The 288,358-nt window shown below is 35.2% G+C and overlaps 2 protein-coding genes and 1 pseudogene across 6 annotated transcripts; all 3 read left to right on the forward strand.

Moving 5' to 3' along the window:
- Nucleotides 1-96,045: 96,045 nt before the first annotated feature.
- On the forward strand, nt 96,046-127,473 carry UFL1 (UFM1 specific ligase 1). Its single transcript, XM_081295382.1, has 19 exons — nt 96,046-96,297; nt 97,495-97,640; nt 98,709-98,737; nt 99,586-99,683; nt 100,378-100,492; nt 103,260-103,390; nt 109,476-109,534; nt 112,314-112,460; nt 113,563-113,738; nt 114,932-115,111; nt 116,899-117,019; nt 119,356-119,478; nt 121,271-121,388; nt 122,537-122,700; nt 122,781-122,911; nt 124,470-124,550; nt 124,865-124,950; nt 125,483-125,663; nt 126,484-127,473. Exons 1-19 carry the CDS (start codon nt 96,221-96,223, stop codon nt 126,697-126,699), a joined length of 2,379 nt encoding a protein of 792 aa, XP_081151508.1. The 5' UTR covers nt 96,046-96,220; the 3' UTR covers nt 126,700-127,473.
- A 6,476-nt stretch (nt 127,474-133,949) lies between these two features.
- FHL5 (four and a half LIM domains 5) lies at nt 133,950-179,879 on the forward strand. 4 transcript variants are annotated; one of them, XM_081295252.1, is made up of 7 exons: nt 133,950-134,275; nt 139,357-139,421; nt 162,982-163,152; nt 164,070-164,244; nt 165,509-165,678; nt 169,294-169,480; nt 173,513-179,879. In XM_081295252.1, exons 3-7 carry the CDS (start codon nt 162,994-162,996, stop codon nt 173,674-173,676), a joined length of 855 nt encoding a protein of 284 aa, XP_081151378.1. In that variant the 5' UTR covers nt 133,950-134,275; nt 139,357-139,421; nt 162,982-162,993; the 3' UTR covers nt 173,677-179,879. The 4 variants fall into 4 exon arrangements, with proteins under 4 accessions (XP_081151378.1, XP_081151377.1, XP_081151375.1 ...); XM_081295251.1 differs by having other exon boundaries at nt 133,950-134,151; nt 139,355-139,421; XM_081295249.1 differs by lacking the exon at nt 139,357-139,421.
- A 9,126-nt stretch (nt 179,880-189,005) lies between these two features.
- LOC308650411 (glutathione S-transferase A4-like) lies at nt 189,006-216,288 on the forward strand (annotated as a pseudogene). Its single transcript has 2 exons — nt 189,006-189,084; nt 215,713-216,288. The product of its transcript is annotated as a glutathione S-transferase A4-like (transcript).
- Nucleotides 216,289-288,358: the final 72,070 nt, after the last annotated feature.

Raw genomic sequence — 288,358 nt, forward strand, 5'->3', positions numbered from 1 at the left:
AGTCTAGCTGCATTATTTATCAATTGCCGTGTTAAAAAAAAAAAAGTATTCCAAACTTGGTGGCTTAAGAGGACAACAGTAAGTATCTCACAGTTTCTGTGGGTCAAGAGCCTAGACATAGCTTAGGTCCCAGGCTCAACTGAGAAAGATGCTTTTCAATGCTCATAAATATGATTATTGGTAAGATGTATTTCTTTATAACTTCTGTATGGAGGCCTCAGTTCCAGAGACCTCCCTTGGTTCTTACTATGTGAATGTCTCCAAAGAGTATCATGTAGTATGTGGATGTCTCCACAGAGTATCATGTACAACCCCACATGGCCCCTTGCTTCATGAGAGTGAGTAAACTATAAAGCAAAGAAACATGCCAGCAAGTGAGAGTGTGCTGGCAGGAAGAAGTCACTGTCTTTTGTAATCAAATGACAGAAGTTATTTTCATTTAATTTGGTATATTCTATTAATCCAGCAAAAAGTCACTAGATTCACAAGTGTATGAATACCAAGAATGGAATCATTTGGAGCCATTTCAGAAAGACTGCCTATCAAGCATACTTAGACTGAGGGGGAAGGCGGTGTTTGTAGAGGTCGGAAGAGAACAGAAGGGTAGAGCCATGTCAGAAGCTCCCCATTGCCCTGCATCAACAATTTGTCCACTCCAGATGTACATCTGTCCTTTTCTGTCTCCTTTGATCCAACATTTTGCACTTTATTTTCTGCCACAAAGTTCTATACTCACTCCTTAGCTTAAACTAAGTTAAACATTTGCCTAATTTTCTGCCCTTCCCAATAACAAGATATTTACATATTGGTACATGTGCAGAGTTTCTCATAAGGAACTGAGTTTCAAAAAGGGGTATTACGAAAAGAAAAGAAAACAGTGATTAGTACATTAGAAGCATCCAAATATTATAAGTCTATAGCAAGGAGTATTTGAAAGCATTCAGTAGCCCACTATTAAAAGCCTTGTGTTTTTCACTTAAAATCAGACTCACTAAAACAACCACTGTAGAACTATGGTATTATTTGTAAACTAGAGCATTTTATCACGTAGTTTTTAAGTAAATTTTATAAATTCAAGGTAGTTGATGCTTGATTAATAAACAGAGAGTGGTGAGAATTACAAATTTTAAATAGAGAAATATCACATTTCTTTTGAATATAACCATAGAAACTGAGTTAATGGCAGTCCTCTTTGCTTATTAAGGTCAGGTTCTAACAGTGGTTGCCATGGCTGTGTTTGATGGCTTTCATTGACTGCATAGCAATTAGAAACACTTTCCTGAAAACTGATTTTTCTGGCAGCCAGGGACTGGCATGAATTCAGGTCCAGCCATCCTCTGTGCTTTGATCTGGCATTCCTTCCATGGGCACCATCATAGCAACCTACAAAATCAATCAGGAGAAAATGCTTATTTATGTCAAATATGGATTTTCCAACAAATAGCTTATGAAAACACCTTTCATGTGGGTAATGAGTAGAGGTAAAAAGTGGACTGTCTGATTCCAGTAATTACAGCCTGCTGTTGCTTTAATCACTAGCAGTCTATCAGTAAGAAACTGAACATGCTCAAAGCAGGTCAGGATACAAATTGTGTCTCGAATGGGGAGAAAAAAGAAGAAATAGTTCTTCATTCTGCCTATGCCCTTCCCCCACCTCTACACCACACAGTATGCATTTGGGTGTGTTTTCATTTAGATAAAGATATATAAGTGACAGCTGATGAACAGTTAGTTTGTATTCCCCTGGTTCTCTCCCATAGATTTGGATTACATACAGATGAAAAATAGCCCATATGGCTTTTGAACAAAATGAATGGCTGCAAGCTCTGAAAAATTCTAGTAGAAAGGTTGGCATACTAAAAGGTTAATTAAAATTTGACTCTTCAAGATGGATACTTTTATTTATAGAACCTTCGGCTGATTTTCAGCAGTCATGTTTTCCTCTAATTAAAATAATATGAACAGCTAATAGCAATCAGCTTAAAGAACTGAATATTTTAGAGAAAGGAATGATTCATAGCCCTTTTAATAATCATTCTGCAGTAGGTATCTCCACCAAAGTGCACATAAAACATTTGTATTCAGCCATTGTCTGGTTCAAATGTCAAGAAATATTAAGTTGGAAAAAAATGAGGAACAAATTATTTAAAGCTGTCTAAAATAAGTCGTTGATATTATCATGTAAATTTGATATTTCCCTAAAGGTTCTAGAATCATTCTCTGACATGGCACAACTCATAGATTCTGAGAAAGTGGATCATTAGAAACATCATCTTTAAAAATGGGAATTTCCTTATGCATTCACAAGCATGATATACAAGGGCCAATAATTACATGTAAAAGAAACAATAGTTTGCACATTAAAACATTGTGTACACATGTAGACAGAGAGAGAATAGATGAGAATCATTTCTGCATTATAACTCCTGTGGGATTAGCATCCTTTTTCCACCCAAATCTTTGAGAATGACTAAATAAGGAGACTAAAATCAGCAATGGAAAGATGTAAAGCAAGGAAAAAATACCTATCTTTGGGGGGGGGGGGAGGCTATCTAGAATAAGGAAAAGAAAGAGGAAGACAAGAAAACGGGAACATCCCAGAAATACACTTCCTAGGTAAGTATGTGTTCCACAACTAATCTATCTTCCTCCTCACTCCCCAATATCTTCTGTCATCTTATTCTTTAATAATAAGACATCTCAAAATCAACACTATCCTCCCCCACCTTCTCTGAAGCTAAAAGTGAAAATAGTTTGATTCTGCCAGTGGGGTGGAAATGGAGGTGGTGAATTCACCTCTTGTGAGGTGCCTATCCTCTCCCCCTTCTTTTTGGATGACTGGGGTGTGGATATCTGTGCAGAGCAGACTTCTGTGATAATAAGTGAACATGAGAATGCAGTGCTTGCAAGATTGAGCAATAAAATGAAAAAAGCCACGGTCTTAACATGTTGAAGGATCAAACCAATCCTATATTCTTTACCTAGATTTTGACCTTCGGAGAAAAATCAATTTTCTACCCTTTAAACATCTTTTGTTTTGGTGTCATTTTCAGCTGAAGAAAATCCTAATTTATACGTGTTTTTATGATGATTAGTTTATTCAAGAGAAACAAACAGGCAACACATTCATACTTCAATATGTTAAAACCGAAACATAAAGTCTCTGTGTATAGGCATAGATGCATGAGATCAATTGTTTTCAAACTTTCACCTTTGTTAAAATCTCCTGCAGAGCTTGGTAAAACACAGATTGCCAGATATCACCTGCAAAAATCTGATTCAGTAGGTCATGTTGGGGCTGAGAATTTGCATTTCTAATGTCTTTCCAAGTAATGCTGATACTGGCTGACTACACAATACACACTATCTCCTGCCTCACAATACATCACAAACTTCCACTTCTAATATAAAAGCATGACTGCAAAATACAAATGCTGTAGGATACAATCAGGACATTCTCATTTCTTAACATCATGCAAGATTGCTCTTAACATCTTGGAATAATAACCTCAACACCCTCATTATTTTAAATTGATTATAGCTTTAAAATAGTGAAAGGAATATACTATAATAATATTCATTTTTTCATTATTTTCTGTAACAGATTCATCTTAATTTCCACTACAATTATTGGGTAAACCTCAAATAATTAAATTTAGGAAAAATATAGTTTTTGTTGGGGACAAAATGCTTGGGATCTGATCTTTTTTTCAGGATTTCCTAGAGCACTTATTAAAAATGAAAGTTCTGAGCTTTATCCTGAACTTACTGAATCATAGTGCCTGAAGGTAGGACCTAAGAATCTTTTATTTAACCAAGGTCTCAAAAGATCCTTTAAAACCCACATATTTGCTAATCATTGAACTAATTGATGTGTCATCAGAGACTCTAGCTCAGACTGAAGGAGATATTTTTCAGCCTGAAAAACCTGCATAATACTACAGGCAAAAAGCTTAAGACACACTTGAAGTAACCACAGGTACAATTGATGATGTGGGATAATAAGCAGTTACAAAAAGAACCATCTTGATGGCAGAATCCTTATATTGAACAATGTTTGAGAAATATTTTTTCCACCAAACCAATGTAAATATATGAAATCCACCCACATAGTCACAAATGTCATTATTTTATAGGAGACCTTTTGCAGAAGGCATTGAAGAGCTATAATAAAGAGAAAGCCATGTCCTATTATTTCAGCATTGCAGAGATGGAAGCAGGAACAAATAGACAAGAAACAATGAAAAGGACAGTCAAATGCTGCTTCTACCTTCTAAATCTCCCTCTGATCCCTCTGCTTATACTGAGTTCCACTCCCCAGTTTAGGTCACTGTCTAGTCTCTCCTAGACTACTGCAATTACCTCTGAACCAGCTTTCCCTTTGTAGTCTTATCCAATTTCAATAAACCCTTTAGAGTGCCAACAGAATGACTCTCTATACTTAAGTGTAATCATGACATTCTACCATTTAAAATCTTTTGAACTTTCCATGGTCATGAGAATGACATTCCAGTTCCCTAGGACAGCACAAGAGGCCCTTCATAATCTCATTTCTTCCCTCTCCAACTTCATCTTTCACCACTATCCTCCTCTCCATCTCTACTCTACAGAAGTGCTTGTAGTTCTCTGAAATGTGCCCCACTCTCTTGTCTCCAGGCTTTACATTCTTCCTGGAAACTTCTCTCCACAATTCTCTACTCACTAATTCTCTACTCACTTGCACCTTTTCTCCTTGGATAAGAAGAGTTCAGGGCTCAGTTCAATGTCATCTGTTTTTAGAATTCTTATCTGACAACTCCACCTGGCTTAGATTTCCATCATTATTATCTGAAGAATCATTGCACTCAATCTCTCTCCTCACCCACCCCTCTCTCTAGTCATTAAAAACATTAGACATTGCTACAGTGTCAGACACATTCCAGATATTTTAAAATGTTTGTTGATTGAATTCATAAATGAGTACATCTATCAGTGAATTTCAGTTGATAAAGTCAAAGCAGAAAGACTTGGCAGTTTCAAAACTAAACTTTGAGCAATTTCAGACAGCTAAAAGCTAAAGGCAATTGTTAATAACCTCAACTAATACATCTGACATGTTTATAAATGCCAGGTACTGTTCTAAGTTCCTTCTGCATGCACAGCCTCTATGGTTAAATATTTCTATTGCCCTTGTTTTATATACAAGGGAACAGAAGTACAGAACATTTTCATAACTTGCCTAAAATTAGTAGCTGGCAGAGCTAAGGTTCTAGTCCAGCTCCAGGGTTCATACTTGCCCACTACACATGATGCACATTGAAGGATGAGTTATGATGCTGGAAAGCTACCAGACCTGCATGGCCATGGATACCATGATGGAAAATGGAAGCTGTTAAGGTGCATCAAAAGGAAATGCATAGCCCACAGGTTAGAGGTATATTTTCAAAGACATAGTCAAACAGCAGTGCTGTTTTTCAGATTGCTTTCATTCTTGCCTACTAATTTCCCTATTTCTTTTCTCTTGCTCTCAATATTCACACTAATAAATAAAAATTATATCTCCTAACCCCAGATTCTGAGCTGTAAATCCAAGCAGTAGGAACAATTTCTAGACCAGTATTCAACCATGTTATACACTTTTTACATTCTATCATGTGATTTCATGGTCTATTGAATAGTGGTATCCTGAGAAGCTAAGTTCCAGGGAGTTTTTTCCTTGGTTCTCATTCTTTCCTTCTCTCAGAACCTGCCAGTGTGCTGTTGTTCCCAATAGACACTTACAACACTACCCCATCTTCTGTTTCTTTACTGTTGGGCACCACTTAGCTTCCACTCCCTTTAAAACATAAATAATACAGGTAATCTCAAATGCCTGCTTAAAAAAATGTATCAGAATCATAGAATTTTCAGGGAAATGGATGGCACTAGAGCAGATTATGCTTAGTGAAGCTAGCCAATCCCTAAAAAACAAATACCAAATGTCTTATTTGATATAATGAGAGCAACTATGAACAGAGCAGGGAGGAAGAGTAGGAAGAAAAGAGTAACATTAAACAGAGACATGAGATGGGAGGGAAAGGGAGAGAAAAGGGAAATTGCATGGAAATGAAGGGAGACCCTCATTGCTATACAAAATTACATATAAGAGGTTGTGAGGGGAATGGGAAAATAAACAAGGAGAGAAATGAATTACAGTAGATGGGGTAGAGAGAGAAGATGGGAGGGGAGGGGAGGGGGGATAGTAGGGGATAGGAAAGGTAGCAGAATACAACAACTACTAATAGGGCATTATGTAAAATTGTGGATGTGTAACCAAAGTGATTCTGCAATCTGCATTTGGGGTAAAATTGGGGGTTCATAACCCACTTCAATCTAATGTATGAAATATGATATGTCAAGAGCTTTGTAATGTTGTGAACAACCAATTAAAAAAAAGAAAAAAAATATATATCAGTTGATTGTACACCAGGAAGCAACCAAATGAGTATGGCATTTGGACTTAGAAATAGAGGCACTAGCAGAAAACATGGTAGATCAGAAGATAAATGCAGGAAGAATTACCTCAGAAGCACTACTGGACTCAACCCCTTTATGGGCTCAGCACTAATTTATTATTCATGCACCTGTCAATACTTTTCCATGCCATATAACCAGCCAGCCTATTAAAAAAATCCCCAGGCCAGAAAAAGATGTTGTCTGCCTAATTAGGTGGTCCAGTGTCTCTACCTGCTACCATCTCACCTACCTTCCAGGTTTCTGTTTTGTCAAAAACTTAAGCACTGCTCTCGCTCAGCTTTCAGCTGAGCATGGCAATCCTGCCATTCAGTACTGACTCCTTTCCGCACACATAGGCTTGTCTCAAAACTGTATCCAGTTTGTTACCTGGTTTCCCTATCTCTCTATTTCTATGATTTCAGACTTTTTTTTTTTCCTCAGCTAGGATGTGTGTATCCGCAGAGAAGCATTTTCCAACTAAGATTTATCCACACGTGATTTAATTTAAGATTCATTTAATGTGTTGTGAACTCTACGTAATTTGTGCCATTTTGTAGACTCGGTGTCTCTCTAAAAGTTTCAAACCGAAAGGAAACTCTACAAGTATTCTCAAGTAGAGACACTGGATCTGACTAGAAAAGACCATCAGATTGAACAACCCCCCAGGGATATGTTTCCTATAGGAAAGCCACTGTCTCCTACTTCATGGATCTTCATTTGTTACCTGTCCTACCAGGGCTTCTTAAGAAAATAAAGCCACATGAGTGATTAGGGTTTTTTTTTCTCAAATTATTCATATGACAATATTGATGTTACTCATAGTTTTAAATCACTTTAAATGTTTGATCAATATTGAGATTCAGTTACTTTTTAATATAAATATTAATCTTGGACTATAAAGTTTAATTTGGCATGTATTACTGAGAATTACTACACTGAACTTTGTGCAGAAGGAGTATATTTTTTTCCTAGTCCCACAGAATATAATATAAACCTACATGATGAATGGAAATATGTCTCATCATACTGGTCACCCTCTTAGAAACTATCATCTCTTTAAAGTCTATACTTTGAGAAATCTCTTTGTTTTACAGTTCAAAGAGAATTCATCAAAGAGGATGAGAGCTGGGAGCAGAGGGCAATAAATGCCTCTTTATCCATAGACGAGAAAGATATTAATTATAAGAGAAGGGTACAAACCTCCCTGTCCTGCTTTAGAAACATCTCTCATTCCTTTTCCACTAGGATACACTCTAATGTTCTGCATTTATATTTTGGCCACTATTGTGGAAGAGAACATGATAATAGCCAGCTAAAGCTATCAAAAATTTATTCTAGCAGCAGAAATGTAATAGATTTAACCAGAAACTCACCCACCTGTCCCTGTCTCTCTCTGTCTCTCTCTCTTTCTCTTTCTCTCTTTTGCTTTCTCTCTCTCAGACACACACACACACACAATGTATTTTCATCTGACAGAATACTAAAATATATATTAATCAATTTATTCTCAAGTATAAAATCAAAGACTTGAATGTCAATGAAACTATATTTTCTTCTGAGATAAAAGAAGTCTAAATATCCTGGTGACATTCTTCTTTTTCTATTTCATTTTTGATAGTCATAATTTCAACATTAGAGGAATAAAGTAAAGTTGCCATTTTTCTATTTCTTGATATTTCAGAAAATGGTTTTAAAATGCCAGTTGTCATAGCGCCAGGGCAGTATACCGAGGATGTCTGTCAGATCAGTTCGCGAAAAAGCTGTCCTAACTTGTTTTAGTCCCTATTGCAGTTGCAATTATAGTGAACATCTTATTATTGATTGATAAATTAAATGTTTTGGGTTATGTTTTCATTAGTAAAAAATGCAAATTTATGCTAGGTTGTAAAATCAAAACATGAAAATGATAATTTTGCTTAATTCTTTTTTTATCCATATGATTAGAACTACCACCACTTATTTTCCTTTATTTCATAAATGCTTCCTATTGTTTATTTTTATGCACACTTTATAACACCTATACAAGCTATCTATCTATATATTTATTTATTTGGTGCTGAGAACCAAATTCAGTGATTTGTATCTATTAGGCAAGCACTCTGCCACTGAGCTACATTCCTGGCCCTATTTCCATGCTTCAAAACAAATATATGCCTATGAATTCTGTGATAATTAAAAAAAAATGTTTTCCATAATACATCCTGGAAACTAAATGCCTGTTTTCACATTGCAATAAGAAATCTCAAATGACTTAGGATCTACAGAAAAGAAATACAACCATATAAGACTCTGTTCTTTGTATATGGTCATGTGAAAATTGATACAGATTAATAACTGAATCCATGATAAATTGAGTGGAGAGGGTATTAGGAATTTAACCCAGGCTGCTCAGCCACTGAGCTATATCTCCCTCCCTTTTTATTGTGATTTTGACACAGGATCTCTCTAATTTTCTCAGGCTAGCTTCAAAATTGTAATTTTCCTACCTCAGACCTCACGCTGCTGGGATTACAGGCATATGCTACAATGCCCAGCTGAATCAATGACAAATTTTTAAGCAAGGATTATGGGTTGAATTTACATTAATGTTTTAAAAAATCTTTTTTGTGATTATATACTATTGGGAGAAAAATATGGGCTTATCATTTTCTCTCCCTCACACCTTTTTGTTGTAAAATTGACCTTTTAAATTGCATAAATTTAGGGGTACAGAGTGATGTTGTGATTTATGAATACCATATGAAGTTAATCAATTCATACTTTCTTATTTCCACGATTGGTAGGTAAATGAGCTTACCATTCTTTGTGGGAACACTACATGCATCTACTCCTATGTCGCTAAACCTGAAATCTTTAGCAAAATGATTACACTCAAAGAGCACTGTCATGATCAATAAATAGACACAACAAAATTAGTCAGCCAGACTCTTCATGGCAGCTAATTTCACCTGAGTTATTTGAACAAATCAGCCATTTACTTATCAAATATTTATGAAAGGACTACTTTGTGTCAAGCTACAAAAGCTGATAAGTTAAGTTTCCTGCACTGCATGAGTTTTCCTTATACTGGGAAACACAAATAAATTAATTGCCTGACAGCAATGGTTACTTTTTTTTTTTTTTAAAGAGAGAGTGAGAGAGAGGGGGACAGAGAGAGAAAGAATTTTTAATATTTATTTATTTTTTCTTAGTTCTCGGCGGACACAACATCTTTGTTTGTATGTGGTGCTGAGGATCGAACCCGGGCCGCACGCACGCCAGGCGAGCGCGCTACCGCTTGAGCCACATCCCCAGCCCCAATGGTTACTTTTTTAATCTCTATTGAGTGGTGGGAAGAGCAATACCTCTGAAATCAGATTGAATTACATTCAAATCTTCCCTCTACCACTTGCTGGCTATGTTATCTTTAGAAAGTTGCTCAATCATGTTCTTTTAACATTTGCTGCAATAAGTTGCTGTATGTACTTTGAAAAAAGAGGTCTTTTACAGTTTTGTGTCCCTGATATATATAGTATATAGGAGTTTGGGAAACCAAGGGACAGAAATAAAAGTGGCTCCTCCAAATGTCACTCCCAGTAATCCACTTAACATATTTATGCTTCCTTTTCCACAGTTGGGATTTTCTGGTGCAGTTTCTGTTTCCTGGGGGTAGATGCATAGATACTTCTATTAGGAAACATATTAAGAATTCTACTAATTCTATTTTTTTCTTTATTTGTTTGTACAAGGGATTGAACCCAGAGACATTTGTTTAACCACTGAGCTACATCCTCAGCCCTTTTTATTTTTTATTTTGAGACAGGGTCTCACTACATTGTTTAATGCTTAAATTGCTAAAGTTGGCTTTAAATTTACAATCCTGAGCCTCTGAAATTACAGGTGTATGCCACTGCACCTGGCCTAATTTTTTTTCTTATAGCTGACAAAAAGAGAGGTCCTGTGTTGTACTGGCCTTATTATCTTGAGAAGATACAATTGCTGCTACATAATGGGCAAAATGTCTAGTTCTTGGTAGACTACACTGGCTTACCTCTGGGCACTTCCATGTGCTGATAACTTTAAGTGGTCAATTGTGCAAGTCATTGTCTAACAAGGGTAGAATAACAAGGGTCTCACAGGCCTCAGGGGTAAAAATCTGTACTACTCCCACTACAAGCAACCTGGGTTCAGTGTTTGCTGATGGTATGGATTATACAGAATGGGCCATAAGTTTAATAATTATGAATATGAATTTCAGCCTCAGCATCAGTGCTATGAATTAAAATATTTGTGTTGCCCTAAAATTCATATATTGAAGCTTTAATGCCCAGTGTGACTATATTTGGAGGTGGGGCTTTGTGAAGTAATTGAAACATGAAAGTTGAACCCATGTGATAGAATTAGTATCCTTACAAGAAGAGACACCAGCAAAAATGTCTCTGTTCACAAACCTAGAAGAGGATCCTCACCTAATCTGTTGGCACCTTGATTTAGCTCTTCTCAGACTCTGAAACTATGAAAAGTAAATGTTTGTTGTTTAAATGCCCAGTCTATGGTATTTTGTTATAGCAGCCTTAACTAAGATAAACAGAATATAGCTTGTACCAAATTCTTTTTTTAATAGATTATTTTTGATAGAAATTTTGAGGATTCAACACCTGGAAGAAGCAACAGCAGAACAAAATAAAATGAATAGCATGAACAAATCTAAATTTTCAGCCATTATCTCTTCCAAGAATGCTTCTGCCTCCTAATCTCCATGCACTCCTCCAAGGACTCCAATTGCCCATGTTTTAATTGCATATTCTGTGTGCTGTGTGCTCCTTCCAGTCCTTTTGTCTCTCTTCTCTTCAGTTTGGATATTTCTTCTGACCTATCTTCTTGCTCACAAATTTTCTTTTTCCTGTATCCAATCTCCTTTAAAGTCATATATTTAGCACACACTTGAATTTATATTAGATTTTAGTTTTAAATTTTCATTGGGTTCTCCCTATAAGTTTTAGTGTGCTCTGGTTAAATATATCTACTTGAAATTGAATTTCTTAAATATATTATCATGGTATTGTAAAAATTTTGTTTGTTATCTTTAGTAGCTTCTTAGGATATGTCTAGGTTTTTTCCTTGATTATATTTTTTAGTGCTTGATAGAGCCCAGAGCTTTATGCATGCTAAGTAAGTACTGTATTTTGAACTATCCCCCTAGTTTTTTTAAAAAAAACTTTTGATCTTAATTATTTATTTTATCTTAATTTGAAATTTCTTATTATATTATAACTGTATGAAAAATATCTAGAGATCATTTGAAGACATAATAACTTTTTCCTTTATCTAAAATTCTGTCTTTGACAGAAATAAGTCTAGAGGTATATCCCTTAATCTAATCACAGAGTTTGATGATTTAAAACAGAAATCAGGCCTTTAGATGTCTAGCCTATGTTATGTTTACCCTTATTGCTAATGTGTGGCTCTTTAGGATTTCTACTGAAAATCTGATGTATTTACTGGTATCCTTCCTTCCTGCAGTAGTCCCAGTGTTTGTTCTGCTAATATCATGAGATGGCTAGAAGTTCTGCATGGCTTTTGAGCCTCTCACTCACTGCTTTCATATTTCCAGGTGCACTGAGAGAAAATAATAGGATGCAACATCTGACATATACCTGTGTGGTCTTCCCCATCTCGCTACATTGCAGCCTCACAGGGCCTCGAAGGTAGTTTTACAGCACCTCCAACCAGATGTTTGTTCATACTTTTACAACTCTTAGTTGTTTTACAACCCTGTTTAGTTGTTCTTCAGTTCTTCAAATAAGCTAACTCACCACTTATGGAAGTAGAACTCTTTTAAACAGAATAATGTTAAATCATAGTAAAGAAGAGTAGTAGAAAGTATTATCTAAGAACTAAATAGGTTAAGTAAGAGACCAAGTTAGGATAATTGACATTAAAAGGAGAAGATAATGCAAACACATATGTAAAAAGACAAATATAAGCCATCCAGGCACGGTGGCACACACTTGTAATCCCAGCAACTGGGGAGGTTGAGATAGGAGGATCATAAGCTCAAGGCCAGTCTCAGCAACTCATTGAGATCCTGTCTCAAAATAAAAAATTGAAAGGACTGGAGATGTAGCTTAATAATAAAGAGTCCCTGGATTTAATTCCCAGTACTGGAAAAAAAACACAAATATGAAATACTGTATTTCATATTTGAAATATATATGTATATATTAAAGATAGCTTTCCTTCACTAAAGGAAAACCTGAGTCTGCAATTCAAAAGATTAAAAAGCTCAGAGTTCCAGGAATAATTAAGGAAAAATATATCTAGATGTATTCTAATGAAATGTCTGAACTTGGAGATTAGAAAAAAAGAAAAACTTCATGCGTGCAAAGAAAGTGAGTGAGGTTATCTAGATGTACTCTGATGAAATGTTTGAACTGGAAATTGGAAAAAGAAAAAACAGAAACATTTTCATGTGCAAAGTAAGTGAACGCAGACTTTATAAATGGCATGGAAATAATGACTACTTCATGAAGTTACTGCTCATTGTTTTCTTACATAAAAGATACCAAAATTTGCATCTTTACAATAATAAAAGCCTATACTTTTAAATTGGCATCTAAGTACACCCAAAACTTCTTTAGATTGATAACTGTAGGTTGATATCAATTTAATGGCTATGGTTGGACGAGCTATCATCATCTTTGTTGTGAGTTTATTGTGGGAGACTGCGGGATAATGCCTTCATCTACCATAATCTAGGATGATTTCATATTGTTCTGCATTTCCTTGTCATGCTTTGTATTTTAATCTCTTCATGATTGTGCTTCATATAGCCAGGTTCCCAAGATATACAATTTAAAAATTCTTTTTGAAAGATATGTAAATAAGGTAAAGGAGGATAAATGTTGTGGTTAAGGTATGAGGTATCCTCTGAAACACTCATGTGTTAGAAAATGCAGGAATGTTCAAAGGAGAAATGATCAGATCATGAAAACTAATCTAATCAGTGAATGAAACCATTTGATTGGTTAATAATTTGAATAGATTACTGGGTGGTAACTGTAAGAAGGTGGGTAGGATATGAATGGAGGAAGTAGGTCACTGGAGTATGTCCTTGGAGATTAGAACTTGTCCCTGGCTTCTCTCTCTCTCTCTCTCTCTCTCTCTCTCTCTCTCTCTCTCTCTCTCTCTTTCCATCTTTCTCCCCTTCCCTCCCACCCCCCCCTTTCTTCCTCCCTCCCTCTCCCCTGGCTGCCTTGATCTGAGAAGCTGCTCTCCTCTACCATAACCTTACAACATGATGTTCTCCCTCACCTCAAGTCCAGAGCAATTCTATGGATCATGAACTGAGACCACTGAAACTGTGAGCCCAAATAATTTTTCCACCTCTAAGTTGTTCTTGTTAGGTATTTTGGTCACAGCCATAGAAAGCTAACTGACACAACAAGTAAAATGATAAAAAAAAAACCCTAAGAATATTTTTCTGAAAAGGGTACTGATAAGAGAAAAATTTCAAGATGTTCTAAACTTAATTCCGAATGCTAGAGGATGGAGGTGGGAAGAGATAAGGAGAATTAATCAGTTAATAGCCATGGACCCAACCAAGGAGAGACTGTTCCACCAGATACCACCATATCCTACTTACAAATATTAACCGAAACAAATCTGGAAGCAATAAGTACTTCTCCTTATGGACTGTCCACCCACCTCAACACTTCCCCTGTTTTACATCATCCTACCCCTCTTACGTCAACGTAGGTTCAATGTAAATAATTTATGATTTTATTTGCTAAATTTTTATTATTAAAATGTTCTTGACTCTTAGTCTAGCAGACATATTTCCATCTGCTAACAAGTCTTGTTGCTGTACTTGATGAACTTGTCCCAGGACCTGGTCCTTTCCTGGCTAGCATCCGTCATGGCTCAAGAAACCCATTATTTTGAAAACTCTCTGTGTCAAGAGTTCTGGCTTAATGCTTAATTTGGTTGAAAATGAAAGGAAGAAATGTTATGGGTTTTATAAATAAACATTTAATAAAGCAAAATTGCAGCAAACATTTGAATTGATTCAACTGATGGAGTTAAATTTTTGTTAGTTGGTAGTTAATTAGATAAAAGAAGCAATGTTTTACAATGTGATAAATTTTATTTTTACAGAAACAGCCATATGGACGATCACAGACTTAGTACACTATCATACAGCCCTACTCTTTTGTCTGATAGATTTGCAAAAGCCATGGGGGTGGATGACATGAGTGTATATTTTTAACAAGCCTACCCAACCTTGTTTCTCCTACCATACTAAACTAGCACCAGCTGTTTCCTGGTGGGAAAAAACATACCAAATTTTCCGTATACTTTTTGTATATTTTCTTCTTCTTAAAAATATCTCCCCTATACACACATACCCAGTGGACATAGATACATATAGACAGACACATAAAACTAGATGAACTGAATAGACAGAATTCTGTTCACATGTGCTAGGAGCCACAAGCAAAATATAAATGGCACCTTTGGTTGTAAAGTGACCCAGCTAGCCACTGAGGTATTATTATGCTAAGATTTACATTCATATGCAAATTGGGCTCCTGCTGTTCACCTTGGCCTGCTACAGGACTCAAGTTACCGGACTGCTGGAGAGTTCCCATTGGTTGGGGAAAGATAGTAGGAGAAAATTCCGGGGGAGGTCCGGGCCCCCCTGGTTCCAGGAGGCGCGGTTCCGGTGGACGCCCGCGTGGGAGGACCGGGTTTGGCTTGCCGGCGGCGGCGGTTTTTTCGAAATAAAGTTTTGTTCCTGCTTGAGTGGCTCGTGATTCTGTGCCCAGCCAAGACTGCGGCATTTGGTGGCCCGTACGGGGAACGCCTGGAACTTAGAGGTGAGTAAAATTGCTCGCCCCTGAGGGAAGGCGACAGGATGGGTGACTATCTCAAAAAACAATGTGTTCTTGTTTTGATTTATTTTGTTTTTATTTCAAGCTCCCTAGCCCTAGAATTTTCTCAGGCGAACTGGGAAAAATGGTTGGCTCAAGGTTTGAAGTTATTCGGCCCTGAGAAAGAGAAAATTGATACAACCATTGTCTGTTCCGTTTTTGTTTCATTCTGTTTTGGCTTTGTTTTATCCTATCTTATTGGGTTACGTTACCTTTATAGTAGATTAGAATCCAGTAAAAAACAAACCGAAAAACCGCTAAGTAAATTGTTAGAGGTCCAAACTATGGTAGAAAAAACGCTAGGTCAAGCAAAAGAGAAGGTCTCTCAAGCTAGTCAGACAGAAGAAAATTTAAAAAAAGCAAGCTTAGAGGAAAAGCAACCATCAGGTGGAGAATTACAACAGGAGGTTGCTACAAACTCCGTTCTATCACCAGAGGGCATAACTCAACCAACAGCTCCATCTACCGCTGAGCGGCCCTCAACTCCCGTAGTTGATGGACGGAATTCTGAGGCAGGACCCCAAAGATTAGCATGCCCTGTACTTGAGCAGGCAGGAAGGCAACGAATTCACCGTGCTTTAGATTTCAAAACAATAAAGCAATTAAAGGAGGCTGTAACGACCTATGGGCCACAAGCTCCTTTCACAATAAGCATGGTCGAATCTGTTACCAACTTGGACATGACACCAGCAGATTGGGCTAACATGTGTCGATCTGTGCTAAACGGAGGACAATATTTATTATGGAAGGTTGCCAATGAGGAATTTTGCATGGAGACAGCTAGGCGAAATGCAGAAGCTGGTTATCCTCAAAGAAATATAGAGATGCTTTTGGGAAAGGAACCTTATGAGGGTCAAAGACAACAAATTGAATATGACCCTGGCGTATACGCACAGATTGCTGTAGATGCAGTTAGGGCATGGAAAACTTTACAGGGGCATAGAGACTTACAAGGTCAATTATCTAAGGTAATACAAGGAACTAATGAACCTTACGCTGAATTTGTAGATAGACTTATTCAGTCAGCCTCTAGGATATTTGGTAATACAGAACAGGTAATGCCATTTATAAAACAACTGGCTCATGACCAAGCAAATCGTTGCTACAGAGAGGTCATTAGACCATGGAGACATGAAGATTTAAACACATATATTAAATTATGTAGAGACATTAATGAACAAAGGCAAGTCTTAGCAGCAGTACAACAGGCTTTAGATGCCAGGCCAAAAACATGCTATAATTGTAATCAAACAGGACATTTTAAAAGGAGTTGCCCCATAAGAGGAGGGTTTAACAAAGCTGGGTATCAAAGGAATAGAATACCGGGTATTTGCCCATGATGCCATAGAGGGAAACATTGGGCTAATGAATGCCGTTCTCAAACCACCATAGAGGGTATTCCGTTATCAAAAAACGGACAAGGACCAAGTGTTTACCCACGATATCGTGGAAAAAGGTATCAGGCTCCGTTGCCAAAAAACGGACTAGAGGGCCCAATGCCCCGGGGCCCAAAACCACAAATATATGGGGCAATGGAGGAACCCAACAGCACCATCAAGGTAGTGCCCAGGACGCATTATCCATTAAATCCCTCATCAGACAAACTAGAGGGAACGCAGGGCTGGACATCTGCTCCTCTGCCAGAGCAGTACTAACTCCAGAGATGGAAATTCAAATCATTCCCACAGGAGTAAAAGGACCTCTTCTCCAGGGAACAGTAGGCTTATTATTGGGATGCAGTTCTTCTACACTAAAAGGACTTACGATAAGTCCTAGGGTAATTGATCCCGATTATGAGGGTGAAATAAATATTATAGCTAGTTCTCCAAGAGGTATATCAGTAATTTCACCAGGAGATAGAATAGCACAGTTATTAATAATACCCAGCCTGCATGATAAATTTTCCAGTCGTAATATAGAAAGAGGTTCAAAGGGATTAGGCTCCACAGGTGTAGATTGGGCTATGCTGTCTTTGAATTTAGATTCTCGCCCAATGCTAGAATTAAATATTCAAGGACATGACTTTAATGGACTGCTAGACACAGGAGCTGACCTTAGTGTCATCTCTCGTCAAGAATGGCCAAAACATTGGCCATTACAACAAGCCACTCAAACGCTTCGAGGCCTAGGAGTGGCAACTAATCCCCATAGAAGTGCTATGGTATTAGATTGGAGGGATCCTGAAGGATGTGAAGGAACTATACAGCCCTATGTATTGGATCATCTTCCCGTAAATTTATGGGGACGAGATATCCTAGATCAATTAGGATTGACATTAACAAATAACATCAATCCTAATGCGCCCACTACTAGGGCTAAACAAGGCTTTAGGAAAGAAAAAAGATTAAGAGAACAAGAACAAGGTATAACAGCACCTATTCAAATAGATCAAGAAATAAATAGACATGAATTGGGTTTTCAGAAAGGGCCACTGAGACAATCAAAATTACTTGGAAATCAGAAAGACCAGTGTGGGTTCCTCAGTGGCCCCTGACTAAAGAAAAGATACAAGTAGCCCATGACTTGGTCAGACAACAATTAGCGGAAGGACATATACAACCTTCCGTATCTCCCCATAATACTCCCATTTTTGTCATTAAAAAGAAATCTGGTAAATGGAGATTATTACAAGATTTAAGAGCCATTAATAATGAGATGGTTATTATGGGACCTGCTCAATCAGGGATTCCTCAATTGTCTGCTTTACCAAAAACCTGGCATGTTTTAGCTATAGATATTAAAGATTGTTTCTTTTCAATTCCAATTCATCCCGAGGATAGTCCACATTTTGCATTTACTATCCCTGCACTGAATCATGAAGGTCCTGATCAGAGATATGAATGGAAAGTACTCCCTCAAGGGATGGCTAACAGCCCAACTATGTGTCAAATTTATGTTAATAAAGCAATCCAGCCACTTAGAAACCAAAATCCTGAACTACAAATATTTCACTATATGGATGATGTGTTATTGGCACATAAAGATAAAAACACATTACTAGAATGTTATGCCACACTTACAAACTTATTGAAAAATTATAATCTAGAGATAGCAATAGATAAAGTACAATTAAATCTTCCAATTAATTATTTAGGAGTTCTATTATCCTCAACCATGGTCCACCCACCAAAAATTCAAATACGAGTAGATCAACTCAAATCACTTAATGACTTTCAAAAGTTATTGGGAGACATAAATTGGATAAGGCCTTATCTAGGCATACCAACAGGAGAGTTAGGACCTTTATTTGATATTCTAAAAGGTCCATCAGATCCAAATTCACCCCGCATGTTAACGCCTGAAGCAAGAAAAACATTAAAAATCATTAAAACGTATATGGAAAATATGCATTTGGATAGAATTGATATAAGTTTGCCTTTATTATTTATTGTACTACCAACAAAAAATATTCCTACAGGAGTATTTTGGCAGGAAGGTCCATTATTGTGGATACATTTATCTTATTCTCCTAACACTATTCTTACTAGATATCCTGAGGCTGTAGGACAATTAATACTCAAAGGAATAAAAGCAGCTAAGGGAGTATTTGGGATTTCTCCCAATAAAATTATCACTCCATATACTATGGATCAAATTGATGAGTTAGCTAATGAGTTAAATACTTGGGCAATAATCATGTGTAAAACTAGTGTTTCATTTGATAATCACTTACCATCTAATCCTTTGTTGTCTTTTTGGTCTAAGCATCCTATAGTTTTTCCAAAAATGACAAGAAAAACCCCTATCATAAATGCTCCAAATATATTCACTGATGGGTCAAACAATGGTACAGCAGCAATAGTTACTCCTGATCAAACTTTTACATTTTTAGTTCCCAAACAATCAGCTCAAAAGGTAGAGCTTAATGCAGTATTACAAGCTTTTATGATGTTTAAAGATTCTGTATTTAATTTATTTTCTGATAGTCAGTATGTAGTTAATGCTATAATATCCCTTGAAGATGCTGGTAGGATTTCACCTTCTTCTACTGTTTTTTCTTTGTTTTCTGCTATACAAAGTCTAATCTGGGACCGAAAAGATCCATTCTTTATAGGTCATATCAGGGCACATACAGGATTGCCTGGAGCCCTTAGTATGGGCAATGAACTAGCAGATAAATCTACACATGACATACATATTTTCTCCACAATAGAAGAAGCTATAAATTTTCATAAAAGGTTCCATGTCAATGCTAATACTTTAAAAAAACGTTTTAAAATAACTAAAGAACAAGCCAAACATATAATAAAACAATGTCAAAATTGTGTGACATTTTTACCACAAGTTAATCTTGGAGTCAATCCTAGAGGACTGATACCTAACCATATTTGGCAGATGGACGTCACACACTTGCCAGAATTTGGAAAATTAAAATATTTACATGTTACAGTTGATACCTCTTCCGGATTTTTGATGGGCTCCCTTCATGCCGGAGAAAAAACTAAAGATGTTATAGCTCATTGCTTACAAAATTTTGCCACTGTGGGTGTTCCAAAACAGTTAAAAACAGACAACGGTCCTGGTTATACTTCCACCTCTTTTAAACAATTTTGCTCATCATTTGGTATTACTCACATAACAGGAATTCCATACAATCCACAAGGACAAGGCATAGTTGAAAGAGCTCATCAAACTATTAAAATGTACTTATTTAAACAAAAGGAGGGAATTGGAAAGGGGTATATATCCCCCAAAGATAAACTTAAAATAACCCTTTTTACTCTAAACTTTTTAAATTTAGATTCATCGGGACTTAGTGCTGCGGAAAGACACTTGTACCCCAAAAATGTACATAAGCCTAAGGTACTTTGGAAAGATATTCTAACAGGACAATGGAAAGGCCCCGATCCAGTGATAGTCTGGAATCGGGGTGCTGTCTGTGTTTTCCCACAGGATGAACAGCAACCGATTTGGATTCCAGAGAGATTAACTAAAACAATTTCTACAGAAAAAGAAGATGATTTGACTCAAATCCATAACAGCTGACATCCAGAGCTCCAGCTTGGCTATTCTTACATCTGCGACAGTGATTAACCAAGGTGTTTTTTTTTTTCAATATATATTTTATTATTACATTTTTCCCACATCATAAAGTTCTATTTTATTTATTTATTTATTTATTTTTTGAGCTCATACAAACCTAGGTTAATGTTTTTCTGATCAGTTTTATTTTTTGACTGTGTTTTATTTTTTGACTGTGGAGTTTTTAAACATTACAATGGAGATTTCACCTAGGTATAGTTACAAGGCCTTTATTTACTATTGTCTTATGTGTTGTATGTTGTGTGCACACTTCTGTTTTGTGTTGTATGTCTGTATGTGTGTATGTCCATATTTCTTATATGAGGAGCGCTCATAAAAAAATGGATCCGAATTTTTTCTTTATTCACGTGATTTATATGGTTTAATTTAAATTAGGTAAACAGCTGTTAATGATTGTTTTTAAAAATGGTTAACAGATCTGTTTGTTTGCTAATTTAAATTTGGTAAACAGCTGTTGAAGATTGTTTTTAAAGGAGTTTAACAGATCTGTTTGTTTACTTTCACCTTTCCTTTTTATTATATTTAATAATTCTGTTCAGGATAATGTCTCTTTAGCATCATTGCCAAAATTTCCATCTCCATCCCAATTCCGGTGAAGACTGAGATAAAACCAAACTACAGCTTCTATGATAGCAATCACAGTAAACTGTATAAACTGATGCATCAATGAATATAACTCAACAAGTAATGCTATCAAGGACTTAATTTACTTTGGGAGGAAATGGACATATTGATAGACTCCTCCAATTTGAACTGCTTACAGAACTTGCCTGGACTATATATTAGTTGCATACATTGTAAAATATCATCTGGTGCACCGAATTGTGGTACTGCTGACATATCTTTGCTGATGGTGTCACCAGTGATGCAATTTCCTTGCCAGCTCACCCCATGTTTATTGTGGTAATACTGGCATATCTTTGCTGATGGTGTCACCAGTGATGCAATTTTTCCAAGGAGCCATCAATTGGCTTAATGTCGTGGCATTTCTGTATCCTCCTCCCTTCTACTAGTGATGGTCTAAAATTTGGGGGCCAACAGAGGTGAGGCAAAGAACCTCACCCCCCCACTGGCACCAAGGCAAAATTTGGGGGCCAACAAAGGTGAGGCAAGAACCTCACCCCCCCACTGGTGCATAGGCCTATCCACAAGCATGGCTGAATGCTGGACCAGTAGTCAGTGACGGGTTGATCTGATTACAATGGATTCAACCTAAGACAGGAAGCTGACGCCTAAAGGTCAGTTCTCCCATGACGGGTAAGAACCATATGTTAAATTGGACAACCTACCAGGCACGGTCCATAGCCACATTGCTTGTTGCTTAATTAAACAGAAGGGGGCAAATGCTAGGAGCCACAAACAAAATATAAATGGCACCTTTGGTTGTAAAGTGACCCAGCTAGCCACTGAGGTATTATTATGCTAAGATTTACATTCATATGCAAATTGGGCTCCTGCTGTTCACCTTGGCCTGCTACAGGACTCAAGTTACCGGACTGCTGGAGAGTTCCCATTGGTTGGGGAAAGATAGTAGGAGAAAATTCCGGGGGAGGTCCGGGCCCCCCTGGTTCCAGGAGGCGAGGTTCCGGTGGACGCCCGCGTGGGAGGACCGGGTTTGGCTTGCCGGCGGCGGCGGTTTTTTCGAAATAAAGTTTTGTTCCTGCTTGAGTGGCTCGTGATTCTGTGCCCAGCCAAGACTGCGGCACACATGCACACATGTGTACACACCCACACGTGCACGCACACATGTATTCATTAATACTTTCCCAAGTCTTCAAGTAAAGATCAGCCAGTAAAAGAAATTGCCTTTTTTCTGTCTAAAATAAACTTAGGCAAGTTATGCCCCAAAAGTATATAACCCTAGTTCAAGAAATCTTGCTCTGTATAATCTTTTTTTTTAAAGACTCAAAAGTAATGCTAAAACTAAAGACTAAATGAGAAGATGTTTAGAATAACTATGTGCAGTTAGTACTTTAATTATTAAGATATACAATGCAGGGGCTGGGGTTGGGCTCAGTGATACAGTGCTTGCCTAATATGTGTGAGGTACTGTGTTCGATTCTCAGCACTACATAAAAAGAAATTAATTAAATAAAGGTCTATCAACAACTAAAAAATTTTTTTAAAGATATATGATGCTAGAATGAAATTGCTTAGATTTGAATTTTAGCTCTGCTCTAAATATGATTTCATATTTGACATTGATCAATAGAAAGGAAGGGCTTTAAATGTGGAATATGAATCAAAAATTCATATCTTAAAAATAGAATATAGACTTCTCATTTCACTGAGGAGAAAAGCAAGCCAACACATACAGTCTAAATATAACAGAGCAAAGAAACAAGAGGAATAGGCAAATCTGAAGAAAAAAAGAAGGAAAGAAAGAATGCAACAAAAAGGCAGAGCAAAGTCTTTTCCTCTTTCTCACCCCGTTATCTCCACCCTCCATATTTGATATCTAGGAAATTACAAACTCATCCCTGGTTCCTTTTACATATCTAAGCACGGATAGGAAAAGTAGGTGTTTGTAATTGCAACCAAATCTAGAGAAGCAAACATGCTCTTAGTGCAGTATTTTGCAAGACCTGTTTGATTCTGTGTAACATATCTAACTGCTTTACAGCTTTACTTTCCACAAAATCCAAAATGCAATGCCCTCACACAACTCCAATCCTATCTCTTTTTTATTTATATATGACAGTGGAATGCATTACAATTCTTATTACACATATAGAGCACAGTAGTAGTAGCCAGTAGAAGCCGGAAGATGTAAAAGAGAAAGCAGAAAGGTCAACACAAGTAAGAGCTTTGAACTCCGTAGTGACTATATGAAGGGGAAAGCTTTGTAAGGTAGCTCTGGGAGCTGGGCTTGAGCAGCTGGAGGCATGAGATTAATAAGGTAGAGAAGCCATACCTAAATACACAGTCCCACTTGATTCTGTGGGTATTGCAATGGCAGACTCAAGGTGGAAGCCCTACTTTCTGCACCCTTCTGAATCTTGTCTTTGATTGCCAAAGTGCAAGGTATTCAGTATTGAAAATTTCCACCCCTCCTCCCTACTAGTAAGAACACAAGTTTCAAAATTACACTAGGTAATATTTTATGATTGAAAATAGGCTACATCATTGTTAATCTACCTCTTGGCCTGTAGAGAGAGTTTATCTCCTTGGTACCTATACACTTGAGCATTATGACAACATATCCCTGACCACTTATTGAAATGGTCATTCAGTTACACTGAGTAGGAGTCTTCCAGCAGCCAAGGAAGCCCTTTAGAACACATAGCTCTGTGGGATGTTAAATTGTTGTCTTTCCATCTTAAGACACTATTTTGGGTCAGCTTGATCTGTCCTGAGTTCTGATACTTCTTTGTGTGTTAATGACAAATCTTTACTCCTCAGAAGGAGGAGTTTTGATGTCTTAGCTTTTCTTCCACTTTCAATGCACTCTACAGTGTCAATTCAACCAATAGAAAATGCTTAAGTGTGATGCTATTTAGAGCCCTAATAGTTTGTCTTTTCACAGAAAGAAACAGCAAGTCTTCAAACTCTTTTATCATAGACCCTGTTGTGGTTTGTTTTAGAATTTGAAAATCAAATGTATTTAAACCTATGTGACTTCATTTTTCAAATCTCTTTATCATGATCAAATACAATCTGGACTGTGAATTGGATCTTAAAACAAAAAAGAAAATACATTAGTTTAAAAAATTGTGATCTCTGAATGAAGGTTAGAATTCTGTTAAAGTGAAGCATACTTAGTTTATAAAATGTCATCTTTAAGGGAAACAGGATGAGGAGTATTCAAGAAGTCCCTGTACCATCTTTGCATTTTATTTTTCTTAATTTAAAATTATTCAAAATTAAATTGCATCTCTTACCAAGTCCAAGAAAAAGACAAATGGAGCATTTAAATCAATTGAAAAAAGTAGTTAAAATAAGTCATTGCCTTGTACAAACCAAAAGTCTTTGGAGAGAAAACAGCAGCCCACAACTTTTCATGTAGGCTCTTCAAAGGAAGATTAAGATTGAACCTCTGATGTAGACATTACTGTATTCTGTTTTATTAGATAAAGCAACTTCATTTGACTAGTGGAGACTGATAATTTTTTAATGTTCAAACATTACTAAGAACAAATCAATACAATACTCTAGAAGGTCATCAGATGGTATTCATGAATGAAATATCCTGATCTCTCCCACTCACTAGACTCATAAACACAGCTAATATAATACAAAGATTAAATGCATTCATTATTAAATAATTGTAAATGAACTAATTTTTTTATTAAATCACACAGATTATTGAATCCAAACACAATAACCACCAAAATACATTTCACAAGAAAAAGATACTAAAATTTTGAATGAAAATGGAATCATGGGTTCATATTTTTAAAACTAACTTTGTTCCTGAGATATACAAGTAACAGAAAGGTACAAATATACCTTACTGTCAATAGAGAATTGTTTCTGGGATCCTCCATGGATACCATATGCTTATGTTCCTTATATAACATGGTGTGGTATTTATTTGCATATCATATTGTGTATAACATCTTCCCTACACTTTAATTCTACTCTAACTTATTTGTAATATCTAAGTATTATGAATGCTATGTCAATAGTTTTTATAGTTTATTGTTTATAGAAAGACAACAACAAAAAGGTGTCACAAAGTTCATTACAAACACAGGGGTTTTCCCAATATTTTCATTCTGAGGTTGGTTGAATCTGCCAAAGCAGACTCCAGAGATATTGAGGATCAATTTTAATGCAAAAAGAAAATCAAACAATTTAATGGTTAAACATCATGGTGGACTAGAGATGGAAGGAAAATCAAAATGATCACTAGGACTGAATCCACAGAATGGCTGGGCTCTGGAAGAGAAGTTGACAATGGAAATCAAGAAAACTAAAAATAAATTCACATAAAGCTAATGATGGGTTCACGTTTGTTGAATTGAAAGTCTGAATTTGTTTACACCAAATGTTGAAAGGAGGATTACAAATGAATAGTCATAATAACAAAATTAATCAAAAGTTCTTATAGAGGGCTATCTGGGATTATAGTTCTACTTTGGGAAGTGAAAGATTTAGAACAGTATTTGATCAGGACCAAGGGTCAACAACCTTCCTATCCTACACCAAGATCCCAAACATCAAAATGAAAAATTAGCATCAAAACATTATAAAACTCATTTCTAGAATAGAGAACAAGGGGCTAAATGGTGTAACAAGATTATTCCTCAAAAATGGATGAAGAAAACAAGAGATAAACATTCCATAGAAAATGGATATTACTCTCTCCCTAAAATTAATTCACAATACATTTGTGATAGGTAGAATTCTTAAGATGACCTTCAAGATTTTTACCCTCTTTGTAATTTTCTCTCCTTGAGTATAGACAGGTCTGTGAGCATGATAAAGGGTACCCTAGAGATTATTACATTATATGGCAAAGGAGATGGGATACAACTAAGATCCTTAATCAATTGGCCTTAAGATTACCCTTGATGATCCTGACCTAATCAAGTGATCCCTTTAAAAGAAATCAGAGATGATTTCTCCTTGTGCTATGAAGAAGAAAACCATCATTAGTTCTTCAGCTTCAAGGAAACAACTTTTACCCAAAACCACTGGAGCTTGAAAGAGAATTTCGGACTTCAGATGAAGCCTTGGCATTGGGTGATACCTTAAATTCAGCCTGTTAAACCCTGATCTAAGATGTTCCTAGACTTCTAAAACATTTAAAAGGACCAATAAGAAGAAAAGAATGGGGAGTGGCAAATAGAAACAAAATAAGACACGCAAAATATATCATTAAGATATTGGGCCCACGACACCAGACCTCTGACCCCCAGCTGGCTGTGCCAGATCTCCCTCACCCTTGCAGACCTCCTGCGCCAGTCCTGTGCCCAGCTCCCCATCTATCAACTTGGGGTTTCACTGTCACCTCCATCTGGGATGCTGCAGCAATCACAATAGCCCCCTCTACATGGTAGCCTCCCCTTGGGGACATTAGACAGGGCCTGGAGGCAGTCACTCACAGCAGCACTGCCCACCACAGTGCTGTACCTCTGAACAGGCTGCCCAATGTCACTGCACAGCCCACCCTTGCTGCCACATCTCTGAAAGTGGTTGCCTCCATCTTGGGATACCTCTGTGCCATATTGGGTTACCTCCACTACCGACATTGCCTTCTTTATTTGGGGCAGCTTCCATCTAAGGACAACACCAAGACCTAGAAGCCCAACATCAAGGTACCGACAGTCTCTCAACCCCCTCCAGTCACCAATCTGACCCAATACTTGCAGTTATGTGGCTAGCCCACAGTTTCTAATGCCTGGTCCTGATCTGTCCAATACAGAACAGCTCTCTAAGACAGGTGCACAGGTCCCGGCACTCAGCCCTCAGGACCTCCAGAGAGAGGGGGTCCTGATTGGGAAGTAGAAAAGGAGGGGTGAGAGATATACAGTTTAGAGACTAAATTAGAGACCAGGAATTGTGGAGTCCACAAGTGATGCAAGGGGCTAAGACCAGGCTCCCACATCACACGAGTGGACCCCAAATGAAATTCATGGGGTACAGTCTTACAATGGGGACCAGCAATTGTTATACCCTGCCTCCAGTATATCCACCTCCAACACTAACCCTCCTACCTTAGTAACCTTTACCATCCTGAGGGAGAATATACCAGCTCCAGACAAACTCACCTACTGGATGGGAAGGAAAGCAGGGAAGATATTGAACTCCAACAGAAATGATCATTCAATTTTCCTTAGAGATTTATTTTTTCTTTCTTTTCCTGCCCTCACAGTCTCAACATTTGTGAAACCAAATATTTTTCATGCATTGGGCTATTGAGGATTGGGATATCTTGATATAATATTACAGTTTTACTGTATACTTGTTTATTTTAGATTTTTTCTTTTTCTTTTATTTAGTTTCTCTCTCTCTCTCTCTCTCTCTCTCTCTCTCTCTCTCTCTCTCTCTCTCTCTCTCTCTCTCTCTCCTTTCCTCCAACTTATCTGTCTCCCTGGAGTCTCTTTCTCTCTTTTCTCCTGCTAAGAGCCAACTTCTTTTAATTCTTCTTTCATGCTTCCTATAATCTAATATCTCTCTATTCTCAACTCCTACCTCATTAACATCTCCTCCTACACCTCTCCTCTCCCAGCTTTCTCGTTGTCCATCATTAGAAACTGTAGATCCATTCACAAACCTACAATTTATATTGTAGATAATAATCAAATACATGTTTTCTATTTATTGTGAAAAAACTGTAAACATCTTAATAGAAGCTATTTGCTTTAAGGCTGCATATGGTTTTTATTGGATACTGTTAATATTTATCTCCCCTTAAAGGTGAGGTATTGAAAACCTACAGTGACACTATAAGTCTAGAGGGCAAGACACAAAAACAATAGAAAAAAAAAAAAAAACAAGGGAAGAAAGCACCCCAATCAAACCAAGATACTACAATAATAGAATCCATTGACAGTACAGAAGAATGTCAGAGAAGGAGTTCAGAATGTACATAATTAAAATGATCTGCAAAGTAAAGGATAATATGAGAGAGCAAACACAGGCAGCAAAGGATCACATCAATAAAGAGATAAGAGAGCAAATGCAAGAAGCAAAGCATTACTTCAATAAAGAGAGATTCTGGGGGAAAAATTAAGTCCTTGAAATGAAGGAAAATAAGTCAAATTAAAAATTTAATAGAAAGCATCACCAACAGACTGGCTTACGTGGAAGACAGAAATTCGGACAAGGAAAATGAAATACATAATCTTAAAAATTATTGAATAGAACTTCCAATAATTATGAGATAACATGAAAAGAGCAAATTTAAAAATTATAGGGATAGAGAAAGGCACAGAAATATAAACCAAAGGGATGAACAATATATTCAATGAAATAATATCAGAAAATTTCCCAAGACTGAAATGAAAAATCAAATACAAGAGGCTTAAGGACACAAAATGTACGAAATTACAACAGATTCACACAAAGTCATGTTATAATGAAAATGCCTTGCAAACAAAATGAGGATAGAATCTTGAAGGCTGCAGGAGAAAAGTATCAAATTACATATAGGGGGCAATCAATTCGAATCTCAGCGGATTTCTCAACCCAGACCCTCAAAGCTAGGAGTTCCTGGAAAACACATACTAAGCTCTGAAAGAAAATGGATGCCAACCAAGAATCTAATATCCAGCAAAATTAAGTTTCAAATTTGATGATGAAATAAAAACCTTCACTATAAACAAAAGTTAAAAGAATTTACAACTAGAAAGCCTGCACTGCAGAGCATCCTCAGCAAAATATTCCATGAGGAGGAAATTAAAAACAATAACAATCAGCAAAGGGAGAAACTACACTAAATAAAAAGCAAATAAAAAGAGAAACCAAGGGCTGGAGATGTGGCTCAAGCGGTAGCGCGCTCGCCTGGCATGCGTGCGGCCCGGGTTCGATCCCCAGCACCACATACCAACAAAGATGTTGTGTCCACCGAGAACTAAAAAATAAATATTAAAAATTCTCTCTCTCTCTCTCTCTCTCTCTCTCTCTCTCTCTCTCTCTCTTTAAAAAAAAAAAAGAGAAACCAAGTCAATTTAAAAACCAAAAATAAACAAAAATGACCAGGAATACAAATCATTTCTCAACAATAACCCTGAATGTTAATGGCCTAAAGTAATCAATCAAAAGACACAAAGTGGCAGATTTAATTTTTTAAAAAAAGACTCAACAATATGCTGCCTTTAAGATACTTACCTTCTAGGAAAAAATATCCCCAAACTGAAAGTGAAAGGTTGGGGAAAAACATATCACTTACATGGACAGCATAAACAAGTATGTGTTTCCATTCTCATATCAGATAAAATGAACTTCAATCCAAAGTTAGTCAGAAGAGATAAAAAAGGACATTCCTTACTGTTTAAAGTAATCATACATCAACAAGTTGTAACAATCTTAATATATATGCCCCAAACAATAGAGTACCTATGTACATCAAACAATCCCTTCTAGATTTCAAGAATCAAATAGACCACAACACAATAATACTAGGTGACTTTAAGACACAACTGTCACCACTGGATAGATGCTCCAACAAAAACTAAATATGGAAACTATAAAATTCAATAATACAATCAATAATTTATACTTAACAGACATATGTAGAATATTTCATAGATCAATGAGTAAATACACTTTCTTCTTGGTAGCACATGGGTCCTTCTCTACAATAGACCATATGTTATGACATAAAGCAACTCCTAGCAAATACAAAAAAATAGAGAAAATACCCTGCATTCTACGAGATCATAATGGAATGAAATTAGAAATCAATGATAAAATTTTAAAAAACAGAAGATACTCTAACACCTGAAGACTAACTATTTTTATATTGAATGAACAATGGATAGCAGAGGACACCAGGGAGGAGACAGAAAGAATCTTAGAGGTAAATGAGAACACCAATGTAACATATCAAAATCTCTGGGACACTATGAAGGCAGCGCTAAGAGAAATGTTCATTACATTGAGCTCATTCATTAAAGAATAAAAACTCAACAAATAAGTGACCTGACATTATATCTCAAAGCCCTAGAAAAAGAAAACAAATCAACACCAAAAACAGTAGAAGACATAAAATAATTATAATCAGAGTTGAAATCAATGAAATTGAAACAAAAGAAACCATTGAATAAATTGACAAAATGAAAAGTTGGTTCTTTGAAAAAATAAATAAAATTGATAAACCAGTAGCCATGCTAATGAAGAGAAGGAGAGAGAAAACTCAAATTACTAAAATTTTTGATGAAAAAGGAAATATCATAGGGACAGTATTCAAATACAGAAGATAATTAGAAATTCTTTTGAAAATTTATACTCCAATAAAATAGAAAATCTTGAAGACATCGACAAATTTCTAGTCATATGACCTACCCAAATCAAAGTAGGAGAACGTGCACAATTTAAGCAGATAAATTTCAAGCAATGAAATAGAAGACACCATCAAAAGCCTACCAACCAAGAAAAGCCCAGGACCAGATGGGTTCTCAGCCAACTTCTATAAGACCTTCAAAGAAGAATTAATAACAATACTCCTCAAATTGAAACAGAAAATGAGGGAACTCATTCAATGAATGTAGTATCATCCTGACTCCAAAAACAGACAAAGATACATCAGGGGGAAAAAAAACTCCAGACCAATATTCCTGATGAACATAGACACAAAAATTCTCAGTAAAATTCTGGCAAATTTCATACCAAAACATATTAAAAAGATAGTGTGCCATGATCAAGTGGAGTTCATCCCAGGGATGCAAGTTTGTTTCAATATACATAAATCAATAAATGTAATTCATCATACTAGCAGACTTAAAGACAAGAATCATATGATCATCTCAATAGATGCAGAAAAATCATTTGACAAAATGCAGCACCCTTTCATGTTCAAACCACTAGAAAAACTAGGGATAGTAGGAACATACCTCAATGTTGTAAAAAGCTGTCTTTGCTAACCCAAGGCCAACATCATTCTAAATGGGGAAAAATTTAAAGCATTCCCTCTAAAAACTGGAACAAGATAGGGATCCCTTCTTTCACCACTCCTAGTCAACATAGTCCTTGAATCCCTAGCAAGAGCAATCAGATGAAAGAAATTAAAAGAATACAAATAGGAAAAGGAGAATTCAAGCTATCAATTTTCAGACAACATGATACTAAGAGGATCCAAAAAACTCCACCAGAAAACTTCTAGAACTAATAAATAAATTCAGTAAAATACAAAGATATAAAATCAACACCCATAAATCAAATGTATTTCTGTACATCAGTGACAAATTCTCTAAAATAGAAATTAGGAAAACTACCCCATTCACAATAGCTTCAAAACAAATAATAAAATACTTGGGAATCAATCTAACAAGAGAGGTGAAAGAACTCAACGATGAAAACTACAGAACACTAAAGAAAGAAATTGAAGAAGACCTTAGAAGATGGAAAGGTCTCCCTTGTTCTTAGATAGTCAGAATTAATATTGTCAAAATGGACTTAGTATCAAAAGTGTTATACAGATTTAGTGCAATTCCAATTAAAATCCCATTGACATTCTCATGGAACTTGAAAAAGAAATATGAAATTCATATGGGAAAATAAAAAACCCAGAATATCCAAAGCAATACTTAGCAAAAAAAAAAAAAAAAAAAAAAAAAAAAAAAAAAAAAAAAAAAACCTGAATCAGGTAGCATCACAACACTAGACCTTAAACTATACTACAGAGCTATAATAACAAAAACAACATGGTATTGGCACCAAAATAGACCTGTAAACCAATGATACAGAATAGAGAACACAGTGACAAACCCACAAATATGCAGTTATCTCATTCTAGAAAAAGGCACCAAAAACACACATTGGAGAAGATAGCCTATTCAACAAATGGTGCTAGCAAAACTGGAAATCCATATGTAGCAAAATTAAACATCTATCTATCACCCTGTTCAAAAATCAACTGAAAGTGAATCAGAGACTCAGCCACTAGAACAGAGACCCTATGCCTAATAGAAGAAAAAGTAGGCCCAAATCTTCATCATGTCAGATTAGACCCCGACTTCCTTAAGAAGACTCCTAAAGCACAAGAATGAAATCAAGAATCACTAAATGGGATGGATTCAGACTAAAACACTTCTTCTCAGCAAAGAAAACAATCAATAACATGATGAGAAAGCCTATATAATGGTAGAAAATCTTTACCACACACACATCAGATTGAGGATTAATCTCTAGGTTATAAAAAGAACTCAAAACAAAACAACAAAACAAAACAAAAAACAACTAACCCCATCAATAAATGGGCTAAGGAACTGAGCAGACACTTCACAAAAGAATGTATACAATCTATCAACAAATATATGAAAAAATGTTCAATATCTCTAAGCAATTAGAGAAATGCAAGTCAAAACTACTCTAAGATTTCATCTCACTCCAGTAAGAATGGCAATTATCAAGAATATAAACAACAATAAATGTTGGCAGGATATGGAAAAAAAGCTACACTCATACATTACTGGTGGGACTGCAAATTGGTGCAAACACTTTGGAAAACAGTATGGAGATTCCTTTGAAAACTGGGGATGGAATTCCCATTTGACCCAGATATCCCACTTCTAGGTCTATATCCAAAGGACTTAAAATCATCATACTACAGTGACACATCCAGATCAATTTTATAGCAGCTCAATTCACAATAACTAAACTGTGGAACCTACCTAGATACCTTTCAATAGATGAATTAATTTAAAAAAACTGTGGTATATATACACAATGGAATATTACTCAACCCTAAAGGAAAATGAAATTATGGCATTCACAGGTAAATGAATGGAGCTGAAGAATATCATGCTAAGAGAAGTAAGCTAATCCCCCCCCACAAAAAAAAACAAGTTCAAATGTTTTCTCTGATAAGTGGATGATGATCCATAATAGGGGGGTGGGTAAGGGAAGAACGGAGGAACTTTGGATTGAGCAGAGGGGAGTGAGGGGAGGGGAGGTGGTAATGGGGTGGTAAAATGAAATGAGACTGATGTTATTACCCCATGTATGCATATGATTGCATGAATGATGTGACTCTACACTGTGTACAATCAGAAAATGAAAAGTTGTGCTCCATTTGTGTACAATGAGTTGAAATGCATTCTGCTGTGATATATTACTAATTAGAACAATTTTTTAAAAAGCTATTGAAAGCATGAAATTGTAGTAAAAATGTAATATGAGGGATTACACTGAGTACTACAGTGTACTCAGTCAAAAGAATAAGTAGGTTGACAGAATTGAGAAACTCACTAGAATGCACAGCACAATCACAAGTTTTATAGCTGATTATGATGATACAACTATAATCCAGGATCCTCAGGAGCCTGACACAGGAAGATCACAAGTTTAAAACAAGCATGATAATTTAGTAAGATCATGTATCAAAATAAAAACTTAATGGTCTAGAAATATATCTCTGTGGCACAGCATCTCTGGATTCAATCCTCAGTATCAAAACAACTTTTTTAAAAACATGAAAGAAATTAAGAGAAAATATGTGAGTTGATAACAGGAGGTTACAGAATCTTTAAACAATATTCCTAATGTGGTAAGGAATATTTAACAAATAATTAAAGCATAACAAAGTCCTATTGTAATCAGGAGGAATAAAATTAATGGTCTATAGATCACATCCAAAACAATGTAAACATTAATCTTAAACCATAAGAATAGTATATTTATTGTAATATGGCAGATTATACAAACAGAAAAATTTCCAAATACAAAACAGCTATAAGGGCTGAGGTTGTGGCTCATCGGTAGAGCGCTTGCCTAGCACGTGCGAATCCCTGGGTTCCATCCTCAGCACCACATAAAAATAAATAAATAAATTTAAAAATAAATAAATAAATAAATAAATAAATCCAATTACAACTTAAAAAAATAAATATATACATAAAAAATTATTCTTCTAAAAAATAGCTGTAAATGCTGGATTTCATGTATTGGCCCTTAGTGGCCTACAGGCATGAGGATACCAGTTCCTGGCCTACTAAAGAAGGACTATTAGGCAGAAAATGCTAGAATTATACAACCATATGTATTCTGCTTAGCTACCTCTAGTCATTCCTCTTGATAACCATGAGAACCTCTCTTTCACCAAAGTATTAGGAAATGAACTAGTGTGGTTGCTGTTCTCTATAGGGTAGAGATGATGGTCATAGCAGATGCCATCATAAAACTGGGCTCCCTGGCTGTATTTACAAATGGATAGAGACCAGGTGGCAGTGTTAATCATCAGAGGCAAGCTGTGTGCAATCAACATAATAAGACAATGGGGTAGAGCTATAAACAAAGTATTTTAACCTAAAGGGATCTCTGGTGGTGGGTAATTGAGTATGAAAATACCTAGGAATAAAATAAATGGCCCACTATTAAACACTGCTTGATGTGTGTAAGTGAAAATATTCTAGTTCTAGCAGAAAAATCTTGATGTAAGTCACTGTCATAGGAATATAAGATCATTATCCAGCTCCAAAATTTAAGCTAGTTTTTAGACCCAAAGTTCTCTGATTGGAGATCTTGAGGAATGTTCTGAACAAAGCCACAAATGGTTACTAAAACTCTTCTGCCAAGCCTTCCCCATAGGAACAGATAGCCATGTCCCAGGGTCACTGTGCATTGAGCAAAGAGAAAAGCTCAGGCATCCAAAAGTTAAAAGATACTACTCTAAATTGATGCTTAACCCCCAGAGACCTGAAATTCCACCCTGATTGAGCAATCAGAGAGAGGCTTATGGAGAACAAGTGGTAAGTTTTGGCTGTAGTCCATTTGATAGTGGATCCACTGAAACTGTAGAACTATTCTGTGGTTAGTTCCCTCTGTGGTTATTTCCCTCAGAAACTGGGTGAATATGCACCAGTTCTGTAGCTCATGGTGTAAGGACTCAGGATAAGAAACTGCATTTGCTCACTTCTCCCATGGAAAGCAACACTGCATCCCTGGGTATTACAGAGATTTGTGACACCATCAACAATGTGAAAGATGCAGAGTCTATGACTTCTGCCATATCCTCATCTGACTCCACTATTCAGCTGGTACAAAAGCTATATGTATGTTCAGGGATACTTATGCATTATCATAAACCTAATCAGGTTGTAACACCAATTGCTGCTGCTAGTCCTTATGTGGTATCATCACTGAAGCAAATCATTCCATCCCTTGGCACCTTTTATGCAGTCATTGACCCAGCAAACATTGTCTTTTCTATCTGGGATAATCAAGAAAGCCTTCACTCTTAACTCAGAGCTATGTCAGCTCTCCAGCTCTCAGTCTTAATATATCCTGGAGGAATCTTGTTTATCTTTATATTCCACAGGGCATCATGCTGGTTCATTATACTGATAGCAATATGCTAATTAAACCTGGTGATTAGGAAGTAGCAAAAGTAGATGTTTTCGAAAAGTATATACATGCCAGAGGGAGGTGAGATAAATCCCATAAAAATCCAGAGAACTGCCACATAGATGAAGGCTCTGGATGAGTGGTGGTCTGCACCAGATCAGGATAGTCCCTCTAAAATGAGAGGAAATTTGGCTGTACTTGATGCTTCTACCATAAGAAAAAGGGGGCATAGTGCTTGCTAGAACTTTTTAGATTTTAGAGAGAACATATACCATATTGGAGTATATATAACCATTTTATCCATCTAAAGTTAATATGTAAAGTGGGTCCCAGAGTAAGAAAATATCCAATACTGTTGCAAGCTGTGCTGAGAGTGTCTTTTCCATCTAGGCTAGATTAGATGATACTTGAAGTCATTCGATATACATGAGGCTTTAAAGAAAAAGAATCGCAACACAGACTTCTAGAATTTGAGGGTAGCATGGAATCTTCTTTCAAAAACTATCCTTAAGTTGAAATAGAGATTTAAGTTTGGAAGTTGGTCTGGCAGAACAGGGCGATTTACTGTGAATTAAGCCTTATGTGATTTGTCCAATTATTAAGTTCAACATGCGCATTCCATTTAAGTCATTCTACATTTTGGTTGAAATAGTATAATAAAGGGCAAGCTCAAGATGATCTGACAGAATAACTAAATCACCTAAGCCAGTGAATCAGACCCATGGGCTCTATCCTTATGCCTTAACATCACATCCTCACCTACACCTATGTAGTCATAATCAGTTATTTGAATGAGGTTAATAGGAAGAAAAGGAAGATACCCTTCTTTAGGGGTAAGTCTACCCCTAAAAAAAATGTATTCTGTCACCAGCCAAGGAGATAACAATATGATTTAACAAGTAATATAGTCCTTCTAAGGGATGTCACTAAAAAATTCCCATGAAGGGAAATCTTACTGAGGTGAACTACAGGGGATAGTTTATACTCCATTATCTCTAAAAGGAGAGAGAGGTTCAACCTAAAGTTATTATCTGTTAGTGGCTAAGAGTTGACTGGTGGGTCAAGGACTATTAGAAATATGAAGATTAGTGGCAACAAGAAAAGGGATGTGGTGGGTATGAAACAGTTTGGCTTGTCTCCCCTTCTGTGAGAAGCATAAATGACTGAAGTTTCAAGCTATTGTTTTTCTGGATTCACCTCCACATCCAGCCAAGGCCACACTTTTCATGGGCTCATCTGAATCAATGACTTAACACAGCAGCTTCTGCATACCCATTCCTGCAGACACAAGGTTTATTAACAGAGCACAGAGTGGCTGGAAGAAGTAGGTCACTGAGGGTATTTTGGGGGGTTTATATTTTGCCCCCAGTGAGCAGAGGTCTCCCTCTGCTTCCTGGCTGTCATGAACTGACAGCTTTCCTCTGTCATACCCTTTAGTCATGAACCAAAATAATCTTCCCCCTCTTTAAGTTGTTCTTCTCAAGGTTTTTGGTCACAGCAATGAACTAAATGACTAAAAATGAACTAAATGACTAAAACAAGATTATCTTGAATTAGCTGACTGGGTCTTAAGTAATACCAAAAGTGCCCTTATAAAAAAGAGAGTCAAAAGGAGATATCACATAAATATGGACAGGAGAAAGGATATGTGAAGACTAACAGAGAGAGGAGAGAGAGAGAGAGAGAGAGAGAGAGAGAGAGAGAGAGAGAGAGATTTGAAAATGTTACTGATGTCAAGCAAAATAAGTAGCCACTGGAAGCTAAAAGAGGTAGGAACAGATTCTCCCATAGGACATTCAAAGAGAATTCTGCTCTTCTAACACCTTTATTTTGTCCAGTGAAATTGATGTCAGAACTTCTTCTGGCCTCCTAAACTGTAAGAAAATAAATGTGTGTTGTTTGAAACTACTAAATTTGTGAAAATATGTTAGAACAGTCATAGAAAACTAATATCTATGTCTAATTATGTCTTAGTGCCTGCTTCTTGAGAATCTAAACTAACATAAATGGTATCACAATGGTCCAAGAAAAGAAGCAACAAGATGAGGTCTGGGGCATTGTTTAGCTACGAGGAATCTGAGTGGTATATGGGGTTCACAGAGTCCCTGGCATAAGGAAACCTAGTTGCTAAAGGTGGTGACTTGGGAAGGAATTTGGAAGACAGGAAACAATGCTACCAAGGACAGCGGAGTCAGCACGTCGTTGCTAAGTTGTACTGGTAACTACTAAGAAGTAAGAAGAAAATGAGGGTGGTTAAGAGTAATGGCTATGTGAGAGATAGCAGACTGTTTAGTCACAAAATGAGAGAAGACATTAGTGAATAGTAGAATGAAGGCCTGAAAGTTAAAAGTCACAGAACTCCACTAATGATTAAACCGTCAAGGAAGGTCTGTTGCTCTAAGGTCAAGGCCCTGCATGAAAAACTGAAACATGAGTCCTTTTGTTAGAGATGCTGCAGAGGCTTCTCCATGCAGAGCAATAGGTAGCCCTCTTGAGAGCTGTCCACAACTTTCTCTTCTGGCCGGCAGCCTGATAACTAGGACTAAATCCCAGCATAACTTGTATGGGACATGTTGAGCCAGATAGTGGAGGAAATACTCCATATACAAAAGGACCACAACATTTCCTGTCGTATATCAGTGGGAGCCAGTAGAGTACCTCTGTATTAGATTCAAAGAGGCTTGATCAAGAGGACTGGAATTTAAGACTGAATAAACAAGGACTTACTCACTCTTATTCACTTGGGACACTTCCTCAAGGCATGGGCTCTAACAACTTTGTAGGAAACACAGAGAGTGCATATATGTTCTCATGTGAATGTAGGGTGTCCCCCAAATGCTCATGTGTGAGACAATACAAGAAGGTTTAGAGAAAAAATTATTGGGTTATAAAGGTCTTAACCCAATGGGATTAACTGTGTGGTAGATGGATAGGGGGTGGCTAGAGAAGCTGCATCATTGGGGGCGTGACTTTGAGGTATATATTTTGTATCTGGTGAGTGGAGCCATTTGCTCTGCTTTCTGATCATCATTTGAGCTGCTTCCCTCCATTATTTCCTTCCACATGATGTCCTGCCTCACCTTGAGCCCCAAATAATGGAGCCTGCTGTCTAAGAATTGAGACCTCTGAAATAAAATTTTCCTCCTCTACAGCTGTTCTGATTGGATCCTTCTGTCACAGCAGATAAAAAGCTGACTAAAACAGTATACTTGTCACCTCAGTGGCTTCTTGAAGTCTGAGGAAAGTGGTTGGCTCATTCTGAGCAAGGTAGAAATGTTTGAGTTGCCTAACAGGTGGTAAAGGAAAAAATAGAGACTGAGAGAAATAGGCATGCTGGAGTAGGTATAATACTTACATACCATCAGAATACCAACCAAGGATTATGTTTCTCTGAAAGAATCAGACACAGAGTAACATATCATTCAGCAAGTTCATCAAGACTGCTCTGGGGTGAGAGGCACCAGCACCATTAAGAAATTCTATGATGCCCTTTGGAGGCTAAGGCTTCCCACGGGAAAGGTGGCCATAGAGCTGGGTTCATTAATATTTATAGAGATGAAAGAAAATAAGAGATGAAAGTTCAGGTGGAAGTGCTTAGCTACCAGAAGCCAGAAGGCCACATTATCCTAATAATTGCCAAGAAAGGTGACCCAGAGGCTTTCATGGCCAAGGAATGGTTAATAGACTTTGCCATCTCTACAGAGAAAACAGACATGCAACCAACAATGGCACTGCCTAAGATACAGCCAGACAAAAAGGTAGCAGGAAACTAAGGGAGTCACCTTGAGAGAAAGTCACAAATCCACTCAATCCTCCAATTTGATCCAGTTTTCAGATCCAGAACACATAAACTCAAGAGATGGATTAGATTAGTCAGTTTGACACTAGAGACTCTGAGATACAGACAAGATACACATCTTGCCAAGATTACAAGGAACAAATTACATGCTTTTAAAATTTATAACAGAATGTAATATGTGAAGAGACTCAATATGAAGAAATTAGTAAACTAGGTAAATACAAAAATGTGCAAAATACAAGTGATTAATAAGTACATGAAAAACTATTAAATAAATGTCCATTAGCTCTATCATACTAAATTGATTAATAGGTATTTAAAACAAATATATACTAAATAGAAAATTCAGGGGTATATAAACTGGTACAATATTCTGGAGGTTATTTTCACTATATTTGTAAAACACCTAAAATTGAGGGTTTCCTGAACCTATAAATTACACACTTGGGAATCTATTATTCATAAATCCTCAGACATGTGTATAAGGGTTTATTTATGTTAATGTTTTTAAAAAGGATTGGTAAAAAACATGATATTATTAGAAAATAATAAAAAGTAATTTAAATCATATTAAATTAATGACATGAAAATTTTCACAAAACATTATTAGGTATGAAATGGTGGATTAAAAATAATTTTTTATATTGGTGTGCTAAAGTTTTATTCCAAAAATAAGTAAAAAATTAATAGGATTTATAAAATTGTAGGGGTGGGGAAGAAAGGGTACTAGATGTGCAAGATAAATTATAGCAGTACTCTTGATTTCCAATGAATATACTGAAACCCAAGAAAGATATGTCAAAGTAGAATTAAAATAGACTGTAGAGAGTAATCTTGCATGGGAAAACGTGTGTGTGTGTGTGTGTGTGTGTGTGTGTGCGCACGCGTGCATGCATGTGTGTTAAAGAATCATAAAGTCTACACCAACATGTTACTGGTACTTATATTTGCTTAGTGTGATTATGCACAAATAATTATTTCATCTACAATGATACCATGGTTTATTTGCTTCACTTTATTACACATTGTAGGCATTGTATGTTTTCAAATTGAAGGCTTGTGGCAGCCCTGCTTCAAGACAATCTATCAGTGCCAGTTCTCCATCAGCATGTGCTCACTTTCTGTCTCCTGTGTTATATTTAAGTGATTCTTGCAGCATTTAAAAGCTTTTTCATTATGAATATATCTCTTGTAGTGATCTGTGATCAGTGATCTTCAATGTTACAATTATCATTTTTTTTTGATGCCACAAACCACACCCTAATAGGATGGCTCAGGACATCAATAAATGTATGTATTCTGTGCTCACTCCATTCACTGGCCATGCCCCTGGCTCTCTTTCTCCCTATTTCCTGAGACACAACAATATTGAAATAAGGCCAATTGATAACCCTAAAACAGCCTCTAAGTGTTCAAGTGAAATAAAAAGTAGCATATATCTTACTTTAAATCAAAAGCTAGAAATGATCAAGCTTAGTGAAGAAGCATATAGAAAGCAGAAACAGGCAGACAGCTAAGTCCCTTGCACTAAACAGTCAAGTTGTGAATGCAGAGGAAAAGTTTTTGAAGGAAATTAAAAATGTTTCTCCAGTGAACACTCAAAAGATAAGAAAATAAAGCACGCTTATTGCTGATGTGGAGAAAGTTTTAGTGAGTTCCTGGACAGAAGATTAAACCATTCACAATATTCCTTTAAGCTAAAATCTAATCCAGAGCAAGGTTCTAACTCACTTCAATTCTATGAAGGCTGATAGAGGTGGAATCTACAGGAGAAGAGACTGAAGCTAGTGGGGTTGGTTCATGAGGTTTAAAGAAAGAAGCAATTTTCTTTCTTTGAAAGTGCATTAAAGGCCAAGGTGAAGCAGCAAGTGCTATGTAGAAGCTATAGCAGGTTATCCAGAAAATCTAACTAAAATGATTGATGAAGTGGCCACACTAAATAGCAGATGTTCAATGTAGGTGAAACACCTTCTTCCTTATACTGTGCAAAGAGGACATCCAGGACTTTCATGACTAGAAAGGAAAAGTCAATGCCTGACTTCAGAGCTTCAAAGGACAGTATGACTCTCTCATCAAGGATTAATGTAGCTGGTGACTTGAAGCCAATGCTTATGTACCATTCCAAACATCCTAAGATCTTTAAGAATTATACTAAATCTATTCTGCTTGTGCTCTCTGAGACAAAAAAAGATTGCATGATAGCACATCTGTTTCCAACATGGTTTATTGGATATTTTAAACCCACTATTAAAAACTACTGGTCAAACAAAAAAGATTCCTTTCAAAATATTACTGCTCAGTGACATTGTGCCTGAGCTCTGATGAAGATGTAAAATGAGAGAAATATTTTTATGCCTATTAACACAATTCTGAAGTCCATAGATCAAGAAGCAAATAAGGGCTGGGGATATAACTCATTTGGTAGCGTGCTTGCCATGAACAAGGCCCTGGGTTCAATGCCCAGTATCACCAAAAAATAAAAATAAAAAAGAAGAAGCAAATCAACTTTCAAGTTTTATTATTTAAAAAATACATTTCATAAGGCTATAGTTGCCATCCACTGTGATTACTCTGTTGGATCAGGGAAAAGTAAATCAAAACCCTCTGAAAAAAGGACTCACGATTCAAAAAGTCATTAACAACATTTGTAATTCATGGGAGGAGGTCAAAATATCAACATCAACAGGAGTTTGGAAGAAGTTATTTGAACCATGATGGATGATTTTGAGGAGTTTCAAATTTCAATGGAGGAAGTTATTTCAGCTGTAGTGGAAATAGCAAGAGAACTACAGTTAGAAGTAGAGCCTGAAAATGTGACTGAATTTCTGGCATCTTATGATAATTTTTTAATGGATGAAGAACTACTTCTTACAGAAGAGCAAAGAGAGTAGTTTCTTGAGATGGAATCTACTCCTGGTGAAAATGCTATGAACATTGCTGAAATGACACAAAGAATTTAGAATAATACCTTAAATCAATTTATAAATCAGTGGTATGGTTTGAGAGATTGCTCCAAATGTGAAAGAACATCCATTGTCTGCAAAGTGCTGTCAAACAGCATGGCATGCTACAAAGAAGTCTTTTCTGTAAAGAAGAGTAAATCAATATGGCAAACTTGATTGTTGTTTAATTTTAAGAAACTGCTAGAGATACCTCATACTTCAGCAACTGCCATACTGATCAGTCAGCAGCCATCAACATTAAAAGCAAGATCTTCACCAGCAGAAAGATTAAGGCTCAATGAAGGCTCAGATGATTCTTAGTGTTTGGGGGCAATAAAGTATTTTTAAATTAAGGAATGTCGGTATTTACATTATTTTTTAGACATAATGCTGTTTCACACTTATTAGACTACAGTATAGTGTAAACATAACTTTTATATACCCTGGGGAAATAAAAAAAAAAAACTTGTGACTCACTTTATTATGATATTCACGCTACTGCAGTGGTTTAGAACAAACCCATAAAATCTCCAAGATGTGTTTATTCTAAAATTTTCTCTATTTTCACTGTGTTTACAATAAACTTGTGTAAACAACAACAAAAATAATTCTTCCTGTTCTAAAATCTCAAGATCTGCCTGCATGTACCTGATGGTTTCCAGGCAGGCATTAATTAGCATTTACACAAATTCCTTAAGCTCAAAATTAACTTGGTCATGATGCAACTCAGTTTTTTTAAGATCTCAAACAATAATCCCATTGCATACGTGTGGTACTAGCAAGTAAGGTACTGAAGCCACATGAGAAAAACTGATTATTGTAATCAATGAAACAGAATTCTTGTCACATATTTAGCCACAGGCATAACTGTTATTTTGCTGTTCGATAAATAAATCTATGTTTATATTGGGTCACAGAGGTACTATAATTGGCATTTTCTTTAGGCCCAAACTAAACTTTGAACTTTCTGTCCTCATGTTATATCTGTTGATAGCATGGATTTTGTGTTTTCCTAATGGCACTTACTATTTACTTCTTTTCACCATCATCATTAGTATAACCACACTCACACTGATGCTAATACATAGGAAAACCAGAGTCTGGAGTTTCTGTACCACTGATTCCTGCCCCATGCCCTGAGATGATATGATTTATGTTCATTTCTTATCAATGCAGGCCCATCACCACAATCTGATAGGTCTTTGAGCACTTTGCTGATACCTGTGCCACACCTATTGCCCTGGGAGCACAAGGCCACAGAGGACTTTAAGGCCTTAGGAACTTTGGAGAATGAGGTCATAGCTTACCTGCTGCAAGATCTCAGTCTAGTTAAGTACAGGCAGGTGGAGGGTGGAAAGAAATAGAATGGGGAATGGTTCTGCCTCTCTGGCACTTGAGAATCCAAGAACTGAGAGATCAGAAAAGAAAGACTTTCATTAAGGAACATGAAAGACAGAGGCTAGCCCAGGGACCTTACTTCTAATTCAGACTCTTTAGCATTCTAATAGACTATTGCTGTTTTATCCCTAGGGTCAGTCTTAAACCAAATTTAATTCAGGAATGAAGTGGACACTTGCCAAAAAATATTTCTAACCATTCATGCCTAAAATTATTTTAGCATACACAAAAAAGCCTTGATTCCCCAGTGAAAGAAACACAATAAAAATACTAAAACCAATGAGAATTAACCCAAAGAATAAGTGGAAATTGTATACAGATTAATAGAATTCTAGGTCTGGACCTTAGAGATCAATTATGGCAAGACCTTCATTTTCTGATGAGACCATTGAAACCCAGAGAAGCTGTATTATAGAGGGTATAAGTATATTGCATAATAATTTACTGGATCCCAAAACACTGAAACCAGAAGTGAGTTTAAAATTTTAAAGTGAATGTCTAAAGACAAAGATAATGAATGCAAAAATTGTGTATTAGTATAACTGAACATGTAACCCTGCAAATGACCTAGAAAAATAAAGTTTTAGACAAACAAAATGATAATTGTCAAGTAGATTGTTGGGGAAGTTTGGTGCTATTTGTGATGTATATATGACATAGTCAACAGACCTCTGGACAAGGGTTAAAAGATATAGGTTCTTTTCCTGTGTAACCAACCTTCTGTATATCCCAGGAAAGATATTAGACCTCAGGGGGTCCTCCAATTCCTGGGGCATAGAGAACTGGAAACATTGTATCTAGTTCCCAAAATTCCACACAACAGTGGAAATCACAGTTTGTGCAAATCTCTGGAAGGTTCTGTCTACAAATATTAGCTTGTCTATGCATTTGGTCTTAGCCACCTAAGCCTCTTTTATGATTCACACCTAAACAAAAGAATCTTAGATCATTTTAAACATTATTACTTTTACCAAAATTGCCTTGTAGTTAATATAGCAGATCCTAAAATGTGGCCTATTGTTAAGTCTTTGATACCAACTTAATATATGCAATGGAGTGATAAAATTATAATGAAAATTATCTCATAACACTGAGACAACAATAAAAATACAATAACTACTTATCCCTATGAACAGTGACCTTATAAATTACAGAACTGATATAGTAAATTTTATGAAATTTTTCATAACCAAAGATTAAAAACGGAGATTAAAAAATTCCTTCTCCAATTACAACTAATAATAATGGTTTCTTATCAACTCAGACTTCAAACAAGATTCTCTTTACTGGTTCTTCAAGTACTTAATAAATTTAAGTGTTACTTTTAAAATAAATCACAACTTCTTCCTCAGCCACTGTGTCAGATAAGGACATGCAATAAAGTTTTGAATTACTTAAAAGTGGATTTCAGAGAGTTGACCTTGCCTGATGTCCCACCCTCACTTCTTCTCTGGCTTTGGACTCACAATAGTGGCTATTACAGGGCATGTTCAATCACTACCTTCTGTTCCAGAAGCAGGAGTGCTCAGAATCTGCCCTCTGGCCCACAGGTTTAGTTTAGGCCTGAAAGAAAAGATTTTTTTCTACGATTATTAGCGGGGGAAACGTCTAATTTTATACCATTTTTTATACCATTTCTTCAAAGACTGAGTATTATTCATTAAAAAACTCAACCATCTGGAAAAAATAATAATTGAAGAAGTGCTGAAAGGATTTTTTAAAAAATCAAATCATTCCAAGTTTAAAGAAAGGAAGTAAATGGGATTCTCTCTTTCTTGTTAATTTATCCAGCAACATTAGTATCTCAAGAACATTCTTTTCCATCAAGCATCTGACCTCCCCAAAGGCTGCTTGCATTCCCAGACATTTATCAAGAAATAGCTCCAATCTTTCAGCTTCCTTCACTTACAGTTTCAGGGCAAGATCCTGCCATCAATTTTCACGTATCATTCTGATTGACTCTACTGGGAGTTTTGCACACAACTCAATAGTTCAGAATGATCCCCAGCCTCCCAGTCTGCATGCACCCTTGCCATAGAGGTATTTTATAGCTTTAAATTCCCAACTATTTTATCTCCTAAATCATCTACTCAGATCATCAGAGATTTCTCCCTAGCTCCTCTGACATCGGAAAACAAAAATTTCAAACTCAGGTAAGACATTTTTAGTTATAATCATAATTAATTGGTTGATTGATGAATTGATTTTTCAATGCTGACGATCAAATTTAGGGCCTCATGCATGCTTGGCAAGTGCTCTACCACTGACCTATATCCCCAGCCTGGCTCTGTTTTTTTTGTCTTTTGCTTTTTGTTTTTAAAACAGCAACTCTCAAAGTTGCTCAGGCTGGCTTTGAACTTGCAATTCTCCTGCCAAGTAGTTAAGATTTCAGGCATGTGCCACCACACCTGGCTTAATTTGATATTTCTTTAACACACAGCCATTATGGCCTCAGTTGGCTATATAGTTAAAAAAATATATACAGTCACTAGCATTGACTTTCCAAAAGACAGATTATCGTAAACTTAGAAATAGCTCATAGTTCATAGCAAGACCACATCAGAGATGTCATAATGACTTTGGAATACTTCAAGTACACCTAATTATATTCAATTTGAGTAGATATTTAATCATATACCCACTCACATAAATGCTAACAGAACATTCTTTGAACAGTACTCACACTTTTATTTTCCTACATACTCTTCACTTTTCATATTACTTGATAAGAAAATCCAGAACCTTGGCTTCTAGTGGAGGTAGGAATGGAAGCAAAGAGTGAAAGGGACAAAGACAGGCTGGATGTAGGATACCAAACAATTAAGAGAATGTGCTATTCCCAAAAATGAACCCAGAAATCCAATCAGAGCAGCAGTTCCAATGTGGAACAGGTATTCAAGACAAGAGAGTACCCAAGAGTCAGAAGCCAAGACATGACCATGAATTAAAGCAAGCATCCAGGTATAAGAGAAAATATATAATTTCTGTATAAGACAAGACAAATAGTTAAGAGTCAGCATTCACAAATTAATGATAAAAAAAATTTAAAAACAAGCCATAGAAAATCTGCAGATGAGTCAACAGCAAGTTCCAATAAGAAAGAAAATAACTGCATGTGCGCCAGCTTATCAAATTACATGAATAAAATCATACCTGGCACAGATAGGAACTCAAGTAGCAGTGTCACAAAAACAGTCTGATAAATTGAAATATAATAGTATATTATAATGAAATCACCACACAAATGAACACCCTTATTTCCAATGAACACAATGAAAATTTCCAGTTAAATAATACTGGGCATATCATATTGGATTTCCACTCCTAGCTATCTACACCAAGGAAATCTTAAAATGTATATCCATTGAAAGATTTATACATGACTTTTCATAGCAACGTTATTCATAATAGCTAAAAACTGGAAATAATGTCCTGATGGTAAATGGATGAACCAAATGTGACAAATCAATACAATGAAATACTATTCAGCAACAAAATGCAACAAACCATGGAGAAAATTAAAAACAGAGATGCATCTCAGAAACATTATGTTAAGTTAAAGAAGCTATATATGAAGGCCTCATATTGTATGGTTCCATGTACAGGAAATTTCAGAAAAGGCAACACCTACAGAACTCATCAGTGGTGACCTGAGGCTGGACAAAGGAGCAGAGATTGACAATAAATGAGTGTCACAGGGCTTTCGGATTGTGGTGAGAGTTGTACAACTGTATTCATTAACTAGTAAGTATTGAACTGTATATTATGTTTATAATGAGTGAATTTTCTATATAAACTATAGCTCAATAAAACCATCACCATCATCTCTCTTATAAAAATGTAATGTAGCTTCCACATTGTTGATCTCTCACTCTCTCTTTCCTGGGTATGTGCCTTTGGATCCAAATATCATGTTGTGAAAAAGCCCAGAACTAATGATGAGATTGCACATAGATGTTCCAACCAAAGCACCTGCTATATACTCAGCTGACAGCCAGCATCAACTGCCTGACACTTGAATGAGCAGGCTCCTGATGATTCCAACCCCAGCTGAGGATTCAAGTATCATGGAGAAGAAACAAGAAATCCCTGCTGTGCTCTGTCCAAATTTCTGACCCACAGAAACCACGAGAGAGAATATGTGATTACTGTTGATTTAAGCTACAAAGATTGAAGTAATTTGTATCACCGTAACTAACACTGACACTAATGAAATCACCACACAAATGAACATAAGGTGAACGACTCTGACAATTTATGATGAAAAGGTACCTGGAGCAGTGAGAGTATATACAATTGGGAAATAAATTTATTTCTCACAATAACTTCTCAAAAATTTGGGGAGTCAGGAAAGGCTTACAGCTATCATATGCTGAATGAGCAGGCACTAAATATAGTCAGTGAGTAAATGTAAAAGACTTTGTCAGAGAGTATGGGATGGTAAGCATGAGAAACGTCTTATTATACAAACCCCTCAGGTGCATAGCCCTACTCTGTCAAAAAAAGCTCTGTGACTTTGGAGAGGTAACCTCTCTAAACTGTTTCCTTGTATGTAAAATGGATGTTTGGGAGGATTAAATGAAATAGCACATGTTAAACACTTAGCATAGGGCCTGCTTCAATTAATATTGGCTACCATTTTTATTACCATAAAATGCTTTGATCTCACCAATATTATGATCCCAAATATTCTCTATTAATAAGATTGCAAGTTGAGTATAGGTTTTAGAGACCTAGAGATTGAAATATAATAGTCTTTGAAGTCCATCTTGTGCACAAAGTATTTGAGAAGTTTAAGCATCTTTTCTTGCATTTTCTAATTTCTGGGTTCCCTAAATAATTACTGCAAGTCATCTGTAGAAAATAATCAGAATCAAGAGTCATAGTCCCTAAACAGTTAAATCATGAGGTTTCTGTTTATTTATTAAATGTAATTCATGAAATTTGATGGTGTTATTTCAGGTGACTCCTTCATTCCTAGGGAGGTGATTTTGCCATGTAATTTTTGTATGACTATTTATAAGATGATAGCTCTTTCTACATGATATTTGCAATTTTAGAAAGCAAGTCAGGAGGTGAAAGGAATCTAAATTGCAGGGAAAGAAGAGGAAGGTTTTTCCATTAAAGTTATTGCATGTCTGTGGTCCAAGAAGCTGATCAGCAAGCCTGTAGAGTAATAAGCAGCTGCAAGTAACCAGAGCCTGCTGCTGATAGCCAGAAAGGACACAATGAATCAGATTCATCTGATACTGTCATCCTCTGTTGTACTTCACTAAATGACTTGAGACTTGAACAAAAAAGAAGGTTGACCCCCAGTAAAGAACAAGCATACATTTGGAGCTTTACATTTTCACTGCTACTTCAAGGACATTGGCAAAGAATTGCCATCTGAGGACATATATCTAAAAAGAACATCTTTTTAAGATATAATGTGGAGGCTTATCTGTGTCGAGCCTGTCTTTCTGTCTCTAGTGCCTTGCTTGATTCCTGGATCATAAGAGGCATTTGATTAATGTGTACTAAACTGAATTTAAGTTCCAGGTCAGAAAGTAGATTGAAAACTCTCTAAAGAATGGTCTGTAGAGATTTGAGCACAAGGAAGTTTCTCCTCTAACCCCCCAAAAGCCACACTTTACTTACTATTCTGATTTTCTCATTCTAATCGGGCCTTTTCCCTGGTTAGTATTATACAGTATAGCATAATCTAAAAAGCAAAATCTCTAGAGTAAGATTGGCTAAGATCAGATCCCAGTTCTGCCACTTGCTAACTGTGTTGCCTTGGGCAAAGTCCCTGTGTCTCTGTACTTCATCTGCAAAATGGAGAACAGTGGTGCCTACCTATTAGGGTTATTGGGAGAAATAAATCCTTAACTTAATGTAAATTAAGAAGACTGAAGCTGGAATATAATACAAAGTCAGTTGTAATCGTAGATATGGTCCCAGGCATGCAAACTAGGGTCATGTTCCTTTGCTAGACTGTTAGGGAGCCACACAGACCACTGCAGCAGAGAATCTTTTCTGTACCCACACATTCTGAGAAGAACAACTGGAGAGTGTGTTCCTTCCTTCACAACTTAGAGAGTGGTATATGGAGAATCACACTCATGGTCCTTGGTAAATCCTGTTGTGTACAAAAACAGTCCTATTTTGTGGGCATACAGTTATTTTCCTACCAATTTAATTTCTAGTAATAACAAATATGTCCTGAAAATTCAACGAATCTTTGATTTTCCTCAGCAAATTAGGAAAACTTCCCTCAAATTCCCACTGGTCATACTCAACCACACTCAGGAACACCTCATTTTATATATTTTAAAACAGGTGTTCTAAAGGCTTGAAATGCTGCCATCTAGAGACTATTATTTCATAAAGATAACCACGACAGTGATCCTGAAAGTCTGCTAAAACAGGACTTGGATATGCATTCTAAATATCACTTTAAAATTCTGTCATATAAATGATTTACCTTTTGTTTAAAACAAATTCAATCAAGGGAAAAGTGAAAGTGATTCAGAGTAGAAATAAATAGTATCCCTCATAATTAATATTTCTAAATGTGCTACTTTTGTTTTTCATGTGGAATAACCTCTCACTCAGAACAGAATGGGAATTTAGGGAGTTAAGAATTTCTTGCCTTCTGGCCCACCACCCAGGTCCTGGGTGGTTAGGTCCCACCTGCTCAGCCCTGGTAAACATATACTTCTTCAGAAGAACAGAGGCCAGATGGTGTGTGTACAGGATATTTTCTGGAGCCTAATCTACATATTCTGTATCTGCACCTGAGTTTCTTCCCATGCACACACCTTTGAGAAAACCACTTTTCATGTTCAGGGAGTAAAATAACATGGTGAAGCCTGGGGAACAATAAATAGCTAGTTAAGTTCTTTGGCCACAATTTGAAATTTCATGTGAATTTGAAGAAAATTGTTATTTCCATCACATTAGAATGTTTTGTTAACACTACCCATTAGGCAAAATGAAGAAAAATTCAACCATAAAAAATTCCACATTTTTTATTACTATGTGACCAATGCATCCTTTCCAGAATTCAAGTCTTTCTTACTGATATGAGGCTTTCAAAAATTATTACTAATTTTATTTTTGCTTAGCAATCTTCGTTTTTTAATGCTTTTGCCCTATAGCCCCTCCTTTTACTCTATTCCAATTTCTATTCCTCTATTGATTCCAGGTGAAAAAACATTTCACAACCACCTACATTTCTCCAGTCTTCAGTGAGAATGGAATAAAATACTCTGGCCATTTACAAGATATTTTAGGTCATTTTTTAGAAAATACCACATTCAGGAAAACATTAAAATGATTCTACTCCCAAACAATGTTCTAACTACAGTCCAACAAGCACTTGGAAGCCTACAAGGATATGAGGAATAAAAATCAGCATGCATTTCATTACATACTGAGCCAAATGGCAGCCTAATTTCCGAATTATCCTCAAGAAGTAACATGAACTCTATAACCCACCTATTTAGTGGCTGGACTCTCATATAGTACATAATGCATTTTGAGATGAGATTATAAACTTGGATCTCAATGTTCATAACAAGATAAGATTTAACTAAATGTTTCTAAATGCATCCATAATACAATTATAGATTTGAGTTAAGAACAGGCATTACAATAATGTAATATCATAGCAAATTTATTCTGGCAGGTTAGATAAAGGGTAAGAAAGATGTCAGTTATGAAGTGATGTCCTCTTTTTTTTTCTCCTTAGAATATCACAGTTTTTCTCTGCTATAGCCAAACTTGAAACTATTCCATTCTTATAAAGAGAATACAAATCAAGTTCTAGTTTCTCACAAACTCTATACTGAGTCAAATATTTGAAGCTGTTTTTTAATATCTATTGTGAGTAAATGCTTTTGAATGCCTTTTGTTAATCTCCATTCAAACAGGTAAACAAAACATGAGACTAAAGAATTCAGAAGCTTTATAAGATTGCAGAAGGGCAAGGGGCAGTGAGGAGCAGCACAGCAAACCATCTCTCTCTCTCTCTCTCTCTCTCTCTCTCTCTCTCTCTCTCTCACACACACACACACACACACACACACACAATGTAAGTAAAAAAAAAATAATGAAAAACATAGAGTCATGCGAAAGTCAGATATCTCTAAACATTCAAAGATCCAGACAAACATCAACATGTGACAGGCTGGAGTTGTACCTCAGTGGTAAAGCGCTTGCCTCACCTGCATGAGACCCTGAGTTCAATCCTCAGCACCACATAAAAATAAATAAACAAAAAGATATTGTGTCCATCTACAACTAAAAAAATAGTTTTTTTAAAGTGCCAATATGTGAATAATTGCATATATAACTCATACTTTCCATATATATATATATATATATATATATATATATATATATATATATATATGAAATTTTCATTTCATGGAAGTTAAAAATTGATTTATATAAAATTTCAGAAAAATAGAGGGTAGAGGATAAAATAGAACCTACTCCATCTCTGAAGGGCAACCTACTCTGCACTCCTTAAAGATGAGTTCAGAATAGTTATCCCAAAATTTGTTCATGGTGGAAATGGCCTGGCCAAGGATTTGTCCAGATTCTAAAATGTGATGTATTTTTTGCAAGGTGACTTTCTCTTGTTGCTTTTAGTGGTTTTTTCAGTGCTAGGTCCTATGGTCACATGGGTGATTCAAACCAGTTCATAAATGCCTGAAGTCAAAGAAATAAAAATTTAATGAATTATTAACATTCTTATTCATAATAGTACAAGATACCATATCTAGCCTAAATGTTACCAAACTTTCCCCTGAAATGATAAAAAATGTAGTATCATCAGATTGAAAAATCCTATTTTATACTGCTCCCAGGACCTCCTTTGATAAATACAACTTCTTTAAGCCACCAGGGTGCCATAGCAAGGCAGAACAGAATTCACAACAAATATCATTGTGATGCCCACCTGCATCTTGGGAGTAGATTACATAATAAAGAAAAACGGAAAAAGGGGCGGGGCACTTGCTATTTCCTTTTAAGAGTTCCATTTGATACATTTATCTTATGGTGTATCATATTGTTGGTTAGCACTATAAAGTTCCAGATTCCTGCAGGTGTTCTAGATATTTTGGTGTCTTGACTTACATAAATATTTCATAGCAAATAAGTAAAGATATCCCTCCACTTTATCACAATGAACATTGAAATAAACTCAAAGTCAAAATAAAATATAAAATGGAACCTTCTATGGAGGCATTATTAATTATTTTTATTAATAAAGAAATTAGGCTTCTGTAGAAAGCCTCTAATTCCCATGAACAAAGAGCTAATAAAGTCAAATCAGTAACAGGCTTTTAATTTCTGTGTGCCTTTTCCTAGGGACCCTGTGCAATTCATCTAAATTGAGTATTTGACTATTAGAAGACATAACTATATAACTATTAATAGATCATAACTTAGGTCACATAAATTTTTTTAAATATTTGATAACCTAATTCCTTCTTTGAAAGAGATCCATAATTAATAATATTAGCATTAACTTATCTGCTTTATAAAAGTAGACTATAGTAAATGTACTTATTTTTTACTCAAATATAATTCTGTTTTATTCAAATCCCTCTCTGACTATACAAAGACAAATAAAAATAACCTTATTTCCTCTAAACCAGACAATATTTCACAACCAGATTAAATTTCATTAATACTTTCACCATGTTGCTTTTCTCATCAGCCGTATCCAGTGAATTCTTGGTTATTATCATAACCAGCTAGCCTACATCTATTGCTCCCCATAAGCTTTTTCCCTCCTATCTTTACTATCTTAGACCCTACCAGCCCACACAAATCCTCTGCTCTGGCTGGGCTTGTGTGCTTAGTTTTTAGGCACAAAATGTAGGTTTACTAGCAGAGTGTTGATCCCAATGTTTCTTCATTTGGAAAGTACTCTCATCCTTTTCTTCATAAGTCCAAACCCTACCCTTAATTCCAGGTTCAAACAAAGTCATATTCTCTCTAAAGTTTTCAATAATCAACCCATCTCAGAATTGTCTGTATTTCCCAGAGCCTCATATTGTATTTATTGTCTTTGCTAATCAATTAATATTTATCATATTCGTTGCATTTTCAATTAACTACTGGAATGTTTATACATCTTCCTCCATACATATTTAAATTTAATAAGCATAGAGACATGTTTTTTTAATTGTTTTTCCTTTAATGGCTCTCCCCCAGTCAACTGCACATAGCAGGTGTTCAACAAATTCTGAATTTACTCACATAAACTCAAAGAGCAACACAAGGGATTCATGTTCTATATAAAACATTCCTTTCCAGAGAAACCTGCTAAGCATTGCTTTAAGTTGCCAAGAGGAATGTTATCCCATGGGTGTCATTAAAAATAGATAAACACTATTTTGTGCTGCATGGTATAAAAGAAAGTAATAACACAGGAAAGAAGTAGCCATGGGTATACTGGCCCCAGTTCTCCTGTTTCATTATTCTTTAGATATTTTTGTGCCTTCCAGACTGTAAACATCCAAAAGAAAGAAGTAACTTAGTACCTGGATAGATAGATGCTTTAGTCTCCTGTGAAAAAAGAAAATGAAGTAAACAATTAACAATACTGAGTTCTATTTGTGGTTCCAAATTAGGCCAGATGTATCTGTGAAAGTTCTAACCTATACAATATACTAATACCAAATTGTATCAGACAGTTTTCATAATATATATAGTCTACTAAACAACATTAACTACATTTTGCCACCAGCATGTCTCTCTGCTTTATCTTTTTAATCCCATTTGTATTGTCATCAGCTCTACCTATTGACCATGTAAATTTAATGCAATTATTGAAATCGTTGATTTAAGTATACTAGTATGCTACTTGGTTTTTATTTGTCTTTTATGATTTTTATTTCTCTATTACTCTTTTCCTGTCTTTGTTGTCTGGGGGAAAGTTACTCAAATAATTGTTTGTTTGTTTTCTGTCTGAAACAAGTTTATTAAGAAATATCTCAGAAGAATGGGAGAAAAGACAGAGGAACAGGGCAGGGGAAGTGTCCCAGGGAGAACAGTCTCTGATGTCTTCTGCAGGTGGGGGCAGAGGAGACTCCTGATGTCCAGGTGGATGCAGAAGTGCTCATGGCTAAAACCCAGGCAGAGGAACCTGAGGTAGTTGACATGTGTTTCTCCTGCAGCTATTCAAAGTCCACATGACCCTTGCCCACATAAGGTGTCAGTATGCACAGAGCACAGGTGCTCTGGCTGTGCTCTGGTTTGGTCTGGTCACCTCTCCCTTTCATTGGAGCCGAACTCTATGAATCTGTCAGGTTTCTTCCCTCTTACATTGGAGCCATCTTACTGCTGACACATGGCATGCAACAGCACAGTTGTCAGACATAGGTAGCAATCCTCCCAGTCACTTTCTTCCAGAACTTCCCATTGGCGTGGGGTTGACCAGAGTCAGTCTGGAAGGCTAAATCATACAGTGGTCCTTGCAGGCAAGTAGCAAAAATGGATGGCAGGCTGGCTGGCCCTTCTGAGATATTTCTGCCCTGACTGTTGAGCCTCCATAGGCAGTGGAGGCTCACAGGGTAAGGGGAAGTGGTGAAGAACAGGCTCACTGGAACACCTCTCTGGGAGGACAAGAGAATTGGAAAGATCCAAGGGGCATGGGTGAGGTTTAACTCTCCAAAGCATAGACTTCCCCTGGAACATGCATCCTGTTCCCAGGCTTTTCTAGTGCTCCAGTATAAGGTAGGTAGCCATGATCACATTGAACCTTCTTTTGGTCAGAGACACCCAGGTCTTGTAGATAGTAATCCATTGTCAATATTTCAGGGCCTGGGTGTTTGGGAAGGGCCTCACCATAATCATGGGGTAAATACTGTTCACCCTGCATCAGCCATGGGTGCTGAAGGATCTGCTTGGCTTTGGGCTGCTTCCTGGGGTCCAGGGTCAGTATTTGGCGGGTGAGTATTTGTACTGCTACAGAAACATGGGAGGGATGCAGTAGATTTCAAGCATGATCTGTATCAGCATCTCCTTAGTGGTGGGTCGCATAAATGGGCACTCCCCTGTCAGCATAAAATACAGAATGACACCCAAGCTCCAGATGTCCACGGAGGTTCCTCATCTGATAACCTCAGGATAATTTCAGGGGCAAAGTGTGAGAATGCCCCAGAACCCATGCAGTTTCTGCCCTGGCATGATCATGGTGCTGAAGCCAAAGTCTATAAACTTGACATGGCCTCTGGCATCCAGCATGATGTTCTCTGGCTTCAGCTCTTGTGCACAATGCCCTTGTCATGGCAGTAGCCCACAGAACACATTATCTTCAGGAAAAGCCTGTGGGCCTCTTTCTCCTGCATGTCACCCTGCTGAAAGTGGCAATAGCTGTCTTCCACCTATGTGCTCCATCACCATGTAGATATTTCTGTGGGTCTCAACAACCTGAAATAACTGAATCACATTGGGATGTTCAAGGCTTCTCATCATATCTGGTTCAGAGAGGAGCAGGAGGTTCTGCACTGTCTTTGACAGGACTTTCATTGCCACCTCTGCCCCTGTGGGCCAATGGCAGGCTAGTTTTAACCCGCCATGCCCAGTGTCCCTCAGGACCTCCTACAGGTTCCTCAAGACTGCCTTCTTGCAGAAGCTGGGCCCCTGAAACACTAGACTAGTCACACTACACTGGCTATACATTCTAAGGAACACATCTAAGGAACACATCTAAAGACCAAGACAACAAATTCAAATCAAAAACACAAACAAGACAAAACAGTAAACCCAAACCAAAAAACCAATATCCAAAGACCACCACAACCAACTGTCAACCACCAAAGGCACTAACTCTCTGGTAGTCTGACTCAACACCACCAAAAGCTTCCTATACTGATGGACAAAAACTCAGCCACAGCCACTCTCTTATATACCTGCACTTTGAAACTCACTCATCACGGCTCCTTGTGACATCATAGCAAGTCATCACCCAGTCATGCCTGGCCATAACTCCCAGTGGTCATATCCCTTTTGGGCCTCTAGAACTGCTTCCATTTGCAGAATAGGAATAAGGAAGGATTCTAGACATTTTTTGCTTTAATGGGTTATGGAGACTGATATTTACATGTTTAGGAATTAACATTTGTACGGAACTTAAATGTACTTTTCATTTGTAGCCTCAAAATATGTAATGATGTTTTGCTTTGAAAGGCCACAACATTATCTATTCTCAAAGTAGTGGATTCCTTTATCTTCTAACTTGGAACAACTGGTGTCAAAAGGATGGTAGCACCTCACTCACATGGTTACTGCAACAAATGCTCTGTTCCCTAAGACACCTTAAAGCACAGTGTTAACACCTGTGGGGATGAGAAGGAGGCTTAAATGTTCATCATAATTCTTCCATGGAGTCCTGTTCATGATGCATACACATTACATTGTGACACCAGTAACTGAGTGGGACAGGTAGAAATATACAAGAACTGCATATCCTGCTACTGAAGGTATGCTGGTATAGATTCACACCAGAGATTTTTCTCTGGCTCATGTTAAAGGGAATGCCCAGGGGAACTGCACAGAAATACCTATAAAGCATACGTAAAATAAAAGGGATGGAAACTCAAATATTTTATGTGAAAAATCAATTAGATAGAAGAGAAGATAATCATTAATGGATACAAGACACAATGAATCAGCAGCTGGCCCTGCTCCCTTATAGATCACAAGGCCCACCAACTGAACAGCCCAGCTTGTTCTCATAAGTCATAAGCCCCACTGAGACAACAGTGACTTGTCCTACTCCCTTATAACTTAGGTAGTTATACTACAATAGTGCCAGTTCTGGAAGAAAAAAAAAGGCCTTATTCCAAGGTGTGGGATTAGAACCCACACAAATGCTCTACAAGCTATAATTTAACCCATAACATGCTCTATGCCCATTTTTATTTTTTGGATTTGTTATAATATATTCATATGTGTACAAAATAAAATGGTATAATTTGATCAATTTCATTCCCCAGTATCTTTCCCACCCTCCCTCCCTCTGGTCCCTTTTTTTTATATATTCTACTGGCCTCCCTTCTATTTTTTTTAAATTGGTTCCAGTTAGTTATAGATGACAGTAGAATGCATTTAGAAACATTATACACAACTTCTCATTCCTTTGGCTGCACTTGTTGCAGAGTAACACCAATAGTGTAATCTTTTATATGGTAATAATGTCTCATTCCACAGTCCTTCCCATCCCCACAGCTCCAGCCCTCCCCTCATTTCTCTCTACACACTCCAAAGTTCCTTCATTCTTCCCTACCCCCTCCCACTATGGATCAGCATCCACTTACCAAAGAAAACATTTGGACTTTGGTTTTGGGAGATTGGTTTATATCACTTAGCGTAATGCTCTCTAGTTCTATCCATTTACCTGTAAATACCAAAATTTCATTTTTCTTTAAGGCTTAGAATATTTCATTGTGTATATGTACCACATTTTCTTTATTCATTCATCTGTTGAAGGGCATCTACATTGGTTCCATAGTTTAGCTCTTGTGAATTGAGCTTCTATAAACATTGATGTAACTGCATCACTGTAGTGTGCTTAATTTGATTCCTTTGGGTATAAACTGAGGAGTGAGATACCTGGGTCAAATGATGGTTCCATTCCAAGTTTTCTGAGGAATCTCCATACTGTCATCCAAAGGGGTTGCACCAATTTGTAGTCCCACCAGCAAAGTATGAGTGTACTTTTTTCTCCACATTCTGCCAACATTTATTATTGCTTGCATTCTTGATAATTGCCATTCTGACTGGAATGAAATGAAATCTTAAGAGGAGTTTTGATTAGCATTTCTCTAATTGCTAGAGATGATGATCATTTTTCCACATACTTGTTGATCAATTATATTTCTTCTTCTATGAAGTCTCTGTTCAGTTCCTTAGTCCATTTATTGATTAGGTTATTTTTTGTCTTGTTTTGTTTTGTTTTGTTGTTTTTTTGGTATTAAGTTTTTTGAGTTCTTTATATATCCTGGAGATTAGTGTTCTATCTGAGGTGCATGTGGTAAACATTTTTTTCCCATTTTTGATTGTTTGCTGAGAAGATTTTTAGTTTGAATCCATCCCATTTATTGATTCTTAATTTTACTTCTTGTGCTTTAGAAGTCTTGTTAAGGTAGTCAGGTCTTAATCTGACATGATAAAGATTTGGGCCTACTTTTTCTTCTATTAGGCATAGGGTCTCTGTTCTAGTGCTTAAGTCTATGATTCACTTTGAGTTGATTTTTGTGAAGGGTGAGAGATAGACATTTAATTTCATTTTGCTACATATGAATTTCCAGTTTTCCTAGCACCATTTGTTGAATAGGCTATCTTTTCTCCAATGTGTGTTCTTGGCACCTTTGTCTAGTATGAGATAACAGTATTTATATGGGTTTGTCTCTGTGTCTTCTATTTTGTTCCTTTTGTTCCATTGGTCTATATGTCTATTTTGCTGTCAATACCATGCTATTTTTGTTGTTGTTGTTTGTTTGTGTTTTATTTTGTTTTGTTTGTTTACTCTTTCTCAGTAGTATATTTTAAGGTCTGACATTGTGATGCCTCATGCTTCACTTTTCTTGCTTAGAATTGCTTTGATACTTGCATTAAATCTGTATAACAGTTTTCCTAGTATGGCCATTTTGACAATATTAATTCTGCCTATCCAAGATAGTATGGGAAATCTTTTCATCTTCTAAGGTCTTCTTCAATTTCTTTATTTAGTGTTCTGTAATTTTCATCATAGAAGTCTTTCACCTCTTTAGTTAGTTTTTTTGTTTTGGGGGGTTTTTTGAGGCTATTGTGAATAAGGTAGTTTTCCTAATTTCTCTTGCAGTAGATTTATCACTTATGTATAGAAATGCATTTCATTTATGGGTATTGATTTTATACCCTGCTATTTTGCTGAATTCATTTATTAGTTCTAGAAGTTTTCTGGTGGACTTTTTTGGATCCTCTAAATCCTCTAGAATCATTTCATCAGCAAATAGTGATAGTTTGAGTTCTTCTTTTCCAGTTTGAATTCCTTTAATTTCTTTTTTTTTCTGTCTGATTACTCTGGCTAGAGCTTCAAGGACTATGTTGACTGGAAGTATTGAAAGAGGGCATCCCTGTCTTGTTCCAAGTTTTGGAGGGAATGCTTTCAATTTTTCTCCATTTATTATGATGTTGGCCTGAGACTTAGCATAGATAGCTTTTACAATATTGTGGTATGTTCCTGCTATCCCCAGTTTTCCTAGTGTTTTGAACATGAAAGGTTGCTTTATTTTGTTGAATGCTTTTTCTGCATCTATCAAAATAATCATGAGATTCTTGTCTTTAAGTCTGTTGATATGATGTATTATATATGTATCAATATTCATATGTTGAACCAAACTTGCATTCCTGGGATGAACCCCACTTGATTGTGGTACACTATCTTTTAAAATGTTTTTGTGTGTGATTTTCCAGTATTTGATTGAGAATTTTTGCCCCCATGTTCATCAGGGATATTGGTCTGAAGTTTGCTGTCCTTAATGTTCCTTTGTCTGGTTTTGGAATCAGGGTGATACTAGCCCCATAGAATTAGTTTGGAAGGTTTCCCTTCTCTTCTATTTCATGAAATAATTTTAGAAGTATTGATGCTAATTCTTCTTTGGAGGTCTTGTGGAACTCAACTGAGAATCCATCTGGTCCTGGGCTTTTGTTGGTTGGTACGCTTTTGATGGTGTCTTCTATTTCATTGCTTGAAATTTATCTGCTTAAATTGTGTATGCCCTGATTTAGTTTGGGTATGCCATATGTCTCTAGAAATTTGTTGATGTGTTAGTGATTTTCTATTTTTTGGAGTATAAATTTTCAAAAGAATTTCTAAATATCTTCTGTGTATCAGTAGGGTTCATTTGTCATATTTTCTTTTTCATCATGAATTTTAGTAATTTGAGTTTCTCTCTTCTTCCCTTTTTAGTGTGGCTAAGGTTTTCTCAATTTTATTTATTTAAAGAACCAACTTTTACGTTTTGCCAATTTTTTCAATGGTTTCTTTTGTTTCAATTTCATTGATTTCAGCTCTGATTTTAATTATTTCCTGTCTTCTACTACTTTTGTTGATTTGATCATTTTCTAGGTCTTTGAGATGTAATGTTAGGTTATTTATTTGTTGACCTTATTCTTTTAATGAATGAGCTCCTCTTAGCACTGCCTTCATAGTGCCCCAGAGATTTTGATATATTATATCAGTGTGCTCATTTACTTCTAAGAATTTTGTTTTTATTTCTTCGCTGATGTCTTCTGCTATCCATTGTTCGTTCAATAGCATATTTTTTAGTCTCCAGGTGTTGGAGTATCTCCTACTTTTTAGTTTATCATTGATTTCTAATTTCATTCCATTATGATCTGATAGAATGCAAGGTAGTACCTGTATTTTTTTGTATTTGCTGAGAATTGCTTTTTGGCATAACATATGGTCTATTATAGAGAAGGATCCATATGCTGCTGAGAAGAAGATGTATTCATTCAACGATAGATGAAATACTCTATATATGTTCATCTAGTCTAAATCATTGGTTATATTATTTAATTCTATAGATTCTTTGTGTGGTTTTTGTTCAGAATACCTATCCAGTCGCAAGAGAGGTGTGTTAAAGTCAGTGAATATTATTGTGTTGTAGTTTAATTTGATTCTTGAAATTGAGATGGGTTTGTTTGATGTACATAGATGCTCCAAAATTGGGGGCTATATATTTACAATTGTTATGTCTTGTTGATGTATGATTCTCTTAAGTAGTATAAAATGTCCTTCTTTATCTTTTCTGAGTAACTTTGGTGTGAAATCCACTTTATCTGATATGAGGATGGAAACCTCTTCTTGTTTACGCATTCCATGTTAGTGATATGCCTTTTCCCAACCTTTCACCTTCAATCTGTGGATGTCATTTACTAAGAGGTGAGTCTCTTAGAGACAGTATATTGTAGGGTCTTGTTTTTAAATCCAATCTTCCAGTCTATATCTTTTGATTGCTGAATTTAGGCCATTAACATTCAAGGCTATTATTGAGATATGATTTGTATTCCTGGTCGCTTTTGTTTATTTTCAGTTTTTAACTTGACTTAGTTTCTCCTTTTATTAACCTTTCATTTAGTGTATCTCCTCCCTTTGCTTGTTTTCATTTTTATTCCCATTCCATTCTCATGGAATATTTTGCTGAGAATGTTCTATTGTGCAGGCTTTCTAGTTGTAAATTCTTTTAACTATTGTTTATCATGGAAGATTTTTATTTCATCTTCAAATCTGAAGCTTAATTTTGCTGCATATAAGATTTTTGGTTGGCATCTATTTTATTTTAGAGGCAGATATATATTATTCTAGGACCTCCTGACATTGAGGGACTAGGTTGAGAAATCAATTGAAATCTAAATTGGTTTTCCCCTACAGGTAATTTGATTTTTTTTTCTCTCACAGGCTTTAAAATTCTATTTTTATTCTGAATGTTAGCCAGTCTCATTATAATGTGACTTGGTGTGCGTCTGCTGTAATTTTGTACATTTGGGGTTCTGTAAGCCTATTTGATTTTCCATTATATCCTTTAAATTTGGGAAATTTTCTGATATTATGTCTTTGAAAATATTGTGCATTCCTTTGATTTATATCTCCATGCCTTGTCTATTCTGATAAACTTTAAATTTGGACTTTTCATATTTTCCCATATTTCTTGGAGTTCTCTTCATGGTTTAATACCATCTTCTCTGTTCAGTTGATTTTATTTTCAATAGTATATATTTTTTTCTTCATTTCCTGAGTTTTATCTTCTAAGTGGTCATCTACTGGTAATACTTTCCATTGAAATTTTAATTTGGTTTATTGTTTTCTTCATTTCCAGGATTTCTGCTTGATTCCTTTTTATAATCTCTGCCTCTTTATTGAAGTGATCTTTCACTTCCTGTATTTTCTCTCCAATAACATCCTTTATTTCAAAGATCAACCTAACTATGTATCTTCTGAGTTCCTTTTCTGACATTTCATCTACTGTCTTGTCTGTGGATTCTATTGTTGAGACATCTTGGTTTGTTTGAGGTGCTTTATTCCCATGTTTTTTCATGTTGTGTTTGTGTCTTCCCATCTAGAACTATGGATCTGAGGTAGTACAGTTTCTACCCTGCAATCTTATAGTATCCCCGAAGTCTTCCATTCCTTCAACTGCAGATTCTGTGACAATTGACTTCCAGGCAGCAGTGGGTGTTCTATAGGCTAACAGCAGGCAATCCATGGGTGGGCGTCAGGTGAACAGGTAAAAAGGTGGGCAATATGCTGGTAGATGGCAGGTGATGGTGGCAGAAAAATGGTGGGTAAATAGCAGAGGATCAGTGGGCAGCAATGGCTGCCTTACAGAGAAGCAGTATTTCCTTTGTTGGAATCTTGAGTTACAGAGCGATAAGGAATGCAGCCTTCCTCTGGATAGCCATCTTGGATACTCTCACTACTCAAATAATTTTTAACATATCATTTTAATCTGCATATTTTCTTTTAGCTATACCTATTTGTATTATTTTGGGGTGGTCCTAGTTATAAACTTATCACAGTTTATTTAGTCTTAATAGTGAAATAATTCATGTAAAGCCAAGAATCTTGCAAAAGTAAAATTCTATTCACCTACCCTCATCCCTTGTGCAATTGCTTACAAATTTTTACCTGTGTTCTGAACATTTAATTAACCTCAAAAAGTCAATTATCTTCTAAGGAAAGCAAAAGGAATATATACCTTTCATATTTACCTACATAGTTATCATTTCTTGTGCTCTTCTTTTCAGTATATCTAGTTTTAATAAGATGTTATTTCTCTATGGCCTGAAAAATATTCTTTAGTGTTTCATAAAAATGCATGCCTAATGATAACTAGTTATCTACCATTTTGTTTATCTGAAAATGTCTTCCTTTCATTCTCATTTTTTAAAGAATATTTTTACTAGAAATAAAATTCTTCATTGATAGTTGTTTTTTGTTCTTTCATTACTTAGAATATCTAATTCTAATTTTTTCAGTTCTCTAATACTTCTGAGAAATCTGTAATTCATACCAGTCTTGCTACATATGTAAATTTTTTACATGACCACTGTCAAAATTTTAGGTTAATCTTTTTTTTCCCCGATATTTTGAATAAGATGTGCCTGCAGTGTGGTTCTTTTTGTGTTTATTCTGTCTAGAGTACACTGAGCTCCCCTAGATCTGTATATTGATGTTTTCCACTTAATTTGAGACACCATTTCTTCAAACATTTTTCTTTTTCATTCTTTGTTCTCTCTTTCATTAATTCAAATTAGACATATGTTAGGTCAGTTGCTATTATCTCATAAGCTACTGAAGGCATGTCAATTTTCCCCAATCTTACTCCTCTCTCTCCTTCAGATGGGGTAATTTTATTGACCTTCTAGTTTACTGGCATGCTTTTGCTTCAGCCAATGTGCTATGAAGCCGTTCAGTGAATTTTTCATTTTATAAATTGCATTTTTCAATTCTAAAATTTCTTTAGTTTTTAATAAATTTCTATAGTGAGATTTCCCATCTCTAACTTTTTATAACTATTGTTTTCCTGAGGTTTTCAACGTATTTATAAAAGCAAGTTTAAAGTCTTCATATGGGGAGGGAGGATAGTAGAGGATAGGAAAAGCAGCAGAATACAACAGACACTAGTATGGCAATATGTAAATCAGTGGATGTGTAACCGATGTGATTCTGCAATCTGTATACGGGGTAAAAATGGGAGTTCATAACCCACTTGAATCAAGGTGTGAAATATGATATGTCAAGAACTATGTAATGTTTTGAACAACCAACAATAAAAATTTAAAAAATAAAATAAAATAAAATAAAGTCTTCATATGCTGGTTTTCCCAAATGATTCATCTACTTTCTTTCTTGATTATGGGTCACATTTATCTGAAACATTATTTTCATCATTAAAATGTTGGAATATAACTTATCCTTTATAAACATGTGAGTTTTGTTCTGTCAGGGAGTTAGATTTCTGACTGATCACCTAGAACTGGCAGCAGTTTGGTCTTATGCTTTGCTAGGGTGGATGGGTAACAGCCCATTGGGGTTTAATTTGAAAGGATTCAAAATTCTGTCTGCTTTACCTTGATAAGAATTTAAAATCACTCTTCTCTAACCTTAGCTGTTACTTTCTAGTAGATTTCTCTATGTCTCTCCCATGCATGCATAACTTAGAGGTCAGTTGAGATTTTGAGGAGACTTCATTCTCATATTTTGAGACTTTTCCTTTGGATTCATACTTTACAGATGTCCTTAATTTTCAGTCACTTTGCCATCCTTGAATTTCATCTTCTAATTCCTTGAGCCATTAAGATATTGGCTTTCAGAGTAAGTCCAGATGATCCTATGTCATACAGATGACAAAATGACTTGAAAATCATATGTATGTGATTCTCACCTAGTAACTATGGGTCTCTTCTTTCAGTGGTTAAATCCCCTCTGGGTTCTGTTTGCTTCTGGTCACTCTCTAACGTGCCTTTAAAACACACACATGCTAACACATAAACACACACATCTATGTATATTTTATAACTGTTATCTCTGAAAAGGTCAGTCCTATTCTCTGCAATTGCTTGGATTAGAATACCATTTTCAGCATTTACTTTCAAACCACAATTCTGAGCTAGAGAAAGCATTTGACTAGTTTCTAAGATACCTTAACTCGTCTTTGACACATAATTTTCTGTTTTCAAATGTATTTTCCTGACAAAATCCAGTTATTTTACTAAAACCACAATTTTGATCAAGATACTCACTTTAAAATCTTTGCCTAGCTTCCCATTACTCTTAGAGTCACATTCAGAATTCTTTTTTGTGATTTTTATTTGTTCTTTTTAGATATACATAACAGTAGAGTGTATTTTGACATATCATACATACATGGAGTATAACTTATTCTAATTAGGATCACATTGTGGTAGTATATGAACATCTAAAATTTTTAATATGGCCTTTCACAACTTGCAAACCTGCCCCCTTTCTATCTCTTCCACTTTATCTTGTCTACTTTATTTGCCCCATAGTCTGAAATCACACCACAAATCCTTGAATTTAACAAGCTACATACCTATTCAGGGTCTTCACACCTATTTCTTCTACTGGATCACTGTTCCTCCTACTTCTTATATGCATCAACACACTTAACTTTCAGGCTTTAACCTAAATGTTATTTTTAGATCTGATTCCATAGATTCTATCAGTCATGTACTATATTGATTATATCAATCAAGCACAATCCATATGTATATGGATTCATTCCAAGAGAAAACCATATTTACAATATGCTTTTATTGATTTTATTTTTTTAAATACATGATAGTGGAATGCATTACAATTCTTATTACACATATAGAGCACACTTTTTCATATCTTTGTATATAAAGTATGTTCATGCCAATTCATGTCTTTATACATGTACTTTGGGAGTTTTTTGCATTATAATTCTTATTGCACATTATATCACAATTTTTCATATCTCTGTTTGTATATAAAGTAGGTTGACACCCAATTCGTGTCTTCATACATGTACTTTGGATAATGTTGTCCATCACATTCCACCATCTTCGCTAATCCCCTGCCTCCTCCCTTTTCCTCCCTCCCCTCTTCCCTATCTAGAATTCATCTATTCCTCCCATGTTCCCCCTCCCTACCCTACTATGGTTCAACCTTCTTATATCAGAGAAAACATTTTTTGGGGATTGGCTAGCTTCATTTAGCATTATCTTCTCCAACGCCATCCATTTACCTGCAAATGCCATGATTTTATTCTCATTGCTGTGTAAAATTCCACTGTGTATATATACCACATTTTTTAATCCATTCATCCACTGAAAGGCATATAGGTTGGCTCCTACAGGGACACAGCCATATCAATGTTTATAGCAGCACAATTCACAATATTTACAATATGTTAAGGGCAAAGCACTTCTGTGTTCTTATACAGATATGTTAGCTAAAATCCCACTAAAGTAATAATTGGAAATGCATTTCATAAATTCACAAAAGAAATAAAAGGAGAAAAAAGATGACAAGTAAAAATGTAGAAAACAAAAGGCTTATGGATGAGTAGTAAATAATTTGGGAAACATGAAAAAATGGGAAAACAGAACCTTTATTTGCCAACCAAAGTTGATAGGCTTATAGAAAAACTTACAGAATATACATAGAAAAACTTAGAAAATGGAGGGTCAATTATCTCTGTTAGTGGAGATATAAAGTTGCAGAAAGACTGAATGAAAGTCTATGTGAAATAGATTGTTCCCTTCTCCATTTATCCTCCACATTCAGTGCCACTGAACACTGGTAGAAGACAGGTAGAACCAGGAATCTTAGCTAGAGAGGCTTGAGATTTGGTGATAACCTCATAACTGAGGGCAGGGATAAAGTGTGGTACCTGAACTAAGAAAAGCAACTGAATTCTACATTATGACTGGAGATGCCTTAGTTATGAGAAAACTAACCCAGATGCTATTTACCACCTTCACACTTCAAAAGCAGGAGATTGGAAAATCCCCTTTACAAAGGAAAGGAAAAGCTTAACTAATCCCCTTTCACTAATGTTCCCAAATGGAAACTGCACAGTTTAGTCACCCTTACTGTTTTACAGTCCAACCTACACTTGAAGACAGAGCTTCCAGTCAGCTCTTCTTGCCTCACTCTGAAAAGTGAGCACACAATCCAAAACCAACAGATTGCTGAGGAAAGGACACAGCAGGAAGGAAAAAATGAAGAGAACAACACACACTGCAAAAAGAAACTTGCAGGAAACAGAAATTCTAGATAGAAATGTTCTTAAAAATCAATCATTACCTTCATAGACCTAAGAGATTGTAATTGATAATAGGAAGTAATAGAAAATTTTATCTGAGACACCAAGATATGTTGAATATTAGCTATCAACGCTAGTTAAGTAGAAATTGAATGTTTTCAAAGTAATGCAGTGGAAAACTAGTTGGACAACTCTAAAAACCACACAAAGACTATTAATGGTTTGTCAGGGAATTTGGATAAAGAATTTTGAAGGAGAATTTCTTTAAAATGAGTTGCCAGGATGCTGTGAGAAAAGGAGGAGAGAGGCTCTTCACAGAAGCACTAGAGCGCTTGTTGTGCACTATTGAGTTGGGAGGACCCAGCACAGTGGTGTCTGCCTCCCAGGAACTTTTTTTTTTTTAATTGATTATTTAAAGCATTACATAGCTCATGATATATCATCTTTCATACATTTGACTCAAATTGTGTTTTGAACTCCCATTTTCACCCCAAATACAGATTGCAGAATCACATCTGTTACATATTCACATTTTTACATAATGCCATATTAGTGACTGTTGTATTCTGCTACCTTTCCTATCCCCTACTATCCCCCCTCCCCTCCCCTCCCCTCCCATCTTCCCTCTCTACCTCCCCTGCTGTTGTTCAATTCTCTCCCTTTTTTCCCTCCCCCTTGCCCCTCATAACCTCTTATAATTTTATGTATCATTGAAGGTCTCCTACCATTTCCGTATGCTTTCCCTTCTCTCTCCGTTTCTCTCCCCGCATTCGTCTTTGTTTACTGGCAGGCTGCTTTGGTGGAGGGAAGAATGAGAGCTCCAGTTGCATACTGGAACCTGAAGAGAGTGTGACTGATCTAACAGAGTACATTAGTGTAAGCCATGAGAGCCATACCACAGGTTTGGCCTCTAAAGAATCCACTAAACTGCTCATAAGTGAAGAAAATCAATATTAAAGCCCTTCCAAAGTAAAGTCATCTTGGGACAGAACCAGTAATAAAACAATTGCCCAATTACACAGAGAATACAGGCAAGGTGTTTGTGGAATAAATGTTGACATAATTGCATGCTGTTCTTCCTTTCCATATAACTATCTGAAGGATGATTAAAGTTTGTGGAACTTCATGAGAAATGATGAGAAAACCAAATTCTTACCTAGTGTTTTTACATTGTGCGTGCTTTCTATGAATTGCATATTAACCCATTTAATCTTTACAACCCTATGTAATAGATAATATTATTACCTCCATTTTACAGAGAAGGAATATTAGTCCCAGAAAGATTAAGCATCACCAGATCACACTACTGAAGTGTGACATGGCCAGATTTAAATACCTTACTTTGGCTTCAGAGACCGTGCTTATAACCAATGTATTTTATGGTTAGCTCTCTCATCCTACCTGAATAAATTATTCCATGGCATTTCCTTGATTAGAACGCACATTACTGATGATATTTCAATGTGTTTTCAACCTCATTTTAAATTGTGTTTTAAGGAAGTAAATCCCTACTGTATTTGGTTGCTTTATATTCATTATCATTCTTCAGAATCAGAAGCAAAAAGAATCTAACTCAAGAATTATCATGATCATTGAATTAGCCTCTAAGGTACAGAAACACCAGCTTCCTTATATTAAATTAAGTCAATAAGTAGATTTTTACTTTAATCAAAAAGTTCTTTTTAAGACAACAATTAGGTCAGGGGCATCATATTTTAGAGTTGTTTGATGAGGGCTAAGTTTTAAATATATTGAGTACTCTAAATCTGGATTAAGAAGTACATAGAAGGATATCAATCTTCTAATTAAGATCACTATTTTGAATATGTTTGATTTTTTTTGTTTTTGTTTGTTTGTTTAGGTGATGTTGGGGATAGAACTCAGGACCTTGAGTATGTTAAGCAAGAGCTCTATCACTGAGCTACACCCCAGCCTTGAGTTTAGTTTTGATTCAAGTAATTGCCAATAGTCCCAGTATATATACATATAAAAATCACAGCTTAGGTTATTCAAGTCAGAACTGCACACCTTAGAAAAAATAAAATATTTTTCACTCCAATTATCTCTATATATTTGTTTTGTTTTGTTTTGCAGTATAGTAGAGATTGAACCCAGGGGCTTATGAACTCCAATTATCTCTATAAGGCAATATTGTTAGCATCACAACTGAGACTTTTTTCAGGTTTCAGAGGATATATCACAAGTTTTGTTCATATACTACACCAACATTTACTGGTCATTGCCAATTAATTTTCACCATTTATTAATTTGTTCAACAAATATAGCTTCTACTGCTACTGTTTCATAGGCATGTATGAGCTGGCCCTGGAAATCCAAATTTGAATCAGATACATCTGTTCTCCACCCTCAATGGAGCTTATAGTCTAATGGATTTCTCAGAACTATCTAAAAAACAGCTTTTTCCTATATCATCTATAAGCAGGAAAAGTAGGTAATCAGGCATGTAGGAATGTTACATAAAATATAGTAAGAAATATCTGCATGTGAACCTGAGGGGCTTTCCTATAAAGCATAGGATTGTGTGCACAGGTTTACATAAGCCTACATTTATCATGCAAAGTTTAAGCTCTGAGATGTTCATTTCTCTTTGTCCTCAGAGTCTGTATTTTAATTTATACTCCCACCATTTTGTAAAAAAACAGTAACCTTTGTCACATTCATAAGTTTAAAATACTTACATCCCATAATCATATTTTTAGTAAGATGTTTATATCCATTTTCAGTTATCCTCTATCAGGTACTTCCTTCCCCTAAGGCAGAAAATGAAGCAAAAGATAGACAACACAGAAGCAGCATGCTCTCAAAGCATCACAATCTAGAAAGTGCCTGGCTGGGAAACAGTCACTTCCTTCAGTTTCCTGGCACTGAGTTAAGCTACAGTCTGAGAGATTTCTGGTATGAAAAAAAAAAAAAAAAAATCTCACCAAATTCCTTGGTCCTGATAACATATTAGTCGGGCCTAAAATATGTCTTTGGAATTCTTTCAAAAACAAATACCATAATGATAAAATAACAAAAAGAAAATAAATAACTGGAATTCTTGCATCAAGAACAAAATGAATTTCTGTTTAAGAAAATAAAATTGCACTTGTTCTTTGCCTGTCAAGGTCTCGACAACATATCAAATCATAAAACTAAATGCAGCAACTAAGTTAAATAAGACTCTGTATTTTACCCCTGAGGGGTACTAAGCAGTTAGCAGCCTCCAGAGGAGCCTGGCTTGCCAAAGAGCTAGACAAGATGCCAAGAGCACTGGAATTATATCAACTCTGCTTTCTGGACTCTGGGCACTTCCCAAATCCAAGTCCCTCACCAAACATTTTGTGGAGATCTTCCTTCTTACAGTCCCTGAGTTTTACAATTTAAGGCTTTTTTTCTGATTTCATTTGCTATTTTTCCACTCATTTTACCTTTTATTGTTTCAGATCCCCTTCATTTCTTTTTATTTTCTCTCTTGTTTCAGGATCTCCTGAACCAAAGTGTTTTTCTCCATGTGGAACCTGCTGGGAGTGAAATCAACAAAGATCGTTCATCCATACTTAATTTTCTTCACAGCAGGTGCTGTGATGCAGCGGTGATTCTGGACAGAAACATGATAGGGCTCTTGTTGCAGCTGCCATGCAACTTACTAGAAGATCAATAAATGATTAGAACACCTAACACAGTGAATGAATCCAGTGGCACTGAAACCATGATATAGGAAACACTTAAAAATTCATACACGCACTTGTTCTTTGCCTGTCAAGATCTCAAATTTAACACATGCAGTTCCTAACTAGTTTCAGAATATTTTGAGTTTTACAGTTGATTTTTTTGTTCCTTATTTTATTACATACATTTTAAAAGACATTAAAATTTTTTGGCACTCAGCTTAATCGGCTAAAAAGTAAAGAAATTCAGTAAGAGTTGATTTGCTCAGTGTTTATCTATACAGTTTTCTGGATCATTAATATTTACCTTTTTTGTCATGAAAACCTTAAAATATTTAATCATTTCAACCTCAACAAGAGCTTTCAAAATTCTTATGTGCAATTTCATTTTCTTAAACTCTGAATTTTAAGCAGAAATTCATTTTATTCTTGATGCAAGAATTCCAGTTATTTATTTGTTTTTGCTCTAAATCTGTCTTCCGTGGAACTGTGAATTTTATGCTTTTCCATCATTCCATGGCTGACAGAAAATCCCACAACTTCACAGAATGAATGTTGTTCAAATTCACATGGCCATTCTTGGGCTCTCAACAGCCATCAGCCAACCTTCTACTTTTTCCTATTCATTTCCTTAAATACTCCATAAAAAATCTAAACTTTTAACCATGCCCACACATCTCCATTCTTGCCTCCTTCTCATTTCCTATTATATGGAGAAAACTGAATCACAAATCTTTCATGTTCTTGTCTATTCCTAACTTAACATTTCAATATCAGCTACCCTTCCACAAGAAATAAATGAGCTTTCTCCCTTCAATCTCTGCTTCTTTTCTTCTTCCAGTACCTCAGGATTCCCATCAACCCTTCCCCTGGCTTTTGCTTCTTAAATTTGTGGGTTGTGTTTGCTTGTTTGTTTTTGTGTTTTCTTAGCCTACAACATATCTAAGTCTACTTCATCTTGAAAACAAACCAAAACTGCCACTGATGCTGTAAAGCATTTCTAATTCTATTGCTTGTTGTTCATGTCAATTCTTACTAATGAGGCTTATTTTATGAATATTTTATAATTTTGAATTTTGACCTCAATTCATCTAAAACTGTGGAAATAATGAGAAGGTCAGAGATAAATATGGATGTTACTAGATAAAACCTTTATTGGTTACACCAGATACCCTGGCTACACTAATTTTTTTTTTGAGAGAGAGAGACCTTTTAATATTTATTTTTTTAGTTTTCAACGGACACAACATCTTTGTTTGTATGTGGTGCTGAGGATCGAACCCGGGCCGCACACATGCCAGGTAAGAGTGCTACCGCTTGAGCCACATCCCCAACCCAACTACAGTAATTTTTAAGTTTGAATTATATAAAGCTCAATACCAGTTCCACATAAAGTTAGAGTTACATTTAGAATTTTTTATATCTTTATTTTTTTATGTGGTGTTGAGGATCGAACCCACTGGCTCACACGTGCAAGGCAGGTGCTCTACCACTGAGCCACAGCCCCAGCCCTAGAATTTTTTAAGAAATCCATTATTTTTGTCCATCCTAAAATCTAACCAAGAACAAAGAAGTGACCTTGTCATGTATCTTTGCAAGTGGGAAGACTTTTTGTTCTTTTTTTTTTTTTTTTGTCTTTTCACTGAGAAAACACCACTTTGAAGGAACTAATTGTATAAACACAGGCATCAGATATTATTGTGCCATGGAAACACAAGTCTACTAGTATCAGAAAACACCTTCAAGCACCCATCAATGTGGTATTGGCTGAGCCAGATTTTTAATTATTCTTTATGTCCAGATGATGGAGATGCCCTAGTGGAATTTAAAAGGTTATTGTATTACATACAGCACATTTTGAAATGAGTGATACAATCCTCCACATTGTTGAAAGCTGAAATCCCCAAGTTTCTCTATCAGTAAAGATTGAAATCCTGTTTGTCAAGGTAATGTCGGAAATAATCACTGTGATTAGAGTGTTCCAAAATACCAAGTTCTATATACCCACAGAACAAGAGGTTTATATTTTGACTTATTTTTCTGGCAGACAGACAAAAATCCACTTTTCTTCACCATTTATATTTTAAATAATATGATTTTTAAAACTATGTTACACAGTTAACTATGAAAATGATATTTAGCACAATTTTCATTTCAAAAAAAGTTGAAAAAATTAAACCTTAAAATGTAACCAAATTGCCTAAGGTCACAGAATAATTAAGGGCTAAATCTACTATGGGGATCTCTGAATGCAGCTGCCTCCAGCTGCTACCATACTGCCTTCCACTGCTGCCCTTCCATATGACCCATCTCCAAAAGCCACTGCTTCAATCCTCAGAAACCACCACCACTGCCATTGCCATCTTGAGATGCAGAAGACTACATCTTAGAACACCAGCCAGGGCCTAGAAGTCCAATATCAAGGCGCCTACATATTTGGTGACATCTGAGGTCTTCCTGCTACGTGTGCTAATAGCCACTATCTTGCTGCAGAGGTGGGAGAGAGCCAGGCTTTCCCCAGCTCTGTGGGTCCTGAAGTGCATGGGGATATAGGGGGCAGGGTACAGCAGTCTGGAAGGTTGGAAAGTTATATAACAATGTAACCTCTTGGTTCACCCAGAAAGCTTGTCCAGGACCCACTGGGTTCTAGGGGCACACTCAGACTGGCACTCATTGGGCCCTGGCACCAGCCCAGTCTATGGTACCAGTCTGGTCCCTGACTCCCTCCCCAGTCCAGCTACACTGATTTCCTGGTCCCACTAAGTCCCACCAGCTCTGACATCACTCCATCACCCAATAGGACCCTCTGGCTTCCCAATCCCCAGTCTCCCAAACCCTCCCTAGCCACCAACCCAGTCCAGTGCTCACAGCTATGTGGACAACATGCAGATCTCAGCACCTGGTCCTGATCTACCCAATATAGAACATCTCTCTATGACTCTTGCACAGGTCCTGGCATTCAGCCTCAGGACCACCAAGGAGTGAAGTGCCTGATAGCTTAATAGGAGCTATATGGTTTGAGGCTGTATATTGTTTGCATTGGGTACTGTTCCCCTTAGAGGTAAGGTACTGGAAACCTTCAGGTATAGTATAAGTCTACAGGATAGAAACTGTACTGCCTCAGATTCACACTGCTCAATGGTAAGACACACAAACAACATGAAAAAACAAGGGAAGAAAGCACCAAAACAAACCAAGATTCTCCAATAATAGAATCCATTGACTACACAGTAGAAGAAATGTCAGAAGTTCAGAATGTACAGAGTTAAACTCATTCATGACATAAAGAATGGTGAAAGGAGTGAAATTGGAGATAAATTTCAAGAGATAAAAGATCACTTCAATAAAGAGATAGAGATTATGAAAAGATATCAAGCAGAACTCCTCAAAATGAAGGAATCAAAAAACCAAATTAAAAATTCAATGGAAAGTATCACCAACAGACTAGACCACTTAAAAGATAGACCCTCAGGCAATGAAGACAAAATATATAATCTTGAAAATTAGTTGACCACAGAGAGAAGATATTAAGAAATCATGAACAGAATTATGGGATAAAATGAAAAGACCAAGACCAAATTTAAGATTTATTGGGAGAGATGAAGGCACAAACCAAAGGATGCACACTCTTTTCAATGAAATAATATCAGAAAATTTCCCAAATCTGAAGAATGAAATGGAAAATTAAATACAAGAGACTTACAGGAAACAAAATGTTCAAAATTAGACAGATCCACACCAAATTACATTATAATGAAAATGCCTAGCAAACAGAATAAGGACAGAATTTTAAAGGATGCAAGAGGAAAATATCAGATTACAAATAGGGAGAAACCAATTCAAATATCAGCTGATTTCTCAATCCAGACCCTCAAAACTTGGAGGTCCTGTAGAAAACATACACCAAGTTTTGAAAGAAAATGGATGCCAACCAATAATTTTATAAACAGAAAAACTGAGCTTTAGACTTGAAAGTGAAATAAAAACCTTCCATGATAAACAAAAGTTGAAAGAATTCACAACTAGAAAGTCTGCACAACAGAATATTCTCAGCAAAATATTCCATGAGAAGGAAATGAAAAACAACAATAAAAAAACAGCAAAAGAAGAAACTAAACAAGGGAAAAGTCAATCAAAGGAGAAACTAACTCAATTTTAAAACCAGAAATAAACCAAAATGAGCAGGAATACAAATCATGTCTCAATAATAATCCTAAATGTTAATGACCTAAATTCATCAATCAAAAGATATAGACTGGCAGATTGGATTTAAAACAAGAACCAACAATATGCTGTCTCAAGAGACTCACCTCCTGGGAAAAGATATCTACAAACTGAAGATGAAAGGTTGGGGAAAAGAAAAAAAAAAACATACCACTCACATGGACCATGTAAGCAAGCAGGGGTTTCCATCCCCATATCAGATAAAGTGAACTTCAAACCAAAGTTAGTCAGAAGGGACAAAGAAGGACATTTCATACTGCTTAAGGGAATTATACATCAACAAGTATAACAAGCATAAATATTTATGCCCCAAACAACAGAGCATCTATATACATCAAACAAACCTACCTCAATATCAAGAATCAAATAGACCACAACATAATAATAGTAGGTGGCTTTAACACACTTCTCTCACTAGTGGATAGATCTTCCAACCAAAGAAACTATAGAACTAAATAATAAAATTAACAATTTGTACTTACAGGACATATATAAAATATTTTATCCATCAATGAGCAAATACACTTTCTCCTCAGCAGGACATAGATCCTCATTAGAATAGACCGTATGTTATACCATAAAGAAATTCTTAGCAAATACTAAAAAAAATAGAGATAATACCCTGCATCATATCAGGACATTATGGAATGAAATTAGAAATCAATGATAAAATTAAAAAAAATAGAAGCTAATTCCAACACCTGTAGACTAAATAATACAGTATTGAATGATGAATAGATAGCAGAAAAAATCAGGGAGGAAATTAAAAAATACTTAGAGGTAAATGAGAACACCAATAAAACATATCAAAACCTCTGGGAAACTATTCATTACAAGAGTAGACAGTCAATAAATAAATGACCCAACATCTAAAAGCCCTAGAAAAAGAAGAACAAATCAACAACAAATGCAGTAAAAGACAGGAAATAATTAAAATCATATCCAAAATCAATAAAATTGAAACAAAAAAATCAAAAAATTGACAAAACAAAAGGTTAGTACTTTGAAAAAATAAATAAAATTGATAAGCCCTTAAGCCATGCAATGAAGATAAAGAGAAAATTCAGATCACTAAACTTCACAATGAAAAACAAAATATCACAAATGGATCCTACTGAAATACAGCAAGAAACTTTATGAAAATTTATACTCCAACAAAATAGAAAATCACTAAGACATCAACAAATTTCTAGAGACATATGACATACCCAACCTAAATCAGAACATATACAATTTAAACTGATAAATCTCAAGCAATGAATTAGAAGACTCCATCAAAAGCCTATCAACCAAGAAAAGCCCAGGAACAGAGGGATTCTCAGCCGAGTTCTACAAGACCTTCAAAAAAGAACTAACAACAATACTCCCCAAATCACTGCATGAAATAGAAAAGGAAGGAACCCTTATAAACTCTTTCTATGAGGCTAATATTACTCCTATTCCAAAACCAGACAAAGACACATCAAGGAAAGTGAACTTCAGACCAATATTCCTGATAAATATAGATGCAAAAATTCCCAGTAAAATTCTGGCAAATCTCATACAAAAACATATTAAAAGATAGTGCACAGCAATCAAGTGGGGTTCATCCCAGGGATGCAAGTTTGTTTCAACATATGGAAATCAATAAATGTAATTCATCACACTAAAAGACTAAAGACAAGAACCATATGATCATTTCAATAAATGCAGAAAAAGCAATTGACAAAATACAGCACTCCTTTATGTTCAAAATACTAGAAAAAGTAGGGATAGTAGGAACATACCTTAACATTGTAAAAGCTATCTTTGCTAAACCCAAGGCCAACACCATTCTGAATGGAGAAAAACTGAAAACATTCCCTCTAAAAACTGGAACAAGACAGAAATATCCTATTTAACCACTCTAGTCAGCATAGCCCTTGAAACTCTTACCACACCAATTAGATAGACTAAAGAAATTAAATGAATACAGATAGAAAAAGAAGAACTCAAACTATTGTTATTTGCCGATGACATGATTCTATGTTTAGAATATTCAAAAAATTCCACCAGAAAACTTCTAGAACTAAAAAATGAATTCACCAAAATAGCAGGATATAAAATCAATACCCAAAAATCAAACATGTTCCTATACATAAGTGATAAATCCATTGCAAAAGAAAAAAGGAAAACTACCCCATTCACAATAGCCTCAAAAAATAAATAAATAAATAAAATACTTGTGAATCAAGCTAACAAAAGAGGTAAAAGACCTCTACAATGAAAACTACTAAAGATAATTTGAAAAAAACTTTAGAAAATGGAAAGATGTTTCATCCTCTTGGATAAGCAGAATTAATATTGTCAAAATAGCCATACTTCCAAAAGCTTTATACAGATTTAATATGATTCCAACTAAAATCCCATGACATTCTTCATAGAAATAGAAAAAAGAATCATGAAATTTATTCAGAAAAATATGAAACCCATAATAGCCAAAGCAATACTTAGCAAGAAGAGCAGGAGGCATACAATACCAGAACTTAAAATACACTACAGAGCTAGAGTAACACAAACGGCATGGTATTGGCACCAAAACACACACAAACTGATGGTACAGAATAGAAGACACAGAGACAAACCCACATAAATCCAATTATCTCATACTAGGCAAAGGTGCTGAAAACATTCACTGGAGAAAACATAGCATCTTTCAACAAATAGGGCTAGGAAAACTGGAAGTCCACATGTGACAAAATGAAATTAAACCCTTATCTCTCACCCTGCTCAAAACTCAACTAAAAATGGATAAAAGACTTAGGCACTAGAACAGAGACCCTGCACCTAATGCAAGAAAAAGTGGGCCCCAATCTTCACCATGTTGTCTTAGGAGCTGACTTCCTTAACAAGACTCCCAAAGAACAAGAAGTAAAATAACAGATTTATAAATTGGAATAGACACTTCACGGAAGAAGAAAAATAATCAATCAACAAATATATGAAAAAAGATGTCCAACATCTCTAGCAATTAGAGAAATGCAAATCAAAACTACTCTTAAGTCTGCCACGTGACCAGCGCGAGCTTCATAAAAGAAGGTTCGATGCATTAAAAAATTGCTATTGAGTTTTAAAATTAAAGAGACAGACTCTCATTTACCTTTATTTCCCAGCTCCGAGATGGCTTCTCCTAGCTCCCGCCTCCAGCCACCTAATGGGGTGGCGAGGTTTACAAAAGAGGCTAGGGGGAGAGAGAGAGAGAGAGAGAGAGAGAGAGAGAGAGAACACGCCAGGGAGTGAGCTTTTATTGGGGAACAAAAAATTCAAGGGAAAATCCCATCCAATGAAGGTTAAGAGGGGCAGCATCCCAAGGTCAGGGCCAGTGATTGGGTCTTCAGGTCAGTGGCCAGGCACGCCTCTGCACAGACAAGCCCTGGGACAAGAACCTGGGACAGGGTGGGGAAGGCTCTGACACCAATGTGTCTAAACACCTCTCACCCAGCCAGGGAGGTAACTCAAATCACATGCGAGGATGGCCTCCCACACTTTAAGATTTCATCTCCAGTTCGAATGGCAATTATCAAGAATATAAGCAACAATAAATGTTGTTGAGGATGTGGGGAAAAAAGTATACTAATACATTGTTGGTGGGACTACAAATTGGTGTAACCAATCTGGAAAGCAGTATGGAGATTCCTCATAAAATTTGGAATGAAACCACCGTTTGACCCAGCTATCCCACTCCTCAGTTTATACCCAAAGGACTTAAAATAAGCATGTGACATTGATGCAGCCACCTCAATGTTTATTGCAGCTCAATTCACAATAGCCAAACAATGAAACCAACTTAGATGCCCTTCAACAGATGAATGGATAAATAAAATGTGGTATATATTTACACAATGGAATATTCCTCAGCTTTAAAGAAGAATGAAATTATGGCATTTTATAGTAAGTGAATGGAGCTGGACAATATTATGCTAAGCAAAATAAGCCTAACCCAAAAAAACAAAGCCCAAAACTTTTCTCTGATATACAGGTGTTTATTCACAATAAGTGGGGAGAGCTAGGGAAAAATAGAGGTACTTTGGATCAGGCATAGGGGAGTGAAGTGAGGGGTTGGAGGGTGGGTGTAGGACAGGTAGTAGAATGAATCCTTATGTACACATGACCTGTGTGATTCTACATCATGTACAACCAGAAGGATAAGAATTTATACTCCATATATGTATGATATATGATATCATGTATAACTAATTATAAAAATTAAAAAATTAGAAGTAGTATATAAACCTAGCACCCACTTTTATTTTTTTTAAAGAGAGAGTGAGAGAGGGGGGAGAGAGAGAGAGAGAGAGAAAGAGAGAGAGAGAGAGAGAGAGAATTTTTAATATTTATTTTTAGTTCTCGGCGGACACATCTTTGTTGGTATGTGGTGCTGAGGATCGAACCCGGGCCGCACGCATGCCAGGCAAGCGCGCTACCGCTTGAGCCACATCCCCAGCCCCTAGCACCCACTTTAAAAAAAAAAATCTCATAATAAGCCACAGGACTGTATCTACTGAGAACTTCTAATGATGTAATTATTGTGTAGACAGTATAAAGAAGCTTTATATCTTTAGAATAAAAATAGATGACATATGAAAAGAATCCAAGTCATATAATCAAAGAAAATGACTTTATAGGAAGGACAAGCAATTTAAAAAAAATAAAATAAAATAAAATAGAACTTATAGCAACAAAATGCATCTCTCCTGATTTCCATTTCTATAATTACCAACAAAAATCAGATCAATCTCACACCAAGAACAACTATTTAAACTGGAAAAATACATACTTTAACCTTCTTGGTATTATTTGAAGATGAAAGAGAGATAAATGAATTTGGAAAAGAATATCTGTTGGGGCGGGGATTAAAAGGACAGAAGAGCTCTACATTTGGAACCACTTTTCCTTGATGCACAGTGTTCATGCCACATGAGGCTGCTGAGAGAATTAGGAACTTAGAATTTTAAACAGATTCATGGGATCAAGGAAACAAACAGTGGAGTTAAATGGTATTTACTACATGCCCAGGATATGGTTCACAGTAAACATCCTGGACTTTTGTTTGGAACCACAAGAATACCCACTAGGAAAGAATTATATGAAAAAATGAACTTTTAGAAGAATTAAAGTCAAGACTTGATTGAGTTAAGGTAGTCTGTAATTTCTAGCTACCTACCAAAAGAAAATATGAATCTTCTCTAGTGGAAGATAATATTATCATACCTAACTATCTCCACTACTATGTATGAAACATGCAGTCTATATTTAAAAAGTAAAGAAGATAACAAGGAGACAACACAGCATATGCACAGCCAAAAAAAAAAAAGATAATAGAAACAGGCAACAGGAGATAAATAAGAGTTATAATAAACAACTTTTAATATCTTTTTTATGGTATTGAGAATTGGTCCCAGGGGGCTCTACCACTAAGCCAAATCCCCAGTCCTTTGTTGTTGTTGTTGTTGTTTTAGTTTATTTTTGGAGGATTTTTGTTTGTTTATTTGTTTTTAAGTTTGAGGCTGGGTCTTGCTAAGTTTCTGAGGCTCGCCTTGAACTTGTGATCCTGATGCCTCAGCTTCCAGAGTTACTGGGATTACAGGTGTGCACCACCACCCCCATCAAATCTTAATATGGATAGATTAAAAGAAAATAACAAAAATGAAGTTTAGAGAATAAAAGGAAGAAACAATAAAAAAAATTACATAGGAAAGACATAGTGCATACAGAGAATAGTTCTAACAAATACATAATTGGAGTCCTGGAAGAAGAGGAAACGAAAATGGGGTAGAAAAATAGTTGAAGAGAGTATAACTATGGAGTTTCCAAAACCAGCAGAAGAAATTAAGCCACAGATTCAGATAGCATTAGGAATCCCAGAAAAGATAAATAAAAAGAAAAATATGCATTCTCACATAAATTTGAAATGAATAAAGAACAAAGATAATTTAAATATAAAATCATCTACAAGGAAGGAAAAAGGACGACTTTGATAGGGAACACAGTAAAGATCACCAGTGACTTTTCCATTAGAACAATGAAGCTGAAAGACACTGAAATGCATCTTCAAGGATCTTCTGTTAGAGACCCATTGACATTGTTGGTAGATTCCACTAAGAAATATCAAAGTAATAATGGTCACCTATAGGTAAGAAGAAAGTCACAGTGATTGGGAAAAGGGATGAAAGGGCTTCTGGAGGCTTAAAAAAATAAACAAACTCTGTTTATTGTCCTAGGTGATGTTCCTTTGTAATAATTCATGAAGATTTACCCCTGTGGTTTGTTCATTTTGTGTGGATGAGTTAAACACAAAATTAATGAACTGCATTATGAATATGGCATAATGAATCCCACTATTATGTATAATTACAATGCACCAATGGGGAAAAAAAATTAATGAACTGGATACACATATGAACAACCTACCCAGAAAGTAGCGGAGAAAATAAAGAGACAGACACAATGGCAGAAAGGTTCAGATACACAGAGAACAGAAAGTCAAACAGCAACTACAAACAGAGAGAATTGAGAGGATAAAGAAGACACAGTGTTCAAAGAGGGAATGGCTGAGAAAAGATTGATGAGAAACCAGAAACCTCTCTCAAATGCTGGAAGAAAATAACTGTCAACCCAGAATTCTATGCCATGCCAATTTACCCTTCAAAGTAAGAATGAAATAAAGACATTTGCATTCATTCATTCATACATTTCATTGTTGCTGCTATTCAACATTGGCTACTGAGCACTTACACTGTCTAGACATAGGGAATAGTATTCTTGAAAGCAAATAAAATCTCCACTCACACAGTTCCAGAGGTCAGAGTCTGAAATGAAGCTCATAGGCCTAAAATAAGAGTGTTGGCAGGGCTGGCTTCATCTCGAGTCTCCAGAGGGAATCTGTTCTTGACCCCTCCAGCTTTTAGAGGTGATTGGCATTCATTGCCTATGGCTACATCACTCCACTCCATTTGCTTCAGTCAACACATTGCTTTCTCTCTGACTCCTTCTGCATCTTTTTTATAAGGACGCTTATGGCTTCATTGACACTCAGATAATCAAGAATAACCTCCCTATTGTGGATAATCTTAACATAATCATATCTGCAAAATCACATTTGTCATAGTTGGAAACACATGCTCTAAGTAGTAGGATATGAATTGTGTTTGGAGGTGTTAGAGTCTGTAAACAAGTCAGGATGGTGCCTGGCATTTTGCCAGGGGGAGTGGTTTGTGAGGTGGCGCCAGTGAGCCATTAAGTGTGGAGATTTCTTATTGGTTGACTGCTGTATCTATTTTATGTTAATTAAGATAAGCTGTGTGGAATGTATATATACCACTCCTGTCCTACAATAAACGGCTCCCACTCCTGCTGTATCAATCTACACAAGTTGTTCCTCACCCCCCCAGTTATTTTGCCCAGCCAGCCGGGCTTGGCAGGAGGGCCATTAGTTAGCCTACCTCTATATGTATGCCTTTATGTTGCATTTGAGGGTGAAATTATTAGATTATAAGATATTCATTATGTTTGGCATTAGTTGATAATGTCAAACTGTGTTTCTAAATTGTACATACTTATGCTTCTACAGACAGTGTTAAGATACTCATCAACACTTGGAGCTGTCAGTCTTAGTTTTAGCTATTCTGGTGGATTTGACTGCTAAAAAGACTGCAATCATTATATTACCAATAGCCCTTTGCATAAAGGACTACAAATAAATCTATTTTGTAATGAAGAAAATATAACCAGGAAAGGAAATGTAAATAAAAATGAAATTCAGAGGAAAAAAAACGTCAAAGCCTTGCTAAGTTTGTGACCAATCTGGGAAGTAAATATAGTAAAATGAATTTTAGAAATCAAGTAAGTGGGAAATTTACGAAGATTCTTACATTGTTTAAGCAGAGAGTTGAAAAAAGCTTTAAGAGAAAAGAACAGGGAGAAACTTACTTTGCCAGGGGTAAAGAAGAGGGAAAGGATATTTTAGAAAGGTATACCATCCAGTGCAAATAGGCAGAGCCCCTAAGGAATCTGGCACGTTTCGAGAAGGAAAACAGTGTGCATGCTGCTGAATTTCAGCCTTCATGAAGGGTGCTGAGGAAGATTAGGCCGCAGCTGGAGCAGTAATTTGGGGGAAATATTGTAAATGACCATTTCAGAAAATTTTTAGGAGTCTGAAATTCATTTTATTTTTTACCAATGAATATCCATTAACATATTAAAACACAGAAAGCATTTTAAATGTTTTTAAAAGCAGAACTGTTAAGACTTGAATTATGTTTTAATACAATTATGTTTCTTAATATAAATATCTTATACAAATGAATCAGCAAAACAGGTAACCACTGTAATATGTACATGTGTCAGTACCAAAACTAATGATGTTGTGCCTAAGCCCAGGTAACTTACAAAGCAGTTTGTGGGTGGTTGTTGAGAGAAAGGAAAGGATATCAGATATTATAGGCAAAGAATCTTTGGGAATCAGGTAGTGCTGGTGATTGATTCCTCCTATACTACCAATCCCTTTCCCAAAACACACACAAACTGTTCCTTTTGCTTGTGCATTGTTGAACAAATATCATCAGGGGAAATTAAAACATTTTGGCTTTAGAAAATGATTTCATGTTTACTGTTAAGAGCATTTCTTGTTTATTTAAGATGTCAACTTATCAAATTTCTGAAACCAATCCCATAAGTAGTTAGCAATACTTTAAGGACTTCTAAACATGTGCTTTCATTTTGTATTGTTTTTTCTACCAAATTATCCACAAGAAAGCAATTAAAGATAAAAGTAAAATGTGTCAGGTCTCTGTATGGTTTTTATGGCTTTTCGTGGTATAGTTATAGACTTGGATCTCAATATTGCCTCTAATTTTAGAATCACAGACTCAAGAACCTCTGAATCTTTTTTTTTCTTCCATGTCCCTATCTGTTCTAGACTGTATCATTTGCTAGAAAGAGCAGTGTCTTATTTTGCTAGGAACACAGATGTGCCTCTCTCTGTCTGTCATCTACAAAGTTAAAAAAAAAAAAAAAAAAACTCCAGTAAGCAATTATTTTGTGAATGGATTTTATAGAATGCCAACTCATGCTGTAAAACAAAGCCATCCTTCTGTTATCAACAAACATCACCCCAAATGCCTCCTCACCTGCCAGAATAAATATGCTAACAAAAATAAGATTTTGGGAAAAACAATGTATTTAACCCAGTTCTGAAATTGTGTTCAATTATAGAAAAATTACAGATTGTTATAAGGAAAATCAATTAGATTTTAATATATTGTTTTATATAACAATCTAGAACATCATACTGTTATAGTATTTCAAAAAAGCACTCTTGTTATGAAAGTTTTTTTCTATCTCAGGAAAAGCAATTGGAATTTTCTACCAACTTATGAAAACTTACGCATACCTTGATTAGTTAAGTATGTCATTACTGACCTATTTGCTGTCTGATTCATTATTTATAAAAGAATACTTAAAGATGGAAAATAAGCTTTCTTGCTTATTGAAGTAAATTGCCAAGTTAAAAAAATAATCTATTATCTGTGAGATCTAGTCTAAACTCTAAATTATCTACCAATCAGAAAGATCAAATGTTCTCAAAGCATTATTACTTATTAAATGAACAGTCTCTATTCAACTATTCCATCACCACCACCTCCAAGAAAATCAACACAAATGTCCTTCCTTCCTTGTACACAGCATATCTGGAAGAAATTTCCCTTCTGATAGTCAAGTTTAGTCTATCTGAACTTGTTCTCTGACTGATGGGGAAAAAAAAAATTACCAAAATCTTGGTGGCTTAAAACAACAGATATTTATTCTCTCCTTGTCTCTTCCAGCTTCAGGTGGCTCCAGGTCTTCCTTGACTTGAGGCCACATCACATCACCTTCTCATCTTCTGTGTGTCTCAGCTATGTGTGTCTATCTCAAAACTATCTCTGCCTCCCTAAAGGTACTCTGTTTAGGGCCCACCCAGATAATCCAGGATAAACTTTTTTTTTTCCAAAGAGTCTAAAATTTACCACATTTGTAATCACAACAGGAAATATTCACAGGTTCCAGGATTTTGACATGGATATCTTTGAGGAGGTACTTTTCAGCCTACCAAACCATCTGTCTGTGTTTTGTCCCATATCTTTCTGCCACACCTGAAATTTTCTCCTTCTCATTCTCTCCCCTCTTCCTGACTCCTTCTCCCTTTCCCTTGAATCTTTAATTATTCTTCCTTCAATGGTTTTGTCCCTTCATCATTAAATCATATGGTTTTAGTTTTCAAGGGATGCCCTAGTAAAGTACCATAGACCAGGTACTTAACAGCATAAATTTATTTTCTTATGATGTTAGCAGCTAGAGTTCAAGACTGGGGCATTTGGTTGACTGGGTGTTCTCTGAGGCCTCTCTCCTTGGCTTCTAGATGACCAGCTTCTCCCTGTATCTTCACGTGGTTTTCCCTCTGTAGGTGACAGTGTTGTAATCTCTCTCTCTCTCTGAGAGAGAGAGAGAATTTTTAATATTTATTTTGTAGTTATCGGCAGGCACAACATCTTTGTTTGTATGTGGTGCTGAGGATCGAACCCGGGCCGCACGCATGCCAGGTGGGCGCGCTACCGCTTGAGCCACATCCCCAGCCCAATCTCTTCTTTTTAAAAGGATGCCAGGCATATTGGTTTAGGGCCCACTCTAGTAACCTCATTTTACCTTGATTACCTTTGTAAAGACCCTATTTTCAAATACACTCACATTCTGAAGTACTGTGGATTAGCTCAATACACAAATTCAAAGGATAGCATTTGGCCCATAATTCTTCATACCATTATTTCCCATTCTAAAAAGAAAAGAAAAAACTTCCATCCATCTTCAACTATCAGCCATAAAAAAACTTCCATCCATCTTCAACTATCATCCATATCACACATTTACTTCTCATCAACTATCCTACACTCCTTCACATTTCTCAGCTCCCTTGCTATAGGGTGGAGTCTTGGAACTAATTTTTTGGGGAATTATACTGTATTTCTAAAGCATGAATGGGGGCTTATATTATGAAGATTTGAATACAGGAAAAGAACATAATTTTGTTTTAAAATCATAGTCTCATACTACTGGAAACAAATGGATCATGCTCTTCAGACACACAAAAAACAGCTTATATGATATTTTCAGTGGTATTTTATTCTCATGGCCTCAACTTACATCAATGGAGACGATAAGAAAGAGCTTTACATGTCAATTATTAAATTTACTATAGGAAAATTATTTAGTACACCTCCCAAAATCTTTGCTTCCCCTGAGGACTTCTTTTAATCTTTTGGTGAATGATAATCTGTTACTCAATATATTTAGATGGTTGGTTTTTGCTTTTATTTATTTGCTCTATCTATAGCTATATTTGCTATGCAAGTTTTACAACTATAATATAACCCAATGAAGACAACAACTGCGGCTTAGTTATTTATACAAGTCTTATGCCTAGCACAGGTGCTCAATAAGCATTTAGTAAATAAATTCATGAGCCAACTTTGTAGTCCAAATATTTTCATTGCTATTTTTTCTCAAATTTTAATTTCCTTTTTAAATATTTCTCTGCACCTGCTTATTTTCTATTTGTGCTTCAAAGAGTAATTAGCTCTTTATCAATGATTTTTTGATGCATTTTCTCTAAATTATAAATACACACACCAAAAATATTTCCAATAAACATCTAGTTGAATGAATAACTTCAGTTGATGTATAAAGTTCTGAAACTTCTTGAATGATGTAACACCAGGCACAGCCCTAGCAAGAGACCTTCTGCCTTTATCTTAAAACAAATCATCAGTCATTACAGAATAAGTTCAAGCCATAGTTTTCCAACTATTAAAAAAAACCTCTGGTGTCTTCAAATTCTTTTAGTAGGTATTTTAGTCAGCCAGAATACCCAAGAAGAGCAACATAGGTGAGGAAACCTCTATTTGGGGCTCACAGCTTCAGAGGTTTCAGTTGATAGATAGCCAACTCCTTTGCTCTAGGTCCAAGGAGAGGCAGAACACCATGGCGGAAGCACCCAGCTGAGGAAAGCTGCTCACCTCATGACAGTAAGGAAATGGTGTGGGTAACAGGAAGAACAACACTTTCAGACAATGCCTCAGTGACCTACCTTCTCCAGCCTCATCCCATCTGCCCTCACTTACCACCCAATCAATTCATTCAAAGTAGCTCCAACTTTGAAAGGACTGATTAGGTTATAGCTTTCACAATTCAATTATTTCATTTCAAATATTTTTTGCATTAACAGGAGCTTTGAGGGATTGGGGTTGTTGCTCAGTGGCTTACCTAGCATGTGTGAGGCACTAGGTTCTATCCTCAGCACCACATAAAAATCAATAAACAAGGGCTGGGATTGTAGCTCAGTGGTAGAGCACTTGCCTAGCACATGTGAGGCACTGAATTCACCACATTAAAAAATAAACAAACAAAATAAATGTATTGTGTCCATTTACAACTAAAAAAATTTTTCTAAATTATAACAAAAGAGGTGCTTTGGGGGGCATCTCACTTCTAAACCATAATAAAAGATCTATGAGGTCAAAACTATTTTCAAAATCATGCTAGGACATTCTTTGGCTTTTGCTCTCTAAGTTTCTCACAAGTATAAAGTTTTCCAGAGGTTACATGATATATGATGATATATGATATCATAAGTTAAATGAAGCAACTTCCAGTCTTTTTATAAACCAACAATTAAAAATATTTGCAAAAATATAAAACAATACCACTTTTCTTATTTAAATTTTTTATTCTGGAATAAACTTTTATTCTAATTTTTCAAAAAAGTCATGTCAGTAAACATTTACCATTATCAATTTCAACAACTATTTAAGCTTTTTCAGTCTTAATTTTAACATGATAAATATAACTCATGCAAATAAAAGCTTTTTGTGAGGTCCTCACAATGTTTATGATTGCAAGTTTCCTGAGACCAAAAAATGAGAGCCACAGGGTTAAAAGAAGGGACTTCTTCCTCTACGTTATACAAAAACAAAAACTAACACTTCCCTTTTCAATGCTCCACTGGGTCACTAGTGTCATTGTTATCACCTTGAAACACACACACACACACACACACACACACACACACGCAAAAAAAAAAAAAAAAAAAAAAACAAAAAAAAAAAACCTCAATAGAATGAGAATCTGAGTGATGACTGCCCAGATACACAATCTGTGGATTTATGGACATAGTCCTAAGTTATGTTTTCTTTTTCTTTTTTCTTCTTCTTCTTTTTTTCTTCTTTTATGTTTGAGATATGAGGGTTCCCTAATAAGCATCTGTGACAGTATATTCAAAAATGAAATGATTAGATTATAAGAGCTGTGACTGATAATAACAATTAGTGGATTGATTCATATGGTGGATTAATAATTTGAATGGGTTACTGGGTGGTAACAGTAGGCAGGTAGGTCATGGCTGGTAGAAGTAGGTCACTGAGGTCATGCTCTGGTGATTATAGCTTGTCTGCCTGCCATGTTCCTTCTGTCTCTCTCTCTCTCTCTCTCCCTTCCTATCTCTTTTTCTGCTTTGCTTCCTGGCTATGAACTGAAAAGTTGTTTTCTACTACTCATGTCACCATGATGTTCTGTCTCACCTCAGTTCCAGAGCAATGGAGTTGGCTGATCATGAACTAAATCTCTGAAACCATGACTCCAAAATACACTTTTCCTCCTCTAAGTTGTTCTTGTCAGGCACTATGGTCATAGCAATGAAAATTTGACTAGCCCAATGTTCATCCTACTTCTATCTCAAATCCAAACCAGAGTTTGGATTCCTAGCTTTTGAGAAAAGAGGATCTCTCCATCTGACATTCCTGGAATTGTTGCCCATCCAAAGAGATTCCTAACATACTTCATCAATGACCCCTGCATTTCTGATGCCAATGCCAGAGATCTCTCAACATGAAGCCATTTCTCAGAGGCACAACATTATTCTGAAATAGCAAATATATCTCATAACAAATGCCAACTCTGATGCATTGTTAGTGGCTGGCTAGAACATTGTTTGAGAAGGATTCTGAAGCTGTTTCCTGGTTTAGCAAGACAAATGCCATAATTGATGTGGTACTACCAAAAAGAGTGTTAACTTTCATGTTGTGTATTTGCTGACCCTGTGAAACCAATTGGAACTGCTATGGTCAAAAAGATGCAGAGTAAGTCAATAAATGTCTAGTCCATATACAAATTACATAGAAATACAACTACCATGTGTATAAGAACAGGTATCAGCAGTAGTATCTCTCTCATAAACATATTTGAGCTGCCTAAAATACAAGCATACATTTTATAATTCTAAGAAACAAATACATAAGAATGTAAGAATTGCTTTGAAAGTTTGCAGTAGCAAACCCTATGCATCTATATTTCAATAGACACTGTTACCTTTCATATGAACTAGTATAAAGGCCAACTACCCCTAATGTTTTCACTTTTAGGAACCTGACCAGATCTTTCTTTCAGAAACAATCTTCTTAGAATGAAATATAGGTAGGTGAATTTCAGAAATGCCAACTATGGCTTTTGATAACTTCCAGAAGTTGTCACTGCTGCTGCTATAGTACAACATCTGCTTCAAGTTCTCAATTTCTTTACAAACATTATCTTGTCATTGTAATTAATAACTAATGCATAGAAGGAAAGAAGAGAGAAGAGAGAAGGTGGAGAGGAGGGAATACAGAAAGAGGAGCAAGAGATAAAAATGGAGGACACATTTTTTCCTAGAGACTTGTGGAGTCTCCATTTTTCTTTGCTTGGTAGGAAGCATAGATACTATCTACTTTTAGAATGTGTTCCTATGATTGTTAACTCTACAATGACACATACTGCAACAGAAGCGATACAAGATAGCAATATATTCCTTTAGATCACATTTTGTTGATAAATTAGAAGAGAAAGGGACCCAAACATTGACAAGAACACTAACTTGTTCCTTTTTGAATTTTCCTTTTTGTCATTTTGCCTGAGAGTTATACCATGGAGAGTTACATAAGAAAGCAAGTGATGCCTGGAGCTAATAAATCTGGCTCTAAATACAACATTGTGAAGGATTTTTTTTAAGAAATAACTAATATAGAATTTGTTCCCTTGGAAACAAACGAATACTTAGTGCAGGGGATAGGGGGAAGAATATTTTTGTAGCACAAATTTCACAAAGATGTAGCTCTAAAATGAAATTTTGACAATCACAAATAGCTTTAGTCAGAAATAAGTAAAGGCAGAAATATAATGAAACAATTTTGTAGTTTAAAAAGTATTTACATGCATTTTACTCTGTAAGTCAGACTATAAAGATTATATACAGAAGTATAAAATGATACAAACCTAAGGGATGCTGTTGTTGTTTTACTAATGAAGGCTGAACATCATAGTGAGCAGAACCCTGCTCCTCACCCCACAGTGAAACCTAAAAATATCAAAGTGACTTTTAACCCTGGTTTTAAAGTAAAACAAGAAAAATGGATGAAAGCAACAAATGTTCTAAAACAAATTATTAAAAGGATGGCTCTGTAAGGTTTGGATTTAAAAAAAAATGGTGCTTATTAGTAACAAGCATAAAAACTTACATCTTACATGATTGAAAATTTGAATTCTTTAAACAAGATGGCATTGTCATTTTTCCCTTGAAATAAAAGTTTGATATTTAATATAATCATACTCAAAGGTGTATATTTTCTCTCTTCTGCATTACCTCTAAATTAGACTACTAGATGTCCTGTACCTCTAATTATTTTAAAATCTAGGATTCTAATGAATCAAGGTCACTGGCTCATCACAGAAATATGTCCTTGATTTTATCTTAATAAATCTTATTAGTCAGTTGAATAAAAACATAATCACATTTATCAAATTTGTAGTGATCAGTGATGGCAGAAATAACTATGTGGAATGTCACATTTAATTTTTGAAATAATCTCAACTGGTTAGAACTACTTGTTCTCCATGGTATCCCCAGGGCATAGCACAGAGAGCCACACAGTAAATCTCAAAAATTATTTATTAAAAGAATAAATGAGTGAATGGAAATTAACAAGGTGAAATTTTATCAAATAAAACTAATTTGTTCAGGCATTGAATAGACTAAACCTGGTTTGATATCAATTTAGATAAATACCAGCCAAATACAGTTCATTACCAGCTCAATTTAAGCCAAAAGTTCAATTAACAGAGGTAAAATATCTATCAAAATTAATCTCTGTCATTTGCTGTAGTCAGACTACATGCAAAATACTCAGTTCCATTTGTACATCACTTTTTGAAACTAACCCTGGCAAACAAACTTTCAACTGCTCTCTCCCAGTTGAGTACTCAGGAATTAAGAGCTCTAGAGATCTTCTTAGGAGAAGTATCTGAGATTTGAAGTATCCAAGATTTTAACTTGGAAAAAGAAAACAGGAGAGACATGCTTCAAATATCTGAAGAGCTTTCATAGGAAAGTTAAATCATAGTCATTTCTGTATCACCCCCAAGGAAAGCATTCAGAAGAGAGGGAAGCAGATCTTGCTTTAGTATAAAGAAGAGTTTTTAAGTTAGATCTGTCCAAAAATGAATTAGGCCACCTCTTAAAGCAAGGAACAATTTCATCACTTTAAGGGTCTAAGCAAAAGCTAATCTGCCAGCAGCTTTGCAGAGCAATTATTCCCATGTCATTTTAGGCCATTAATATGTATGATTTAAAGAGCCTTTACTGGCCTGATATTCTAATTCTATGACTCCTGAGGGTCTTGCTCACTCCCTCTTCAACATTATCATAATCTCTCTTTTAGTGCAGGGGGTAAGGGGAGCATATTTTTGCAGCACAAATTTCACAAAGATGTAGCTCTAAAATGAAAGTTTGACAATTTAATCACACATAACTTTAGTTTTTGTCTTCCACACACTTAATGCCTGATCATTGTTCTTGTTCCAGTTATTTCTATTTGTTCATGAGGTACTCTTTCTGTGATGGTTAATTTTAGTTTGGGCTAAGAGACATGCAGATATCTGGCAAAACTTTATGTCCAGGTATGTTAGTAAGAATATTACCAGAAGGGATTAACATTTGGGTAAGTAACTGTGCAGGTGGGCATCATCCAGTCCCTTGAGGGTCTGAATGGAACAAAAATATGGAGGAAGAATAAATCTGGGATATCCAGCTTCTCCTACCCTCAGCCATAGGCACACCTGGTTCTCAAGCTCCGGACTTGGACTGAACTAACACCACTGGCTCCATGGTTCTCTAACTTATATATCATGTAACTTATCAACCTCCATAGTTGCTCAAGCCAAGCGTCATATCCTTCCCCTCACTCTTTCTCCCTTTCTTCCTTTCTCTCTTTCTTCCTCCATCTGTTTCTCTGGAGAACCCAAACTAACTAGCATACCTTCTTTGGACTCATATAATCTCATTTCTATCGCAACTATGCCAGGGGTAAAAAAATTCCTCTTAAAAGTCACAACATCTTTGCTATAATAGTCAATGGTCATGAATTGATTTTTATTCACCTTGCTCTGTAGGGTTATTGTTAACTATTCCTTCCTTTTCACCTGTTTCTCCAACTACTTTCATCTTTTTCAATGACCCTTTTTCTCTCTTTCCACTTATGAGTCATAGTGATTTCCTAAGAGATTGATGCTTTATATGTATAATTTTTAATGCAATTTTTATGATAGTATTAATTTTAAAATTCTTAAGCACAATAGAATAATGCCAGCAATGCAATTAATGCTGTCTTTATCTTTGCAATTTCTCTATATAACAAATAGTAAATACTGATTTGTTTGACAATACCTATTTGCAGTTTTGTTTTCCTAGTTGAGTTGGGGAAAGTACTTCAAATTTTAATGTTTTGCTCTCCTAGTAGACAAGGATTTCAAATTATATTTTTTAAAAGTTTGAATTGGAGGAATTCTATAAACTCACATTTGCTATTATATCAGTAAAATCATCAATCTACTTAAAGATGTTAGAAATTTTTATTATTCTTCACATTTAAAAATGTGTCTGACATCTGCACTCCCATGTTGACTGCATCACAATTCATGCATGCCAAGATAAAAAAAACAACCTAAGTGTGTGTCAACTTTGAAATGGATAAATAAAATGGGACCTCTTTCTTTTTTATTCAGTCACAAAAAAAGAATAAAATATTGTCATTCTTGACAGTGTGAATGGAACTGTAAGTCATTATGTTAAATAAAATAAACCATATACTAAAAGACAAGTACTACATGATCTCACTCATTGGTAGAATCTAAAATGTTTATTTCATACATGAGTAGAATGGTGGTTACCAAAGACTGGGTTTAGGAGGTGGGGGACAGGAATGAATACAGGTTAATCAATGGGTACTAAGTAATAGGAGAAAGAAGCTCTGGTATTATGTTGCACAATAGGGTTCCTATGGATAACAACTGTGTTCTTTATACCTCAAAAGACTAGAATAAAGGATATTAAATGTTTTCACCATGAAGAGATAATAAATGAGAAGATACATATGTTTAACATGATTTAATATTACATAATTGAAACATTACATGGTACACCATTATTATGTACAATTTTTATGTTTGTATGTATCAATAAAATATTGAATTGAGGCTGAGAATGTCACAAATCATATATTCTGGGTAGCTGAAGACATCATCAGTTCATTGCACCTTATGTCAAAATTCAAGCTAGGTTTGTAGATAGCTGTTAGAAAATTTAGAAGGGAATAGAAGCTCTGCTCCCCAAATGGACACAAAGCTCATTCTTCCAAGGAATCTCCAATCTCATATTTAATAACCACTTGGAATTTTAATCATTATTCTAATCACATACTAGATTTCTTACTTTACTATATAATATGGTTATGATCCATATATTACAATTGAGCACTTGAAATGTAGCTAGTAAAACTGAAGTTCTAATTAATCAAAGTATTTAATTAACTTAAGTTTTAAAGTCTCACATGACTTTTTTTTTCCACATGACTTTTGACTACCACATTGGTCAAAACAACTCCCCAGAAAATATAACCACAAATTACCCCTGTGGTCTTCATTTCTTAAGGAATAAATGTAAATATTAATAATATTAACATAACCATAGGACCATAGATAACGCTACACTCAAACTGACATCCCTATAACAAAGATTTATAGGATATAGCAGGTTCTATGTACCAGTTGTCATAAGGAGCTCAGAGACTATTGAAAGATGTAAAAAATAAGTAAATAAATTATGATACAATTTCATTGTAAGTAGAGCATCTTAATAAAAATTTGGGGGACATAGCATATGAATAACTGTCCATGAGAATTAATAGTTTTCATTAACGAATTTTTTAAAATCTGGAACATCATAGAATATACTATAAAATAATATGAGAGGAATGGGAGGTGAGGAAGTATACAGGCATTCCAGAAACAACACTGAATCCTGAGAAGGCTTGGTGTGTCTTGGACCCACATCTTCCATATATGGTGTGTAGCAGTATCAGCAGAAGATGCTACTGGAAAGTTGACTCCGGGCTGCTTGTGACAGTCTCATGTGGTAAGCAAGAAGTTTGGATACCTAGTGATCCCATAGTACACTGTACTCTCAATATTGTTAGAAAATTTGCTTTATTGTTAATTACTTATGTTTTAAAATTCTCCTCGTTTGATTTATGATTTGTTGTGGAGAGACTGTCTTATTTACCAGTATATTCCATGACATCCAACATAGACTAAGTATTTGTTTTCTTTTGTTTTTCTGTTTTGTCCCAGGAATTGTCCCAGGGGTGCTTAACCACTGAGCAATATCCCCATTCTTTTTTTTTTTTATGTTTTATTTTAACACAGGGTCTCTCTAAATTGCTTAGAGTCTAATTTGCTGTGGCTGGCTTTGAACTTGCAATCTTCTGCCTCAGTCTCCTGAGCTGCTGGGATTACAGGTGTGTGCCCCTGCGCCTGGCTCAGTATCTGTTTTATGAATATTATTTATGTTTGTTCTGAAGCTTCATGCCCTTGGAACCGCATTGCTATCTTCCAAGTTACCCCTTTGACTTGTGGTGTTTGACCTTTTGATCCACCATCAGGTTGCCAGACAGTGTCATTGTTTAGTACTTAACAACAGATTTTATGACTTGTTCTCCACATTTTAAATGAAGCCAGTAATTTGATAGACAAATGTATTTGTGGCATTAGATGTGAGTTACCCAGCATAATATACTTGGAAGGAAAGCAACTGAAAAAAACTTTACTAACTGTATCAATAGGGTTTCAAATTAAAAAAGGATATTGTATTTTTTTTTAATGAAGTATAAAAGCAGAATGGCAATGGAAAAATACTCCAGAGTAAATATCTACTCTTTACTGATCTTAAAGTAGATCTTCAGGGGTTGTCATAGCCATGTACTCTTATTATCTCATGTTTACATTTCTTCATTATTTCATGGAGTTAATCTTCCCCTCAAGAGAAATAAGAAAGTCTCTAGAATACATGAAAGCAATCTGACATAACTTATGATAGCAAAACAGTCATTTTGTGCGATGCTCTATACAAAGTGGACTACTCAAGAGTTAATAGAGAAAGAGGGTTATGCTGACTGTAGGCACAAACACATTTCCCCTGCCCGCTTCCAAAACACACACACACACACACACACACACACACACACACACACAGACGGAAGAAAGACGAAACACGTGGTTTATTTATCACTAGGCAGAAATATTAGTAATAATGCAAAGATCTCAAGTAACGCTTTACTAATTCGTTCTTCCTCTCACACATCCATAGCACCTCGGGCTCCTGGCAAGCCAAGCGCCGCCCAGCGGGTGGGCGGGGCTGCAGTTCTTTTGGGTGTTCCCAGCTCGCGCGAGCGCGCGTTTGGTATCTGTGTCGAGGGAGGAGTTTCTTGTCCCTTCGCGCGGCCCGTTCCGTCTCGCCGCCTCGCCTCCGGTAGTGTTTGGGCTGACGTGTCTGCAGTTACTCCGAGTCTCCCCGACTCAGGCCGTGATGGCGGACGCCTGGGAAGAGATCAGGCGGTTGGCGGCTGACTTCCAGCGGGCGCAGTTCGCCGAGGCCACGCAGAGGTGCCACACTGTCCCTCTTCGTTGTGGAGTCCAATTTAGGCCCTGGGTGGACACGCGCGGAATTAGAGCTTAGATCCCAGTTCCTGGACCCCGGGCCTTCCAGCTCTCGTCAACGTTCTCGCTTCTTCCCTTCTTCGCCCCAGCCTGGATCGTAGTTCTGAGTCCAGGAGTCATTTGGAAAGCCCGCCTGCTACCATGCCCTGAACCCCCATCCCCTCCCGCCCCACTCCCATTCCTGGCTCCAGCCAGGTGGTGGCGCGCCCCTTCTCTGCGATGGCCTAAGCTCATGATTTAGGGGTGTGTTTAGAGTCTCCCTCTAATCCTCCTCGCCCACCCCTTACCAAGTCACTTCTGCATCGTCCCGGTTACACACTTCCTGACCTACAAAGAGCGTGAAAAGCGAGACTAACCCCAAATACAGTACTCTGCAAATGTGATCCTTTATTATCTACCATAACAGATGTAGAACAGACCCATGAAGTCATCTGTCATTTTTAGGGACTTCAGGCCACTGACATTGTCTACAAACCCATGAACCTTTGGGGGATGTGTCAGGAACACCTTAACTCTACTTTTCAATATTATAGAACATACTTATAATGCTAATAGAATCCTTTTTCTATGGAGTATTTCTTACTGTGGATGTTTTATTCCTTCTAGTCCTGAAGGCAGTAGACCTTTTATGCTATATTTTGTATTTTATAGCACTAAGAGATGCAAAAACAAAATCTAGAGCACAGTGTGTGGGTACCTAACAGTAGGTGTTATGGTTTTGCTAGGCCAGATTCTATCTGCACACCAAGTACATCAGTGAGGCCACTATGCACTTAATTTAAAAAGAAGATTTGGGTTAAACAAAAAATTGAAGTAAAGTAGGGCAGTTGTTTTTCCTATCTAAATTACATGTCAAAATTTTCTATTTAGATTTGATGATTAAAAGAAGGCCTAAAAGAGAGCAAATTTGAAATTGAGTAAAATTATATATATTAAGTAAATGATATAAGTATATGAAAATTTGCTTACATTCAATAGTTTTTTTTAACTTTTAAACTGGTATTGTTATATTAATGAAAGACAAATATTTTGTGATAATAGAAGTTAATGACTACACAAACACGTTTTAGAAACCTGTTTTCATACATTGTGTTAATTTTATGGAACACCAGTATGTTACTCTTAAATTTGTTTTTCCTTCAGATTGTCAGAACGGAACTGCATCGAGATTGTGAATAAACTGATTGCTCAGAAACAACTAGAAGTAGTTCACACACTTGATGGAAAGGAATATATTACTCCAGCCCAAATTAGTAAAGAAATGAGAGATGAGCTACATGTGCGAGGCGGTAAGTAATTTTGTAGTGTTTTATTTTGTCTCCTGGACCTTTGGAAGAAAAAAAAAATCTTTAAATCGTAAGTGCTAAATTATATGGAGCTTATAGGACATCCTTCTTAATTGTTAACTTAGTAGTCAAGCTTAATGTTTTTTCTGGGTTCACATAAACATGATCATATAATCTAAATGAACTCAGGTAATATCACTTTCCAAAATACTATTCTTATTATTATATGTGAATTTGTTGGCTATTTATTTTTGTAATTTATTAATTTATTATGTGAACTAAAGTAGGGTACTTACCTGCCAGTTATCAGTATTATTTTGAAACAGGATTTTAAAAAGATCAGAGATTCCTAAACAAGGCTATATTACCATATTTTTTAAATTATTTATTTTGTAAGTAATACAAACTAGGTAACTCAATATTATATAGTGTTTCACCCATCACATTATATGAAATGCTATTATTGTGGTTAGCATAAAACACTCACACACAGTTTTTCTTTGTCTTTTATTTGGAAAAATTACTGAGCAAATTGGACACAATTTGATTAAAATACAAGCAACTATGAAAGCAGCTCTTCATTGGATATTTACAAAATATAACCTTGGTGTTAGTTTAGTTTTTTATCTCCCTACATAGTGCTAATGAAATATTACCTATAACTGGGGGTATTTAGTAAATTTTCTTTTGCTGGTAAATAGAAACCTACCTTTCAGGTTCAAACAATTGAGAAAAATATTATTAAAAATAATTAATTTAGTTGTCAATATCTTTTTGGTCAGGGTAGATAAATTCCGAGTTCTTAATGGAGTTCAGTACCCTCTGTAAGTCTAGTTAACTTGTGTATCAGTGGATGCTTATATGTAGCTTCATGTAATAAAAATTCAAATTATTGCCTTTGATTTCAGCCATGAACACTTAGCAAATGGTTTACATTTAAAGATGTTAATTGTGATTCTGTGTCCTTTAGGAAAAAACTTTGTTCAAAACTTAAATCTATGAGAATGTACACTTTTTAGCTGATTTGTACTTAGACATAATTTAAAATAAGTGAATGTCTTTTCTTTCAAGGTCGAGTAAACATTGTTGATCTGCAACAGGTAAATTTTAAATTTATAAAATTTTTGCCTTGATTTCTTAATTTTTAATCCTGTGAATTTGTTCAGTGTCTTTAAAAGCATTGACTGATACTGGTATCGCACTTTATATAATGTTTGTGAAAAAATAGTTACATAGCCCTCACTGATACATTAAATCAAATAAATTATGATATATTCAATTGATTTAATAGGTTCTTCCTTGGTCAACTTGCTTGTTCTTTACCTAATAAACTCAGTAGCTGACATTTTATATAATTTAAAGTTCATGTCATTTCAGGAGAAAAATCACGAGTTTTGTATTTATTGTCTTCATTATGTGGAAGTAATGGAGAAATAGTAAGAATATATTTTCAAAATATAAATACACATGTGGTTGACGAGGTACATTATATATAAGAAGCTAGGCAATCTTGTGTGAAGTGGTGTCTGTTGTATGAAAATTGTTGTTTATTATATTAATTTTATATTAAATTTTTTAGCAAGTAAAAATAGAATTCTTTAGAACTGAACATAAGTAAGCAAAAAGTCATTTTTTATTTGAAGCCTTTAACAATATTTTAAATAAATTCAAAATTGTTAAAGTAATTTTTAAAAAAGAATATCTAAATATATAATTTCGAAGCTGACAAATAGCCAGGCATGGTGGCACCATACTGTAATCCCAGCAAGGTAGGAGGATCACAAATGTGAGGCCAGCCTCAGCAACTTAGTAAGACCTTGTCTCAAAAAAGGACTGGGAATGTAGCTAAGTAATAGAGTACCCCTATTCAATCCCCAGTACTGCCAAAACAAACTAAGTTAAGAAACAGTACATACTTATACTAGTAGAATTTCTATTTATTTTCCAGGTAATTAATGTGGACCTGATTCATATTGAGAATAGAATTGGTGACATTATTAAATCAGAAAAGCATGTCCAGCTAGTATTGGGACAATTGATAGATGAGTAAGTACTTTATCTAGGAGCATTTATTTTCTTTCTTTTTAAAATATTGTTAAAATTTAGACCAATTATAGCCAGTTAGGCATTTTGTTTACAGCTCTTATAGTGCTGATTTTTGTTATAAATATCATTGCATTTAAAATGTAAATGCTTAATTATTTGGAATACGTTGTTGCAAATACTATAAACTGTGTCTTTTTGTTTTGTTTTATTTTGTTACTATTGAAGCAGTGCAAAGCTTCTGGAGATCAAGCAAATTCTCCCTTGAATGTATATTCTTTGTTGTACCCTCATAGTTTCTCACTCTTGGGATAGCCCACATTCTCCCTTGAATGTGCTTCTGCTTTTCTATAAACCTCTGTCTTTGAAAATAAAAAGCAATACAAAATGTAACTTTTATAATTTTTGCTATATGATATTAATTCTGAAAGCACATTCATTCCAAAAATATTAATGAAGAATAACAAACTTTACAATATAAGAAAAAAATCCCAAAATTTATCATTTGATTAACCTTGTGTTCATTTAGTTACATTGATGAGAAAAAACATTTTAGAATATGAATAATGAATATTTACCAATACATTATTCATTACTTTTGGTACATTTATTCCCACAGAAAATAAGCCTAAAAGATTCAGAAAATAAAGAAAAACATTATTTCTAATTGGTTTTCATTTTGTTTTTTCAATATTAGCAACTATTTGGATCGGTTAGCAGAAGAAGTAAATGATAAATTGCAAGAAAGTGGTCAGGTAACCATATCAGAACTGTGTAAAACCTATGACCTTCCTGGAAACTTTCTGACACAGGTATTTTTTTCTTAATGGTGTAATGTATCTTTTTAACAAAGAATTTTAAACAAAGAAGTATACATAGTACATGAATTTATTTAATGCTTCTCTTATCAGCTGTATAGAAATTTTAACCAGGATATCTACAGTTCCATGTCCCAGTTACATTTTAGAAAAACCATCAAACATTTTAAGTTAGAAGGGGTACTGCTGGCATCTGTGGGTAAAGGCAAGGAAGGGATGCTGCTAAATAAATTACATTACACAAGACAGCCTCTTCAGCAAAGTATTTTCTTGTCATAAGTGTCAGAAGTGCCACTGTCTTTTGATATCATCTTTTTTTTAAATGGATCACTGATTCTTTACTAAGCAGTGGAGGAGCACATTTTAAAGGGGGAAAATGGTGATGGGCTACGGCAGGGTCTGAGTTTTATAGGGTTTAGCAGGGCATGGGGGGAGTTGGTTAGTTACTTTTGCTGGGCTTATTTTGGTGGGCAGGGGGATTTGGGCAGATAAGGGTGATTAGGAGAGACCAGATTCCTAAGCTCCCCTTTTTCCCTGAGTAAGTCTCCATTTCCTTCATTCTAGACTCTAAAAAAGATATAGTGAGTTGGGATGATGTCATCATATCTGGCTACTTTCTGCTCAGCAGGGGCATCACTAAGATATCTTCCAGAGGCTCTAGCCCTGGAGATCAGAGACATGTTCTTTTAGAAACCTCCCATCCAGGGGAAAAGGAGATGTTTGCTAAGTTAGCGGCTTATTTCTTTAGCTTTCTTATCCCTTACTATTCCTGACTTAACTAACATAGAAGCAACATTTTTCCCCAAGAAAGAGGTTGAGGCTACCTTGTCCTGCAGTAAGAAGATCTAGGTGCTGATGATTTTTCAAACCTACAGAATACAGGGAATCCAATTGATTTTGTAAAGTCCATACCAAATCAGCATGGATATCCTCAATAACCTGTGTGGACCATTTTTTATAGTAGTGAAGAGAAGTTCCTAATCCTGCTACTTCTATGCCAATCCTGGCAAGTCCTTTCTAGCCCTATAAGTAAAGGAATAAACTGAAGAGCTCTCTTATATTTGGTGTGCAACATTATCAGGATAGGCAAATTTTGATTATTAGGTGAAACAATGTTATCTATATTATTCCTCTTTAAACTGTCAGTATGATGGGAAGAAAAACAAAGAAATCTCACGTGTTATCTTATTTTCAGGTACTTGTGTTAATACTCAAATATCTTGATTTATAGTATAGTAACACTGCTACCTGGAAACAGATGCTATTTCCTTTTTTTTTTTTTTTTAAGTAGTTTGACATTTTAGAATTGTGGAAATCCATTTGATAGAGTAAAAAATACATGTTTTGGAGTTAAACAGCTTGATTTGAAACCTTTTAGTGTCACTTTTTATTTATTTTACATTAGAAAAACTAATCTCTTTTGTGCTTCAAGTTACTTATGTATAAAATGGGAATATATCTTTTTCATAATCTTCAATGAGATGTACCTATAAAGTGCAATGTCTGTTACAACAGAGGCACTCAATAAATGATAGTTTTGTATACTGAAACACGGAAAAAGCCAAATCTCATTTTAGGTATACATCACTTTAATAAGAAACTTCAACTTACAAAATGTACCAAACATTTTCTGGGGCCCAGCACTGCATGTATTGGACAGAGGTGGGCTCTGCCCTCCTGATGCTCAAGCTGAAGTAGTGCTAAAGACCTGTCAGTGAGAAGGTGTAAAAGGCCCTATGATGAGATTAATTTGGAGTACAAACAGGATTGTTCTCCACATTTAAGAGAATCAACTTCCCAAATTACATTTAAAATAAATAGAGTATAACTTCTATATAGCATTTCAGGATCCTGAGTTCTGTTTTACATGAGTAAATACATGTTAATCATAGAAAAACATTATATTTTTTTAAAATTGTACTTTTTTAAAATTTATGTATTCTAATTTTAAAACACTTTTTAAAATATCAGGCCAGATCCAAATTCTTACCAAACTGTGCACCTAAATACCTCTTAGAAATATGCAGTTTCTTAATATTTTTTAGTTCTAATTATTCTGAATACCACAGACAGCATTCTAAAAGTTCATTAAGTTGTTTGAAAATATTTTTTGTATCATAAAAGTATCAGCCAAGCTGACTTACAGATTTAATTTATTTTGAGATGTGAACTATATCCAAGCTTATTTCACACTTATCTGATCCCAAGTATATGATAGCTGTGGGAAAATAGTCTCTCTGTTAGAAAACATATTACCAAGAAACCAGATCATCTGCAGGTTTAAATCTTTTGTTAATATTTGTACCAGAAAAAAAAATCATTTTTTTCAGGTCTTAGGTTCTCCTAAATTGCAGAATCTTGGCATAACACTTATTTTTCTCAGTGTTTGAAGCTCCAGATAGGGTCTTCTCTGATATCAATGCATATGTGTTGTGTTTATGTTGGAAACTGCCTATATATAGAAAATGAGTTAATCAATCACTGTATTTCATATTAGAAATACACTTTATAAACAAGGGCTAATACAATAGCCAAGCCTTTTATTATAAAAGTAATTTGACTTATTTCTTGGCTCTGCTATGTGGTAATGTAGTTTTCTAGATCCTGAAACTTCATTTTAGTTTATATACCTTGTAATTTATGCTTGTTAAAATTTCTTAATCATCATTCATACATCAGTATGCTTGAGCAAGCATGAGTATACAAAATGTATATGTGTGATTTTATTCAAATTAATAAAAATTTAAATCTTTACCCCCAGGCATTAACTCACAGACTAGGTAGAATTATCAATGGACATATTGATCTTGATAACAGAGGAGTAATTTTCACAGAAGCTTTTATTGCTCGACATAAAGCACGCATCCGTGGATTATTCAGTGCTATTACCCGGTGAGCATGTTTTAAAATATGCAGATTTATACATTTTTTTTGATATGGTTTACATTTCTTTTCCTAGCAACTGAATGTTTGGTTGGTTTTTGTTTTGTTTTGTTTTAAGCAAAATTTCATTGAGGGTCATCGATAGAAGGGGAACTTCTGTCAAATGGGGTTGGGATACCAAAGTCCAGAATGCAGCCTAATTCTCTCCAACCAACATCCCCTTCTTTTTCCTGTTTGCTCCATCATAGCCCCAGATGCACATCTGTAGAATGTGGTTTAAAAAGTGCTATGCAGAACTGTATATTAAGGTCGTCCTGGAATCATGGAAACACCATGCAATTAACAAAGGTAGAAGAATTGGGGCTTATAGCTGTATCAAATAATAACCATGTGACTTTAAGCATAAATGTCATTCTTCTGACTTGGGCTTTAGATGGGGTAGATAATTTTAGGACTCTTTTTACCAAGTTAACTTGTTAATGGCTGGGATGTAGCTCAATGGTAGAATGCTTGCCTCGCATGTGTGAAGCTCCGAGTTCAATTCCCAGGACCAGAAAAAAAAAAAATAATTAACATTCTACTATTCTACTATACTAATGAATAACAATGTTAGTTTCAAAATGACTAACCTTGCTAAAATAAGAATTTATGATATTTTGGATCTATGTGACAAACTATAGATTTTATAAAACATGTTCTCACTTATCTCCTCTCTCCTGTGACATCAGCTTCATTTCAGTGGCTTTGTGTCCCTTTAAAATGTCCAAATTTCTCCCATTTTAAAACAGACTCTGAACCCCATAGTTCACTCCGTCCTGTTTATTAAGTTTCCTTAAAGTGAAACTTCTTGAAATTGATGTCTGCATTTTTTCACAGCTTTCTTACCTTCTTTTTCTTCTCAACTGACCTCCTTGGCTTCTACAACTTACATAGCAGTGATGTCAATATAATTAAATCTAAGCTACCCACGGTGGTGCATGCCTGTAATCCCAGCTATAGAAGACTAACACAGGAGGATCTCAACTTTGAGGCCAGCCTGGGCAATTTAGCCAGACCTTTTTTCAAAATTAAAAAATAGATAAATAAGGATATGGATGTAGCTCAGTGATACAGCAACACTGGATTGAATCCCCAGTACTGCAAAATAAATCAATGATTACATCTGACTTTGTAGTAATATTTAACTCCAGACATTTTTTAAGTGATAGCTGTTGTGGTTTTTTTGGTTTTATGTTTTTGAGTTTTTGTTTGTTTGGTCATTTAACAAATCAATAAGTACCGAGCACATAATTGCACAGAGATACAAAATACTAGAAGGTTAGGGAGAGTTTGTAATCTAATGGAATAATTTTATTCTCTCTTTTTTTTATATTAAATAACCTGAAACTTATAAGAGGTTTTTGTGTGTGTGTGAAGAAATTGCTGAAATGACATTCTGTTACCACAAATGCAATAGTATGTTTTTCCTACAAAATGAACATTATCCTATGTAACTATAATATAATCGTCCAAATCATAAAATTAACATTAATGGGCTGGGGCTGTAGTTCAGTGGCAGAGCGTCTGTGTAGCATGTGTGAGGCACTGGGTTTAATCTTCGGCACCACCTAAAAATAAACAAATAATTCTGTCTATCTATAACTACCAAAAAAATCTTTTTATTTTTTTAAATTAACATTGACACATACTAACATCTAGTCTTCAGATCCCATTCATGTTTTTTTTTTTTTGTTTTTTTTTTTATTTTGCAATTGTTTTTTTTTTTTTTAATTGGATGTTCACAACTTTACAAAGCTCATGACAAATCATATTTCATAAATTAGAATCAGTTGGGTTATGAACTCCCATTTTTTCCCAAATACAGATTGCAGAATCACATCGGTTACACATCACATTTTTACATACTGCCATAATAGTGACTGTTGTATTCTGCTACTTTTCCTATCCTCTACTATCCCCCCTCCCCTCCCCTCCCATCTTCTCTCTCTACCCCATCTACTGTAATTCATTTTCCTCCATGTTTGTTATCCCATTCCCCTCGTAAACTCTTAAATGTAATTTTGTATAACAATGAGGGTCTCCCTCCATTTCCATGTGATTTCCCTTTTTTTTCTCCCTTTCCCTCCCGCCTCATGTCTCTGTTTAATGCTAATCTTTTCTTCCTGCTCATCCTCCCTGTTCTGTTCTTAGTTGCTCTCATTATATCAAGGAAGACATTTGGTATTTGTTTTTTAGGGATTGGCTAGCTTCACTAAGCATAATCTGCTCTAGTGCCATCCATTTCCCTGCAAATTCCGTGATTTTGTCATTTTTTAGTGCTGCGTAATACTCCATGGTGTATAAATGCCACATTTTTTTTATCCATTCATCTATTGAAGGGCATCTGGGTTGATTCCACAGTCTAGCAATTGTGTATTGTGCTGCTATGAACATCGATGTGGCAGTATCCCTGTAGCGTGCTCTTTTAAGGTCTTCAGGAAATAGTCCGAGTAGGGCAATAGCTGGGTCAAATGGTGGTTCCATTCCCAGCTTTCCCAGGAATCTCCAGAAATATTTTTTATAGAAAAAGAATCACAAATTGCATTTAATTATTTTATTCCCTCAGTTACCTTCAATCTGCAACACTTACTTGGTTTTTCCTTGATTTTCATGACGTTTGAAAATATCTTACTTGATACACAGGCCAATTATTTTGTAGGACTTTCAATTTTTCTTGTCTGCTGTTCAGTTTATGTGTGTGGATATTCAAGTTACCCATGTTTGGCAGGAATATCACAGAAATGACACTGTGTTCTTTTAATAGAATTCTGTCAGGTGGCATGCAATTTAGAGTTTTCCAATTACTAATAAATATATTGTAATCATTTTATAGATATATATCTGTTAGGATTCTTCAAAGCTACTGGTTTTTCTTTGTAACTAATAAGTATTTGTGGGAAGGGCCGTTTAGAATCATGCAGTTTATCCCATTTATCATCAAACTATTTATTACAATTACTATGAACTCAGGGTTTAATTTATTCATTAAAGTTTAATCTATTATCATTTACATTTTCAAATTGGCCCTGATTTAACTTATGGTAGGCTCCTTGTGCTACTTTTGTGTCATTTTGGCATGTCCCCATCATTCCTGGGTAGGGTATTTCTATAATTTGGGGAACAAGATGCTTCAGGTTCACAGGGATTTTTAAATTTTAGTTCATTTTCAGACATAATTTTTCTGTCCCTAGCCTGGAATCAGCCATTTCTCCAAGCAGCCCTGGTGCCTTCTAATAGAATATAATATTTAGCAACCAAGGATCTGGACACTTAATTGCTTATTACTTATTTACTCAACATTGCTTTCAGGCCATCTCAGTAGACAAGCTAGGGGATATACTTACACATGGGTATTTACCCCTCTATGTACTTATATTTTAGTATTTTTAAACATGTATATCAAAAAAAAATGAATTCATACTAATTCTTTCAATTCTAGTCCAACTCTATAAGCTTCATTCTAGTTTTCTCCTTTCCCATATTTGTAATACCCTCATTCAACCATGAGAAACCTAACATCTGTTATCTTTAATATGTTTACTAATTTAATTTCCCTTATGTGACTGATTTCCCATTACTACTGCAGCTTCCTCCTATGTATGGATATATTCTTTATCCTCTGTGGCTCTAACAGCCCATGCATGGATCCCTACTAACATAAGAAGCTGCCAGTTGTTCCTGGAGAAAGGAACTGGGTAACTGATTGATAAGAATGGAGAATTCAGTTTTGTTGTACCCTATGTGTTTATTATATAATTATGAAACAAAAACTAAAAACATATTTTTCCTATTAAAAAGTACATTGATTTTTTTCCTTTACTAAAAATACTATAGTTATTTAATTTTTATCAAGATAACCTTTTATTTTTTTCAGAGTACCCCTGAGTTTCTCTGTATGTACAGATACATGTTCTCTGTATGTGTAGATACAAGAAAACGTTCTGATCCTGAAAAGATGTTGTTAGATGATTTTCCTGACAATTTCACATATGCACCATATCTTCATAATGACCTCTTAAAATTAAGAACATACCTAATTTTTTCTGGCCTAACTTCAAAGAAAATATTTATATGGGCTTATAATTATTAAAGGTATCCAGAAAAAAAAAATTAAGCAATTAGTGATGAGAATGAGATACATAGATATGCTGAACTACATTCTACTCCAAATTGAAATAAAAACTCACAGTTTCATCAAACAAATTAAAACTGGGAATTTTCTATAACTCCATTCAACATTTACTAAACACCTATAGTATGTTATGCACTCAGAAATTTAAAAATAAAGTCTTTTCTGGAATCCTCAACTTCTTGTAGGGATGTGTTTAAGTAGAAACAACAGAAAACACACACAAATAAAACATTAGAAGGTTATATTGATTATTGTAAAATAAATAGAGGAGAACAAAATTCATAGGGCATCTGGACCTAGTTAGCTTTTGGTTTCTAGACAATTTGGCTGAAAATTTGGTATAAAACAAGTTTGTGCACTTAAGAATTTGGTAAAATTATAATTTAGTAAAAGTCACCAAACAGATTTTTAAACAGGTAATTATTTCTGCTTTCCTCAGTTTGTAGCATAAAAAAATTTACAACATCCTAAGTAATCAACATTAAGGGATTAAAATGTTGGAGTTACTTAAAAATCTTTCACTTATATTCATAAAAATGAAAACAGACTAACCTTAACAGAAGAATAGACATACTGGTTGAAAATAAATAGGAAAAAAAATTGTAGTTGAATAAAAAGTCTAGATCCTTTTGTTCAGTTTCCTTCACTTAAAAAAAATGTGTGTGTGGTTCATAGAAGCATTATTCATAATAGCCCCAAACTGGAAACAGTTTAGATGTCTATCAACTGACAATATATGCAAAATGTGTTCTATCTATATAGCTATTATTCACCAATAAAAGGGAATGACTTCTGTTGGCATGCTTCATTATAGTTGAACCTTAACAACATTCTTAGTAAAAGAAGATACAAATTCTATCCATATTAAATGTCTAGAAAGGCAAATTTCAGAAGCAGAAAAAGTTTATCTAGATCTAGAGGTAGCAGCAGGAATTAACTACAAACAGCTATCAGAGAACTTTTTAGATGATGGAGATGTTCTAAAACTAGATAGTTGTGGTTGCACAATTCCATGAATTAAAGCCATATATTACATGCTAAAAGTTGAGTGGATTGTATGATGTGTTCATTATAACCCATTAAAACAGCTTAAAAAAAATGCATAGTTATTATAGAAAGTACTGATAAGTGTTTTGTTGTAGTTTTTGTTTTCTTAAGAAAAGCTTTTTAAATGAATTCCATTTGTTCACTAGGAGTTATCATTCTAATACATATCTGTACAATATGATCTCATTTTTCTCCAAAAATGGAGTCATATAACATTCACTTCAGTATTCCCAAATGAGGAAAATCCTCCTGGACAGCACAGAATTGAGTAAAACAAATATAGTCAGCTCCTCCCATCTATGGGTTCTATATCTGTGGACTCAACTAATCACAGATTGAAAATATTCAAGGAAAAAAGTATATCTGTACTAAGCCTATACAGATTTTTTTCTCCCTCATCATCACTACATAAACAGTACAATAGAACAACTATTTTCACCACCTTTACTTTCTGTTATGTATGATAAATAATCTAAACATGATTTAAAATATGCAAAAGTATATACATAGGCTATAGGGAAATACCACACCATTTTATATGAAACTTGAACATCTGTGGATTTTAGATAGATAGGAGACAGTCCTAGAACCAATTCCCCATGGGTACTGAGAGATGAGTATATATAGTAAAGGAACATACTTCATGTTCCCATTTTGTGGGATGGGAACATAAATCAATCTTGGATTACAAAAGTGAATTGATTTCTCTGGTATTTCAGTTGCATAATTCTGATTAAGAATTTCAAAAGTGATATAAGTTTTGCCTTTTTAAATTTAAATTAATTGGTGTTTTTCATAAACACCAATTCTCCTAGTTATTTTTTAATTCTTAAGTAACTCTATAATTAATATTTTCTTATTTTTATTTCTTTACAGGCCTACAGCAGTGAATTCTTTGATTTCAAAATATGGATTTCAGGAGCAGCTTCTGTACTGTGAGTTTTGTTTAAATTATAAGTTAGTTGGTGGTAGTAGTCAGCTTTCCATCAATATAACAAAATACCTGAAATAATTAACTTATAAAGAGAAGAGCTTTACTTTGGCTCATAGTTTTGGATATTCCAGTTCAATATCAGGTAGATTTATTGCTTTGAGCTTCTGATGACATGTCAGATGACAACTGCAGGGAGCCTGTGGCATAGCAAAACTTTTTACATCAGGAGCCAAGGAACCAAAAAAGAGGAAGAAGCAGGATCCCACAGTCACTTCAAGGTCCATCCCAGTGGCCTAACCACCTCCCACTAGGCCTCACTTCCTAAAGGCTTCACCATCTCCCAATTGCTCCACAGATGTACCTTTGGTAGACATTCAGCATCCACACCATAGCTTCTGAATATACTGTTAATATAAAACTTAATAATATTGATTTTTTTAATCTTAAAGCAATATTACTAAAATATTTCATGGTTTGAAAAGGTTTCTATATAACGGTTTCCATATATGTGTTGATCTTTATATCTACCAGACATTTAGTATTGGATAATACTAGAGGATTGGAATGAAAATTTATACATGAATGAAAATATACATGTATATAGACTACTGTATATAGAGATTTAAAATTGTAGGATTGAGAACAATTTTTGTTTCCTATGGTTTTTCATATTTTTAAATATAAAAGTAAATAGGGTTTCTCTAACAAAATTTTTGCAGAGTTTATAGCAATAAAAATATGGCTAAATTTTTAGCATTCAAACAACAGTATCTCCCAATTAATCTTGATCTGTTGTCTGTTTTGTTTGTGTATGTGTGACACTCTTATGCATTTTTGAGGTCTTTTTATGATTGGCTAGAATACTTTTTAAAAGCAGTGACTTAATCTTTCAATTCAGATGATATCTGTGCAAATATGAAAATCTAAAATGAATGGAAAAGATATTCAAGTATTGAATTAAAAATTTTCACTGTATTTTTCAGAATATGAATTTTAAATTTAAATTTTTTGTTTAAGACATTTTAAATTAAACTAATTGGAAGCTATGTAATAGAAGCTTGACATAATTTCACTATAATGTTAAGTTTTTTGAGTACTAATTGATAACTTGAGAACTTTGGTCAGAATTTCGAATAGATTTTTATATAGTCACACTAAATTGAAAATCATGTTTTGTGGTCTCCTGAGAACTCTGGACTTTTTTGATATCATTGAAATTCTGAAATTCCTATGTAAATTTTTTTATTAGTTACACATGACAGTATAATGATCTTGACAATTCATACATTTGAATCTCATTTTTCTGAGTGTACAGGTTGCAGAATCACATTGGTCATACAGTCACCCCTGTATACATACAGCAATAATAATGTCTATTATATTCTGCTGCCCTTCCTATCCCCCTTTCCTCTCCCCTCCCCTCCCATCACTTCTCTCTACCCAATCTAATGTGACACACTTCTTTTTTTTTTTTTCCTCCTCACAACATCATACTGTTGTATTCTGTATAACGATGAGGGTCTCCTTCCATCTTCCAGTGCAATTCCCCTTTACCCTCCTTTTCCTTCCCACCTCTCTTCCCTGTTTAGTGGTAATCTTCTTCTCATGCTCTTCCTTCCTATCCCATTTGAGTCACTCCCCTTATATCAGAGAAGACATTCGGCATTTGTTTTTTAGAGACTGGCCAACTTCACTTAGCATAATCTGCTCTAATGCCATTCATTTCCCTGCAAATGCCATGATCTTGTTATTTTTTAGTGCTGAGTAGTATTCCATTGTGTATAAATGCCACATTTTTTTTATTCATTCATCTATTGAAGGGAATCTAGGTTGGTAATTTTTTATATTAAAGGCAATAATTTTTTATAAGCCTTTGTGCCAGACATCTTTTAATTAGCTGGCTAATTCATTTATAAATGGCTCCTTTCTGCCTTCTTTTATCTTTTTTAGAGGATTTTAATGGTTAAAATAACAAAACATTTAGTTAAATTTTCTTGTTTAAATAAAAAGCATAAGTTTGTATTAATTGCAGCACTATGCATTTTTTCAAACTGCTCTCAGTCTTATGATGGCAGTAGTGGTAGTAAAGATACTTAGTTAATATATATTGACTGCTTACTATAGACCAGCTACTGTTTCAAGCAGAATACTACAGCCCTATGAGACAGATATTGTTATTGTTCCATTTCACAGAGAAGAAAATTAAGTTATAAGCTAGTAGGTGTCAGAGTTGAAGTTTAGCCTTTGGAAGTCTGACTCCAAGATCCATCCTGTTACGCATGCTTACTTCTCTTTTATGTATAGTTGAAATGTTTTTCTGTTTAAACAGTGTAAATGTAATAACTAATTTAAAATTTTTATAACTTTATTTCATACTGCTGATCTAATATGTTCCAATTATCTTGATTTTTCTAAATATCAGGAAATTAAACTAGCTAACTTAGGGATTGAATATTATCTATTTTCAAAGTGATCATTCACTTTAAAACAAATCATGAAATAAATAATGGCATGTTAGTTTTTTCTTTAAATAAATAAAAAAACGTTCAATATGTTAATATTAGTTACCAAAAATTCCCTATATTTACAACCTGAGTATTACTGTAAGTGGCAGGAAAGTTTTATTTATTTAAAGTATAATATATCGTTATTTACCTTTTAAATTGGTTTTTAAAAGGGTAAAAATAGTTTAACTGTGAAATGATAAAGTGTTTTTTTTTTACTATTTTTAAGATTTTACCTGTTCTGATTTATTTGTATTTGTATGTGTTTGTTTTAAGCTGTGCTCGAGGAACTTGTTAATAATGGACGGTTACGAGGCACTGTAATTGGTGGGAGACAGGACAAAGCTGTGTTTGTCCCTGACATCTACTCCAGGACACAGAGTACTTGGGTGGATTCTTTTTTCAGGCAGAATGGTTATCTAGGTAACTTTTTAAATTTTCTTTAAACCTAAAATTTTTTTCTAACGCTAAAACATTTCTGGAGGGTATTTATACTAACTCTGGAGTTAATATGTACTTTGCTATTGTTGACTGTTATTGAGCTTCTAGGTATATTGATGACATAAAACTTCAAATATTTCAAATTCATAAAAGTAATTACACTATATCTTACGTTCTCTGAAGCTGTCCAGTTTTTTAGTTACAACATCTTAGAAATATTTATTGACTGTCCACTTTACAGTGTTCATTTGTATCAGTTATATAGTACTTCAGAAACATCAAAGTTACTCTAAGTTTTGTTTCTCAGGTTCTGCTATCATATCATTAAAAAAACAGCTTTATAACCCAAATCAAACCACATAACAGATTATTTCTCAATAATAAACCTATAATGAACAGTTTAAATATATCCTAGGATAATGGACTTCATTTATGCTTACTCGACTTCCTGTGACAAACTTTTTAGCTTCTTCAACCACAGAACTGAATTAGAACTTCGTTATATCTAGTTTTCCTAAGTGTGATTATCTGGAGTAGGGATTGTGTGGTGAGGAAGGTAGATAATCTTCAATAACTAGAATGTCTGTATATTTAAGTATATTTTTATGTTAAATCTTTTTCTAACTTAAATTAGACTGAAGAACTACTTTGTCCAATGTTGTCTGGTGATACATTTTGAAAAATAGATTCCATTCCTTAAATATATTAAGCAAAATTAATTCCAGTTTTTGTTTCATCATTTAAATCATACCTTCTCCTTTGCTCCCATTTTTGATCACATTGCTGTGAAGTCCTCATGTCTTCTTTTGGTCCTTCAATTGGAGAGGGGTTGACATAGCTGATATTCAGGAAGATACTCAAACCACTTTCTGTACACATATCTTTAGTTTTAAAATTTTCATAAGGCAAGAAAACCAGGTGCAATTCTTTTCTGCTTTATTCCTAAAAAATAGTAGAATGCAGTACCTTTGTGATTTAAGAATAGATATTGGTGGAACATTTTGTAAGATTTCTAAAAGGTGTAAATGATTTCCAACTTTGTTATATATTTCCAGTTCTTTCCAATTTTGTTATATATTTCTAGAATTTGATGCCTTGTCCAGACTTGGAATCCCAGATGCTGTAAGCTACATAAAGAAAAGATATAAGACTACACAACTCTTGTTTTTGAAAGCAGCTTGTGTTGGTCAAGGACTTGTGGATCAGGTGGAAGCATCAGTAGAGGAAGCCATCAGCTCTGGAACATGGGTTGATATTTCAGTATGTTTTATCTTTTTATTTTTCCTTACCCAAGGACACATGTTTCACTAGTAGATAGCCATTTTAAAAATTAGGATACATAAAGGTAGTCTTGGCTTTAAAGGTCAATTTTATTAGTCATTATTACAACAAAAATAATTTTAATTATTTTAAGCTTTAAGTATTTCTAACCATTAAAATAAAGAATATCCTTTTACATGTCCATAATCAATATTCAGAGTTCTATGAATCTCAAAACAAACAAGTAAATAATATAACACTCATATCAATTCTGATACAGAAATCAAAGAGATTTTTCACATCTTATTCATGCACTTAAACAACCACTGTCATCAGGCACTATGTAGCATTTATTTATTTATCTGTTAATCTCTGCTAATATGTTAACATAAGCTGCCTCTGGCATTGATAGTGTTTTACTTCAGTGTTCAATGTTGACCTGCCCTTCATTATGCTAAAAGGATACATAAAGGTAAAGATAAATAAGAGGCCAATTCTTTATTTTCAAGTTAGGAGTCAGAACCTCTTTATAAAGCAGAATTCCATTTGGAATATGAAAGTTCCCAAGATTTTCCATTCATGCAACAAAATTTATGAAATACTTTCTGTATGCGAGGCATCATTCTACTTGTTGAGTGTATGGCAGCCAAACAACTTTTCTGCTGTCAGGAGGGACACTTTTATTGGTGAAAGTTTAATCAAAATGACAATTTCAGATAGTAGAAAAAGCTAAGAGGACATGTATTTTGTGGATTTTTAAGAGAGGGAAGATGAGTGTGACTTGTAAGTTTTGGTGTTTTGAACCATTATTGAAATGCCTATTAGGCATACAAGTGAGGAAATGATGTAGGAAGTAAGATATATAATTCCAGAGCTCCAAGTGGTAATGAAACCAGAAATATAATTTTGGGAAGTTATCAGTATAAATATTGTTCCTAAAGTCACTGGACTTTATGAAACCACCTAGAAAGAGTGTGTATATATTATGTGTCTATACATAATATATGGGTATATATTATAATAATATATATATATAATAAATTAAAATTATATGTATGATATATACAGATAAAACATATACATACTGTAATGTGTATATAATATATATTTACATATACATAATATATGGAACAAATGGTTTATATGTATTATATTGCATTTTCATTCCGTATTTATTTTGTTTGTAATTCCAGCCTCTGCTTCCCAGTTCTTTATCAGTTGAAGATTCTGCCATATTGCTTCAGCAGGTGATGAGAGCATTCAGTAAACAGGCTTCAGCTATAATCTTTAGTGACACTGTTGTGGTCAGTGAAAAATTTATAAATGACTGTACAGAGTTATTCAGTGAATTGATGCACCAGAAAGCTGAAAAGGTATACCATGTTTCCTTTCATTGGTCTCTCTAAACGGTATTTTCACATTAGAATCATCTGTCATGTCTTTTGAAAAATCAGATAAACAGTCTACCCAAAAATGAACACTTTGAATTATACATCATTTTCCCTTAATAGATCATTCGTTTTTATTTCCTCTCACAGATTAATATTTCTTTTTCTTTAGTTTCATCAGAATATATATTAGAACTTGGAAAAATAATTTTACAAATTGAAATCACATAAATTATACATATCTGTGGATATGTAAAAGTATAGTGTATTTGTACTGTACACACAAAAAATATATATGGTGTTTTTTGGGGGGTGGGGGTGGTACCAGCAGTTGAACTCAGGGCCACTCAACCACTGAGCCACATGCCCAGCCCCTTTTTTTTTTTTTTTGGTACTCCGGATTGAACTCAGGGATACTCAACCACTGAATCACATCCCCAGCCCTATTTTGTATTTTATTTAGAAACGGTTTCACTGAGCCTGCTTTTGCTGAGGCTGGCTTTGAACTCAATGAGCCTCCTGTCTCAGCCTTCTGAGCCATGGGGATTACAGGCATGCACCACCATGCAGGGCAATAAATGTATTTTTTAAATCTATCAGATCCTTGTTAATTTTACGTAGCCAGAGTATATAAACAGGTAACTAGCTGAGAATAGAAATTTTCTGTCAAAATTGATTAGTCTTTCAGAGCAACTGCTATCAAAGTATTTTGAAGAAGAGGCAATTTTAGGTCTGTCTTAATGACTATTGAATTCATATTTCTAATTAACAACACCATCTCTTTATAAAGTTTGCTTGAGTAGATAAAACAAGTCCTGTATTTTAAACTGCTAATAAATTCACATAGGCTTAATAAATATGTAATCTGTATTTTTCTATACTCCTTTTAAGCTCTTTAATATTAGGAAACCTAAGTTTAAAAATGTTTTTTCTATATATTACTTTGGACAAGTAGACCTCCAATTTCCTTATCTTCAAAGAAAAGATGATGATGCCTACTATATTAAGGATAAATATAAATAAAGGGATACATATAAATGTCTGTTGTAGTTTATTAAATTATTATTTTTATCTATGATTATTAACTAAAATTAAAACATTATTATCACTTTTTTAGTATTCTGTCTAACCACAAAAAAATGGTTCAGAGAAAGGCATTTGTATTACGTGAACTGTAAACATTGTAAGCATTTTTCTTTAGAAAACCAAAGAGGAAATTATAGCATTTTTACCATGAAAATGTACTTTTGACACTAGAGATTATAGAACCCTTTCCCACAAGAAAGAACAAATCTCTATACATGGAAATAAATAGTTCCGTGTTGTAAACATCAACTTTTAAAAAGCAGAGATAATCAAGAATGAATCCAGAGGAAAAAAATAGATTTATGTGAATTAGTGTGGTTATATAGGTAGGGAATGTCATTTTCATTATCTTTCTCATAATCTCAAGTAACCAGGTGGTACTGGACTTGAGAGTATCAATAAACAGTGGTAAGATTAGCCAATAACAGCTGAGGAGAGTTGCTCACTGACCAACCATAAGTTCGTCAATAACATAGGCGTTCTCATTATTTTGTCTAGTAATGCATACAAAAAGCCAAGAACAACAGAAGAGACTGATTTTTAGCAAGGAGAAATTGCTTCAGAATGGCAGTTGTGAAATAAAGCTTGATAGTTCTTTATAATTTATACAGTATATAAACAACTTTTACTTAATGCTTTTCAAAATGCTATATATATTTGACCATTAAAAATTTGTTTAATTTCAGGAAATGAAAAATAATCCTGTGCATTTAATCACTGAAGAAGATCTTAAACAAGTTTCCATTCCAGAAAGTGTTAATACAAATAAAAAGGATAAAAAAGATGAGCGCAGGAGGAGAGCAACAGGTAATAAATTATTATCAATAAAGAAGATTGAAAGATGAGTTTTTATTTGTTGCAGTGAACTTTGCATTTATTAGGCCTTTTGAAATACCTTTTACTTGATTGATTCACTTTTAACTGCTCATATCAACCAAATCTTTTACTAATGTATTAAATTTATTTAAGCTAGTGGATTATTGGTGATTGCATATTCTGTTTTCTCTTGTAAAAAAAAAAAAACTGACTAAATTTTATGATTGTGCCCAACTCCTGTTTTCCCACTCACTCTATATTCCAGCCCAGGGTTTTTTGTTTGTTTTGTTTTCTTTTTGTTTTTGATTCTCAAAATTCCCAGTTCAAGGCCTTTACACTAGCTGCTTTCTACCTGTAATGCCCTGTCCCAAACTTCAAGTAACTGGTTCCTTCTTTTCATTTAGAGCTCAACTTTAAATGTCTTCCTCAGAGGCTTCTACAACCCCTAAAAAATAGTAGCCATAGTCACTGTTTATCTTGCCAGTTTCTTTCCTTATTTTATTACTGTGTTATGTTTTATTGTTTGGGAACATTGTCTATCTCTATTAGTGGTTGTATTTCTAGTACCTAGAGCACCAGTTGGCGTATTTTAAGTGATCTCTAAATATTTATTCAATGAGTGAATTTCCCAATGAGTCATTGTCTTTTTAATTTCCTTTTTAAAAGTTTATAGTTACTGAAAATTATTCTAGGTAGCACTAATATACTAGTAACTTGCATTTGAAAAGTGATATATATTTTCCATTCTTTTTTTCCCTAGGAAAAAGTTATTAATGCCATGCCAAGACTAAAAAAAAGATATTCAGTGTTTTTCATTAATTAATATGTAGCTACATTAAAAATACTTTATAAAAACTAAATTTTTGCTATGTGGATTCACTTTTACTTTGTTGAGGTAGTTTCTTCTTCTAAAGCATTTTCATCAGAATCTTGCAGTGGTCTTTTGAAATTTCTCTATTCTTTCAGGAGAACTAGAGAACTATAGTAAATTACTTCAATATATCATAGTAATATTCATAGCCATACATGTTTTATTTTGCTTAAATATATAATTTTAAATGCATCTTAATTAACTGGTGAATTATGTCAGGATAACTAGTTTGTTTTTTCTTTATGAATATAAGGTCATATGGATTTTTATCTCACTGATAGTGTTATTATATTACAGTAGTTTAATTATAGTGCATGAAATCATGTCTCAAATACAAGTGCCCTTCCATAAGAAACTTATTGTCAAATATGAAAGAGCACCTTCACTTTAGATGTGTGCTTATGAAAACAGTATGTTTCCATCATAAAAGCAAGGGAAAGGTAAATTAATAGAAGTCTTAGTTCTAGGATATGATGAAATCTAAGGGAATTCTATTTAGAATTTAGAAATATATCATTAGTTTATAGAAATCCCAATAGTTTATTGAAAAAAAGATTTTATGAAGAAATATAATTATAATATTTTATAACCCATTATTGGTATTCTGTTTTGTAGAATAGATATTTGAATGTAAATATGTATTTTTTTACTTTTTTGAAAGTGTTTCAGTTTGCTTCATAATTTTTATTTTTTTGGTCTTTAAACTGTGATCAGTAATGATTTTTTTTTTTTACATAACTATCATGGTAAACATTTATTGAGCACCTGGAATATTTCAAACATTTCTGTATCCCAAAAAGTACAAACATTGAGATGTGCTCCTTGCTATTAAAAAATTTGTGATTGAGTTGAGTGGTCAGTGAGTCAGGATGTCTCCTAAAGATGAGTAATACTCTTTCAAGCAAGAAAACAAAACCAAATATAGCTATATTTGTGAAGTTTCATAATAGGGGGTTTTAATGATACTGTGACAACAGAGATGAGCAAATCAAAACACTTTGATGGCGGGGAGGCGGGTACTAGGGATTGAACTCTCAACCGAGCCACATCCCCAGCCCTATTTTGTATTTTATTTAGAGACCGGGTCTCTGAGTTCCTTAGCACCTCACTGTTGCTGAGGCTGGTTTGAACTTCTGATCCTCCTGCCTCAGCCTCCCACGCTGCTGAGATTACACATGTGCAGCACCATTCCCAGCAGCGATGTGAAGGAATGGGTTTAGCTAAGAACAAACATAGATACAGAAGTAACATAAGAGGAAGAAACTGTTTTAGAATAGGCAAGAGAAGGTTGCCTAAATTCAAGATGATTCATATTTTATTATTTTTTTATTGATCAAATGTAGTTTAATTATCTTTCTGCTCTGAAGTTAAGTACAACAATACATGTCATCATTTTTCTAATACTAACTCATGTCATTTTCATTATATAATACTAACTAGTTTCATTTTCCACCAGAGGGCAGTGGAAGTGTGAGAGGAGGAGGAGGGGGCAACGCCAGAGAATACAAAATTAAAAAAACCAAGAAGAAAGGAAGAAAAGATGATGACAGTGATGATGAGTCTCAGTCATCTCACACTGGTATCTATTTTTATCCTTTCTTTGTGTATGTACGATTTTTTTAACAAATTTTCTTGATATTCATATCATTCATAAATATGATGCTTATATAGGAAGTACTTGCTTTGCATAGTTTCACTGGGTACAAATTTCAGGAATCACAATTTAGTTAAATAATCATCCCACCAATAATACAGCCCAACTTTCAGTTACCACGTTACCCTGATATATTAACTGCTAGTAGTTGAATAAAGTACAAACTTCACTGCTAGGTCTTCAGGACATGAATCATTATATAAATAATAGATGTGCTGGGCACAATGGCACATACCTGTAATTCCAGTGGCTCAGGAGCCTGAGGCAGGAGAATCGAAAGCTCAAAGCCAGCCTCAGCAAAAGTGGGGAACTAAGCAACTCAGTGAGATCCTGTCTCTAAATAAAATACAAAACGGGGCTAGGGATGTGGCTTAGTGGTCAAGCGCCCCTGAGCTTAATCCTCAGTACCAAAAAAAATTTTTTTTAATTAAAAAAATAATAGATAACATCATGATCACTTGTTTTTAAGGTTTGTCAGTAGTTGATTACTGTACATGCATTATTTTTTATGCACAAACAACAAAGCATATAGTTGTTTTGCCTTTGTCTCCCAGTGATAAACCCATGTGACATTTTTTAAAAAATGGATAATAAATATGAAAGTGCAGAAATGAAAAGTAATGACACTGGAAATAAAATTGAAACCAAGTATAATGGAATAATAGAAGGAATGGCAGATTGTGGGAATACTGACAGTGCCATTATTCAGGAGACTCTAACTACACACAGAAGAGGAACAGTAAAGTCGAACTTATTGATGTAAACAGAGAAAATGGTTATGACAAAAAGGAGATAAATTTCTTAGCGAACATAAAATTGGCAAAAGAAATCACATTAAAAGAACTCTTGGAAATGCTTCAAGATATTGAAAGGCAAAAGATAAAGTGTTGAAAGCTGATCCAGACATTTTATGCATATTTAATTCTTATAATTTTTGTAATAATACCTAACTGCTTATGTCTAAAGGGGAGAATTAATTAAGTGTATCTTTCTTTTCCTTGAGTTATTAGTGTTTGGAAATATTAAGTCTGCAAGAGACATTGTATTTTGTTTTTCTAAATAAAATTATGCATAATTTTTTTATTTTTTTTTCTGTTAAAGAAACCATGATACTACTCTCCTCCTCATCCCCAGCAAAAAGAAAATTGAAAACAAACCTCAAATGATAATTTGAGATTTTTTTTTCTTTTTCACAGAGTTTATTGCCTATGAACTATAGCTGAGAAATGCAAATTGCAAAGGATATGGCTGTAGCTATTAATATGCTTCTATTTTTAATAGCTTAAGATTTGTCTTTAAAATATTCTAAGAAGGTTGAAGTAGCTACTGTTCTTGACATGCATAAAACAATGTTAATTAAGAAAAATATCTTTGTAGAAACCACTTCTGCTACCTATCCTTATTTTGAATAATATTAAGACTCTCTTATGTGTGTTTTAATTTCTCACTGATAAATAAATTTCCCTATTGCCTAGATGTGCTAGGAATGAAGGTAAAGAGATATTTAAAAAATACTTCTCTGATTCTGTAATTATAAATAGATGAAGCATGTGATATTCTTTTTTTGTGTGTAGATTATTGGGAGGTGCTATTAAAGTAGTAAAATCATTCTACCTAAAACAAATGTAATTTCAGAGCTTTTGAAAAATATTGTGTTGTAATCTCTGAAATGGACAGTAAAATTTGGTTTTTCCCCCATTGCTCCTGTCTGTTGTAGCAAAGAAGAAGCCAGAGATCACTTTTATGTTCCAGGATGATATTGAAGATTTTTTAAGAAAACACATTCAAGATGCCCCTGAAGAGTTCATTTCTGAACTTGCTGAATATTTAGTAAAGCAAGTATAAAACATTCTTCAGTTTCTGTTTTGTGATAGCAATTCGATGAGTTGTTAAGTAAAATTTTCATGAAGATCAGAAAGCAAATATTTTAGGTATTTTCAAAGATTAGCATTTAATCCAGCCAACAAACTCTGTATTTTATTTGTCTTGGGAAGCTGTTAGTACCACAGACCTTTGGTTAGTTCTTTGGGCAAGGCAGTATGGGAAATAAAGCCGAGAACCTTTGAAGAAGTGCCCTCATTCACCAATCTTGCAGTCTTAAATCGTAGTCAGGGAGAAAAACACCAGTATTCTATTTTGATTTGACAGAAAATTTTTAAACTGTTTATTTGAAGGAGAAAATAAGTAATAAATTGTCTCAAAAAGAATAATTTAGATACTATTGCCTTTTTTAAAAAATATTTTTTTAGTTGTCAATGGATCTTTATTTTATTTATTTATATGTGGTGCTAAGAATCAAAGCAAGCACTCTACCACTGAGCTACTGCTATTGCCTTTTGAATGAGCCAGACTTACTTTTTTTTACATGCAAGAGTAAAGGAAATTATATATAACCATCATTAACCAAACCTGGTCATCCCTGAAGTTAGTCTCAATATATAAGTTGCCATAAATACAGTCCAGGAGTCTGATGCATTAACTTTTTATATGTATAATTGTAGCTTTTGCAGTGAGAATTTTTTTAAATTTAAGTAACTAGTTTTACATTTAAATATACTACAGAATTGTGTTTTTCACATATTTTTAAAAAAGTGAAATAGTTAAGTTATAATTCCTAAGAATGGGAACAGACTTATAGTATACTCTTCTCCAAATTAATATTAAAAAACTATTTTGATTTGTGTACTGTTCCTGTCATCTTTATTTTCCCCATATTTTAATTGGCGCATTATAATTATATATTATTCTTGTAATCTTTAGAGCAATAACTTTTACAACTTTAAAATTTAAGTGTAATAGTTTATCTAAGTTACAATTCCTGGAGCTGGGAGACAAATTTTTAATGAACTCTTCTCCAAATTAATTTTATGAGTTTGGAAAAATAGATTTTTTAAAGCCTTATTTGAGTAGATATAACATTTCTTATTTACATCAATTAAATTCAGTACATTTTTATAATTAACTGTATTTGTCTTGTGCACAGACCTCTTAATAAAACCTATCTTGAGGTGGTACGTTCAGTATTCATGTCTTCAACTTCTGCTTCTGGAACTGGCAGAAAACGCACAATCAAGGATTTACAAGAAGAGGTTTCAAATCTATATAATAATATTAGGTTATTTGAAAAAGGGATGAAGTTTTTTGCAGGTATACTTAATACTGTTTTTTCATTGATTCTCATAATTCTGGGAGGAAGTTAGTTTTAATAAAGTGCCTTTCTTTTCCAGATGATACACTGGCTGCTCTTACTAAGCACTTACTGAAGACAGTGTGTACTGACATCACCAACCTCATTTTCAACTTCTTAGCTTCAGATTTAATGATGGCAGTAGATGATCCTGCAACCATTACAAGTGAAGTATGTTAGTGATCTTCTTCACATTCCTGATGTGTTGATTCTGAGCAGTTTACTTTTTCTCATTTAAAATAATTTAAAAGAAAAATAAAATGCAGGAAGGAATTTTTTCTAAAACATCTAAAAGACTTTTAGTTCAAGTATAGTAATGTTGTATAGATAGTTGCTAGCAAGATTGGTAATGTAACCAGTGTACTAAAAGTTAATAATAATTACTTTGGAATAAACAAGCCTTTTACTTTCCTAATCATTATGTCACATTTCCAATTTTCATGTTGGCTTGTAAGTCACGTAATATTCTGATTAATTTCTATAACTTTATAGTAATTTTCATTTAATGACACCATCTCATTTCAATATTTAAACTAACTCCAGATCTCTTTTAACACTAATCTCGAACTAAATTTAAAAACATGTGACTTCCTTTATTGTAATAAATTGTAGAGTTCCGTCTGCTATTTGCTTAGAGGAAGAAAAATGTCCTGAAGATGACAATGACAGCTGCTCCTTCTCTTCTTTTTCCTCTCTTCTTCCTCATCCTTCTTGGTTCACTAAAGCTTGGAGATTTAAGGAAAATGAGTGAGGTGGATGTATATTCATGTAATTGACTGCATATAACTGACTTTGAACTAGATCAAACCAAATCATTCTAATTCTTATGGCTTCTGGTAATGTGGTTGTTGCCGCATAGGTGACATGAGTTGTTCTTAGAATGACATTTAGTTTAACATTACTCCCCCTCATAGGAAGGACCATTTCCCAAACAAATGTATATTTTTTTCTCCCTCCAGCCCCTAGCCCCCTTCCCTTCTTCAACTTGAGTAACAAATCGCCAGCTGTTTGGACAGTCCCATGTCTATTGCTTCTGTACCAACTTCTGTTGTAGGAAATAAAGGAGATCTTGTTCCATGCCCTTAAAGAACCATAGAAGGCTTAGTATAAGGTGGGACAAGGAGGCACTAAGTTGCCCCTGACTTCCTATACATACTGTACCCTTTAGGGCCTACTGTCAAGCCATTTCAGTAGGCCTCTTCCAGAAATTTTGTACTAGAAGGAGCTATCTGACTTTGGCCAAGACTGCCACCAAACTTCAGCAAATATGAATATGTGTGGATAAAAGTATTGAAAGATTCCTTATTTCATACAGCATAAAAAAAATCTAGCCATGGAACAAGATCTCAGTCCCCATCCTATAGGTAGCTCTGTTCCTTGTGAGTGAGGCTCTTCTCAGCTGGCACCAGGGAAGGAGGAGCCTCTTAACCCAACTAACTACTCTACTTCCCACAATAACATTGACTTTCTTTCCAGCCTTCTTATATTACAGGAGCAGGTAGGAGGAGTAGGACTATATCTACCTTTTTGTTGACTATTGGTTAGCTCTCTGATTTTACAATATTTTAAATCATTTTTATTCCCAGTTTCAGATGTAAAATTCAAGAACAAAATAAATTCCACTCAGCATTCTGTTATAGTAATAAATATACTTTATTCCTTTGTTTTTGTTGATCTTATATTCACTACATGTTGAAACACAATACTGAAAGAAATTTTCCCCTTATAGGTAAGAAAAAAAATTTTAAGTAAATTGTCAGAAGAAACCAAAGTAGCTCTAACAAAACTGCATAACTCTCTGAATGAAAAAGTAAGTAAAGTTTGATTCGAGTTAGTTACTGCAGCTAAACTCTTATGTTATAAAAATCTTTAGGTAGAATTTTATAAAAACTGTAAACTATAAAAGCTAGAATTGTATACTCAGATACATCTTTAGGAGGGGAAGGAGACAAAACTGAGAACATTTTACCATTTTTAGTTCTAAATCAAAATTTCTAATTTAATGCCAAAGTGACCTTTTAAAAATTGTATTTAGGGTGTAAAATTAGAAAACAGTATTAAATGGCTATATTTCTTCAGACACTTATATATAAAAGCAAATTATGCTATTAACTATCTTTTTAGAGCATAGAAGACTTTCTTTCTTCTCTGGATTCTGCTGCAGAAACTTGTGATATTATGGTGAAAAAGGGAGACAAAAAAAGGGAAAGGTAACATTGAATTAATTTGTGTTACTCTTAAATTGAGCTGTTTCATATTTGAAAGTTGAATTATTACTATCTGAACCTTGGTTAGAGAACTATATCTAAATGACTATATATCTTCAAGCATGCCAAGGTTTTGATATAGGTAGGTATTCCTATCTGACCTTCTTAATAATGTAACAGAGCTCATAATCCCAGAGTTGATTAAGCCTGGGACTTTTTGTGAGCTTTGGGACCTTCCTTATAGGAAATCTTATTTAAATCAGTGCAGTTCTGTTTGATCACCAACAGCTTAAAACAGAAAGTGTATTTCAAACATCTCTGCTCTAGAGTTTTTTCTGTAACTTTCTGGTATGCTAGTCTGTCCATGTTTGTTAGGGTGCTGGTTGTGTATATACTCCATATTTGAAGGGTTTCTTAAAATATTATGGAACTAGATCATTAAACTCCAAAGTGATAAAGTGAATGCAGAGGGAAAAAATTGAGATTGGTGAGAAAGTATTAAATTATGTATTTTTATGATTTGATTCTTGTTTAGACAGATACTATTCCAGCATCGACAAGCACTAGCTGAACAGCTGAAAGTCACAGAAGACCCTGCTCTTATTCTGCACCTCACATCAATCCTGTTGTTTCAGTTCTCAACCCACAGCATGCTCCATGCACCTGGAAGATGTGTCCCACAGATCATTGCTTTTCTTAATAATAAAATTCCAGAGGTATTAACATTTTCAATACTTTTGAAATTTTCAAGCTTTTAAACTCTTAATATTTTGAGTGAATAAACACAAATCATTGTCAACTCTCAGGCACAACATATTGATATCATCTGCTTGCTTCCAAGAATGTAAACAGTGAATTAGAGGATTGTTTGTTTTTTTTGTTTTTAATTTAACATAGCTCAAGAACTTTTCAGGGCTGGAGCTGTGGCTCATTGGTAGAGCACTTGCCTCACACAGGTGAGGCACTTGATTCGATCCTCAGCACCACATAAAAATAAAGAAAGAAAGAACTTTCAGAATCCTTTAAGATCCATGTAAAGAATGTTCAGAATTTGAAAATTAAGCTTTCAGGAAAAATACAGAATGTCACATCTCCTATTTTAGTTTCTCCTTCCTTCTCCTTTCTCATCATAGGATCAGCATACTCTTTTAATATAAAAGTATCAAGGTTTGGTTGTAAAGCAATTAACTTACCTTCAAGGTCTAGTTTGAAAGTCTTGTCCTATACAAATTCTTTTGAGAAACCCCACCCCTCAGCTAAAAGTCATTTGGCTTCTTTAAACCTCCTTATCACTTTGTACTTTGGTGTTAGAAACTAGCTAAGTCAACTTTTACTAAATTGATCTATGTTCATGGTTTATTTCCCCTAAGCTGTAAACTCCTTGAAAGCAGGGACCTTGCTAGATTCAGCTTTCTACTTACATGACCAGGGCTTCATAAAGATGAGGACCTTCAATGCATATTGTCAAACAAATCCTACTTCTTCAGTTCCACATAAAATTGAATTGTGTTTGTAACTTTTACTTCTTCTTCACAGGATCAGCATACTCTTTTGGTAAAGTATCAAGGTTTGGTTGTAAAACAGTTAGTTAGTCAAAAGAAGACTGGACAAGGAGATGATCCCATGAGTGATGAACTAGACAAAGAACAACAGGATGTCACCAACGCTACTCGAAAAGAGCTTCAAGAGCTTTCTTCATCCATAAAGGACCTTGTTCTCAAATGCAGGAAATCATCAGTGACAGAAGAATAATGATCTTAATTTGCTTTTGTTATATAGTGAGCATTTTCCCCCAAACTTAAACTTAAAGGTGAGTAGTCACAAAAAACAGTCAGTGGCAACTCCTTATTCCCCATTGACGTCTCCCTCGCTCTTGCACAATTCAATTAAAATAGTAGTGTTATATTAAATGTAAATCTTGTAAAACCTGAATTTTTGTAAAACTGAGTTCTCGAAAGTTTTTCTTTTCACATAAATTCTATGTGCAACTTTTTAGATAAAAATTATTTTCACATAATTCTAAAAAACTATACATTTTAGTTTATTCCAGATGGTAAATGAAGAATGAATTTTTTCTGGAAAAGTACTTATTCATTTGCTATTTGATTTTTAAGTGATATCTATATTATGTTCATTTAAGTAGAAACTTAAAATGTAGTCACTTTAAAAAAGAAGAAAAGGGAAATAAAGCCTTCAGTGTGTCAAAAATAAATCCATTTTATTTTGAGTTAATAGAGTTGCTTCAAAAATAAAATACAGGAATTTTCAGAATATATATATTTTTATTACTAAGTCCTTGCTCTAATTTGGGCCTAGTAAGGGCCTTCCACATAAAAGTTTGCAGGGGCTTCTGGGATGCCTTTATAGGTGGGAACACCAGAGAAGCCTATACATTGCTATGCTCTGTTACCAAACAAGCTGCTGAGAAGAGTGAGAGAAAATATGAAATTGTCTGCTTATAGATATGTCACATTTTATATTGGAATGACTAAAAATTTAATACAAAAATTTTTGTTTAATTAATCCAGTTTATACAACAATTACTAATAGGGCATTATGTAAAATTGTGGATGTGTAACCGACGTGATTCTGCAATCTGCATTTGGGGTAAAATTGGGGGTTCATAACCCACTTCAATCTAATGTATGAAATATGATATGTCAAGAGCTTTGTAATGTTGTGAACAACCAATAAAAAAAAAAAAAGCTTAAAAAAAACTACTAAAGTTTGCTTTTTATTTCAGTAGATGCTTTAACATCTAATTCTTTGGACGTATTTATGTGACAAATTGTTAAGCTGCTTTTTTTAGCAGTGAGAGGATCTATAAATGCATTTAAATCATTGGAACCTTTTTTTTTCCAATAATAGAAAACTTACAAAAATTAAATATTTTTGTTTTGTAACGATTGTGATTTAAAAGTAATTAACATTATTCCTTGGAGTAATCATTTCAACCAAACAAATTTTAAGCAACAATTTAGTATTTATCAAAAAACAATTTAGTAATTTTGAATATAATAGAAAATTAAATCCCAAATATGAAAAAATGCTATTTTATATAATTCCATTTATGGCATTTGAAACTTTATATTTTAAATTGTTTAAATGCAAAATTCAGACTACCTCCACTTTGTTTTAGAAAAAGTGTTAATCCTGAGTGAAATTAATGTAATTTCTAAGCATTACTATTAAAGTTGATAGGACTGTAACACTAAATTTAAAAATGTGTTCCCGTGGGTAATGTTCTAATATATGTTTTCATAAGAGCAAAGAAGAAAAATGACAAATCTCTGTGACTACAGAGTCTTAATTTATTTTTGTTTATGCAGCTTCCAAAATATTGAACACTCAGCTTGTTTAACTCCGTATTTAAGGACCTTACCATTTATGTTTCAGCAGATACCAAAGTAATTCTTGTTTATGTTAAACTAGATCATAGAAAATAAATAGAAGAGACCATGAATCAAATAAAATCATTCTGACTTAATCTGTGAAAATAAAGTAGAAGAGACAATGAAGCAAATAAACATGCATTCTGTATTAACTTGTTTGCATTAAATTTTTTTCATTTGTCAAAACAGTTGTTTTTTCATAGAAAATGAATATTTTTATTGTTTTGTAAATAAAATTATATAAGTGGTTTTGTATGTAAAGATCTAATTTCAATAAAGTTAAAAATGTTAAATGGCTATCCACTATGATCTTAATGGGCAGTGTTAAGAATATTTAAAGTTGCCTATTGTTCTATTAGATTTTATGGTATTATATATCTTCCTTTATTTAAATTAATACTAAAATTAGTTGATAGATGCATTCTGTATGATGTGTTTATATTTTGAATTCTCATTCTGATTATTATTAGCGGATTTGATTTTAATTTTCTGACATAGAAAAATTTTCCATAGTTCTCAGTGTCTTTTAGTAATTGAAAGTTCATCATTCATGAACCATTTTGTCTTAGTAAATCACTTCTCAGCCAGATTTCATTAAATGTGTAGTTATATTCTTATATGCCAAACCCTATCATTGCAGTTACAATAGAGATATTGGAAACATGCCCCAGATATTTGTATTCTAGTGTGTTCCATCTACAGACCCATGAGTTTTTGAAGAGTCAAAGGAAAACCACTTTGGCCATCTAAAAGATCCAGAGAACAGTAACACATGTTAGCAAAATCACAGTGTATTTTGAGAAAAGACCTTAACACTATATATTAAAACAATACAAATAATAATTAACCTAAATATAAAGCCATCTTGAATGTTTTAGAGAAATACTTTAATCAGAATGAAAATTACCAAGAATGAAGTCAAAGGACATCAGTGATCTGGAGGGTAGTGCAGCCTATATGTTATTCTCATTTACCTCTATTTTTTTTTTAATTTTGTCCCTGATCTCCTATGCATTAATCATTGGATCATGAATTATTTACTCTCAAAAAAAAAACAGAAGAAAAAAATAATGTATTGCTTTTTCAAAAATGTCACTCAAGCCAGACCCAAATGGGATATTTTTTTCTATAAAAAGCTAACTTAAAGAGTTGGGTAAAGGTAGGAGGATGGAAATTTGCTTTCTTTCATTAAAATCAGTAATATTTCTCCAGTGTAGATGGGATGTGAAATAAAAACATATATAAAATTTCTATCAGATATATATTTTCTTAAAAATCTGGGAACACTATAGTGTGGCTATTAATATGGCCTATAATAACACAAGTTGCTCTGCCTTGAGGACTATACTAAGCAATGAAAGAATAAATAGAAGCTAAAAAAAGAAACCCTGACTTGAGGCTTTCAGGAAAAAAAGAAAATTATTTCACTTACACCATAAAAAGGAATACTTTCAATATGTATTAAATTTCTGTACATTTCTAGTTTTTGTTTTGCCACGCTTGCCTCTAATTGCATCTCTGTTCCTTTTCAATGTAATAAGCACTTGATGTTTGTTTTGATGAGCAGGAACAACAGGGTTATATTGATGTGGGATGGAAGAGGACTTGGTAAATTTAAAATCTTGGCTCAGTAATTTCCTGGATCTGTGTGATAGCTTAATAATAGAAATACCAATGTAAACTTTAAAAATATAACTTACTTTCCATCGATGGCAAGAATCAACTGTTGCAGCGTTTGAACAGAAGTGAAAAGACAATGCAATGTAAAAGAAATGAAATTCAAATTTTTTCAAAGAAAAGATGTGACACCATCCCCAGAACTGAGTCCTAATAGAAAAAGTAGGATTAGCCTCAAACAAATGGAAGGTAGGGAAGGAAGGTACTTCTGGGCAAAAGAGGTACAGAAGTAATATTATATAAATTGACATGACTAATGAGACATTGGGGAGCCCTAAAGATGAAGAAATATGAAAAGTAATCTGGGAAAGTATAGTGTAAGATGAAGAAGAAAGACCAGAGGGGAATCCTGAAATGCCTTATGTACTAAGCTAAAATGTTTAAGCATTATCCTGAACATATAGATAGAAGTGATCTTCCATTTTGGAAGACAATTTGATAAATTAACAAAACCTTTTAAAATGTATACATTATTTGTAAAATCAATGTTTTCTGAGAAAATGTGAACTAAATAAGCACAAGCCTTTTTCTCATTCTCCCTTAAAAGAGGAATACATACAATGTCTCCCATCAAAAGGAAACAGTCTTCTTGACTGAAATATTTTTGTTTATTCAGATGCTAACAATCAAAGGAAAATCTTTTTTCCAACTAGTCAGGCTGAAACAAAAGTCCCAAAGTTTGTCTTTTTATGTTTTTTGTTATTCTATATAAAGAAGTAAAACACTTTGTCAAACTGTTTTTTCTACTATCTGTAGCCCTTGACCTAACTCTATTATATAAATAATGTTGGATAAGTGCTTAAAGCCATGGCATAAGGTTAGTGTAGAAAATAACAGTTGCTTAGTAATACCTGATAAATGTAAATGAACTTAAAGTGAATATGCTAGATTTTTATTCCTAACTAAATCTGCCCTTATTTTATAAATGCTCAATATAAATTTTAGTACTAAAGAAAACAACTAAAAGGGGAGACAATGAGCACTATTTCATTATATTGCAGCTGTTCATCATATCACTTCAAAATTTATAACATTTTATTGATTTGGAAAATCATAGTAAGTGAAAAATGATAGGATTTCCTACCCCAAAATATGGCCTCTGGAGGTTCTCTCACCTTCTCCCATCCTTCTCTTCTAAAGTAGGTCATAAGACTTTCATTCAAGAGATACCCTCTCTGTATCTTGAGAAAAAGTATATCCTTATCTCTAAAGAGGAACATTAAGAAGAATCTGGACAAACAGGCCTTAATTACTAAGTTTTCCCTAGTTTATTACCATTAGCTCATACTCCCCTTTTGTCCAATTATACTTCACAACTACTCACTCTTCATTAGACCTAAAATACAAAAATGTTTTGAGTCTTCATTACTGAAGACTACTGTGTCATGTAAAATGTAAGTAAATTTTTATGCTTTTTACTTATTAATCTATCTTTTGTTATAGGGTCTCAGCCATGAACCTAGAAAGGGGAAAGGTTCCTCATCCCCCATAATTACACACAATATGGTGATTTTTAACTGAATATTTCATAATTGTATAAAACTATATATATATATATATATATATATATATATATATACATATATGTAAACCTTTACTTAAACACACAAACACTTCTTTGTATAGTTAACATAAATACGCATACATAAAATTCTTCAGATATGCAAATATTTTGGCTATGTTTTTCTGACATTTTAAACTTTCTTTACATATTTTTTTCAGTTCTTGTTAATGTTCTGCAAGAAACATTTTTATAATTCAATAAACAAATATTTTAAAATAAATATGGCTCTACATCATTAGATGTAGAGAAAAAATAGACTGAGGCAGATACAAATTGTTTTGTGATTAATGTAACAAGCTATGTAAAAAATGTGTAGGGGCTGGGGATGTGGCTCAAGCAGTAGCGCGCTTGCCTGGCATGCGTGCGGCCCGGGTTCGACCCTCAGCACCACATACCAACAAAGATGTTGTGTCCGCTGATAACTAAAAAATAAATATTAAAAACATAAATAAATAAATAAATAAATATTTTAAAAAAAGAAATGTGTAGACAGTAAAAATGACAAATTTGAGAGATGCCATTTAACAAAGTAGAACCAACAGAGGGGATATGGAGAATGTGAGAATGCAGTTTTGCAGGTTTAATATGGAACACCATAGAGAGTGCAGAGATGAGCACACTGAACAGAAGATGAAGATCTAGAAAGTGAGGGGAAGAAAGAGAGAGAAGTCTTAGGGTAGTAAGACCCTAGAGGAAACTAGAAACATATAATTTAGTGAAACTTAGGGAAGAGAATTTCAAGAAGAAATAGACATAGGCAGAGATGAGAAATATCTTATATGGTTAAAGACAGTACTGGTTATTAAGATTGTCTATGATCTTAATGAAGATGTTTGGTGGAGTGGTTCAAGTGAAAGGTAAATTTCAGTAAGTCCAGACGAACACAGGAGGTTCGAAAGTTGAATCAGTGAATGTAGATTTCCCTTTGAGAAATCATATGTATAAACCAGGACAGTGACTCCATAACTACTGGGCACATAGGAACTTTTACATCTCTGACTCTGCTTCCTTGCCTACAAAAGGAGAAAAATAAAGCCTATTTAGCAGTGACATCATTGGATGATGATAAGTTACTAATGAAATCAGAATTTATTGGTAATCATGTTTTCATTTTCATAATGTCTTTGTCATCAAAGTCAGGTAGATAACAAAACATAGTGCTAATTGGCCCTGCATTTCCCTAACTTAAATTCTTTAGTGTAGGTAGCTGAGTTTGACCTCAGGGAATATTCACATGTGCTTTAGCACTTAGAACATAGTTTTCATCTGGAAATAAATGGAATTAAGGTGGAGTATTTTCTTGGTCATCCCAACTTCTTCCTGATGTGAGGTAGTTTACTTTTCAAATCTTTCTTCAGATTCAGCTCTTGACATCTTCAACTGCTTTTCATGTTTTGAATTTAGGATTTCAAAAGACCAGATGAGTCTGTCTTTAAATGAAGTCATATAGCCATGGATATGACATAACAGTAGTTGCCAACTCACAAGTAAATAGGCATAAGTCCACACTGGAGGTACAGAAATCAGGCAACTACCTCACATTCAAATCAAAACCAAGGTTCGAAGTTCCCAAATTTCCCAAGAAAGAAGTGATAGAGGCCACAATCCAGGACATCTCTTTCAAGCTACCAATTCCACAGGTGAGAACAAAGACATGTCTTCCAGATAGTTCAAAAGAAAAGATTCAGCCATTTCTAAACTAAAAGGAAAGTTCTAACAGCCACCAGAAAACAAAACTCAAACCAGATTATTTTAGTCAGCTTTTTTATTGATGTGACCAAAAAAACCTGGCAAGAACAATTAAAGATGCAAAAGTTTATTTAGGAGCTCATGGTTTCAGGGATCTCAATCCATAAATGGCCAACTCCATTCCCTGGGGCCTGAGATGAGGTATAATATCATGGTGGAAGGGTACTTAACAAAAACAAAATATAAACCCCAAAGGCACATCCCAAGACACTCCATTAATCCCTTCCCCTTTCAGGGGATTAAAGCACTAATAAGGTTAAATCTCTTATAACCAAATCATTTCATCTCTAAACTTTCCTACATTATTTCACACATGAGCTTTTGGGGAACACCTAATTTTGAAACCATAACACAGATTCATCAAGGAACAGAAAATGCGTCATCTTTTCAGAGGATTTTTATAGGTCCTCAATTTAGCCTAGTCCTTGGAAATTTCTCAAGTATATAAGTGTTCAAATGAATGTCATATATTTTAAACTTTTTGGAGCCCATTCAAGCATTTCAAATACTAATCCTGGCAGAATTTCCCTTTAAGGATATCCTGCAGAGAATTGGTTACTTGTAATTTTAAGTACAAATTGACAAGGAGTGATTTTTCAGTCCAGTAGGAGTCAGCTTTGTGCATCTCATAAGGCCTGGAGGAAATACAGGGATCCTATTTTTTTCCCACAAACTTAAAAGCAGCAGTTGGGAGGCATCCTCAGCGCTGGTGTTCTCTCTGTTCCTTTTGGAGTTGATTATGCATTTGAGGGGAAACGAAATCATCATATATTCTCATTTAATGCTCTTTTAAGTCACAGGAAGAAGCTACTTTAAGAAAAAGTGAGTTTTCAACCCCTATTTTCTTTGTGTTTGATTTACTTTGTGTTTTGACGTCTTGAATTTTTGTAAGGATGAGAGATTTTTTATAAACTTTCCAGTGACTTCAGAGAAAAACTTTTCTTTAGTAAGTACATACCTTATAGTTTCTTAACCATTTGAACTAACAGTTATTGAATTGTGTATCTTGAGATGTGCAGACTTCTCATTTTGATGGTGTGAGTATGAGGCAGCAGAGGGGCGAATAACTCTGGAGTTGTCTCCTGAGTTTCTGTAATATCTTCATAAATGGGCATTGTGGTTAAAAAAAAATTAAAAAGGTGGAGGGGAGGAAATTCTGGGTTTTATTTGGCTTAATTTATTTGAATGAATAACATTATCACTGAGGATATTTTATTACTGAATTTATATTTCTTGAGTACATTTTAAAGTCACAGATTTTAAGCAAAAGGAGTTAATGAGATTCTTATTTTCAAGAAAAATCTGCCTACTTTCCAGAAACAGGCATATAACAATTCAGGCATATAACAGGCATATAACAATTCCTAAAATTTAATTAAAATATTTGTGTCCCACTGATGCAGATATATAATGCATCAGTATAAAGGGCTTCTATTTGAAACTGAGGTAGCGTTATTTAAGTAGAACGCATACATCCCATTTGTGCTTATGCTTTCTCTCTCGCTATTTTAGGGATGCTTTCTTTGGTGTCTGTCATCCATTTGAAAACCAAATGCAGCTTCGCAGCTGTCAGTTTGGATTTCAGAACTGTGAAAACTAAAAGAAATCATTAATAAAATGTGTAATCCTTATACATAAAATGTAAAGAATCCTCACATCCTGTTAGCCATTGTTTCACATCTGCAATATTGTCATGTGTAAATTAGGTACTTTTAGGTACTTTTACTAGCAAAGTATATAGATAAAAATGTAACACAGATATTGCAAGCAAGCATCATAGAAGATATTTCTTAGCATATGTGTTATGATATATGCCTGAAGCCATGATCCAAAATTGCTTGAAGGGGAAGGAAAACTTTGATGCCTGATCTCTGCATGTGTTCTGCATTATGCCAATTCTGGGACTGTTCTACCTAAACAAGAGTAACAGATTTGTGTTTTTAATGTAACACCACCTCACTGACAAGCTTACCTCTTGTGTTCATTATACTTGCCAATAACATTTTGAGTAAAGCTGGATTAATTTGGGCTTCTTAGGCAAGCATAGAATTTTTTTTAAATAATTGTCTATATATAACATTTTAGAGAAGCTTTAGGTTTTTTTGTTTGTTTGTTTTCAGTCTAGGAAATGTGATCCCTTTTGAAATGAAAACCAAATGCTAGGGCTCACAGGGAAGTTCTCAATCAGATGTCAGTTAAATATGTTTGCATTTCCCTGTTCTTATAATTACTTTTCCTTCCTGGTTGTCATAATTTTTCTTGTTACCATTTAGTACTGTATATGAGACTTTGAAGAGAAGGAGAAGGGAGGAAAGGGAAAGGACTTCTTCCCATCAAAACACCTCCAATCTTTTCCAAATGACCAGCTTGAGCATTTACCTATCTACATCAGCCCAAATTGGTCTCACAGTTCCCCTTAAGAATCTGATAGGATCAGTAGTGGGAAGGAGCATTAATGGCAAGCCAGTAAAAAAAAAAAAAAAAAAAGAAAAAGAAAGAAAGAAAAAAAAAATCAAGCGTAGGTTTTGCCCTGAATGCTTTACAAAATGCCCACATAATTTATATGATTTCTTTCCATTGTCCCTTTGGCTCTGGCTAAACAGCTCTACTTGGGTGTCTCACAATATTCTCAATATTCATCAATCACCGTAATCTAAAGGTAAACTAATCATTTCCTTCTCTTCCTCTCTCTACTCCCCTCAGATGTACCCTCATATAATAAATGATGCATCATCCAACCAGTCACTCAAGCCAGAAATTGGGGATAAACTAACTTCTTCTCTCCTTAATTCATGTACCAAATATACATCCAACTTGTGCCATTGTGACCTCATAAATTCACCTACTTCCTTCCTTTGTCACTACCGCCACCTATTTCACCCAGCCATCTTCTTTCACTTGGTTAACAGAAGTCCTTTAACTGGTCTTCCTGCCTTTAAAATCACTCTCTTCCTCTGTACACTCTATACTAAATTTATATAGTACCCACATTCCTTCTCAGGGAACTCATTCTTAGAGAAGCAATACAGTGGATTGTCCCGAATCCCATCAAAATTTAGGGTGCTCAGAACCACTTCCCAGTTTTTGTTAAAATGCAGATTCTAGTTTTGTCAATGTGGGTGTGTGTTGGAGCTCTTGAGTTCCTAACAAGAAAGATCCCAGGTGATGTTGAAACTATTATTTCATGGACAACATTGAGAAGCAAGGATCTAGGATATGCTATTTTGTGCCAGACTGGCTCAAGTTCAAATCACAGTTATGCCATCTATAACTTCAGAGAACTTAGAGAAGTCACTTAGCCTCTGTGTGTCTGGTTTTCTTTGTCTATAAAATGGAGATAATAATGGTGTACCTCTTCCTTAAGTTCAATGTAGCAAATAAATATACTGATTTTAAAATTATTTATAATAATGCCTGGCACCTCACTCTGCATACAACCTAACTCATCTCAACTATTTTCACCTTTCGGCTCTCATCTTAGGTGCTGAAGTCCCTTATAATACTGAACAACCAACTCCCATCGAGTTATATATTTGGCTCCACTCTCATAATACCAATGTGCCCCTATTGGACACATTGTAATCTAATTCCTTTGTGTATCTGATAAGAGCACGAGACTGTGACAATTACCACTCAATTTCCACCATCCTACATACTCCTTTGCAAGTCATGGATGATCAATAAACAACGAATGCACTTTAAACACACATTTTCAAAGACCTATAAAATGAAAAATAGAGACAAGAATAAAAATCTTTAAGATCTGGGTCTTTTTTTTAAAGGAAATAAGGTTTAGAATAGGTCGACTTTCTTTCCAAATGCTGCCTCTGTGTTAGTCTGTGACTCCATAGGAAAAAAAATAGATACATAACCATATATTTATAATATACATTCAAGTTGGATATATTATTTACTTTATATTAGGGTAACAGTGTGTGTATACACACACACACACATACATATAAATGAAATATTATCATTTATTCAGCTATTATTAAAGGATACTGAAAGAGACTGAAAACAATATGCATGACACCAAAATGACTTTTCTCTGAGAAAAATTTGGGTTTCTTGTTTTATCAGGGTAATTAGTTTGTGTGAAAATTTAGATATATGGTGATGAGAAGGTGAATTCAAACCTAGAAGAATTTTTAGTTCACATAAGATGCAGGGGCATGTCAACAACAAGTCCTAAATTCATTAAAGGAACAGGCCTGAGTCATAATGTGAGAGCAGCAGTATGGCTTCTAGAAGAGTCAAGGTTTTGAAATCTGGTCTGTTCTGAGTTCTCTGTGCACTTGGGCAAGTTACTTCTTTCCAGACCTTTAAGATTAAATAAAACATCAGGTAGCACTTTATATTAGGGTAACAAAAAACTGTTTATTTTTCTTCCTTCTCAAATTCTTCTGTTATAATTTTGTCTCTACTAGAATATCTAACTTAATATTTAACAAAGATTTGAGGTTTTATTTATTTATTTATTTATTGGTTATTAATTTTGCCAGAACAGAACTCAGCAAATCCTTAGTTATATTTTTCATTGTTATTTTGAAATTTCTCCCCTCACATTATTTAAGAATATACTTTTTAATATTATTTCTAATTTCATTGCAATTACAACACTAAAGAAGTGGAGTGGAGAAATGGGCTTCTGGGGTTCTTGTTTTCCAGTCTGATTTTTGTTTCCTTACTAATCTCTTAAAATTCTTCATAAAATAATTTAAGTAACATGACAGTCACATGACTCCTAATACTTTTTAAAGTACTAATAGTCATACTAGCCAAGATATCAAACTATTCACCATGTTTTACACAGCCAAAAAATCACACATATTTTTTCATTTCTATATTAATTCACTTATTCACCAATTAGATCAAATTAATAGATCTATAGAAAAATCAGTTAAGGTGTTCAGGTTTCTCATATCATGAAACTACATTGTGCTAATTATCATCCAAGAGGTTCCTATAGACAGGAGTTGCCCATTACAAATGTTAACTAAATGTGTCTCAGTATAAAATAAGAATCTCTCAAATTTTGTCTAAGAATTTTTCTTTACATAAAGATCAACACTTCTTCAGCAGATTTATGGGTATAATTTGCATTTGGAAAAATGAAATCATCTTACACCAAACTGTTGTGGTGTCTAAATTAAGATTTCATTTTTAAAAATAATTCCTTGTCTTATAATACAGTAAGCCTAATTATCTCTTCCCCTTGAACATTTTTATAATTATACAATCTCTGAAGACTCTAACCTTTGACCAATAATTTTTAAATTGAACAATTGTCCTTTAATTTTGTTGATATCTTCATTATTGTCAAAGTGATATATTAGAATGTATCATTTAGAAAGAATTGAAAATTAAAACTCAAAAAAACTCAATAACCTCAATCAAGAGGCTTAATATTTGAGCATATTTTCTTCTAAACCTGTTTTTTACTTTAAAAAACACGTAATTGAGATCACACTGATTATTCTATTTCATACTTTTTTAACTTAAAGCAATATTTTAAGTATTTCACCATTCCATTAAATACTATTCCAAACTCCATTGTTAATGACTTCTAGTATTTTAAATGTCATTTAGTAAATTCTAATTAAAGCTTACTACATACTTCAGCAAACACCAGCAAAATATAAGTAAAAGCACAATATATATTTTGAAACTAACTATAGATTACAGGTCAGCAAATATTTTCAGTAAAGACACATATTAAACATTTTAGGCTTCAGAACTATGCATGTCTACTGCTATAGCTGTTAAGTAGTCAAAGACTGTCTCTGATGAATGAGTCTGACTATAGAACTCTAATAGAGTTCCAATAGAACTCTATTTATGGACATCAAAATATGAAATTTATGTAATTGCCTGTGTTAAAAAATATATTATTCATTTGATATTACTTTCTATTGTTTAAAAATGTAAAAGCTATGTTTAGGTCCCTGGCCTTTCAAAAACAGGGAGGCAATGGCTACATTTGGCCCTACATTTGGCTACAGTGACCTCACCTCTCTCCTAGAGCCTGCTTTCAAGAACCCTACCTTCCAAGGTTGAACATGTGCATATTCATGTATTTTTGACAGTAGGTAAGTAGCTTTCAACAGATGATAAAAAAAAATATTAAATATAAGTTATTAAGATACTCTTATGTAGAAAAAACACAGAAAAGCACTTTATAAACCATAAATCCCTATTAAAATGAATATTAGTACTTTAGTTTTGTTTGTGTTTTTAGAGAGAGAGAGAAGAGAGAGAATTTTTTTATTTATTTTATTTATTTTTCAGTTTTCAGCGGACACAACATCTTTATTTTATTTTTATGTGGTTCTGAGGATCGAACCCAGCGCCCCACGATTGCCAGGCGAGCACGTTACCGCTTGAGCCACATCCCCAGCCCCAAGTACTTTAGTTTTTTGTTGCTTGGTTGGTTGTTTTGGGGTACCAGGGATTGAACTCAGGGGCACTCAACCACTGAGCCACATCCCAAGCCCAATTTTGTATTTTATTTAGAGACAGGGTCTCAATTACTTAGCACCTTGCTTTTTTGCTGAGGCTGGCTTTTGAATTTAAGATCCTTCTGCCTCAGCCTCCTGAACCCCTGGATTACAGGCAAGCACCACTGCACCTGACTCATATTAGTACTTTAATTATGATAATATTTACTTAGACACCGAAGGATCTGAGAAAAATTAATGGAAATAAATGTCTGCCATTAACAGAATTCTACCTGGGAAACTGATACTTGAAATCTAAAAATGTAATAAACTGTAATCTCAAAAAAAATTGGTAACCAGTTAAATTTACAGAAAAAAATATGAATTAATTATTATTCCAGTTGAGATAATTGGAATTTTTATTGTTTTGTTTGGGATTTTTTTGTTTTGTTTTTTGAAAAATTCAAGAATTTACAAATAATGTTATTCAATCATTCAGCTTGGTTTTGTTAATTACTCTTTAAACTACAATAACTAGCATAATCAGAAAAAGGTAATGCTTCTTAATTTAATATTTAATATTCTGGTTAATAAACGTTTATATATCCATTTTTATATATTTTTGTATATATATATATATATATTTGTATATACATATATATCCTTTATTGTTATATATGAGTACAGTTTTAAGTTCCACTTAATCATGTACATCTCCTTTCAGAATTCTCAATTGAGAAATACACACAGGGTACTATATATGGATCATTTTATTATCAGTTTCATTATTGTTAAAACTGAACAGGGAAACAAAAATTGCATAGTTGAGCCTCTTCCTAGTGGGAGTGAGGAAGTGGGCACCTCAGTCTCTTCTCCAGGTGGGGCAGTTGCAGGGGACTCCCTCCAGGGAAGCAAAATGTGAGGTATGTGCATTGACATTTCCAACAGAGTGAGGGAAAGAACATGGGCTCCACTTGAGAGTGCCCCTTTGCTCAGTTATCAGTAAAAGTGACTATTCTGGTGGAGAAGAATGAGTGAGCCTAGGGAAAGGGAGGTATTTTACCTTGAATACTTTCAAAGAGAGAAATTTCTAAAAAGGGGAAACCGAAGGAGTGAGAGTTTCTCTCATATGATTTTTAATTCAAGAAAACATTCTTGGCCTATTTTAAATGTAAGTCATCCATGAAAATTGTTGAAATACCAGGTCAGAGAAATTTTTAGTTCATAGAATACATCTGAGCTTTGTCTTTGCAGTGTTATCTTCAGTTGGTTAAGAAGAAAAAAAATAATAAGCTAAATATATTTGTAGCTTTTAAAGTTCTCACATGTAAAAATAGCTTAAATGGGACCCTTCTGTTTTCCAAGCATGGACTGATGCTGCCTTCCAGGTGTGATCCCTGTAGTAATTCTAGTGAAAGTCATTTGCCGGTGTCCATGCCCCTTGTCACTAATCCACTGCCTCCCACAACCGGGAAATACCCTCTGCTTAGGAACCCTCCCAGCACACACTTTTTCTTAGATACTATTCTTTGTTGGTGGTGGGGAGTGCCAGGGATTGAACTCAGGGGAGCTCAACCACTGAAACACATCCCCAACCCCATTTTGTATTTTATTTAGAAACAGGGTCTCACTGAGTTGCTTAGCACCTAAGTTGCTGGCTTTGAAGTCGCCATCCTCTTGCCTCAGCCTGCCCAGCCACTGGGATTATAGCAAATGCCACCATGCCCAGCTGAGAGTCTATTCTTTATTGAACCTTCAAGGCAGAAGTTTTGCCTAGTGTTTGAAAAGAGGTAAATGGCTTCTTCTCAAAACTAGAAGAAGCTTTACCTAGAGTTTTCTAGAAGTTTCCTGAAATTATCAGAGCACCCTGTGCATCCCTCCAACATTTCCACAAGACCTCTTTCCTTTATTCTCTCACTCCCTTTCATTCACAGATATTTACTGAGGGCTCATCATATGCTGGCAATATAACAGACAGCACGAGTCTAATGTGAACATAGTATTTCCCCTGCATTTTTTATTGAACAGGAAAGAGGTGAGAATGTAGATAGAGCCCAAGGTCTGTTCTAAAGAAAGAATGATGGAGTAAAGAAATAGGGTGTGTGTGTGTGTGTGTGTGTGTGAGAGAGAGAGAGAGAGAGAGAGAGAGAGAGAGAGATCAGCATGTGAGCTTTTTGACCCGGTCTTATCTTCATTGCCAAATACTATTGGGAGCCAAAGTTAACACTTAAGAGATTTAACAGAATCTACACAATGAAAATACATGTGCTTAGAGGGCTGCTTGTTACTGTTGTTTTAAAATATGAGATAGACAGACTGCATACAATGCCCAAGTGCAAAAGGTCTTCAATGCTATGCTAAAGAGATTGAATTAATGAAGGTCACCAAAAGCACAATGATTTAAAATCAAATAAATTAAAGTCTCCAGATTGGCTTCTTTTGTAATAAAAGAGGAGTGGAGTGGCTATTTAGTTGTAAAGCTGTTCTATAGCTGAAACACTCTTGACTTCTTTATTCTATATTAATTCAACATATGTTTGCACTAGGCTTTGTTTCAGGCACCAGGGACACAACCCTGAACAAAACAGAAAGGTCCCTGCTATGTTTGTGTGACCCTTAGGAATGGCCTTAAGAATTCACATGTTAAGGAATGTTTAGAATGGAATCTAAAATTATACTAAACCGAAACTAATATTTATCAACTAATACTCTGAACATTTGGCTTCCATGGGAATGGTAACAGATCATCCCCTTTTTTATATACAGAATTATCAAAAAAAAAAAAAAAAAACAAATCATCATCAACATGTTCTGTTTCCAAAGCACTAAACATAAAACTGCTGAATGAGGGCTGCAAGTACTTTCACTACAATCATTTTTGACACATGCTAAGAAGCAACTTTTCCTAAATCTTTGAGACTGAGAACAGATAAAACTTAAAGCTGGTGTTAAATATTGAATAATCCTCCCCACCATCACTATGACCAACAAATTTTAAACTATTCAAAGAATAGGTTGTAATTATTGGTTCATATTATCACCAAAGTACAGGACACATCTCTGCCTTAGTAGGAGGTAGATTATTTTGTTTCAGGTATAAATACTGAAAAAAATTAGATATCAGTCTCCACCTTCCAACTCCAATCCATCCACACACATCCAACATCCCTCCATACACACCACACATACATCTCATATGCACACATCACTACCTCACTTTCTTAAGTGAGGATCCAACTTTTGTTTTAGATTTTTCATTCCAACCTCCATAGTAATTTAATAATAACTATAATAAACAAAAACAAGTAAAAATTGAGCTTTCTTCAACGCTGGAGGGAATTTGTACTTCCTTTGAAGATAATTGTTTCATTTCATTCAGCCACAGGCAGCTTGGCTTCTGGCAAGAATGAACCTCTCTGATTATGCATATGAAGCTGTTACCTGCACAGTAATTAAAACATGGAGTGACAGACGCAAATAAGAGGGATTTTATCATCTCTCTTCTTGTTTATTTAAAAAAAAAAAAAAACATGGCAATAAGCAAAGCTGTCTTTTCAAACAAGCTTTTTGCCCATTTCCATATGGAAAAACCAAACCAAACAAAAAATGGCTTCTTATAGATGCTGAGAAACATGAATTCTTGCTGGAGCATACTTACTAGTTGGCCAGTTTAAAAAAAAAAAATCAATATGCCCCTCCAAACTCAGTTTTTCTTGTTTGTTTGATGGAAAGAACAAGCTAAAGAGCAAACTAGGGATTTCAAAAACCCCTCCCAGCTCCTGGATTTACTGGTTCTGTGAAGATGAGTTTGGATCAGAGGTGTGTTTTTTTAAAGGAAAGAAAAAATAACAAAATGACTGAGCACTAAGAGGCTTTATTGCTAAATACCTTTATCTGCACTGGGAATTCCTTTCCCTGCATTTCCCTACAATTCTCCCTCAGCTCTTCCTTTTCCTCCCCTCCTCCCTCTTCCTTGTACTTCTCCTTCTCTTTCTCTTTTCTCCAATATTTGGAATTTAATTTTTAGTAAACTATAATGGAAAATGCTAGTTAGTTGTACAACTATTCATTGCAGAGCAGAATTCTTTTCTTTTATTTGAAAAAAAAAAAAACAAGTTCATAAAGAGCAAAGCTTAGAAAAAGTTGAGCACAATGACCAAAATAATGACAAATTTAAGATTGTCATTAAGTGGGTCACTAAACTGGCATCTAATTTTGGCTGATATTAAAAGAAAATCTGTTATTTTTATTTAACAACCTGATCCTAAATAAATCACTCATTGCAAACATAATAAAAATAGAAGCTTGTTATATATAATTCATTTGGATTATAATGTGGGGATTTTTAAATTAAATATTTAGAAAACTTTATTTGGATGATGAGCTCCTAACAGGAGAGAAAGACTAGTTGTACCAATATCTTCTTGGAACTTAGTTTCTATCCCTGTAAAATGAGGTCTTGAAACTGATTTCTCTCTGGTTCTTACATTCTCAGGAGATTCTCTGTATACAGATGTTTATTAAGATTTGATTTAATTTTTTTAAAATAGTGATTTCCTACATTTGCTACATTTCAAAAGTACAAAGTGTGCTACACAGTAAAATATAAATCCTGCTGCCTTCCCTGTCTCTTCATCACTATCTTTTTGTGTCCTCAATAGTACCTCTAGGTATTTTTAAATTAAATGAAGTTGATGGGGAAGTCAACTTGGGTTTTGATCAATACTAAACATTATATAACTATTAGAATAACAAATTAAATATAGTCTTAATTTTTTGGCATTTTCCATCTAACATCATTTTCTACACACTTTCTTCCTCAGTTATGTTCATATTTTTATAATTCCTAATAATTTTAAGATAGTTTGATATGTATTATCTCATTTGCTCTAAAGCATTATCTACAAATATCATTTACAAAAGTTTACCTTGTAAGGCTGATTATGTCATGTTTTTGCGATACGTGTACTTATTTTTTATTCAAAAGATGCCTAGTTATAATTTTATAAGGGCTGGGGTTGTGTCTCAGTGGTAGAGCTCTAGCCTTGTACGTGTGAGGTCCTGGGCTCGATCCTCAGCACCACATAAAAATAAAATAAAATAAAAGTAATGAGTCCAACTACAACTACAAAATAAGTATTAAAACAACAAATAAATTGATAAATAATAATTGTCTATCAAATACAAAGTGATGGCATGATTTATGGATATAATGTGGAATCATTAAATCAAGCTAATTAAAAATCATACATTTGGATTTTGCCAAGATATGTATTGTCAAAATGCCTAGTGGGATCTCATAATGGGGTGGTTTTATAAAGCATTACTATGATCCAGTCCCCCTAAATCATGAGAATTATTTACTGAGAGTTAAGAATTTGAAGGAAGATATGAAACTTCAACAATATAAGAAGTGGTGTCTTAAGACAGATCTTTGGAGATAGGCTGCTAGATCTCAGAAAAGTGCCAAGTTGGGGCCTTCATAGGTCTGCAAAGGGTCAAAGAGAGCACTCCAGTTATCAAAATGTCCCACTGCACTCTCAGCCCTCTGCAGACTTAATGAGAGTCTAAAGGCTACAATGACCACTGTTTTATTTTTTTATTTGTTCTTTTTAGATATACATGACAATAGAATGTATTTTGACATATTATACATACATGGAATATAACTTTCCATATTACCACTGTTTTTGGAAACAGATTTTTAAAAGATGTAAAGAGATAGTGAAACTATATTCCATACCTAGACCCATCAGCAAAACTGTTGGTAGACTTGCAAAGATATAAGACACTGGTGTCCCTTGATGAGGCCTACCAAATCTAGAGGAAAAGAAACAATGTGTCCCAGAGACTTGTTGGGAGAAAAGAAACAATGTATCTGGAGACTTAGAAATCAAGGGAAGACTGCTCACTATGCTCTTATGTGGAGCACCTTTTAGACAAAAGAAACCAGGACATTGCCCCCAATGGAACATTCCAAGACAGGAGATGGCTTTGAACTTGAGTCATAGTCACTTTCAATAAAGTAGGGATCCTTTACAAGTTACTATCAGTTTTACTTGAGACATTTTCAGAGATTATTCAATAAGAGTTGGGTACTGGTGGCTCCAATTAGAGTACAGAAAAGAGGAAGACATAATTGTTGATCTGAGTGAGTATGCATTTTGGTGGTAAGGGATATACCAAGCTCCAAAAGATTTATAATATGAGGTAAAATTCAAAACATATTTAAGAGAAACATGAAAGGTTCTCATTAAGCATGTTACAAATAATACAGTTTCTGAATATGCCCTCATACATCTTAGAATTAAAAGGCTAGCATCTTAATAGGCTCTTCTTACTTCAGAAGGCCCAGAAATGAGCTCTTCTCTCATCCTTAAGTTTTATGAATTTTAAGAAGATCATAAACCAACAGAATCTAATACACACTAGTGCCAGGATACATGAAAGTCAATATATTATATAGTTAGTCTTGTATAAGCTCAGGAAAGAATTATGTGATCATGAAATCTTATTTATTGCTTTTAGTTGAATGGCTGAAAGTTCTTCCTGATTTTTTTAACTGAAGTTGTCATTTATGTAAATCATGGATTTTATAAACCTGTTTTATAGCTCTATTAGATAAAGAATATTTAATCTGATCTATCATTATAAATTGGTATAAATTAAGTACACTCTTCATTTTATTGGGCAGTTTCCAATGATATCCTTACATTAGCAGAGTAGAAACTGTTCGTTATATTTGAAAAGATATTTGTTTAAAGAAAATCATAGAAAATATTTTTGTTAATTCTCCTACATTATGAATAGCATATGCTTTTATTTTTTGAAGATTATACAGTGTAAAGATAATCAAATAGAGTGTGGTGTTTAGATAGCTCTGCAAAGTTCCTCTAAGTTCCTGGAAGAAGGATTATTAACCAAAACTGCTCTCAAGCAACTGTTTAAACTGAATATATCTATTATCCATTGAAGGTGATTCAATTCCATAAGGACTGATTTTTTTTCCCATCACTGGCTATTAAAGAAAATTTCATGCAAGAAAATAATAACCATCTTGGTCTTATACTGATAAATTCATAATCTCTCTACAGTTCAGGAAATTAAATTCAAGAGTGGAAAAAAGTTATACAAAGACATTATCTTTCTTTCTGATAATGAGCATTTCACCAGACCATGGCAAATCTTTTATGTGATGTTAACCATGAAATAGTAAGCTCTGAAATTTTTCAGCTAATTAATGTGTGTTACAGATGTGGCCTGGGTTAAAGGTTTGAATCTTCCTCAGTAATCTTAGTTTCCACAATGGACAGATCACACTCTGCTAGATCACCTTGCATGTGTCAATATATATGCATTGGGAAGGAGGTAAAATCAACGCTAATTAGCCAGATGAATGAAGCCCCCTCTGCACTGCTGAGAACAAACAGCTCCTAGTGTCCAGGCTCTGGCAGTAGTTGAATATGATGAAGAAATCTCTAAACAGAACGGAAAACCAAAAACAAAACTCCTGTCATGATCAATAACTTCAAGTAACTATTTAGAGTACTTGTTGAATATTCCAAGGGACATAGAGAGGAGAATACTTGCTCATTTGTATTAGATCTGTAGTGTCCTCAAGGTCCATCTCTAGGAAACAGAGCTGATTTGGAGATTCATATGCTATCTCTACCAGGTGCTGAGCCTGTGTGAAATACTATTAGATAAATTATCTCTTTGAGTTCAATTCTTGTCTATACCAAACCCATGCACCAAATCAAATCCTCAAACAAGTCTTGTGAAAAATCCCAAGAAAACATAAGGACTGAATTTGCCCTTCCAAAACACCTTTCACAAGAATGACAGAACAAGACTTCAGGGAGTGGAAGGGCAGACTCAATATCTTTGAAGTGACTTAGTTCCTTTGGGATCAAAATAGAGGCAAGCATAAGGATGGGTTTAACAGCAGGAAGTTAGATCTGGATAGGCAAAGATCTAGATAAGCCAGTTCATCCTTAAAGAATCATACTTTTTTTTTTTAAGAACAAAGTTTTGATAAAATATTTCTACATTTATGCCTTATTAGGAATTATATTTACCTCTATTTTCAGTAATAGCTACCATAATTGCATGATTCTGAAAGTATTATCTCCAAAAAAAAATCATGTGAAGTGCTGTGTTTTTTTTCCTTTGTTGGTATCCACAAAACAAATTAACCAGATGGAAAGCTCTAGTCAGCTGTTTTATTTCATGGGAGAGTAGTTCATCAGCTCTCAGGAGAATTTGTGTTCGACCTCTCCACACAAGGCATTGAGCTTCCAACAAACTGGGCTTGCAAGTATATCCCCAGAGACTAATATCAAACATTCCACCACAATTCTATGATGCTTGTTTTAGATTATTTTTGATCGATGGCCTGAAGTTATGGCTTTAGTTATTTTTAAGATTATTTGTTGAGTTTTTTAAAAAGTAGCATTTGAAGTGGGAAGAAAATAGCCTCATTCTTCAAAATGTGAACAACAGTTACAATTGCTCGATTTGCATTAAGCCCAGTGTTCCTATAGCCAATTCACTATGGCTTTTCCATTCTTACATCCCACTTGATCCTGGAGTAGGCCCACAAGCAGCTAATATTGTTCTCATTTTATACTTAAAAAAAAAATAAGGGCCAGAAAAGTTAATTGGCTTCTAAAACAGAGCAAATTATATGCAAGTGCTGAAGCATCCAGGGCAAGAATCTGCAGCTTCTGATTTCTAGCTCAGTACTTTTCTCAGTCTCTAGTTATCAGCAAAAAAAATAAATAAATAAGGAGGTACACACAGCTCCACTCCACCTCACCCTCAGAAACAGAATAAAAGAAGAAAGGGAAACCTAAAAGTAGATCCTATTTACTAGTTATTATAACACCTCCACAGATTTGAAGTATGTGAATTTTTTTTTCTTCCTCAAAACCTACTTATTCCCTCTGGCTTGTCATATGCAGACTAGTAATAAATGTGGAGGATTTATTTCCCTCATGTATTTCATTTAACTCCCCAAAATATTATCAAATTTGGCCACTCATTACATCAAAAACTCTGGAGCTACCACCATGAACCACAGAGGACACTGTCCTTGTCATCCAGTAAAGACACAGTAGTTCCAAAGCCACGTGCACAGACCTGGGAAGGCCAATACCACTTTCAACAGAGAATTGAAGTGTCTCATCAAGCACTTCAAAAACTTAATCAAAGCTCTTTGGTGCCCCACGTTGAGAGAAAACCCTATTAATAGTACTAAACAATCAGCAGCCTACGTCTGCAGGCTTTTTAAGTTATCTTCTTCAGCTGGTATTCAAAGGGCACTTGAGCTGCCTTCTTCAGCCACTCTCCAGGAATGGTAAAGAAACTCTTTGCACCTTGGCAGACCCCGAGACTCTACCTGCTGTCCTCTAACCTTTATTTTCAATCCTTTGACATATCTGCCACATGTATAGTATATGTGAATTAATTCAATATTCCAGTGAACACACTGCATGCAAATTCTTAATTCTTTTCTATTCAAGCCTTTATCTTTTACTCTGTTGATAAAATCCCCTTTGTATATATGCTTTCATTAGTACTGGTCTTAGACTTCAAGTTTTCCGTGCATTCATTTATTCAGCTGCAAAACTGATACTGAGATTCTGCTATAACTCCTGAGATACACAGACAAAGTAGGTGATTAGGTGATGTCTCCACCCTTGAGAGCTAACAATCCAGTGAAAGAGACACACTGTAGAACTAAACAACTGTAACAAAACACAGAGGAAAAAAAAAAAAAAAAAGATCAACTTAACCCTGAGCAATTACTGTATCCTGAGAAATATGAAACTGCTACAAAGAAAAGGATTTGTTTGATGAGGAGAAACATCGGTCAAGGTAGATGGGCAACAAGGAGAAACCAATTACAGACCGAAGGAAAGTCATGGATGATGGTGGAAAGGCATAAAGGGACATAGAGTGTTTGAAGAAGAGGAAGTCACTGAAAGTTGCTAAAGCACAGGTGTTGAACAGTGCAGGGCTAGAAAGGTAGAATATAGGAAAAGAGTAGAGAATATAGTAAAGGTACTCTGTGCTACATAATTGGGTTTAGATTTTGTTTTAAAGTCAAAGAAAAGCTGTTAAGAATTTTTTTCACAAGGGAAAGAAGATGATGAGTCTGGGAAAGATTTGGGGGGTGGCGGGATACTTGGGAATTAAACCCAGGGCTTCATACTTGATAGGCAAGTGCACAAACACTAAGCTACATACTAGTCCTTTTTTAATTTTTATTTTGGGTCTCACTAAATTGCCTAGGCTGGGCCTGAAACTTTCAATCCTCCGCCTTGGCCTTTCTGGTAGCCAAGACTACAGATGTGCATCACCAGCTCATCTGAGATTTTTTTTTTAAGCATTGAACAAGATGTTCTAGGACTCCTAGGGGAAATTGAGTTTATCACCAGAAAATAAAGACATGTAATAGTCATTTGCTTATTTCTCCTCAATACAGTAAGACGTTTAATAAAATCTTTAGTTCAGTGTAAGTCTTTAGGTCCATCAGAGACATGAAGAGGGACTAAACTAAGATTTATGAGATGCTTCTGAGGTGAATGGAATGGAGTACCCAAAGAACATGTGCAGGGGTGCAAGTAGAGAGGAGAAAGAACAGCTGCCACCTTATAGAGCAACCTTGGTCAATGAGACTTCAATAATGCCTTTGACATCAGCCACCACCCTGCTTTTCCAGCAACAATATTCACTAAAATCAAGGTCCAGTTACAAATCCTTTTCTTTGTAGCAGTTTCATATTTCCCAAGACACAGTAACTACTCAGGGTTAAGTTGATCTTTTTTTTTTCTCTGTGTTTTGTTACAGAAAACAACCCAGGTAAATCCAGTTAAGTATGTTCAAACTAAGATTCTTTTTTTAGTTAATTTTTTATTTATATATGACAGTAGAAAGCATTACAATTCTTATTACACATTAGAGCACAATTTTTCATATTTCTTGTTGTATACAAAGTATATTTTCACCAATTTGTGTCTTTATACTTGTACCATCATTTCTAACCTCCTCCCTTCCCCTCCCCAACCCTCTATGAATCAGCCTCCTTATATCAAGAAAACATTAGAAAAAAAGCATTTGACAAAATACAGCACCCCTTCATGTTCAAAACACTAGAAAAATTACAGGTAACAGGAACATATCTCAATATCATAAAGGTTATCTATGCTAAGCTCCAGTCCAATATCATTCAAAATGGAGAAAAATTGAAGGCATTTCCTCTAAAAACTTCTTTCACCACTTCTATTTAACATAGTTCTTGAAACACTGGCCAGAGCAATTAGACAAACTAAATAAATTAAAGGGATACACATAGGAAAAGAAAAACTCAAATTAGCACTATTTGCTGATGATATGATGCTATACTAAGAAGATCCAAAAACTTCTAGAAATTTGTAAATGAATTCAGCAATGTAGCAGGATATAAAATCAACACCCATAAATCAAATGCATTTCTGTATACCAGTGACAAATCCTCAAAAGGGAAACAAGGAAAACTACCTCATTTACAATAGCCTCAAAAAAAAAAAAAAACTTGGAAATAAACTTAATGAAAGAGGTGAAAGACCTCTACAACAAAAACTAGAGAACACTAAATAAAGAAATTAAAGAAGACCTTAGAAGATGGAAAGATCTCCCTTGTTCTTGGATAGGCAGAATTAATATTGTCAAAATGACCATACTACAAAAAGCACTATGCAGATTTAATGCAAATCCAATCAAAATTGCAATGACATTCCTCATAGAAATAGAAAAATTAAATTCATCTGGAAAAATAAAAGACCCAGAATAGCTAAAGATTTTTCATCTAGTCTCCATCTCCAAAGTTTTGTAAATCAGATAAATTTCAGATTTCAAAATATTGCACTAACATTTTCCAGCAGCATTTTTAATATTCCTTACAACATTTATATTTAAATCCTTTCAAGCTCATCCCTAAAGGAAAGCAGAAATAAATCAGCAGAATCAATGAAAGACCAGAATGGGCAATTGGAAAAGCCATGCAGCACTTCCAGATGAATACAGCATATTTTTACAAGTGAAGCTACTTTGAAACAGCAGATGAAAATTAAGCCACAAAAGCCCACAAGACTTTAAATTGAACAATGGTGCACTTTTCCATATGTGCAAAAGTAATAGTTAAGGCATTATTTGCATCTATTAATAAAACTTACAGATCATGTTTTAGAGATAAAAGTAATCTTAAATAGCATTTGCTCTACCATTTCCTCTATTGTAAGACACATGATCAATGTGATTATTTTATATAGTATATTACCTCCACTGGAAACAAATAAACGGTAATCAAATCAATATAGTAACTTATAATTGGCATTCAGAATAAAGAATATATGATAATTGAACTCCCTAAAGTTATGACACAAAGAAATAAAATTCCTTAAAAGCATATCAACAAAGAGCCATTATTAGAAATTTATAGACCAGTACATTTCAACTACAAGACAATAGAAGCGCTCTTATTTTATAAACTTGTGTTTATGATCTGAAAGTAATTAAGACACATACAGGTAGTCCTTTATTTGCTTGATACCACATTTACTAAAATTTTTCATATTGGAACTATGTCTTTGCTTTGCACTGTTGTATGTTAACTGAGTATTGAAAGAGAAAAGAGAAAGAGAAGATAGGGGAAAGGGAGAAGAGGAAGAGGAGACAAAGGAAAGGGGAGACAGGAGAGAGGAGAAAGAACGTCATTGTCTCCCTTTCCCCTTCCTTGCATCTGCAATCTCCCTCAGCAGTCGATTCTTCTATGCAGTTAACAAACATCTCTACATCTTCCCTACTAGAAACTTCCATGACCAGTATCACCCTTTCCCAGGCATGCTATGTGTTCATTGGATTATTATCTGATAACAAAACAAAATGACAGGGTGGTTTAATACATACAACTTCTCCTGATTTGGCATCTGTTACTTTTTAAAAGCTTTTTTAAAAATTGCATACATAGAAAAGAATATATATGTACAATATAGGAAATAACAATCTAGTTTAAGGAACCAAGCATTCCTGATATCTTCAAAATCCTCTGTCCAACATCCCTATGCTTTTTTTTTTTTAAAGAGAGAGTGAGAGAGGGGAGAGAGAGAGAGAGAGATAATTTTTTAATATTTATTTTTTAGTTCTCGGCGGACACAACATCTTTGTTGGTATGTGGTGCTGAGGATCGAACCGGGCCGCACGCATGCCAGGCGAGCGCGCTACCGCTTGAGCCACATCCCCAGCCCTTCCCTATGCTTTTTTGACTTAAGAAGTTAGATCTTTTTAAATTGCATCCTAAGTATTCTGTTTACATCAACACACTTTTTAAAAAAAACATCTTCACAGTATTTATAATCACTAATAATCAATTTTGGCTGCTTTGGAACTTTATATAAATGACATTCATATGTACGTACTCTGTTGCAGCCAAATTTTCCCACTCAATATTGTGAAGTTCTTTTGTAGTGAGGAGGGTATCCATAGGTCATCTGCTTTCATTGCCATATGGCAATATGTTGTATGACCCTCCTTCCATTTACTTATCTATTTTTTCTTTAATGGGTATTCAGACCATTTCTTGCTATGGCTCGTGCATTATTCCTAATGTGGTCTCTAGGAATTGCATTCATATTTGTATATTCACTTTGTGTAGAGGAGCTTGTTAATTATCTTGCAATGATTATTAATGGAAAACATGTCCATATTTTAGCCATTTAGTTATCCTTTTATGAATCTCTTCAGGTCTTTTGCATATTTATTCAGTTGTCCATTTCTTCCTTATTGCTTTGTTGTTGTTTTTTTATTATTGGTTGTTCAAAACATTACAAAGCTCTTGACATATCATATTTTATACATTTGATTCAAGTAGGTTATGAACTCCCATTTTTACCCCATATACAGATTGCAGAATCACATCGGTTACACATCCATGTTTTTACATATTGCCATAATAGTGACTGTTGTATTCTGCTACCTTTCCCATCCTCTACTATCCCCCCTCCCCTCCCCTGGATATGAGCTCTTTGTTGATTAATGACTTGCAATAGCCTCTATGAATCTGTAGCTCATTTTCACTCTTAACTTTATGTTTTGAAAAACACAGGTTCTTTAATTTTGTCTAATCTACTAAATAGTCCCAATATGGCAAGTCCTTTTTCTGTCTGTTTGACAAATATTTTATACTACAAATTTGTGAAAACAGTCTATATTCTCAAAGTTCTCTTAACCTTGAGATCTATAACCTAGTGTAAATGATTTTCATATATGATGTGAAGTACTAACCTAGTATCATTCTTTTTCCTCTGGAAATATGGTTAACCTAACACCATTTACTGGAGAAACCATTCCTATCTCTCATCACCCATCACTGTGTCCCCTAGATGGATAGATTGTGGATTTGTTGCTGAGCTCTCCACTTTGTTGCAGTAATGTGTCAAACCCTGTATTCAAACCATACTGTGCATTGATGGCTGATTCTGAAAGTATTCTCATCTTGTTTTTTGTTGACCTGGAATTTCTTGGACTTCTGCATTTCTGTATAAGTTATAAAGGCAGCTTGTAAAATCTCTCTCTCTCTCTCTCTCTCTCTCTCTCTCTCTCTCTCTCTCTCTCTCTCTCTCACACACACACACACACACACACACAAATACACCAATACACCACACCACACATGCTGGTAGTATTTTGTTGTTGTTGTTGGGGATGAGGTGCTGTTTTGCTTTGCCTACCAGACATTGGAGATGCATGTACAATTTTTGTCTGACTTTTCCCCATAGGGTGCAATCCTTATTTATCACATCCTAAGGAGATAATCTTTTGGTGTTTGCACTGAGTTCACTGTAATATCAAATTAAGTTGACCTCTGATTTCACACAGTACTCAGTTAATACTATTTACCTTTCTGCCCAAACCTTAGCTAAAGCTGATTAGAATTTCCTAGGATCTTAACTAAGATTGGTTGCAAGATTATTTACCTTAGGATTATCATTGGAATATCTTTGTCTTCTATGAGAAGAGTTTCCTCACTGACATTTTTTTATTTAGATTTAAAATGTATCTTCTTATTTTGTGATATCCCAGTGTTAGATTTTTATTTTCCCTAACTTTTTAATGAAATGTTGATTTTGTTTCACTTATTTCCATTTCCATTTTTAGAGCTAACTATAGAAAACATAATGTGCCTAACACATAAAAATTTTCATTGAACAACTAAAAGCAATGAAAATAAACAGTAAAATATACCAAAATAAATACACCAAAATACACCAAAGAAAATAAATAAATAAAGCACCAGAAGCAAAGTGATTCTGTATGAGAAATGAAAAAAAATTTAACAAGAAAAATGACTAATATCACTCATTTTATTTTCTTACCAAATAATATAAAAACAATCAACTCTTTCCTCACTACATGCTATTTTGCCAAGTAAAATATTGTGTCCTTTAAACTCTAAAGATATTGTTGTTTTATACTGCCAGTATTTTTATATGCAACTCCATGTTAACCATTTTTTTTTCTTCCTTATTTTCTCTATTGCAATCATGTTCTTCGACCTTCCTTTGGAGAGTTTCCTTTTTAATTTTTTTTAAGAACAACGTTTAGAATTGCCTTTACTGAGCATATTTTGCTGATAAACAGTTTTTGCCAACCTAAATATGTTTGTGTTTCATCATATTCTTTAAGTCAGCTCCACAGAGTGTGCAGGTCTAGAACTTACCTATTTTTCTTAGCATTATTCCTGGCTTTCATTATTGCTGTTAAGTTATCTTAAAATATGATTATTTGAACATAGTATGTTTTCTCCCTTTGGATGTTTTAAGATCCTCTGTCTCTGTAGTGTAGCAGCTTTATTCGAATGTTTCTTTTCATGATATCAGCTAGTTGTTTCTTTCTGAATCTAGGCATTTTGTCATTCATTAAGTTTCTGTAGTTCAATTCTATTTCCAACATTTAATAGTCTTTATTTTCTCTATTGTCTTATGAAAGGACTTCAAATCCCTTTACTTTGTCTTTCAGATCCTTTAGCATTTCTTTTATATTTTTTCTTTTTCCCTCTGTGCTATATTTTGTAGCATTTCTTTAATTTTATCCTTAAGTTTATTAAGTTTTCCTTTAACTGATTTTAATCTGCATTTGAATGTTTAAATTTTATTTTAATGATTTTTCAATATTTTCTACTTTTATTGGTTCTTTGGAAAATCTGCCTACTCATTTTTATTCTGAAATTTTCTATGTATAATACCCACTCATGTCTTTGAACATGTTAAATATAATTATTTTACATTTTTGTCTCTTATTTCTTATGCAGAATCACTTTTTCTCTGGTGCTTTATTTATTTATTTTCTTATATGGATTTACTCATTCTACCTCTTTTCATTGCTTTTAGTTATTGTGAGCTCATGTTCAATGAAAATTTATGTGTGTGAACTGGACGCAGGGTGGCTAGACTGGGGCATTCTTTCACAGAGGAATTTCTTCTGCTTCTGCCAGATACCATCACACTGCCAACCCAGTTTCATTTTAGACTAAGTCTTTAAACTGAAACCTAAGGGTTTTCAACTTCTATTGGTAGAATTTCTTAAATGTGAATACCAAGATCATCATGGCTCAGAATTCAACTGAAGGAGATAGAGATTGTTAACCTTTCTAGCTTCCTACTTTCCTTTTATTTTTAGCCTCTGAGAATTTTGTTAACTCTTCAGCCAGTTCAGCAGTGCATTTTATTTTGTTTTTCATTCTTAGGAGTACTGTTCTGTAAACAGTTTTCTGAATTGTCAGAAATGTGGCCTCCTTATGTACTTTATACCTGTGAAATCTGACATCAGCTGATGTTTATTGGGCTGCTGTTTTAAAGACACTATTTACCTCCTGGTGACACTTAATTGGCATTAATATCCATTCTCAAAGTTCTTATTTCCTTCATCTTTCACAATATCATGTGTCTCTTTACTTCATCTGCTTTATCTCTTGTCTATAATATAACATGCATTTTTTTTATGAGTCCATCTTTTGCCTTTTTCTATGCTATAGCTTTCTTTGATGGTTTCCTTCAATGTCATACCATTGCATCTCATCAACTGTTATGGAGTTTAACTAAGAAAAACAGCTAAATTTCTTATTCTAATATGAGACTCCAGCCTAATTTTTCGGACATACAGCTCAATACCCCTCTAGTTCAGTTCCCCAATTTTAAAGTACCTAAATCTAAATTAATCTTGCCTCCCAACTTATTTCCTTTCCATGTTCCCAACTCCTATTAGCGGCACACTGATCCTATGAGAAACCTATGTAAAATCCCAGGATGACTCTTTCTGCTAAATTTTCATAACTTCAGCTCAAAGCAAGCCATGTACCTATTTTAAATCATCAATGATTATATTTTGTCCTCAGACAAAATTTAACTGTAGATTGAAACTTAAGCTATAGATGCCCTTGCCTGCTACCTTTCCAAACGTGTCCTCCAACGCTTACCTTCTCATGCTCTGTGAACCACTTAGAATAAATTATTATTGTTCATGTGTGTCTCACATTTACAAATATAAGTGTCCTTCCTAATTCTGTTACTCCATCTCAAATACCCTTCCCAACATCTCCAAGAAGAGAAAGGTTTACACTGGCTAATCATGAGCCCGCAGCTGTAATTCCAACTATTCTAGAGGCAAGAGAATAACAAGTTCAAGGCCAGCGTCATGCAACTTAGTGAGACCCTGTCCAAAATAGAAAATAGAAATAAAAAGGGCTGCGGATGTAGCTCAGTGGTAGGACACTTCTGGTTTCAATCCCCAGTACTGCAGGGAAAAAAAAAAGAAGAAAAAATCCTGGGCCTCAGTTTTAACAGGTGTAGTTTTTAAATATTAGAATTCTGTGTTTTCAACAGTCAAATAATCTTGACCTAAGTGTGGATTCTCATCTGTAAAATTAGAATAATAGTAAAATATTTCAGGGATGAGTGTAAAGATTAATATAAGATTATACACATATGGTAGTTAATACTGTACCCAACTTTCAGGAAACAAGAGTGTTAAATAGCATTTCAGTGTTTCCAATATCTATCCAAGTGTAGTAGAGACTATACTTTCCCACTTCAATATCTGTTTCTTGTGATTCAGATGTCGGGAATCTGAATGTTGATATTGCTGCTTCCAACACCATACCACAGCTGTCTCTCACGGCCAAATACAAGTCATGGAACCCTGTAAAACTGACTCCAGGTATAGTGAATGGGTAGAAACCACTCACATTACATAACCTAGTTTACAAGCACAAGCAACAGCAAGAACACACCTTTGATTTCTCATCTACCTTCCAGTGTTCACGTGTGTTTCTAATTAACAGAGTCAAATTTGCCTCCCAAACACTCACTCACTCTGAGAATCCAGGAAAAGATTTTAGCTCTATGATCTCTAACAACCAGAGTTAGAGCCAAGGTCAGGAAAGCCAATCATAATATCCACCTCACAATGTATTCAAATGCCATTTCTCCAGGTTGTTCCTGAATTTTTGCTAGCTAAAAATAAGTGTTCTTCCCCTCCTCTGTACCGGTAGTTTTCAACCCTCACTGAACAGTAAAACCACTTAAAAACTGAAAGATTCTTAGTTTTCATCTCTGCCTCCAAAAATTGATTTATTGGTTTGGGATACGGGTGATGCACCTTAGAAATTTTAGAAATTCTTCTAATGGGTAGAAACACAGCTCAAAATGTTTATAACTTTTCATTTCTCCTTATCACTTTTTAACTTTAGTGATATATTAAAATGTTCTACTCTTCCTACTAGATTATAAACTCTCTAGAGATGGGATGTGAGTCTAATGCATTTTTACATCCTTCACAGCTTCCAGCAGATTACTTTGCAAATAACATATACTTTACATGTTCATCAAATACTTGAATAAATGAATAGTGTGTGCCTTGCAAGAATATTAAAGATAAAAGCCCAGCATCTAGTCCTTGTCTCTCTCCTCCTTGACATGCCCTTGAGTTATGAAATCTATTCTGCTAAGCATAGTAAAAATGCAAGTGGATAGACCGATCATGCATTAGCCTTCTTAGCATTAACCCACTATAAAATATAACAACACAAATTTATGTTTTGTTTAAAAAAATAACTCCTAAGCAACATTCTTGGATATGGAAACTATTGCCAATGAACTCGCATTCTTTTAGGTAGAAATCTAAAAATACAAAGGAAGGACCTGGAAAAACAAAGCCAAGTCTATTTTTGCTGATTTCTGAACTGTTCTTTCCTCACATGTTCTTTTGATATATTAGTGCATCTCTAAATCAATCTTCTAAAACCACCATATGAACCATATGATAAAAATTCTGATCTTCACAAATTAACATTTAGATCCCTGAGACAAAAACTACATAGTCCTCCTCCTCTTTCCTATAGCTTCACCTGTTAGGTAATGATCAAAAACAGGTCTTGACCTGCCTTCTAGATACTGTTATTCCCTGAGTACTTAAAAATGTTTACATTAGGGATAAAGAAGAAAAGAGAATGCAAAATGATAATTAGAAAAGAATTGGGTTTTAAAAATGACTTAGGGGGCTGGGGATGTGGCTCAAGCGGTAGCGCGCTCGCCTGGCATGCGTGCGGCCCGGGTTCGATCCTCAGCACCACATACCAACAAAGATGTTGTGTCTGCCAAAAACTGAAAAATAAATATTAAAAATTCTCTCTCTCTCTCTCTCTCTCTCTCTCTCTCTCTCTCTCTCTCTCTCTCTCCTCTCTCTCTCTCTCTCCTCTCTCACTCTCTCTTTAGAAAAAAAATAAAAATGACTTAGGGGCTGTAGCTCAATGGTAGAGTGCTTGCCTCATACATATGAGGCACTGGGTTCAATCCTCAGTACCACATAAAAATAAATAAGGATATTGTGTCCATCTACAACTAAAAATATTTTTTTAAAGTGACTTGGTTGGAAAAAAAAAATCATACTCTTGTGTTTTGGATATGAGATTCCCCCAAAAGCTCATCTGTGAGATGATGCAAGAACATTCAGAAGTGAAATGATTAGATTATGAGAGTTGTAACCTAACCAATTGGGTGGTAATTGTAGGCAGGTAGGGAATGGTTGGAGGAGATAGGTCACTGGAAATACGCCTTTGGGGTTTATATGTTGTCCCTGGTGAGCGGAGCCCACTTTCTCTGCTTCCTGATTTCCATGTCCTGAGTTGCTTTCCTCTTCTACACCATTCCACCATGGTATTCTGCTCAGGCCAAGAGCAACAGAGTCAGTCATCTACGGACTGAGACCTCTGAAAATAGCAAGCACCAAATAAACTTCCTCCTCTAACACTGTTCTTTTCAGGTCTTTTGGTCACAGCAGCAATAAGCTGATTAAAACATTTTATCTCTCTTCCCCATTTAAAGGTCCAAAGAGCTTTAAAAGGCTTTGAAGTTTCAAGGTCTTCCTTTATCCTTAAAATACCCAGGTGAGAATCTGACCTCAAGACTACCATTATCCAGCTTCAGATGAGATTCTATGTCATTCTCCCACTATCTTTCTTCTTCCTTGATACAATGAGAGTGATTTCTTCCTTCCTTCCCTCCTCCCTTCCTTCCTTCCCTGCCTCATCCTTTCTACCCTTTCCTCCTTCCTTCCTTCCCATCAGATTTCCAATAGTTTAATTTCCTTAAAGTCTTCCTAGGGAAGTCTCTCCATACTTTCTTTTAGTTCCCTATGAATTCTACATGATTCTAATAGAATTTGTTCAACTACAGTTATAATGTTTATATAGTTACGACACCTGTAATTTTAAGAAACTCTATTTGAAAGTATAACTCTATAGTTAAATGACATGAAAAATGAGGACCGATTTTCTTAGTGCATTTTTTTTCCACCAAGAAGAGAGTAAACATTCAGTGTGTTCTCTTCCTCAATTCCATCCACTATCATTAAGGTAAGTAATACGGAAGCTAAGGGAACAGAGACTTCTTGAAGGCAGAGAGTTCAATACCACTGAGCAAACAAACATTCAATAACTTTTGACATGAACCAATGCCTGCTGTCACTGTACAGTCCCATAAATGCAAATTTACAAGGTTTTGAGTAGTGGACCTGATTCTGCTTTCACCCTTCCCAACTCCCTGATGTTGCAGTAACAAAACAGAATGGAATAAGAAGAGATCTTTACCTTTTAAAAAATGAAGACATGTGTTCCATTTTGTTAAGAGCAAAGCATATTAGGATGGAGATAAAGGAAGGACCAAATGGCCTTATATTTAGTATCTTACCTAATCACTAAATGAGATCAGGCATTATGACATTGTAGTGCTTAAAGTGTTGTTTGAAATAAACCATTGAAATACTACCACTTCTGGGTTCTTTTGTTTGTTTTATCATGTAATACACAAAATGTCTCACAAAATGGAAGGGGTCTGGTAGTTCCCAACCCCTGAGAAGCCATTCTCATGGTGCTATTTTATACATTTAAAACTAAATATTAATAATAAAAATGACATGTTCCATATTAAGTAATGAAAGTCAAAGCTACCTACCTTATCTCACTATTGGAATAAACATTGATCACTGTGAATATGAATAAAAGTTTTATTTTAAGAATTTCCCAGAGAATCTATTTTCCTTCTGTTTCCAAGCCCTTGTAGCCCTCTGAGTGTGTCTGTATTCACTAGGAAGGGACATTTCTGTGGAATTAATCAAATAGGGAATTCAATGTTCCTTGCAGATAATTTTGGCCATGTCCCATTGGGGACTTTCTAGTCTGCATTCTCATCTTTCCTGGGAAAAGACTCACATGTTCCTAATCCTCATTTTTTTCTCCACTTATAGTGAAGGACAATGTAGTAAAACTGCCATTCAAAGAACTAATAACAATGTGCATTCAGCAAGACACTCTGGGGGGGAACTTCGTCACTAAAATGAGGCAAAAATTATGAGAATAAGATATAAAATGTGCTAACTACAAATGAGCACCAAAAATACTTTTAGAAAGCATCACTATAATTAACCTATCTTCTAGTTTTGCTAAAATTTTAAGAAGTTTCTAGATTGGATAATTAGAAAACATTCACAAATCCTAATACATCCCAGCAAATCCAGAAATTATAAATCCCATCTTCAAAAGGAAAATTAGTGCTACTGCTTTTGGTAATAATGAAATTTTCATGTTAAATGCCTAGTTTAAAACTTTTGAAATCTACATATTCTGTTTCTTAATGGTTTTTTTTTTATTTATAAAATAATTAGGATTCATACCCTAGCCCCGGCTTTGTGTTCCATGAGCTTTTATTGTGGAAGATGCTGCTGCTGCTTTTATTCATACCATAATATGAGTTAATTTAACTCTATGTCTTGAAGAAGCCTATGGCTGTTCTCTACCATTAAAAGCTTTACCTGCAATTCTACATCTGTGCATTTGCCAGAACCTAGTCCAAGACCTAGGGCTGGGACTAAATGGTACCTACTGAGAAGGTTTTTTGTCAGCTTGGTGTGGGACATTTGCATGGTGAAGTCAAGGAGATTAAGTTAGCAGAAACCAGTTTGGGGAGTCGTGGGCATATTTAAGGTGGTTGAAGCCACAGGTAAGTAAGGATGTCCTAACAGAGGATTATGGTATAGGAAGACCTGAGGATTAATGTGCAGAGCCCTTCCTAGATACCCAATAAGGAGTAAATAAATGAACTAGATAATGGAAATGGACTAGAAAATGGCAAAGCACTTTTATTAATTTCTCTTTAAGTCTAAGTCAAAAAGACTGTTGTCATCTACATCAAACTTCACCTCCACACCTCCAGAACTCTCCCAGACAACAAGTGATGACAGTTTGTAAAAACCCTATCAACAGGTCATGTGTATTATGCTTGAGGTAAAGCCATCCTATGTAAACACACATCACATTCTTATTGATGTACATATTAGCTCATGATTACTACAGTATGTTTTTTTTTTTTTTTTTTTACAATCTGCCTGTTGGCTTGATGTTTTTATTTTTTTCTTAGAAAACACACAAGAACTGCCAAGATGAAAGAGTAGCCATTCCTAAATCACTCCAAATGTCACCATGACTACAAGCATAATTTTCCTAAATCAGTAGATTTGTGCTGAAGAAATAGAAATTCATTCAAGTGTTGGATTCACACTGTATTGTCATTTATAAAAAGAATTTTACTTTTGTGTGTAAGAATCATTTTCTTATTCACAGGATCAAACCAAAATGACGACTGCTCAATTTGATTGTCAATACTGCACAGCCTCACTTCTTGGGAAGAAGTATGTACTAAAGGATGATAATCCATACTGTGTTTCATGTTATGATCGTATCTTTTCTAACTATTGTGAGGAATGCAAAGAACCAATTGAATCCGATTCCAAGGTAAGTCTCACCTCAATTCACATAAAAACTGATTATAAGCAGCAAATGTTTCGAAATGCCTCAATTCTATTAGTGCTGATTTTTAGCTCTATTTTCCTAATACTTTATGTAAGGATTTTTATATTTCCTTATACTTACATAAGGATTAATTAGTTGTCACTAATGAAGTTCCAGTCACAACACTTAGCACTGTGAAATATAGCATGTGCTTCAATCTTTACATGGTCTTATGAGGTTGTGTTTTAGGATGATAAACATTAAAAAAGTTAAGCTATATCCCCCAAAGTCCCACAGCTAAAATATTGAGTTATTTCTGAAATAACAAGTGTATAAATAAATATATAAATAATTGAGGTGTAAAGATGGAAAATTAATACTTTCCAACTTAAAAATCAACTTCAGCTCCACTAAACCCCGTAAGATTTGGAAACCTCCCTTTATACCACCCATTCTTCCTGCAATGCTCATTGATCACCATTATCTTCTTCCTTCCTTCCTTCTTTCTCTTTCTCTTCTTTTCATCATCTTCTTAACTTTGCTTTTATTAGGTGGTATTATTTGTATGCTTATTTAGTTAGTTAAATTTCAACGTGTAATGGGATATTACAATCTAAAAATTAAATCAATTCCTGAAAAATCTCTTCCACTATGCAAAACGAAACTGGGGAAAATAGGAAAAAGTAGCAGAAAGTCAGTATATTTTCCAGCTCCTTTAGTGACCAACCAAGAAACACCCAGACTGTAGCTCATAATTACTCCACAGTCTCTTCACTATAGATAACAGTATCAATATCAACTTTCCCTCAAGCTAGTAGAACAACCTACTGGCACTAGAGTCCCATGAGTGTTCAGTTTTGTCTTATAAAATGGCCTTTATTGCAAACACATTTAATTAACTTTTATTTACTGTCTCAAAGGATCTTTGTTACAAACAAAGGCACTGGCATGAAGGATGCTTCAAGTGCACCAAATGCAAACACTCTCTGGTGGAAAAGCCTTTTGCTGCCAAGGATGAGCGCCTGCTGTGCACAGAGTGCTATTCTAATGAGTGCTCCTCTAAGTGCTTCAAATGCAAAAGGACCATCATGCCTGGTAAGATGTCCTGGGAGTGCTGGTGTCTAACCAAAGCTGCAGTGTTTTTCATTAAGGGCCACAATGTGCCCTATTACAGCAGTTCACAAAGCCTCGGGTTTGAGAAAGACAATTTTCTTCCTCACTTGATCTCACTTCATGTACTTTACAAAATAAAAAGGTTGTTCATTTATTATCCTTGAACAGGTAAATTAGTGTTCTGATTATTTTAATAAAAACTGATTCATAGGGGGCTGGGGATGTGGCTCAAGCGGTAACGCGCTCGCCTGGTATGCGTGCGGCCCGGGTTCGATCCTCAGCACCACATACCAACAAAGATGTTGTGTCCGCCGAGAACTAAAAAATAAATATTAAAAATTCTCTCTCTCTCTCTCTCTCTCTCCTCTCTCACTCTCTCTTTAAAAAAAAAACTGATTCATAGATAACATTTTCAAGCAGAACCTGAATAAATAGTGCGTTTTGTTGTTGTTGTTTGTTTGTTTGTTTGTTTGTTTTTTAATAACACTACTTAAACACATTGCCCTGGACATAACAAATGTTCTAAGGAAAAAAAAAAATCTGACAGAGGAGATTGGGGCCAACTATCATGTTGTAACTCTACACAAGCTGGTTCAGGGATCAGTTTTCATTGTTTCTTTTAGGGAAGACAAGTCTCTATGTAAATCATTCCACTTTTGACAAGCATGAATTCATTATATTTTGGTCCTTTACTCTCTCTCTATGGATAGCAGCGTAAGACCTGAAATTCTTTCTCTCTCTCTCCTCCTTCCTTCCCTTCTTTCCTCCCCCATTCTCTCTTTTACACACACACACACACACACACACACACACACACATTTTCTTATTATGGATTCAAATAATTTTAGGGGCCTTAACTATACAACATAAATCTCGGGGGTTGTACCCTGGGCATTTCTAATATTCTTGTAATTATTATTATGACCCAATTTATCTAAACCATGTGCAGCCATTCCTGTTCTCCATTTAAAATACTTTAACATCTCTAAATTGTGCCTTATGCAGTCCTTGGAGGAGTTTTCAGTGAAAGAATAATTCATTGTCATCAAGGCTGAACTGTATTATCTTTTCTTTTCCCAGATGGATGTTTCGGAAACTGACAGAATGTAATTTTTATAAAAGGACAATTCATTTTTCAAATTGGTGTTTAAAATATGTATTTTAAGTAATTTGATCTACACTTACCTAAAGAAAATAAAACCATGCCTGACTAGTACTAACAGGTTCTTACTTTTGGATTTCATAGGTTCTCGCAAAATGGAGTTTAAGGGAAACTACTGGCATGAAACCTGTTTTGTGTGTGAGCTTTGCCTACAGCCAATAGGCACAAAGCCCTTGATCTCCAAAGAGAATGGAAATTATTGCCTGCCATGTTTTGAGAAGAAGTTTGCTCATTACTGCAACTTTTGCAATAAGGTAATTATCTAAAGAGGATGAAACTTGTAGAAGCTTCTGTATCATTGCTTTTTTTTCCTACATGATATATTTGGAATGAACTGATACAGTCATATCTGTCTAATACATTCATATTACCTTTGAATTCCAACATGCACAAAACCACTCTCTGTCAGCGAGGATGACCACCTATATTTTATCAGCTATAAAATTTCATCCAGAACATGAATTTAATTTTCTAGTGGTTCAAGTGATTTGACATTCCAGTTCCATTCACTGCTTCTATAAACGAGTTCATGCATTCTGAGAGACAGTACATTTCTCTTTGAATACAAAATTCTTAGGAAATAATTTTTGATCCTTTCAGTGTTAACTGTTTCAGAGAGGAATATGGACTTGCATCACAGAGTGACTGAAGAACCAAATTAGATAAGATCTTAACTCCTCACATTGTGCAATGCAAATGTCTTCTTGGTTTGAAGCTTTGGCATTTTCAAAGAGTAGGTTTGTGGAGATCTTAAGGGGAATTCGATAAAGATGAAAACACCAACAAAACTAAGAGCTTCAAGTTCTTTTACTTCCAGTTTCAGTGTTGCATGCAGGGAGTTGGTTTCCCATGCAAAGTATATTTTCCAAGAGGGAAAACAAGTCATTTTTCAGAGGTAAACTTTGTCCAACTCTTCTTTATCCTCTATATTTTTATGTGGAAAGTGGCTCACATCTCTAATCTTGATGAAACCTGTCCATACTTCATAACATATATTAATATTCTCAAAGTAAGTCTTGACCTGTGAGACATTACAAGTTTAAAATGACACTATAAATTACAATGAGAATGTTGATTCATGAAAACACTTCGGATTGGTATACTGGTTCCTAAATATTTTTGATCCATAGGCAATGTTGGCAGTTCTCTTAAGACCATTTGTATATTTGCATCTGGATATCTGGGTCTCATTACCACCTACAGGTGCATATACACACACATGTGAACACACATACAGTAATTTTCTACATATATTAACAATACCAATACTACATTTTTATTTAAATAAATATACTCTCCTAAGTTGTAATTATTGAATTATATTATAATGATGATTGAAAATTACAATGGATAGTAATATTACATGAAATCATCTAGTACTCAAAGAAACACTGACAGGAAATGTTTCAAGCAGTGGTCAGATCCTATGACTCCATTGAATTACCAGAGTCAATGACATAAATTTAAAAATAGATGCTAGAAATAAAATGAGTAGGTTTAACTGTTTTGAAAGACAACTAAGTAGCCAATTTAGGTTTCCTTTCTTAAAGACTTAAACTAAAATATTAATGGAATTTGTGAGAATTATCTTAAAATTTGTTGGGCAATATCAACGTTCTTTCAATACTGCTGTAAAGATTCAAGATAGGAATTTCTGTCATGATTCAGGGCTGAATACGGTTTGGGATGAAGCATTGGTGCTTCCCAGGTATAGGCAGCTGTGACTATATTTAGAATGTGATTCAAAGTCATCAAAAATTTATGAAATGTTTATGTTGGATAATAGATAGGTCATGGCATGCCAGATTATTTTCTGTTTAATTTTTAAAACTACAAGTTCCATAAGGAAAGCTGGATGTAAATGTTTTTGATCAAAGCTAAAGAAAAGCAATTTTTTTTCAACCCAAACCAAAGACCACATGGTTTTTAGAAAGAAGAAACTACTTGACTTTAAACTTTTTCAACAGATTTTATTTTGTCACACTAAATTTATTTTCCTCTAGGGAGCAGCTGACCTCAAACCACAAGTGCTTTGAATTCAAATTTCTCAGAGTTCAAATAGAGTTAAATATGTTCAACTCTTACTTTGGTATCTATGGCATGAAAAATCATCATTGCCTCCACTTCTCCAGAGACGAAACTTATTATAAATCATGGAATCAGTCAGTGGCCAAAACCAAGCTTAAATATTAGACTTCATCTTAGTTCACCTTCCTCTTCAAAAGAAATGTAATCACAAGGAAAAGATTTTGAATGTTCCAGAGTTTCTTCTCCCTAATTAAATAGACCTTGGTGTATATATCAAGTTTTATTTTGCTGTGAATACATTTTCCAAGTTTTAAATCTTTTAAGCATTGCCTGCTAATCATTTGACCAAACAAATCAAAGGCATCATGTGCCTGCGGTAAGGCATTTGAAGTCAGTAGGGGGTATTTTAAATTGCTTTACTTCACACACACCATTATACTTTCATTTACTTATTCAGAATAGTAAACTTTTTTCCTTTAGGAAAAACAACTTTTATGTCAAGTATCTTTAATTTCTAAGATATTTATTATAAGTTAAAAAATATCTTTAGAATATTTTTTCAAAAGCCTTACATGATAGACAAACAACACTTGAGTTTGTCAACAATAAAATGACTTAAACGATCTTCAATATGAGTTAATTCTAATACAAAGACTGTAGGCCATCTCTGATATCATATTGTTTCATTCTTTATAAAACGTGTACAGGAACATATTCCAATTTCCTCAGCAATTCTAGGAGTTCAATGACCACAAATTTGAAAGATGATGACTTCAAAGTAACTACATAAGAAAAGTTGCCTAATATTTACCCATCTGATTCTGATAAATATATTTAAAGTTTTTAAGAAGTTGAATCCTTGGATTAAATTGACTAGAAAAACTATATTATCTTATGAAGAACTAATAAGCATCTTTGGCTAAACCCTATCATACCCTAAGGCTCAATATATAGTGAGTGCCATTATTTGAATCCTGAAGCTAAAAACACATACCCTACAACATCTTGTGCTAGATACAATATTAGAATTGCTTTCCGAAAGTTTTATTGTTGTTGTTATTGTTTTTAAGTATTCATTCCACAAGATCTTATCAACTGCTTACCCATGCAAAATAACCTCAACTCCAAATGGTGTTAATGCTTATGTACACAGATTGTGGGGTCAGACTGTGCAGGTTTGAATGCTGTCTCCAGGAAATGTAATTTAGCGACTTTAACTCTTGGTTCTTGCTCATCTGTAAAACGGGTAAAGATATGATAGTCTCCACCAAGCAGAGATGTTGAGAATATACAAAGAAGCCACCTCTTAGAACAGTACTGAGGACCTCAAAACAATTAAGAAATGTAAGTCATTAATAGCAAATGACGATATTTACCAATTCCATCCAGGATTTCTACTGTCAGATATTCTTGACCCTAGTACAAAGCTTTCAGGAAAAAGTAGATGTTTTTCCTCAGATCCTTACAAATTAGATATTGATGTAAGAACATAGTATAGAACTATCTTAACTCTGATGGCAAAGCTAAGAAAACTCACAGGAAGATGAGGTGAATCAAACACCTAATTCTTTTCATCTTCGTGAGTCCAAAAAGGCCATGCCATTTTTCTGATCCATTGGTTGAGAAAAATTAGAATAATTTTCATTTTTTACCAATCCTATTTGATTCATATAACATTTGATTTCACAAATTGACTCAAAAAAATCACAGAAGTTTTAAGGAAAATAAAATCCTAAATCAAGCAGGTAGAGTATCAGTTGTGGACATAGAATGACATCATGAAAAGGTCTAACATGCAATGGAGACCACACTCATTGACTTTTTTTGAAATCCTTTGGCAGGTGATATCTTCAGGTGGGATAATGTTTCATGACCAGCAATGGCATAGAGAGTGTTTTCTGTGTAGTGGCTGTAGGAAAGAGCTTTGTGAAGAAGAATTTATGTCCAAAGATGATTATCCATTCTGCATGGACTGTTACAACCATCTTTATGCCAAAAGGTGTGCAGCATGTACCAAACCCATTACTGGTAAGTTCTCCAGTTCAACATGGTACCACCATAAGACAGTTATAACTACATAAAATGTTACCTAGTTAGTTTAGGAAATATAAGTAAAAATTCTAAATCTTTCATTATACTTTTGTATTTCCTTTCCTTTTGAACAAACACTGAGGTACCCATTTATAAATTCAAATATTAAATGGACCCCTCAAGGAAAAGACAGAGTAGAATTTAGATAACTATGCTCTTCAAAAGAAATTAAACACTACCCTAATGGTACAGATTTTAAGTAAAGTCATAGTTTAAGGAAGGAGAAAATAGGATGAGATATGAGGTCAGAGAAGATGTTAAATGAAGAGTCCTGATTTGAGTCTCATTAAGGATTTGAGTGGGAGGAAAGAGTATAATAAATCAGAATTCTGCCTTTATTCCAAACAGAGCCAAGCAGAATTAAGATACAGAAGTTTTTAATTAAGTACAATATTCTATAAAATATCTGAAACTGCTATGATTAGGAAAGCATAGGTCAGGAATGAACTAAACTTCATTTTAACATGCTTCTAACAAATACATTACTCTCTTTTCTCTCCATTCACTTGCAACAAGTTGAAATTATGAACAGATGAAAGAAAAACAATATAGCTTTCTACTAAAGAAACAAGATACATGAGATATGATTTGAAAAACAACATCAATGATAAATTGATCCATGTTAAATAGGTTTTCAAGGTTTAAAAAAATGCATTATATTTTCTTCAGCCATCTCTAAACTGCTAATCCTATAGTAAGGGAACTAAAGACAGCAGGATATTTAAGAAACCAGCAGCTATTCTTTGAAGCAATTTATTGTCACTTAATAATGTGACAGAACTATATTCTGCTCTCCATTCTTAGACGATATTTCATTTTTTTTAGTCCAGATTATATAACAAGAGAATTAAAGATGATGCTATCCCTTTCCTCCTCCTCCTCCATTTTCAAATAAATATAACAAAACAAAAGTTGATTCCATGTGTCTTCCAATGAAGGAAAAGAGTTTCATGCAAACCCCAACTTTCAGGCTTCCACCCACTTGCATAGGGACCCCATTTTTTTTCAAATTCTCACACTAGCCATGGGCTACGTCTGACTAGCAGAACAGCTTTGTTAGGCCTGGACATATTTAGGGGGAAAGATGAATGTAAAATCTACTTCTGCAGCCAAAAGCAAATATAGAGCTTACCACTGATGAAGAGGCTGCCTTCATGTTCCCTAAGCAGGCTCAAGGTCACATGGAGCCAAGCAGCTGCCATTTTGTGTGGGGAGTGCCCTTTGTGTTCCTCACATCCTGTCTCTGTCACTCAGGTACATTACTTCCTTGACCCTTGCAAGGAGTTGACAATTCCAGACTATTGGGTCTCAGAGCACATGCTCCTAACCACTCTACTCTCCTGCTTTCTATACATCTGGCTTCTCTTACAACTAAGGGAACAAGACACCATCTCCACCACTTTGTTCAAAAATGGGACTTCCAGACATGCATAAGTACTTTGAGCTCCAAAATCTTAGTAAATATTCCATCACAATTGATTCCACGCATTTTTTGAATCGAACTAGAAAAAAGGGACACCAATAAGGAAATGGGGAAATCAAATAATTTAAAATGTGTTGCACATTTCTTTGGGCACTCAAATAGCTAATAAAGATCTCAGAGAACATACATTAATGAGTTTCAATTCTGATTCATCACAGATATGTCTAAGTGATTTTTCTGATGAATTGTTCCAAATCATTCACTGAAATCAGCTTTTTAAAGTCAGACAAAAACAATTTTGTTTTTTCTCACAAACACAAGGATGATCAAGAACCACAAATCACACCCAACAGTAACCTAAATGTATATCTGATTTAGAACAGTCTAAAGGGAACTTCTAATAATAATCTTACTTCAGTTCTTGATTGAAACTGAAATGCTTGCAAAAACCTCCAAGTCACTTACTATTTCTTGATCTGACTGCTTAATATATATATAGGCCTGGAAGTAAATATTCTTTAAAATTGGAGCTATCTGAAGTAATATACCATAGATATTTGGGGCTGGGAATGTAGCTCAGTGGTAAAGTGCTTGTCTAGCATACAAGTAGGCCTTGGGTTCAATTCCCAGTGCCTCAAAATCAAACAAATAAACAAAACCCCACAAACTACAATAGCTATTTGAATTAAAATACCATATTAATATACCTGATACTGCCATATACTTATCTTTAGAAATTTGGGCATTCATGTAAACATATGTCATCTTAAGGATCTGTATTCTTGGTCACAGGATACATAATTTCAATGACCAGGAATAAGTTCTTGGATTTGTGTTTATTTAGAGGAAGAGGAATTTTAAATATTGTATTTTCTCCAGAGAGAGTTGATAATATTCTCGGTTACGTTTTGTTTTACCAGGATTTGGTTAAAATTAATTTGGTGAGGTTAATAGCATAGTCTGTAAAGCCAGACTGCCTTGGTTGGAATCAGATCTTACCACTTACCATTTGGTTGACCTCCGGCAAGTGGTTGAACTTCTCCACCTCTTGTTTTTTGTCTAAGTGGGATGATGCTAATATCTTCCCCCATGAAAATTAGATGAGAGCCATATGAGGTAATACACATAAAGGGCTTATAGTAGTGAGTAGCACATATTTAGGGGCTCAAAAAATGCCAACTCTTATTGAATTGACTTGCTAGGAACAAACAAAGCCCAACAAAAGAGGTGGCAGAGACAAGTTTCCAGGCTGACTTTCTTACTGCAAATGATCTTCATGACCTAAAGGAGTAAACATAGTGTTTCAATTTTGGACACTGCCAGATGCTTTGATGTTTTTCTTCTTTGTAAAATTTTAGAACTACTTTACAATTGCCATTTATATAAGGCTTACTAATTGAATCAAGAAAAACTCATAAGCATCAAAGTGCTAGATATCTAATAATTTTATGAATAGAGATGATTCATGTATATACATAGAATATGACTCTTACAATCAGTTTATTAATGCTTCAAATAACTTTGAGGGAATCATTTGTTATATACTAATTTATTAGAAACTAGTGATGATAACATCATGAATAAGCAACTGTAAATTTAATCAAGGAAAGAAAGTAGGGATTTGAAGCAAATTTCTCTATGAAGTACTAAACTCTAAAGATATCAACTATGACTTTTTAAGATGGAAACAAAACTTCATTATCACAGTCAGAGAGAGTTTATCTGAAATGGAATGCTTATTCACACTTTCAATTTCACCATCCTAAAATGGAGTTTTTAGAAATTATATATGAATTAGCACATGAATTATTTTATCTACACTCCATGGATGATAAGAAAATTATAGAAAATCTATAACATTAAGGTCATTTTGAGAAAACTTGTCAAATAAATAAACCCAAGCCTCAGGCAAATCAACCACTTCCCAACTTTTAGATCTTTTCTCCTCTAAATGTCTCAATTTCTTGAACTGCGCCCTGAAATCATATTAGGCAGAAAGATCAGAGGGTCACTGCAGACTCAAATTCTATTAGCTTTTAAGAAACACAACAGCAAAAGTGTGCCCTAAGTTAAAATGGTAGAGGCTAATGAGACATTTCTTGGGAATTAATCTCTGAGGACTGGGGGTGTGATAGATCACCTGCCTAAGCATGTGTTTGAGTTTGGTCCCTTGCACTGAAAAAAAAAAAAAAAAAAAAAAGAAAGAAAGAAAGAAAGAAAGAGGCCACAGTGGCAGGAGCAATTCAGATTCATAGATTTTTTTTTTAAATTACTTTTTGGTTGTAAATGGATAGCATGCCTTTATTTTATTTATTTTTATGCAGTGCTAAGGATGGAACTGGCAAGAGTTCTGCCACTAAGTTACAGTCCCAGCCCCAAATTCATAGACCTTTACAGCCTTCTTCTTGGAGTGACACTTCTACATCATCTTGCTCACTGCTGTACCCCCAGTTCCCAGAACAGCACCTTATTGAATGGCCAATCAGGTTGATTCAATACACTCATTGAGTGAATGTATTTCTCTTCTTCTCCCAATTCCTTTACAGGTCTCAGAGGGGCCAAGTTTATATGCTTTCAAGACCGCCAGTGGCACAGTGAGTGCTTTAACTGTGGAAAGTGCTCCATCTCCTTGGTGGGTGAGGGCTTCCTGACCCAGAGCATGGAAATCTTCTGCCGAAAATGCGGTTCTGGTGTGGACACTGACATCTAGGAAGCAGCGATGGTAGTCTTTCTCCACCAGAAATCCATTTTGTCTTTGTTCTCACTAAATCCAGAACTGAGTTGCAGTAGTATTTTTTTTAACTTGGGTTTTAGAAAATTGTTAATGTAGGGTTTATAGCTATAAACTATTAAGGGCACAAAAAAAGCAGTTTACCAAAAGAATATTTGTTAAATCACAAAATCAGCTCTCCTTGCAAAATACTGCTCTCTGCTGTTAGAAATATGGGAAAAATATTTCTTCATAATTGAGTATATGACCTGTACCTAGAAGTTGTGGATATTATTACTGAAGAGTGACAGTTTTCAAAACTACAGAGTAAAAAAATCAAAGAGTTAAATTGAGAGGTATAAATTAGGCTAACGTTTGCATTTCTAGCTAGTGAGTTACATATAATGTGATAGATGAATGGTAGAACAAGGTTTATAAACAAAGATTGATTTGTGATCATCATACTTAAAAATTGTCATTTTTTTTCTTTCTCTTAAAGTTCTTTTTTTAATCAGTGAATATTTATTATGCAAGAGAATGGTTTTTTAAATCATTCATTTATTGCTCAAATGTACTGACTTTGGATTTAAAAAACAAAGCTGCAGTCTGTCCTCATACACACTGCTTCCCCAGGTTCCTCAGCCTGTTGTTACCCAGGTTTAATCAATGCAATTTAAGAACTGTGTATGTTAGGGCTCTCATATTTTGCATTGGTATCAAGGGGATCATTTCTATCTAGGAATATCCAAAGCATGAGTTTCAACACTCTGTATTAATTGTGGGCTTTGAAAATACAATTAACAGAATGATTTAAAAAAACCACTCTCTTGCATAGTAAATATGCACTGATAAAAAAGAACTTTAAGAGGAAGAAAAATGCTTACACGTTTCATGAAGTATAAGTTTATTCTTTCAAGTAAAACTAACCGGGATAATCATTCTCCCCCAAGGCAAATCTCTAAAGTAAATATATCATTAAGTCATCAGTAGTGGAAATGAATTTTAGGGAAGTGATTGAGTGTTCTAGCATGACTTTTATCCAGATATCTGAAGGCATAATATAATGCATAATTAGCTCTGAGCCTCGTGCATTTTGCTTGCTAAAATTACATAGATGATTAATGGATAGGCTTAAAAGTGGGCTTTAAAGACATCTAGTTAATTGAGTCATATATAATAAATTAGAACAAAAAATAAATAAAATAAAATAAAAATTGAAAAAGAACAATTCACAGTAGAGTCGTGCTGGCTATAGATGATCCCTTCCTACTACTCCTCCCTACCTATGCTGTCCACCTTGCCCCAAGCCAACCATTCCTCAGCTCGTAAATCTGCTACATGACCAGGAGCTGCACTCCTAACTCTAAGTAGCTTCTCTATAAATAAGTCAGTATTTATTAGGACACAAAGAAAATTTGAGTGAAAAGTCTCTCACCATATGTTGATCTTTGTATCAGACGTTAACTGATAGTGACACACCTAGCTGTCTCCAGATGATATTTTTACCACTTTATTTGGGACAAATGGAAAACAGCCTGTGCTCTCCATGGTCAGTTACTAGTTATAGCAGCTCCTGGGTAGTGTGGAGGAAGGTTGGGTAAAAAAACCCACCTAGATATATTTATATATAAATATATATATACTCTTTCAGGTTACTGCAGAGCATAAGATGTTCTGATTGAAATATAGGTTGTGGCTCATTACAACGATGACAATAGCATCACATAAAATTCAATTAAAATTGCCATTAAAACATTAAAACAATTTTTAAAATGCTTTATAATGCAGGGGTATTTAAAGATGCTAACAATTCAGAGATTCTAATAAGAGATCAGGCTCTAAAGAGTATTTGAAACTACAACTGAGGTAAAATAGAAGATATTTTCTCATATTCACATTGTAAAATGCCAAACTATCCACGTTTTCCTACATTATATGAAATTGCAGGTGTAGAACTATCATTTGCCAATTGCTTCATTATTATTATTGTTATTATTATTATTCCATTCAAAATATAGAATACAGGAGATGCAACATTTTCTCTGTTACTCAATTATAGACAAACATACAACACATAATGCTTTTTTGTTAAATAATTAGTAGTATTTAGTAATTTTGCTATGTTGGTGAGTATGCATATGATCAGGCTTGCATTTAATCTCTACAATTAAAATTTACCGGATCACTTTTACATAGGGATTTTTTATCATTCTTGAATAACTATAGTTTGTATATATATTTTCACATAAAATAGTTCATATTTAAAAGGTGGCTTAGTCATCAAACGTGTTTATACATGTGCTGTGTCCAAAAGTAGACCTCACACTGTTTTGCATCTGAAGTGATGACAGGGTGAATCCAGGCATGGAATTGTGGATATGCCAGATGCGGAGAATCCTCCTTTACAGCGTAGACAAAGCACCCTGTAGACATAACACACATCTGCAAAACAACTAGGAAATAAGGCCTCATTAGATTGATATCCACACACACACGCACAAAAAACTGTGAAAATCATATAGCTAACTTATTTGATTTATACAATAGAGAGAAAAGCTCTTTTAATTGACTTATCCAAAAATGGAATAAGCTGCCTCAGGAAACAGTGGACTGACTTCACCCCATGACTCCGGGTGACATCTACACAGGCAGGAACGTTGTTAGAAGCAAATTGCATGTGCTAATAAGAATTGAATGGCTTGAAAGCAGCAGAGAGGTGGTACCAGAGCAGGGAGAAATGAGATTGCTAAAAGAGAAAGTGTCAGAGGAAGGAAGAATATTAATTCTTAGGATAAAAAGTGTATATATAACAGGCCATAGAAAGTTACCAACTTTTCTCACATGGGGATGAAAAAGAAAATCATGATAGTATTTGTGGGAACTAAACAAGGCAGGGTTCCAAGGCTTAGATTTCTTCCTACAGAGGTTCATTCATGTGGTTAGTGGCAACAAAAAACAAAAAGAGAAGATGCCCAAGATAACGCAGGCTTGGAGCTGTATTTGTTAATTTTTTGGGTCAACAAATCAAAATATTTTATGTTGTTGTTTTGGGGATTAAAGATGACAAAGAAAAGCAAAAGAGAACTGTGGTTTCAATGATTATGGGGAGCATACCCGGGGCTCAATTTTTAATTGATGAAATCATAAAAAATGTTATACGAGGACCAACTAGCACCATTCATTAAGTGTAATGCAATTGTGCCACAGTCACAGGTTCAAAACTTAGTCATTATAATTAAATATATATACATATAAATATATATATATATGTGTGTGTGTGTGTGTGTGTGTGTGTGTATATATGTATATGTATGTATATATATATGTATGTATATGTATGTATATATATATATATATATATATAATTGTACATTGCAGTTAAAAGATCAGCCAACCATTGTGAAAAGTGATAACACTGATCACAACTCACTTTGATTAAAATCACTGCAAAATTTAAAGCCACAAGTGAAAAATCAACCCCCATACATTTTTGATATTAGTAATACCATTGTTTTACTTTAAGTAGGAAGTATTTTTTAATCTATTTATCATGTTAATAGTAGTTCATATTTTAAATTGGGCCAACAATTATTTTATAATGCAAAATTAGAAAATAATTATAGTTATTATTATAAATAATATAAATAGATGTTTACTACTTTAATAGTACAGATTTTTGCTTGTTTTACAAATTGTGGTTTTTCAGAAGTTTTATATGATAAATACATTTGCATTTCACATGTTTATATTTATTCAATTGCTTCAGAGATTCACTTTTTACATTAACTGTGCAGTAAACAGAACACATGTGAAACAAAATCTGTATTTTTTCTTTTACTTTTATCACATAGGGAACATGATGACTTTTATCTTCTTGTCCCATCTACTTTTACAACATTCAAATTGATTATATCTAATGCAGGGCATTAATTAGAAAAATAATATAATTGAAATGTAGCCCAAACAGAATGCCTCCCAATTAAACAAGGAGAACCATGTCTGTGCTCTTTCTTACAATGATCAACTGTATAAATATTGTAAGCAAGAAAATTTTGTTCCTAATTATTATTTCTGTAACTCTAACAATATGCTATAGGAAATAGATCACTTTGATTGAAATTTTTCCACCTTGACACAAATAATCTTTCACTAATTTCCCCTCTATTAAAGGAATTATTAAAATCTTGATTTTAAGCTCTTATGTTTTTCTGTATAAAGCAAAATTTTTGTCTGCAATGTAAGTCTTCACAAATTTTCATCTAATCCACACTACAAGCATCATCTAGTTTTTTTTTTCCAAAAGAAAACCATTAGGAAAGCTGTTGAGAGACTTCATTTGAGTCATCCAACTCAAGAGAATATACCCAAAGGACTTAAAAACAACATACTACAGGGGCCATAGGCATATCAATGTTTATAGCAGCACAATTCGCAATAGCTAAATTGTGGAACCAACCTAGATGCAATGTAGGATGAATGGATAGGGAAACTTTGGTGTATATATACAATGGAACATTAAAAGAGAATGAAATCATCACATTTGCAGGTAAAGGAATGGAGCTGGAGAATATAATACTAAGTGAAGTAAGCCAATCCCAAAAAACCAAAAGGCCAAATGTTTTCTTTGATATGAGGATGCTAACTCATAATGGCGATGAGGGCGGGGAGCATGGGAGGAATGGAGGGAATTTAGATAGGGCAAAGGGGAGGAAGGGGGAAGGGAGGGGATAAGGGGGTAGGAATGATGGTGGAATGAGTTAGACATCATTCTAGTACGTGTATGAAGACACGAATGGTGTGAAAATACTTTGTGTACAACCAGTGACTTGAAAATGTGTCCTCTATATGTGTAACATGAAATGAATTGCATTCTGCCATCATGTATAAGAAATTAGAATAAAGGGAAAAACAAGAGAATATAGAAGTGAGTCCCTCCACTTGGTTGTCACGTAGCTTCTTAGATCCCATGGAGAAAGAATTTAAAAAGATATCAGAATCATAAACTATCTTGAGTTTTCCTGGCTGCATAGCTTTAGAGATGGATATCCTGTTGAAAATGGACAGAGAGGAACTATTTCTAAAATTGGAAATCAAAAGGAGGGAAAATCAACAGAAGAGATTCATGCTCAAAGCTTGAGTCCATAAAAAAAGTAACCGTCTGTGTGTATTTGTAATGACTGGATAGGATATATCTGTGGTCAAGAAAGGGAACAGCTCACTTTGATAGAATTATGTCCTGTGTCACAGAGGAGCAAAGAGTATTTCGGTCAAATATTTTCCCATGAATGGTAATAAACTAATGGAGTGGATTCCATAAAGGGTTTTCTGAGTAAGGAACATTAATGAGCTCAACAGACATTCATTCAATGACTCAGTGACACAAATACTATTTCTATCACACATAAGAAGAAAATCAACTTTGGTATTTATGCAAGTGCACACACTGAATCCTCCAGGCTTACTCTATTCAAATGACAGCCTATCTCTAGGTTAACTCTGTGGCATCACTAATGGGTTGTTGACCTGATTGCTCTAACTCCTGTTTTCAGAGAATAAGCAAAGGGAGTAAGGATAAAGAAGAAATTGAGAAAGAAACAAAAAAGTGATGATAAAAAAATGGCCTTCCTGAAAAAAATAGAAATTTAAAACCTTCATTACCTTATTTAATAAAAATTTTCCAAAACTACATTCACAGGAAGCAAAATATATTGACAAGAATTTTTTATATGAAAATCTGAACTTGATAGCTACACTTTAGCATCTGTCTCCTTGCCTAAATAAAAACTACTCTGTTAGGTATCCCCAGTGGATATGTAGTCACCAAATTCAATGACCACCTTCTTATTAAACTTTCTATACTGCTGCAAAGTATTTGCTTTTGTTGTCTTCCCCATGTGTTTTAGCTTTTCCACTGCTGTGACTAAATGACCTGACCAGCACAACCATAGAGGAAAAAATGTTTATTTTAGGGCTCACAGTTTCAGAGGTCTTAGCCCATAGAAGGCCAGCTCCATTCCTCAGGGCTTGAGGTAAGACAGAACATCATGGTGGAAGAGATTGGCAGAGGGAAGCAGCTCACATTATGATCAGAGAGCAGAGAGAGAGAGAAGTCCACTTGATGATATATATATATATATATATATATATATATATATATATATATATATATATTATACACATACACACATATATATACACCCACATATATAATACATATATAACACACACATACATATTCCATAGCATCTATATATATCTATATATACATATCCCATCCAATATATTATAGTACATATATATAATACACACACATATACATATCCCAAAGCCATTCCCCCAATTTCCACCTTCAGACCTTCAGAATGGTCTCCATTTGTTATATATATATATATATATCCCAAAGTCACACCCTACTAGCCTTTAGTTACCACTCAGTTAATCTCCATCAGAGGATTAATTCACTAATTGGGTTAAGACTATCACAACCCAATAATTTCTCCTCTGAACCTTCTTGCATTGTCTCACATGCTTTTGGAGGACACCTCACATCTAAACTATAACACCTTGTTTCTTCAAAACCTTTCATCCAATGACTCCACAATGCCAGGTTTTCCTAAGCCTCCTAAATGTCTGCCTCCCTTACTGATACATCATCAGTTTTTTTAAAAAAACAGATATCCTTCAATGTTCTCAACTTTCTTGCTCAGTATTTCCTGTGTTGGTAAACTCATCTAATTTCATGATTTTGATGCCTTCTCTTTAAAACTGAGTCCTAAATATATATTCTCACTTCTGAGTTCTGACCCAAAGTTTCTTGCTGCATTTTGGGCATCTACAACTCAATTTCAGGTGAATAGCTGACAACTTTGCTATGCTTTCAATAAATTCCACTATCTTTCTGCACTCCTCATCTTTGTTATCCAGATAGAGCTTTTATTTTTTTTTATTTTTTTTTGTTTGTTTGTTTTTATTTTTTTATTTTATTGCTGGTTGTTCAAAACATTACATAGTTCTTAATATACCATATTTCACAGATTGATTCAAGTGAGTTATGAACTCCCATTTTTACCCCGTATACAGATTGCTGTCACATCAGTTACATTTCCATTGATTTACAAATTGCCTTTCTAGTGACTGATGTATTCTGCTGTCTATCCCATTCTCCACTATCCCCCCTCCCCTTCCCTCCCCTCCCCTCCCCTTCTCTCTCTCCACCCCCTCTACTATAAATCGTTTCTTCCACTTATATAATTTTTCTACTACTCCTCCTTTCCTCTTATATGTAATTGTGTATAACCCTGAGGCTCACCTTCCAATTCCATGCAATTTCCCTTCTCTCTCCCTTTCCCTCCCACCTATCATCCCTGTTTAATGTTAATCTTCTTCTCAAGCTCTTCGTCTCTACCCTGTCCTTGGTTACTCCCCTTATATCAAAGAAGACATTTGGCATTTGTTTTTTAAGGATTGGCTAGCTTCGCTTAGCATAATCTGCTCTAATGCCATCCATTTCCCTCCAAATTCTATGATTTTGTCATTTCTTATTGCAGAGTAATACTCCATTGTGTATAAATGCCACATTTTTTTAATCCATTCATCTATTGAAGGGCTTCTAGGTTGGTTCCACAATCTTGCTAATCTCGTGAATTGTGCTGCTATGAACATCGATGTAGCAGTGTCCCTGTAGCATGCTCTTGTTAGGTCTTTAGGGAATAGACCGAGAAGGGGAATAGCTGGGTCAAATGGTGGTTCCATTCCCAGCTTTCCAAGAAATCTCCATACTGCTTTCCAAATTGGCTGCACCAATTTGCAGTCCCACCAACAATGAACAAGTGTACCCATTTCCCCGCATCCTCGCCAGCACTTGTTGTTGTTGGACTTCTTAATGGCTGCCAATCTTACTGGAGTGAAATGGTATCTTAGGGTGGTTTTGATTTGCATTTCTCTGACTGCTAGCGATGTTGAGCATTTTTTCATGTACTTGTTAATTGATTGTATGTCCTCCTCTGCAAATGGTGCTGGGAAAACTGGAAATCCATTTGCATCAAAATGAAACTGAATCCCTTTCTCTCGCCATGCACAAAAGTTAACTCAAAATGGATCAAGGAGCTCGATATTAAATCAGAGACACTGCGACTGATAGAAGAAAAAGTCGGCTATGATCTACATACTGTGGGGTCGGGCTCCAAATTCCTCAATAGGACACCCATAGCGCAAGAGTTAACTACCAGAATCAACAAATGGGACTTACTCAAACTAAAAAGTTTTCTCTCAACAAAAGAAACAATAAGAGAGATAAACAGGGAGCCTACATCCTGGGAACAAATCTTTACCCCACACACTTCAGATAGAGCCCTAATATCCAGAGTATACAAAGAACTCAAAAAATTAGACAATAAGATAACAAATAACCCAATCAACAGATAGAGCTTTTAGAATTCAAGTCTTAAGCACATGAAAATTAGTCATTAGGCGTGATTCTGCAATCTGCATTTGGGGTAAAAATGGGAGTTCATAACCCACTTGAATCTAATGTATGAAATATGATATGTCAAGAGCTTTGTAATGTTTTGAACAACCAATAAAAAAATTAGTCATTAGGGAAACACAAAACCTCAATGAGATATCACTTCACACAGGATATCTATAATAGTAAGACAGTAACAAATTCTATTGAGGATATAGAGAAAAAAAATCTTCATATTTAACAGGCATGAACATAAAATTGTACAGCCATTGAGAAAACAATTTGGCAGTTTCTGGTAACACTAAACACAAAACTACCATAAAAACCCAGCAATTCTACTCCTAGATATCTACCCAAGAGAAATGAAAATGTGTGTCCACACAAATGTTCATAGCAGCATTATTCATAATAGTCAAACACCTGAAGAACTCAAGCATTGAACTGATTAATGGATAAACTGTGGTATTCCCATACAATGAAGTATTATTCACACACAGAAATGTTTAGAGCACTGCTACCTGCTATGATGTGAATGAATTTTGAAAATACTATGCTAAGTAAAAGTAAGCCAGATAAAAAGTCACATATGATTCCACGTATACATATCCAGAAAGACCAAACTGATAGAGAAAGTAGATTAAAGGTTTCCTGGGGTTGGGGGTAGAAATGTCAAATAACTAAATGGGCATGGAGTGTCTTTACTGAAGGATATAAAAATATTCTGAAACTGATTTTTGGTTACCTCTACACTGCTTGGTAAAATTACTGAAAATTATTGAATTATATAATGTGTAATCTATATCTCAATAAAGCTTTCTTATTAAGATTTGTCTTGGTCTTTTCTTTCCCCAATGCATTACAACTTAGCCCTATAAGAAATGCCACAATTAGTAGCTGGACACAGTGGTGCATGACTTTAAACTGATCAATTTGGGAAGCTGAGGTAGGATGATTACAAGTTTGAAGTCAGTCTCAGCAATTTAGTGCCATGGCTTCTTAATTTTCTCTTGCAAACATTTTTTCTTCCCAAATATGTCCTTCACTTTTTCTGTGCTTCTGCCCATGCTGTTTCCTCTGCAAAACATTCCCCTCTTCTCAGTTGCCTGTCAAAATTTTAATGTTTAAGACCCAGATCAAAGTTACATCCTCTGTGAAATATTTGCAAATGTTCCTTAGCAAAATTTAGTCATTTTCTTCAAGTTCTTTTGTAATCTTGTGAGAGGTTTAAACAAGTTGATTTATATCACAGGAACGAGAAGCCGCCTAGTTAAAAGATGGTCTTTAAAGATAGAACAACTAGGTTTAGATCCCAGCTTGCCACCTGCTTTTTTGTGTGACATTTTCTGAAACTGCTAAACTCTAATTGGGAAACTATAGCATAAGCCTTAAAAAGCTTCAGTGAATATAAAATAAAATGTGTGTGTGTGTGTGTATGTGTATATGTGTGTGTGTGTGTGTGTGTCTTTACATCTACCTGGCACATATTCAACTTATTATAAAGTTATTAAATGTTAGTTATCTTCAACTTCCTTCCTACCCACCCCCCACTCTATGCTTGGATCATGTTTATTCATGTTTTATAAACCCAGTACTTAGTAAAATATCTGATACTTGGTTGACAACAAATAATGAGTTAAATTCTTGTTGTGAATTATTATTGCTATAATAATATTCTCCCTGTGTTGTCAATAATGATGATTAAATATATAAATCTCTTGCTATTCATCTTTAACATGTTATATGGAGTGGCCCATGTGAGAAGCAACTGGATTGCAAATTAAGGCCTGCAACTTCAAGTATCTACTTTGATTTATTTTTTTTTTTTAATTTTGATACCACTGTTTCCTCTGTCCATATAAATCTGTAGAATATGTCTTTCTCAACCAGAATTTACCTGGATGCCTTGAAACAAATAATTTTCAGGTGCCCATGGAGAATAACAACTTTGAAGTTTCCTCTAGAGCTTTCAAAGTAGACTTTACATGCACAGTTTTTATGGTAAGCCAGACTATCCCAAATATGCCTGCTGAATTTGAAATCATCTAAGTTTTGTATCATGTGCTTGCAGACAACTAAAAATGCAATTGTACTGAATTTGCTTAAACTGCAAAAATGCAGTCTCTCTGTCTCTGAAAAGTGCTGACAATGTTACTTTAACCTACAGGGGAGTATGCATAGTTTTGGACATCTTCAATTCTTTTATCACAACGGAACAGCATTCATGGACTTCCTCCTCAATCCTTCCAGGGTAAAGCATTCCTCTCCTTACTCCTTATTAAGCTTTGCCTTTTCTTGACACATCCACCTCTTCTGTTTCAGTGTTTTCCTTCACTTAATGAGCATGAATTCCCTCTGGATATAAACTCAGACTATTCATTTAATTGCTTTGGATGGAATTCCAGAAAACAAACATCTAGTTAGTTCTTTAATCCACATTAGCTTAACTAGCATCCACAATTCTGCTCCCTGGTACCTCTACATTAAATTCAGTATGTGGCCTTTAAGGTGGGCAAACACAAATCTACAGCTAGCAAATGGCCAGAGACAGATCTTAAGATGGCCAGAAATAAAACACTCTCGGTATTAAAACTCTCTCATTCTTAGGATTTTTTTCTCATAAGATCTCTTTTCATCCCTCCTAAGAAGTATGTTTCTAACTTCCAAAATGAACTCTTGGACAGTTTATGACAAGATTAATATCAAAATCCACAACTATTTTGATTCCCAAATAAACAATTAAGAACCTTTTATCTGTGGCCTTAATATGGAATAATTACTGAAAATTCTCAGCTAATTATCTCCTTTGTGAATAATTGTCACCCTTAAGGCAAGAGCAGTCTCTTCTTCAAATGCATCTGATGCAAATACAGGCAGGTAGGTATGAATGACTCTGTTTTGGTTTTCTTGACTTCCTCCAGGAACAACTCCCAAGGGTTGAGAACTCTCCATATCCCTATTAATGTGGAATGTGTTTGTCTTTGTGATTTATTTGTTCGTCTTCCCTTTAAAAAAAAAAATCAATGGTATAACAAAGTGATTTTTTGTTGTTGTTGTACTGATGAGAGAACTGGGGCTTAAAGATATGAAATAGTTGGCTCAAATCATTATGATTCAGGCACATGTAATTGCAATACAGACTGCAGAAAGTTTAGTGTCAACATTTCCATGTCCTTCATGCCCTTCTACTGGTCCAAATGCTGTTTCACAGACTGGATGCCTCAAGACTGTTTTCTCCTTTTTGCTTCCCTGGTTCAGACTTAATTACCTCTCATCTGGACCCTAAATTGTCTCCTATTGAGACTTGTTTCTCTCTGTGTCTCCATGACCTCAACCTTTTATGTATCCTGCATATTCCTCACTAGGTAAATATTTCTTAGTTACCATGTGATCTTGGTCCTTCCATATTCGGCAGTCTTTGTTGGCTCTCCCATAGATACCCTCCCAAATCTAGCTCCAGTCTCTCTTCCTAGACCCCTTTCAGTATTTATTCCCCACTGAAATGTACATCCTTAAAAGTAGAAACTTTGTCTATTCTATTCAATATATGTATTGCCTAGAACAAAGCCCGGCATAGAGGTGGTAAAGTCTTTCTATTTATTCATTGTACTTCAAATAAATGCTGTATTTTTTTTCCAACTCAGTTCCTTTGCTCAAAATGGTCTCCCACAATGGGAGTTCTCCCTACCATCTTCACTTTTGTAATTTAATTTCTATTAAAATGCATCCATTATTTAACTTATAGCTCATAAGTCAATTTCTCCAGGTGGAAATATCTTTCCACTCCTTTATACTCTGGTTATGCAAATTCTGGTGTCTCACACTCATTGTATTTGGTTCAAGTTATAGTTAATTCTTCTCCATCAGATTATAAGACCATTGACTAAAAAGAAAAAAACAGCAACATATTATCTAACTTCATCTAATGTTGAGTACATTCAAAATATAATGAATCCTTATTGGTTTTAAAAATGGAATTGATTCACAGTACAAGCCACTTCTGAACTTATTTGTCATGAATACTAAATATTGATACACATATAAACAACAATAATGATGAAAAGGATAACATTGAAACACCAAGTGCTTTGCATAGATTAAATCATTCCAATAGCACTATGAAGTTGGTACTATTATTAACAGATAGGAACACTAAGGCACAAAGATATATGTTCTCCAAGTTCCCACAGTTTGTACAAAGTAGAGGAGGTTTGCCTTTAGAGTCCCTATAAGTCTTGGACATTATTACTGCCAAGAAAGGAAAGGAGAAAATTTTAAAGAACCAACTATAAACACATTTATCTATATCTCAGGCCTCTAAGCTAACAAACATTTAGAAATTGAGTACATTGGATTTATATTTTTAGCAACATTAAGAGAAGTAACAGAGCATATGAAATTCTTTTACATGAAAATTAATAAAATCGTTGAAATAATAACTTTGACACACAGTTTGTGGAAAACTAGTTTGTTTTCCAGATACAAATTTTTTTCCAGCTGCAGACGGTTTTGAAGACACAGCTTTGTAATAATGCCTTTTCTTTCTTTCTTTTCTTTTTTTTCTTTTCTTTTTTTCTTTTTCTCCTTCCTTCCTTCCTTCCTTCCTTCCTTCCTTCCTTCCTTCCTTCCTTCCTTCCTTCCTTCTTTCTTTCTTTCTTTCTTTCTTTCTTTCTTTCTTTCTTTCTTTCTTTCTTTCTTTTTAACAAAGGCATGGTTTGTTCTTTGAATTATCCACTAGATGGCAGAAAATTGTTACTGTCCAAAGCATTATTACTAGATTAGTTCAGGGTCCTTTCTAAACTCCAGAAGTTATACAAATTGCTTTCACCTCTACCCCAGCCTTGCTGGCCTCCTCGCAAATGACATTTTAAAGCAAACCACTATTTTTAAACTAGGAAAGAAAAATCGGAGGTTTTTACAGTACTAAATATTAGGTATGAGCATTCTAATTATATGTTTGTGCTGCTCTGCTTTAGCCTAATAGGAACAGACATGGGAAAAGGGCTGAAAGAGCCCCAATAATATGATCTGTCCAGATGCCAGAGTTAGAATAAATTGAAGAGCCTCCAAGCAGGACAGATTTCTGTGACTTTTAAGGCAGTTTTTATCCTTAGCACATTAGACACACCTGAGGGTTCTCCCCAGGCCCAGTTCTCTAAAGCTAGAAACTGGACATTGTTGTTTTTATTTTTTATTTTTGAATTTTAGTTGGTTGGTTGGTTTGGAGGGCTTGTTTTTTGGCTTTTTTTTTTTTGTAGTGCTAAGAATAATACTTAGTACCTCACACATGCTAGGCAAGTGCTCTACTACTGAGTATATCCCCCACTTGAACATCACTATCTTTTCAAGATTTTTCAACTATAAGAGGAGCAGACTAAATAATCCTACATTTTGGCATAGTTGTAGTATTCTAGGATTAATGTATAACAGCCTAACTGTACCCCCAACTATTCCAACCCCTATTACATGTTTTATTTTCAAGCAAATATCAGACATTGTATTTTATCTGAAAATATTTTAGTATGAATTTTTAAAAGCACAGGCCTCTTTTTAAGAACATATAACCACCATATGATATTTAAAGTAATAATTACTATTTTGAGAACCCATTTTCTCTAGATCCTATCCATTATTAAATGCTCCACCCCTGAGAAATGTGGGTTAACATTGAGAAATTAGATCTTATTTGCAGAAAGTAACTTTTCAGAGAAATTTTAATGAAGACTATAAAGAAACTCAGTCCTATAAAATTTACACCATTTCCCTAGTATTTTTTTTCCAAATTTTAAACTTTTTTATCAAATAGCTATAATGTCCTTATAAAATATTTACTTTAAAAAAAGTTTTTCTACATTAAATGTCAGTAACATATACTGCATGAGATTCACAAATACAGTGCTCTAACCAACCACAGACATCAGATTTTATCACAAAGATCTTGGGTTAGATGATGATATTTTAAACTGTGAAGAAGTTTCCCTTGCAACTGGATTGCAGCAGAGGAAGACTGAGTCTGGAGGGAGGGCACTCAACAGGAGCATCTTGAGAACAGGTGTTTGAACTCAGACTCAGACATCTCTCCTGAAGATAACTAAGAATTTACTTATATATAGCTGCTTGGTCCATGCTATCAGCTTTTTCACATCTATGACCAAAAGACCTGACAAGAACAATTTTAAGGAGGAAAAATTTCTTTGGGGGCTCATTGGTTCAGAGGTCTCAATACATAGACAGCTGGCTCCATTCCTCTGGGCCCAAGGTGAAGCAGAACATCATTGTGGAAGAGTTGGATAGAGAAGCAGACAGAAAGATAGTTCCCATTAGATCAAAATATAAACCCCAAGGGCTATGATCAACCCACCTTCTCCAATCACACCCTACCAGTCTATAGACACTACTCAGATAATCTTTCAGGGGATGAATGCACTGATTAGGTTAAGGCTTTTTATAATCCGATCATTTCTCCTCTAAACCTTCTTGTATTATCTCACACATGAGCTTCTGGGGGACATCTTATAACTAAACCATAATATTCTGTCCCTGTCCCCAAAAGCTCTTGCCATTCACACCATATAATATATTTAGTCCATTTTCAAGAGCCCACATAGTCTCAACCATTTTAGCATTGCCTAAAAGTCCAATTCCAAAGTTTCCTCCGAGACTCAAGGCAAACTCTCAATGTGAGCCCCTGTAACAAAAGCAAGTTATATGTATCCTATACATAAAGGCATATAATAAACTTTTCCATTACAAAAGGAAGAAATAGGTGCATAGAAAGAAGGAATGAGACCAAAGCAAGACCAAAAAATAGCAGGGCAAAACAAGTCCTGTAGCTCCATAGACAGCATCTGGAGCACATGACATCGTGATGTTCTCTGCAAAGAGCTTGTGCAGCACAGCCCATATGTCCTTGTTGGTTGCAGCCCATATGGCCGCCCTGTTGGCTTGTATGTGCTTAATTCCTGCAGCTTTCTTCAGCAGATGTTCCATGGTACTGGCATTTCTTAATCTTCGAGGTTTCCACTGCAGTTTGGCTTCCTCCTCATATCTTCATGCATGGCCCTTTCAGGAGCAGCCCGAAGGGACACTGACCCTGGGGCACTTTGCCTGACCTCTCAGGTCTTCCTTTACTTGGTGGAAACCTCCTTGACCCCCCAACTCTAGCATCCTGCAATCCTGCAGACCCAGCACTATGTGGTTGATGCCAAGGTCTACACCATCTGGAGCAGTAACCAAGCCTTCAGGGACTATGGCCAGGAGCCTCTGAGTGCCTGAGCAGCTGAACATGGTGAAACAACTTTCTAGGTCCCCATTTGCAAGTAGGGTACCCCACTGGTCAGTTCTCAAAGGCGGTTTTACTTTTGCACCTTAGAGCCTGAGATGGGTGTGGTCTTGCCAAATCTTGAGACATCCTCAATCCCTCTTTTCTATTGTTTCCTGGCAAAGTACTAAGCAGCATCTCATTAGTGGCTGTAATCTCTTTAACTACATTTCCTTAGTCCTGTTTTTATTCATAGTTTTCTGACTAAACTGCAAGTTTTTCAAATCTTTCTGTTCTGCTTTCTGCTATTCCACACCCACGACTAAAAGCCACCAACAATACCCATGCCATCCCCTGAAAACTGTGCTGCTGCCTTGAAATTTCCTCAATCAGATTCATTAGTCTGTCACCTCACAGAAAGTCTCAGGACACAGGCAAAATATAGACAGCAGTATGTGCAAACTCCTTGAAATTAACAAGAGCAGCTTTTTCTAAACCATTGTCCTAGCCAGGACTGGCAGTCACCCAACAATTATCTGGGAAAGCCAGGTATAAATTTTCGTCTTTGCAAGTGCAGGAGTGGAGAAAAGAAACGAGACCATTTAAAATTGAACAATCTTCTTCTTTGAGACTCCTAAAGGGCCATCCTAGCTAATTTTAGAATTACAGTGGGAATTGGCAGTTAGATGTAGCCCTAGTCCCTAGGGTGTACTTTCAAGCAGCAGAATTCCAAATAAGCAAAGGAGTGAGATATAGCAGACCACATGAAAGTGATAGTTCCGTCAGCAGGAAATTAACCAAAATTATGTACTGATAAATTCAGCACAGTAAAATGTGTCCTAGCCAGTTCTATAGTATATATCTAGTATTTTATTTTTCTTGAATTTCTCAGATCTAGAAATCAATTCCCCCCCCCTCAGTATCTCCTATCATACTTCCTTCCCCCTGACTCCTTTCCTCTACCCTAATGATCTTCTTTCTACTTTCATGGCTCTCTCTCTCTACCTCTACCTCTAGCTTCCACATATGAGAAAAAGAAATACTATACTTTTCTAAGACTTACTTACTTCATTCAAAATTATGGTCTCTTGTTCAACCTATTTCCCTGCAACTTACATGCTTTTATTCTTCTTTATGTCTGAATAAAACTGTAATATGTACATTATACCACATTTTCTTTATCCACTTATCTTTTGATAAACACCTAGTCTGATTCTATAACTTGGCAATTATAAATTGTGCTGTGATATATATGGGCATGCATATATCTCTTAAGTATGCTGACTTTAATTCTTTTGGTATATATGGTGGTTCTATTTCTAGCATTTTGAGGAACCTCGATACTGATTTCCATATTGACTGTAAAAATTTACATTTCCATCAACAGTGTAGAAGAATTCCCTTTTCCCACAACCTCACCAGCATTTATTGTTCTTTGTATTATTGATAATTGTCATCCTAACTTAAGTGAAATGGAGTTTTGCTTTGCATTTCCCTTATGACTAAAGATATTGAACTTTTTTTATACAGTTGTTTGCCATTCATACTTCTTTTGAGAAAACTCTATTCAGTTAATTTGCCCATTCATGATTGGGTTTTTTGCTTTCTTAAGGTTGAGGGTTTTTTAGTTCTTTATGTATTCTGGATATTAATCCTCTGTCAGCTGGCAAAAATACTTTTTCAGTTGTTTCTTTACTCTGTCATTTCTATTACTGTGCAGAAGATTTATAATTTGATGCCATCTTATTTATAGATTTTCTCTTATTTCTGAGGTACAGTAGTCCTATTCAGGAAGTCTTTGCTTGCAGCTATGTTGAAGTGTTTCCCTATTTTGTTTTGAACGGTTGCAAAGTTTCTAGTCTTTGATTCATTTTGAGTTAACTTGTACAGGGTGAAATATAGGGATGTTGTTTCAACATTCTACATATCCAGTTTTCCAAGTACCACTTGCTAAAGAAGCTGTATTTTCTCCAATGCATGTTTTTGGCCCTTCTATCAAGAATCAGATAATTGTAGCTGTGTGAGTTTGTTTGTATGTCCTCTGTTCTATTGGCCTATACATAGTCTGTTTTTATGCCAGTACTATACTGTTTTTATTACTATGGCTCTGTAGTATAATTTGAAATCAAGTATCATCATGCCTTCAACATTGCTCTTTTTGCTCAGGGTTTATTTGGCTATTCTGGGTCTTTTGTTCTTACATATTAATGTTAAGACTGTTTTTTTTTTTCCACCACCACCCCCTAGTTCCAGGAAGAATGTCATTGGTATTTGATGGGCATTGCATTAGATCTACAGATCACTTTGGGTGATCTGTTATGATTTGGATATGTGGTATACCCCAAATGCTCATGAAAGAACACTCAGAGGCAAAATGATTAGGTTACGAGGGTATAACCTAACCAGTGGCTTAATCCACTGGTATGGATTAACTGGGTGGTAATATAAGAAGGTAAAGTATGGCTAGAGGAGTCAGGTCATTGGGGGCATGCTTTCAGGGTTTGTATTTTCTCCCTGCTGAGTGGAGCTCTCTCTCTACATGGAGATTGCCGTGTTCTGAGTTGTTATTCTCTTCTATACCCTTCTGTCTCCCCTCGTGCCCAGAGCAATGGAGTAGGCCATCTACAGACTGAGACCACTGAAACTATAAGCACCAAATAAAGTTTTTCTTGTCTAAAACTGTTCTTGTCAGGTCTTGGTCACGGAGATGAAAAAGCTGACTAAAATATGATCCTAATAAAGCACCTGACTCAAACTATCAGCCTATTAATAAACTGATTGATGAACAACTCTCTTCACACTGTACTGTTAATTAAACAATTACATGGTGCCTGGCATGTTTGTGTTTAATAGGTATGGGCTCTTTGAGATAGAAAGTGAACTGAAAATTAACAGAAACCCAAAGACAAATTGTAGGATATGCCATTCTCCTCCTTCTTTACTGCCTCTCTACCTAAAACACACACAGAGGTAACAATAGACATAAGGTTTGCATCAGCAAAGCAGACAAAATGGGCGCTGATTCAAGACAGAAAATTTAGTTATGCAGCAGCCAGAGCCAAAAGAGAATTTGCAAAAGTGTTTTATTTCATTTTATTCATGTCCATTCATTTTATTTATTATATATAATGATAAGAAATAATATCATTTATTATTTATTTTTCATTTTATTCATGTCTAAAGAATAAAATGAGGGTAGAAAAAAATAATTAAATATGATGAGGCCACAAGTATGTTTCTGTCTCATATCTCTTACTATGTTCCATACTACCACACAACTTTCAAGTTTATTTATTCCATTTTCCACTTTTTGAATTTTTATCCATCTATATTTCTCCTCTTGGAAAATTATCTTGTCATTTGTAAACAAGATATTGAGCACTAAACAAATAGGTCCCTATGTAATCAGTAATAACCAGCATAAGGCTAGTCAAAGGAACAAATATAATTGGTCCATTGGAGTTTACAATCTAAAATGGAAATACATACAAATTGTAAAGTTCAAGTAGTATGAAGTGAAGAATCCCCTTTCTGTTCTTGTCCCCATTTTTTTCTTCTTGTGTTGACCATATCATTATGGTGGTTTTATTGTTGTTGGTTTTGTTTTCTCAGTGCTTGGGATTGAACACAGGGCCTCACATATGTTTGGCAAGCACTCTACCACTGAGCTACTCCCCAGTCCCACATTTTTAAGTTTTCAAATATCTTATCAGAGTCCCATTATTCATTTACAATAAAACATTTATAGAATGTCTCTCAAAATTTTACATATAAAACAGCACACTAGATATCCTATTCCATACATTGATTTTTAAAAAATTAAACATATTTTAAGATCACTGCAGAGTCACATACAGTTGCATCAAATAACACAGGGAAATCCATGTATCCTCTATTCAGATTCCCAATGTTAACATCTTACAAAACTTTGGTACAAGGTCATAACCAGGACACTGACACTGACATGTGATTGTAGAACAATTCCATCACTACAAGCATGTTTCATGCCATTCATTGCATAGTCATGCCCCTTTCCTACTCTTCACACTCCTTCCTTAAACCCTGCCAACCAGAACTCTATTTTTCATGCCTGTCATATTTGTCATTTCGAGGTTGTTACATGAATAAAATCATGGGGTATGCAATCTCTTGAGACTGGCTATCTGCACCCAACATAATTCTCTCAAGAATCTTTCAGGTGGTTGTGCATAACAATAGCTCATTCTTTTTTATTGCTAGGCATTATTCCACGATATCAATAAACACTTTCATCCTATGTGATTTTTTTTTAATTTTGCCTATCATGAATTGAGTCACTGTAAGCATCGTTTACAGGTTTCTGTGTGAATATAAGTTTTCATTTCCCTGAGATAAATAAATGCCTAGAAATGTAAATACTGAGTAGTAATATAGTTTTATGAGAAACTATCAAACTGTTTTCCACAGGGCTTTACTGTTTAAAATCCCCACCATCAATATGTGAGTGATCCAGGTTCTCCCTGATCATCATGACTATTTTGTATTGTCATTAACTTTTTTTATTTTGATAGGTGTGCAGTGATGTCTCCTTGTGATTCTAATTTGCTAATGGCTAATGATATTAAACATTTTCATGTTCATTTGCTACCTGAACATCCTCTTTGGTAAATTGTTTCTTCATATCTTTTTCACCTTTTCTCTTTGGATTGTTAATTTCTTTACTGTTCAGTTTTAGGACTTTGTATATTTTATGTGCTAGTTCTTTGTTGGCATTGTGATATGCAAATATTTCTTTAAGTTGGTAGTTTACTTAAAAGGCATTTCAGAAAACAAATTTTGAAATTTTTACTAAATCCAATATGTTCCCCAGATTAGAGGAAAGTCCAAGATCCCTTCTTGGCACACAGTCTGCTTTGATACCACAGGACTGGGGAGGAAATCTAGTTCCTTAGTTAAATTTTACCTATATGGTGGGACAGGCCATAATTTTTTTTTCTGTAGTGTTCAACTGCACTAGTTATTGTCTAAAAGTTTTCTGTCACACCAGCCCACCATTTCCTGGTCCTTTGGACAAGAAGAGCAGGCCACAGCTAAGGCTTTTTGCGATTTTCACTGGCATTTTCAAATTCCTAGTACTTTAGGATATAAGAAACAAACAGAGGGGCTGGGGATGTGGCTCAAGCGGTAGCGCGCTCGCCTGTCATGCGTGCGGCCCGGGTTCGATCCTCAGCACCACATACCAACAAAGATGTTGTGGCCGCCGAAAACTAAAAAATAAAGATTATAAAATTCTCTCTCTCTCTCTCTCTCACTCTCTCTTAAAAAAAAAAAAAAGAAAGAAAAGAAACAAACAGAAATCCCAAAGTACTCACTACAACATATTTCTTGGGTCCTGAGCTTCCTCACTGGTATACTACCTTTTTTCTACCTTTCAGAGTCTTCTTATATTTTTACATATTCAGTGTCCAGGATGTGTGTTTGTATTTAGGGAAAAGAATAGTGAAAATTATGTCTACTTTACTTCTTGGAAAGTGTATCTTATATTTTCACTTTCTAGTCCCCACTGCCATGAAAATTCTAGGTTGCTTTAGCCCATACTGGCCAGTTCTGTTTGGAACCTGTTCTTACAGATTTTATGGTTAGGGGAATTATCTTTATCTCCCTGAGTTTTGGGATCTGGTCTATGTAAGGGTCACAAAAGTCCCCATTTCAAGGTAAGTAGTGTTATTATTATCAGCAATTCAGAGCCTGCATTTCTCCTGAGGATTAACAGATACTTTCTGAGGAATGTAACATATCCTGTCAATACAAGCCAGGCAGGGCTGAAAGTAAATTACTTTTTAAAAAAGAAAATATGTGGAGGTCATTTTATAGAATTATCCCCTTAACCTCATGCTCCCACTGCTCACATGTGTCTGTCCACTGTTAGATGATATACAATAATTCACTTATCCAGTCCCTTATGTTTGGGCATTTGAACAATTGTCTGCAATCAATTCTACAAGATACACACACACACACACACACACACACACACACACACACACACATATGTATATAATATATATATATATATTTTTTCATATACATGTCATTTTGCTTACATACAAGTATATCTGTTGGAAATGGAATTAATGGATCAAAGGTATATGCATTTGTAATGTTAATTGTTGTTGAGCTGCCCTCCATAGCAATGGTACCAATTTATACCTCAAGTAGTATGACAGTACCTGTTTTCTATACAACATGTTTAGTATCATTAATTTTTCCTAGTTTAGAGGTGAAAAAGTTATCTCATTTTAATTTCATTTTCTTTATTTTTAGAAGAGCCTAGCGCCTGTCCCCCGCCCCCGTATATATTTTTTCAAAGTCATTTTTTTTCAAATTTATAACATAAAAACGTTCACTCTGAACTTATTGTTTCTATCCTTTGAACAGTATTCTATTAGTTGTGCACACATGTAGGATCATTTTACATATTAAAGGCAAGGTATGAGTTAAATATATTAAAATATATTCATTTAAATACATACTTTGATTTTTTTTGTTTATTTATTTGTACTGGGGATTGAACCCAAGGCCTTATTGACAAGTGTCTTACCACTGATCTACATCCCCAACCAGGTTTCTATTGTGTTTGACAAATGTGTTTACTCAGCCACCTACACCATCAACATATAGGGCATTTATGTTACCTAAGAAGTTCCCCTGGGCTCACTTATAAGCACTTGCCTCTCCCTAAAACATTCTCAAATATCATCTGTTAACAAAGGCTAACTTAATTAAGAATGACTAGGCAAGGTATTATTTTATTCAAGTCTAACTGTCTCTCTCCTGTGGGTCCAATTGATAAGAAGAGTATAAACTATTAGAGGACAGGAACTGTAGCTTTTATATGTGTTATACTGCACTTAGTATCTGTAACTGTTTAATCAAGAAACATAACCATCAATCCACAGTTACTTCTAACTTGAGCATTAGGTCATAAATATGAAAAAATAATTGACTCACAATTTATAATATAAAAACAGTACACTTCTTACATGGTGCTTTATTGCTTACTAAATGATTCTGAATGAATTCTTACATTCTTCTAAAGAAGAAAGAATGACAGCTATACTATAGGGGCCCTCTTAACAAAATGACAGTGAACAAAGTATCCTCATGTTGAACTTTTCTGAAGAGCTGATATGTAATCACTGATCCCTAGGCAGCTTTGCAGAGTTGAACATGAACATCATTATACATCCAGAAACCAGATTGGCAGCTTTCAATTGCTGCATTTTGACTTATTTTTAAGATCGCTTTTATCAGTGTGTAAGGAATGGTGCCCAAAATATCTGGATATGGATAGAGATCATCTGAACTCATTTTCTATTTACTGTAGATAGTACAGGGATATTTAACCTTTTTCATCAGCCATTCTAACAAATAAATGTGAACCAACTAGAAAGTGCCATGCTTTCAACATCAACAGCATTTCAGAGGGGTTGGATGAGCCCATTGTTAAGCAGATAGCATTTCTCTAAAATTAAAAGCAAACAAACAAAAACTTTTTTTTTTCTAGTAGGAGTATTTAAATATGATTAATCCTAGGTGCTACTTAAAAGCATATTTATGGTGATGTTCCTCACGAGTGTCACTTTTTTCATTTCAAATGATAGCTTGCATATTCAAGCACACCTCCCTCTACTTCGAGTCAAAGAATATTTTCTAAAAATAACACTTAACAATATAAAGACTTAGAATATCTTAGAGAAAATATTTCCCCAAGCAACAGAATGCTTTACTTGGGCTAGGCACAAAATTAAAACAACCTCTAAATAACCCAAAAAAATGGATATCTTAGTCTTATTCCAGTGCCTCTCATCCAGTGGACTCCTTTCAATCCAAATAATCCCACCTGTTTTCCCAAGTCCAAGAAGAGGCCTAGTCAAAGAGCACTTAATATGTTTTTGAGGCTTATGATCTAAATTCAAAGTCCTTCTAAACTCTAATTTTCTTCTAGGAAGTTTCACAATTATTGAACACCTTGTTCTTCAGCCCATGAACAATTGTACATATGGTTTTCTGGGTGCAATATCAAAGGAAACTTTCCATGACCCCTTTATTCATTAGCAATATGAGAAGCCATGGTAATCGATATGTTCACTGGGTTCATGGAAACAGACTTTGATATATAAGCTTATAGATGTGCAAATAAGATACAGTTTTTAAAAAGTACTATTATATGGGGTTTTCAAAGGGAGATTAACAAAACCCAAAGATATCCCAGATAAAACAAACCTATGAAGAAGCTGAATAAATAATAGCTGCTGATTTAAACTAAATAGAAGAAATGAATCAATAATTAATAATTAGAAGCAACTATTTGTTACCAACATGTATTTTAAACCATTCCTGAGCCCTCAGGCTTTCTTTTGGGTTAAAAGGATCTCTGAAAAGAGAAAACAGAAAAAGCTGGCACAAGTGAAGCAATGTAAATATGCCAGAACTTGCCATCTAAGCGACAGACTCATCCTATAGATGGGAGTGGACTATACCATACTGACAACAACAAAGAAAGATTAGTGGATTATTTAAGAAGGTGTACACTGATTACAGGAAAGCTACCTCTCCTCAAAATCCTTGACTCTCATGACTGATTTTATTTATAGTCAATAAAGTTCAATTCCATTCTATGTGTCTGTCTGTATGTATGAAGTCAACTAGAATTTTTCAAATCCAAGTCACATGATTTAACAGAGTTGGCTGATGCCATTTTTAAAAATTTAATAACAAAAGGGGCAGCTTGGCATCAAAATAGAAAATGACAGTGAAATATTAAAACTTACTACATAAAATAAAAATCTATGAGATCAAGTTGCTACACATACATAATTCTATACACACACAAAAGTGGGAGAAGGGAAAATTCTTTGCAGTAGAATATTAATTAATAACTGCAGAAAGAAAGACTTAGAAAGTTACTTTTTTACAGTATCATAGTAATAATTGATTCAGGCAAGATTCATTGGTGACTACTCCAAACTAATTTACTATTTACAAAGAGAAAATTGGTAACTTTACAGAGTGGAAACTTGGTACCTAGCCACTCTCTTCCTTGAGTGGTGAAAGTTAGCAACATCAGGGTTGGAGCTAACCCAATCACATTTGTCACCTACTGTGAAGTACAAGAAGGATGCAATATCATTTCTTTAGCATTCTTCATTAAAATACATAATCAGGGCTGGGGTTGTGGTTCAGTGGTAGAGCACTCATCTAGCACATGCGATGCCCTGGGTTCGATTCTCAGCACCACTAAAAATAAATAAATAAAACAAAGGTATTGAATCCAACTACAACAAAAATACAAATATTTTTTAAAATGCTAATTTTAACATTGAGTTAACAATGCAATAAGTACCTTGTATATCTTTAAAATATCCCTATTATAAATGATAAAGAAAGACTGAAAACAGTTCCAGATTAAAGAAATATGATAATTAAATGCAGTCCATGTTCTTGGGTCTGGGAAATAAATAGCAATAAAGAACATTGTTGGAACAATTAATCAAATTTGAGTATGGGCATGGATTAGATAATTGTGATGTATTGATTTTTTCCCCTGACTCTATAATTAAATTGTGGTTATGCAGTGAAATATTCTTGGTTCTAGAAAAAAAATCTTGATATCTTTAGGACAAATAGGCATGGCATCTGAAATTTACTCTCAACAGTTTCAGAAAAGTAAAAATATATTTTTAGAAAGACTGAGAGAAGATGACAGAATAAATGAGGCACCTAGTCAATCTTGCAAAGGGTATATAGCATGTAAGTTCTATGTACTATTCTCCCAGCCATTCTGTAAATTTGAAGTAATGCAAAAATAGTAAGAAATATGAGAATATAGTGATGAAACTTAGTAAATCCTAAGAACTTTATAAAAGATACAAATATTTTTAAAATATTTGTATCCATGGAAATATGGCCAGAATCACTTTGGCCTTATATGAGGCTACAAGGACTCTTGGGATTGCATGCCCTGGGATTAAGCCACCTAGGCACCATCTGAGTCATCATCTTAGCAGATAGTGGCCCCAGAGCTAGTGACCACCATATTACCATGATGCTCATTTAGTTCACGCCTAGGTCTCATGATTTGAAGCATTCAAGTCTCTGTTTGCATAGCTAGTTAAACTTAAATGTGCTTATTTGGTAAATAGTCATTTATCTTTTTTGATAACATAAAAATTTTCAATACCCAGTGGTCATAGGAAGCACCCCCTTTTAAGAAGAATTGTAGATTTTTAACCAAAAAAAATGGTCAAGTTTTGAGGAATAATACTTCAATTGCATAAAATGAGAAACCCTGAAAAGCAACAACCGGTCTCAACATCTGGTTGAAAATAACAATCAGAATAGGAGTACTTTCCTGGCATTTTAGATAAGCTGAAAGTTTTTTATACATAAGAATTTTCTTTTGACAGAATGAATATTTTCTTAACATCTTAATTGTTTTTCTCTAGAACATACTCAGCTTTCCAAGTGCTAGAAAAAATTGGTCTCCCCCCTAATAGCTTTAAATTCCATATATCAAAATCTCAAAATATAGGAAAGCCATTTAACTGAATCTTAAATTCTTCCTCTGCTGAATGAGGTGATGCTGGTGTCTAGGTTATAGGATTATAATTGTTAAAAATTTGAGTGATTTTAAAACACATAGTTAGTATCTGGCACATAATTAGCACTCATACAAGGAACACAGATTACAGTATTTTTGCCTGCAGTGACATTTGCTTGGTAATCATGAGGAACATTTCTTGTTGAGCTTTTCTTTAGCTCTCTTAAAGTGACATATATAAGTAAGCTTTCCCTTACACGTTGAACAACATATGCATTGAAAACTTATTGAAAATAATTTTAAAATAATCATCCTGTTCTTATCCTCAGCTTTAATGGAAGTTCACTTCCTGGGATTAGTCAGATACTGATGTAGAAAAGCACATGGGTTCTCCTGTAGGCACTGTTTCTATATATAGTGGCTACAAAACAGTACTGAAAGACCATAGATCACAGCACAGGATCCACCTTCCCATAGCTGTATGAATTTCCCTCTTGTTCTAAGAAATGCCTTTTTTCAAACCATAAGATTAAATACCACATTTTATTATGACTATTGTTATTGAAATTTTTAAAAACTCTCTAATTATATGAAGACTTTAATTTCAACTTCTGGGATATTTTTAAACACACGCACACACACACACACACACACACACTTCTATCTTTATAGACAGATGAAAGCACTCAATTACCTCTTTGAAAAAGCTAAAATAGAAAGTAGTTTTCTACCTATGAGGCACAGCCCTTCCCTGGTCTTTCTGGAAGTGGAATGTTAATAGGAAAAGTTATCAAAAAGAATTGTTTCTGTTTGGGCATAAAGAATATTCCCTAGACAGATGATGTCATTGTGGATTGATTTCTTTCTGTGTTTATTTGTGTATAGTGTTATTACTTTCAAGAAAGCAAATGAGAAAAGATATGCAAGTGAACAAAACACTTTTCCATGAGGGTTTTAAAACACATCTTACATAAATAAGTGTCAAGTATAATAATTCATCTTTTTTGATTCACAAATTCTACTTACCTCAGAAGGCAATATAGAAAAATCAGAAGAGAACAGATCCTCAGGGATCTTGCTCTGTCATGTGTGCTATTTCTCCTCTGTTTTCTTTGTCTTTTTCTCTGAAGTCTTATTTATTAACATGGAGACATAGTCTCAAATCTCTCCCAGTTTTCTCATTCCTAGACAGGCTTCTAGAAAAAGGAGTCCATTCCCAGCAGCTTGACTGACTCTCCTCATAGTTGGTAGTGCCTCTGCTTTCTGTCCTCTGGCTCCTGAGTTCCTAGCCCCATTAGATGCAAAAGCTAATGATGATGTCTAAATTCTTGTCATATGTGAATGTGCTGAAATTGTTACTTAAACAATTTTCTCCATTGTTCTTCTTATTCCATATCTGATTTTCTGATTTCTAACACTTAATTTCCTCTGAAGCCTTCATTTCTTTAAAATATTTGTATTCTTTCATGTCTCTCTCTCTTTCCTTCTCTCTCTCTTCCATATGTTCTTCTTAGACATAAAAATAATTCACTCCCGTGGTTTCAAATTCTGCCTGAAACCTGAATACCAATGACTACTTACAGCCCAACTTCCATCCTGTAAATTCTAATTAATCTACTAATCTACTTGGATATCCAGTACTTTTTCCTTTGCTTCCTCTTTAGGAAGGTGGAACCTTATAGTAATATTAGTAGCAAATATTTATTCCATTGTTCAATTTAATACTCTTCCATTTTATTCAATTATTCTGTGCCACGCAGTTGGTGTGCTTTCCTTAGGTTCTCTTTCATGTAATGTTCACCAAACACTAAGAAGGAAGTACTGTTGTTCCCCATTTTACAGATGAGCAGTGGAAAGCACAGTGTGAAAACAGAACATGCCCAAGGCAAACATGGAGTGAAGACCAGTCTGAAGGGCTGCTGAGACAGGGTCTTAAACACGTGTTATTCTACTCCCCTTCCTTCACCTCCTGTCTACCTTTGCTTGCTAACACAGCTCTACCAGGTCTATCTGTCTAATATTTATCAATGAACTTGATCATCCCTACAATATCCTTGGTTTAGTCTTCATTATCTGTCACTTGTTGATTAGAAAGGCCTCTTTCTTTATTATTTAGTATACAACAGATTCTTTTGCCCCTTCTATTTTACTGTGAGAATTGTCTTTAAAACATCAACAGATCACATTAAACCACCAATTCTTTTTTTAAAAAAAAAGACACATTTATTCAGCATCATGATCAGACTATTACATTTAGCAATCAACAGCATGGGTAAAAAAAAAAAATTAAACCACAAATTCTTATCATGATATATAAGTTGTTTCAGGATTAAATGACTGTCTACTTAACAGTCTCATCTTTCTACTTTTGCATTTCTAAGTATTTTAATCATACTAATATATGCACCTATTTTTAGATAAATAGATTGAACAATATGAAATCACAGATATTCAACCAATTTCAGTATACAGAAGTAGCAAGTTCATATTCAACTTGCTGAAACTGAATTTTATAATGTGAAACAACAGCGCCTCCCTCTGTTCTTCCTTAGCATTAATCATAGCCTCTAAACACAACTATTTTTATTGTTCCATATAAGGAGCCAGACTCCTCTTGGTTCACACTGTACCACCACTAAAATCAGGCCTTCATGGTGTGAGGTACAATCCCTCTTTAAGGAGAAAAAGCAAAAGAAGAAAGAGTACATGTTTTAAGTATCTTTAAGTGTCCTTAAAAGAGACTCCCAGTATTATCACTTGAAACATGCAAACATCTCATTAGCCAAAACTTATCCCAGCTCCAAGTGAGAGTATGGAGATATTCCTTGTACTGGTCAGTCTTTCTGTTGAACAAAAGAAGACAGTTGGTGACCACTGGAAGTCTCTCATACATATGTTTAGACTTCTCTTTCTGAATTTATCAATACTTCAGACATTATTGATTTCCATTTATGAGACATGTGCACTGAGCTATTTTCTTCCCACCTCCATTCTCCTATGTTTGAATATAATTAAGTTACTTCTAAGCAAATCAATATCTGAATATGACCAGAAGATATAATTCACTGTACAGAAAGAAATTATCAAGATATTGGTTTCTTTCTTATAGAGCCTTTTGTTTAATAGTGTGTCAATAAAAAACGTTTTTGCTTGCATAATTTCTGCATAATTATCTTTAATACTTCATTACCACAATTCCATGCATTCTATCAGGTCTACTTTTTTTCCTGGAGTAATCCATCATAGAAGGCTCAATTCTCTTGCCAGTTAAAAGGTACTGTATGCTAAGCCTACTGAAAAGTTCATCTTGAAACTTCTCTATGGTATTCTACTTTGTTGGAGACAAAGATCTTATATGTTCCCCTTCCTTGAATTATTTGCTCATTTTGCTGGAACACATCCTTCACTAAGAGCTTACAAAATGCATGGAAAGTGAACCTTCAAAGCAGGTCATCTGCTCTTATTCTTCATTGGTAGCCTGAGTGTAAAGTTCCCAGAATCATGCAAACAGAGAGATGAAAGACGGGGGATGATTAGCAAGACAATAGATGGATAGATGGATGAATGGATAGATAGATAGGTAGACAGACAGACAGATGGACAGACAGGCATTTCTTGCAGAATTTTGAACACCATTTTCTATTGTCTCATATTCATAAAATGTGGAACTTTCTGTATTTGTCTTCTAAGTATCTTCTTTTCTGTAATATTTCCTCCCTTCTTTTTCATTGTAGTTTCCAAAATTTCCCTGACTTTAAGTTTTACATATCCTTCCTTTCTTCCTTTCTTTTTTCCTTCCTTCCTTCCTTCCTTCCTTCTTTTACTTCTTTCTTTCTTTCTAACATTTTCCCAACTACAGACAGTCTTGCTATGTTGCCCAGACTGTCTTCAAATTCCTGGACTTCAGCAGTCCTCAGATTCATTAGAAATGGGGAAAACAGGCACATGCCACCATGCTTGGAACGAAAGGTCACTGTTTTATTGGTTGTTAGTGGTGGTGGGTTTTTTGATTCATTTACTTGGTTTTTGGTTTGGGGAGGTTGGGGGCATGGTTCTGGGAATCAAACCCCCAACATGTTAAGCAAGTACTATAATACTACTGAGATATATCTCCATTTTCCAAATTTTTAGCTTAAAAATCTTAACTGTTTACTGATTTTTGATGTAACATTGTTTTTTTCTAATGGTTACAACATGTTCTCTCTAATCTCAAACCCATTTGTCCCATGGTCACAAGTGTGGAATAACAATAAAAACTCAAATATATACTATAATTATAAAATATACAATATGGTTATATAATGATAAAGCTATAATTATAATTAATTTTAATTAATATAATGATATATATATAAGCTCTAGCTTATGATCTCCAACCCATTTTAATGCACTTGGTGTCAATTTCATTGAAATATTCACATAATTAAAAACTTGGAACTTAATGGGTTAAAGAAATAATTGAAGCTGTAAAGTTTTTTATATGGAAGGGGTTAATTCTGATTTGTGTGTTGTTTTATTTCCTCTGAGTACTTTCTCTATAAGTTTCTTTTAGCTTTCATTCTTATTTAGAGGGTTTGACACTTATGCCTTGAAATCTTTAATTATATATCTATATCTATATCTATATATATATATATATATATATATATATATATATATATTCACACACACACACACACACTTAAAATGAAAGATAGAAAAGCTAATCAGCAGCTTTCTGTATATGAATGAGGTATGTCAACTGGCATGTTTCACTTTGAAGTTACTGAGTGAGAACTATATTTCATTAGGAGATCTCAGCATTAATATATGGAGAAGTTTTTCCTAAAGCCATTTCCAGAGAGAAGTTCTCCCTTGAAGAATTTAGCAGGGACCAATTACAAAGGTATGAACAGGGTTAAAGGAAACCACTGAGGGACAGGCAGGGCCCCAGAATCATCAGAATCAAAGAGCTATTCCCTTCCTAGGACTGAAGAGGTAATAAAAGGAACTGTTGGTACAACCAGGGGGAGCTGCAACTATAAAAGAATGTCACTTTGCCCTACAGGAGGTGTGGACTTAGGCAGAAGAGAGCAGGCACTGCCAGATGTTGGCACAGCAGATAAGGAATAAATGCCTGACACTTCTTGATGTCTCCATTTGGTTGAACCAAGAGGAAGCCAAAGAGCCAGTCCAATGTGATAGGTGAGAGTGGATCACACAACTGCCTCAGCATAGGCTCCCCAGGAAACTGCACCACTACCAACATTGCTGGCTCTTCTTGATTGCTTGTATTTTGTGTCATATGTATTTTTAAATATCCTTAAATATCATCCCTGTTTATATTAACTTCTTAAAATTTCACAAAATGTAACAAACTTTCATTTATTAATGCCTTCTCTTATGTTTCCCTTTCCTCTGTGGATGATGCTGTATGTGGGAGCCAGGGGGTATATTTTACTTCATTTTAATAGAGTCTGAAGGAGGAGAAGCAATAAATGGGTATGGACAACTTGACATCATGTCCAATCAAAACTCGATCTTTTTTCTTTTGATCTTGGACTTCTTGAACCATTTATAGATCTACAGAGTGCTATGCCTCCAGGGTCTTTCTACATCAATTTGGAATCACCTCCATTCATCTGAATAATTTCAAATCTTTCAAGTCACTTGTCCTTCTTCAGGAAGCACTGCATGATCATTCCCTGACTGTTATTAATGCCCTCTTCTGAGCTTTTAGCATTGTATATTTACCACTATCATGATACTTTCTCCATTTTGCTCTGATTATGTCCACCTCCTCAATGCACTGTTAGAAAAGTATATCTCTGTGGTTCCCAAACTTATAATCCCAAGTCCTCCTATTTATATTTTTAGTAATTCTACACTCCAAATGAAATCCATAGTTAATGTTTCCTACATAACATTTAAAACATCTGTAGGCTTTATGGCCTTCTATAGCAGAACACAGACTCTTGGCACCCACTTGCTCAGACCCGAAGCCAAGGCTGCATCCCCAAAGCCAAAATCAGTACTTGAGGAAGATTGAGCACATGCTTTTTTGTGACTTCAGAATCTTGTGTTATGTTCCGCATGCAACACCATACAGCCTAAGAGAACAGTTTCCTTTGCTAGCAACAAAACATGTATTGGGGAAGGTGTTTTGGAGGAGTTATTATGGTGTATCATAATATGTGTATATAAAATTTTAGTTATACATAATTATATGTATATAAATTATTTGTAATTATATATAATATATTATATATTATTTATAATTTTGCATATATATAAAATTTATCCAAAGATGCTACACAGTTTTCTGCCAAGGGTATAAAACTCTGGAATGCCAACGAATCCCAAAACTTATTTTGGCAGTATGAGATTCCTCAACAGGAGAAGCAGTTTGTGGCATTTCAGTGAATGCATTTGAGACAGGGTACAGAGAGAAAAACTCAGATTATTCTGTTTATTGACATCATAAAAATCAAATCCAATAACAAAAGAACCACCAAGTGTGCTTAAAACCCACAGTCTTCTTTTGATCGCTGGTATCATGTCAGTTGCCAATTCTGTGGTGAACAGTGAATTGTACCAGAGGTCAGGAGACATGGGTCCTCATCTACCTTGAGGCATGATATTTTCACTTGATACTGGTAAGAATAAGGATATTTTAAGTGAAAAATATTGAAATGACACTATCATATGATCTGATTCATCACAGAGCTTAAGTTAAGTCATTTTGCACATTTTTTGGAAGATGCTCCTATGCATTGTAATCACATAATTAATTAGACCTTTCCTCAAGCTCAGAAATCTTCCAAAAATTGAGTTCATGACATCAGCACTAAAAATTTTCAGCTTGAAGGTACAATGTTCACATGACTATTAAATTCAAAATGGTTGTATAAAGTGCCTTGGAATGTTCAAGTCCATGGGCAATCTATAAAACTTGGTCTGGCTGCCAAGGTGAAAGCTTTTAGTTCTTTTGTTTTTACTTTGAATGAAAAAAAGAACTAGGTCAAAAACCCATTAAAACTGATGGGATTATCAGTTACTGTGCATCATTAAGAACCCCTTCATTTGTGGATAAATCTTTTAATTTTAAAAAGTCAGTAATTTTAGGGGGAAAAACAACTTGAGCTTGGTTAAAAATGTGTAAAAATTCTAAGAATATGAATAAGGTATGGAAATCTGAAGTTTTTATATCCTAAGAAAGTATGTACTTCATTTCAAGCCTACATTTATATGAAGAAGGTAAGAGAATTTTAAGTATTATATAAAGGATATCACTACATCAATACTATTATTCATAATATATAATGTACTTTTAGTCATTTGAAATCATGTTCATTTCACATATTCTTATAAATATTATAAAGAAGCAATCTAACATCAAATAAATAAAAAATGCCCTCAATATATAATAAGGGAGCAATGAAAGGACATTATTTTTAATATAAAACTAATCTTTGATCAAGACAAAACTTGAATTACTCTTATATTTGCAACTCTATGAAGAACCACATTGAATACAGCAGCTGCTAATGCACAGTTATATGTATGTGGTGCAAGAGACTTGAATACCACAAATAGTTTTTCTGCCAATAATTTGATTTTGCAGAATGATGAACAAAGAAAAGGGCAACCCATGATTTGCATAGTATGTACATTTTTGGAAAACTCAGCACATATAAGTAAAATGGCATTAAGCTCTGGACTCAGATAACTACAAATTTAATATTTTACCTCTAGTCATGTTTTCCTCATATTTTAACCTCTTGAAATTAGGAAATTCATCATACAGTCCAAGACTTCTTCGTCTTTTTCAGCCAAATGGTAGTGCATATGAGCAAACTTGATCAGCTCATTGTGTTGCCGTCACTTCAATAGAGTTATCTATCTTGCAGTTACTATGTGTGTTTAGATTAGTTGCTATATATCTAAAGAGATTTTGATGTGATTCTGCATTGGAACAAATAGGTTTTCACAAGGGCAAAAGTAGAGTATCATTTTAAAATTAAAACATATTTTTCTTTTTTAATATTCATTTTTTAGTAGTAGTTGGATTCAATACCTTTATTTTATTTATTTTTATGTGGTGTTAAGGATCAAACCCAGGGCTTCACACATGCTAGGCGAGTGCTCTACCACTGAGCCACAACCCCAGCCCAAAACATATTTTTCATTAGAAGACATCATTCATTATTTTTCCCAAAGACACATCTAATTGCTTTATGAAACACATTCCTTCGTTTCTTTGAAAAAGATACCATAAAAAGTCTTACATTTCCTTAACATATGGAAGTATTTACTTGCATATGCAGGAGTTGGGTACTGCTTCTGCTGGGAATTATTGCCCCCATACTTGTTCCAGGAACTGGTAGATAACTGGTGTTTGATAATTTTTTTTTCAAAAAGTGATTGATCAATGACTAAATTAAAATTTCCCAACAGTTTAACATTGCTTGCTCAGCCACTGATCCTGGATTTGGAATGGTTCAGTTGATTATTCCTTCCATGGGCTCTAGCTCTCTAATATAAATTTTGTGTCCTCTATTTAACAGCGCATTGTTTTAGCAATTGAAATCACAGTTTGATTCACTTTTTTCATCCACAGAAACATTTAATAAATATTATGAACAATCTAGATACTGTACTAAGTTTTGTGTAAAACAAAGTTCATATAGACCACTAACTTACAACATCATAGGCAGAATATTTTAAAAGCAATAAAAATAAAATGACATAAGAATTCTAAAGGTAGAGAGGGGATATAAATAAGATTCAGTTAGTTTTGTTCATACTAATTCCTTTTGCCAGTGGTAGATATGTTCTCATTTAAGATGCAGATGTCAGTGTCACTTCAGTATCCCTGGAGACTACCACAAAAATTCTATTTCTGTAAGATTCTTTTGGCTCAATGGAGAATATAATTAGCAAAAAAAAGTATGAGCATGATATTTTCACTTAATACTGGTAAGAATAAGGATATTTTAAATGAAAAATATTGAAATGACAGTCTCTATGTTGTTTTTAGCTCTTATTTTTTTTGTCTCAAGAGCTCTATAATTTCAGCCTCAGAGACATACCCAGTAAAAGTGTTGCCATCCAACCTGTCCAACATAATATAAAGTGGAAAGTGAGTCAAATTTTTCATTTCTTTTAATTTAATAAGTTGGTAATATAATCCCTGGCTGATATTTTAATTACTAGACACATGTAAACGTACTTTTATAAAGTATTGTTACTACTGTTATAAAATTACAAAAACTATTTTACACATTATGATCACTTTAAAAAAATAGCTTTTTCTTTCTCTTCTTTCTTGTACATATACACTTGTATATGTACAGGAATCTTCTCCAGATCTCAGCATTTTAGAAAGAAAAAAAGTGAAAAGTAACTAGATGTCAGAAATAAAAATCAAATTAATAATTACTTATATTGAGTTAGAGCTGTGGCTGAAGATATTACCCTCAAAGTCACCCAAATCTAGTTTTCACACAATTATATTTTCAAAATTTTATATTTTAAAAATTATATTAAAACGTCACTTTTCACAAAAATAGCAAAAAATAGCCTAATTAAAATTAAAATCCTGGGCCAAAAAAAAAGGCATTCCCCCAGTGGTCTCAGACATACCTACCTCTTTAACTAAAGAGGCAAATCCATTATTTAAAAAAATCTTTAAAATATACCTATCAATCTTTGAGAAATAGCTGAACGGATGAAGAAGTATGGTATATATACACAATGAGGTTCTTCTCAACCATAAACAAAAATGAAATTATATTGTTTGCTGGAAAATGGATGGAACGGTAGAACATCATGCCAAGTAAAATTAGCCACATTCAGAAAGTCAAGAGTCATATGTTTTATTTCATTTTTGAAAGAGAGAAAAAAAGCAATAAAAAGATGATGAGGGAATCTCACAAAATAGAAGGGAGAACAGGAGAATAGAAAAAGGGAAAAGGGATTTTTGGGGAAATAACATCAAATAAATTGTTTTGTGCATGTGTGAATATATCACAATGGATCCCACTTTTAGATATAATTATAATGCACTAATTAAAAATAAATAAATGGAAGGGAGACTAGTAGATTAGAGGAAGAGGTTGGGGGAGGAAAGGGGATGGAAAGGGAAAATACTGGGGACTTCAATGGAACAAATTATGTTACGTGCATGTGTGAATATATCATGACAAAACCCACTATTATGTATAATTATAGTGCACTAATAAAAACATTACAAAAAATCTCAGTCTTTGAGAAATGTATCTTTAATATTGTTGGAAATATTCTACCCTGAAATAGCTAAATAATTTAATGTGGTGAATTAAAACTCTCATGCCCCATCACCAGAGTATTTTATGATTTTTATTTCCCCAAATTTGTGATTCATTTCTGATCACTGAATTTTTTTTCATGCTGATATTTGAACTTGGGTTTTCTCAACTTCCCTCACCTTCCCTCCCCACCATATACATGCCAAACTTTCTTGTTCCACACTTCAGAGTTGTAAAGATGTAAAGTTTACTGCTTGTTAGGGTGTTAATGAGATCATCTAAAATAATCTTAGTGGATAACATTTACAGATGCATTACAGCATCATGAATGTAGATGTGAGAACAGCCAAGTTTGAAACCTTAGAAACTTGCAAGTGCTATAGTTAAATCTTAAGCTCACTGCTATAGTTAAATCGTTTTCCCCCAATACTGAGAACCCAGGGGTGCTCTACCAAGCCTATTTATTTATATTTTTGAAACAGGTTCTTATTTAGTTGCCCAGGTTGGCCTGGACCCTGTGATCTGCATGCCTCAGCCTCTGAGTAGCAGGGATTACAAGCATGTGGCACCAGGCCTGGATCAGTCTAGTTAAATCTCAAGTCTGAAAAAGGAACTTAGTATTGTACTGCTTCTGTCTTTCATGAGTTAAATATACTCTCCAATTTTGCTATAGTGATAAAATATATATTCATATATGTTTAAATGACAGTTAAAAATTATACACATGATAACCTGACCCAAAAAACACACAAATGCTGATACATCTGCATATCCTCAGAATTTAAAAAAGCTTGTGACAAGTGTCATCTAAAAAAAAATATTTTTCTCCTCCTTTTTACCATTTGACTGGTACAGCTGGTAACTGGGGTGGCTGGTAATGTGGATGTAGCTCCATAATAGAACACTTGTCCAACATGCAAAGGCCCTGGGTTCAATTCCCAGAACTACAAACAAAACAGGTTGCTAGAAATATGGCTCTGATTTGTATAATTTTTATTGGCATCTCTTTCCTTCCCAGTGTGAAGTGAGGACATTCCATGAAGTATTTTCACAGGTGTGAAGCAATGAAGGCACTTGACCTTGAAACTTTAATTCATAAATAAGGGGGGTGGGGGTGGGCAGCAAGCTGCAGCTGAGAATTAACAAAATATACTTGACTGCACTACTCATTAAGGCCTAATTCCACTCTTACATGAGCTTATTCTCTTAAAACAAAGGACCTGGGGTTAAATTAAGTGGATTAGTAGCAATATTCTGTAATTCGGATATGCAAAAGACAACAAGATGAACTAGAAAACTAAGAGGTATTTTCCATCTCTGAAATACAAATTGTGAGCTACATATATCACTATTTTAAAAGTATAATTTACATATATGCAAAAATTATTTCAAAACAGTAAATTTCATTTTTACCTTCTTTCAGTGTAAATATCAAAATTCTTATGAATCACAGAGTAATTTAAGATCTTTTTAATTACAACTGGATTTACTTCTTTCAATTTCAATCTGGTTATCTGCACCAGCTACAGTGCACTTTACTAAAGTCCTTAATTTATTATCTCTCAGGGCCAAAACCACCTGTCTTTTTCTTATTTTGTGATACTGAAGCCACACCCTGCAAACTACTTTTCTCTTTTGTCAGTAAACTTGAACTTACATTCTGCCAATAGCAAGTATACAGGGAGAAGATGAGACTAAAGAAGAAAGAAACTTCCAGCAATATCTGTCCTGTAACTTCAAGAAATTATATTCTTTGTGAAATTCTTTGGAACTCTCTAGCTCTCAGACAGTGGCTTGAGCTAAACTTGTTATTTTCTTTCTGTAAGAACTCAAGTGCACTCTAATATAATCTGTTGCATACTGCAGTCAATGTTATCATAGTTGGTACCTTAATATTAATTTCCAATGGCACTTTTCAAGTACATTATCTTCAAGTCAATGTCTTAGCCAACATGTCTGAAACTGTCAGAATCTGATCAAGAGACACAAATCACACTAATAAATAGAACTGGAAATTTTTAATATAAATCACAAAAAAATCCAACATAATATTTACTATGCAGAATACAGAATTACAAAGGCAGCTGAACTCAAAGGCTTGCCAAGTTGTCATGTAAAATGTAGGATACTGTTTCATATGAAATCGGCCCTTGAATCTTGAAATGAGAGCATCTAGTTGGATTCATACCAAATTGAGAATCTTTAAACACCAAATCTTCCTTATCAGGAGAATTGGCTTCTCTCCCTTGTGTATAGAGAACAGCCTTCCTTTGCTTTTCAAATTTAGAATGACCTTACCTGAAACAGACAGGCATCACTAAGGGATGGCCATTATGCTCAAGGTGTACCCCAAATGCCTTTGACACCAGAACCACAACTAGCATCAAATCCCAACTTGCTACAAAGGATCAAATACAAGTATGATCCAAAAAGAATTAATTTAGTCACCAAAGAAATTATAGAATACTGCTAATATATTTGGCAGAATCCAGGGAATATGTATGGGAACAGATTTTTAAGGATGTCATACCAAGAAGGGCAGATTCATCCTGAATCAGAGTGAGTGATTTGATTTGAGTGCATGTAGCAGAGATATTAGATTTTATGTTGTTTTTAATTGTTCTAATAGTTTAGTCAGTTGATTGAGAGTTGAACTTAACAGTGAACTATGCTTAATGAGATTGATATGCCAGAGCTTCCTTGGCAAGATACCCAGAAAGGAATATGAGACATAAGAAGATAAGAATATTGGAGTGAATTTATAATGTATAGTCTACATACATTCTACATGCATACATACACACACACCAACTATATACCATTAAAGGGCCCAGAAGGCAGTTGTCACATTGAAATATATTATTGAGAGGAGCTTTAAAAATAACTGTTGAGGGGGGCTGGGGTTATGGCTTGGCGGTAGAGTGCTTACCTAGCATGTATGAGGCACTGAGTTAGATCCTCAGAACCACAAATAAATAATTTTTTTAAAAAAAGGTATTGTATTCATCTACAACTAAAAATATTTTTAAAATAATAAATAACTGTTGGCCAAACATGTCAGCACATACCTGTAATCCCAGTAACTCAAGAGGCTGAAGCCAGAGGATCACAACTTTGAGGCAGCTTGGACAACTTAGCAAGACCCTGTCTCAAAAAATGAAATGGGAAAACCAGAAGGAACTGGAGATGTGGTTCAGTGATAGAGCACGTGCCTAGCATGTGTGAGGGCCTGGATTCAATCCCCAATACCATACACACAGAGAGTTGTATTAATTCTCATTTCTAAACCAAATATTTGGACATAACTTTTGGAATATTGACATCAAGATAGGCTCCATCATTACACTGGGAAATCTTAAAGTAATGGATACTGAAAGCTAGCACTGTACTTCCAAAGAATAATGAACACCCAGAACATTTTGACATATAGGGACATTTGGTGTTAAATAAGCATCACAGTGTCCCTGGGAATTAAATATATAAGTAGCCTATTCGAATATTGCTTGATTTATAAACAGAAAAAAAAAACTCCTGGTTTTCATAATCAGAACTTTGACTTGAGTTGCCACAATGGTGAGCCATTGCTTATCACCCAATTTCCTGACCCAAGTATTTAATTTGTTTGAATAGATCAGGTCTCCTTGAGGATATTTTTTGATTATCATAATTATTAGGAGAAAAGATTCTTTAGTACTGCTACAATATACACTGCATATTTTCCACTAAACCTTCTGCCCCAAAGATCTGGAGCCATTTAACAGTGTGATTGTGTAGTTGCAGAGGCAGATACTAAGGTTTCAGGTATTACTACACACAGTCTCTGAAATAAAACTTATTCTTGAAGATTCAAAATGTCACTCAGGGGCTAGGGCTGTAGCTCAGTAGTAGAGCACCTGCCTCACACGTGTGAGGCACTGGGCTTGATCCTCAGCACCACATATAAATAAATAAATAAAGATATTGTGTCCATCTACAACTAAAAAAAAATATTTTAAAAAATGTCACTCTATTCTTAGGAGTCAGATTGAGGGTTTATAGTGGCAAGGAAATGAATGGAGAAAGAGGCTATGTTGACTCACAATGATCTCTACAACCCCATACATGCTCTCTGCATTGATATCCCCAGCTTCTTAACATATAATTGGAATAGATACACTTGTCAATTTGCAGGATTCCAACATTGGCTCTTTGGTAAAGTGGGGAGCATTATCATAGGAAAGGCCAAGTGGAAGCTCTTTTTTTTAGGCTAGTAAACTAAAAGCAATACCATGTACCTGGATTAATTACAGAGATTATTGTCATCCTCAAAACTTTAAAAGATGCAATAGTGGTGATTCCTGTCACATTCCTCACCACCTGTTTTTACTATGTAGAAGTCAGATGAATATTGGAGAATGACTATGAATTAGTATAATTAGATGGTTATTACAACTGTAGCTCCTTTCCCACTTATAATATATTTTCTGGAGCAAACCAACATAATTTCTCACATTTGAGTATGCTGCTTTTAATGCTGCTAGTGATTTTTTCCCTAAAAATTTGAACACTGGGGGGCTGGGGATGTGGCTCAAGCGGTAGTGCGCTTGCCTGGCATGCATGCGGCCTGGGTTCGATCCTCAGCACCACATACAAAGATGTTGTGTACGCCAAGAACTAAAAAAATAAATGTTAATAAATTCTCTGTCTCTCTTTCTCTCTTTAAAAAAAAATTTGAACACTGGAAGTTTGCTTTCACCTGTAAAGTGACAGTACACTTTGGCACAGTGGAGACTCTGCATCAAGTCAACTCTGCTCTGTCATAACATAGTCTCCTATTTTGATCATCTTGACATTCCATCTGTTCTACATCACACTAATCTAAATGTTGATGATATTATGCTGATTGTATATGATGAGCGTAAAATGTAAAGCAATTGAGATGCCTTAGAAAGACATATACGAATGAAAGGTCAAGAAATAAACTGCAAAAATTCAGAGGCCATACACATCAGGAAAATTGCTTGGAGTTCAGTAGTCTGGAGCATGTCCAAATATCTCTCTCAAGAAACTACCTATTATGGAAAAAATACATAGTGACTTTTTGGATTTTTAAGGCAACAATGGAGTGAGTTATTTAGCTTAGCTACCAAGTCATGTGTAAAGCTCTCAGTTTCTAAGTGGGGATCAGAGCAAGAGAAATCTCTACAATAAGTCCAGCCTTCAATGTGAGCTTCTCTTCTATACGGGCTGATGATTCAACAGATCCAATCATAGCTTTGGTAGCAAAAAAGAGATAATGGGCAGCATAAACCAGTAGGGGAAATCTAGAACAGATTTCTAAGATTTTGGAGCAAAACAATGCCCTGTTCTGCAAATAATGACTCTTCATTAGAAAAACTGCTTCTGATTTAATTCTGAATTTTGAAAGAGATTAAACACGTACTTTTGGATAGTAAGTGATCATATATGACCTGACTCACTGGAGTCAAGTTTGATGATGAATTTCTGCACACAAAAGAACAGTTGCACAAGTTGCAGGATAGCAATCACTTGCTGTTCCAACAAGTGCTCATGGTTGAAACTGATGGTATTAAGTTAGTCCGGACCCAAAGCTTTCTCCACTACATAGCAGAAAAGCACCAGCTCTATTGCAAGGACCTCAAGAAGAGAACTGTGATTGACATGAATGTGGAGGGTACACTGGATCTCCTGGAACTGCTTATCATGCATACGTCCTTAAAACCAGATGATTAACAAAAGGAAGTGGTTATCATGACCCAGAAAGCTATTAGATACTTTCCTGTTTTTGAAAGATTCAAGGGGTCATGGACAAAACTTTTGTTTTGATGATCAGCTGAGCCTTGCTTATGTGATTCTACTAGAGACCATTTTGGTCCTAGAAGAGAAAATTCCTAATATCCTGTCAGCATTTCCTTTCCTCCAGGAGTACATAGTGAAATTAAATAATTTCCCGACAATGAGGAGATTCCTTGGGCCCAAAAGCAATAAGAAATCTGATTAAATCTATGTGAGAACCATCTACAACATCTTTATGCTGTAAAATAACATGGCCTTCTGGGAGCCGGAGCTTGTGCCTAGAGATGGCTGACAGCAGTGCTATCTTAATTGATCTCAGCTCTGTTAAAAGTGTTGTCTTGAGTTGGGGCTTTCATGTCAAGGAAATCTTCTCTTTGAAAAATGTCAACCTTTATTGTTTCAATTTTTGATCCAGTAAATAATTGTTATGGGACATTTTCTGGAAAACCTTTTTTGGGAAGGGTGGCATTTGAGTTAGAGCTGGTCAAGTTGCTCATTTCCTGAAAATTAGCAGGATCCCTTTCTCCTCTCTTTATATCTAAATCCAGCCTCTTCCTAATTTTTAATGTCTAATAACAACTCAATGTTTAGTGAATGACTCTTTCTTGGGCTATACGTTAACTGGTAATAATGAATGCAGTTGACATTAGCCAAAATAAAGAAGTCACCAATAAATAAATAAATAGTCAACAAAGGGCATCCAATACAAAGGAAATACTCAAAAATGAGATGAACAAAAACACACTCAGTGTCAATCATCTCCTCTCCCACATACCCTAGAGCTTTTTTAATAGATCCATTGAAAAAAAAAAAGTGGTCATGCTGGAAGGAACAGAGGCTATACATGGAATTAACAACACCAAATTAACCAAACCAAGGTGACCTGGTTACCCCCGCTGTTGAGTGCTGAATCTAACAACTATAGAGATCAAAGTGAGTCTAATATGCCATGTGTTTCCTGGAGGAATAACCAGTCATCTAGCGGTATGTGGATTACATTGGACCCCTTTTATCATAAAAGGGTAGAGACTCATCCTTACCGAAATAGACAAATGTTCTAGAGATTGGTTTTCTTTCCTTTTTCTTAATGCTTCTGCCAACACCACCATCTGTCAGCTCACAAAATGCCTTATCCACTATCATAGTATTCTTCAAAGAATTGCTTCAAATTATTACGTGGTAAAAGAACTACAGCAATGGACTTGTGTTCAAGGGGTTAACTGGTCACACAGCATATTCCAGTACCAGAAGTGGCTAGACTAAAAGGAAGATGAATTCTTTTATTGAAGATAGCTCTAATTGGGAGACAAACCCTGTTTATCTTACAAGAAATCCTTATCTGGTATCTTCTACCCCACATCCAAATATATAGTTCAACAATATAAGGAGTGAAAGTGGAGTGGATATTCTCATATTATGACTAATAATCTATACACAGAGACATTTTGCTCCTTCCTAACAACAGCATTGCTGGTTTGGGGGGCAGTAAGAGGAGGCAAGTTTATGGATATAAAAATGAATCCATTGATGAAGCTGAGATTTCCACCGTGGCATTTGGTTTATCTTGTGCCACTGAAGAAAGAGACAAAAAGGGGAAATTTTCTAGTGACTGAAGTGATTGAACTTAACCACCAAAGGGGGATTTGAATTTCTCCTGGATGTCATTTCTCATAACTTTGCTAATTTTAATCTGTATCCCTTCTCTGCAATGCCCTAACCATGAATATCACAATGTCTTTGAGTCCTCTCCTACTAGCAGACCAGGAAGCCTGAGTGTGATCTCTGGGACTATTACCTCACTCCTTCCATTCATATGTTGATTAGACGTAGCTAGGTGAGCATCTGTCCCTATGCTATCTATTGCTATATAAGGGATGCTTTTGAATGTTATACCTTAAGAATCTTATGTGTACAGTTTTCTTTTTCTGGTTGTTTATTTTGTAAAGACACCTATTCCTAGTCTACCAAAAGTTACATCATAATTGAGTGTTGAATTTTATCACTTTTCTCCAAATAATGGAAAAAAATATGAGGGTATAGCCCTTTGAGGGTTGTTTTATTTAGTTATTACACAGATAACACATCAAAAAGTTTATTTCAAACTCAAAGTCTTCCATCAACAGTTCTTTTTTTAAAAATTTATTTGTATGAGGTACTGAGAATTGAATCTAGTGCTTCACACATGCCAGGCAAGTGTGATACCACTGAGCCACAGCCACAGCCCCTCAACAGTTCTTTTTGAGTTCACACATTTGCAGATCTGCTAGAATAACTCTTCCAAACTCATCTAGGCTTGATTCTTAACTATGGGATTGATTGATGTTGGCTCTGTATGTCTAATTTTTTTTCTAGAACCAGCAGAGTATATAGGGCATAATCTTTTCTTGACATTGAGAGTAGTACAAAAAAGTAAAATGAAATACACAGTGTACTTGGCAGAAACTGGGAGTATATGCACTCCTATCCATAGTTTATTGGCCAAAGTCATATTCCCAATAAGGCATGGAAATGTACTCCGCCTCCACTTTCAGAAACCACAAAAGCCCATGTAAAAAAAGTAGGAATATAAGGAGTCGTTAAAGATAAGGAACACTAACGGCATCAAACAAAAGACTCTGTGGTGTATGAAGGGGTTATATTTCCAACTCACTCCAGTAAACAAACTCAAGCTCATTAATAAACACCCTCGGGATAGCCAAAGCATGTTATCACTTACTACCATTATCTTTTTTGACCCCTGAATTGTGTGCTTAGTAAATATGTCTTAATTATTATGATGGATGTTTAGAATTTCTATGTTTTAGTGAGGATATTCTTCAGAATATGTAGTCTACTCTATTGCTAAACATAAATTTATGGATTTTCTTTTCACAGAGTAAAGAATTCTTTTATTTTCTGTACTGATTTTCAGTATTAAGTTTATCTTACCAAGACATTGGAATCCCTGCTTCCTCGCCGGCAGCCATGTTGGATCCCCAAAGGAAAAATCATGCATCACTTGGAGAATGAACAATAGGTTACTGAATGATCAATGGGTTATAGAAGACATCAAGGAGGAAATTAAAAAATTCTTAGAGATAAATTAAAACACAGACACAACATATTGGAATCTATGGGACACACTGAAAGCAGTTCTAAGAGGAAAATTCATTGCATGGAGTTCATTCCTTAAAAAAAGAAAAAACCAACAAATAAATGATCTCATACTTCATCTCAAAATCCTAGAAAAAGAAGAGCAAAACAACAGCAAAAGAAGTAGAAGGCAAGAAATAATTAAAATCAGAGCTGAAATTAATGAAATCGAAACAAAAGAAACAATTGAAAAAATTGATAAAACTAAAAGTTGGTTCTTTGAAAAAATAAATAAGATCGACAGCCCCTTAGCCATGCTAATGAAGAGAAGAAGAGAGAACTCAAATTACTAGCATACAGGATGAAAAAGGCAATATCACAAGAGACACTTCAGAAATACAGAAGATAATCAGAAATTATTTTGAATCCTTATACTCCAATAAAATAGAAGATAGTGAAGGCATCGATAAATTTCTTAAGTCATATGATCTGCCCAGATTGAGACAGGAGGATATAGACAACCTAAACAGACCGATATCAATTGAGGAAATAGAAGAAACCATCAAAAGATTACCAACTAAGAAAAGCACAGGACCGGATGGGTATACAGCAGAGTTTTACAAAACCTTTAAAGAGGAACTAATACCAATACTTTTCAAGCTATTTCAGGAAATAGAAAAAGAGGGAGAACTTCCAAATTCATTCTATGAGGCCAACATCACCCTGATTCCTAAACCAGACAAAGACACTTCAAAGAAAGAAAACTACAGACCTATATCTCTAATGAACCTAGAAGCAAAAATCCTCAATAAAATTCTGGCCAATCAGATATAAAATCATATCAAAAAAATTGTACACCATGATCAAGTAGGATTCATCCCTGGGATGCAAGGCTGGTTCAATATACGGAAATCAATAAATGTTATTCACCACATCAATAGACTTAAAAATAAGAACCATATGATCATCTCGATAGATGCGGAAAAAGCATTCGACAAAGTATAGCATCCCTTTATGTTCAAAACTCTCGAAAAAATAGGGACAACAGGAACATACCTCAACATTGTAAAAGCAATCTATGCTAAGCCTCAGGCTAGCATCATTCTGAATGGAGAAAAATTGAAGGCATTCCCTCTAAAATCTGGAACAAGACAGGGATGCCCTCTCTCACCACTTCTGTTCAACATAGTTCTCGAAACACTGGCCAGAGCAATTAGACAGACGAAAGAAATTAAAGGCATAAAAATAGGAAAAGAAGAACTTAAATTACCACTATTTGCAGATGACATGATTCTATACCTAGCAGACCCAAAAGGGTCTACAAAGAAACTATTAGAGCTAATAAATGAATTCAGCAAAGTGGCAGGATATAAAATCAACACGCATAAATCAAAGGCATTCCTGTATATCAGCGACAAATCCTCTGAAATGGAACTGAGGACAACCACTCCATTCACAATATCCTCAAAAATAATAAAATACTTGGGAATCAACCTAACAAAAGAGGTAAAAGACTTATACAATGAAAACTACAGAACCCTAAAGAGAGAAATTGAAGATCTTAGAAGATGGAAAAATATACCCTGTTCATGGATAGGCAGAACTAACATCATCAAAATGGCGATATTACCAAAAGTTCTCTATAGGTTTAATGCAATGACAATCAAAATCCCAATGGCATTTCTTGTAGAAATAGAGAAAGCAATCATGAAATTCATATGGAAAAATAAAAGACCCAGAATAGCAAAAACAATGCTAAGCAGGAAGTGTGAATCAGGTGGTATAGCGATACCAGACTTCAAACTATACTACAGAGCAATAGTAACAAAAACAGCATGGTATTGGTACCAAAACAGGCGGGTGGACCAATGGTACAGAATAGAGGACACAGAAACCAACCCACAAAACTACAACTTTCTTATATTTGATAAAGGGGCTAAAAGCATGCAATGGAGGAAGGATAGCATCTTCAACAAATGGTGCTGGGAAAACTGGAAATCCATATGCAACAAAATGAAACTGAATCCCTTTCTCTCACCAGCACAAAAGTTAACTCAAAATGGATCAAGGAGCTTGATATCAAATCAGAGACAAGGCATCTGATAGAAGAAAAAGTTGGCTATGACCTACATACTGTGGGGTCGGGCTCCAAATTCCTCAATAGGACACCCATAGCACAAGAGTTAATATCTAGAATCAACAAATGGGACTTGCTCAAACTAAAAAGTTTTTTTCTCAGCAAAAGAAACAATAAGAGAGGTAAATAGGGAGCCTACATCATGGGAACAAATCTTTACTCCTCACACTTCAGATAGAGCCCTAATATCCAGAGTATTTAAAGAACTCAAAAAATTAGACAATAAGATAACAAATAACCCAATCAACAAATGGGCCAAGGACCTAAACAGACACTTCTCAGAGGAGGACATACAATCAATCAACAAGTACATGAAAAAATGCTCACCATCTCTAGCAGTCAGAGAAATGCAAATCAAAACCACCCTAAGATATCATCTCACTCCAGTAAGATTGGCAACCATTATGAAGTCAAACAACAACAAGTGCTGGCAAGGATGTGGGGAAAAGGGTACACTTGTACATTGTTGGTGGGACTGCAAATTGGTGCAGCCAATTTGGAAAGCAGTATGGAGATTTCTTGGAAAGCTGGGAATGGAACCACCATTTGACCCAGCTATTCCCCTTCTCGGTCTATTCCCTAAAGACCTAAAAACAGCATGCTACAGGGACACTGCTACATCGATGTTCATAGCAGCACAATTCACAATAGCAAAACTGTGGAAGCAACCTAGATGCCCTTCAATAGACAAATGGATAAAAAAAATGTGGCATTTATACACAATGGAGTATTACTCTGCATTAAAAAATGACAAAATTATAGAATTTGGAGGGAAATGGATGGCATTAGAGCAGATTATGCTAAGTGAAGCTAGCCAATCCCTAAAAAACAAATGCCAAATGTCTTCTTTGATATAAGGAGAGTAACTAAGAACAGAGTAGGGAAGAAGAGCATGAGAAGATGACTAACATTAAACAGGGATGAGAGGTGGGAGGGAAAGGGAGAGAGAAGGGAAATTGCTTGGAAATGGAAGGAGACCCTCAGGGTTATACAAAATTACATACAAGAGGAAGTGAGGGGAAAGGGAAAAATAATACAAGGGGGAGAAATGAGTTACAGTAGAGGGGTTAGAGAGAGAAGAGGGGAGGGGAGGGGAGGGGGGATAGTAGAGGATAGGAAAGGCAGCAGAATACAACAGACATGAGTATGTCAATATGTAAATCAGTGGAAGTGTAACTGATGTGATTCTGCAATCTGTATACGGGGTAAAAATGGGAGTTCATAACCCACTTGAATCAAAGTGTGAAATATGATATATCAAGAACTATGTAATGTTTTGAACAACCAATAAAAAAAAAAGTTTATCTTACCAAGCTGCCTTTAGGAGTTCTTTCCAAAAGTTGGTAGATCTTTTAGGTCTTTCTTTGATAACATTTTTTATCATGTCTTCACTTTAATTATAGTTTAGCTGAGTATAGAATTCTAATGGAAAGTATTATTTGAATTTTTCCATCTATCAGTAACTAACAAATACGGCAGGCAGAAAACTCTGTAAGAATACAGTTGAACTGAACAGCACCATCAATCAATTGAATCTAATTGCCATTCATAGATTATACATTATTCTCAACTCACATGGAATATTCAAGACAGATCACATTATAGGCCATAAAACATACTTCAGCAATTTCAAATTAATGAAAGAAAATTTACATGGTTTATATAGAAAGTACACAACTTATGCCACACACATTTCTAAACTCAAGCTTCTATCAACTAAGGGAAAAATAAAATAAATTACATATTTGCCCCTTGGAGTGCACAGGTATATAATCTTTAAGAAAATTAAAGAGTTTATAACTGAGAGAGGGAATTTAACTGGATTAAATTATATTTAATTTAATTCTTAACTATACTTAAGAATGGAAATTATTCTGTTTTCATGTTCTAGCCAGTAACTGCCATTCATTTAATGAAAAAGGGGGAAGGGAGCATTAATAAAACTAAAAATATACACCATAGTTTATAAATGAAAGTTATATGTTTCTTATTAAAAATCCCAATTACGGGGCTGGGGTTGTGGCTCAGTGGTAGAGCGCATGTCTAGCACCTGTGAGGCCCTAGGTTTGATTCTCAGCACCATATAAAAATAAATAAAATAAAGGTATTGTGTTCATCTACAATTAAAAAATAAATATTAAAAAATCCCAACTAAACAGTATTGAATTGATCTTTTTGCTTGTCTATGTGCTATTTTTTGTTTGTTTTTTTCAGGAACAAGATGGGGGGGCATTGGAAATTGAACCCAGGGGCATTTTACCAATGAGCCACATCCCTAGCTCTTTTTATTTTTTTATTTTGAATCAGGGTCTCAATGAGTTGCTGAGGTGGGTCTCAAACTTGTGTGTCCTCCTGCCTCAGACTCCCGAGTAACTGGCATTACAGGGAAACACCACCACACCCAACTCTGCTTGTTTTTTCATCATACCGTTTGGCAGTAGTATGCATCTACTGATATTTGACTTCATTTGCCTTGAAATTTTAAAAACATGGAAATAATACAAGTAAGCATTTTTCCACATTCACCAAGCTGCCCGAATTATAAAATTCTCTACAATATTTTTTATTTAATATCTATATTTAACCAACTGTAAAGATTTTTATGTAATTTCCAAATGCTACTTATGAAGATGTTTTATAACTACTTCTGATCTAAATATGAGAAATATTCCTGATTATTTTCACTCCATGCCCAGACAGTCCACAAAATGTATTAAAAAAATAGTTTGATCTTGTATATTAATTGGCTTTACAATTTGTAAGATCTGCTCCACATACTTTTAAAAGTTTTAGTGACTTAAAACATCATGATTCTAGAAATTTGTCATCCATGATAGATATATCTGTAAAGAATTACTCTGGAAGTACCTTATAGTTGAATGTTGTACCTTATTTTACGTTCATCATCAAATTCCATACATTCTATTAGTAATGATAGTTCCTCAAAAGAAAAAAACTGTCTGAATAGTTGATTTGCAGTCCAATGGTCCACTGATTGCCTCTAGTATTTCTTCATCTTATACTTTCTGAGGGATACTCTTTAAAGGTGGACTACCATTTTCAAAAAGGCAGAGCATGTCACAGATAGACCAGGAATATTGCTGTATATTTTGAATAGCATTCAAGTTTTACTAAGATGACCTTACTGAGGGATTTCCCAGGACTTCAAGAAGAGACCTCTGATTTTTAAAAAATTATAAAAAGGCTCTGGCCCCCCACTTCTGGCAGCCACTCAATGCTGCAGCTCACATTGGTGAATTTTTCCTTCTCTGCCATTAGCTACCTACTACTTCCATCTCAGATACACCCCTCACTTACAAGACATACATCCAACCCACCTTCTCTTGCTCAGATAATCATCCAGGTAGCATAGTGAGGGCCCTACCGCCTACTTTCTCCCCTCCTTAGCTGTGGGAATGACAAGAAGTTCTTTATTTCTAAAAGCAGCTTAAATACGCTTAATAGTTTCAGAATAATCAGTAATTTCACCTCTCCCTCCATATCTCCCCCACCTCCTCCCCTCTCTCTTTTCCTTCTTCCTCCCTCCTTCATTTTCTGTTTATGGAAACCACATCTTTCATAAAACTAAAACATTTCCTGGATCTTTTTCACACAAGTAAATCAGAAGACATGAGCAATATAAGCATGGTTCTGAAAACCTGAACCTTCATGACTGAGAAACAGACAAGAAGCTGTGTGAAGCTAGAAAGAAGTATGAGTAAATTCAAAGACAAAGCAAAAATGGCTTAGCCCCTCTGGGCTCCAATAACAAAATAACTTTGACTGGGTAATTCATAAACAACAGAATTTATTGGTCACAGTTCTACAGGCCGCAAAGATCACGGTCAAACTGCCAGGGATTCAGTGTCTGGTTAGTTCATTCCCTGTAGACTGCATCTTCCTTGTGTCTTCCCTTAGTAGAAGAGACATTCCCCCTCAAGCCTCCTTTCTAAGGGCTTTGCCCTCAGGCCTCCATCTCCTCTAAAGACCCCACCTCTTAATATTATCACATTGAAGGATAAGTCCCACCATGCAAATTTGGGAGGACACATACATTCAAACTATGGCAGTAGCACAAAGAACTTTTACAGAGATGAGCTATAAAAAGAGAAATGGGAACAACTAGTATAAAATGTAAAAGTCCCTGTTTATAAGTTAATAAATAGATGTAGTTTAAAGGCAATTTGAGGATAGGAAGTTTATGGTCTGAGCACAGCTTGCTGAAAATTCCTTTGGCATCTGTGTCCAATGTAAGTGATGGTGGGCTGAAGGTGGCTGTAGGAAGTCACCCAAGGAAATAATGGTTGTGGTAAATGCCTAGACAATTTGACAGCATAGACAAAGATAAGAAGTCAGACCATAGAGTATCATTTAAACATGAACTTTATGGGTCTACAACATGCCAGACTCTGCCAAGTGCTGAGAATAGGAAGTAGGGTCAAAATAACCACAGTTTTTATATGTATAAAGCATACAAACAAGATGAATAACATAAAAGAAGGATTTCCTGAAATAAATGTTTATCCAATTATCCAAAGGATAGAGTTGGACAACCAAAGATTGCAGGTATGGAGAACATATGTGTCAATGCTAATTTTCATCAGATTAACTCTAAATTTTTGGCAGCATCATTTGTGTCCTGCTAGTCCATCATTCACTCATTCAATAAATATTTATTCACAGTTTACTCTTGGCTACTCATAATTCCAGGTGCTGTATACAATGAAAAACATATTAAAATCTGGTGGAGGACAGAGAAAAGGAAACTGGCTATTTCAATGCATTGTAGCAAGTGCTTGGTAGATCCAGGAAAACAACATTCACAGTCATGGCAGTATCTTCAATTATAAAATAATTATTATAACTATTTATTCCTGAAAATCATTATCACAGTAGATTTTTAATTGCATTAAACACCAGATGCAAAAAAATACAGTTGTAGGTATTCAAAAGATGATTAGAACCTTACATGAACATTTCCCATAAGGATCAACATCATGGTCCATGCAAGGGCACCCTCACCTCAGACAGAAAGAGGTCCAGGCAGTGTTAAAAGTGTCAGTCCTTTGTTTCAGCTTTGTGACTAACTCCTGCTGTCTCCATTTCAAAGGCAGAATAAAATCACCTTTAAAAAATATTTTCATGAATAGCAAGAGAAAAAATGAGTGGGAAGAGGGTGGCTAAAAACTCACATAAATCTCATGCTACCCAAGGCACTAAATTTAAGCCTCTTAATCCTCTGAGAGAAGCAATGTTTTGCCAGCAATAACCCTTGTCAGAGCAAGTGACCCTGTCAAATAACCACAGGCCTTCTGAGTGATTGGAGGTGAAAGGCAAATAACTATTTCCTAAATCCGTCCTTGTGAGCATCCACAAAACTGCAAAGAGAATTTGTGCATCTTTGCAACACTTATTTGGCTAAATCTTGTCATCCAAGTTCAATATATAATGTCTCACATCCTGCTTATTAAACACCAACACATTTCAAGTGCCAACTGCAGACTTCTCAGGAAACTGTGGTATATATGGAATTCTGCCAAAAGACAAGAAGGTTCTATAGGACTTGGCTGAGAAAAGGAATCATTGGAGCATAATTCCATCCAGCTTGAAAGGTCACACGACTCAAGGTTTACTGCCAAAATGCTGCTACTGAGGATTAATTAATATCAATTGAGCATCCAAGAGCATCTGGCATTTGACCACAATTGCCTTTCTCAATCTTCACTCACTGAAAATGTTGTGGAGATTACAGATAGCAGAGCAGACTCATGCCTGTCTGGACATAATAAGGAGGGTTGGTGTGTACAGAGGGAACCTTCTCTACTTAACAGGCAGAGAAAGATCAGTGTTTAGTCACTTATTTAGGACCATTCAAAAAAGATGTACTGAGTTCTGAATACATGCCAGAGCCTAAGTGGGCACATTTTATACGTTCAACTGGTTAGTCTTCACAATAGCCCTGCAAAGTATTATTATTCTCATTTTATGGGAAAGAGAACTGATTCTTTAAGTGTTTGACAAAGTCATGTAACACACACAAATGCTCTAACTTCAAGGGCAGCACTCTTTCCCCATGCAGTTTACTCTGTGTCAGTCATAATTTCGGGTACTGGGAATACAAAGAAAAACATACTAAAACCTGGTGCAGAGAAAAAGAGGATTGTCTTTCTATCCATGTCATGGCGAGCTTAAGCAATTATTTCTCTGCTGTGAAAAATTTTGCATAATATATACAATATTCAGATCCTGTTGATTAACTTGAGCTGGGTCACATATATTCCACACATAAAATCTTAAGTTATATGAGTATTGGTTTAAACCTTATCAATGTGCCTAAAATCAATTGAATTCCTACCCTTCCAATATGTGGGAGACCAACCTTACACGTGACTGGGTCACACTCCCTGGCTGGGTGCTGAGGCACTCAGTCACAGAAATGTGGTCGGTGTCTTGTGCATGGGTGTGTCTTGCTATAGCCCCATGGGTAAAGCTACCCTCACCTGTTCCTTTGTAATATAACCCCTTGCCCTGTTTAGGATAGAATCTTCCACGGAAGTGCCTTGTGTGTGTCCCCTTCTCTTACTGTGCCCTTGGGTGTGGCCTACCCAGGTGTCAGTCAACCTGCTGACAGTGGACATCATGAAGATACTCAGCCCCCTGAAACCTGACCCCTTGCCTCATTTGAATAGCTTCTCCTCAATAAAAGGGGTCAGCGCGTGCTCTCTCTCTCTCTTTCTGCGGACCCTTAAGGTCAGAGGAGCAGTCACAGCGACCCCAAAGAAAAAGGTTTTGTGTCTCTTGTGTGGTTATTTCATGCAGCCCAGTTAGCCCAGTTTAACTGGAGTGACCCCTGAGCCTTTTAGTCTCGAGAACAGAAAACCGGCACCAATAGACGGTATATAATGGAGAATTAACATCCCATCTTCATCTTATGGTATGATTTGCTAGAAACAGAGAAATAAGAAACTTAGCTTTTTGGTGGGCAATGAAACAGTTTTAAGCACCTCTTCTTTTCCATATATCTCCCTTGCTCTGAGGTAGGTCCATTTTTTCTGATGTATATTGTAGGACATGAAGGATTTCCCATTTTTTCTTTCCATTTCCAAAGACTCATTTTTCAAAGTATAGGGTTGTGATTACACAATTTGGAGAGCAAAATAGACAGTCTGAGTTGCATTAGATTTCTTGCAAACAAATTCTTTAAAATACAAGAATATTTTTACACCTTTTAAAAAACATAAATGCTCAAATATAAAGGAAAGATTAATATGTTGATCATGATGGGACCACGACTTTGCCATAAGAATAAATGCTAGATCCTAATTCATGGTTAATTATACCTAGGTCAATCTACATTTTATTTTATTATGATTTTAAAACTTTTTCTGTATTTCTCAAACACACAGACCAATGCTTTGGGTTATAGAAAGATTGACATTCAATAAAACAAACATACATTATGCTCCTACTTTTTAAAATTTTTGTAATCAACCTCCAGTGATTTCATATCCTGCCTATCAAATCCGACTATTTTTTGAACTCTTTTAGTTACTGGATATAATTATGCCAAGTCAGCTTATTGTTTCCCAGGATTTGGATGTTTTTAATTATTATATCAAATAAACTAGAGAATTATCAAATTCAGCCATACCTCTGAGAATATAAAGATATCATTGGGCATGCACTCAGTGTACATATGCAAAATAGTATGCCAAATTTTTAAATATTACATTACTCCTGGTCATGGTGGTGTGGATGAGGCCATTGGTTTGCCTCAATTACAGAATAGAAAAAAAGTTTAAGAACACTTATTAGAATATTATGGAAGCACAGGGACCCTAAGCAAGGTGAGGATCTGATTGATGGGAAAGGAAACCTATGAAAGAGATTGACTCAGGAAAAGAAACAGTTCAGTTTCCAGATGACATGGACATAGATGTACCCCATGTACATATAGTTTGTGGTTGTAAAAAACCCAAATTATATGTGTAAATTGTCTCTAGGGGAGAACTCTAGGGGATAGAAATGTATGTCTTAAGAAGATGGTATTCTTTGAAACTCTATGAAGTTAAAATTGCCCTGGTATCAAAACCAGACAAGAACACACGAAAGAAAAAAGCTACATGCCAACATCCTCATTGAGCATATATGGAAAAACTTTAAGAAAAGACTAGCCAACTAAATTCAACAACACATTAAACAGATTATTCACCACAATCAAATGAAATTCATCCCAGGGATGCAAGAATGGTTTGACATGTGCAAATCAATAAACCTGCTACACCACATCAACAGAATAAAGAATAAAAACCAGATGATCATTTCAATATATACACAAAGTCATTTAATAAAATTAAACATTTATTTATGGTTAACACACTGAATAAACTATGTATATAAGAAACATACCGCAACATAATAAAGGGCAAATATAAAAAAACCAACAGCTACCATCATACTGAAGGGGCAAAAACTGAAATCTTTTCCTATAAGATCTAGAAAATATGGGGCTGGGGATGTGGCTCAAGCGGTAGCGCGCTCGCCTGGCATGCGTGCGGCCCGGGTTCGATCCTCAGCACCACATACAAACAAAGATGTTGTGTCTGCCGAAAACTAAAAAAAAAAAAAAAAAAAAAAAAAAAAATTAAAATAATTCTCTCTCTCTCTCACTCTCACTTAAAAAAAAAGAGATCTAGAAAATATAGGAATGCCCACTTTCACCACTAATATTCAACATAGTACTGAAAATCCTAGTCAGGGCAGTTAGGCAAGAGAAGGAAATAAAAAATGTCTAAATTGGAAAAGAAGAAGTAAAATCATAATCATCTGTAGATGATATAAGCTTATATGTAGAAAAAATTCTATAAGGAAAACTATAAACCATTAAGTAAATTGATTAGAATACAAAGAAATGAAAAAACATTCAATGTTCATTGATTAGAAGAATCAATATTGTTACAATGCCCATATGAAAACAAAAGCAATCTGTCAAAATACCTATGATATTTCTCAGAGAACTGGAAAAAATAGTTCTAATGATTATATGGAAATACACACACACACACACACACACACACACACACACACACACTCCAAGGCATTGTGAGCAAAAAGAACAAAACAGATGAACTGCACTACTGGATTTCAAAACATAGTAATTAAAGCAGTGTTTTATTGGTATCATAACAGATATAGACAAATGGAACTGAATTGAAAACCTTAAAATTAAATTTATGTATCTATAGCCAACTGATTCCAAAGACGCAAAGAGCATGCATTGGAAAAAGGACAGCCTTTTCTATAAATGGTGCTGGGGAAATTGGATATCTGTGTGCAAAAGAACAAAAAATCAACTCAAACCGGTTAAAGATGGGCTGGGGATTAGCTCAATTGGTAGAGTGCTTGCCTCACATGTACAAGGCCCTGGGTTCAATTCCCAACACCATCACCCCCCCAAAAAAATGGGTTAAATATATAATTGTAAATGCTGAAACTACAAAATTAATAAAAGAAAACATAGGGCAGACATTTCAGGGCTTTGAAATGGACAAGGATTTATTTGGAAAACAGAAAACTTAAGCAAACACAGAAGAGTGGAATTACATGAAGCTAAAAGGCTTCTGCACAGAAAAGGAAACATTTAGAGTGATAAGTCGACATTCAGAATAGCAGAAAATACTTGCAAATTGTACATCTGAGAGGAGAGTAATAAGAAGAATATATAAGGTACCAAAAAACTCAGAAACACAAATAATACAATTTAAAAACAAACAATAGATCTAAATAGACATTTTTCCAAGGAATACATACAAATGAAAAAAAGTTCAATATCACTAATTGTTTAGGGATATGCAAATCAAATCAAAATCACAATGAGACATCATCTCACTCAATTAAAAGCAGATATCATAAAAAAGATAAAGGAGGCCTGGGGTTGTGGCTCAGTGACAGAGTGCTTGCCTCACATATGTGAGGCACTGGGTTCAATCCTCAGCACCACTTAAAAAATAAATAAATAAAATAATATTGTGCCCATGTATAAAAGAATTTTTTTTAAAAAAAGATAAAAGATAGCAAGTGCTTAGTGGATATCTTAGGAATGTAAATTAGTATAGAATGTAAATTGTATAAAACAGTATGGAATTTCCCCCCAGAACTATTATGTGATCCAGCAATCCCACTGTTGGGTATATATCCAAAGGAAGTGAAATCTTTATGCTGAAGAGACACCTGCATTCCCATGTTTATTGCAGCACTATTCACAGTAGCCAAGAAGTGGAACAACCCTAAGGTTGTTGTCTACCAACTGATGAATGAATAAGCAAAACATGATAGTTACACACAGTGGAATACTAATCAGTTATAGCAAAAAAGAACGAAATCCTATTATTTGCGACAACATGGATGAAATTTGAGGTAGTTATGTTAAGAGAAATAAGTCAGATACAAAGGACAAGTACCATATATAGCACTTATAGAAGAATCTATAAAAGTTGATCTCAGAGCAATTGAGACTAGAATAATAATTACTGGAGGCTGAAGAGACACAGGAAAGGGAATCATGGGGAAGGGTTGATGGTCTAGTATTAACATATAGTTAGATAGGAATAAAAAGTTTTGGTGTACTACATTAGGGTGAATATAGACAACAACATATTGTACATTTCTAAAAGCTGGAAGAAAGGATTTTGAGTGTTTAACCATGAAGAAATGATAAATATTTGAAAGATTGATAGGTTACCCTGCTTTGAACCTAGAACAATAAATAAATACATCAAAATGTCACATGGTACACCATTGATATATACAATTTTATAAGTTAAAAAATTTAAAAATTCCTATTGTATAATAGACACTGTGTTGGGCACATTGCACATGACAAACTAATCTGTATAATTTTTTTTGTGTCTCCTGTCTAAGGTAGAATGGGTTTAGATAGAAAAAAATAACTTTTCCCAACTCACCTGGCTGAGCTTATACCCTGGTTTGTTCAGGTCCAAGACTTAATCCTTTTTTTTTTCTTTTTTCAGTACTGTGGATTGAACTCAGGATGCTTTTCCGTTGAACTCCAATCCCAGTACTTTTTTAGTTTTTACTTTGAGACAGGGTGTTGCTAAATTATTTGGGTCTCGCTAGGTTCTGAGGCAGGCCTCAAACTTCAGATCCTCCTGCTTCAGCCTCATGAATCCTTGGAATTATAGGCATGTACCACTGTACTCAGTGAAGTTTAAATTCTTGTCATTATGTTTATGGCACCTGGTATACACCTGGAAAAATTCTACTGAAGCTTTCACATGGCTTCTTTCCTATTTTTTTTCAGATTTATCCATGTATGTCTTATGTTCAATTAAATATTTTATTTTATAGTATAGGTCTTTTCTTCCCTATTTTAATACAATATAATTCACCAGCTTTAGTGATCACCTTTAGTCAAACAACTTGCAAATGTTTATCATCCTGATTTTCTTTGCAAGTTCCAAAAGCATATTTCCAACTGCTTGTCCTAATCCTCCTTCTACCCCAATACAACGCATTGTGTGGTATGTATTGATAAAAACTTTATAAAAGACTTAGAGGCAGAAAGGATATTAATTTACCTACATTAGAGTAGTGAACTCGTATGAAATACTTTCTATCCTAAGTGCTGCCCTGCCTATCAAATACAAGGTACCCCAGCAGAGAATGGGAACCCTGCTATCCTCTCCTGCCTCTCCTGCTGGGGAGATAAGAGCACTTCAACCCTTGGAGGTTAAGTGTGGCTCAAGGCCACATGGACAAAGCAAAATCAGGACTGGAAGCTGGATCTTTATACTGTAAGGTTTTGTATTTTTTTTTTTTTTAGACACAATTGTCTCCCTTTATCTGCCCCCACAAAAACTCATGTATTCCTTTTGTTTCTTAATTTTGTTAGTGACTTTATGGAGTAGGAGAAGCAGGTTCTTACAAAAGAACAAAACTACAAGGAGATGTCATCTCACTCAATTAAAAGCAGATATTATCAAAATGATAAGGGTCAACAAGTGCTTGGAGGATATCATAAGAATGTAAATTACTATAATCATGTGGAAAACAGTATGGAAGTCACCCTGGCTGAAACCCCTGTCATTCTTTATACAATCAATTTCTCAGCCTAGTATACCTCTCTCATCTAGTCCTAAAACTCATTTCTCTACCACTCCCACCTTATCTCACACTTTCATCTAATTTTAGATTCTCTCCTGCTTTCATTTCCTGATCACTTGAGCCAGCCACTTCCTGCTCTTTCAGATGATTCTTTTGGCATATATCCTTGCCTCTAAATGGCATATGTATATTGCTACTGCTTGAACTTTTAATTGTAGACATTAACTACTAATTTCTCACAATAGAAGATGTAGATTCAACTCTTTCTCCCTAACTCCCTTTATACACTTCAAAGTCTTCACCCTTCAAATATAAATACACCGTGATTTTGGTTGGATCCCTGTATATCACGTTACATCTAAGTAAAGGCTTTCTTTTAGAGATCCATGTGGCACAATTTCTTTCTCTACTTAACAGTTTGGTTTTCCCTGAAATTTTATTTGCTAAATTTTCTATCATAAACTCAACTACAAATCCTTCATCCCCACAATTGTGTCAGTATTTTGTCAGTATATTTTATACACCTTTCAATTTCACTTCTCATTGGACCTGCTCCATGAAGTCTGCTATACTGATCATGCAGAAGACCAGAGGTTTGCTCCTCAAAGATGGTGCAACAGGCTAACTGCAAGGCTGCCATATTGAGATCTAGATTTACCGTCACCTTGGTGACTTCCTTTTTTCTCATTCTTGGGTCACATCTCTCTTTTCTATACCCCATATCTTCTTTCTAACTATGTTCTTATTTTGTTGGAGTTGTATCTGGGTAAAGGTGCATGGAAGGTAATTTTCTTGAAGCTTTTTTTTTTCTGTCCTCACATTTTATTGATAGTATAGACATAGAATCATAGGTTTAAAACTAATATCTTCTAGTCTCCAGTGTTACTATTATCTGTGACATTTTTATTCTTGATTCTTTGTAAGAACCTACTTCTTCTCTTCCTATTTATTTTTCTAACCCTCTGAGAGAATATTTTCTTGGTTTCTAGTGCTCTGAAATTTCACAGTGAAATGCCCCAATGTCTATTTTCATCCATTTTGCTGAGCACTCAGGGATCCTTTTCCAAATATAGTTGAAAATTATTCCTCCGCACTTTCTCTGTTTTCTCATTTTGAATTTCCTAATATTTAGAATATTGGATTGTTTTGACTGTGCTTCTTATCTTCTGTATTCTGAGAGATTTTCCTAATTCCCAGTCATTCTTAGAGGGTCTTTTTTTTTTCAGTTCTTGCTATCACATTTTTAATTTTTAATACTTTTGTTGTTGTTCTCTGTTCCATTTCAAAGCACCTATTCCTGCTTCCTGGATGCAATCTCTTCTTTTGTCACTCAGAGGATACTAATCATTGGTTTCTTTAAGACATTTTTCCCCCTAGCATATTCTGTTTCTCCAAGGTTTTGATTTGGTTTCTATCATTAATATCAGAAGTTTCATTCAAATTTGTGATGATCCTGGCTTATTAGCTGATACTTAAAAATGGTTCTTTTGGAAGCCTAGAATGAGCAGGTTGGACTGTGGATAAACAGCTTAACTAAAGAATAAACCCAAAGGTTTAAACTTAATTTGGGAGGAAACAGCTATGGAGCAATATCTTTAAAACTTTTCCTCTTGGCCACTCAGATTCCCCAGGGAAGAATCTCCAATTTCTGCCTGGATGGCATAGGCCTCACTGCCAATATAATAGTATATGAGAGGAGACAGAATGCTGAAAGTCTCTGATTTAAAGTGAATGTTCACTAGATGTTCCTGTTTTCATACAATAATATTACCCTCAAATACTGTCTCCAGTCTTCCTTGTTATTGACTAATTTCCATTCTTCTTCCAGATTTATGCTCTAAAACTAAAACCCCTTTATTGTCATTTTAGTGTGGTTTGTAAGAGGGAACAAAAGCTCAAAGAGATTCAACTCACATCTTGTACTAGATTTTGGACTTAATTTTCTCTTTTAGTAAATTACAACAGTCTCCGAACTCCCTGATCACATCAGTCCTCACAGAAGCAGTCAACATCTGTGTGAATGAAAGCTCCCTTTTGTTGATTAGAGCAGCTCTCAATGGATTTGCCATCCTCACCATTATTCATATGAACAATTTTTCCATCAGGATCACCTCTCAGTACAATGACTCACTTGCTTACAACTCCTGAGGTTATATTGCTTCATGCCTGGCTCAGTCTGCCATTTTGATGTATTACATAGGATTCATAGCACCCCTAGCTTTAGTCAAAGTTGACTTTTGTTGTTATTGTCCCCTTAATCTGTTATGAATTTCCTTCTCTATGAATTTGCTTTTCCCTTTTCTTACACAAATTTTACTGAGCTTCTGAAGCACAGGTCAGATGGTCCTCCCCAATAAAGCATCCCCTTCTCCTCAGCTCTGGGCCATGTCACACTCCACACACAATGCTTGGTACATTTCATTTGGGTTTTCCTTAATATATTATTTGTATCATTATTTAATTCCCGTAATACATTATAAGTTCCTTGAGAGTGAGAATTTTGTCTTACTCTCATATTTTTTTATAATTTTCTTTTTTTATTTAAATATTTATTTATTTTTTTTAGTTTTAGGTGGACACAATATCTTTATTTTTTTAATGTGGTGCTAAGGATTGAACCCAGTGCCTCATGCATACTAGGTGTGTACTCTACCACTGAGCCACATCCCTAGCCCTTACTCTCATGTATTAACCAATGCAATAAATACCTTTTTACATGTTAACCACAATTTAATTGAATTAGACCTATCCAAACCATATTAGAGTAAATAATAACTCCTGAAACTTTAAGATATTTGTCCTAATTTTTTTATCTTAATTTTTTATTTGCAAAGGCAATAAGACTTAGAATAAACAAACAAATAAAATACTACTCACTTCATCTCTGCTGGTTTGATTCATAACAACAATATAATTCTAAGCATGTTCTGAAATTTGGCTACAAAATTGCATATCTATAAGAAAAACTTTATTTTCCAAAAGTATAAAGTTCCTATGAAATATAATAAACAATTTTTTTTTGATACTAGGGATTGAATCTAGGGATATTTAACAACTGAGCCAATATCTCCAGACCTTTTTTATATTTTATTTTGAGACAGGGTGAAGGGTTTTGGAAATAATATTCCAACAAGACAGCTCCCCAAGAAAAACGGAGGGACAGTGTGGCTTGGGAGGAGGGAAAATTAGCCAAACATTAACAATGGACCTTGAGGGAAAAAGCAAGCTTTCTTCCCTTCCCTGGTTCATCCCCAGCATCTCCACCAAAAGCAAACATTCATCCCTTCTGAACCATAATGGGTCCTGAAGGAAGGAGGCAAATGCTGAAACGCTGCCCTGGACATTTACCCTTTCTCATTATAGATAAGTCCTGGAAGGAGAAAAGCAAATATTGAAGCTCTAGGTAACAATGGGTCCCAGAGGAAGGAAGATAGGCTGTGAACACCAAGTTGTGAGCTTTTCCCAGTGACAATGAGTTTCAAACTTTCTACAGCTGCATTCCTGAGTTAAAATTTTAACTTGCATAACTAGGTCCCTGATTATACAAACCATATGTCTGCAATGATTAATTTGCCCTCATTGAAAATTATAAAACCCAGACTCTTTTTGAAACCCAGGGGCCATTTCCCATACCCAGAATATGAGCCTTCCTATTCCTGATAGATTGACTTCATTAAAGAATAAAGGAAAGCTTGCTGATTCTAGGTTTGCTTCCTGTCTCCTGCCTCTGTCATTTGTGGCCCGTGCACTTACACAGTGTCTCACTGAGTTGCTTAGGACCTCACTAAGTTGCTGAGGCTGGCTTTGAACTTGTGATACATCTGGCTCAGTCTCCTGAGCCACTGGGATTATAGGCATGCTCCACTGCATCCAGCTTGAACAAAATTTCTGTGCAGCTTACTGTTTAGAATTTGTACATGTTGATGAGACCATTTCCTCAGATAAGAAAACATTGCTTGCTCCAAGGGTTTATGAGTATTACTACAGTAACTTCAGAAAGATGGCCAAGTATCCCCAGGTTTCCATTTTTTTAAAAGAGAGAGTGAGAGGGAGGAGAGAGAGAGAGAGAGAGAGAGAGAGAGAGAGAGAGAGAGAGAGAGAATTTTTTAATATTTATTTATTTTTTTAGTTTTCGGCGGACACAACATCTTTGTTTGTATGTGGTGCTGAGGATCGAACCCGGGCCACACGCATGCCAGGAGAGCACGCTACCGCTTGAGCCACATCCCCAGTCCCCCCAGGTTTCCATTTTTAAGATCTACTTCAGAATTTAAAATATTTTGTGTCAGCAAGAGAAAAGGGCAATAGAACTTAGTACATGCTTCAGCAGAAATATCTACTGTTATCAAAATAAATCTGGCTTTAGATTTCATCACTCCCCAATTCTTATTTTCAAGATGATATTTGGATAACTTATTTCTGATTACCATTAATCATTTCTTATTATTCCATTTAAAATAGCCCTTATTTATCAGGGATTTATTTCATGCTAAGCCTTTTCATATGTTTTTTAATTTAAGAGTTACATTACTCCTTAGGATATATTGTGTCCACTTACATAGATATGTAAATAAAGTCTTTAAAAGAAGCTAATTTAACTGTCTAGGTTAAAACAGCAGGTAAGTAGTCTTCTGTTTTATTCTATTTGAGGGTTATTTTTAGATGCTATTTATCATTTAGTCTAAATAACTTTGCTGCAAAGTTTTTATATTTGCCATTAATCTAGAAATCAGTGGGGAAAAAAATTCTGTACAAACGATTTGTTTGTTACCTGGGATGAACAGTTAAAAAGAAAACTCCCTATATATTTAGTCACTAAAGCACATACCCTGTGGGGATCAGGTGACTTGGACCATGGTCTCTGACTGCCTCACAGAAGGATTCTGTGCCTGCACTGGGAATTTCCTGTGCAAAAGTTCAGATCAAAATTGCCCAGTTGCTATGGTGACACCCTGCTTGAGGAGGTTCTGTGCAAGGCACAGAGATTTTAGTCTTGACCCTGAGTTTAGACACCAGAAGACAGGGATAGAGAGTTATGAATGCAACTAGATAATTATAATTGGTTGCCAGTACTTCGACTTTCAGCCTGCCTGCTTAAAGAAACTTTGTCATAGAAAACCCTCTTGATGATTAAAAAAAAACAACAACTATATAATAAATGGGCTGTGCTACCGCTGGATCATTGTTTCTCCATCAGCTTTCTCTCTATGTGTATGTGTGTTTGTCTTTTTTAATCCCCCATCATCCCTGTCCAATTTCTGAATTAATGGCCATGCAAGTCTCAGTCATACTCATTATATGTTATCTGTGGGTTTGGTTCTATTTGTCATCTATGTGTATCCAAAACTGGTGGAACATGTTCTGCAATATTGTCTTTTTCTCACTTTTCTCACTTGGTGTCAAAAGCCATTGTGCCTCAAGTTATGAGTACATCCAGCAGCAAAGCCCCATTATTCCCTCAAGTTTTGACCAGCTCATTACACTCTGCCTAAACTCTCAGCTTTCCACCAGATTCATTATAGAGATGGATACTGCGATAGGAATCATTTTTTCTGAAGACTAAAGGGGCCTCAACTTTATTTTACATTGATTGTGAGCAAAATCTGTCTTGTTTCATATTAACCACAATTCTCTGTTTATAAAATCTGAGCCCCCACTTTATACCACAATATAATTGGAGGTTACATTCATTTGACAAAAATAAATAAATAAATAAATATATATCTGTGTGTGTGTATAAAACAATTGCATTCACTAAGTTATTTATTCAATACCTAATGTTTGCATAGGATAAAAACTGAACCGATACACCTGTGAATACAAACAGTATTGATTCACTGCATATATACAAATAATCTTGATATTCCCTAAAGTATACATAGCACATGCAGTCCTACACAATCAGTTCTATTCTAAGTATATCCTTGAAGAAATAAATTCTACAATAAAAATAAATAAATTGCTTATCTTATTTAGCTCTTCAGCTTAGAGTAGTCATTTTTAGGGACTATAATATTTTTTCCAGTGCTCTGCATTCTCAGCCTCCAATATATTACTCTCGATGGATCAGAAGCATCAAAATTATGATAACTATAATCCTGCATTAGTATTAAAATTAATCGTCTCTGAAAATAGCAGCATCTACTTGTTTTAAGTCCCAATTGGAGATCTCAGATCTGAAGTGCATTAAGATTCTCCAAAGAAATAGAAGCAATAGTGGTGTGTGTGTGTGTGTGTGTGTGTGTGTGTGTGTGTGTGTGTGTATTAGAGAGAGATTATAAGAAATCAGATCATGTAATTATGGATACTAGTTGAGTCCAAACTCTGTCAGTTTCTCCTGACAGAAACTCAGGAGAACTAATGGTACAGATGAAGTCCAAAGGCAGTCAGCTGGAAAATTCTTGCTCACAGATGCCAATCTTTTCATCCTATTTAGGATTTAACCTGATTGGATGAGTCCCACCATAATTATGAAGGACAACCTACTTGCTCAAAATCCACCAATTTAAATGTTAACTTTATCCATAAAATAAATCACATGAGATCATAATTAAAGGAAAACTTTGAATTTTCTCCTTTCTAATCATCTTTTATGATCCATCCCTGACACCAGCCCCCACATATCCCTCCATACTCACATGAGCCTTTCAGGGCAACTTTGATGGAGGAAAGATTTCAGTATAAGTCAATCTGAGAGAGAAGAGAGGTTTTATACTTTGCCTGAGGTGCTCTCTAAAATGCAGTTACAGGTCTTCATCACTTGGAGAGGCCATGTGCCTTTCATAAGAATTTCTTGGGAGATTCTAATGCATGCTGTTCTGGATGAGACCCCATTTTTAAAAATCCTATTCTAGAAACTGGGTAAAGGTTTTTTCTTCAATGTGTTAATAAAGTTCCAGGTATTTGAGCCAACTATTTCCCATCTGGACCCCCCTATCTACACCTATGTTCTACAGAATCTACTATGTCAATGGACAGATTCATCAATGAGCAATATGTAGCTCCTTGAGGAGCTACCTCAAGGAAAGGCGTTGGTTCTGGTGAGGATGTCATATCCAGAGAAAGACTGGAAGAGGAACTTCAAAAGGTTTGGTTGGAGTATACCCAACCACTTGTCTTGGGAGGCTACAATGCTGCCATCTCTGCAAACACAGACCCCTAAATGTCAGTGATAACTTCAGTTAGTCAAATAATTGAACTCTTCTTTCCAAATATTGCCAGTAATGGGCACCCACATTTAGAGCGTTTATGTTATAGATTGGGCCAGAGCAAAATAATAATCTTGCTTCATAAAACAATAATTCTACAAAATAATAATAATAGCTCAGGATAGTTTAGATATCAGGTCCCTCATAGTGTTTTCTATCCCAGGCTAAGTTGAATTGCTTTTTCCTTCAGTTTGTAGGCTCTCATTTACTAAGCTGCATCCCTATTATGACTTGACTTTACAAGTTTCACTGAGAAATGACACAAGAATAAAAATAGAAATGTCTGAGCTGCCTAGATGTGAGCCTGGATCTCATAGGACATTTTATCAGATGCCAAGAGACTCCTGGGAGAGGGATTGCCAAGATCTGCATTCCCTGCGTGGCTCCCAACTGTTTGCCCTGCCCTACTTGGCCACATTGCATTGGGAAGGAGTCCTTTAGGGAGCAGCATCAGACACATATGTATCAGACAAGAAGCAAATAATGAAGATCTCTAAGTTTAATTATATTTAAAAATAAGTTCTTGGGAGTGTGAAATTTGGGGAGGTTTAGGTGGAAAACAGTATAAAGGAAAATGGACTGAAGCTGCCTGCAAGGCTATTTTAGAGAAATAGTTGAGTCAGTATTGTGTTTTCTCAAAGTCATTTATAGGAGAGCATAAAATGAATCCTCTGTGTTTCTGTGTCCTCATTCAGATGACAAAGGTACACTCGGATAGAACCAGATTGTAGCTGTTTCTCTGGTTATCTTTCCAAAGTTAAATCCCATGTCTGCCTCTTTGACACCAACACTGTGTGCTTTTGTGGGTAACACTCCCTCTATGCCCAATTTTCACAAATGCATCAATTTCAGTGTTGTTTTATTTATATATATATCCCCACTACTAAGTACTTGGCTCTAAATTCTCTGGGATAAGCACTCTAGATGGTGAACAGACAATACCCTTTCAAGCTTCCACTGTTCTACTCCTAGGACTAATTTGCACCTCACTTCTGCATCTGTTGAAATACCTGAAGAGTTGTGTCAGTCACCATTTCCAAAATCCTCCCATAAATCCCCAGTTGCTTCCCCTTCTGCAGTGTTCCTATGGCTCTCAGCTTGGATATTTATACTTGGTCTATGGAAAAATGTCTCTGTCTTTCCCACCAGAGTATAGATGCGGGTTATGTGTGTTTTTATTTTTTTTCCAGTGATGTTATAATACTTGACATCATACCATCTTTATGATAAGAGCATGATATTTTTTGAATGAATGTCTGAAGAGATCTAATTTTCAAAATATTTTGAGTTTAAAATTCATAAAATATTAAACTTTTTATTCATTTTAATTGTGAAGATATATGTATATCATTATAATGAAAATTTAAATATACAGATAACACAAAGCAAGTTAAAGTAATTCACAATTTCTGTTCCCAGAGATAATACCTATTTGACATAGTGGGGTGTATCCTTTTGGGATGTTTCTATGCCTACATTTAATATATCAATATTTCAAATGTGCCACTCACAGATAGGAGCACTTCTGTCAACCAAAATTAAATCTAGTATCCTAGGGATGTCTTACCTACCCTCCCATAGCAATAGTAATTCTTTAGACAACTCAAGCAGTAGTCCATGATTATACATGTGGGACTCCTGAAGAACCTGTTCCTTATAATTACTTCTTTGTAATTTCATTTGTTGAATAAATTACAGAACCTCTGCTATGAGCTGAACTATCCCTGTACACATACAAGTATCAAAGTACCAGTCTTCAGTAGCTCAGAATGTGATTATATTTGGAGATAAGGTGTCTTGCCCATGACCCACGTGGGCGGTAGAATTTGGGTTTCCTCTGTGTGAAGCAGGCTGGCTGCAAAATAAAGCTAAGGAAAGAAAGCAGAAAAAAATTAAAAAAAAAAACATGACGCAGAAAGTAATTTTAGAAAACGAGTGCAGGATGGCTCTTTGACCTTAGGGGTCGAGCTTCCACACTGGAAATAACGTAAGAAAAATAAGAGGGAACTTCAAAGGTTTTCCATAGAATGTTCTTTTGCCAAATAAGGTAGGGAGTTGGCTGTTAGTACCTAGTAGGTTGCGCCCAACTCAGGAGCTAGGAGAGCTGTCCCATTAGTAGAGAGAGGGCAGAGGTCTTACCCCTTGGGTAGTCTACACATGGGAATGCCAGGATTTTTCCCAAGGGAAGACCTAAATTGCCCATGGCTCAGTACCAAGTAAAAGACCACTCAAATAGTTTCACAGGTGGTATAACACAGAGATGTTTAAAGTGCTAATCAAAGTTACATGAGGTCATTGGAGTGGACCCAAATCAAATATGTCTACTGCCCTTGAAAGAAGAGGAGATTTAGGACACAAGTACACACACACACACACACACACACACACACAGAATTCTGCCCAAACACTTTTTTTCAGACTTGAACTGAGACTCTTCCCTGGGTCTTCTGCCTGCTGGATTGGGAGCTTGCCAACCTCACTCATAATCATATGACTCAATTCCTTGAAATAAAGATGGTGTGTGTGTGTGTGTGTGTGTGTGTGTGTGTGTGTGTGTGTAGTTGGCCCTCCATATCCATGGGTTCTGCATTTGTGGATTCAACCAAATATAGGTCAAAAGTACTCATAAAAAATTACATTAGTACTGAATATGCACTGAAAACAATACAGTATAACAACTAACTACAGAGCATTTACACTGTATTAGGTTTCATAAGTAATCTTGAGATGATTTAAATATATGGGAGATGTGTGCAGGTTGTGTGTAAGTACTACACCACTTTATATAAAACACTTGAGCATCCACAGATTTTGGCATCCTTGGCAGGTCCTGGAACCAATACCACATGGTCACCAATATACATACACACACATACACTATCCTATTGGTTCTCTTCCCCTGCATAATCGTGACTGATACAGATTCTCTAATCTTTCGTCTCCTCACTTATAAATTAAGAATAACATGATGCCTGCCTCATGATATGCAGTAGAATTTGCAAGGTTCTTAGCAAAGTACCTGAATCTCATTCTTGTCTTGTAAAATATTCATACCTTTCTTATACTATACAATCTGCTTTTAAGTAACATTTTACTTGTGAAAAATTATTACTAACTACATGCTCTTTGTAAAGCACTGTCTATATGTAAGTCCAGGGAGATGTCAAAAGGCCCTGGGTTTGCTTTGGAGGTCACCAATCATAATGCTGCTCTGTCATGGAGAAGTCACTTGGGCCACGCTAGCCTTAACTTTTCTGTGAAAGGAAAAAAATAAACTTAATGATCATAGAGTATCTTATTAAGGATAAATTATTTATAAAGAGAAGGGCTCTCTCAAAACAGCTTAGGTAGAAGGATAAGATTGCATTCCTGCATATTCAGTCTAAGAGCTCTAACCCTGTTGTGAGGGATGTCTGTCTCTCCACTACTCTGCTTATTGGTCTCTGCTTTTCTCTGTGTTCTGATCTCATTCTTATCCTGTGGACAACCTCTCAACAATGGCAAAAAAGATCTCCTTTGGAAACCTACATCCTATAAACTGTAAACCCCTTAGTTCAAAAGTAAGAGAGACCCTTTTCTTCCCCTTGTCCATATGCCAAATCTCTGGGAGAAACTCTCACTGGCCACATGATCATCGTTGGACCAATGGGACAGAGAGACACTATAATTAACAGTCCTACCAGAGTTCACAAGTTGGGGAAGAGATAAATGAGTCATACACAGAAATTAGAAATGTCCAAACACCTCTCCCATGGGGTTTGAAGAGTGGGATCCTGTAGAAACTAGAAAACTGTCAGGCAGCTATTTTCTCTAGGTTCAATATATTCTCATTCAGCTTCTCTTTGAGCATCTGCTCCTTCACCTTCTCTGCAAAAAGAAAAAGGGAAAGAAAGAAAGAAAGAAAAAAGTGTCTTTGCTTGAAAACTCTCTCCTGTTTCTGTCTCCTTCTGATGCAGACACTGACCCACACAACACCATGGGCTGCTCAGCGCCTCAGCCCCTCTGACTGCCTCAGCTTCTACATCCCAATTCTGAATTTCCCAAGAGAAAGAATTTGATTGACTGAAATCAGGTCAGGGGTCAATTTAAATAATTTTACCCCTCCAGTGCTGTAGGTGGTGGGGCATTCTAGGAATGAAATGTGTTTCCTATCTACCATATGTCCCCTGTCCTTTTTCACTAACACAGGCATGCACACACACACATACACACACACCTTTTGCAGATCCCTCCTAGCATGTGCTCTCTCCTGTCTCGGGACTTTCCCCATGATGTAGTTTATACCTAGAATGGTGGAATGCTCTTCTAAATTTTTTGAAATAAATAATTTTTAAAATAAAATTTGTTACTAAATTTCAAAAATGCAGCCTTAAGTTTTCAGTGTAACTATCCCCCTGACAGGCTTTTCTTGCTCACTAATTGAGAACATATTTCCTGAAATTCTGTTGCTTTATGTGTGTGTGTGTGTGTGTGTGTGTGTGTGTGTGTGAAAATCTGCTTATAATCTTTCTATTCCTCTCTCCCTCACATATCTGCAAACTTACAGACAAAAGAAATGTAAATTTCAATTTGTCCCAAAATTTAATTTATTCTTTTGAGACTCTCCTTCTCAAAAAAGCAAATACTTAACCTCAGTCAATTTCCCTAGAGTTGGATGTGTGTTTAGATGGAGTGTGGGATGAGAGGAAGGCATTGGATGAGATCAGATGTGGTTGATCTCATCATGTCTCTATGTTGGGTCTGGTAAAGTAAGCTTGTTCCTGTCTGATCTTTAATCATTGATCCATTTCATGACTTGAACACCCCTTCAACTTGCAACATTGGCAAGTTATCTAAGATAATATCTTCAAAATTAAATTTTGAACATGTTTATTTAATAACAGGGTGCTTTTCTAGATTAAGAAAAAAGAAACCCATCCAATGTATCATGATTTTTTCCCCCTTTGAGAACTGATGCCACTGAGAAGAATGGGGCTGGAAACTCATGTAGCACAAGGGGACACATGTTGGTTCATAGACGACTGTGGATAAAGCACTATAAACTCTACAATTTTTGCTGAAGAAAAATATTTTGGAAAAAAAATGAGGTCCTATGAGAACATAGTTTGAAGCTGTGAACTATAACTTTAAATATCTAGTGTTCTTTAATGAAATTTTGTATGATCTGGATTTCTTTCACAATCAATGACCTATTTAAATAGATTCTATTTGCCTGCCTGGTACAGCATTATTTCTATCAGCAAATTGATGTAGTTAATTTGTTTTAATTAGGGAGAGTAATGGGCTGTCATTTATTTTGCTTTTCAAATTATTCTCAGCTCATTCTGTATTGACAGCAATTTTAGCTCTTCCTAATAATGCTGGCTCTACCCAATACAAGGAGAAGCCCTTTGTGTTCAGAATGCATCTGAGTGGCACATTTAGGCAACTCTAGTAAACAGCATATGAAAGTTCAGGTTATTGAAAGAGTTCATACTTTTGTCATGTTATTTTAATTTAGATATTGCTTATAAAATTTGATGACTAATACTTTTTAAGTTGTGAAATTGGCAGTAATGTATGCTTCTTCAGTTTTGGGAGTTGTTTTTTATATGCCCAATTCTCTGTAACTAATTTCACAGTCTAACTAATATATTTTAAATAGTGCAATTTGATCTTTTAATTAAGTTGCCTAGTTATTTCTTAACCCTCCTTCAAAACAAAACACAAATAATTCACAATGAATCAAAGCATCATCTTTCATAATCAGTGTTTTTTGTTATACAAGGTACACAGCAAAACTGGCCTCCTAGAGCAACTAATCTGCTCACAAGAAAATTTATTCTTATAACAACAAGAGAACATATTGTTATTTTGGTATTCAGCATCGTGAGGTGGGAAGAATAAGGGATTTGAATTCAAATAGTCCGGGGTTTACTCTTACCAAACCTCTGGGGAGCACACAATTGATAAGGTGGTAAAGGAATTATTATATTGAAAGTCCCTACAAAAGCACCCACAGTATCAAAAGGCTCTTTCTGGACCATCACACAGGGGTACAACCTATAGTACTGTGGCAGTAGGGCACCCAGAGTTGAGGTGTAGTCTCCAGGATCTGACTGCCCTGAATCTGATCCTGCCCCCTCACTTAGTGACTATCAGAATGGGGGCAGATCAATCCTCTCTGGCTCAGTAATTTAATCAACCCAAAATTGAAAATAATAATACCTCCCTTGCAGGATTGTTGCGAATATTTATGAATTAATTCATACAAAGGTCTGAAGACTTCGTGTGGGATGCAGTAAGAATTCACTGAACACTTGGTATGATTCTGTTAGTGCTAATAGCCAAATGGTACTACTGATACTGATACAGTATGAGTCCTGCTCTATAGTTCTTCCAATTGATGCTCCTCAAAAACCTACTTCTTGTGGTTTTATGTAGTGTTATTAATATCTATAGACTAATCTGTATAAATATTTGTGACATTTTATTTTCATAATTGTAAAAGAATAATATATACTTATTACATTAAATCAGAAAATACCTCAAAGTATAAAGAGAAAAATAAAAATTAAACCAACTCGGGTTTATGATTATGCATTTCTTCCAGTTATGTCTCACTTGTCATATAGATAGATGCTCAATTAAGTTTGCATCATTTAATATATACACACTCAGGTTTATATTGATTTTTCATTTAAACTTCAATCATGAGCATTTCTCCAAGTTGTTAAGTTTTATTCAAGATTAATATGAATAGCTACAAAATATCCCATAATTCAAATTAACTAACCAGTATTGCACAGTTGAATATTGAGATTAATATCCCATTTCAGTTAATATAAATCACACTATAAGAATTTTATCTTTGTGCTTAAATATTTGTCCATGTTATTGACTTAGTTTTGCTATATTTTCAGTGCTGAAAGTTTTTGCATTAAATCACATTAAGTATCTTTATTGAAACACTTTCTAGAAATTTTACATTTTTATTACTCTAGTGGAAAAACAGCATCTCATTTTACTTTTAATTTTCAATTATTTGAACAAGTAGAGTTGAGCAGTTTTTCAACTACTTAATTATATTTTGGATTCCTTCTTCTAATTATCTTTAGCCTTGTTTTCTAAAGATCATTTAAAAATTTTCTATTGAATAATTGACACCTTTGTTGCTGTTTTCCTTATCAAATTGTAAGCACCTTCCCACTCTTACTGATTCCCCTCAGTGGACAGAGCTCCACAGAGCTCTGCTGCTTAACACTGCTATCCTGGAATTCTTTCCCCACAATTCTCTGCCACTAGAGACCAGAAATGGCTGGTGGGAAGTTTAGAATAAAGAACTGGACAAGTGCGGCTCCACTCTGTCCCCAAAGTCCATGTCCCTCCTTTATAGAAATCATGGGAAGCTTTTGTCTCATCTGTTCTTCTTTGAGTATGTTTTAAAAGAGTAACTCCACTTGGGAGGCCTGGAACTTTCCAGAACTGCCTGGAATCTAATAGGAAGGTGTACCCAACTCTAGTGTTTAAGGTTAGAAAGCCCACCATTGGGACTGGGGTTGTGGCTTAGTGGTAGAGAACCTGCCTAGCACATGTGAGGCACTGGGTTCGATCCTCAGCACCACATATAAATAAATACATAATAAAGGTATTCTGTCCACCTACAACTAAAAAAATATATTTAAAAAGCCCACCATTGCCATTCGCAGAAGCCACCTGAAACCCTTTCTCATTAATAGAAGTAATACTCTGCCCACTATCTAACCCCTTCCTTCTCTCTTGCAGTTGGTTTAAATCTTAGGTAGGGAAACCAAAGGCATTGTTCATTGGGCCTTCCCAAACTTCAAAATCTGCTTGAAAGTTGAAGAAAAGATACAAAGCTGAATTTGATAATAATGAAAGGTAAAAATAAAAGATCTGGGACACTGAAGTGGGGGTGGGAAGATTAAAGCTGCAATGATTGGTTGTTCCTTGATATGTTATTGATGCTTCTGATAACCGCATTCACACACAAATAGTTGTCATGAACACTTACACAGGGTTGAAGAAAATTCAAGCAGGCTTCTACAAAAGCACAGTATGCCTTGGTCTCAGCATACCTCAACTTCTGGGGATACCAGGTAGCAGCAGAGAAACAGCTCCTACAGTTTATACCAGCGGGCCTGGCCATGGGACTACACAGATTCAGCAAACAAGTGCAGTTTGAGGAATGAGGGGCACCCCAGCAGAAATAGGTGAGCTGTGCATAAGAAGCAGAGGATTTGATTTCAGAAAAAAAAAGTCTTTCTGTGTCAGGTTTTTTAGGTACTTGGGAGTCATTTGGTGCTTTCCCTGGTTTTTGTTGCGCTGTTGTAGCTTTGTTTTGTTTTACCAATTAAATCAAATATTAAACTGCAACTCTGTTCTATGAGAACTACAAAAAATACGGTGTGGATTTTACCATTAAATTGTTTATGTGAAGCCTAGGTAGGCATTTGGCTAGATTTATCCAAATTTTTGTTGTTTTTTTTTTTTATGTCTAGACTTGAGTCGTGAAAAACAGGAAATAATGGAGTTTGCTAAGTTTGCGTATAGGGTATTGTCCATGAGCTTTTTTTTTTTTTTAATTTTTTTTTTCAGTGCTAAGTGAGCACAAGTGTGCTCTACCCTTGAATTGTGTCCCCAGTCCTTCTTATTTTATTTATTTATTTTATTAACTAGGGATTAAACTCAGGAGAACTTAACTACTGAGCCACATCCTCACCCATTTTTCTATTTTATTTTGAGACATGGTCTCTCTGAGTTGCTTAGGGCCTCATGGCTTTGAACTCACAATCCCCCTGCCTTAGCCTATAGAGCTGCTGAGGTTACAAGCATATGTCACTGTACCTGGCCCTTTTATTTATTTATTTATTTTTATTTTGAGACAGGGTCTAGCTAAGGTTTTAAGGCTGACCTCAAAATTTGTAATCCTCCTGTCTCAGCCTTCAGAATGGCTGGTATTTCAGGCATGTGCCACTATGTCAGACTGTCCATGAATTCTTAAAAGTTACCCTAATATTGTCTCTAGTTTGCTCTGGATTTGTTACTTTGAAAATATTTGACATGGCTTAGAAATTTTGTAAGACCCAAATTGTGGGTGGGTACACTCACAAAAGAGTGATATATTTCATTTTGTAAGTTAATAGAAAGGAACATAACCCTTAATACAGAGAGATATGCCACTTTCTTGGGGTCAATGAAATACTGCAGGGCCAAAGGGAAAAGCGGTTTGTGGAACCCATGCCTGGAATTCTACTTATAATAACCAAGTTGGCTTGAGAAAGAGAAATTGAAAGTGTTGAAGAAAAAAAAATGGTCCAGTCCTATTCTCAGAACAGGAGCAGTGGAAGCTTGGAAATAAATCAAGAAAGACAGATTGATTAAACTGGAGGAACAAAGAAATTTCCTCAGGAGAAAGGTTGAGATCTGAGGAGATAGGTTAGGTGAATATCAAAGGAAACATGAGCTCTTGAAAGACAGAATGATTAATAATAAGGAGAATATCACAGTAAGCAATATTACATTGTAAAAAAAGTAATAAGCATTGTACCTGGTGTTGTGAGGATAAAGTGAGTTCACATGTGGAAAGTGCTTAGAATGGCTGGAACCCAGCAGGGTCTGCACGTGGGGAGTTCTCTGTGCTACCTGTTGCCGTTATTGTCATCACTGCTAAGAATAGAGGAATAAAGATAGCAACTAATAAGCCAAATACACTGTGAGTCACCTCGGAAACTTCCTGAAAGAACAGAGACAGAGAACAGAAGGAGGATATGTTAACAGAAATGTCCCACTTCAGCTGAAAGCAGGAGAGTAAAACTTGGAGTCAAGGCCTATACACCTGCAAGAGCTCAGGAGAAGACATGCTTTGGGGAGCACCCACAGAGGGTGGTCCTCACCAGCATCTGGAGGCAAGGTTCTTCAACCAAAACGACTAGGGGTTTGAGGAAGAGATCTTCCATGGGAGACAGTTTTTGTAAATGGAAAACATTTCCGCAAGAAGGGGTAGGAACCACAGTCCCTGTGGCAAAAGACAAAATGCCCCCTCTTGTGAGAAAATGATGCCCACCAGATCTGCAGCTCATCCTCATGATAGCACTGGAAGTCAGAAACACCATTTGGGTCACAGAACTCCCTATTTGGTTTTCTTTGGTTGGTGCTATTTTTATTTTTACCTTATCAGCCTTTCACATTCAATTTCTTTATTTAATGCCTCTGCCTATCTCCCCCTCAACTCCACTGGTGTATAAATTGGGTCTGTTTAAATTTTTAACACTTAGAAGGTACCTGGCATAAACTGATTTGATATTAAAGATGATAAAGAGATTTTTTAAATTTTCTCCTCGTCATCCCAAAGCACACAATTCAAAACATAACGATCCTTTCACATTTTAAACTCATATTATTTTCTATGTCCTATATAGATTGAAAATATATAAGACTCATATTATAATGAGGGGGTGAGTCATGGACTCAGTTGCCTGTAGGGACATTGAGTTACCTAGAACTCAACGTAATACCTGAGGGGTTATACTTTTTCTTGGCCGTGACCACATTTCCCTGCTTCATTCTCTCTCAATCTCTCTCTCTCTCTCTTCTGACATCGCACATGAAAAACTAGTAGATACTGAAGTCAACACTATCCCTCATTCTTTAGAGAGAGCTTGCTTTTCCTTTATCTGGCAAACAGGTAAATAGCTGACTACTGGTTCTAATTAAGAGTCCAACAGACTAGGGATGGATATAGCTTTAGATAAGACTGGGTTCACCTTCAAGTCAAACATTTAAGATTGAGACTGTGTATATTACAGAACTTTCCCTCCTCTCTACTACAATCCTGTAGGAAAGTTACTCTTGCTTCTTAGACCAGCCCCCATCCTCTCTGAAGCCTCAGCACCCAGCAGAGACTAGGCTGTTTTGGTTTAGCCCCATTCCAATCTGGGTCACTTTATTGATGAATTTGGCCAAGAGAATGTGAGAATAAATTTTGGAAATTAATCCTGAGCAGAAATTTTAAAAGTCACTAATGTTTCCACACACATAATCTCCCTTTGCCATGAGATGAGCTTGTCTAGTTTATTCCAAAGTTTCAGTAACAAGGTATCACAAACCTAGTGGCTTAAACAACAGGAGTTTCTGTCTCACATTTCTGGCAGCTAGAAGTGCTAACTCAAGATGTCAGCAGGATTGGTTCCTTCTGAGGGCTGTGAAGGAAGGATATATCCAGGTTTCTCTCCTTAGCTGAGGATGGCCATTTTCTGTCTCTTCAACTTGGGTCTTCCTTCTATGAGTATTTGTCTGTATATACAAATTTCCTCTTTTTATAAAGACACCAGTCGTATGCAATTAAGGACCACCCTAATGACCTCACATTTTCTCATTACATCTGCAATGATTTGATTCCCAAGGAAGGGTACATTCTGAGGTACCAGGAATTCAGACTTCACCATATGAATTGGGGGACAATGTCCATAATTAGACTCATAACACTGTCCTAAATCTCAATTATTCTTGCATCTGGAATCCAAGAAAGAAGAAGACATGTGGAGCAATAATAAGTGGCCAGCACATTAACTCAGTACCTTGAAGGCTGTGGCAGCTGTATGCCATCCTTCAGTCTATTCTTCTCTCTCCAGGGAAAGCCAGTCCCTAAGGACAAAAACTCCAGGGAGCACTCAGCTCTGCAGCTAAACTGAGCATTAGAGGAGAGGACATCACACACAGATTTCCCCAAATTAGAAGTAGTCTCTCCCTTCCTGCCACAGGATTTATAACATTATATCAATGTCAACACCAGTATCAATGCCAACACTGCATCAATGCCAACACCATATCAAAGCTATGCCTGATTCAGAGGAAAACTCTGATCTTGGACAGGATACTTGTCACCAGTTAAACACAAGAGAAACAATGGTAAATGTTACTGTGTAGATGTTTGTTAAAGCTCAGAAATGGAAAGAGAATCACAGCAGGAAAAAATAAATTGACATTCTCAGAAATTCAAATTATGAGGGTACAGGAGCTGAGCGGGGAGAATGTTAATATTAACACAGTTTTCAGAATGCTGAAAAGCCTTCCTTGACTAATCAAGTATGAAGAAACACAATGTGACTTGAGGATACATCATAAAATGCCATGCCATTTCTGCCTGGATTCCTGAAGATCTCTTTTAGGAGCCCTAACATGCCAGATAAGAAGTCAACTATCCTGAGAACACTTGTAGGTTCCATGCAGGGCTCAATAAACAGAGCCAGATTTTAAGTCTTTGCCACTGAGGCCCAACACCCCTTTTATTTTCTAAAAAGGAAAAGAAGGAGAAGAAGGAAAAGAAGAAGGAAAAATAAAGAAAAGAAGGGGGAAAAAAAGCTCATAGAATATTCCTAATACTAGTGGGTAGGAAAATAGTATTTAATATTAGTGTGTCCCCCATACCCAAGCACCCACATGTACTCCGACATGCACCCCTTCATTATTCACACTTTCCTTCTTGAAAGAATGTAAAATAGGGGCTGGGGATGTGGCTCAAGCGGTAGCGTGCTTGCCTGGCATGCGTGCGGCCCGGGTTCGATCCTCAGCACCACATACCAACAAAGATGTTGTGTCCTCCGAGAACTAAAAAAATAAATAAATATTAAAAATTCTCTCTCTCTCTCTCTCTCTCTCTCTCTCTCTCTCCCCCCCCTCTCTCACTCTCTCTTTAAAAAAAAAGAAAGAATGTAAAATAATCTTTGCTGGGTTTTCTCTACAACATTATTGTTGTTGTTGTTGTGAGAAACTATTTGGTCTCCTAACAACAATCATTCCTTTGGAAGATAGAGAACATATTTTTAAGGAATATGTTCTATTAAAGCAGCACATGTGTTGGTCTTACTATGGTAAAGTTTATATTAAAAGTTTATCATTCAAGCCACTAAACAATGAGAACCAAGCACCCTCTCTCTCTCTTAATTCCATCTGTCTGTCTTTGTCCTACCCCTCTCTGCCTCTTGTCCAAAAATCTTGTTCAAAGATTATCTGTCATTTATGGTTCTGCAGGAGGTATGATATGCCCATATCTGAAGCTCAGATTTGGAGCTACAGGTCCTTCTTATTATGAACCAAACAGATGGTAACCACAAATCCAAGACTTGATGAGAAATGTCTTTTATGTAGAAAGGCCATGTTCCTCTGGGTCACTTTCTTTCAAATAGTCTCAGCAATCTTCACAGATGAATCTTTAGAAGAATGTTGAAAGCATATTTTCTTTTAAATGTTAATCCCAAAATAGGTGATCCAAGATCCAGATGAGCCTATGATTTTCCCTTCCTGTTTTATATTTCTTAAAGAAATAACTTTAAAGAAGATCTTTTGGCCAATTTGCAAATCCATACATGAGAGTATGTATTCCTGAGGTCTATTCAAAAGTACCAGATGTCAAAATTTTTGCTCTAATTTAAAAGTTGTTTCTGGCTTCTTGAATTTAAAATATGCTATAAAAGAAAGTTTTATTTTAATAGTCCATATTTTATATAGGGTTTTATCATATCTCTGTACCACATAAAAAGAAAAGTAATTGCAAAGGTCACTCATAAATTAGAAAAGAAACGAGCTTTTCTACTGACATTTTTACTAGTCAAAAAGCAGTGCTAATGGAATTTAAGTAGTGGTTTAAACTTTTTATCAACATGTAATGTTTCAGCCCTCTTTTATATTTTATTAGAGACCAGGTCTCACTGAGTTGTTTAGGGCCTTGTTAAGTTGCTGAGGTTAGGTTTGAACTTACAATCCTCCCATCTCATCCTCCTGAGTCACTGGGATTACAGGCATGCACCACCTTGCCCTGCAACACATAATGGTTTTGAAAATTTAGTTTAACCAAACTGAGCTCTCTGTCCGGAACTGGAACTGTTCATCTTGGACTAGAGAGGGCGACCACTAGAGCAGTAGATGGGCAGGACCTCCAAATCCCCTGCTATGACTATCTAGATAAAGAAGAGAGTGGTGAGTTCCTGTGATCATATTCTGAAGCATGTGCCAGCCTCACTTCTGGACTTTAAGTCATCAGGAGAATGTGGGGTTTCTGGACTTTCTAAGTCCTCTAACCATGCCAAGCAAGTTAATCTCAGATTCAAACAATCCTTAAATTTCAGCATTTTAATACAAAATTCCTGCTTAAGTAACAGCATAGAGAAGGTGGTTAATGAGCTCTGCTCTCTGCAATGATTCAGGGGCCTTAATTTTCTACCTAGTGAATTTACCATCTTTCAGCACCTCATTAAATCTCCTCTGCCTGGGCAACTGACAGGGGATAAGAGAAGGAGGGGAGATATTTCCTCGGACCGTCTCAGCCTGGATGGTACACTCCTCTTTTCTCTCTCTCCATTTTGCAGATAAGAAATAGTTTCACACAAACTCCATTGCATACATCAAAACTACGTTTATGTTTTTCCCTAACTCTTTACAGTTGGAAGAGTTTGACTGCAGAAGCAGTGAAATATAGCCTACAGTCATCCATGTCTGATCCCCAAACTCTGAGTGTTAACTTGTGTGGCAAAAAGGACTTTGCAAAAGCAATTAAATTAAAGATTTTGAAAACTAAAAAAACTTCTTATTCACTTATTGCATGATTACTTTCCTAATCCTGACAAGGAAAATTATTAACTAAAAACCTTGTAAGATATAGCTTGATTGAGTAGAAACATACCAAGTAACATTTGATGCAAATGTCATTGATACCTCAATAACTCATTACCTGTGAAAAATGCAAATTTTTTGACTGAATAATCATATGGCATTTAAAACATCTCTTTTTAAAAAAGAGAAAAGACAAAAATAAAACCTCTCATTTGTCAACCTCTAGTCTAAGAAATAATATTTAAAATAAAACTCTCAACATGTTATGTGCTATTCTTGTTTCAGTCCAAAAATGATGTTGGTTATGGTGTTGCCATAGTTATCTACCCATTAATGATTAAACTTCCTTCCTTCTAACTTCATTATAATGTATATGGTGAAAATGAAAAAGAGAACTTCTTATACTCATCTCAAAAAAAAAAAAAAACCCAAAAAACCCTTTGTGTATTAGAAACCAGTTCAGGCTCCCTTGGTCAGCAGATCTTTGTCATATATACCAATTATGGTTTGGGTTTTTTCTCATGAGCTATGGTAATAAATTCTCAAGGGGTTAAACATTTTATGCATCACAGATTTATTATAATTTCCTGGGAAGAGAGAAGTGGTGAGAAATAGTATGAATCATGCAAAAAATATAGATTTACTTAAATTCCATAAAGTACCAGAAAATTCTGTTTATCCATTCCCCTTACCAAATTTACATATAAAACTATCACAATAAATTACCAAGGCAAGGAAAGTTTCAGAATTATAGGTATAAGATTGATAACTAATAGTTTTTCACAGAAATAAGTTTGCTTCAGGCGAGATAATTTTGTTTATTATATTTCTAAAATCACTTAAATGCTGGTCTTTTTTCCAGCTTCCAACACAGCAAGTAATTTATCACCTCACTACTGTCTTTAAAAAAAAATAGCTAAAACTTGGAAAGTGTGTAAGAGGAGTACAGATCCTCAGATCATTTTGCTCTGTATGAGAAGATAAAAGGAATTGTGGTCATATTATCTTCCTGTATTTCTCTATTTGTTTATTCCATAGATTTTTTTTTCTGAGCACTCAATATATGCCAAGCTCTGCCCGCATGCTAGGGATACAGAAATGAACAAAACAGGCAATTTCCATTGTTATCGTGCTTTTACAGGTAAGAAATGATGAAGGCTCAAGACTGAGAATGGTTCATTCCCTTCTGACAAGAGGATGACCCCTTAGGCTGGCCTTTGGATTCTTTAGCCTATATTTTAAGGATTCTTGGCAAGAATCTCCCAAGGTTCCCCCAAAGTGGGTATTTGTGTCTCCATCTTATTGATGAAAGTATTTGAATTTCAATAGAGATAAATAAATTGTCCCAGGTTAGAGCTACAATTCAACTCATGACATTATAATTCAAAATCTCTGTTCTTTTAAATACATCGTATTGACCTAATAGGAATTTTTATTACTTATCTGATTCTAAATTCTGTTAAGTCAGGAGTCACCTTTAAATATGTCTGCATTTTGCATAACATCTAAAAATCAATATATTTAACCTCTAAATCAGCCAATTTGGGAATCCCAATGAAGGTCTATGCTATAAAAAAAATAGCATCATTTCAAAGGGGGACTAATGAGGAAGTAGACTATATGTCACCTATATCCAAAATGCATTTCAGAAGATATTCAAGGAACTGCATTTTACATTAAATTTCACCCTATTGTTTGCTTAGAATTCACCAGTAATTATCCTTTCCAGTTAAATATTTTATCATAAATATATATTGAATAAAGCAGACAGGTTATACTTTTCTATGTATGAAATGTATACAAAACATCCTTGTGGAACTTTTTTATACACCCATCAAAATGGCTCAGAGTAGAAAACTTCCTGAAAAGCAGAATGATCATGCTGGAAAATATTGAACTAAAAAACATGTGAGTTCTACATGAAGTGACTATAGGCAAAATATTTGAGCATTTTGGAACCCAATCTCTCAGTCTATAGCATGTGTGTGGATAATATGAAGATTAAGGTTAATGGTGGGGAAAACACGTGTGCTAGACCAAGATATGCAGCATAAATCTCAAGTGAAAATGTGCTACTTTTTAACATTGGCTTCAAAAAAAATATAAAACGTAAAATAGAGTTTAGTCATGGAGTAATGAATCAGCAAGAGTCCTAGATCCCTTTGCAATCAGTTTCTCACCCTCAGTATAATGTAATCATTTCAGCAGGTCATTCCAGTGACATTGGCTGGGTGCACAGAATATCAGTGAAATCCTGTGTCAGATTCTACAAAAAATGAAGATTGAGGCCTAAGTACTGGTACTTTATTATTAGTTTCTATTTTTACTTTATTATTAGTTTCCTATTGCTGCTGTAGCAGATGACCACAAATGAAGTGGCTTAAGACAACACAGATTAGGTCTCTCATAGGCCTGGAGATCAGAAGTGTTTTTCTGTTTTACTTAATTTATGCTTATCTTCTTTAATTAGCATTTTATTTTATTTAATAATGCTTATCTTCTTGATCAACAGGATAACTGAGACTGATACCCTCACTTCTTTTACCAAAGTATAATAAGACACCCTCTCCCCCACCCCCCAGAAGCTTATCCAAAGTATGGCACTGTCTTGAGAGATCATGCCCAGTACCCAGGGACAGAGGAAGAATGAGCTTTAAAAAAAAAGGACAAAAATTTGCAGCCTGATATCATCTAATTCACTGACCTGATTGTGCTTCAAGAAAAGAACTGAAATTTCTCAGGTTTAATAAGACATAAAAAAAGAAAAAGGACAAATAGCTTGGATGCTTGTGGTAGCCCATGGGAGCACACGTTGCTCTGAGTAAATGCTGGCTCTTGGTCTTCTACACAAAGTAAAACAGCCATCCTGCAAATCTCCATTTGATGCACAAACTGGCACGTGAGGCGGCAGGGTTTTGCCCTTGCATTATTTAAAAAAAAAAGAAAATAAAATAGAAATTTAATTTGGAGGACCTCTCATGGATGCCCCCAGAATTTAAGTAGAAAACATTAGTAGATGGTAGCAAATAAAAGTAAAATGGACACTTGAAAGAAGTCCTAGGGAAAGAAAACAGAAACATATTTTGTTAGAAAAAGGCAAACAAGTGACCATGCTGGCCTCTCCAAAAATAATTTGTTCATGGGGAGAACACAATGAAGCACATAAAAATACCAAAGCTAGGTTTCAAAGCATTCTAACTTCAAATAACTATCAATGGTTTCCTTGTATATTATCAGAGAAAATCTGGGAAAGAATTCAAATGCATATTTTTTATCAAAACAACCATTTTGTTTTGGTACTGGGAATTGAACCCAGGGCTTCACGACTTCTAGGTGAGTGCTTTACCACTGAGTTACATCCCCAGCCTTAGAGGAATATTTTCTATCCATCAAATAATATTCATATGTCCCCTGTGCATACCAGTAAGAGGTTTGCCACATTAGTTAGAAGCAACTATTTAATCAATATTTTGACAAGATTGTGTTTCTTTTCACTTTGTCTTTGATTTGAAGTTATTCTTTCTCTTCCCAAGTGGGAATATTCTACACCAAAGCCCTACAAACTTTCAGATGGTTCCAGTGAGGATTCTGCATTTTTTCCTTGAAATGAAGAATGGTCCAATACTTAGTTTTGTGTGCTTACCGGTTTATTTTCAAAGCATGCTTGAGTGATTCTTCATATTAAAGTCACTTGAGCTTCCCCTTTCTTTTAAATTGTTTCCCTTTTCCTAAAACTCTCTTTTATGTCTCTGTGTGTATAGATGAAATATTATAAATACTGTTTGTATTAGATGGGAGAATGGGCTATTATCCCCCAAGACAACTTCTGATGGTAAGATCTTATGAAAATTTAAACGTTTCTCCCTTAACACCACTGTACTACAGATAGCTTTTAATAATTTATTCCGTGTTATAACAACTATGGAACTGGGTTGCCTGAACCTGTGACTACCAATGCACACTCAGAATCAGAGCTGAATGGAAGCTTAGTCATCAACCTATCCCGGGCTCCCATTCCTGACAAGATATCTCAGGAAGCTTTAAAATAGCAGTGCCAGAGTCTCATCAGGACTGAATCAGAATCTTCAGAGGGTGAGGCTCAAATATTGTTATTTCTCAAAGCTCCTCAGATCACTCATGGTTGAGAGACACATTATCTAATCCGTGAACCATTTTCAGCCAAGAAAAGGAAACCAAGTTTAGTTATGAGGCCTACCTGCATAAAGGAAAAAGCAGTCAACTCAGAGTCGTACTAGAACACTACATTTTTAAAGTGCAAGTTTCTTTCAGTTGTAGGTACTAGAGATTTTCAAAGGCTTTCTGAGGAACAGAAATAATGTATTTCAATTTTAACATCAGTACTTGTCACCTGATTTGCAGAGTCCATTGGGAAATGAACATGTGGTATCTCTGTCATAAATTTGCCAATATTGAGTGGCAAATCTTTTATTGATATGTGACATCAATAGCAAAGCATTAAAACAAGCACAAGGCCCTTTTACATTTCAGGGTCTGGGTGCAGAGGACACACAGACATGAAGTTGACTCTGATCGAGGCTTTAATGTCAGTCTGTTTTCAATAAAAATATGTTGCGGGCTGGGGATGTGACTCAAGCAGTAGCGCGCCAGTCTGGCATGCGTGCGGCCCGGGTTCGATCCTCAGCGCCACATACAGAGATGTTGTGTCCACTAAAAAATAAATACTAAAATTCTCTCTCTCTCTCTCTCTCTCTCTCTCTCTCTCTCTCTCTCTCTCTCAATAAATAAGTAAATAAAAATATGTTGCTTTAAAAATAAAATTCACAACTATAATATATATATATATATATATATATATATATATATATATATATATATGTATAAAAATTATAAAGGGGCAACAAAGAATGTTCTTTGATGTTATGCTCTCCACCTGAGAAGGGAAATTTCATTCTCTGGGTCCTAATAACAGTCAGACAAGTGTGGCCTTTAAGGGGGAGTTCCTGATCTTTCCACATTGCACACGGGTGTCCAGAGGCAGAGTCAATGTAGCTAAGGCTGGGTTCTGTCAGGGCAATGTCTGTGTGATGCTGGCTGTAACAGCAGGGCTATAGAGTCAAAGACACCTGAACACAGTGGTCCTCCAAGCTAGGACTCAGCCAAAAACAACCTGAACTGATTATAGCCAAAACTCTTCACCTCCCAAGATGCTTATTAACATCTTTCCAGCCACATGTGCCAAACATGGAGTATAGTTTGGACTGAAGTAGAGGAAACATTATTAGAGTTAGATAATCCTTTTCAAAGAAGTCACACACCGAGAAGCCCAGGTTGGATATCTGAAAGACCAAAGGAAAAATCAGAATGCAAAGATTGAAAGCCTGTGTCCAGCTGAAGGGCAACAGTCATTTTGCAAGTTCCCCCACAGATATGAACATGGGAGGCATCCCTGACCACATTTTATGCCAACTTTCCTAAAACTCTTATGTATATATAGAGCATTTTCTCAGGGATGTTATTTTATGCTGAATCAGACATTTTTCAAATAATTGCTTGATGAAACAGAAATTAGCACTTTCTGCCTGCAAATTGATAATAGTAAAACACTTTTAGGTAAATTTGGCTATAGCTAAAAATTACAGAGAGAAAGCATTTCCTAGCTTAAGACAATTCTAAACACGTGTATTCTTGTTCCCTGAGGCTGCTGGCAGTAATTTGCACAGACATATTGTGAATAAACGTCTTCTTACTATTTTTGTTTCATTATGACAGCAGATTCACATAGCAATCTTAGCATTGAGGGGGAAAAAAGGCCCTAAAAATACTTGGTGTATATGTTCCCATAGAAGTAATACAATTAACACAGAAACAGGAAAACAAAACAGTCTTTACATAACTAAGTTATATCTACTTAGAAATGCTATATGTTGGTTTTCCATCAATAACTTGCTATGAAAAAAATTTCTTTCAAAAATATTCTATACCTCACTTTTCCTATATTCTCTGCCAGTCAGGCAACATTGAATTTGTGTTAATGATGTCCAGAACCCTGAACCTTAAACTGTGTGTCGACAAGATGTTTACATATTTAGCAAAGCACCAAAAACTCTCTCAAGGATATTAGAATTGAAATATCCAACTGACATTTTTCCTACATTAAAGAAAACATTTTTCATAAGGTTTTCAAAAATCAGATTTATCTCTTAAGAGCAATTCACATCCTTTGAGGGAAAATATTTTTATCAGGGTTTCAAAATGTAATTGCCTTACTCTTAAATGTTTATTCATAATTCAAAAACATGACTTTAAATATTTCGTTTTCCATCTGTTTTAAAATGTAAATACCCACAAAAGTTGTGTGTTGCCAGTTCTTCTTATCCACTTTTTTTATTGCCATAAAATATTTCTTGTTACAAATGTGGGAATTTCACACAAAAGCAGTTGAATAACATGGAATCTATAAAGCAAGATTTCTTTAAAACCAGTATATATGTGAATGAAGAAAACTACACAAGATATTTTTCCCTTGTAGAATTGCATTTAAATTTATTCTTGGATATAGGACTTCAATAAAAATCATCTTTTATTAATAAGGACATTATGTTTAGATTTCACATAAGCAGATGTTTCCTTTACAATATAGAAGCTAAAGGTCATGAAGAAATGTCAGACTTGAAAAGAAACCTGGAAATCTGTGTTCTTTATACTTTATTTTATTTTCATATTTTGTATTTGCTTTTTTCCACATCCCTATTTGTCATTCAATAAAATAGAACAAATATAGTGTGTTAGAATTCCTTCTTTCTGAATCTTGGTTACCTTTAATCCCGTAAAGTCATAAAGATTTTGAGTCTCAGGTTACCTGACCTGTTGGGTATGATACTAAATAACTACAGCCATCTTTAAGTGTTATAATTAAATGCTGCTATGGTACTTTTAATGCTGGCCTTCTTGGAGAAGAGATGGTCTGAAAAGCTTCCCACATTTTCCAGGTTAAAACAGCAGATTCAATGCCTACCTAATTTTTCTCCTCTCCAAACTCCATTAATTTAGAGTAGTTAGTGCATGTTCTCACTCATACGTGTGTGATCTAAGAATGTTGATCTCATGGCAATGGAGAGTATCATAGTGATTAGGAAAGGACAGGAAGGGTGGGTGGGAGAGGTGATGGGGAGAGAATAGTTTGGGAAGACAGGTATGCAGTTGCATAAGAGGAACAACTTCTAAAGTGCTACAGCACAGTAGGCAACTGACAAAAAATAGTTGTTTATTTCAAAATAGCCAGTTGAAAGGACTTTGATGTGCTGGGACTGGTGGCCAATGCCTGTAATCCCAGTGACTCAGGAGGCTGAGGCAGGAGGATCATAAGTTCAAGTCTAGACTTGACAATTTACAGAGACCTTGTTTCAAATAAAAAGCAAAAAGGGCTGGGGATGTAGTACAGTGGTAAGAGCACCCTTGAGTTCAATCTTTAGTATCTCAAAGGAAAAAAAAAAGAATTTTCAATGTTCCCAACACAAAGAAGAAAACTGTTTGGGATGATAAATATGCTAATAACTCTGATCTAATTATTACACATCATGTTTGTATTAAAATATCATACTAAAGCTGATAAATATGTGCAATTATGATGTCAATTAAAATATATGCATATATTTTAAAACTATAGTGACTAAATGTTTAAAGAGAAGGATCTGAAGACATGAGGCAGAGTGAAGAGTACCAAGTACAGGCTCATTAAGCAACCTTGAACCCATCATAGATTGATGGCAGAACCCATATTTCCTCTGTTCCACTTGACTCCTAAAATCTCCAACAGCCTAACACTCACTATCCACACAGAGAATATTACCTTTCCTAAAGAAAATACCTAACAGTTTTCCCTACAAAATGACCCACTCAGAACATTTAATGTTACAATTCAAACAGAAAAACTCTACTCATGCATTCAGGACCACTGATCACCCTTTTATTCCTGAACATGAACAGACATAATGAACAATCACAGATTACCAAATACCTGAGCAAAGTCCCTAATAGGGAGGGAAGAGATCAAGTCAACAACTGACAAAAACAACTAAGAGGAGACAGAGTTGAGGCCTTTATTATCCTCAGCAATATAGACGATGCTGCATCCATGAAACAATGAGAAGACACTTAAAAGGCTAAGAAAGGGTTGGGGATGTAGCAAGTGGTAGAGCATTTGTCTAGCATGTGTAAGGCCCTGAATTTTGATACCCAACAACACAAAAAATAGAGTAAATAAGAATTAAAGAAAGAAAAGACTTTGGATTTTAAAAATAATCTAACAGGGAAAAAAGTTTTGTTTTTTTTTAAAAGCTTATGGAGAAGTTAGAAGATGATTGGAGGACATATTTCAGAGAGTAGTAAAAAGACACAAAAAATGGACAATAAAATAGAAAAAGAAAACTGATGTGTTAGTTTTTCCATAAATAGAGAACAAGAGAATATGGGAAGTAGAAAATAATTTCATTTCTTATAATTAAAGAATATAACTTTCCCCACTGGAAGAACCAAAGTGTGGAAACAGTCACACTAAGAGATATCAATGTAAAATTTCACAATTCTGCATGGGGACAAAGAAAAGATTCTATAAACTTCCAAAGAGGAATTGAAAGAAAAAGAACTACATACAAAAGATGAGGAATGAAGTAGGTTTGAAGGTCTTAATAGCAAAACTAGGAGCAATGAGCAATAACTTCAAAGGTTCAAAGGAAAATAATTACCAGTCTAGAATTGCTATACCAAATCAAGAACTCAGTCAACCTGAGGAGAGAATATAGGAGTATTCAGTGCATGGTATCAAAATACTTGTCACCCATGGACCCTTTCTTAAGAAGTTCCTTAAGGATATACACCACCTCAATAGAAAAACCTGGAGGGAAGACATAGAATAGAGGAAATAGAAGATCAGTGTGTGAAAGTAGTTATGAGGAAGGCAGTAATGGAGACAGTGGGATTCAGCTCTGGCCAATTGGCATAGTGAGGCTCAAGAACCAGACAAGAGGTGAAATCACCAAAATCCCCACTGCTACATCTTTTTAATGTGAGACAGATCAAAATGTACCGGTGAGCCTGATCCATCAGGTTTTTATCCAGACATAGTATGACCACATGCTGATGAGTGCCTGTCCCTCCATGGCCTATTGAAAAGGTTAGAGACACTTCTAATAGTTGTTCTTCAATAATTGCTCTTCTTTGATTTACTCCTGAGAACTGTAGACAGGCTGTATCAAGTTTAAAACAGAAAACACAGAGCAACCCTCTCCTGTTTAACCATATCCCTATGTGACACCCAGTGCCTGCTTGGTGGCACAGCCTGCTGGGTACTTCAGCTGTGTTTCTGACTCCATGAATACCCAGCAGTGGCCAGCTGGTACCATGTTCAAGTTATATACTAGGAATCCTGTGGGGTAAGTGGAGGTTATAATTGGCATATGGATAAACAAATGGGATTTATGTTTGATTACACTCTTCTAAGCTTGAATATTACACATTTATTCCTAAAAAACTAAACTTGTCTAGTGGTACTGACAAATCAAGTTAAAAAAGATCAGGAGAAGGGCTCTGTAATACAAGCTAGACTACTAACTTCTCTTGTCTTTGAAATTTGGGTCTTTTCATTTGAAACCTCATCTAATACCTACTGAATTATTCTACCTCATCTGCATCAAAAAAAAATATCCAATTGACTAAAAGGCAGCATTTTCTGAGATTAGAGAGAGAGAATAATGTATCTTTAAATGAGATTGTCATAAGAATTGCTTGGTTTAGCTACTCTTCATACAGGGAGTTAATATCCTGAATATATAAAGAATTCTAAAAGCTTAACACCAAAAAATAAAAAAATAACACAATCAATAAATAGACAAAAAATAGACATTTCTCAGAAGCAGAAATACAAATAGCCAACGAATATATGAAAAAATGTTCAACATCCCTCTCAATCAGGGACATGTAAATCAAAATTACATTGAGATTTCATCTCACTCCAGTTAGAATGGCAATTATAAAGCATACAAATGATAATAAATGCTCGTAAGTATATGGGGAAGACTATATACTTATACATCGTTGATGGGACTGCAAATTAGTACAACAGCTTTGAATAGCAGCATGAAGGTTTCTCAAAAAAACTAGGATAGGTTTTTTGGAACATGGCCGCCGAGGAGGAAGCAGCGATTCTAATGTCTCCACATTAATGGGATCAAAAAGACCCTTTGGAACAGCGGCAGTCTACATACCGAGGAACTTCTAGCAAAATTCCGTGAAGAGGGGTCCCGCTGGGAATTGGTAGGTCTATTAGAAGTGTCAGTTTGTGGCCGCCGGGACTCGGGGCCCAGGGACTGCGGTACTTGCCGGAGAAGGGCTGTCGCCTCCCCGGCCCCGGGCGCCGCTGGAGCCCCGAGCCAGAAAGACACGGACCGGGCCGCGGTGCGGCTAGAAGCCGGGAACGCCGGGGGCGGAGAGAGCGACGGGGCAGCGCTGGCTGTGGAGGCCGCGCGGAGAGAGGTGTGGGAGCCCGAGGCTGAGACACACCGGAGAGAGCGAGCTAGCGCCCCGCCATCATCCCAAAATAGCGAGAAGAGGAAGATGGCGGCGGGAAGTGAGTAAGCCTCTCCGAGCTCCGCACCCCGTGCCGCTGCGTCTGAAAAGCTGAGACAGACAGCTGCGACTCAGCATTAATCCATCCGGCTGAGGCGGCTGGTCAGCCCTTCCCATCCTACGGAGGTGGATGCCTGCCGGGCCTTCGTGGGTAGTGGTCGCAGGTTCCAGGCGGGGCTTGGGAGAGACAGTGGGGACCCACCCGTTGCGTTGGTCGCCCGGCAGGGGGAGGCGAACTGTCGCCGTTTGCGGGGGACACCACTGTGGCGGAGGGCTGGCGTCGCAGGACTGCAGCGGTGGAGATAACTTCATTGAAGCCTGCTGCTACAGGTGTGTGGACCCCTGGGTTTCCCTCTCCACACATCCGGGAAACCTTAAGGGCCCCTCCCAGCTCTCCCGTGAGTGCTACAGCCAGCCCGAGGGAGTCAGCGGCGTGGGACTGCCGCTCCCGCCAGGGCTGACTGCTGAGGCCTCTTGCATCAGCTACGGGGGAGTGGCTACTGGAGGGCAAGTAAAATTCACTGAGGATTCACAGCCCCAAGCTCTACAAACTTAGGGTCTGAGGGAAGGGCAATCTGGAGGAGTGTGCCCAGTCGTTCATGAAAACAGGGCTCCCGGGAGCAGCAGACCTGGCCTGTAGCCAGTATTGCAGTGAGAGGGGCCTGGCTAGAGGAAAAGTGGAAGTGATTGGACACAAGAGGAGGCCCTAGGCACTCAGGATTGGAGACTCGCCCAGTCTGGGAGGAGCTGCTACACACTGATTGGTTCCCACGTACTGACAGGAGAGACTTGGCCTGGTGGGCACAGCGCCACCTAGTGGAAGAGAAGTTAATCAAACTCTAAGACGGCATTTATTAGTTTGTTTGTTTTTTTTTTTTTTTTGATTTGGGTTTTTCTTTCATCTTCATTTTTATATCTTGGTTTTTTTTCTTCTTTTTTTTCCTTCTTCTTTCTCTTCTAATTTTAATTTTAATTTTTTTTAATTATTATTATTATTTTTTTAATTTTAATTTTTTTTTTAATTTTTTTTCTTTTTTAGATCCTATTTCTTTCTTCTTTTGTCTTTTCATTTTTTTTATCCCCCCTTCCTTGAATTCTACCTGCCTACTCTCATTCTCCTTAGTGACTTCTTCCCTTCCCTTCTAATACCTTTCCTCCCAAGCATCAAATAAATTTATAGGAATAAGCAGTAACTCAGCAGTCAAACAGAACAAGAAGCAACATGAGCAGCTTCAAGAAACAAGGAAGAAAAGGAGTACAAACAATGCAGGACAGCCTAAATATTCAGGAGGACCTAGAGTCATCAGAAAAATGGTCACATAAAGACCTCAAGGAACACCTTAGACAGATGGAATGGAACCTTAAAGAGGATACAAGACAGCAAATTCAAGCAGCGAAAGAACACATTGAGAAGGAATTACATAAACAACTAAAAGAAGAAGTTAAGCATCTTTATCAGGAGATAGAGATTATAAAAAAATAATCAAACAATAATTCTAGAAATGAAAGAAACGATAAACCAAATTAAAAACTCAATTGAGAGTATCACTAACAGAGTGGAGCAAGTAGAAACCAGAACGTCAGATAATGAAGACAAAATATACCATCTTGAAAAGAGTCTAGCCAACTCAGAAAGGCTGGTAAAAAATCACGAGAAAAACATCCAAGAGTTATGGGATAACATGAAGAAACCAAACTTACGAGTCATTGGGATAGAAGAAGGTACAGAGATTCAAACCAAGGGAATGAGAAACCTGCTGAATGAAATAATTACAGAAAACTTTCCAGAAATAAAAAAGGAAACAGATATACAAATTGAAGATGCATACAGGACACCGAGCACAAAAAATCAAAGTAGACCAATGCCAAGACACATTGTTATGAAGATATCCAATATACAGAACAAAGAGAAAATATTAAAAGCTACAAGAGAAAGGAGACAGATTACATTTAGGGGTAAACCAATACGGTTAACAATGGATTTTTCATCACAGACACTGAAAGCAAGAAGGTCATGGAACAATGTATTTCAAACACTGAAAGACAATGGATGCCAACCAAGAATTCTGTATCCAGCAAAATTAAGCTTCAGGTATGACAACGAAATAAAGATCTTTCATGATAAACAAAAGTTAAAAGAATTTGCAGCCAGAAAACCTGCATTGCAAAGCATTTTGAGCAAAACACTACATGAGGAAGAAATGAAAAACAACAACCAAAACCATCAGTGGGAAGTGCCTCAATAAAGACAGTGGGTGAGGGGAAAGATAATCACAGAGAAACAAACTAAATTTAAAAAAAAAATGATAAACAATCAAACATGGATGGAAGTTCAAACCATATATCAATAGTAACTCTGAATGTTAATGGCCTAAACTCTCCAATAAAGCGACATAGGCTGGTATCGTGGATTAAAAAAACAAATCCAACAATATGCTGCCTCCAGGAGACACATCTGATTGGAAAAGACATACACAGGCTGAAGGTGAAAGGATGGGAAAAAATATACCATGCACACAGTTCTCGTAAGCAAGCAGGAGTGGCCATCCTCATATCGAATAAAATCGACTTCAAGACTAAGTTAATCAAAAGGGATAAAGAAGGTCATTATATACTGTTAAAAGGAACCATTCACCAACAAGACATAACAATTATCAATATTTATGCACCAAACAATGGTGCTGCGACATTCATAAAACAAATTCTCCTCAAGTTCAAGAATCAAATAGACCACAACACAATAATTATGGGTGACTTCAACACACCTCTCTCACCATTGGACAGATCCTCCAAACAAAAATTGAATAAAGAAACTATAGAACTCAATATCACAATCAATAACCTAGACTTAACTGACATATATAGAGTATATCAACCATCATCAAATGGATATACTTTTTTCTCAGCAGCACATGGATCCTTCTCAAAAATAGACCATATATTATGCCATAGGGCAACCCTCAGTAAATATAAAGGGGTGGAGATAATACCATGCATTTTATCTGATTATGATGGAATGAAACTGGAAATCAATGATAAAAGAAGGAAGGAAAAATCCTACATCACATGGAAAATGAACAATATGTTACTGAATGATCAGTGGGTTACAGAAGACATAAAGGAGGAAATCAAAAAATTCTTAGAGATAAATGAAAATAGAGACACAACATATCGGAATCTATGGGACACAATGAAAGCAGTTTTAAGAGGAAAATTCATCGCCTGGGGGTCATTCCTCAAAAAAAGAAAAAACCAACAAATAAATGAGCTCACACTTCATCTCAAAGCCCTGGAAAAGGAAGAGCAAAACAACAGCAAATGTAGCAGAAGGCTAGAAATAATTAAAATCAGAGCAGAAATCAATGAAATTGAAACAAAAGAAACTATTGAAAAAATTAACAAAACTAAAAGTTGGTTCTTCGAAAAAATAAATAAGATCGACAGACCTTTAGCCATGCTAACGAAGAGAAGAAGAGAGAGAACTCAAATTACTAACATATGGGATGAAAAAGGCAATATCACAACAGATGCTACAGAAATACAGAAGACAATTAGAAATTATTTTGAAAACCTATATTCCAACAAAATAGAAGATAGTGAAGACATCGATAAATTTCTTAAGTCATATGATTTACCCAGACTGAGTCAGGAGGATACACACAATTTGAACAGACCAATATCAATGGATGAAATTGAAGAAGCCATCAAAAGACTACCAACCAAGAAAAGCCCAGGACCGGATGGGTATACAGCAGAGTTTTACAAAACCTTTAAAGAAGAATTAATACCAATACTTTTCAAGTTATTTCAGGAAATAGAAAAAGAGGGAGCTCTTCCAAATTCATTCTATGAGGCCAACATCACCCTGATTCTGAAACCAGACAAAGACACCTCAAAGAAAGAAAACTACAGACCAATATCTCTAATGAACCTAGATGCAAAAATCCTCAATAAAATTCTGGCGAATCGAATACAAAAACACATCAAAAAAATTGTTCACCATGATCAAGTAGGATTCATCCCTGGGATGCAAGGATGGTTCAACATACGGAAATCAATAAATGTTATTCACCACATCAATAGACTTAAAGATAAGAACCATATGATCATCTCGATAGATGCAGAGAAAGCATTTTACAAAGTACAGCATCCCTTTATGTTCAAAACATTAGAAAAATTAGGGATAACAGGAACTTACCTTGACATTGTAAAAGCTATCTATGGTAAGCCTCAGGCTAGCATCATTCTGAATGGACAAAAGTTGAAGGCATTCCCTCTAAAATCCGGAAGAAGACAGGGTTTTGTTTTGTTTTTCTGTACCTGGGGTTAGACCCAGTGCACTCCACCACTGAGCTACACCCCCAGCTCTTTTTATTTATTTTGAGGCAGAGTTGCCCAGGCTGGCCTGGAACTTGCCTCAGCCTCCTGAGCAGCTGGGATTACAGTTGAGGTTACAGGCATACAAGACTTCACTGCTCTTGGGGAGGGGGAATGCTTATTATGGCCACTAATAGGTAAGAGAATTAAAAGAAGTCTCTTGGAGGACATCTTGAGATTATCAGTGTCCCCAAACCACAAAGAATCAAAGTATTATGAATTCTTTCTACTTTTAAAACATTTAACTTTGATGACAAACCCTTCCTTTCAGGAGTTGGTCTTAGTAAAAGAGAGATGAAGCATAAATTGCAATGAAAGCTTTTGTTTGTGTTTGATTGTTTATTTTGCTTTTTATGTTTATTTTAGTGATGATATCAGGACATTGAATCACTGGAAGAGGTGTTATTTACATTTAAAAAAACATGGAGAGTTAGGAGAAGGCAAATAAAAGTAGAATAAAGATAATATGTGATATCTATATATTGGGATAATTCAGCCAGTTCTAGAAATCAAGTTTAATGTGATAAAGAAATTTGGTTCAAGAAAAAAAACTGAAAAAAACTTTGTTCACTCAAGGACTGGAATAGTTGCAAAATCCACAGGACCTGCCTGAAAAACATTTTCCAACAACAAAATTACTATGACCTAATCACGTGTTACTTTATGTAGTTGCAAAACATTTTACTCATTCAGCTTTGTAGTCTGAGTCAGTCATTTATTGCACATATCCTTAGCTGTCACCTGCTTTTCCAACGAGTATCATTCACTCTGCAGATCACAGCATTTGGCCACATACACAAAATTTCCTAATTCTTAAAAGGTCCTGAACTGAGAAAAGTCAGGACTAATGAAAGGAGGTTGTGGTAACCTTTTTATCATCCAAAAGAGGAGAGAAGCCTTAACTCTTTCAATATCCATTCCAAGCTAAACATGATTAAGAATCCAAGTACCACATAAAGGGAAATAAAATACCAGGCTCTAGGCTGCTTTCATTCTGGTTCATAATGAGTAAGATTTAGTATCTTTCTGTTGATTTGTGGAAACTTCTGAGGCCATGTTAAAGCCATTGACTCCCAAATGAGAAAAAAAAAAAAAAAGCTGATAACCAGTTCTCTTAAAACATCAAGCTCTGATTTATTAATGTGTTCCTTATCTTCCAAGGCTTTGGCAGAAATTCTCCTATTCTTAGAAAACTTGGGAAAAGCCAAGAAGACATACGTTAACATACCTATGCTTAGTCAAAATTGTCTTTCTAAAATAACAATGAAGAAGCTTCTACCAATGAGTCATTGCTTCTTTTGACCACTGCATCTAAGGAGGGAGGATCATGCATGAGGCATCAACATTTACCGAGCATTGTCATCACACAAATTCTCCCTCCTCCTCCTGAAACAAATTAAGTTTCTCAATAATGTGTCTCCGGGGTGGCCAGAGGGGAATTAAATTATGTATCTGTGCAAATTAATTCTTATACGATTTGTAACGATCACCTATTTAGATTATATATGGACTATATTTCCAAAGAAGTCACTCTTCTAAAATACTATGAGTCTTCATTGAAAGTAAACAGGATCTGTTTCTAATCCTGCGACTGATAGGAGACATATTAATTCCCACAACAACCACTGCTCTACCTCTCAAAATTCATTTTGAATTTACTCATCTACAACCTTAAAATAAATATCATTGATTTAGGAGAGAGAAGGGGGGGCACCAAGTAATTTAAAATAAGAATTTTCTATACACCATCTGGTCTTGGGTTGATTATTGCAGTGACCTAATTATAAAATAAAGGCAAGTTTATAACAAAGCAGATGACCCAAATGTCTAAGAATACAGGGATTACCAGTTTTAAAGGGAGAATATATAACTGTGATTACAAAAATTGAGCATGAGAATTTATATTTTTATTTGTCCCTAGAAAAAGTTATTCAGAACAAGTTCCAATTTCCTTCAGTAGTTTCTTATTGGCATTTGATTTTAGTTCTGTTCTGTTAAAGAGCAAAATTACAACTTAGTCCAACAATTATAGTTTAGTCTAAAAATGTTAATTAACTTTATTTTCTATTCTAGAATCAGACAAGACTCCATTCCATAAAACAGAATGAGTATTCAAATGAGTCCAACAGTGGAGTTTGGTTTTATAGACCGAAAAGGACTTAAGAAAGCAGAAATAGGATGTGGAAAGAAAGGCACATTCAGACATTGCTGGTGACACAGCAAAATGATGCAACCACTATGGAAAGCAGTATGGAGATTCCTTAGAAAGCTGGAAATGGAACCACCATTTGACCCAGCTATCCCACTCCCTGGTCTATACCCAAAGGACTTAAAATAATCAATGTACATAGCAGCTCAATTCAAAATAGCGAAACTGTGGAATCAACCTAGATACCCTTTTATCAATGAATGGATAAATAAAACATGGCATATATACATAATGGAATATACTCAGCATTAAAAAAGAATAAAATTATGGGATTTGCAAGTAAATGGATGGAGTTGGAGAATACCATGCTAAGCAAAGTAAGCCAATCCCAAAACCCAAAGGCTAAATGTTCTCTCTGATAAGTGGATGCTGATCCATAATGGGGGGCATGGGAAGAATGGAGGAACATTGATTGGGTAAAGGGGAGTTAAGGGATGGAAGAGGTTATGGGGGCGTGAAAGATGATGGAATGAGATGGAGATCATTACTCTAGGTACATGTACGACTGCACATATGGTGCAACTCTACATCATGTACAAGCAGAGAGATGAAAAGTTGTGCTCCATTTGTGTATAATGAATCAAAATGCATTTTTCTGTCATACATAACTATTTAGAACAAATAAGAAAAATAAAGAAAGCAGAAACAAGAGTCTGGGGTTGTGGCTCAGTGGTAGAGTGCTTGCCTAGCACGAGTGAGGCACTGGGTTAGATTCTCAGCACCACATAAAAGATAAATAAATAAAATAAAGATATTGTGTCCATCCACAGCTAAAAATAAAATTTTAAAAATGCAGAAACAAGAAAAGAAAATTGGTTATTTCAATGTTGATTTCCTGGGAAGGTAGTGATAGACAGAGCAACAGAAAAATAACTGATGGTTAACATCAAGTTTCTTTAGGTTGTCTTTTCTCATGAAAGGATTAAGACAGGGAACTTGATTATGATGTCAATTGAAACTGATCGGTATGGGAAATTTGGTTATCACTCTGACTGCATTTCTCAGAAAGTTAGACAAATGCTCTAATTCAGCTTCCTGATGTGGAATTTAGCATTAATGGCTCCATTTTTATTTTAGACTGGTCTGTGGGGGCCTGCTATAGGAGCTTAGTCCAAAACAATGGACTCCTGTAATTTTTAATAACAGTTACCAAAGTCATATGTTTCCAGCGTTGTCCATTCAAGGTTATGCCTTGGAATTTTTGTGCTGATGGCAAGACTCAGCAGTTGGGAACTGCCAATAGGAAGAAGAATGAAATGCTCATTTACTCAAAGCCTGGGTAAAGGAGTAGTTCTTGAATTATCCTACATGTAGTTGGAACCAGAATCTAGAGAGTGTTCCAAGCATTAAGGAAGTATAATAAAAACAAAGTTATTCCCAACCCAGGAAACCTGTCTGAAAAAGTAGAAGGGAAATAAAACAATGTTATTGTTGAACAACTTAACCAGAATGCAATGTTCATAACAGGCAATCCACAAATAACATTATGAAGACAGAAAGAATCTCTTTTATGTAGCTAAATGGATACAACCCTTTACATTCATGTTTTCAAAATAAAATTTCTGTTCTTCTTATGTCTTCATAACTTTGGAGGAAGATGCCTACTGAAGTTAGGCTCATAATCTCCAGAGACTGGAGATTAGGCATTATTTTCCTTGATGATTACATTTCAGAGAAATGGCATTCCAGTCTTTGAAGGCCATTCCCAAGTTTTGAGACTGACACAGGCTAACTTAGTATCTTATCTTCCACCAGAATGTGACAGAACTAGGTATGGGGGCTGCACACTAGACCTAGAAAGACTGGGCTAGGGATCACACAAAGAGCATCATGCCCAAATTTGGCAAAAAAGCAGTAAACTCTCATGTCTTTGATAGATTTTGTGAGCCTGGAAAATTCATATCATAAGAGACCAGTGTACTGGGAACAAAATTGAACAGATTATATTGTTCTATTGTGTCCCTCCACAAATATGTAACAATAACTAATTATAAGACACCAATAAACACACCATACACACACACACACACATAAAACCCATTAATCTTTTAAGTTGAAATTTCAGTTTAAAATGCAAACTTTATCTTAAACCGCATATTTTATTTTCTGTACATAAAGCAAACAGAATTTTGTGGTGTGAAATTCATAATTGTAGCTAGATGGCATAAGAAGGAGAGAAAGTGGAGGAGGGAGTGGAGGGGGAGTGCATGAAGAAATAGCCTAGGGTTGCAAGCGAGGCAGATCCCACATCATCTGTGTTGGGACGGCCATCACACAGAATGGGTCCTGACCTTTGAAGTGGTATAGATGGGCCAGCAGCTTAACAGAAGAGTTTGAGGCAATGAAAGTGAGTGAAAGGGAGACTAATCCTAAAATGGAATTTATTACTTTCTCCAGGACTGGAAGAGTGACAAGAGCATGGGAGAATCTTCAGCCTGTGGTAGGAGAAAGAAGACTTTGTGGGAATATTGGACAACTCTAGGCCCAACTTTGTCAGACTTGCTCTGTGACCTGCCAAGTTGATTCCATTATTCAGTAAGTGGGATTATAGAATAAATATCAAGAAAATTTAAAAATAAACGGTGACCAGTGAAGACTTGGAAACATTGTGCTCCTTCTTGATTTTTTTTTTTTTTTTTTGCAATTTATGATTCTCATTCTCATTGCATGATCCTAGATAACCTGAGGAAATTTTTCTCCATGACTCAGATTGAATTTCTTGCGCCAGGAATGGGAAGAAAGTAACTCAAAGTAGAGTTGCTTTCAAAAACAATGAGACATGGCATTCTTATGCTAAACATGCTAAGACTCACACCTGCTATGTTTATTTACAGCCTGTTACCTACTAGTTATTGTTGGATGTGAGCAAGACAGAGAAGATCCTTTCTGTCATGGAAATCATAGTGAAGTAGGAAAAATCACAGGAGTAAGCAGATGATTATAACCAAGAAGAAGGAATTGTGCACAGCGAAGTGTAGGACACTTCAGATGATGTCTGGAACCCACAGTTGGGAGTGTTTAAGGAAGGTTTCCAAAGGTAGGAAAGTCTATATTTATTCCTTCAGTATATCTTTCATGTCATGACATGATGACAGTTTTTTTTAATCCATTCACGTGGGTATGCTTTTCTACTGAGAAATCTTTTCTGAAAATCAAGGTGATATTTTACCATTACTTTAAATTTAAGATAAAAGGAAGGATGAGTAGTTCATTGCATATTGAAATCATATGAACTTCTTAGTGGTTATTAATAGCTCATCTCTGGATATAACTGGTTGAATTCAGAACTTTACTGAATAAAAGATGTTTCCACCAGAAGAGACTTGATTAAAGAACAATTTTTTTTTCCATTTAGAGTAACAGTAAATTCAATTTAATTCATTGACTCTGTTAGGTAAAGTCAGCATTCTTAGGTTCCAGGACACTAAATATATGGTAAGTAGCAGATAATGGTAATTAGGTGGCTCTTTAGTGGCTTTTTAAAGTTAAGTATTAGTATGTGATGGGAGTATACATTACATGGAAATTAATCCTTAAATTGGAAATCTAGGTATACTTACAACTAATCATTTTAATTGCTTAATTGCTTAGTCTGAATGGATTGCTTGCTATAGTTTTGTCGTTGGTAGCTTTGTAATTAGATCTGTGTTTCGAGGAACAAAATAATCCACTAACACCTTATTATTCACCAAAAGAACTATTAAGCAATGAGGAAAAAGGCAATATAGGTCCATGCAAATATGCTAAATAATAGTTCATAGATTGTAAAATCTCTAAGCTGTCTCTTAAGATCTTTATCTCATCCAAATAAAAATAGATTTTTCTCTTTTTAGATTATAAAATAATAAATTTTCAATTTAAAAAATTTTAACTCAATGGAAATAAAGAATAAATATAAAATCAACCTTGATGTGTACACCCATAAATAAATTTTACTAATATTTTCTTTTTACCTTCCAGACTTCTTACCACATATAGAGTTTTTTAAACTAAAATTAGATTAATTTTAAACATTGTCTTTCATCTCACATCTTATATATATATATATATATTAATTTTAAAAAACCTTTGGAATCTATGACAATAATTTGTCTTCTTCAATGTATATATATTTTCAATATATATTTTTTCCATATTTATTAAGCCATTCTATTTTTGAAATTTAGTTAGTTTTACATTTCTTATTTTGTTGTTATTATATGAAATTCTTCAGCAAACATTACATTCTTATTATATTTTTTATGTGATTTCTTACCTCAAAAATTATTACTGCAATGGCTGAGCTAAGGAGAATATATAATTTAAAGACTTTGGTTAAAATGTTACCAGACTTTTTTTCTAAAATGATTTTGTGAATTTTTACCCTCATTAACAATATACGAATAGACTGTCCCTTGATATCTCATCAAGACTTGTGTGTGTGTGTGTGTGTGCGTGTGTGTGTGTGTGTGTTTGTGTTTGGGGATAAGAGCACATGCTGACCAAATGTGCGAAAATAAAAATAGAGAAAAATTACTTATAAATTTATAAAGTTATTTATGAAGAGATTTATACAGAGATATTATTCTTAATATCTAAAGGGAACTTAAAAGTCAAGGAGGGAAAAAACATAAATACCTCATGGCCACTAAATATTTTCTAGGGCCATTTTGAATATGCTAGGGATTTTACCTAGGGCCTCAGGCATGCTAACTATGTGCTCTATCGCTGAGCACCTACACCTCAATCCCCCATCAATATTTTATACTTTTGCCATGCTAGTTTTTTAAAGCCTAGGAGGGGATAGCAAAGAAGAGGAGTCTTTGGAAATAATGGATATGTTTATTTTATTGATTATTATACTATTTCACAGGTATATACATAAATCAAAACCCATCAATTGCATACTTCAAATACACGGTGTTTATTTTTACGTCAATTATATCCCAGTGAGGCTAAAAAAGGAAAGGAAAAAAACCCCAAAACAATGGAGGGCAAAAAAAATGTATTTACTTTCATATTTCTTTGATTATTAAAAATTTAAGTATATTTTAGATGTTTAGTGGTTATTAGATATTTGTGTCTTTTCTCCTCAACTTATAATTATTTTTAGATATTAAGGATAATATCTCTTTATAAATATTCTTCCTAATTTTGCCTATTTTTATTTTAGAACAGTTGGTCATCAGAAGTTTCAAATATTATTTAAATAGCTTGTCTACCAATCTTTTCCTGGTATATCAAGATCAGATCCTGTAGCAATATTCCTGAAGCCATAAAATATTCTAACGATATGGTTAAGTCTGTTTTGAAAAAGGTCCCCCAACTATCCATTGCCTGCATTACAAGATAATCCCAGAACAAGGAGAATTTCAGAGAAAATGACCACTCAGCCTTCTTTCAACCCATCTTTTGCTACATGGCAAAAGTTCTCACTCTTCTCGGTCATGCACTTTCCTTTACAAATGGTTTGTATATTAAGTCGAATCATAAAATTGAAGTTATTTGACCATTTTGACACCCCCCAAAAATGGCAATTTCAAGTGGTTCAATTTAACAGGCAGAGCCAGGTACCAATAGAAATTTGGGAGTTTGGGACACTCAGTAACACCAATTAACACACAGTGCTGAATTTCTTAGAGATAGAGTCCCATGTAAAGAGAGTAAGCCTCTTGCACCAAGAGGAGGTTTTGTTCTATTTATTTGAAAGTCCTCTGGTATTGGCAAAAGTAGAGACTGCAAAGCAGCTGCAGGCCTGATGGATGTGCCATCATTTATAGAGCAGGGGCAGGCCTGACTCAGCTCTGTCAGAGCTTTGGTGCACAGTCTTATAGATTACTGATGGCCCAGTATTAGCTTCTGCATTATCCTGTTACTCTGTTATACTCCAGAAAAAAAAAAAAGTGAATGTTGGAAAGTGATGTTAATGCTACCACCAAAATAAGGAAGCATATCCCAAATCAAGGGACTTTGAAATAAAGGAAATATGGAGGAGACAGAGCAGAGAATATCTTGGTCTTCATTGGCCCCTAAGGGTGCTGGCTAATATGACAGTGCAATCAGAAGCTTCAGTTTGTTTAGAAATTGAAATTTGATGTCTATATGAAAACAAGCGGCTAAGCTGTTCAGGAAAGCAAGGGTTACAGGCCTAAATAACTTCTGAGGGGAAAGTGAAGAAAGCCCAGAATGATTGTAGAGTCCTGGACTACAACTGGGCTTATAAAAATACCACAAGAGTTGTGGGGCAAGTAAAGTCATGAGCTTTGATGGGGGAGTTGCTACTATTATTGGGTTTTCCTGCTCCTTAGAAAGAGCAGAGCGGCATTGTAAATAGGTGGCACTCAATTTAGCATTGACTTTGGAACGTGGAGCTAAAAATAAGATTCTGCAGTAATAGGTGTTAAGAATTCAGAAATAATATTGTTGAGAAAGGAGACTGACATTTTCTAAATTTTTATGATAGAAGTGTTTTAAATGTTATTCTCCAAAAATATCAGGCATTTTACATGAATGGTAAGTTCTTCCCAAGTGATCAGAGAGTGGATGATTCACCTTTTCAGGGGTGATTACTGACTTTGAAATTCATGAGAGAGAAACTTCAGATAATTGAGATGAATTTAGGGGCAACCTAACAAAACTGGACCTAATGACCCTTTTTCTTTCTTCTCTTCTATTTTTTTTCCTACAAATGTTCCCCTCCCTTTAACTCCCCTCCCCCGTCAAAAAAATTCTGCCTCATTAATTTTTCTCAATTTGTTTGATGCAAATCATGTAGCCAACACCATCATGGAAGTTTGCCATCCTCAGCTCAATGCAAATCAGTGGTGCTTTGGGTATTGTGTCTTCACAGTATCCAAGTGTAACTAACAGCTGTGACTTTTGAAGGTTTTGAAGAGCTGAAGGACCTCAAGCAAAGTTAATAAGCCATAGTATGTAGGTTAAACATTATTTCTGGGCATGTCTCTGAAGGGGTTTCCAGATGAGGTTAGCATTTGAAACAGTAGACTCAGAAAAGTGGATTGCCCAAAATGCAGCCATTTGTTCTAAAATAATCCCCTGAGGGCTCTGGGAAAGAGGGCAAAATACAGATAAAACAAGACATAATTTGCTGATGGATGTGGAAGCTGAGTAATAGATATCCAGGGGTTTATACTATTTATATTACACTTTATTCTTTGGACATAAGCTTGAAATTTTTCATAATAAAAAAGAAAATAAATTTTTTAAAATTTTTTAGAAAGAAAAAAGAAAAGTGGATTGCCTTCTCCAGTACTGATTGGCATTGCGAAATCTAACAGGGGTCTTGAGTAGAACAAAAAAGGAGAGGAAAACTTTGAGCTTCTTTTGTCCTGCCTTCCTGACTGAGACCAAAATTACACCCAGCTTTCCTTAGTCTCCCTCAATTGGCCAATTGGGAGACTTTTTACCTGTATAACTGTTACGATGGGCAAAGAAGCAACTTATGCAATTGAGGGGGAGAAATAAAGAATGTCCACATGCTTCTGCTATTTTCAATGCTTTATTCACTCAAATCACTCAATTTAATTTTACTCTATAGGTTCTTAATCAAGAAAAAATTACAATCCTTAATGCTGGGCCCTGCAATAGACATAGTCAGTTCAAAGCAAATAATTCTAAATTAATCCTAAGCACTGCAAACACAACTTAATTATGATAGACTCATTACAGATATTTCCTCTGCATGCTAAGCTCAAGTGCCAAGATCTAGATTCTCAAGTCTTAGGCCTTAAGTCCAGTCTCCTAGGGTGGAGCTGACGGCTGTTGAGGAGAGGGTTTTAAGGAGAAGTTGCAATTCTCACCAGGATCAAGATGTCGCTGTAGAGTTTGAGAGTGGTGAGGAGATGCAGAAAAGAGTTGGGATGTCAATCCAGGTCCTTATCAGGCTCTCTGGCATGTGGTCTTCAGTGTCAGCTGGCTACATGTCTGTTCATCTGCTCCATCATTTATACTAAATTTGGGGGCTTCTGCTCACCCTTTCAGTCCCTATCAGCTGGTACTGGGTTTCTTAGGACATTTTAGGGTCAGGACATATGGTTTGGTGATTTCTGCCCTGATCTCACACATCTGATTCTTATCAGGGCAAAGGCAATGACAGTGACTTCACTCGAGTTTTTTTTTTTTTTTTTTTTTTTTTTTTTTTATTGATTGTTCAAAACATTACAGAGCTCATAATATATCATCTTTCATACATTAGACCCAATTGGGTTTTGAACTCCCATTTTTACCCCAAATACAGATTGCAGAATCACATCTCTTACATACTCACATTATTACATAATGGCATATTAGTGACTGTTGTATTCTGCTACCTTTCCTATCCCCTACTATCCCCCCTCCCCTCCCCTCCCCTCCCATCTTCCCTCTCTACCTCCTCTGCTGTTGTTCACTTGAGTTTTATCAGAGTTGTAGAAAGTGACTTGTCTTTATCAGGCTATGCCTGATGGCATATTGGAGGGCTCTGTAGGCTGGTGCCTGGTGGGACTGCAGGTTTATTTAAATGAAGTTGCTTAGGCTAAGGCCATTCTTAAAATAATCAGATAAGCCAATATCTTGTGACAGATTTCTCTCTATACAGATATATGTCCTATTGTTTCTGTTTCTCTGGAGAACCCTGACTAATATATGGTCTGTCTGAATACAAATTCCATGCCCTAGTGAGTAATTTATTCTTTCAACAAATTCTATCAAGGGTCGGGGTACTCTAAATACAACAGTTAAAGGGCTGGGGATGTGGTTCAAGCGGTAGCGCGCTCGCCTGGCATGCGTGCGGCCCGGGTTCGATCCTCAGCACCACATACCAAGAAAGATGTTGTGTCCGCCGAGAACTAAAAAATAAATATTAAAAATTCTCTCTCTCTCTCTCTCTCTCTCTCTCTCCCCCCCCCCTCTCGCTCTGTCTTAAAAAAAAATACAACAGTTAAAAAAATTTAAAGATCTTGCCTCTCTGGAACATATATTCTTTTTTTTAAATTTTTTTTTTTGTGCTATGAATCAAAATGTATTCAGCTGTCATGTATAACAAATTAGAGCAAATAAATAAATAAATTTTAAAAAATTTTAAAAAGAGGAAGGCCTGAAGATGCCACAGGATGCTGGGCATTGCCTCTGAGCTTCCTTCTCTAATCACTTGATTTCTAAAGTTTCACAAAGAAGTGAAAATGGCTGGTTTTCCTCTGTCCTTTGTTGGAAAGTGACTTCTCTGTGTTTTCTGCTTGGATTCTCTGTCTCCTATCTGGCATCCAGAGTTGGCAAATGCGACCTTCACATCTTTCACCAAGTTCCTCTTCTCCCTGAGCTCTTGGCCCCTTAAGTCTTGGTTGCATTGACAAATCTACAAGAAGTATATTTTTAAAAAAATCCAGGTTTCTTATTTGTTCCCAAGAGGAGTGTTGGTCTCCCACAAATTAATCCTGGCTTAAAGTAGAGATTCATTGTACTGATTTAACAGCTTGATTGAGGTGTGATTTGCATAACATAACATTCACTGTTTTCAGGTATATAATTAAATAACTTTCAGTACATCTGCCAAATTGTGTGACTATTATTGCAATCTAGTTTAAGAAACTTTTTCCTCCAGCATTTATTCCTGCCCTTTACAATTAATCTCCATTTCTACACCAGTCCCAGACAAATTTATTTTCTATCTCTATAGATTTTCCTTTTCTAGACTTTTCATATAGATGCAATCATACAAGATGCCTTTTGTGACTGGATTTTTTTACTTAACATGTTTTTGAGGGTGGTCCATATTGTACCTGGTTTATTTTATTGCTAAGGAGAGTTTATTGTATGGAGGTCTGATATTTTGCTTATCTATTCATAAGTGTAGAGACACTTGGATTGCTCTCCCTGTTGGGTTATGCACAATGCTGCTGGGAACATTGGTGAACAAGTATTTGTGTGGAAATGTTTTAATTTCTCTTGAGTAGTTATCTAGGCATAGAACTGCTGGCTCATTAGATCAATTTGTGCTTAATTTGTTCAGAAAGTGCTAAATTGCTCACCCCAGTGGCTGCCTCATTTTCACCCACAGCAATGCATAAGGTGCTAACTTCTCCAAGTCCTTGCCACCACTTGGTGTTGTCTGACTTTCTTTTTTTTATTTTTATTTTTTTATTGGTTGTTCACAACATTACAAAGCTCTTGACATATCGTATTTCATACATTAGATTGAAGTGGGTTATGAACCCCCAATTTTACTCCAAATGCAGATTGCAGAATAACGTCGGTTACACATCCACAATTTTACATAATGCCCTATTAGTAATTGTTGTATTCTGCTACCTTTCCTATCCCCTACTATCCCCCCTCCCCTCCCCTCCCATCTTCTCTCTCTACCCCATCTACTGTAATTCATTTCTCTCCTTGTTTATTTCCCCATTCCCCTCACAACCTCTTATATGAAATTTTGTATAGCAATGAGGGTCTCCCTTCATTTCCATGCAATTTCCCTTTTCTCTGTCTGGAACATATATTCTTGTGAAATTCTGTCATAACCATGATATTACCTTGTAGATACCAGGATACCAGGATAGTCACATGTTCCTATCTCTACCATTTAGAAATAACTGATGAACACATTTTTCTGCAGGAAGCACCAAAAATTTGATGGTTTAACAGCATCAACACTAGACCTTAATGGAGATTAGGTGTTATTTTGGTTCTGAATATTTCTCTTGCTTGTGATTACTTTACCTTAGTTGGAATACAAAGAATAAAAAAACTGACATTAACCTGTGTAATGAGGTTTTCCTTCACAATTTTATCTTTTCTCCCACTAACAAAAGGAAGACTGTATTAATAATCAGGGAACAGAACACATTTTTGTTCAAATGTTATCATAAATCAGAGATTGATTTTAAACTATTCAAAGTATTCTGGCAAAGAAATATTTTGAGTTTCACAATTGCTAAGTTCTGTCTAAATAAGATTGAAATAGAGGAACCAAACATAATTAAGCCTTCATCCCTTCAATGGTGGTGGAGAAGGAAATTAATCAATTAAAAGAAAACATTTCTCTTAGATTCTCATATAGATGCTTTTAGAGATGGTTGCTCAGTGAAGGGCTCCTTAAGAAAGCTGAGGCTCAATCTAGGTTGGATCTTGAAACAGTTGCCCCAAGTCAAACTAACTGAAAATGAGGGTCCAAGAAAGCAAGTGGTGGCCTATAGGAGCTATCTTCTACCACTGGTAATATCCAAAAAAGCAAGCTTCCGAACAAGACAGTCTGCAGGCATGAGGAGCTAGCAGGAACAGCTATTTTTTTTTCTCTTCTGGAGTCTATATTTTTTTAAAATATTTTTTAGCTGTAGATGAACACAATACCTTTATGTTTATATGTGTGTGTGTGTGTATATATATATATATATATATATATATATAAAACAAAAATATAAAACAAAATATATATTTTTTGTTTTATATATTTTTTATATTGTGCGAGGTACTGGGTTCCATATCAGCACCACATTAAAAAAAAAATTTGGCAAATGCTTTACCACTGAGTCACAACCCAGCCCTGGAGTCTGTATTTTTAAGTGCATTATTTGTGGAAGCATGCACATAGAAAAATGAAAGGATCTATCTGTGAATTGAGGCAGCCCGGAAGCCATTCTACAATTCTACAATCTCACACACATCAGCACCACCCTCTACCACCACCACCACTACTAACAAGAATATTGTGAAATTTTCATAAAATCATTTACTCTTAAATGTTCTAAAATATGTTATATAATATAAATGCTAAATATTTATTTATTTATTTATTTATTCGATATTTGTTTTATTTTATTTTGGGTACTAGAGATTGAATGCAGGGGTGCTTGACCACTGAACCACGTCCCCAGACGTTTTTATTTTTTATTTAGAGACAGGGTCTCACTGAGGTTCTTAGGGCCTTGCTAAATTGCTGAGGCTGGCTTTGAACTTGTGATACTCCTGCCTGGGCCTCCTGAGTTGCTGGGATGACAGGCATGCACCACTGTGCCTGGCTTTTGTATTTTTTTTTTAAATTTTTATTTTTTTTTTTTAGTCACACATGACAGTAGAATGCATTTTGATATATAATACATACATGGAATGTACCTACATCAATCATATTGTCTATTCTATTCTGCTGCCTTTCCTATCCTCCCTACTCCTCCCCTCCTCTCCCATCCTTTCTCTCTATCCAATCTAATGTGACACACTTTTTTTTCTTTTTCTCATCACAACATCATATATGTATTCTGTATAACAATGAGGTTCTCCTTCCATCTTCTGTGCAACTCCCCTTCTCCCTCTTTTTCCCTCCCACCTCTCTTCCCTATTTAGTGGTAGTCTTCTTCTCATGCTCTTCCTCCCTATCCCATTTTGAGTCACCCCCCCCCCTTATATCAGAGAAGACATCCGGCATTTGTTTTTTTAGGGATTGGCTAACTAAAAAGTTTTTTCTCAGCAAGAGAAATAATATGCAAGGTGAATAGGGAGCCTACATCCTGGGAACAATTTTTTACCCCTCAAACATCAGATAGAGCTCTAATCTCTAGAGTATACAAAGAACTCAAAAAGTTAAACAACAAAAAAGCAAATAACCCAATCAACAAATGGGCCAAGGACTTGAACAGAAACTTCTCAGAAGAGGACATACAATCAATCAACAAATACATGAAAAAATGCTCACCATCTCTAGCAATCAGAGAAATGCAAATTAAAACTACTCTAAGATACCATCTCACTCCAATAAGAATGGCAGCCAGTATGAAGTCAAACAACAATAAGTGCTGGCGAGGATGTTGGGAAAAAGGTACACTCATACTTTGCTGGTAGGACTGCAAATTGGTGCAGCCAATTTGGAAAGCAGTATGGAGATTCCTTGGAAAGCTGGGAATGGAACCACCATTTGACCCAGCTATTCCCCTTCTCGGACTATACCCAAAAGACCTAAGAAGAGCATACTACAGGGACACAGCCCATCAATGTTTATAGCAGCACAATTCACAATAGCTAGACTGTGGAACCAACCTAGATGCCCTTCAATAGATGAATGGATTTAAAAAATGTGGCATTTATACACAATGGAATATTACTCAGCACTAAAAAATAATAAAATCATGGCATTTGCAGGCTAAATATTTATTTTTAATGTTAGTTATAGTTAATGTATTACATGGAAATAATATGGCAAAGGTAAGAAATACCTGTCGAAAATACTGGACCATCACTCAAATGCTGCCAGTCTAAGGGAACAAAGAGGAAAATATACTATAAAAATATCTACTGTATAGTCTGATACTGATTTTGGACAGCTTTTTCAATGCTGTGACCAAAAGACTTGAAAAGAACAATTTTAGAGGAAAGTTTCATTTGGCACTCATGATTTCAGAGGTCACAGTCCATAGATGTCCAACGCCTTTGTTCTGGGCCTCAAGTGAGGCAGAATATCATGGTGGAATGTGTGGCAGAATAAGCATCTGGAAACATGGCACCAGAAAGCAGAGGGATAGCTCCCCTCACCAGGGACAAAATATAAACCGCCAGGGCATGGGCTCATCAACCCAACTCCTCTAGACGCCATACCTGTCTACAGTTACCAACCAGTTAATCCCTACCAAGGATTAATACACTGATTAGGTTAAAGCTCTCGTAACCCAAACATTTCACCTCTGAACTTTCTTGCATTGTCTCACACATGAGCTTTTGGGGGACAACTCATATCTAAACTATAACAATATCCAAACTCTCCATTATAAAGATCAACTAAAATGGTAAAAAAAAAAAAATGGTTGAGTGGAGAGACTGCCTTTCACACAGATAAAAAAAAAATATATATTACATCTCAATTAGGTAACTACAACCTCTTTTCTCATGTGTATTAACCACCATTAACCACCATGATTCTTTAAAGAAACTATTTCTCCAAGAATTAATAGGTGTACAAGAATAAAATCATGCAATCTTTATTGCATTCATAACACAATCACAGTAGTAATCGTGCTCAATTTATTTGGGAATATGAAAAGCAATTTTGAAAGGAAATGTTTTTAAACATCCCAAATTCATTTCTGAAAATGAATCAAATGTTTGGAAGACATTTATTTGAGCAAGAAGGATCAAAGGACAGCCAACACAATGGTATTAACAACTGTTTTAACAACCTAACAACCCAAATATTTGATCCTTTTGGTTTCATTCAATCTTGTCCATGATGTAAATAGCTACAGTTACTCAGCACCAGGTTTATAAAAATGAAAGTATGTTCCTCTCATTTTTATGTCATACTTTTTAACCAAAAAAGTCACTTATCAAGAATTTGTGATAAAATATGTTTTAGTTGAGCATATCTGTGGAGAGAGGGTTCAGTAATAAACAAACCAAAGAAACATAAATTATGTTGCCAACCCAGCCTTAAAATAATTTTAAATAAGGTTTAAAACTATAATAAAGTTGGCTGGGATTGTAGCTCAGTGGTAGAGCATGTGCCTAGTATGTTCAAAGCACTGATTTCAATTTTCAGCACCACAGTTAAATAAATTAAATAAGGGTCCATCAACAACTAAAAACAAATTTTAATAAATAAACTATAATATAGTGTGTCTGAATAAGTTATGAGACCACAATTCTTCCACAAGTCCCCCAAATCCCTCTTTTCATGTTAGCACATTGTGTGTTTAGACAGCTGTTGTATAATTGTAAAGTGTGGACCCTCATTCCTGACATCTTTAGGAAAGTTTATTTACATGAAACATCTCCCTCCACAGATATTTATTCAATAATTTCACTGTTAGTAGATTTTAAAAATCATACTGTTCTATTATTTACTATGACCTTAACATGGAAAATATTTAAGTATATGGAAATCAGGAAGTTCCAGGGTCATAATCATTCATACTCATACGGCTTCTGGGAAATTTCCAACAGAGCCTTTGAGAAGAGTTTATGCAATTAAGATTTCACAGTTATTTCTGAAAATGCTCCTTGCTGCTGTAAGTTTTCCAAAAACTGTACTTTAGAACATAGGTGTGTGATCTGATCACATAAGGAAGATGCAGTACATTTTCCTTACTAGGCATTTTATAAAGAAAAGTTTTATACTTTAAGAGAGCAGACAAAACAATACATGTCTCCTACATTTTAAAACTTCTCTTCAAATTCCAGACTTCATACTGTTTGACAGATTTTCTAAACTTTTTTTTATATATCTCATCACCTTCATATATTCATGCAATAGGAAAACCACAAGACCCCAATCATGTTTCAATTAGGACTCACAGATCACAACAATCTAAATCTCATTAACTTGGACCAGGAGCTCCCAAAATACAACTTCAATTTACTTAAAAAAGATTAAAAATCACATGTAGAGTTTGTACTGCAATGAGAAGTCAGAGCAGGCGAAAAGCTATCAGTCTCAGGGTTTTATTCTTATTTTGTAAGCTTATGTACCAATTTTAAAAGGCTTATGAAAATAGACAAGAAAATATAGAACTAATCAATCCCTAGAAATTCCCCACTGGAAAAGCACATGAGCCTAGCTTCGGCATCCCTTCTTTCCTGAACTAACCCACAAACATATATGTCACCAAACACTAATTAAAATATAACATTTTAAAATGTACAGCTGAGGGTTGGGGTTGTGGCTCAGAGGTAGCATGCTTGCCTGGCAGGTATGAGGCACTGGGTTTGATAAAAAAAATAGAGATATTATGTCCACCTATAATTGAAAAATAAATATTTAAAAATATATATACAGCTGAAAGCAACCCCAAATACAAGAGTTCTCCTTGATATCTTTCTCACCATCAATAGTCTGGTCAGCTCTTCATATCCCAAACTCTTCTGGGTCTTATCCTTTCCTTGCTGGATCATGGTGGCTGTAAACCTCTATAAAATTCCTGAAACAAGCCATGTGCCTTTAGGTCTTCATCACTGTTCAGAAATGTGGGCCTCTTAGCACCGTCACATTCCATCTTAGCCAAACCTACCTTCCACC

The sequence above is a fragment of the Spermophilus citellus genome, assembly GCF_964194105.1.
Source record: "Spermophilus citellus genome assembly, chromosome: 5".
Taxonomy (NCBI): domain Eukaryota; kingdom Metazoa; phylum Chordata; class Mammalia; order Rodentia; family Sciuridae; genus Spermophilus; species Spermophilus citellus.

What these genes read in the sequence shown, in the direction of transcription:
- FHL5 (XM_081295252.1), top strand. Translation starts at nt 162,994, where the DNA reads ATGACGACTGCTCAATTTGATTGTCAATACTGCACAGCCTCACTTCTT. An exon ending in CAAAAGGACCATCATGCCTG is followed by an intron (nt 164,245 to 165,508) that starts GTAAGATGTCCT and finishes TGGATTTCATAG; the next exon opens with GTTCTCGCAAAATGGAGTTT. An exon ending in ACTGCAACTTTTGCAATAAG is followed by an intron (nt 165,679 to 169,293) that starts GTAATTATCTAA and finishes ATCCTTTGGCAG; the next exon opens with GTGATATCTTCAGGTGGGAT.
- UFL1 (XM_081295382.1), top strand. Translation starts at nt 96,221, where the DNA reads ATGGCGGACGCCTGGGAAGAGATCAGGCGGTTGGCGGCTGACTTCCAG. An exon ending in GCGCAGGAGGAGAGCAACAG is followed by an intron (nt 117,020 to 119,355) that starts GTAATAAATTAT and finishes ATTTTCCACCAG; the next exon opens with AGGGCAGTGGAAGTGTGAGA. An exon ending in GTCTCAGTCATCTCACACTG is followed by an intron (nt 119,479 to 121,270) that starts GTATCTATTTTT and finishes TGTCTGTTGTAG; the next exon opens with CAAAGAAGAAGCCAGAGATC.